The sequence below is a fragment of the Geotrypetes seraphini genome, chromosome 12 (genome assembly GCF_902459505.1).
Source record: "Geotrypetes seraphini chromosome 12, aGeoSer1.1, whole genome shotgun sequence".
NCBI lineage: Eukaryota > Metazoa > Chordata > Amphibia > Gymnophiona > Dermophiidae > Geotrypetes > Geotrypetes seraphini.
The window spans coordinates 86,396,058-86,684,415 of record NC_047095.1 but is presented as its reverse complement, the minus strand read 5'-3'; the positions used below and the strand labels follow the sequence as shown (position 1 = coordinate 86,684,415).

Below are 288,358 nucleotides of genomic sequence, written 5' to 3'. Positions count from 1 at the left end.
GGGGCAGAGAAAAGGGGTTGTGTAGAGTGAAGTGTGTGTGCAGGTAGGAAGGTGTTAGGCCCCAGACTTGTTTGAAACAGATACATGCAAATTTGAACAGTATTCGCGCTTCCACTGGAAGCCAGTGCAATTTTTTGTAATAGGGGCTAATGTGGTCTTTTTTTCTCAGTCCGAAGATCAAGCGAACTGTAGTGTTTTGCACTAATCTTAATTTTTGTACTGTTTTTTGGGGGATACCCAGGTAGGCGATGTTGCAGTAATCTAGGGTAGATAGGATCAGTGACTGCACAAGTAATCTAAAGGATGTTGTGTCAAAGTATTTTTTAATAGTCCTTAGCTTCCACAGCGTGTAAAAGCATTTCTTCACTAGTAGGTTTGTGTGGTCAGCCATTGTTAAGTGAGTATCTAGAGTATTTTATCTAGAATATTTTTATGGTTTTGGAGATTGGATATTCATGACCGTTTATTTGTAACGATGTTTTCGTTATTTTGTCATTGGGACTCAGAAAGGTTTACATGAATTGATTCAGGTACGCAAGCATTTCTCCCTGTCTGTCCTGGCAGGCTCACAATCTATCTATCTAATGTGCCTGAGGCAATGGGAGGATTAGGTGACTTGCCCAAGGTCACAAGAAGCAGCGTGGGTTTGAACCTATAATCTCAGGGTATACCTATAGCCTCATGCCAAACTTGGTCCCATTCCATTAAGTTTTCTGAATTATTTTGCCCCCAGAGAGGCAGATCTTTTGAACACCTGTTGTGCTGGAAAGAATAAAAGAGCATGGGGTGAGGTAGCGACAATTACAATCCTAACTGCTTAACTGGGAACACTGGATATGTCATACTGGTCTTTGCTATCATTTAATGTTACTATATTATTATTTTTTGGCACTAAACAGAGTAAGCACTGAAACCACAAGGAGGGGAAACTAAATGACCAAAAGCAATCCTATTAACTGTCTGGTAACAGCCTACTACTACTACTTATTAGGGCTGCACATGTGACATGGTAATACCGCGATTAACACATTAACCCCCCCCTTTACTAAACTGCAATAGTGGTTATTAGCACAGAGAGCCGCACTGAAAGCTCCGTGCTGCTCCCGACGCTCATAGGAACTCTTTGAGCGCTGGGAGCAGCACGGAGCATTCTATACAACTCTCTGCACTAATAACCGCTATCACAGTTTAGTAAAAATGGGGAGGGGGGTAAGAGAACAAATTGTAACATATATTAACGCCCCTTGTCTACTTGTCTCTGCCCCTCCTGCCACCACCGCTGCTGCTGCCCTCCACAATCCACTATAATCCCCTCCCTCTAACCTTTTTTTAATGTCTTTATTGATACTAAAAATCCAACTAATACAGTAAGTTCAATGTCAACAGCAAGAGGTATGAACACAGATAATATATGAACAATCTTACCAATTTCCATTTTGTCCCCACCAAACTCAGCCACCCCCCGACCTTCCCACCCTTAACCTGAGAGCATCAACAGCATTTCATTGTGGGCTATAAAAAGAAAGAAAAATCAAATATATCCAAGCAGATACAATCTTGCAGTCTTTTCAGTCCCTGGTACACTGGAACAGGAAGTTACATCAGCTGTTCTGGTGTAGCAGGATACAGCCACCTGCCGCTGCCAAAACCAGCCATAGTAAAAAATGGACATTTTCTCTACTTGATTTTTGGACATTTTCTAACCCCCAAGTTCCATTCTTCTTCTGTGCACAGATATACTCTGCCTCCTATACTATACCGTTCTCCAGGATTTTTGCATTTTTTAGCATTAAATCTTACTTGCCAATTACCAGATCATTCTTCAAGCTTCACTAGACCACACCCTCTGGAGCCTCTACCCTATTGCAGAGCTTGCCAGACAGTCTTTCTGCAATATCACCCACAAGGATGTTAAACGGAGCCAGCTCAAGGGCAGATCCCTGCGGCACTCCACTAACAATATCCTTATCCTTCGAGCAAACTCCATTTACCACTAACCATTGTCGCTGTCCATTTAACCAGCTTTTAAGCCAGTTGATCACTTTAGGGTCAATACCGCATGCATTCAGTTTATTTATCCATCACCTATGCGGCACTCTGTTAAAAGCTTTGTTAAACATAAGAACATAAGAATTGCCACTGCTGGGTCAGACCAGTGGTCCATCGTGCCCAGCAGTCCGCTCACGCGGCAGCCCTTTGGTCAAAGGCCAGTGTCCTAACTGAGACTAGCTTTATCTGCGTACGTTCTGGTTCAGCAGGAACTTTTCTAACTTTATCTTGAATCCCTGGAGGGTATTTTACATTTATAGTAGTTATTTGACTGTTTAATTTTATGTTATTTTATTCACACTATATGTATTCATTTTTTGTTGTGAACCACTTTGAACCATTTTGGTATAGCGGTATACAAAAATAAATTATTATTATCATTATTATAACAGCCTCCGGAAGAGCATTCCAGTTTTCCACCACTCTCTGGGTGAAGAAGAACTTCCTTACGTTTGTACGGAATCTATCCCCTTTTAACTTTAGAGAGGGCCCTCTCATTCTCTCTACCTTGGAGAGAGTGAACAACCTGTCTCTGTCTACTAAGTCTATTCCCTTCATTATCTTGAATGTTTCTATCATGTCCCCTCTCAGTCTTCAAGGGAGAAGAGGCTCAGTTTCTCTAATCTCTCACTGTACGGCAACTCCTCCAGCCCCTTAACCATTTTAGTCGCTCTTCTCTGGATCCTTTCGAGTACTACCATGTCCTTCTTCATGTACGGCAACCAGTGCTGGACGCAGTATTCCAGGTGAGGGCGTACCATGGCCCGGTACAGCGGCATAATAATCTTCTCCAATCTGTTCGTGATCCCCCTTCTTAATCATTCCCAGCATTCTGTTCACCCTTTTCGCCGCCGCCACTGCGTATTGCGAGAATGGGTTCATTGACTTGTCGACCAGTACTCCCAAGTCCAAGTACACCACATCTTGGACTTTAGCAAAGCTTTTGACACGGTGCCGCATAGGCGATGAATACTTGTGATGTCTTCTAGGCCAGAAAGTGGAATTCCTGGACACACGAGGAGAAAGGAAGACATTACAGGGGGTAATTCTATAAATCTGTGTCTTGCGTGTGCTAAGCAACAATTCTATAATTGCTTCTAGTCGCACCTGATGTATTATAGAATACTATCCTAAACCACATCAGTATGCCAATATTTTTACACGATCACTTACACCAGGCCAGTAGAAACAATGGAGGGCATAATTGAGCGCATCTATGTGCACTATGCTACATGAATTACTTGCAGTATTCCATACATTATGAGTGTAAATTAGTGTCATTCCTTTGGCCCACCCTTACTCACCCTAAGCATTGCTAGGGTGGTTTTGTCTTGCCATAAGACGTTCTTCAAACAGAATTTCCAGCAAATTGTGCTAGCTTCCACATTTGCCTAACCTTCATACCTTAGGACTCCCTGAGGAAGACGTATTTTCCAAGTCAATGTGGATTCTGCTGATTACATATATATTTGCATCTTTATGCTGACTTAATAAATCCTCAGAGGGTGAATTACCCACAGGTTCAAGTGAGCAACTCTCACTCAACCACGATCTTCACTGGATCATATACGTATCTTTGTTTTATTTTTTATTTTTTATCTTTTTTATAACTATATATAAGTTTTGTTCATACTTTAAATAACTTAATTAAATAACTTAGCTTGCTATTTTAGATAAGGGAGCGCCTCCACCAACATGCCATGTTTCACAATGCTTTCCTCAGGGTTGAGGCTCCCGATTATATCTGAAAAATATTTAAATATCGAACATTACTCCCAAAGTTCATTTTGTCATATTCCTAAAACAACATTTATGACTGAATATAATAAAACTATGTAGCAATGGCCAATCAAGACCTATAACCTTTTCAACTTACTCATGTGTAAAATGAAAATCGCTCCGTTCGAGTAGATTTCATATTGAACGAGCGCGTCTGTCGTCAGATCCGGTTTTAACCCCCAAGGGAAGGGATCTCAACCAGAGAAACCAGCGATTTTCATTTTACACATGAGTAAGTTGAAAAGGTTATAGGTCTTGATTGGCCATTGCTACATAGTTTTATTATATTCAGTCATAAATGTTGTTTTAGGAATATGACAAAATGAACTTTGGGAGTAATGTTCGATATTTAAATATTTTTCAGATATAATCGGGAGCCTCAACCCTGAGGAAAGCATTGTGAAACATGGCATGTTGGTGGAGGCGCTCCCTTATCTAAAATAGCAAGCTAAGTTATTTAATTAAGTTATTTAAAGTATGAACAAAACTTATATATAGTTATAAAAAAGATAAAAAATAAAAAATAAAACAAAGATACGTATATGATCCAGTGAAGATCGTGGTTGAGTGAGAGTTGCTCACTTGAACCTGTGGGTAATTCACCCTCTGAGGATCGTATATCTTATGTTCTCCTTATGAGATTTGGAGATTAATATATACTGGGACTATTTTCTCTTTTTATAATACATTGAAGGTTCCAGTTGGTGGTATAGCCATTGTGTTGTCATTCTATGACTTAATAAATCCTTGCATCACGAACTTCAGCTCTGCAGTTTCCTTTTTATTTTTTGGTTGCACCACATGACTGCAGACTAGTTGGGTTTCCTTTATGCTTATTCCCTTGGCCCAGCCATGTTCCACCTATGTGTGTGTCCCCTTACGGGCATGTTCCACTGTGCTATCTTACGGAATAGCATCTAGTGCACTTATGCATATTAGTGCCAGTAAAGGTGTCACTTATGTGCATAAGTAGTGAGTTTAGCTGCCATGTTATAGAATTGCCCTTCATGTATCTTGCAGGTCAGAGGATCAAGCTCCTGACTATAAGCCTGGAGAAGAGGAAGATTCTCAGGGTAGAAAATATCCTGGAATAGAAGCAGAAAAGAAGACTCCAGATCGGGAAAGAAGAAAATAAGAATCCCCCCCCCCCCCCCCAGGTATTGAGTCAGTGGCAGGCAGCAGTTTGACTGCCCACTACCAGCATTAACTCCGGATATTCAGTGCCAGGCTTTTTCAATGACCGGCACTGAATATCCAGTTTTTTCAGCGTTGGTTGGTTAAGGCAATATTCAGACTTAACCAGCCATGGCTTAGTAGGCTAAGATGGGCCTGCTTTTTATGTAGCCTTATTTGTCTTCTAAGTCTGGCCACTTAAGGCTTTAATATCAAGCTTTAAGCAGTAATGTGTAATGCCCCCAACATCGCTGGCTTATATTTCAGTATTAACTGGTTAAATGCAGCTGAAAATGCCCAGTTAGCCACCAAGGCACAAGTTAACTAGTTATCTCGTGCTGAATATCAACCTCAAAAATTCCAAGTCTCTGCTGTTGGACTTTTTCACATTTTTGTCTCTGAAGATAATAGCTTTTCATTCTGCTTTTAATCACACAGTAAATGCTTTTATCTTTGGACTGAGGCCCCAATGCTCTAAACTTATCATGCCATTAACATTTGTCGCTAAACCAGTTCTCACCAGTTTAGCATACAAGCATTTTAGCTTCGGATGCATAGAACGGTATAAAAAATTGAATGAATCAATCAATCAATAAATACAATAGCTCTGCATGAATTTTTCCTTGCCCCATAGCAGCGTCTGAGAATAGCATGAAAATGTAGTATAAGATGATCACTCTGGGTAATGCCCAGACATTGCCGGGTGATGCACAAAATGAAGCGCCAACCTTTTGATGCTCCAAAATTACTGGAAGGTATGGAGGTGCTGGGAGTGTTGAACTGTGTGTATTAAAAGTATATACCGGCAGTCTGGGGCTGCCAATTGCATGAGAGGAGGAAGTTCAAAAAATAAAAGTACAGGATACATGAATCATACTTTTAAGGGTTGGGAGGACACACAAAAAAAGCATATATATTTTGCTGTATGCTGTGTTAAAGGCGCATTCGTTAAAACCGTATACCGGCAGGACTAGGGCTGCCGATTGCATGAAGTAAAAAAAAAACCAAAAAACATTTGCATGGTAGTTCTCTGCTCCTTCCCCCTCTCTCCCCCAATGATTCTGATGTGCACCAATATTTATTATTTGTAGCATTTATATACCACATATAACCTAAGTGGTGTACATTCAGGTACTCAAGCATTTTTCCCTATCTGTCCTGGCAGGCTCACACTCTATCTAATGTACCTGGGGCAATGGCAGGATTAAGTGACTTGCCCAGGGTCACAAGGAGTAGTGTGGGTTTGAACCCTCAATCTCAGGGTACTAAGGCTGTAGCTTTAACCTCTGCGTCACACACTCTACACTTCTTTTGTGGTCTATGAGGTTGTGGGTTCAAATCCCACACTGCTTCTTGTGACCCTGGGCAAGTCACTTAGAAACATAGAAATAGACAGCAGATAAGGGCCACGGCCCATCTAGTCTGCCCACCGCAATGACCCTCCCCCACCTAACTCAGTGAATAGATCCCACGTGTCTATCCCATTTGGCCTTAAAATCAGGCACGCTGCTGGCCTCAGTGACCTGAAGTGGAAGACTATTCCAGCGGTCAACCACTCTTTCAGTGAAAAAGAATTTCCTGGTGTCACCGTGCAGTTTCCCTCCCCTGATTTTCCACGGGTGCCCCCTGGTTGCCGTGGGACCTTTGAGAAGGTACATTAAGTACATTAGTTGTTGTTGTTTTTTAATCTAGTTATAGTATGTATCCTCTGCTGCTGCCTTTGTGCCGATGTGGCCAGCATTTCGCAGGGATTTTCTCAGTCCTGCTGCCTCGGGGCAGGATTTTTTGTTAGAGTCCATGAAGAATTATGCCAGAGGGATCTACTGAAAATACATATCTGGATTTTCACAGATCATACTTATACAGTATATTTAGGATGCTAAAAATTCATATAACTTTTAAAGATTAGCATATCCATTAGAAATTTAAGTGGCACTCATAAATGCTGCTTTACCCTTAGTAATGTACATGTGCACTAGTTTGCATTAACAGTAACCTGCAGTTAATGAGAAGCAACACATTTGTATCATGGGAGTGTGTGGCGCAGGGGTTAGCTTCACTGCTCCTGGTGACCCTGGGCAAGTCACTTAACCCCCTCATTGCCCCAAGGACACTAGAGTTTGAGCCCACTAGGACAGATAGGGAAATATGAAAAAGTACCTGAATGTAAAGCCACTTAGGATATGTGGTATATGAATAAATGTTGCATCCAGCTGTTGCAGTTTAACAGGAACGATGCCACCAACCAATAACCTTTGGCCCCATAGAGTTCTCACGGATAAGAATTTTGGTTGATAGGCAAGACATTCCAATTCAGGCACACTTCCTTTTCTTTCAATGCTTCATAATATTCAGATCTCACTTAAAGATACAATTAAAATCCGTGGAGTTACTTCAGATACTCGCCTTACATTTACTCCTCCTATCTCGTCACTGATACAGAGATCATGTTATACACTCAGACAAATATATGCAGCTCGCTTTTTTTCTGACTTACCCTCTATTCAGCTGCTGATTCATTCTTTAATTATGTCTCGGCTTGACTATTTTATTTCCCTTCTATACGGTTTATCTCAGTATCAACTTTGTAGATTACAAGTGGCCCAAAACACGGCAATTAAATTGATTTATGGTACAAAAAATATGATAATGCCTCTGCTCTTCTGGAAAAGGAACACGGGCTTCCTATCTTTTATAAGATCCAATTTACAATCATTACTCTTACTCATCAAATTTTACTTCTTTTTCCTATTCCCTATACTTCAGGGCATGCCCTCTGTTCTGCATATTAGTATCCATTGGTATTTTCCTCTTTTCTGCACATACTTCCTGCTTTAGTGTCATTGCACCAACTTTATGGAACTCTCTACCTTTAGATCTTTTTTCTGATTATCATTAAGAACATAAGAATTGCTGCTGCTGGGTCAGACCAGTAGTCCATTGTGCCCAGCAGTCCGCTCACGCGGCGGCTCTCTGGTCAAAGATCAGTGCCCTTTTTTAGTTTAGCCTTACCTGCGTACGTTCAGGTTCAGCAGGAACTTGTCTAACCTTTTCTTGAATCCCTGGAGGGTGTTTTCCCCTATAACAGCCTATGGAAGAGGTTCCAGATTTCTACCACTCTCTGGGTGAAGAACTTCCTTACGTTTGTACGGAATCTATCCCCTTTTAACTTTAGAGAGTGCCCTCTTGTTCTCTTCACCTTGGAGAGGGTGCGCAATCTCTTGAATGTCTCGATCATGTCCCCTCTCAGTCTCTTTTCTAGGAAGAAGAGGCCCAGTTTCTCTAGCCTCTCATTGTACAGCAACTTCTCCAGTCCCTTAACCATTTTTGTCGCTCTTCTCTGGACCCTTTCAAGTAGTACTATGTCCTTTTTCATGTACAGCGACCAGTGTTGGACACAATATTCCAGGTGGGGGCGCACCATAGCCCGGTACAGCGGCATGATAACCTTCTCTGATCTGTTTGTGATCCCTTTCTTAATCATTCCTAACATTCTGTTCGCCCTTTTCGCTGCCGCTGCATATTGCACGGACAGCTTCATTGACTCCCAAGTCTCTTTCCTAGGGGCTCTCTCCGAGTAAAGGCTTTATTAAAGATATACTCTTTCACTGAGGCCTATCAATTACCATTATTAGATGTCCCCAATTAATTCTAAGAACATAAGAGTTGCCATATTGGGACAGACCAAAGCCCAGTATCCTGTTTCCAACAGAGGCCAAGCCAGATCACAAGTACTTGGTAAGACCCCACAAAGAGTACAACAGATTTTATGCTGCTTATCCTAGAAATAAGCAATGGATTTTCCCAAGTCCATCTTAATAATGGCGTATGAACTTTTCTTTTATGAAATTAGCCAAACCTTTTTTTAAAACCTGCTAAGCTAACTGGTTTCATCACATTCTCTGGCAATGAATTCCAGAGTTTAATTACACGTTGGACCCTCTTTACAAAAGCACCCTAGAGTTTTTAGCTCCGGCCGTGGTAGTAACAGCTCCAACACTCACAGGAATTCTATGAGTGTCGGCGCATGCGTGGACATCAACACGATGACATTACGCTCATGCATGTGATGTCATTACATCAATATCTGTGCATGCGCAGAGATCCTCCGGATGTGGCCCTGAGCTTGGTGCCTTCCAAAAACCCAGACAAACTGATGACAAATATCTTCCTACTTGGAGCCATGACACCAATAACGCTTCACGAAATTCATTCCTACCAGAAAATCTGGCCTTGCTCATACGTGCAGAACATAGATAAACCTTATGCAAATACAGGATCAGAAACTAAAAGTCCTAATATCAACAAACAAAACCCTAAGATGCCATACTCTGCATGTAGTACAACACCAGAAAAACAGAAAGGAATACATTTCTTCCTGAACAGTGCAAAATATAGACAGATGTAAATTCTGAAATCTGACATATTTCAATCACTAAATTGAAAAAAAAACAAAAAACACTTTTCCTACCTTTGTTGTTTGGTGATTTTATTTTTCTACTCATCTTTACCGAGTCTCCGATTGCACTTCCTTCTGTCTGTGCTCTTAACTCTGTTTCTAGGGTCTTCTTATCCATTTGCTGTTTTTCTCTCTCACTTTCTGCCCTACATATATTTGGCATTAATTTTTAACATTCAACTTTCTTCCATTTTTCTGCTTTCCTCCTCAGATCTTTCAACTTTTCCATGTCTTCCCTTCCCATCTATCCATGTATACTAACTCCTCCCTCTCTCTGCCCTTCCCTACCATCCATGTGTGCCATCTCCTCCCTCTTTCTCCTCCCCTATTCCCACCTATCCATAGGTGGGAACAGCATTTCTTCCATTTCTCTTCCCTTCCCTATCCTTCCCATCTCTGTGCACCCTTTCCTTCCTCTCCCTTTTCCCTCCATCCCTGTGTACCATCTCCTCCTTCTCTTTCCCTCTCCTATGGACTAACATACATCTTCCCCCTTTCCCCCTTCTATGGTCTGGAATCTTCATCCTCTCTTTCCCACAATCTGGCATCTCTCTCTCCTCCTTCCTTTCCCTTCTCCCTCCTTTCTGGTTTGGCATCTTTCCCTCCTCCTTCCTTTTCCTGGTCTGACATCTTTCTCTTCTTCACAACAAAGAAAAATGGGGAGATCCAATGATCCACAGTGAAAACAATCCACCGATTAAAACAAAAACTGTGGATACTGATGTTCTGGAGATAATTTATTAAACACTGACATATAAAACCATGAAAATTCAATTTAAAAAGTACAATGATAAAAAAATACTGTGATAAAAATCCAACCGGTCCAGTTGGATATTTATCATAATATTTTTTATCATTGTACTTTTTTAATTGAATTTTCATGGTTGTATATGTCAGTGTTTAATAAATTATCTCCAGAACATCTGTATCCACAGTTTTTGTTTTCATCTTTCTCTTCTTCACACACACCCTTCCCCATCCAGTGGTCTGATATCTCTCTCATTACCCCTCCCATGGTCTACCATCTTTATCTGTTCCTTCCCTTCCCTTCTTTCCCTGGAGGTCTGGCATATTTCCTTCCCTTTCCTCCCAAACCCCAGTATAGCATGTTTCTTTCCATCCTGATGCAATTCCCCCCTCCCCCGTTGGATCTGGTACTTGCTCACCCAGCGCTACTGAAACTCTTTGGCCATTGGCAGCATGAGTGAAGTAAACATGCAGCCTTTGGCGACCCAGAAGCTTTTTCTCTGCTACTTCTTCCCACCTGTGCAAGAACAGGAAGCAGTAGCAGAGAGAAAGCTTTCAGGTTGCTGAAGGCAAAGTGTTTATTTCACTCATGCCGCCGATGGCCTGGAGAGTTACAGTAGCGTCGGGTGAGCAAGCACCGGATCCCGGAAGGGAGGACTCTGGATAGGTGCACGAGCTGCTTTAGGGTTATTAGATGCCCAGTTTCCCCAGACAAAAGTTGTACAATTAAAAAGCTGCCCAGACTCCAGACACAGTCCTCAAAAAGAGGACATGTTTGGGGAAACCCACACATCTGATAACCCTAAATGTGGTCACTCTCCCACAGGACTCAGCTTGGCAGAATTAAAACAAACAGTCCCATTCCAGTGCACATTTTTATTGTAGCCCTTTGCACAGCTTCAACACAAAGAAAAGAGTTTATAAACTAGGAAATCACAGGTTCATTTTGAACACCATGTTCATGTAGCTTTTTTCTTAGTAGCCCTTTCAGCGTGGGATATCACCAGGTTACACTCCCCACAATATTAAAGAAACTCCAAGTTTCAAATTTCAAGTTTATTTTAAAATTTCTTATACCACCCAATCAAGCCTTCTAGGCGGTGTACAAAAACGCCAAAACAATGCGCCAAATAAAATACAATTTAAACAGAAACAGACCAGGGGAAATTACAATTTTTAAAGACATTGACGAATGGGAACAAAAGGGAAGAAGGGTTAGAACTACAATTGATAGAGAAAAAGAGAACACACAAGGGGAAGAATAACAAAGGGAGGGGGAACTGAAGGTAGAAATCTTTCTTGAATCTAAGTCATCCTTAAAAGGACAGTTTAAGTTACAAAAGCATCGAGGAAGATAAATATCTTTAAATTCACCTTAAAATTGCCAAGAGTTGTTTTTTCACGTAATTTGGGATACTATTCCAAAGAAAGGGGGAGAAAATTGTAGTCCTCATTGTGCTGATATGTTTCAATGAGAGGATGGTAAGAAGGTTGTGAGCTGTAGAACTTAAAGTCCTAGTTTGATTATATGGGATAAGTAAGTTATTAATAAATTCTGGCTGGTTATATACTCTGGTTTTAAAAGTTAGTAGAAGAATTTTATAGGTGATCCTATGTTCTATTGGTAACCAATGAGCTTTATGTAAAAGAGGAGTAATGTATTTTTTTGCATTAAATATAATTTTTACTGCAGTGTTTTGTACTATTTGAAGTCTTTTTATTTCCTTTTTTTGTTATGCCTTTGAGGAGGGCATTGCAGTAATCTATGCATGAAATAACAAGGGAGTGGATTAAAATGTTCAGGGACGTGGGCTCTAACAATTTTGCTAAAGCTTTAATCATTACATTACATTACCGTACATTACATTAGTGATTTCTATTCCACCATTAACCTGCGGTTCAAGGCAGATTACATAAGCATTGTCATGATATTGCTAATACATAAGGCGGATTACATAAGAATTGTCAAGGCGGATTACATAAGAGTTGTCATATTGCTAAATAAATAAGGCAGATAGCATATGAGTTGTCATGATATTTAGAGATACATAAGGAGTAGATTGAATATTTTTTTTCTCGAGATAATCTGGTTGTGTTATATAGGTTTTATGTATTTTTTGAAGAGTAGGGTTTTTGTTTCTTTTTTGAAGGTTTTGTAGAATAGAAGCAGCGTTGGACCACTGTACTAATATGTAAGTGATAAGTAAGTTTACAGTCGAATGTGACTCCCAATAATTTTAAAGAAGGTACCACTTTGTTAGGTAGATTTTTGAGTTTGGAAGGGGTTTGAAGAGAAAGGTCATCTTTGAATGGAAAAATCATTAATTTCGATAAAATTGTTTCCTTGGAAAGGGTGGCTTTCCAGAGCAGAGTGGAAGGCTCCACTCAGTCCTATTACTCAGGGATCCTACCACCCTTCAGTGGCATGCAAAAACAAAACTCAGACAATTCAGCAGTTATTCCTGGAAAACATTTCACAGCACAGCGTCCCTAAAATTTTAAATGGTTCAGCGATTGCCCTCAAAACAATTCAAAACATAATGTTTTAACTAAAAATGCTTGTCCAACAGTTCAGTCATGTGCTTGTTGCAGGTTTCCGGGTTTCACTGCATCTTTGTCAGGTAGAAACGACATTTCAGCCATCATGCTGTGGCTTTCTTCAGGGTATGCTCTGAAGTCTGTAGTGTGACTTTGGAAATAGTGAGTTCACTGACCTGATTGGGAACAGAGCAGTACATCAATTTGAATTTTGACGGGAAAGTCAGTTGGTCAGAAATCTGAATTTTGTTGTGAAAGTCCAAAATTCAGATTGGTGGACTGCCCTGTATAGAGTATCTACCCGAGCCTGAGTGTATGTCTGGGACAGGCTCCACGGCCTGAATTTCTATTAGATACTTTACTGTTGCCCAACTCTTGGCTGCTTTCTCTGGTCTTCTGGATGGGAAATCCACAAAGAAATCCTGAAGTAGATGACAAAACTGAAGCATGTAACCCTCTTGAATGATGTCTAGAACTCATTGGTCTGAGCAAATCTGATTCTAGACGCTGAGTCTTCCTCCTATTCAGGGGAGCTCGAGCAGCAGTCTGGCATCATTAGGACTTCTTGGTGAAGGCTGCTGAGTGGGACTCTGTCAGCTGCGCTTGTTTGGAGCCCCCAAACCTCTGCCAAGATCTGCAAAAGGGTCTCTGCATGGAGAAGCTTGACAATTGGCGAGACCTTCTATAGCCATTAAAGGAATTCCTACCAGTCTCCCCTGGTGCTCATGGCCTACTGCCAGGCAGTGACTTGGGATGATGGTCCTTAACACTGGCCTTAAAGTGGTCTAATTCTTTGCTGAAAAGCATCTTCCCTTTATAGCAGTGTCCAGCAAACTTTCTTGAGTCACGGTACACTAAAGGTAGTGGCCATGGCTCAAGGCACCTGGAAGTGCACAGAAATTGCCATGATGACATCATGCGCATGCATAACATCAAGTCGATGTCCGTGTGTGTGTGAAGGCCCTCCGGGCGGGCCCTGAGATGCCAATAGGGGATGCCAGAAGGAAAGAGGGCCAGAGAGAAGGATATCTGCTGGTGCCCACTGATTGCCTACAGGACGTGCCTCTCACCATGAGAGGCACGTCCTGTAGGCAGTCAGCTGGCACCTCTCCTCCTCCCCAGTGTACCACAGCACACCTGAAATCTCAGGAGGCACACTAATGTGTCTTGGCACACAGTTTGAGATACACTGCTTTAAAGAATAGTCTGTTTAAGGTAGCCTTAGATCAGGGGTCTCAAAGTCCCTCCTTGAGGGCCGCAATCCAGTCGGGTTTTCAGGATTTCCCCAATGAATATGCATGAGATCTATGTGCATGCACTGCTTTCAATGCATATTCATTGGGGAAATCCTGAAAACCCGATTGGATTGTGGCCCTCAAGGAGGGACTTTGAGATCCCTGCCTTAGATGCTGAATCACCCACCCACTGGAATCGGAGTAAGCAGAAACTTTGCTCTTTACTCTAAGCACATCGTAATAGAACATCGGCTACATTGTCCACCCCTGAAAGAAACACTTGAGGTATAGTGCTTTCCTCCACAGCCAGAGTCTGATGCAACTTCATGTGGTAAGTGTGCACCACAAATGAGGCCGCAGCTTCTGCCTTAAGACCCAAGGCTAAAGCCTCAAACTGCCTCTTGAGCAACAGATCCACCATCCGATCCTGTGCATCCTTCAAAACCACTCCATCTTCACTAGAAAGTGAAGTACACTTAGTAATTTGCACTACTAAGGAATCCAAAGAAGAAGAGCAAAGAAGGACAAGGTCAATCAGCCAAAAACAAGCAGGGTTTTCAGGCTGACAAGCTACCTATTAAAGTTTTGCCAGCCTGAATACCCAGTTCATCTCTGCTGATTCTACTAAGGAGTCCACCTTAGGCTGTGTAAAAAGCTTCTGAAAATCCAGAGCTATCAGATATAATTTGAACATAGCCCTGACCCCCCTTAAAGGGCACTGTGGCACATCCCAATGCATCATGGTGATCTCCGGATGCAAAGGAAAATATGTGGACTGGGTGTTAGAACTGCTTAAAAGAGAAGCTTGAGCTGTGGACTTCTGTGGGGGTCTAAACCTAAATCCCACAGGGAAACCATGAGGACTTCCATGAAATCTGATGGTTTAAAAAGTCTACACATTGTCGGGTCCTTTCCTTGGTCTAGGGCTGCCACAAACTCATGGCTATGAATGTCCACCTGCGAACTGGACTCCTCCCAGCTTGTGGAGTCCTTTTGAGAGAGCAGAGGCATTGAGCCCCACTCTCCATCTTTCCTGTCCTTCTCAGATTTTACCTCTAGATTCTGCAGATCTGTCTTCTGCAATGGAACCAAACTTTGCGTAAGGGACCTCTCCTGAGCCAGCACCTGGGAAACTCCAGATGCTGATGCTCCTTTAAACTTCTGATAAGCTTCAAACATTAAACTCAGATATTCAGAGTTAAAACCCTGCACTGGATCTCTTGAGGATCTCTGCAGGGTCACATCCCATCTCCTTATGGGTTCAGAGACATCTGTGTGCTTGCGTTTCGCCAGTGACACCAAGTCACTCTCAGAGAGCTCTGGAAGGGATTTCTGACTCAACAACTGAGCTGACTGTGACTCCAACCCTTTGGAGGGGACCAAATGGGGCTAAGCCCAGTGCTCCTGCTTCCCCCTCATGTCCTATGGCACATGGCACAAGGATGTTCCCCATATGACCATCTATTGCAATTTTGGCATGATATAGTGGAAAATCACTCTGAGGAGTCCATTTCTATTGATTTTTAGTCAAATCGAATTGTTTTTCAGGTAGACAGAGGTAGATTGAAATGGAATGAAAAATTCAAGATGGCCACTATAGTCACAATTTAGCAGCAAATACAGCTTGAGAGAGCAAAATTAAAAGACAAAAAATGGATTTTTGGAGGTGGGGGACCTAAATCTTGGCCCCAGAAACCCCCCAAAAGTTGATTTTCAGACCTCCCCCTTGTTTCCCACAGATAGTAATAGACTATACTTAAAATTCTGTCAGGTACCTGCCTGCCCAGGATCACACAGCAGCTGGACAAAGTAGAGAAACATTTTTGCCTCATACAAGCATGCAGATCTTCCAGAAGCTTGTCTCTTCAGGCTGCCTTTTAGTCAGGCTCCAAGTGTCTGAAAAACTCAACCCCCACTAGCTCCAGATGTGTATTTTATTTTTTTTTTGGGGGGGGGGTTCAGCTGGCACCTGAAAATCCCTCAGGCCTGATATGGGGGCCAGTCAGCCTGTGCTCAAATGCCTGACTATGCAGGGGCGAGCCACACTCCCAGGGGACCAAACTCCAAAATATTAGTGCAGGCCGATTAGGTAGGTACTCTGCAAGAAGAGTTGCCCCTCCCCCTTCCCGGCTGCAGATCTTTGATTACAGAATCTGTATCTTCTCCCAGGCATAAATGCCCTCCAGGAATACTGGGGGCCTCTCAGAATCATATTTTAAAAATCCCCAAATAAGACACCAGATGCAGAGCAGAAGAAAAGACTCCTTTGCAACACACTTACAGAAGGAAGAACTGAGGAAGAAGGGCACTGCCCAGTGACACAAGGAGGCGCAGCTGGAGAATTTGTTTGATGCCTCCTGCAAGTTTCCTGCAATTAGCAGGATAAAACCTATAGTCCAGATTATTGTACCCTGTGCACTAGAATGACAATCCCATCATCATGGTGGTGTGGATATTTTATTGTGAAAAGAAGACCAGAAAGCCTTTTGTACGTGTAGGTATGCAAAATTTTGCATTAATGAGCTACTTTGCATGAATTTGCATCACAGTCGCTGAGAAACTAACTACATGGGTCAATGATTGGCTGAGTGGAAGACTTCAGAGGGTGGTGGTTAATGGCACCCTCTCTAAGACATCGGAGGTGACTAGCGGAGTACCGCAGGGCTCGGTCCTGGGACCATCCCTTTTCAACATATTCATAAGTGACTTGACCCGGGGGCTTCAGGGTAAAGTAGCACTGTTCGCCAACGCCGCCAAACTGTGTAACATAGTAAGTGAAAGCAACCTCAAGGACAGTATGACGCAGGATCTGATCACGTTGGAAAACTGGTCCTCGACATGGCAGCTGGGCTTCAACGCAAAAAAATGTAGAATCATGCATCTCGGCAGCGGAAATCCATACAGAACATACTCCTTGAATGGAGAAACGCTAGCTAGGACTTCAGAGGAATGGGACTTAGGGGTAATCATCAGTGCAGACATGAAGGTTGCCAAACAAGTAGAGAAGGCCTCATCTAAGGCAAGGCAAATGATGGGATGTATCAATAGAAGCTTCGTCAGCCGCAAACCTGAAGTCATAATGCCACTCTACAGAACCTTGGTGAGATCTCATCTGGAATACTGTGTGCAATTCTGGAGGCTACATTACCGGAAAGATGTGCTTCGAGCTGAGTCGGTCCAGCGGAGGCCACTAGGATGGTTGCCGGACTCAAGGGTCTCTCATACGAAGAAAGACTGGGCAAACTGCAGCTTTATACACTAGAGGAGCGCAGGGAAAGGGGTGACATGATTGAGACGTTTAAGTACATCACAGGTCGTGTCGAGGTGGGAAAACGATATATTCTTTCCCAAGGGACCCTCGGTCACAAGGGGGCACCCGCTCAAACTCAGAGGAGGGAAATTTAGTGGTGACACCAGGAAGTATTTCTTCACAGAAAGGGTGGTAGATCACTGGAATAAACTTCCGGTGCAGGTGATCAAGGCCACCAGCGTGCTCGACTTTAAGAATAAATGGGACACCCACGTGGGATCCCTTCGAGGGTCGAGTTAAGGAACCAGGTCACTAGTACTCAGACTTAATGGGGTGGGTCAATAGAGTGGGCAGACTTGATGGGCTGTGGCCCTTTTCTGCCGTCATCTTTCTATGTTTCTATTAATATAGAAAAATATAAACCATCATGCACTATGAACTTCATGTGAAAGTTTACTACAAAGGTAACCTTATATTACAAATAAAGACATCACAGATTCAAACGCATATAAATGCGGGGCCAGTCATAAAATATCACAACTTAGTAAAAGTACATCATCCTCTAAAGAACTGACATTCAATCTGTGGCAGTAAGCAGCTTGCAAGCCACCAGCTGTGAGCTCAACTAATTTTGCATATTCAATGCTGGGTCATGCCCAACTCCTGGCACTGAATATCCGACTGTGTGTGCCAACTTTGAATTAACTGGGCACCAATCAATATTCAGAACAGTACCTGGTTAACCTGGTTACTTAGCCGGTTAGTGGACTCAAAATCGCTACTAACTAGCTGTTGTAGTTCCACCCCTAACCTGTCCAATCTGGGGATGACTGGTTAGTGAATATACTCAGCAGCTGTGGTATAGTTGGTGTAATATGGGGAGGGGGGAAAGAGATTGCTCTGGGTGGCGTCTTGGTGGGGGCGCTGGCACCTCTCTGCCCTTTCCCCCACGCCATACTTGCACCCTCCTAATTACTCTGGTCTGCGGCATACACTGGCCTGGTTCCCTCTGAAATCACTTCCAGGTTGTGTGGCCAGGAAGTGATGTCAGAGGGAAAGCCAATGCCGGCGCGAGCAGCATGCTGGAGAAGGCGCTCGCACTAGCAAAGGTACAGGGTGAGAAGGGAGGGCACGTGTGGTGTGGGGAGTGTGGAAGAAAGTTGGGGGGGGGCGGAGCGGAGGGCACCACCACTCTGGGTGCCTCCTACCCTCGCTACACTACTGTTCAGCAGCACTAACTCATTAAACCGTTTTGAATTTCAACCCCTTCGTAGGTAACTGAGGTAACTGAGGTAACTGAAGGTGAGATCACTAGAAGCATCAGTGGGAGAAGCAAGATTTGAGCCCTTGCTTTTAGCATGCAGTAAGGAGAGGGGACGGATCACCCCGGCCCCATCTTGGTGGGGGCACCGGCACCTCTTCTCATCTCCGCCTCCCGTTCCTTCCCACTCTGCCCCTGCCGCATGCACACCTTCACTTCCCACTCTCCCCACCCTTACGTACCTCTAGCTCTTCGCCAGCATGTGAAGCATCTCCAACTTGCTGCTCGTGCTGGCCTCGGCGCTCCCCTTTGACATTATTTCCGGTGCTCATGACTAGGAAGTGATGTTAGAGGGAGAGGCGACGTGGGCAACAAGTTGGAGATACTGCCCGCGCCGGGAAAGCTACATGTACAGGGGGAAGAGAAGGAGTGAGTGCGTGCACGGCGGGGGCAGAGGGCGGGCACCACCATACTTGCTACGCCAGTTTTAGCATGCAGCTCTAATCACCTGTCTGCCCATCCACTCTTGTGTATCATTTAAATACATGTAACCCTGAGCTCACAACCACGAGTTATGGAAGCTAAGGTAAGAGCTAGGTGTTTTGTTTTGTTTTTCTGAGCGAGGGCTCTCTCTCTCTTTAAGGGTTGTTATGCTTTTCAGCCTTTGTATTTCACTCATCGAATATTAATAGCCTGATTTTTCCCCATTACATTTGAAAATGACTGGAGGTGAAACCGTGCTGGCACTGCTAGCCCCTAGTGAGAGCAGGAACATCAAACTTGGAGCAGTCAGAGAAAGGCCGGTGGAAAGGAAGGAGCTGCAGAACAACGAGCCAGACCTGCTGAGAAATGATGAGCTGCCCCTATCCTGAAACATCAGCTGAATGCATATGGGGTTGTAAACCAGTTCAGAGCCAGGCAATATGACAGCTGGTGTATTTTATCAATAGGGGAAAACCTTACTGATTTAAAGTGTTCTGTCTCCCCACTTTCATTTACCAATAGATACTTATCTCAATGACAGCTTTCAACTAGAATACTTAAAAAAAAAAAGAATATAAGCACTGAAGAGGTCTTTTAAAGAAATTTTAACCAATCCTCTGTAAATAAAGACTTATTTGCAGTACTATGCAAAGGGGGCATACACAGGAGCAGAACATGGGTGGGACATAGGCGTGGCTCCCATTTATGTATGTAATTTACAGAATATTCTAAGTTACAAGGCCGGCTCGAAGAACTGTGGTGCCCTGAGCCAACTTTTGCATTGGCTTCTCCCTACCCCTTTCAATCTTGTATCTCTCTCCTCCCCTCCCACCTTCGATCTAGAATATAATGGATTCCTTCTGCAAGGCTCACGAGCATGGAGAGAATACCCTGCTGTCCAGAATGACACACCTATTGCGCTAGAAACAAAGGTTAGCCTCTAACAAAGTAGTGTCGGTATAACAGAGCAAACCTGCTGAAGCAGTATATTGAAGTGCCATCACCCGCTTGATAAAAGCTGGAAAGCAATAAATGCATGATTAAAATTTAAAAAAACATATCTGAAACCATAATTTTAAATAATGTCTCATAAACAAATTTAAAAATCAATTTAGTTAGATATTCACTTACCAGATTTCAAATGAATAGCAGCCTATTCTGTCTCTTTTTTTCTCGTCATTTTTTTCTCCTTTCACTGTGGCTTACACATACTCAGTGGCATGGTTTGTTATTGCATGGCATCATTCACCTGTGACTTGTATTCCCCTCAGCCATGGCACTCCTGCTACATCCTCTGCACATGGGTATTCTAATCTTTTGATATTGCTTCCGCTCACGTCGGAGAAGTTAAAAAGGTATGGGGAAGGGAGAGGTGTGCCACCACCCGGGCACTGCTCACCCATACTACACTAATGCCTAAAGGTTCACCACTTTTCAGGTCACTTATATATAAGGGTCATTCCATAAATAATGCACACTATTTTTTTTATTTACGTTTATTTTTTTTTTTTTCAAGTATTTCTTTACAATTCTTCAATATAGTCTCCCTGCTTTGCAATGACCGAGTCCCAACATCCAGGAAGCTTAATTATTCCATCCAAGACACCGTTTTTGTTCAGTTGCCAAATGGCTTAGGTAATGGCGGAAGAAAGCTCTTCCAAAGATGCAAAACAATGTCCATGCAATGTTCAACTTTGGAAAAAGGTCAAAGTCTGGTGGACTCATGTCTGGACTGTAGGGAGCATGATGTAACACCTCCCAGCTGTATTCGTGTAGTTTTTCAATGACGACATTCCCTATGTGCGGGCGAGCGTTGTCGTGAAGAATGAGTGGCTCAGCCAAGAGCAACTGAGGTCGGGTTTTGTGCATTTTTCTGCGCATTTTTTTGCAAAACATCACAATAATACACTGCTGTGACACTTTTTCCACATGGAACTTTGTCTATGATGATGATGCCTTCATGATCATAAGCAAAAATTATCATTTGTTTGACTTTTGATTGAGCTGGTCGATATTTTTTGGGTCATGGAGAAGATGGAGCTTTCCACTCATTGGACTGTGATTTCAGCTCCGGCTCAAAGTCTCTGACCCACATTTCATCAATAGCAACAATGCGATTCAAGAATGTCTGACCTTCAACGTCGAATCTTTGTTTCAGCACGGTTGCATTGTCCAGGCGTCTCTGCTACTGTTCTCTGATTGTCAACAGACACAGTACCCGAGACACCTGCAACTTCCATTTCCCACACTTGTCACAGCCACCCTATGTACACTACAGAGCTCCTAGGCACACGTCCTGCTGCTTCAAGCACTGAAGTGAAAGTGAAACAAGTTTTACAGCAACTGCATCGCATCATCCACTCCCCAATGTTGCCAACCTGTGCAATATTTATGAAATGACCCTCGTATTTAGGTACAGGAGGTATTTCTATGTTCCAGAAGGGCTCACATATTTGTACAGAAATGAGAGTTAAAGTGGGAATTGCACCTAGGTCCTGTTATTCACTGTCTGCTGCACTGACTATGCTATTTCATCCAGTTGCTTGCTGCTTTCTTAGGCATGGCCATAATATCTGGAACTGTCTTAGAGCCTGGTATCTACTGTCACTATCATATCTTTGGGGGATGAGAGGGGATCAGTGACCACTAGGGAAAAGAGGGGTCATGCCTTCATCCCTCCAATGGTTAGCTAGTCAGTTTTTCTGACAACAATCTTGGCTAAAAAAGGTCTAGATAAAAACATACTTCTTTTCTGCTCTGGACCTTCTTTTCTGTTCCATTATCACAGAAAAACATTGATATTTAAAGTCATAGAAACATAGAGTATAACGGCATAAACGGGCCGACGGCCCATCAAGTCTGCCCACTCAAGAACCCTCCCTCCTCGAGAATCCATCTTTTAAGCATTCCTCTGGAGCGACCCTACCTGACGGTCCCGTCGTCCCTTGAAGTCGAGCGTTGTACTGGCCTCAACTACCTGGCGTGGAAGACCATTCCATTTATCAATTACACTTTCAGTGAAGAAGTATTTCCTGGTGTCCCCATGAAATCATCCCCCCCCCCTGAGTTTTAGCGGGTGCCCTCTTGTCGCAGTGGGACCCGTAAGATAAAAGATTTCTTCTTCCACTTCAATGTGGCCTGTGATGTATTTGAATGTTTCTATCATGTCTCCCCTTTCTCTGCGCTCTTCGAGAGAATATAAGCATAGCCTGTTCAGACGTTCTTCATATGGGAGATCTTTGAGTCCTGAGACCATCCTAGTGGCCATTCGTTGAATTGACTCCATTCTCTTCACATCATTTTGATAATGTGGCCTCAAAAACTTAACACAATACTCCAGGTGAGGTCTCACCATGGATCTGTATAATGGCAGTATAACTTCAGGCTTTCGGCTGATAAAGCTTCTTCTAATGCATCCCAGCATTTGTCTAGCCTTTGCTGAAGCTTTCTCCACCTGATTGGCAACTTTCATATCTTCCTGGATGATTACTCCCAAGTCCCGTTCTGCTGCAGTTCTTGTTAGGTTTTCACCATTCAGGGTGTACGTTCTGCATGGATTTCCGCTACCAAGATACATTACCTTACATTTTTTGGCATTAAAATTCAGCTGCCAAGTACTGGACCACTGTTCTAGTAAAAGCAGGTCCTGTTCCATCGTGTCGGGCATGATTGCGCCTTCAGGTTCTGCTGCGCCGTACACAACGTTGCATAGTTTAGCGTCATCAGCGAATAATGTAATTTTGTCTTGAAGTCCCTGAGGCAGATCCCTTACAAAGATGTTGAATAGTATCGGGCCCAAGACCAAGCCCTGTAGTACACCACTGGTCACTTCCGACGTTTTTGAGGGAGTACCATTTACCATCATCATTTGAAGTCTGCCGCTAAGCCAGTCTTCTACCCATGTCGATAGTGTTTCTCCAAGGCCCATCGTGTTCATCTTGTTCAGTAACCTCCAGTGTGGGACACTATCAAAAGCCTTACTGAAGTCCAAATACACGATGTCCAGGGACTCTCCCTTATCCAGTTTTTTTGTTACCCAGTCAAAGAAGTTGATCAGATTGGATTGACAAGACTTTCTCTTTGTAAAGCCATGCTGGTGGGGATCCCTTAGTCTTTCGTCATTCAGAAATGTGTCCAGTCTGTTTTTGATCAACGTTTCCATAAGTTTACATACTATTGATGTGAGACTCACTGGTCTGTAATTTTCGGCCTCTGATCTGCATCCCTTTTTGTGGAGCGAAATAACATTGGCAGTTTTCCAGTCCAAGGGAACTTTTTGCTTGCTTAGGGAAAGGTTAAAAAGCTCAGCTAACGGTTCTGCCAGGACATCTCTCAATTCCCGAAGTACTCTGGGGTGTAGATTATCCGGGCCCATAGCTTTGTTCACTTTTAGCTGTGATAGCTCATGGTAGACATTGCCCACGGTAAATTCAAAGTCCCGGAATGGGTCCTCCGAGCACCCCTTTGTCTGCAGCTGAGGTCTAGATCCTGGCGCTTCACAGGTGAAGACTAAGCAGAAGTAGTTATTGAGTAGTTCTGCTTTGTCTGCGTCCGAGTCTACGAAGTTACCATCAGTTACCACTTGAGTTCTTCTTCCTGTCGCTAATGTATGTTGCTAATAACACATTAGTCAACTCCTAGAACCTCACCTTCCAAAATTATTCTGATTCCTAAATAAGCATCTACCTTCAGTATTCAACAAACTTCTTCCTTCTTTGTTTGGTAATCTTTCTTCTGTAACCCGTATATACTGATATTCTCCACTGTATCCTGTTATCACTTGATTCTCTGCTATGTAATTCTTTTGGAAAAATCCAGATATCTTATAATTTATAATCCTCTACCAGACCATGTAAAGTACATGAATCACTGTTATGTAATTCTCTCGGTAATCATTGTTACGTAATTCTCTCGGTAATGTCCAGATCTCTTCTAATTTGTAATCCGCCTAGAACCGCAAGGTACAGGCGGAATAGAAATCACTAATGTAATGTAATGTAATTTAAAAAAGGATTTATCCTCCTTTTTAACCTGTTTAGCTATATTTTCTTACATCTGGAGTTTGGCCTCCCTGACTGCCATCTTAATCTTTCTAGATTTTGTCAGTTAGGCTTCTTTAGTTTCCGGCTTTTGTGATTGTTTGTAGGTTATGAATGCTTTTTTCTTTTGCTTTACTAGATCTGAGATCTCAGCAGAGAACCATTGTGGTCTATTTTTTCTGCGCCGTTTGCTCATGGTTTTTATGTATATGTTGGTTGCTTCTTGCAGGGTGGATTTCAGAGCCGACCATAGTACCTCCACACCGTCCGTCGTGCCTTGGTTTTGCAGCGCTTTGTAGACATAGTCCCCCCATGCACTGATAGTTCCTTTAAAAAGTCCACTCTTTAAAAAGTCCCACCTAAACACACCTTCCGTTCTTCACATTCAACCGAACTCTCACTATTAGGTCTAGTCTCTACTATACATTACTATCACGATCATCAAAAATCCGTTCTCCTTGTCTCTCTTGACCTATCTGCAGCCTTCGACACCATTGACCATCCTCTCCTCCTCAACCGACTTAAAGATTGCGGCGTCACAAGCCAGGCACTTTCATGGTTCGTTTCATACTTTAATGAACGCTGTTTTAAAGTTCATGTAAAGAATGAAACTTCTACTTCCATTTCACAAATCTATGGTGTCCCGCAAGGCTCCATTCTATCTCTTCTATTATTCAACATCTTTCTATCCCCTCTTCTTACCCTAGCACAGTCTATCGGATTCAAGATCTTCGCCTATGCAGATGACATACAACTCCTTCACCCTATCAACACCTCAAACATCTCAGAAATAAACATTATTAACAATAAACTGGATACAATTAACGACTGGCTTTACACAAACAAACTCTCCCTCAATATTGACAAATCCTGTGGTCTCCTACTCCCAATCAACAACAATGAGACTCTATCAGGTAAAATTTCCATCAAATCCATTCCTATAAAAATAGAATCAAAAATAAAATTACTAGGAGTTACTATTGATAAAGATCTCACTTTCCACGATCACATCAGCTCGGTTGCTAAAATTTGGTTCTTCAAACTTCGCCTTATCCGCTCTCTAACTTCGATTCTAGAGACAGATGCAATCAAAATTCTAATTCATTCTCTAGTCATTTCTCACCTTGATTATTGTAACTCTCTTTATAATGGACTTCCTCAAAAAGAAATTTGACGCTTACAATTAATTCAAAACACAGCAATAAAACTCATCTATAAAACTGGTAAATTTGACCATGTTGCCCCTCTTTTGAAGGAAACACACTGGCTCCCCATTACACACCGCATCACTTATAAAACCATTTTGCTCACTTTTAAAATCAGACTTTCTCACCTGCCTTCATACTTAGACAATCTCCTCATCCCACAACGCTCAATACGTCTACTGAGGTCAGCCGATCAGAAACTCTTGTCAATTCCTTCTATAAAAGATTTCTACTACAATAGGAAAATAAACTTTGCAGTAGTAGCTCCAACTTTGTGGAATGCTCTGCCACAGCTACTCCGATCCGAACATCAACTTGACAAATTTAAGATAAGCCTGAAGACCTTCTTATTTAGCAATGCCTTTTCCTGTGTTTAGATTTTCCCTTTTATATATATATATATATATTTTTTTTTTTTTCACCCCTTTCTTTCATTCTTCGTCTTTTTCATCTTTAAATATTAAGCCAACCGCTTTTATAAAGCGATCCTATCCTATATGTTTTACCCTCTTCCCTCTCTCTCCTTTCTTCTTTTAACATGTAACTTTCCCCCCATCCTTCCTACTCTCCCTCACCTTCAAGTCTGTCTAGTTAATGTCTTTGGTGTGCACTTTCATTATTTTTTTTTTTTATATATATATTAATCTTTTTTTTTTTTTTAATTTTTATTGTAAACCGGCCAGATACTTGTTGATGGTCGGTATATTAAAAGTCAATAAACTTGAAACTTGAAACCTCCAATACGCTCTCTTGAAATTTAGACAAACTACAGATAAATTAGACAATTTAGACAAATGTCCCGATTCTGAGTTTCAAAAATCACAGCTTACACATTTTGCAAGAAAAAATGCCCATCTGCCCTTTTGAGATATTTCTTTCTTTTGAAAATTAGTGCCATAGTAACGTAGTAGATGATGGCAGAAAAAAAAATGGTTAATCTAATCTGTCCAAACAAGATAAACTCATAGCATAAGATATGATGCAATAATACTACATTTGTATGCACACTTGATCTTGATTTGTCCATGCCATTTTCAGGGCAGTTGGCAGCCCTAAAATTTGCCTAGTTACCCAAGCCATTATATTAATTTAGGTAGAGGTAGAAAATAAATTAAAGAAAGCTGAAAGGAAAATAAGAGAAATACAACAAACACAAAATCCTGGCAGAAACCAGAGATTGGGACTATACTTGGGGAAAAAAGCAAAGATAGAAAAAAGAATGTTATTTTCCATTTAAGATAACAGTAGTATGATTACTGTGTTAATAAATGTTAATAAATAAAAATAAAACATGGAAATGAGGTGTTATCTTTTTAATGAACTAATTTAATACTTTTTTGACAAACTTTCAGAAACCAAAACAAACTTTCTCGGATCAGAACAGGATACCTTAACAGCAGTAGACTGTGCTGATCTATGGAAAAGGGTTTTGGCCTTTGAAAGCTAATTGAAGAATATATGGCTGTGGTTCGGAGCAAGTGGACATGTCTGATGCAAAATCTTGACAAAAATGTTTCCCTTGCTGCAAAAGTGGGGTCACAGGTCCAAATATTATTGCATAATATTGGCACACCAAAATATAGTGTTAAGTAAATTAGCAGACTTCTGATTAGATAAAAATCATATGAATTGATAAAGCAATTAATATATCAAATAGTTTTTTTCTGATCTATTGTCAAAAATCAAGTAAAGAGCTTCAATTGTAGTTAAAATGTAATAAAAACACATTAAAATTTGTTCAACCAGAATAAAGTGCTAAATAATCCTTTTCTCCTCTGTCTAGGTTCCAGCCAGTGGCCTATACAATTAAAGGAACCTTAGATCAGTGTTACTCAAATTTTCCTCTCACTTTACCAATACCTATTTTTCTTGAGTTCTGTTGCTTTTTGTGATCTTGTTTTATTCTTTTACAGGTACCATAATAAAGCACCACACCAAAGAGGACCCCCCCCCCCCCCCCGGTTACAGGTAAGTACTCTCTCTCTCTCTCTCTTCATCTCTTTTCTCTTTTTCTTTAATTTCTTTTCCAATTCAATGTTCCTATCTTTCTCCCCCTTTTACAAAACCGCAGCACAGTTTTTAGCACTGGCCCCGGCAGTAACAGCTCCAACGCTTATAGGAATTTTAATGGCATCGGAGCTGTTACCACCGTGGCCAGCGCTAAAAATTGCAGTACAGTTTTGCAAAAGGGGGGTGGGGGGGGGTTCTGTTGTTCTGTTTTCTCTTGCAAGAATCAACCTCTTTTCCAACAATAATGTCTTTTTCAAAACAGTTAAGTATTTTGTCAGGTTAACAAAATCTTGGTTGTGCACACCAATAAAAATGTATCTTTAAATGTGGCCTTGGCTCTTCGGGCCCTCGTCGCTCTTTTGCATGGGATACCTTGTTGTTGTTTGCCAATTGCTGCCAGCTGCCACTCAGGTGTACTCAGGACTGGACTATTAGGATCAGGATTGTACCACTTACTGACCTATCTTAAATAATATAAAGGAAAGCAAGACCTTGTAGCTAGGTCAGTGTCTTCAGAGGCAATGAAGCCATGTATTGCTAGCTGGAATAAAATAAAATAGCTGAAGGTCCCTGTTCTAAATCCCACACCTTGTGAGTGTCACAGCAGCTAACCACATTCAAGCCCTTTTAATGGCAATAGTCACACCAGCCTCTGTCCTTCAAAATCACCAAATTAAACAAAATTCCTCTTGTCCCCCTTCTCTGATTAGATCTGTCACAGCATTACTGCAGCAAGCTTCTTGTGCTCCTTCCAGCCACAGTCATTTCTCTGCACAAAGCCGTGGGCAGCGGCTCCTACACACGTCCCGCAGCTGAGCCGGAAGACTTCCCTCTGATGTGGGAGGAGGAAGATTCTGGACTGGGGAGCTAGGGTTGACTAAGGGCTAGATTCACTAAGCAAAGCGATAGTGTACCAATCGGTTTGCGACCCCGTCTCGATTCACTAACCTTATGGCCGATCCTGTCCGCACCCGATACGATCCGCGCATGCAAATGAGGGAAATGGCATGAAAATCTAGGAAGGCAGCGATTCACCAACATTTTTCAGGCACACCAATTGGGCTGACGGATCCAAAACCAAGCGACTGATGAGGACCAGTTACTCACTCCTTTCCTGCTCTCTCCCACGCTGAAATACCAGCCCTGAAGTCCTAAAAAAAACTGTACTCTCTGTCGCCCTGCCTGCCTCCTGTGTTCAAGCAGCAAGCCTGCTTCTCCGCCCGCTAAACCATTTAGTCTGTGGGGAAAAATGCTGCCCTGACTCTCCTGCTCTCTGCCACCCTTCCCCACAGTGCAGCCCTGCTTTAAAACCACGGGCTCGCACTGTGGGGAAGGGCAGCAGAGAGCAGGAGAGTCGGGGTGGGTTTCGTGTTTAGTTCAGTAGTCTGGCAGTTTCCCCCCTCAGCTTTTTAAAGAGAGGCTGCAGCGAGTCCCATCGGGAGACGAGATCGGGCTCAGCTGCCTTTGCCTGCCATTACTTCCCCAACCCCTTCCCCTTTGTTTTGACCTCGCTGGTGCAGGAGGGCGGCGCATGTGTGGATCGCATGTACAGCCATCAATGATGGTCTGCACATGTGTCACGATCGGTCTTCAGCGATCCGTGGGATCACTTGTGGGCGTGTTTCCAAATAGGTCATTTGCATGGGGAGCCTTTAGTGAATGGGTTGTCCAGCAAGACTCGGAAACGGATCAGAACAGGATTGGACAGGTAAGGGGGCTTTAGTGAATCTAGCCCTAAGAGCCTAATTTTAAAATACCTGCATATATTTCTAGAATATTGTAAATACTATTCTGTTCGATATGTTCTAAAATTTTCCTGTGCATTATTTTATGCGTGCGTGATGTTCTCAATATGTTTTGCGCATGAATAATTAGAACACAAATGATTGTCTGGACTAAACTATCACTGGTATTAAGCTGATGTTTGGCTTTCTGTGCGCAATGCAGAACTCAGCATGCCTCACAAGTTGTACTTGTATTGATGTTCTTTCAATCAAAATAAAAGTTAGCAAAAAATCTACTACAGGCTTAAAATATGTTTACTTGCAATGCCTTAGGCCCACAAAATTGCATAAAGATCATCTTTCTGCTTTGAGCAGGGAGATTCAGGGAAGAAAATTAAGACTGCGGGGACGGTGAGGGGACAAGGCTAAAAAATGTGCTTCACTGTGGGGGTGGGGTGGGAACCGGAAAAAAATCTTTGATTGCTGCGAGGGAATGGGGATGAATCTATATCCCTGCAGCACTATCTACTTTGTATGCCTTTTCTGTTCTGTTCATCCTTTCTGTGCACTCGTTCCTCATGTTTATTAATTAGTCTACTTTATCTATTTATTCTCTTTCCTCTTGACAACCAGAGCATACAGAAGCCTCCCCAAGTGGACAGTATACTACAGACCAGGCATGTCAATAGTGCATAACTGCAAACATTCCCTGGGGTTTGCTCTGGTGGTGGCATGATGCCCTCTGTTGGCGCATGATTGCACGTTGCCTTCTTTTTGCATTGCATCTGCTGCTTACTGATTTCTCAGGTAACCATCCGGACTGATTGCCCTTTTATTTCTTTTTCAGCTTCACCCAGGCATGCTCATTTTCTACCTCCAGGAGCAGCTGGAGGTGGAGGGAGTCTCCAAATGCAAAATGAACACTCTCATTCCACATAGAGGCCCTAGAAGTATGGTACCTTCAGTTCTGCCTCCTCCCCACACACCCCCAGGAGAGTGGAATAAATTTCATTATCATTATTTATTAATTATGCAATTGATGTTGGCATTTAGATTATAGCAAAGCCTTTGACAGTGTTCCACACAGGCGTTTATTACGAGTAAACTGAGTGCCCTCGGAACGGACTGGGTCCAGTTGAGTGGAAGGCGATAGAAGATAGTCTATGAAGATCATTCTGAGGAAAGGGATATTACCAGAGGTATGCCTCAAGGTTCGGTTCTTGGACCTGTTCTTTTTAACATTTTTGTAAGCAATATTTCTGAAGGGCTGTCTGGTAAGATTGCCTCTTTGCGGATGATACCAAAATCTGCAATAGAGTACACACCACTGATGATGTGAATAACATACAGAAGGACCTAGCAAAGCTTGAAGAATGGTCTGAAATTTGACAGCTAAGATTTAATACTAAGAAATGGAAGGTCATGCATTTGGTCTGCAAAAACCCAAGGGAACAGGACAGTTTAGGGGGTGAAGAACTTTTGTGCACGAAAGAGGAAAAGGATTGGATGTGATAATCTTAAGGTGGCCAAACAGATTGAAAAGGTGACATTAAAAGCTAGAAGGATGCTAGGGTACATAAGGAGAGCTATGGCCAGTAGGAAAAATAAGGTATTGATGCTCCTATATAAGACTCTGGTGAGACCTCATTTAGAAAATTGTGTACAATTCTGGAGACCATACTTTCCAAAAAATATAAACAAATATCTCAATATGTATACTTTGGAGGAAAGGTGGGAGAGGGGAGATATGATAGAGCTACATGGCATAAATGCATATGAGGCAAGCCTACTTCCTTTCAAATGAAAAAGACTTGCCTCATGTGCCTCATGTGATAGGCTCGGGAGTAATTTAAGCAGTGGCGTGCAACCAGGGCCTTCAGGGGATTCAGTGAAGTCCCTGACCATAACTGCCAGCTGTGTGATGCTCCGGGCCTCTTCGGAAAGCCCAGATTTACAAAAAAAAAAAAAAAAGTTTGTGATGCTGGTGGACTTCTGGGTGAGGGTAGGGGATTGGAAAGGGCAGCATTTGTGCCAGATTATTGGGGGGGGGGAGGGGTTGTCAGTCGCTAGAGCAGTAGGCATGGGTCCCAGGCAGCTCTGTTTCCTTGTCGAGTTTTGGCAAGTGCCAGAGGTTTCCAGAGGCAAGCCAGGAGACACTGGGCTGTGGTTGTAGATTCAGACAGGCACTGTTGCAATCCTACAAATGCTATCAGAGGAGAAGTTCAGTCTCAAAACCTAATAATGTGTACATGACACACAGTGCTGCTCCCACAAACCAAAAAGTCTCCAAAACAAATAAGTACCGTACTAGTAGCTAATTATATGTTGACCTCGTTTTGAGCAATGTCAGTGTCATGTCCAAGTTCTGAGTTGACAACAAGCTCCTCTTGCCTGAGGCTGACAACCTGTAAAACATGTGAGTTAGCGCCATTCCAGTTGACCCCCACTGAGGACACAAAGCTGTTTGGAATGCCCTGACCAAATCAGGACAATTAGACCTGTATAAAATAATAGACAGCTCTCTCTAATTTATAGAATACCTTCTATTTCTCCATGTCTATAATACCTAGTGGCATGCATAGTGTTAGATCATAATATGCATTGCCGATGGTATTCAAACTTGGTCCCACTTTAATTTTTGCTTAAACCTCATGGTCCTGATTTACAATAGACTGCTCATGCAAAATGTAAGAAATATTCACGTACTTATAAATCTCTTAGAAAAAGTTTTATTTTTTTTTTTCCTTATTTCTTTTATCAAAATCAAAACTTGAATATACTCGGCAACAAAAACGAGTTCCTTTTTACAAAGCCACGCTAGGGCCTTAACGCGTGGAATAGCGCACGCTAGACACTACCGCCTCCTTTTGAGCAGGCGGTAGATTTTTGGCTAGTGCATGCTAATCCGGTGCGTGCATTAAAAACACTAGCGCACCTTTGTAAAAGGAGCTCTAACTCCCCAAGACACATTTCTGCGTTGCAGAGAGTCTACCTTTGGGTCAAGATTCATCTTTAAAAGTATTGGTCCAATGAATAAATATGATTTCCTTGGTTAGTACAAATGAAATAATGGGGAGGGGGGGGGAAATTTTTTGAATTTTCACTAGGTGCTTTGAATGAAAAGAAAGTCTTTATTATATGTGTTATGATATATTGAAGAGTTGGGAGGGAATGGGATAAAATATATTGAGTATGATTAATTATAGAATTTCAAGTGATATATTTAAATTAAAATGATGTTACTTTTTCTTACACTTGATGTAAGTTATAAAAATGAATAAAGAATTTTAAAAAAGTGTTGGTCCAATAAATATGTGTCTGAGCAAGAAAGGCTGGAGTGTCGACGACAAGTTTACTGAAGATACAGCCTGTTTTTGCAGGTCTAGGTGATACGTTTTTATTGAATATATGGATTTAAGGATATAATAAACTGGTATGCTGTCTACAAACTGAGCAGGGGTCGAGCAGATCCATGACAAGATGCAAAATGGGAAACCAGCAGCAGTTAAAGCAGTGGTTAAAACTACAGCCTCAGCATCCTGAGATTGTGGGTTCAAACCCAAGCTGTTCCTTTTGACCCTGGGCAAGTCACTTAATCTTCCCAATGCCCCAGGTACGTTAGATAGATTGTGAGCCCTTCGGGAAAGACAGGGAAAAATGCTTGAGTACCTGAATAAATTCATGTAAAACCATTCTGAGTTCCCCTGGGAGAACGGTATCGAAAACTGAATAAATAAATATTTCCAGCAATTCTGGCAGTGGTGACTGTAAATCTGGACGAAAAAGAGCCAAAAGATCATTAAACACCAGAATTAAGAAAATAAAGCTGATGGACCAAGATCCTGTCTCCAACAGTGGCCAGTCTAAGTCACTGAGAAGTACTCATCAGATCCCAAATAGAAAGGCCTATTCCATGGATCCCTAAGGTTATTTGGCTAAATGATGGCTCATGGCTGGTTTTTGAGTTGCAAAACTGAAAAGCATTACAGAATCTAGTTCTATCGAAAAACTAGATTTCCTCAAAGAGAGGTCCAAGTCTGAAAAGAAGCACAAATATTCTGGAAAGTGGAGCTTCAGCATTGCTGCTTTGACATTCTGTTGCTTCTAGCAGTGGCAAACTTGGCAGAAAGCCAATGTTGCAACTTTTAAGCACTCCACGTATGCATTGCAATGTTCTGCTTCTAGGTGCTCAGAAGGAATAATGATAAAGGTTGCATTATGTCCAAAAACACCATTTCTTAAGGTTTATAAGAAACTAGCTATATAGCCTGTTACATTAACGGGTGCTAGAATATATGTGTGTGTGTCTGTCTTTATTTTTTTCTCTCTCTGTCTCCTTAGCCGCTTTCTGTATTTCTGTCTTTCTTTGTTTTGGCTGTCCACCAACACCCCTTGCGTGCTCCCCCTGTCCATTCTCCCTTCCTTTTACCTCCCTCACTGCTCCTCTTATCCAGCAGCAGCCCTTCTCCCTTTGTTTTACCTCCCCCCTGTCCATCAGCACCTCTTCCTGCTCCCCTGTCCAGCAGTAGGCCTCCCTTCCTTTTTTTCCCCCTATCCATCAGCACCTCTTCCTGCTCCCCCTATCCAGTAGTAGGCCTCCCTTCCTTTTTTCCCCCCGTCCATCAGCACCTCTTCCTGCTCTCCCTGTCCAGCAGTAGGCCTCCCTTCCTTTCCCCACCCCCCACCAGAGCAGAATCTCCCCTCTGTCTATCCCCCCAACAGTCCAGCATCTCCCTTCTCCCATCAATCCATCATCTCACCTCTGTCTCCTCCTTTCAGCCACTGCTGTTCGCCATGTGGTTGATCCGCTGCCGACAGGCGGGGTCGAGCTCCAGTGCGTCGCTCGCACACAGCAGCGAGAGCAGCACCACCAGCATCAGCGACGCCATCGGAAACCCTTCTCGAGGGGGCAGGATAGGCTGCTGAGGAGCTTCGGGGGCTGCTGAGACATCAGAGATGGAGCGGCGGAGCTGAACTGGCGTCCCCCCCCCCTTCCCGGTGCCAACGCCGCTCTCCCTGTCAGCGGGCCGGGCCGGAAAAAGAGGAGATTGTTGTGTGGTGATGTATAAGCGCGCATGCGCACTCTTGTGGCCACATTGCAACGGATCAGGGAACACGGCTTTAGAGTGCGCATGTGCGCTTACCATTTTATTATTATAGATGTGGCTCTGTGATCATGTTTCTATTGTGCTGAAAAATGCATTTAGTACTGATATACATTGTGATCTACCCTAGCCAGTCTGGTCTGCTTTAGTCATTTATCCTTCTACTCCAGTTCTAATCATTAGTCAAGTTGCTTGGTCTCAATGGTTACTTCTAGAATCTCTGATCACTATAATCACCTCTGGTCTGCTTTGTCAGACTTACTAAGAATTAAGCTTGAAGAGAACATGCTTCTTATCAAGAGTAACCTGAACAAACCAAATCTCTAAGAAACATTTTTTAAAAATTATTCACAAAGTAAAAAGGCTACAATCAGCCAAAGGTCCTTTCTCAGAGGCCTCCTTACTATCTGGGTGAGAAAAGTACTACTAAACAAAATGTAGTCTTTTGGGCTTTCATATCAGTTTCCTAGGTCTACTTCAGAATTGGTTAGCTCTCAAAGTCCCAAAAGTTCACAGTACAGCACAAAAGAGAGCCTTTCAGTCAGCACTGCAGTTCTCTCCATAGGCAAATGTATGCAAATCAGCATCAATTTATCTCTGTTTGGCAAGTGGAAAACAGCCATCTCTCAATCTAAGGGAATCAAATCGGGTCAGTGTTGAGGGCTTGACCATTCCTGCCACCTCCCATGTAGCCTTCCCTGTCTAGCTACAGCCACCTGCTGGCAGGACCCTAGTTACGCACCCTAATATTACAGTAGGATTACACAGACCTAACTTTAGACTCAGTATATCTTTTCATATGTTTTCTCCCCAAGGAAATTTCTACTAAGATATCTTGCTTTCTGGCTGAACATATATTCTTTCATATATGTTAAAAATATATATAAGCTGTTTCCATCTTATTTGAAAACTAAGCTTTGTTAATACAGTATATTCTAGCAGGGGCAGTAGAGCATATTTCTGTTTGGAGAGTTAAAACAAACCACTTTCTAGCCTTGTCCCAAAGCTTTCTAGTTACTAATGCTATTTTGGGCAAATATTAGAGAAACCATGATTTCTGTGATCTACTCTGTTCTGCAACCTATATGTTCCAAGCTAGTCATCATGCTTTGCTTTGGACAAATTGTAAATTTTTCACATATATGTGCACATAAACATGTAAGAGAGATTCATCCCACCCAAAGTGGTTTACAATATATTGAATAGTAAACAGGCTACAAATATTTAATAAAAAAGGCACCCAAATGAAATAGTATGTAATTGAAAGGTGGATGCACATAAGGGGCCTAGGTAGAGCATGGGTAGGGTGCTCATTAAATTCCTACATTATAGAATTTTATAATTTACATGTCATCTTTCACAATTTAGGCATGAGCATTTACTAGAGCTGCCCGAGCTGCAGGCATAGTCGTCAGAATGGGGGGGACACATGGCTCCCCCCAAATTATGTCCTTCAGTTTCTCCTCATTCCCTTTCCCGCTGCCCCCTTCCACATTCCAACTTTGCCTTACACATTAGCACTGCCGGCTAGCCAGTTTGAGTCTCCTCCTTATGGCAGACTGTTTACACCAAAGCACTGGCGTGGGGTGGGAGAGGGCATAGGGGTGGGGTGGGTGAAGAGACTACAAAATAAACCCACCACACCCGATTGGGCAGGAAAAGTGAATTTTTTTTATTATTATTATTTTTTTTTTAATTTGCTATATATTTTTTTGTAAATCTTTATTCATTTTAAAGCCAAAAATAAGTGCAACATATTATACAATCATTTACACTTTAACAGCACTTAAATTCAATCAAAATTATATTATATGACAAATACATATATCACCCTCCCCCCCTTCTACTTATCCAAAAATTTGCACTCAAAATTTAAAAAAAATCTTCCCACCTATCCTGGACGTGTATTATCAAAAGGGGAAAATCAACAATCACTCCTTACAGAATTTTGTCAATGGCTCCCAAATATTCATAAACTTCCTATAATGTCCCTGTTGTATCGATCCCAGTTTTTTCAGTTCCTCAAAATAAGTTGTATGGCAACCCCTGTCATTATAAAGAGAAGTTTGTTATTCCGAGCAGATATTTGGCTTTTAGCCCTCATTAATGTACCAAATAGGATGGTATCGTACATCAATGCCACTGGATTTTCCAATATTTTGTTCACTTGATCCCAGATGGATCTCCAAAATATAAGTATCAAGGGATAATAGTACAATAGATGATCCAATGTCCCAACTTCAAGATGACATTGCCAGCATCTATTAGACTTGGAACTATCTAATTTCTGTAATCGAACAGGGGGCCAAAATGTTCTATGTAACAAGAAAAAACATGTTTGTATCATAAGGAAAAGTGAATTGAATTGAAAAATTGATTCAATAGGCCAAATCGAATCAAATTGAAAAAAATATTTCCTTGAATCAGGCAGCACTAGTGTTTACACCACTGCTATGGTTGTCATAAATGCTCAGGCTAAATTTTTGCACATTTATATAAACTGTTATTCTAGTATTCTATGAAGTAGCAACTTACTTTGCTTAATAGATTAGGTGGGAACCATTTGGACACCTAATTATGGGCGCATGTTCTAGAACACTTTTTCTCAACTCAGTCCTGGATTACCCCCTTGCCAGTCAGGCTTTCAGGATATCTGCAATAAATATCCATGAATGAAATTTGCATACAATGGAGGCAGTGTGTGCAAATCAAGTTTATGCATATTCATTGTGGATATTATGTAAACCTGGCTGGCAAGGGGGTACTCTGGGACCGAGTTGCTCTTCTTAGGGGCATGGAATGTTGCTACTCCTGGGGTTTTGGCCAGGTACTAGGGACCTGGATTGGCCACCGTGAGAACGGGCTACTGGGCTTGATGGACCATTGGTCTGACCCAGTAAGACTATTCTTATGTTTGGTCTCTTTGAAAAATAAAAATGCTCAGAACTAGTGGGAACTCCACTTCTGGTAGAGCAGTGCTGGGCACACCCTGTCAGTTGAGTTTTTGGGATATCCCCATTGAAGATGCATGAGAAAGATTTTCGTATAGCACCTCCATAAACCCATCTCATGCATCTTCAGTGTAATTATCCCGGTGCCTGCTTTTCACTGTAGTAGTGTCATCACATACAAAAATAAATGCATCTGCTCATGCTCATGATGCTGCATTTGCAGCTCAAGTTGGCACATCGCAGAAAAACAAGAGGGACTTGACAGTCCCAACCTATCACCTCCCATTGAGAGATGTGATGGAGCTGCAAAGCCTCCCTTGCTGTTGTTTTTTTATTATTATTCGGTGAGGGGGGGGGGAGCTGTGAGAGGTGACATTCTGGAGCTTCTGAACCCCTCTTTTTGCTTCTCTGGGGTATTATATGTTGAGATTTTGTTAACTAGTTCTGTTTCATGCGTTACAGAAATTTTTATGGCTGCCAAAGGCAGCAGTACCATCAGTTTGGTCCAGAGCCAGAGGGTTTGTAATTTTGTTAACTGGTCCTGTTTCCAGTCAGAGGCTGGTTGGGATATGCGAAGCTATGTTGAAATGTTTGTGCAGTGGATAGGGTCTGTCAATTCCATTTTTCAAAAGACAAGTTCCACTATATTGTGCTGCTGTTATTGCAGTCCTCTCTCTTTGGAGTCATGCTTGGCTGCTTTTGAAAGAGATTTTCTTTTACAATTTTTTCTTGAGGCTTTTATATATATATATATATATATATATATATATATACAATTTTATTCTAGATGTAAGTGGACCGAGTAAAAGGAAATATGATGGTCTGAAACGGTTACCATGTATATTTTCCTTCTATTGCAGAGAAAGAGGAGACTGGTCAAATTCCTGCTCTGAGACAGTAAATCTATTCAACATAGCAGATTCAGAGAGACAAATAAAAGTCACATGTGTATAATTTTCTTTCATTTCAAACAATTTCATAAAAGTAGTAGAAAGAAAAGACCTCAAACTCAGCGTGTCATAGTTTTAAAAGTCCTTCACTTAATTATCATTTATCATGGAGGGACATTTTTGATAGGACATCTAAGGCCGACTTTGAACATTTCCCACAAGAAGTTCAAAGATGGAGATGGAGAAATAGCCATTTTTGAAACCAGCAAAACCACTAGACGTCCAAAAACCATTTTTTATTTTTGAAAACCGCCTACTTAGATGTTTTGACCACTAGGATATCCAACCTTAGGACCTCCAACTTTGTTCGCCATTTTCAACCACAAAAACATCCAAGTTCAAAATGTCCAAATCCAGACCATTTGGACATGGGAGGAGTCAGCATTGTAATGGACTGGCCACACAGATAGAGCAAGGGGGCACCTTAGAGGGCACTGCTGTGACCTTCAGGCAAAGGGTGCCAAATGTACATCTCACTATATACCCCTTATAATTTATGCTGAGCCCTCCCAAACTCCCCCAAAACATACTATATCCACCTGTCTACCACCTCAATAGCCCTTGTGGCTGCAGGTGGCACTAATATAGCAGTATAGTAGAGTTTTGGTGGCCTCACACTTTCTACCAGAAATGTAATAATAATAATAATAACTTTATTTTTCTATACCATCATAATCTTGCGACTTCTAGGCGGTTCACAGAGAAGATTAGCTGTACAGTCAGCGAATTACATATACAGATAAAGAAGAGATTACAGCGAATTACAGTGTACAAATAAGGAAGAGATCACTGGGCGGTCAGTGATTACATAGTACAAATTTGCAAGAGGAAAGATATACATAGGCTATTATGTACTTTTTTTTTGACAACTTACATTGAAATGGTTGTAAAGAAGCCAGCGAATAGCTGGATACAAATTGTGAGGAGAACATTGAACAGACTGGTTAGAGTGGCTTATTAGTCTGGGTCCTCATCTCTATGGTTCACTAGCCCACTCACAAGGCTACTTAAGACACCTGTGTGATGCTCTGCTAGGCTTTCCCATACCAGGTGTTGCTGTTCTAGAGACAGGTATGTACTGTTTCATTCAGATCAGGGTGGGAGGGGGGTTAGTGACCACTAGTGTGTGTGTGTGTGTGTATCTTGGGAAAGGTTTGATTATTACCCCAAGATGTCCAAATCTAATGGACATTCAAGTACCGATTTATAACATTTTTTGGACATCTTAATGTTTTGAAAGTGTCCCTAATAGCCTCCATCTAATGTCATCATTAGAATGATTCCTGTCCATCCAGTGTTGCACCAAAGGTGCCTGAACATTTTGAGAGATACTTAAACTTCAGGGAACAGTGGTGGATTTTATGTCTCTCCCCCTATGTTCCCACCCATGAATTCCATTCATCGGGCAAGTCCCTCCAATTTATACCCTTCTCCTCCACCGCCTGCTTTTGTCTTGCTGCGCCATATGCAAGGAACTGCCTGAATCTTTATATCAGGCACCATCTCTAGCAGTATTTAAATCCAAGCTAAAAGTTCACTTTTTGATACTGCTTTCAGCTCCTAACTCCCACTCAATGGCGTACCTAGCATATGTGACACCCTGGGCCTATCATTTTTGACACCCCCCCCCCATCTGTATGAAAAACATGATTTTTAGTAACAATCCACACGTCACACAAGAGTGTACCTAAGAAAAGTCAGCATCTTACATACTGCAGTGAGCAGTACAACATCAATACACCCATTGTAAAACTAAACAAGCCAGACTAGTACAGATCAATTCTGCAGTCAGTCCTAACAGAAAACCATGTCTTTTGAACACACAGAAAACACCTTCGCCTAGTATGGAATATGTTATCACAAACTAACCCCTCCCCCTTTTACAAAACTGTAGTGTGGTTTTTAGCCACAGTGGTAACAGCTCAGATGCTCGTAGAATTCTGAGTATCAGAGCTATTACCACCACGGCCGGTGCTAAAAAATGCTCAACAGTTTTATAAAAGGGGGGATAAAATAGAAATACGAAGACAAAGGTTAAATTGAACCAGCAAGAAGCTGGACTCTGCATACAATGCAACACCACAGAAACAGTGACGCATGTCCCCTAAAGCAAAATATAAATAAATAGAATTTTTTTTTTTCTACCTTTGTCTTCTCTGGTTTCTGCTTTCCTCATCTCCTTGTCACTCTCTTCCTGTCATCCACTGTCTGTAAACCTCCCCCTCCCATCTCTCCCTTCACCGCAATGGTCTGGCATCCATTTTCTTCCCTTCCCTCCTCCAATGGTCTGGCATTTCTCTCCTCACCTTCCTTTCCCTCTCCCTCACCCCTGTGGTCTGGCATTTCACTCTCTGCTCTCCCTCCCCCCCCCCCCATTTCCATTAGCATCTGCTCCCTTTCTCTCCCTCCTCCACCCTTCCATACCACCCTGACCCCCTTTCTCTAACTCCACCACCCTTCCATACCACCCTGCCTCCTTTCTCTCCTTCCACTTCCCTTCCATACCACCCTGCCCCCTTTCTCTCCCTCTACCACCCTTCCATGCTCCTTTCTCTCTCCCTCCAAACCACCAAGGTCCCGCAATGACTGCAGCTGCGAGGGTGCCTCTCTCTCTGCTCTTCCTCTCTGTGGGCCCTCAGAGCCCTAAATCACCTGGACAATCCTTCAATTACTGCAGTGTTCATCGATGATCGAGTCTGGCTCCATATCGCTCCGCGCGCCCAACGCCAAGCATCGTCCCTGTCCGCCCTGCGCTCACTGACATTGAGGAGCCACAGCGGTGCTTCTCCTCCTCCTCCCTCTCAAAAGCGCCACTGTAAACCGCCCACCCTGCTAGCTAAACAAGTTCGAGGGGAGACTGAGGGAGTTCTGCCGGAAGAAGTAAGTGACGTCGAAGGGAGTGGACTGGCAGACGCAGGGAGTTGCGACAAGGTCCCGCAATGACTGCAGCTGCCGGTCCACCCTCTGCTGACATCACTTACTTTTTCCTGAGTAGAGATGGCAGAAGTAGTGACCGCGGGACCTGCCTGCATATCAGCGCAGCTGCCGACTCTGCTCCGGAATAAGTACGGAGAGTCAGCAGCCATGCTGAGGTGAGGTGCAGGTTGAAGGTGGGAAGTTCCCCACCCGGCCGGCTGTGCACCCTCCCTAGGGCATGCACCTGGGGCGATCTGCCCCCCCCTCCCCGCCCCTCCCTTGATACTCCACTGCTCCCGCTCACCATAAAATTACTTATGTCTATCCCATCATTCTCTGCAAAAAAAAACCTCCCCCATATGTCCTGTCTGTCTGTCCAAATTAGATTGTAAGCTCTTCTGAGCAGGCACCATCTGTTTTATGTTGAATGTACAGTGCTGCATATGCTTTTCTGCACTATAGAAATAATAAATAGTAGTAGTAGTAACGATTGACTGATAAGAGTGTTTGGGGCAGGACTAGGGTGGGCTTATAATTTTCTGGAACATCATAAAAATGTCCAGGTCAAAAAAACTGGATGTTAGATCTGTTTTAACAATGACTAAGCACCAAAATGTTGTCCACACTGACTAGATGACTACTACAGTGATAAAGGCATGACTTTACCCCTCAATTCCCCTAGTGGTGCCTGTCCCTCTCCCACCCCCCAAAAGATAAAAGTGAAAGCACATACCAGGCTGTTTGACAACTGAATATATAATGGGTTTTCCTCTTAGAGCAGCAAGCAGGTCCCTAGAGTAGCCTAATGACCAGTGGAAAAAAAAGCCTAATGCAGCTTCATAAAAAAGGGGGGAGGGGTATGAAAATGGAGCTTTATGTAATCAGTGGCTTTAAGGGACCCCTGGATGGACTTTAAAAATTTGTTTTAATTATTTTCTGATCAAGCACAATCAAATTCATGGGAAAAACTTCAATTCACACAGTTTTTCCAACTTTACAGTTTTCTGGACAACCCCACTGCGAGGAAGGTGTTCCATTCTGCTAGAATTCAATGCTACGACTGAGATCTTTACAGACTATCTTTGAATAGTTCACTTAGCAATAACAGAGAGCATGAAAAATAGATCAGAATAAATAAAATGCATACCTTTAGGGACAGATAATTATTTCCGTGAATATGCAAGCATCTGTTCTGTGAGCATATGGCATGTACGTGTTTGTGTCTGTGCCCACTGGGGCTGTTTGGGAGTGAAGTGTGAAGTTGGGGAGGGGGGTTGATTTTGTGGGTGGACAGTTTGTAGGGGGTGGAAGTTGTGAGGGTCGTTTTCTGGATGGGACATTTGTGGGAAGGTCAGAGACAGTTGCAAGACTCATTTTGAAGGATGAGGCAGTTTCAGGGAATAGTTTGGGAAGGGGGAAATTGACGGTGGCAGTGTAACATTGGTATAACTTTTGATAGGAAATTATTTGAAGATGGGGATTTATATTGATACTAGAACCCAGTATGTAAGGAAAACTTGGTTTGTAAAAAATCTTGCACTGTAACTATGGCAAATCCAACTTGTAAACTGTCTGTGTGTCAATTAGGATAAAACCTGCACTGGAAGGATAAATATGGTAAATTGTAACCAGTAAACTGTATATTATGTATATTAGTATTAGACCTAGTATATGTCAAGTTAGGATGAAAATTTGTAAACTTGCACTGAAATTATGGCAAATCCAGTGCAAATTGTAACCTATTAACTGTATACTATATATGTTTAACCTGTAACCCGTTCTGAGCTCTTTGAGGACAATGGGATAGAAAATGAATTAATTAAATAAATAATGATAAGGGGATGGGGCAGTTGCACGGGTAGTTTGGGGGGAATTGTACAGTTTGGGGTGTGGGGGAGAAGTTGTGGGGTAGTTTTGGTCGTAGGTGCCAATTTCAAAATGATTGGGGGGTGCTCAACTCGACACAAATTACCAAGTCCCTGGCATGGTGGGTTGTGAGCACAACTGGTTAGGCTGTCTTTTAAATGTGGAGAGTGGGGAGTGTGTGGCGCAGTGGTTAAGGGGGAGAGTGTGGCGCAGTGGTTAAAGCTACAGCCTCAGCACCCTGAGGTTGTGGGTTCAAACCCACGCTGCTCCTTTTGACCCTGGGCAAGTCACTTAGTCCCCCCATTGCCCCAGGTACATTAGATAGATTGTGAGCCCGCCGGGACAGACAGGGAAAATGCTTGAGTATCTGAATAAATTAATGTAAACTGTTCTGAGCTCCCCTGAGAAAACGGTATAGAAAATTTAATAAATAAATCGTGTGAAAAGCTTCAGCCTCTAATAACCAGAGCTGGTATTGTGACATCACAATGCCTCATTCCACCAATGCCTAAGAGCCAACCTCATCAGTGATGTCACAATGGCTTGATTGTCCTAGACTTGTCTCACTTTGATTACAATTTGATTTCTAGAGTGGTGCTGTGGTTAAAGCTACAGCCTCAGGTACATTAGATAGATTGTGAGCCCACCAAGACAGACAGGAAAATGTTTGAGTATCTGAATAAATTCATGTAAACCATTCTGAGCTCCCCTGGGAGAACGGTATAGAAAAGTGAATAAATACAAACTGGTTAGGCTGGCTTTTAAATGAAGAGCACAAGGGGAAAAGAATGGAAAATAGGACTGAAAGTGTGCCTTCTTGGAATTTTGCTAAGTACAGGCAGAAATGATTTCCTGTTCTCTTTATTCAGGGTGCCATACCTCACCGAATCTGGTTTCTTGGGTTTTGCAGTTCATTTTTTTTTTTGTCTGCATATTTGTTTCTAATTTGCAGGGTTTTTTAAAAATTTTATCTAGGTGGTGGTGTGTTTCCTGTTGTAACCAAGATAACAGATTCTGATAACATGCACATTCTCTGTAGGAATTTCTAGTAGTCCAGCTTGTTCTCTTTCCCCAGATGGAGGTCTGCTGGTATTCTAAAATATTTGCAGTACTGATTTTTCATAGATAGGGTTGGTGCAACATGAATTCTTGGACCTGGTATGCTTCTGAGAGTCCATTTGCAGGGTTTTCTGTTATTTTAAACAGTGTTTGGCAGTGAAGAGAGAAAGAGAATGTGTAAGGTGGGGCAGGGAAAGGAGGGAGGGAGAGTGATAGGAGGTCAATGAAAAGAAAGACAGGGAAAGAGTCCCCAGAAAAGGGAGACATGGGGAGGAGAGAAGGTGTGCCTGGAAATGGAAAAGGGTTAGGATTTGATATACTGCCTAGAGAATGACACAGGGACAAATTTTTTCCCATCCCCACGGGAACTCGTTTCCCCATCCCTGTGAGTTCTTTTCCTGTTCCTGTCCCATTCTTGCAAGCTCGGTCCTCATCTGCACAAGTCTCAAACATTTAAAAATCATAAGTGTTCGATGCTTGTGCGGTTAAGGCAGAGCTTACAGGAATGGGACAGGGACAGTGACATAACTCGCGGGGACGGGACAGTGAAATTGAGTTACTGCAGGGACAGGATCAAATTTGTCACCATGCCATTCTCTAATACTGCCTTTCTGTGGTTACAATCATATTATATACAAGTACTTATTTTGTTCCTGGGGCAATGGAGGGTTAAGTGACTTGTACAGAGTCACAAGGAGCAACATTGTGAATCTAACCCAGCCCCCTCCCTGGTTCTCAGGCCACTGTACTAACCATTAGGCTAAGAAGGATGGGGAATAAATTGATGAAGAGGAGGATGGTGAAGGAGAGTGTATGGGCTGGGGAGGGGGAAGTGAAAGATGGGAGAGGGAGGAGAGGAGAGAAGCAAGGGGGAAGGTAAAGGGGAAGAGTGAAGGTTGAGGGGTGAGGTAAAGGATGAGGGAATTATAGACAGGTGGGGAGGAAGAATGTGTGTGGGGAGTCACGTGGTGGTTGACAGCAGGAGGGAGAAAAGAGAATGAAATGGTATAAAAAGAAGAAAGAGAAACAAGGAGAATGAAGACAAAAGAAATGAAACCTATAACACAAGCAAGAGATAGCAGAAAGGAAAATCTAGAGGAAATACTGAGAGAATAAAAGATGTAACAGAAAAACAACTTAGAAATCAGAGGGGAGAAGAAATGTGGAAAAAGACAAAATAAAATCACGAGGAAAGGCTAAATTAAAGAATGAAAAATGAATCAAAGAAAGACAAAAGGTCTGAAAATATTTTATTGTGCCATCCTGTTGAAGCTACTGTGGGAGGGTGGGAGGGATCTTGATTGGGCAGACTTGTTGGGCCGCCAGCCCTTTTCTGCCGTCATATTCTATGTTTCTATCAGGTGTGAAGATTGAGGCTGGTGGTGGCTGCATGACGAGATGAAGCGTGTCATCAAATATAGTAAAAATAAAGTCAATGCATGTTGGGGGATGGAGGAAAGAGAAAGCTTCATCTGTGTCCATCTTTGTTTGGGGGAGGGGCTCCCCCAAACCAAACAGGCAAACTATGCCTACAATTTCTTCCCTGTCTTTCCATGTGGGGAAGCAGCTAGAAAAATGCTTCTAAGTTACACATGTTTTATACTGCTGCTGGCCAAAAGAAACCTCTGCATACAATTTACTGTACATATCACAAACCAGGAACAAGCTGGAGGGGGCACTGGCATGTATGTCTTTGGAAAGGATGTAATGAATGTGTCTGGTGATGAAAGATTTGTATGTGCGCATGTGTCTCTGGAGATGAGAGGTGTGGGAATGAATTGGTGTATGCATGCTTTCTAGGGGGCAGAGAGGTATGTACATAAACCCCATAGGTTGATCCGTTACATATACCCTGTAGCCCCCAGGTACACACCCATCACATCTCAGACGCACACACAGAACTTCATCCCCAAATATCCTCCTTTCTCAGACACACACATGCCAACACATACCACAGTCACACACATCACCCCCATGGAAACACACATCTCCCCCCCCCCCTCCACACACCATCTAGCACAGATGCACAAATATGTACATGACACACACACATATAGAACCCCAACACATAAACACTCCCATACACATGAATTCACCCTGCCTCCAAACAAACACACATGTCCCACTAACAAATATACCTCATATCTTCCACGATACCTCTAAAATGCAACCTCCAGATTCACATATAAAGGTACACACATCCTGCCTCACCCTACCCTACTTTAACGCTATATACCAGCAAGCAACGGAAGCATCTTAAGCTCACAATTTAAAACCGCACTGACAGCCCAGCCCTAGATAGAACTCTCTCTCTCTCGCCGTAAAACTCCTGTAACCAATCAGAGTTTGCGGGGAATGTAGCCCGGGATCTCATTGGCCGCCGTCTGACAGGCCTACCAAAACGAAAAGCGAGGCAGACAGAGCGAGAGCGAGAGAGACGCGCACAGAAGGTGCTGACGCTGATGGAGCGGGCGAGGAGTTACAGCGCAAGTAGCTCGCTCAGCCTGGCTTTTTAACCTTGGGTGGTTTTTTCGGCACGTGCACGGCGAAGCAATTTCCTCCCCTCGTTTTCCGTTTGCACTTTATGCCTGTATGGATCGCGTGCTTCCTAGGCATATAAATTCCCATTGCATGTAGAAGAGAGATCGAACTGCTACTGCCCGTGCTTGCAGGGTGCTACGATTCGCTCCGGGTTTGTTTTTTTTTCCTAGTAGGGACCTCGATCTGCCCTTTCTCCCCTGAATTATGCCCTTCACCTAAAGATCTTGTCCTAGCTAGCAAATTTAACCCAGGAGAGTGGGCACGGAAGTTAAAAAAAAGCAAGGTCTGGAGTCTGGACTGCAAATTGTTGGAAGCTGCAAGGGGAGGTGGTTCCGATTCTGAGAAGGTCTGGTGTGCACTAGGTCTCCTAGTGGGTGCAGCTGGTTCCGGGACAGCAGCTGCTGCTGCAAGAGAAACTTGTAGCTTTTTTTAAAAGCCTGCAAGGATGCCCTGAGAAAGTTCTCTTCTGATGGATGCCAAGCGTTGCTCTACTGTTGAAGATCGAGGGCTTCATCGGGAAATGTTCTCTACCCCTGCCTCCCCCCCGGAAAAGACGCGGGATTATGCACTGCTGTGAACTGGAGTGCCGGCTCCCTGTGCCACCTTTGCTGCCGCTCCAGGGGTAAGTGTTTAAAGTTCTGGTGGACGTTTGAGTGATGAATCGATTCTTTGGGGCTGAAGCATCTACTGGATAGTCCTTGCAATTGCAAACTTCCCATTAAGTGATATTTTTAGAAAAGGTAATCGTTTTGGCTATTGCATCCAGAATGTCTGCATTTTGCTAAAGTGCCATTATCACACGCACAAATGATATGGGCATAAGATGTACATCTGCTTATTGCATCTTTTATAATCCAGTCGTCAGAGGGAAGTGTCATAAAGAAGGTTTGATAGTAAGGATGACAGTAATGGGGTTCTGGATAGAGTTCAGATATATCTGACTGACTGATATCAGAAATAGTGTAAAAACAACAAACTGGAGAAATGGGGGGGGGGGGGGGGGAAGGGGCAGAGCAATCTAACTTCAAGCAGAGAGACACATGTATTAATCATTGCTGACACAGATGCAAAATGAGAGTAAATCCTTAAGTAAATAGAAGCCGGAATGTAGTAACACCAAGGGGAGCTTTAAAGGAAAGGGAGCAGCAGGCTCAAGTGAAAACCTGGAACAACTGAGTGCTTTCAGATTTAATAGACCTGGGAGATACATTAACCTGACGCCAACGTTATAAGGATTAGAATAAAAGTATTTACTAGCACTGACAATGCAGGGAGCATTTTAGAAAGAATAAATTATATCACCGATCATATAGGTATTCACAGTGTATGTTAATACCGTCAGCCCTATGAAGATTTATATAGTGACTCAGGAGTTGTTTTTCATGGGAACATCAGCAACTATCACACTTAACCCAGTTGTAATGTTATTACCACGAAAAACAAGTTTGAGGAGGAAAGATTTCCACTGGGTTTTTTTTTTTTTTTTTTTTTTTTTTAACCTATTTCCTTCCCCCTCCACACACCACTGATGGAAGAAGTCCCCTGGTATGTGAGGTTGGAAAGTGTTCTGTGAGACCTGACATTTACGGCCTCTTTTATAAAGCCGTGCTAACGGCCCCGAAGCCCATAGAGATTTACGGCCTCTTTTACAAAGCCCCGAAGCCCTTGAAATCTCTATGGGCTTCGGGGCTGTTAGCGCAGCGCAGCCGCTTGCGCGTCTTTGTAAAAGAGGCTGTTAGTTTCCCTTACTAGGGAATAGCCACATTGTGTGTGATTGCTAACTGCCCTCCCTCATTGTCACTGGGGCCCAAAAGCCTCCTCTTTTAAATCCACTGCCAGCCCTCCAGGAACGTGCCTGCCCCTAAATCAGACAGTATTGGCACCGAGCAGCATTGTCTGCCCTAAAGAGAGGGGCTAGTAGTCACAGTATGCAGTTCTGAAAGGTGAGACCAGGTTTTGTATCTCGGTTCTGTCGCTGACTTTGTGACTTTGAATAAGTCACAGTCTCCTTCTATGCTTATGACTAGAGAGAGACAAAATTATATTCTGATCTATACCGACTATGTAAAACTCCACCCATTATGCAGGATTTACAGGTTGGGGGTGGGATTTTCACTGTGAATACACGTTGGGAAAAAAAAAAAAAAAGAAATATCAGAAAATTGAAGAATTGTTTTTACAAACCCCTGGATCATATTGGGAACTTTGTAAAATTCCTTGTGATTTCCCCATATATTTTTTTTTGTCTGTGATCACTTTAAAAAAATCACACCTGCTTGGAAATACATATAAATAATAAGTGGTATGACTTCAGATTGCAGTATGTTTGCTCATCATATACTGTGTGTGCTTTCACAGGAAATAAAATAATAGAGTTTTTAAAAAAGTGTCACAAAATACAGGTATTTGAAACTATGCCAACTAATCAAGGAAGTGTAATCATCTGTATTACAGTCATTAACAGTGCCCTCTGCTGGCTGATAATTGAATGAGAGGACACACTATGCTGGGTGACTTGATTTCTAGTTTAGGCCTTCTGCACCTTGGGATAGCCAGAGCTAGGCGAAATGGGACAATTCATGATGGCCATTTCAGTGCAGGACGTTTCAGTGTGGCTGCGATGAAAAGGCCATCATGAATCGTCTCATTATGGGGAGGCTGGGCTTCCCTGGTACCTGCGACGAGCAGCTGAAAGCTCCAGCCAGGCCTTCCCACCAGTACCTCTTCCCCCAGAGTCTGGGCTCTATGCCAGCCACTGCCGCCCACTTCCCGGCCTCGCCCTATGGCCTGTTGCTCTGACTTATTTGGAGGTTTAATTCTGAGGGGAGGTGGTGGGGGGCATCACAGTATAATTTAGGGGTGTTGGGGACATCTCCCCCCCAAAAAAATACTGACCACAATGAATCATCCTAAACCTGAACTGGAGAGGAGTGCTCTCAGCCCCCTGGAGGGACTAAATAGTCATTACACAATGACACCATCTAGTGGCTGGATGTAGAACCTATAATTACAGGGTTCCAGAAAGAATCATGTTGGATGGGTCCCTCCAAGGACAGCTGTGATATCTGGACTACTGTAAGTTGGAGAAGGATATAACATTTGGGAAAATCCCTGGGTAGTTATGAATGAAGGTGAATGGAGTCAGATCCTGGTCCGTTATCTAATTTAGCAGGAAGTCCGAAGGAGCAGATAAAAACTTCCAGGATTAAAAACAAAAATCCTTATAAACAGAGAAAATAGAAAAAAAGGGACCCAGTTTTAACAGAAGCAATTCACTTCGTAGTAAAATGTAAAAATAGCCAAGAAAACCGAACCCTGTTCCTCCATAGCTTAGGCTGAGCATGTCTTCTCCAACAGAGTTCTATCCCTCAATGTGACTATTCCACCACTGGATCAATCCATATTTTGATTCCGGTGGTGCTGGCAGAGCAATGTCATGTGTGGCTCTTGGTGCATGAAATTTAGTAACATCTGCACATGACATTCAGCACACAGACTGTTATGACTTGCACACACATCCCTTGCTATACAGTTGTTATTTGACTGCAGTGTAGACATCTATTTTTAGATTAATTATTAGTGCATAAGACTACGTGTGCAAAACCATGCTCAGGTCAATCACAGATATTAAACAGCCCCAGAACCCACTGGAATCCATTAGTTCATTTTCTATTGGTCAACAATTCACACGGCTTAGAATTAAAAACCCAGGCCTTACTTTTCCGACTGAATCAAGACATTGGGGTCAGCATGGACCAGAGCTTTTCTCTTCTGCCCATGTGACATTCTGCATTGATCAGAGAGCCAATTTGCACATGAAGAGAGGTTGCTGGGGACACAGGTGAAGCCAACCCTTCCTTTTTTTTTGAGGGGGGAGCCCAAAGGTGCACTGAGGGGGCAATGTATTCTCTTCCTTCTCCCCCACCCCTTTGCCCCGGTGCATTAAAAATAATATCTTTGCTGGTAGAGAGGCTGAAGCCCTACCAGCCAAAGAAATTCTCTGGTGAGTTGTTCCCTTTCTCCTCACTCTGCTGAGGGGAGTAGTTCAGCAAAGAATTTTTTTGGCTGGTGAGGCTTCTGCACCCTCCCCGACACCAGGTATTTAACAGGCATAATGCAGGTTTGGGGGGGGGCCCTTTCACTTGAGGAAAAGCGGGTGAGGTAGGAGACTGGCAGCTTTCACTGTTGATGTAAATGATCCAGCTTTTTGCCAGTTGCTCCAACAGTCCCCGAGATCAAACTTACAACACCTGAGAGCATCGGAGCAGGTTGTTTACGGAACACTATAGAGAGGGTTAAAATAAAACATATTGTCCTAGTCTTTTCTGCGTCATACAGAGCTTTCCTGTCCTCACTCTCCAAGGGGTATTTCATTAATCGGTGGGTATGGAATACAAATTAACAAAGTCCCTCAAGACGCCTGATGGCTCTGTGCTCCGTCAGAAGCACACAAACAAGAACGAGTCTGCAGGGAAAGCAGGCAGCTGCCAGTGTGGCAGGTTCTGCTGAGTGGGATGTTTCTTTCCTGTCTTCTGCTTTTGGTGAGCCGAGAATATTAGACTTGTGTTTGATGGCTACTGATATTATGATGAGCCCAGTGTGAATCTGAGACAGTAGAAAAGATCTTAATGCGTTCCTATTTATTTTTAAATTTACAAATGATAAAAGGGGGGGAGGGGAAGGCTTGGCTGTTTTCTAACCTAGTTTGTGATTGAAATGTATCTTGCAGGTGAAACAACTTAGCACTCATGATAAGAGATAAATATCGCTTACTTTAAGTTATTTCCACCCCAGTGCTGACCTGCAGTACTTTGTCTCTTCCAGGCCTGATTCACAGCAGCCTTCTACAATGTAATTTGACCTACAGCCCCGACCCCTACTATTCTAGTCTCAAATCCCTTTGTAATTATTGTACTTCCGCTGTTCCATTCCAAGCTTTATTGCAGTGTTCTTGTTATGCCAGAGCCAGGACATCCTACAACCAATCTACATACACAGGTACAGTGAATCCCCGTCCCCAAGAGCTTAAAGTAGCAACTGTGGAAGGTAGTAGAACTTGTTCAGTGTTCCAGAGAGTGTCCTCTTTCCCAGTCCAATACTGAGGCCATTCTGATTTGGTCTCACTGATGCTGTCTGCCTCATCCCTGACACCAGCTTTGACCTTTGCATCAGACAGATTAGGGAAGATGTCTTGAAGGAAGCCGACTCCTTATCCAGAGCTCTGACAAATTGTTTCATTAGGCCCAATTTGGTGTGCAAGGGTGGCATCAGCACCTTTCAATCCCTCTGTAATTCCCCCACCTGAGCGCTGGGTATTGGTGCACCTTCTTGTCCAGTTTGTTTTGACTCGATTGTAAGCTCCTTTGAGCAGGGACTGTCTCTTCTGTGTTTTGATGTACAGCACTGCGTATGTCTAGTAGCACTATAGAAATGATTAATAGTAGTACACTTCTCCCTCCGTATTCGCGGTTTCAGCATTCGCGGTTTCAATTATTCACGGTTTTTAGCTTGCTGGCTCCTCCCCCAAATTACATCAGCTTGCATAGAGAAATTGCTGATTCCAAGGATTTACAGAAAAAAAATTGCTGATTCCCAGCACTTTCTTCAACGTGTTTTGCCTCTCCTTGAGGAACAGGCCTAGTCTCCCACCATGTTATTCGCGGTTTCACCATATTCATGATAGTTTTTAATAGAAAACAGCGAATAACATATGAAAAAGTTATTTGTGTTTTTTCTGTATTTGTGGTTCTGTTAATCCCTATCACTGCAAATACAGAGGGAGAAGTGTATTATTTATTTACTTAGATTTAACTCACACCTTCTCAGCAGTAGCTGAAGCTAAGTTGCATTCAAGTATGTAACCAAAAAGGTTGCAGTTTAATGGATCAATATTCAAAGGCAGGGTCTGCTAACTAGAAAAGTGCCAACCAGAGGAATAGTCAGTGGCTCTAAATGGCCGGTGTAACTGACTATCCCCTCTGACTAGGGTTACCGTATGGCTCCAGAAAAAGGAGGACGGCTTGAGACATCCGGGTTTTACTTCTACTGAAAGCAACGGAAGAAAGGAGTCTTTACTTCTCTTGAAACAAATGGAAGTGAAACCTAGATGTCTCAATCAATCCTCCTGTGTCAGCATTATCCAGATAGTGCTAGGGCAGTCTGTGAGCAGAGCTGGGGCAGTCAGAGGTTATTCGGCGACTGGTGTTATTTAGACCTCTGAACGCAAGACAGCAAAAAGAATGTCCTAACTTTATCCAGTTTGTTATCTGGTTAATAGTGTGAATATCACCACCATCCAGGTAGCAGCGCTAATATTTGGATACCAGTGCTGAATATCTGTTGGGGTTTTTTTCTACTCACAGTGGCTGGTGTTTTAAAAAGTACTGATTGTTGCCCCTGAGGCAATAGAGGGAGGGTTAAGCGACTTGCACAAGGTCATAAGGAGCAGTAGTGGGATTGCAGCTCAGCCTTCCCTCCTCAGTTCCTCCTACTCTACCATAGGTTACTCCCCAACTCCAACATGCCCCAGCTCTCACAGATATAATATTAATTTTTGGAAGGGGGGATCTATACCTTATTGCTGATATGCCCCTGTCTCTGCAGTACTAGTCTGTGGCCCCAAACACATTTGCATATGGCGCTGAAAACATTGGCATGGAAGAAACACACTTAGCACCATTCTATAAAGCAGACCTAAGAAGACGTGTAGTGGCTGGCCCCATGACTAAAATATAGGCGTGACCATTTACAGAAACTAAAACGACTACTATTTATCACGTCTAGCGCTTGAAAGGAGTACGCAGCGCTGTACATGTTAACATATAATAGACGGTCCCTTCTCAGAAGACCTTACAATCTAATTAGGACAGACAGGAACCTGGTGTAAATGTCTGCACCTAAATTCTGCGTAAATTGGGCGCATTCTCTAACATTGCATGTCTTTTTTAGGAATGTCCATGACTTACCCATGTCCCTCCAATGGCCACCACCTCCTTTTGAGATCCCTGCATGCATTAGAAATTACGTGCACCACTTTATAAACTACATTTAGAAATTTCTGCACTTAATTTCTGATTACTGGGCTGTCACAAGAAATACAGTGGCACTTCACAGTTTCATAGTTTATTCAAATTTGATTAAACATAAAATTCGAAGCGTTGTACATTAAAAATAATATGTGACAATTAAAGAAAGGGGGAATTAATATAAAAAAAACAAACATGACTTACCACAGACCAACTAGGGTAGGATAATAAAACAGGAGGAGAGGAGGGAGAACTATATTTTTTTTTAAGAAAAAGAGAACAAAAAAGTGTCACTGAATATTGTTGGATGGCCAGCTCAGAGGGGTTTAACCGGACAAGATGTACTTACTTCTACCTAGTTAAATCTTCATGAATATTGGACCCAACATTTCTAAATTCTAAAAAAAAAAAAAACCCCACCCCACTATCTGTAGAGCATTTTCTATATAGTCTGAAAGGATTTCAGCGATGCTGGCCTGTCAGCTAGGTTGAGCTCATCCGTGCTGACTGGGTGAGCCAGGTGGCAGCCCTGCATACTGTTTTTTCTCTGGTAAGTTCACAGAACACTAACCAGCTTCTTAATGGTCCTGCTCCGTTCGGACTGAGGGCAGTAAAATCAGAATTTAATTAGCAGTTGCAGAAATAAAAAAAAAAAACAACCCACATGAACTGAATGAGTTTCCTGAATTATAATCAGAAGATCCAGTAGTTTGGCTGCTTCATTTGTCACTACGTCCCCTGCCAGAGTAGATAATGAGAAATCTTGCTCCTTTCTGATTCTGGCATCTAATCTTTCTAGATGTACCTACTTTCCTAACATAACACTCAAGAGTTTGTAGGACTGGTGTTTTAAATTGCTGTACAGTACTCCTCCAATATTCGCGGGGGTTCCGTTCTAGAAATCCCCGTAAATTTTGAAAAACCACGAATACAGTTTTTCGCCTGTCAAAAGGCGGGAGAGGGCAGCTGGAGAGCCGGTGAGTGAAGAAAATCATTTGCGGTCTGCTCCGACCGCCTCTTCCTGTTACTAAAGTAAGGCTACTCCAATCAGGAGCTGCTTTGACACGCAGCTCCTGATTGGTATAGCCCAGGGGTCTCAATGTCTCTCCTTGAGGGCTGCAATCCAGTTGGGTTTTCAGGATTTCCCCAATGAGATCTATGCATGAGATCTATGTGCATGCACTGCTTTCAATGCATATTCATTGGGGAAATCCTGAAAACCCGACTGGATTGCGGCCCTCAAGGACGGACTTTGAGATCCCTGGTGTAGCCCGACTTTAGTACAGGAAGAGGCGGTTGGAGAATACCGCAAATTAGTGAGTCCGCAAACTGCAAATTCGCGGGGGAACACTGTATTTTTAAGCTGTACTAAAAAAAAAAAAGGGCACAACACACCCTTACAACAGGTTTGTTTGTTTGTTTTTTACAATTTGTTTTATTCCTGTCGATATGCTAATATTAACATTGGCATATAGCCATTTCAAAATATTACCACAGGAGGTGCTAAGCAGTGGCGTAGCGAGGGTGAAGTGCATCCGGGTCAGTAGCCCTCATCTCCGCTCCTTCCCTGATCTCTCTGGCTGCTCCCTTCCCTTCCCCCGTTCCTCTAGTTGTTCACATCCGCAGGCAACAAGAACATCAGCGTGCTCCTCGCAACCCCATCGTCTGTCCAGCTGATGTCACGTCCTATGAGCGGCTCCCGGAAGTAACATCAGCGGGAGAGATGGTGCGGATCACAAGGAGCACGTTAAAGTTGTTGCTCACAGCGGTGAACAACTAGAGGGAAGGGGGAGTGTGAAGAGGCGACGGTGGAGAGGAGGAGGGGCATCAGCACCCCCACCAACATGGTACCCGGGGCAAACCGCCCCCCTCGCCCTCCCTTACTCCGCCATTGGTGCTAAGGGCTCTCATATTCTGGACACGCTAACCAGTCAGCATGACGGTACTAGCAACACTTTAGCTGGTTAGTGTAGTCCCGCCCATTCTTCACCGCTGACACGGACGGCCCTCTCCCAAAAATGAGAAAATTATTATGCAGGATGTTCATCATTACCCGCTTGTGGGCTGCAGAAAATAGTGTATGTTGTACATGGACAAGATGTTAAATGTGGTTAATGGTAGTTAGATGTCATTTAAAATTTTATGAATGTTTGCTATTTGGAAACCGCTAAGAGCTTAGGCGGTGTACAAATTTTTTAAAAATAAATAAATAAATAGAGCATTTAGCACACACAGATGACAAAACTAACACGTTAGAGCACTGTTTCTCAAAGCGGTCCTGGAGTACCCCTCTTACCAGTAATGGTTTTCAGGATATCCACAATAAATACGCATGAAAGAAATGTGCATATAATGGAGGCAGTGTATGCAAATCAAGTTTATGCATATTCATTGTTTATATCCTGAAAACCTGACTGGCAAGGGGGGTACTCCAGGACCGCATCGAGAAACACTTCTTTAGAGCACCCTGGTTTTGGTCACTTGTGCTGTGTTAACTCAGCTTAGTAAATGGTTAGAGAACAATTCTACAACGTGACTCTTGAAAGTGGTTCCACTGGTTACCGGTAGTGCAGAGAGTCCAATCTAAAGTCATCTTGATTGTTCATCAAACGCTTTACCGTGCAACACCTTTATATTTTAAACAATTGCTGATGTTATTGCTGCCCCGGTAAAGCCCTGCGTTCAGTAAATGCCATGTTACTTGAAACACTGACTAAAGTGCGACATGCTGAGGCTAGAGCAGTTGCTTCTTGGGTGGCAGGTGTTAAAACGTGGAACGCATTGATGGGGCAATTACGTCTATGTGCTGACAGATTGAAATTTTAAAAAAACGATTGAGAACGCAGCTATTTGTTTCTGCTTTCACGTAAGGAAAGAGTTCTATGTGTACAGGTAATAGATGGAAGCGGACAAGAAATGTCACGAAGACTCAGCTTTTTGTTATGTTGATTTTATTTTATGCGTGTTTTATATGGAAAGTGTCTAGATACAGGCGATATATAAATTTTAACAATAAATGAATTATGAACTCTGAGCACTAGTCTAAAAATATACTCACGGATGCAGTTGTTACCTGCGTACCCGGTTGCAAAGTGATCCAGCACAAGATATCATATGTCTTCAGATCATGCAAAACTCAGCTGGGACCTTCCTCAGAGCAGTAAAGACCTTCCTCTTCTGCCAATCGGGCCCTTAAAAACTGCCTCCTCAATATACTTCTCCTAGTGCTCTTCGCTATGACCAGTCTGGTCTCTAGAATAAGCTCTGTTATTGTCTACTGTAGCCTATTTGTTGTCATGACTAGTCTGTTTTCAAACGATTGTGATTGTCTACTTGTAACTCGTTCTGAGCTTCTGGGTGAACGGGATAGAAATCGAAATAAATAAATTGATCACTGGATCAAAAAAATAGGACCATGGCCCTTTTTTACTAAGGTGCAGTAACCGGTTAGCACGTGCAAAACGCTAACGCGTGCATGTTAGTCTATGGACACGTTAGCCACCCTTCTTTTTCGTGAACAGCACTACCTACCTGTTTCTCATAGAACATCATATAAGCTTCTCTCAGCACACAAAATACATCATTCTGAATCCCTCCATACCTCTCTCGACTGCTGAGTCCCTACATCCCACCAAAAACCCTTTGCTCAACTCACTCATATCTGCTTGTTCTTCTCTCTTTCTGCAATATCTGCTTTGACTTTAACAGGTCACGAAATTTTAGCATAACAGGCCCCATCCTCTGGAACACACTTCTTTCGACTCTTTGCTTAGAAGAATCACATACTAGATTTAAATCTGCTCCTAAGACCTTCTTATTTAAGGATGCCTTTGACCCTTGTCCTGTCTCCTTGCTGCCTACTTGGCGAATGGACATAGGCGGCATCAATCTCTTCTCTTTCCTATCCCTGGATGTATTTCTTTTCATATTTTCTGAGTGATATTAGTTGTTCTATTGCAGTGGTCTCAAACTTGCAGCCCGCCAGGTACTATTTCAAGGCCCTCGGTATGTTTATCATAATCACAAAAATAAAATAAAAGAGTTTCTTGATCATTTGTCTCTCTAGCTTTAAATTACAATATTATTATTAAGACTTGGCCAAAAGGAAAGATTTATAAACTATAAAGAGTTTTACCTCATGCAAAATGGTCATTTCTTTAATAAGACATTAACTATTTTTTTCTGAGGCCCTCCAATTACCTACAAATCCAAAATGTGGCCCTGCAAAGGGTTTGAGTTTGAGACCACTGGGCTAGATCTACTTTTATCCTACATATTTATAGATTACCATATTTACTCTATTGTGAATTGCTCAGAAAGGCCTTCCTAGGATGGTATATCGAGAATAGGTCGGCAGAAGCACGCCTGCATCTAGGTACTACAAACACTTACACCTGATCTGTGGCAGGCATAAATATTAACATCTAAATGCAACATTTCTGTGCCTAATTAAATAGTGTTTAGACCTCATCTTGAGTGTTTCTGGTTACCATATCTCAAAAAAGATATAGTGGAATTAGGAAAGGTTCAAAGAGGAGCAACCAAGATGATGGAACTTCTCTCATTTGAGGAAAGACTAAGGAGGCTAGGGCCCTTCAACTTGGAAAAGTGACAGCTGAGGGGGAGATATGATTGAAGTCTACAAAATCCTGAGTGATATAGGATGGGTACCGGTGAATCGATATTTTACGCCATCATTATCGAAACTATTAGATGCCGCATCCTTGAACATTTCGATTCACTCTCTCGTGATCTCGTGCATTGACTATTGTAATGCCCTTTATAAAGGTATAACCAAAAAAGAAATGCGAAGCCTTCAGATAATACAAAACACCGCCTTAAAAATCATATTCGATGCAAAGAAATCCGACCATGTCACTCCCTTGTTGCAAGAAGTTCACTGGTTGCCAGTGGAACACAGAATCACTTACAAAATTATTGTGTTAACATTTAAGACTAGACAAAACAACCAACCTGAATTTACAAATAATCTTCTTACCCCTTATATTCCTTCTAGGTCCCCAAGATCAACAGCTAATAACCTTTTCTCTATACCGTCACTGAAGTTTATATATACAATGAGATCTACTATCTTCTCAGTCACTGCCCCCTCTCTTTGGAATAGTATTCCAAATGATTTACGTGAAGAATCAAATCTTAATAACTTTAAGACGAAGCTAAAGACATTTCTCTTCCTTGATGCCTTTGAGACCTAACTGCCCTTTTAAGGGCAATTGAGCGAAAATACTATTGAGTTTAACAGCAACCCTCCCTCTTGGTTTTTTCCTTAATTGATCTCTTTTACTTTGCCTAATGTAGTTCTTGCCTTTTACCTTTTGTTCTTGTTTGTCTTTGTTTTTAATAGTTTTTAAAAGTTTTTATAGTTACAGTTTGGGGACGTATTGTCACTTCAAACTTGTATTTTAGTTAAAGTTTGTTTTCTGTTTTTATAAATTTGTACACCGCCTAGAAGGCTGATTGGGTGGTATAAGAAATTTTAAATAAACTTGAAACTTGAAACAAAGACTAAGGGACACTCGCAGTTACAGTAAAATACTTTTAAAACCAATAGGAGGAAATACTTTTTTCACTCAGAGAATAGTTAAGCTCTGGAACACATTAGCCGAGAATGTGGTAACAGTTAAGTTTTAAAAAAAGGTTTGGACAAGTTCTTGATGGAAAAATCCATAGTCTGCTATTGAGACAGAAATAGAGGGAGCCACTGCTTGCCCTGGGATCGGTAGCATGGAATGTTGCTATTATTTGTGTTCTTGCCAGGTACTTGTGACCTGGATTGGCCACAGGACCCTGGGCTAGATTTGCCATTAGTCTGACCCAGTTTGGCTATTTGCATATTCTTATTCTGTAATTTGTGTGTGTAAGTGGGAAACATGCTCTTGTCCTGCCCAGGCTCCACCCATGCTAAAGAAGTTGTGCATAGAGTAGAGAATGACACGGTGGCAAAATTCATCACCGTTCCCATCCCCGCGGATAACCGCGGGAAACCATCTTCATGTCATTCTTTAAGGAGAGAGGGAAGAATCAGAGCATGAATGGCCACAACCACTGACCCTCAAGCTTTGCTTTGAAGAATGCTGGTGTAGAAGGACTGAGGTTGAAATAGACACTAAAATATGACATGGGATTATTTCCTGCGGTTATCCGACATGGGACGGGAACAGTGATGAATTTTGTCACCGTGTCATTCTCTAGCATAGAGAATAACACGGGGACACATTTTTCCCCGTCCCCGCAGGAACTCATTTTCCCATCCCGTTCCATCCCAGCAAGTTCTTTTCCTGTCCTTGCCCCATTCCTGCAAGCTCTGTCCTCATCTGCACAAGCCTCCCATCTGCACAAGCCTCAAACCCTTTAAAATCATAAGTAGCAACATTCTAGAGCTCAGATTGTGATGTCATAATGCCTCATTCCACCAATGCCTAAGCTCCGTCCTCATCTGCACAAGCCTCAAACCCTTTAAAATCATAAGTAGCAACATTCTAGAGCTCAGATTGTGATGTCATAATGCCTCATTCCACCAATGCCTAAGCTCCGTCCTCATCTGCACAAGCCTCAAACCCTTTAAAATCATAAGTAGCAACATTCTAGAGTTCAGATTGTGATGTCATAATGCCTCATTCCACCAATTCTTAAGCTCCGGCCTCATCTGCACAAGCCTCAAACACTTTAAAATCAGAAGTGTTTGAAGCTTGTGCGATTAAAGGCACAGTTTACAGGAATGTGACGGGGACAGCGACAGTGAGAAAACTCACGGGTACGGGGAAATTGAGTTCCTATGGGGACAGATTTGTCCCCGTGCCGTTCTTTAGTTGTGCACATATGTTATATAATACCGCTAAGCACAGGACCTGCAGTTACACATATGAGTGCGCATTTTGGGCTAGATTCAGTAAATGGTACCCAGCACTATTCTATAAAGGGCAGTCCTAAATTTCCAAAAAGTGTCCTATGACCTGTACTGTCTATTACAGATCCCAAATGCTCCTTTTCCTCAATTTCTAGCCCCACGTTCCCAACCATGAGTGCAGCAGATGAGATTCAGAAGTCATTAACCCTGGAGGGAACAGTGCTGTTCTGTAGCTTTCACTAAATACGACTCCATGTTATTTATTTTATTTTTGTGATTTTAGATCATACTTTTTTCAATAGTAACTCAAGTACTTTTTTGTCCTCAAAGAGCTATGAAACCCTCTTCTCCTCTCCCCTCCAACCCCCACCCCAATATTGAGCTTACGGTGGTCAGCATTTTTTTTTTTAAACACTGCTCACCAGAGGCAAAAAAAAAAAAAAAAAAAGGTGAATATTTAGCAGCGGAATAGTGGTTGCCACTGACTATCCTGAGAGTGATGAGGTTCTGGCACTATCAGGATACAGGTGATTTTCAGCTGCTCTCCAGACAGCATTTTTGCTATCTGCTATCCTAAATCATCCAGAAAGCATTGCTGAAAATCACTACTATCTAGATAAATTGCATCCTTGCCCTGATTCTGCTCATTGCTATCCACATAGCATTCATTCTATGCTGTTCGCCCAAGGGAGCTCAGAACAGTTTACATGAATTTATTCCGGTACTCAAGCATTTTTCCCTGTCTGTCCTAGTGGGCTCACAATCTATCTAATGTACCTGGGGCAATGAGTGACTTGCCCAGGGCCACAAGGAACAGCGTGGGCTTGAACCCCCAACCACAGGATGCTGAGGGTGTAGCTTTAACCACTGTGCCACATTCTCCCCAAGGTGGTCTGCATGGTGCTGCTGAATATCTGTCTCAGTGCATTGATCCAGCTAGCAGCTTCTTTTAAATATAGCACCTATGTTTGTACTTGAGGCAGTGGAGGGTCAAGTGACTTCTGCAAAGTCGGAAGAAGTCCCGGTGGAATTTCGAACTCTATCTTTGCTGGCTCTTCGCCTACTGCTCTATGAGGCTAGTCCTCCATTGCAGAGATCAACTGTGATTCTGGAACTGGAGAATAGGGTCAAATTCCTCCCATCCTCCCCATTTTTTTTTTTTTAGGATATTACTATCGCTAGAAGTCTACGTTGGTGTAGAAAAGATCCAAGACACAGAGGAGGAGGGAAGGGAAGAAAGTCTAAAGGAGAATGGGAATCTGCACCCGAAAAGGATTGAAAGGTAAATTGTGGGACTTGGCAGGAAGGGAGATTAATGGAGAAAGATCAGTCCAGGGAATACGTAAAAGTCAAACTAGGAGGAGAGAGATGAACACTGGTGGGGAAAAAGAGAAAAATAGTCAGAAGGTCTGTGTAAGGGAGGGGGGGGGGGAAGGTGCCAGTGAGCAGGCTACAAGAGGAGGACTGGTAAAAAAATTGCTATAAAATATCTTCCACCAGAAATAATAATAATAATAACAGCTTATATACCGCAATACCGTGAAGTTCTATGCGGTTTACAAAGATTAAGCAAAGGTACAAATTGATTGACTTTAAGAGGGGAGGAAGAAAGAGGGTTAATAGGACAGGAAATCCATTTTTGAGGAGAGAGTGATCATCATAATGCCTTTAACTTCTGTTTTGCTGAGGAAGATGCCCTGTAAATCTGAAGAAAAGCAACGTTCATTTGCCATCACATTGGGAACTAAATGCTTAACTCAAGACATACCCCTCCAGTTAATATGGAGCTTGTGTAGAGAGGGGATAGAAACTGAGAAAAATGAAGGCAGATAAAGACCATATGGCCTAACCATACCATTTACTATCCCCGTCCTCTGCCTTAGAGATCCAACATACTTGTTCCAAGCTTTCGATGGTCTACCAGCAACTCAGGCAGCAAAACTAGACCACCACCTCTCCTACTTACTGATAACAACGTCTGATTACAAAATCCTCCAAAGGGAAATAAAGACCCTGCTATTCAGGAAATTTTTCAAGACAAACTAAAGCTGTACCTAATTATCCCTGCTCTTGTAAATTTTTTGTAATTAGTACCTGATCCCGTAATTCTCCTGGAAATGTCCAGCTTACTCTTTTGTAATCCGCCTAGAACTGCAAGGTTGAGGCGGAATAAAAGTCACTAATGTAATGTAATCTTTCTTGAATTCAAGTACACTTTTTATCTCCACTACATCCACTGGGAGGCCGTTCCAAGCATTCACCACACTTTCCATAAAAAAGTATTTTCTGAGGTTACTTCTGAATCTATCTCCTTTCACCTTCATCCTATGCCCCCTTATTCCAGAGTTGCCTTTTAACTGATAGAGATTCACCTCATGTGCATTTATGCCATGTAGGTATTTAAAGGTCTCTATCATATTTCCTCTCTCCAACCTTTCCTTCAAAGTATACATAGTGAGATCTTATGTCCCCATAAGTATGTTTTAATTTTAAATCTTTATTAATTTTCAAAATTAATACAAAGTACCAAGAATTATATAGACATTAATAATCAATGTAAGCACTTAAATTCCATCAATAACAATGCATAAGAAAAATATCCCTCCCCTCCCATCCAGCAATTTAATCAAGAAATAAACCAGAAAGATATCTCCCCCACCCACCCCGTCCTGGATATGTATAAAAATAAACAAAAAATTTAAACAAAGACAACTATGTTGAAGTAACAAAGTGTGTCAACGGGCTCCAAACCAATTTAAAAATTTTGCTATGCCCCAACATATCCGCATTCATCTTTTCGTATTTGTAACCTAAACACAAACTGGCCCACCAAAATGGAAAGTTGAGGCGGTCGCAATTTTTCCAATTGCGGGTTATCATTTGCATACCTATCCCTGTCATAATCTAGAAAAGCCTGCATCTGTAACAATCCATGGGAGGCTTGATATGCAGCAATGTTCCACATATCGCTGTCTGGTAGACGTGTTCCTGTATCATCCCCCAGGTATGGTAGTCAACTGGGTTTGTTGTTGTTAGGTGCCATTGACTCGTGCTCGAGTTCTAGCGACTTGATGAATTCCGTATCTAAAAAGGAATTGGTTTTGTGCTAGTCTGGAAAGGGCCTCCAGTGTCATCCCCATGGTTGTTTTCAACCATCTGATTGCAGATCGCCCTCTTCACCTGGTTCCTTCGATCTTCCCAAACATGATGTCCTTCTCCAGTGATCTCTTTCTTCTGATGGTGTGACCAAAATAAGACAGTCGTAATGTCATAATTTGGGCATTGAGTGACATAGCTGGTTTGATCACTTCCGGAATCGATTTGTTAGTTCTTCTGGTGGTCCACGGCATGCCTAAAATCCTTCTCCAGCACCAAAGCTCAAATGAGTCAATCTTCTTTCTGTCTTGTTTCCGTAGTGTCCAGCTTTCACATCTGTAACTGACCACTGACAACTGGGCTTAGGTCTGAAGAAATTGCAGGCCAGAGGTCTGAACCAATGATGTATGGGGTCTCCTGATGTAGCAGTTCTATAGTGTCCTTTGCTCGATGTGCTGGGGCATTGTCCCTTTAGTCTCCTGACTGGCAACAGTTTCTGTGTCAGGAGGACATCCCGATAGTATGCATTGTTGATCCCAGGATTGATGAATAACAGATTTGTGAATTTCAGTTTCAAGACTGCGACCGAGACCATGACTGATTGTTTGATGGTTGGGCAGATCTGTAGTAGGTGTTTGGCATTAACATCACGTTTCAGGGTTGTTGAAGACATGTACAGACGATCATTCCGTGTGTTAATTGGTGGAGCTACTGTAAATATCTTTTCATCTGTAAACCAGATGACGCTGACGCTTTCTCCAGGTATTTGATCAAAAACTGCTTGCACCGTTTTAGGCGTCTGTCTTTGTTGTGCAAAGTTAACTCTTGGGCACAACACTTTTTTAAGACACTTTAATTTCAGATCATCATGAATTATCCTAACCACAGTTGTCTGGCTTATTCCTGTTTCTCTTGCTATTTACGAGTTGTTCAGTGTGTTTCTGGCACATCCTCCTGGTTCAGTACAAGATCGCGTACAATATCAGTGTGCTTATGCGTGCGAATCGAGTACTGTCATCCACTACCTGGTTTATGATCCACAGTGGCCATTGCTCGGATCTTGCGTAGCAGCACATCAAGGCTGGTTTTGTTCCAACCCTTCTGTGGGAACTCCCAACAATCGTCGACTGCAGTAACCTTTTAGCAGTACCAAGTTCTTTATCAGAATTCAGTCTTCTGCAGTGAAAACCATTTTGATACAGAGACTGTTTACAAACTGTCTGCTTCTGCACGTATCCCATAGCAACAATTCATTTTCACAAGGTAGTGTTGTGGTGCAGTGATAAATAGTTACAACATTCTACATCAACTTCATTCAGTACACGATGCAGTAAATTTCATAAGAATTGGCCGAGATCTGTGGAAAATCCAAAAACGCAAAGAGTGGAACACAAATTCCTGGATATGCAGGTAGCTTCTGGTGTGAATGTGGTTCATAGACAACGGCGCGAAAGACAAAAGCGCGCACCGACAATTGAGCGCAGCGCGGAGGTGCGCGCCGCACAAAATTACAGTTTTTAGGGGCTCCGACGGGGGTTTTTGTTGGGGAACCCCCCAAGTTTACTTAATAGACATCGCGCCAGCGTTATGGGGGGCTTGGGGGGGTTACAACCCCCCCACCCCCCACAACACGGCGCGATGTCTATTAAGTAAAGTGGGGGGGTTCTCCCCCACGCCCCCTGTCGGAGCCCTAAAAACAGTAATTTAGAGCAGCGCGCGCCTCCACGCTGCGCTCAATTGTCTAGGCGCGCCTTTGTTCCGGCACGCTTTTGACCTGACACCGTGAATGTTTATTATCAAAATGCCAATTAAAAACAATTAAGATACAAAGAGTCTGTGTCAGAGATCGTACAGTGATTTCACCATATGTGCTGTGATAAGAGTCTTAGACACGACAAAAAACATTTTGGTGTGTTTCCTTCAGTTCACAATGTATATTTGCCAGCATTTATGGCTGGAGCATTTATTGTTAGGCGTCGTACAGCACCTCCACTTAGGCGTTGCTAGGTGTCCTAAGAATTCAGCGCCAAACTCTTATTTAGTCATTTATTTATTTATTTTTTGATTGGCTGAAAACTGGCATGGTCAATTACCACGCCAATTCAACCAATTAAAAAAAAGGTTGAGCAAAACTTGACAGCAAGATTTCTCTTTTGAATTTGATGCACTGACATTCTACAGGAATTTTCAATAGGGATTGACTTTCTCCATCTACTTAACGTCCCTTTGTTTGCACTCAAAGCTCCTGATGCAGGCCTAGTGGCCAAAACATGAATTGTGTTGAGTCTACCTAATAAATTTATTGAATGCCATAGAATTTGCATTGCTTTTTCGTTTCTTCCAATGTTGTCCTGTGATCAATTACCATGCCAATTAAACTGATTAAAAAAAAAGTTGAGCATGAATTCTGAAGTTAAGCATCACTAGGGCCCAATGTAGGCCCTATACAGAATCTGGCCCTTTGTGCATACCTTTTTGGCCTGCACAAAACATGTCCCTTTGAAATCTCTGTCCCAGCTTTTTACTAGAGTCTTGCACGGAGACAGAAATCAAACCCATCCCATCCGTCCCTGCTGGAATAAAACTTGTCCCTGCGTGTCCCCACTAAAATCCATTCCATCCTCACCTGTCCCCACAAGTAATCTCTTCCATCCCCATTCGTACCCATAACCTTCAGAAGTAATTTCATTTAATTATTCTACTGAAGTAGGTTAGAGGCTCTGGCAAAGACCCGTTTATAAACTATGTATTCCTCCCAATTAACATTTCAAAATAAGCAAATACACTTTATTAATTTTCCAAATATTAGTTAGAAAGAATACTTTGTAAATGGGTCTTTTTGCAGTGCCTTTAATGTAAATATAAAATATAAATACTCTACCTGATGAAGATCCCCAAGACTGTGGCCAAAACTCCCTTTTACTAAGCTTGGCAGGCAGTAGCAAAGTCCCTAAGCCACAGATGCTGTCAGTGACTGCCACGTTTGGTGGAAGGGAGTTCCTGCCACCTCTGGAGGAGGTCCTTAGCTGGGAATGATTCCCACCAGCTACAACAAGGGTCAAGGCCAATGTCAGACATGATGGTGTCAGGGAAGAAAATAAAGAAGCCCCCCCCCCCTTTTGATGGACTGACCGCTGGTTTTTATTTTACGAAGGTGGAAAAACTGTTGGCAGAGAACTTCATTTCCAACGAAGAACCTGATGACTGCCAGGTAAGCCCTAGAGAGGCCAGACCTGGAGGGGTGTCTGAACCCTGGAACCTGTTGTGCAGTCATATGTAATGGCTCTCTGTGCTGCATTATATGTGTTACACAGGCTGAACTCCAAAGCTAAGTCCTGTCTACAGCCAATCCTTCCAGGTGTTCTCATAATTAAGCTTTGACTTGGTTTTACTTTAACCATGAAGCACACACTACAAAGCACATTTTAAAAAAGAACCACATCCCCAAAGTGCCATCATACTGTAGCCATCTGTATTGTCTCCCAAGCTCTCCCTTCCTAAATGAAGTAACGTACCCCCATGCAGCATTTCTTCTCACTCACTCCTGCACGAGCAGTAGTTCTTACACGCTGTAGCAGCTGACCTGGAAGCTTTGACATCAGAGAGAAGGCTTCCGGATCAGCCGTGGGCAGTGTGTAGGAACCACTGCCCGTGACCTTTTGGAGAGAGCAAGTGGGGATGCACTGAAATAATGAAGGGCTCCTGAGACAGGTACACTCCCACAGGAGCTTTGCAGGAACCATTCCATCCACTCAGGATCCCTGCAGACCGTTCCCCTGCAGCTCTCCACTTTCTACATGTCTAAATAGCAGCTTTCTGAAATCGCCATTTACATATACAGTAAAACCTTGGTTTGAGAGCATAATTTTTTCCAAAAACATGCTTGTAATCCAAAACACTCGTATATCAAGCGAATTTCCCCATAAGAAATAATGGAAACTCCACAACCCAAAAAACTTTAATACAAAAAACTGTATGTACTTGTATTGCAAGACCTTGCTTATATATCAAGTTAAAATTTAATAAAATGTTTTGCTTGTCTTGCAAAACACATGCATACCAAGTTACTTGCAATCCAAGGTTTTACTGTATATGGAATCTACTAAGGATGTGCATTTATTTGAAATAGACCAACAATATATCAAGGACTTGTATGAATAGTTATCTGCAATATTAATTCACTTTACAATAGAGCTCTCAGATACCTGCACGGTTAAATCATACTTGATTTTCTTGACAGCTAATGCAGGCAGAGGATATCTTTCTTTCTTTTTTTAAAATTCTTTATTCATTTTCAGACTTACAATAAGTTTGACAATATGTCCAAACAAATTAACAATAAATATATCACTTAATAATCATCAATGATACAAATAATATACCCTTATCACCCATCCTTCACACCCATTCCTATCCTGTAATCAAATATCATATACAATATGTAATTATAAAATTACCCCCCCCTTACCATTGAACTCGTAAATTTAAGGGAAACAATGACATCTACTTAGTACAATACTTTTTTAATGGCTCCCACACATCTTGAAATTTCCCGAAACATCCCCGCTGTATTGCAATAACTCTCTCCATTTTATAAACATGACATTATGGACCCCTGTTCGGTTACAAAAATTGGATAGCTCTAAGTCTAATAAATGTTGGCACTGTCATCTCGAAGCAGGGACTTTAGATCATTTATTATTCTATTGTCCATTTATTATGAATTTTTGGAAATCAATTTGAGACCAAATAAATTGTTTTTTTGGACAACCCAGTGGCTTTGTCATATGATATTGTGCTATTTGGTATGGTAATGAGAGCAAATAGTCAGATTTCTACAAATAATAACAAATTATTACTCATAATGACTGGTGTTGTCATTCAACAAATAACGCATAATTGGAAAAACTGGAGTAGGTTAAATTATAATTTCTGGTGGAATTCCTTATGTCAGAGGATATCTTTCATTGAGCTCTATGTTTTTTTTAATTTTTGAAAAAAGTGCTAATGTATAGTGCAACAAACTTAAATAAAGTGCTAATATAATAACTGAAACCAGCACTTATCTTAAAATGCCTTCCGTTGTAGTTAACTCATGGTGCCCAATAGGACCCGTTTCGCCCTGCTGTCGGCTTCTTCAGGGGTCTAATCATTGGCTGCAACATCTACAAAGACATAATGTTAAATTTTAAATTGTAAAATATATTCTATATCATAGATAACTCTTAAAACATTGATGCGGTTACTCACTGGGCAGCTCCGCTCTCGTTATGAAGCAAAATGGCGTTGTATATGGAATCTCCTAAGGATGTGCATTTATTTGAAATGACATAAGAAATGTCATATTTCATGTCATTTTCTGCCTAAAATGACTGGAAAAAAGGGGGTAATATTCAGCCTGTGGTGGTCAGCTTCCTGTGACCCTGGGTAAGTCACCTAACCCTCCATTGCCCCAGGTACAAAATTTAGATTGTGAGCTCTCTAGGGTCAGAGAAAGTATCTTCATATAATACAATAAATGAACCATAGAAAGACAGTATATCAAATTTACTACACTTTTCCTTACTCTTTTTAAGCTGTGGATAATTGAGGCCAGATATTCAATGCCAGGCCATGCCTGGGCCCCAACACAAAGGACGAAGGCCGTGGAACCGATGATCTTGATACAAAAGTTTATTTAAAAGTCTTCACATCAAGGGTGCAGATCAATAATATAATCCAATAATACATAGTAAAAATATGGTGTGGATCTGACACGGTCCGTGTTTCGGTCACAGAAAACCTTCCTCTGGGGTCCGATCTGATGTAACCACAAAATTTAGGGCTCCTTTTACGAAGGTGCGTTAGGGCCTTAACGCGCGGAATAGCATGCGCTAAAATGCCCCGCGCGCTAGCCATTACACCTCCTCTTGAGTTTTTCGGCTAGCGTGCGCACAAATTCGGTGCGTGCACTGAAAAATCTAGCGCACCTTCATAAAAGGAGCCCTTAATATGCTGTGACCGAAACACGAACCGTGTCGGATCCACACCACTATATTTTTACTGTGTATTATTGGATTATTTTATTGAACTGCACCCTTAATGTGAAGACTTTTAAATAAACTTTTGTATCAAGATCATCGGTTCCACAGCCTTCGTCCTTTGTGTTGGTTTCTCCTGTGGAATTTTCTTGGTGAATTTTGTTGGTTTGTCATGTCTGGGCTCCAGCATTGAATATCCTGTTACAGAAACCAGCAGAAAGGTAACCACCTACCAGCCAATATTCCAACCAGTGCACAGCCTTTTGGGTATCCTATCCACACCCACTTACTTAACCAGTTAGTGGTCTGAATATCACCTCTAACCAGTTAAATATTAGCTCTGCCCAAGCTCCACCCATGGACTGACCCTACCTTAACTGGACAGTATGGGGAATGGGGACTTGTATCCCACCTTTTTGTGGCTTTGGCATTTCAAAGTGGTGGGCACTTGGAGGAGTGAGTGATTTGGCTAGGGTCACAAGAAGCAGCACTAGGATTTGATCTCACAATCTCTGGGTGCAGAGGCAGCAGCTCAACCAGTGAGCCAAAACCCTTTCTTCCCACAGGGGACCTGATGCACTAAGAGGATTGGTAAGACTGTGTGGGTCTGCACCGATCCGATTTTTTGGCCTATTTAGAAACAGCTATTGATGCTCTAAAAAGTTTCAATGCAAATGATTTACGCGGATGTTCGCTGTAATCCCCGACTCTGCCGTCTGATTGACGGGAAACTTTTTTTTTTTTTTAATAGGCACAGATGCTCTGTGTGTTACACATGCACAATATCTGCCCCATTAAAAGAAAAAAAAGCCCCCCCCCGTCGATGACAGCCCTTCCCATCAATCTGACAAACGTGACACCAGGAAGAACCCCTTCTCCACGCTAGCGAAAAATGGCAGGAGGGATGGCCATTCCCTCCTGCTATTCCCTCCCCCGGCAGTGATATGGCAGAAGGGATGCCCACTCCCTCCTGCCAATGTGACTCCCCCCCTTCGGCAGCGATATGGCAGGCGCTAGGCACCCCCAAACATCTCCTCAGCTCCCCCTCCCCCCACCAAAAAAAAAAAGGCAGGAAGGATACCCACTCCATCCTGCCACCGGAGATTTGTGAAAAGTGTGCCCTCTTTCAAAACAAAAAGAGCACTCTGCATGTACATAACATTGTGTTTGCACATACTTGCACTACTGGAAGCAGTGGTGTAGTAAGGAGGCGGGGGCAGTCTGCCCCGGGCCCCGTCGTGGTGGGGGTGCCAGCATCCGTCCTCCTCTCTGTCCCCCGCTCCTTCCCGACCTCCCCTGCTGCCCCTTCCCTCATACCTCTTTAATTTTCCCAGCGTGAGCAGCATCACGAACTTGCTGCCCGCATTAGCATCGGCTCTCTCTGATGTCACTTCTGGGTCACCTGCCTAGGAGATGACATCATAGGGAGAGCAGACGCGACGCAGGGAGCAGGTTCGTGACGCTGATCGCACCAGAAAAATTAAAGAGGGACGGGGAGGGAAGCGTGCAAGTGGCAGGGGGTTCGGGAAGGAGTAAGGGGGCAGAGAAGAGGGCAGGGGAGGGGCATCACCACCCCAGGAGCATCTCACCCTCGCTATGCCACTGATTGGAAGAGATTGCCATCTTTTAAAAAGAGCACGCGTGCTCCTGAAAGAGGATAGACTCTTTGCAAATAGGGTACACTTTTTCGAAAAGGCACATACCATCAACGATATTGCTCCTATAACAAAAAAATTGATAAAGAAAAAAGAAAGTTCCCATAAATGACATATGAAATAATATGAAATAGAAATGTGTGGGCTGCACACCCCAAAAAGCCACATGTGTAAATTCCTCTATTTACACAGACAGATGCTTCTAACATAGACCTCCAAAATATTTGATATATTGCTGGTTACCCATGAGTCTATTTGCCAGTGTGACACATTCACTAAGGGAATGGTAACATTAATCTCCCTCAAGTGGGCTGGAGTGAGCCGAAAGCGGGGATGACTAGTCAGCGCGGTATTCAGGCAAGGCTAGCTGGCTAATAAAATGCATCTCTCTTCCGCAAGTGAGAATAGATTTCTCCTTGCCTACCAGCGAGCAAAGATTTTAATTTAAAACCATTCTGGGAAGCTCAGTAGTTTACCGTTTAAATGTGACAGATACAGACCCTGATCCTAAATAAATCTTGTCCTGTTTTGTTTTGCTGCTGCCATGCCGTGGCACTCTGGATCTTTAACTTGAGATTTTTTTGTTATCAAATCAACTGCAGTGTCTATTATTTATGGCTCCCGAGCTTGCCTGCCTTTCCTTCCCACCCCTCCCCCCACTTCAGCCATCATTACAGAGTCAGTGCTGCAGAATGCAGACCGATTGTTTTAACAAAGATTATCGCACAGATGTGCAATATCTTTAACTTGAGGTACAGAGAAATTTACGACTGCAATAATAACATTTACCTCTCTCAAAGATAAAATCCATAAGTATAGTGCACTGTTAACATTAAGAAGGCACAGGGAGGCTGTAATATACCACTGAAATGCAGCAGACAAAAATAGTCTTACGTAGTTTTAATTAATTCTGTTTTCAGCGGAGTAAGTATATTGCTCATTATACTTTTTTCAGCCCTTCATCTGTCACCAGCAGTCCCACAGTTATTGACACTAACATTTTAAGTATATCACGAACCATTAAAGAAGGAAAATAAACCATGCTGTGCCTCTTTGTCAGGTGTTTTAAAGTAGTCTCGCCAACACAACTTCAGCAACTGGAATGTGGTTCAGTTTCTGGAAGGAATATAGAAAGACAGGCTGAAAAGAATATAGAAAGACAGGCTGGAGTAGGGTTACCAGATTTCCGCATAACTTAATTGCTTTAATTGGCTTTAAGTGGCGTGTTATAATTGGTCGCACCATTAAAACCCAATGAAAAACTTGTTTAAAAAATGTCCCCACTACACAGTCTACCTGACTAGCGCCTGGGTCTGTGGCATCGGCTGGTGCCTAGCGATGCTGAAGGTCGGAAGTAGGCACGGTTAAGGGCAGTGCTGGCCTTTGGTGTCACTAGGTGATGCTGGCCGTGATTCACAAAAGATTCCAGGCGGTGGAAATATAGGCTTGTGAAACCTTGGCCTATATATCCAGCACCTTGTTAGGTGCTGGAATGCCTGATTCTATACGCAGCGCCTATCGGTGATTGGCACGCGGCCGGCACCCGTTTGCTAGGTGCCTGCAGTGGCAGGCCCCTTTTTGCCTTCAGGTTTACCCCATTGATTGTATTTTATGCTTCCATTTGGTCATCTTGGGGTAAAATTCTGTAAATAGCGTCTAAAAAGATAGGCGCCTATAATGTAGGCGACTATCGCTTATCAATCAAACTTGGGCGCCTATTACAGAGTTTTAATGACCTACATTATAGGCACCAAAGTCTTTTAAAGAATCATGCCTAAATACTTTGATGGTTGCATTTCCTTCAGTGCGTGGCTGCCTATACAAGAAATTTTTACGTCGAACGATTGCATTCCAGGCAGCCAGTCAGGATTCCGAGTTACGTATCTTGTTTTCTACCTCAGGCTCCTATCTGCACTTCCAAAAATTACTGGAAACATCTTTGTTTGTAAGATTTTGGGGAAATTAATGATTAAGGTCTCCTTTTACGAAGCCGCGTTAGCGGTTTTAGCACACGCGACTTTTCATCACGTGCTAACCTCCGCGCTAACCGAAAAACTACTGCCTGCTCAAGAGGAGGCGGTGGCGGCTTGCGCGGCCGGCAGTTTAGCGTGCGCTATTACGCACGCTAAACCGCTAACGCGCCTTCGTAAAAGGAGCCCTGAGTCACAAATTTTGTGATTCGCTGATTTGTACAGTCTCTTGCTTCTGTAAATCGCATTGATCTGGAAGGTTTTGCAGTCTTTAAATGTAATGGAATGTAAGTCCTTCTCTGCCCCTAAACACACCTAATTTGGAGTTAGATGCTGTTAGGGGGGGCCACAGGATAGGTGCTTATCTTTTGTAGAATTGCGCCTATAAAGATAAATGTCGGTCACCCCATTATTAAGTTTTTATTTTTTGAATTACAAGCTTGTTAAAGCTCATAATTGATGCCAATTTATTAATTAACACTCCCCCCCCCCCTTTTTTTTTTTTTTTTTTACTAATGCATAGTAGAGGTTTCTACCTCAGTCTGGAACGCTAAATGCTCCAACACTGCTCTGGCGCTCATAAATTCCTATGAGCATTGGAGCATTTAGCACTCCACGCTGAGGTAGAAACCTCTCCTGTGCCTTAGTAAAAGTTGGTGGTTGGGGCAAGTTAATAATGATAATAATAACAACAGTTTATATACCGCAGGACTGTGAAGTTCTATGCGGTTTACAAAGATTAAAAGAAGGTACAAATAGATTGAACTTAACAGGGTGGAAGCTAGTGATTAACAGCTCAAGGGATCAGTTATTGAGGAGAAAGAGTTGTACGGGTCAGCTGTCTAGATATTTCAGGAACAGATATGTTTTTAGGCATTTCCTGAATTCCCCATAAGTCGTAGGCGTAAGCAATTGTTCTAGATCTTTACCCCAAAATGCTGCCTGATGTGAGAAAAGGTGCTGACGGTGTCTTTTGAGTTTACATCCTCTAACTGGAGGGGAAACGAAGATCGAATGTGAACTTCTCTTATGTCTGTTGGCTGAGAAGGAGAAAAGGTCAGTTATGTATTTAGGGGCTAGTCCATATAGTACTTTAAAGCAGAAACAGGCGAACTTAAACTTTACGCGTGCCTCCATCGGTAGCCAATGCAGATGTCGGTAGTAAGGTGTCCATTTGTAGGCGCCTCTCATAGAATTTGCCTCTTCACTACTATTACGCTGTTAACACAGTTGTAAATTGTTTCTCGTGCTATCCTTGATTTATACCACCTTGAGTGAATGTTTTATAAAGGCAGTTAATAAATTCCCATAAATAAGTGACTCACACAAATAAAAAAGAGAGATATAAATATATAAGAGAGAGCATAGAAGGGGGTTACTTGTCCAGAGCTGCCTTTTGGGCAGACTGAATGGATCCTGCTTTTTTTTTTTTCTGCCATCATTAACTATCCCCCTCTTTTACTAATGCACAGCACGGGTTTAAGTGCCGTAGCTACGATGCTCATAGAATTCCTATGAGCGTCGGAGCAGTTACTACCACTGCTGGCACTAAAACCCGCGCTATGAATTAATAAAAGAGGGGGGGGGTATGTTACTTTGACTAATTTCATTTGAATATCAGGCCCTTGGGGGGGGGGGGAAGAAAAAACAACTTTTGTTTGGGAGATTGCCAGATAAGAAACTCTTGGGCTCAAGAAATCCATAAGGTATGTGGAACTGAAGTATCATTTCAGATCCTAGAGAATACATTTCAGGAAAAGAGAAATTATGAAAGGAGTCCCTATCCAGAGGATCCCGTGTGCTTGTTGCGAGGAAGGGAAGACTTCAGGAGACAAGAATCCAATCTCTATTTTTGTATTTTATATTTTTTCACCAGTAATGGCCCCCTTTTATCAAGCCGCGTTAGGGTTTTTTATCGCCAGCTGCTGTGGTAAAATCTTCAACGCTCATAGGAATTCTATGAGCGTCAGAGTTTTGACCACAGCGGCCGGTGATAAAAAAAATCTCTTACGTGGCTTGATAAAAGGAGGCCAGTATTATTGACCATAATTTCTGGAGTGGACAACAGCACCTGAGTGAAAAGGCTGAAAAGACATTGAGAGAGTGAGAATTTGGAAGCAGGAGTGAGAAGGGAACAGGGAGAGTGGGATTTCTTCTGGTCTCACCAGGGTCACAAGGTAATTTGTTTGAAGCAGGGTTGGAGAACTTCAGGGTCATCAGGTATTTTTGTTGATGAGGTGATGTGCTACATTAAACCGTATATTATACATTGTTCCCACGCTAGAATTTTTTTCTCCAGCATTGAACAGAAGTAAAAATTCTGAAATAAAATGAAAGTTTAAAAAAGTGTTGGGTTTTTGTTTTTTTTTTTAAATCAAAACCAATTGGCACATTTACCATTTTAGTATTCAATTTACCTGTCCACTGTGCTACGTTTTAACATTGTGATTTTACTGATATTAGGGAGCAAATATTATCTTAGAAAAATGAATAGTAAACCTCCATATTAAAGGATAGTACAGCCTCTCAGCCGTCTCTTTCCAAACTGAAAAGCCCTGACTTGTTTAGACTTTCTTCATAAAAGAGATGTTTTGTTCCCTTTATCATGTTTGTCTCCCTTCTCTGATACTTTTCTTGTTCCATTATGGCCTTTTTAAGATGGAGCAACTAGAATTTGCACAAAACATTTCTAATTTTGAAAAATGTCACTAGTTCATATTTACAGAGTATTTTACTTATCTTACTGCAGTTTTCTTTAGGGAAAATCACCTGGACTGATGGATTCACTCTGCAAGTAAGTTCTTCCTTCACCAATGTCACTGCAGGGAACAAGTGTCAGCAAAAGCCTAGTAACCTTACTGTAACAGGATCACAAAAAGTAGAGCAGAATAGAGGTCTGAACCATCATTGTCACAGCACCCCTGGGAGGTTGCTGAAGTGGTTGATTCCTGATTCAAAAGCAAGAGACTTCTACTGACTACACTCTGTAGCTGGGTTTGGTAGATCTACTACTACTACTACTACTACTATTAATTATTTCTATAGCGCTACCAGACACACACAGTGCTGCACAGAGTCACAAAGAAGAAGAAAATAGTCCCTGCTCGAAAGAGCTTGCAATCTAAACTGGAATCTCTTCCCTGTTTTCCCACTGGATTTTTAAGTTAATTTTGGTTAGAGCAGGACTCTTCCCTCCTATTAACTACTTTAGTTAGTGTAGCCCCCTGGTTTGGAGTCCCTTATAGACAGGGCTTATTAGACATGATGGGACCCAGTGCAAAAATTAAGAACCACCCCAATTCTTTTCCTCCCTCACCTTCACCCAATTTGCCTACCCACCAAATGCTCTTCCGTCCAACATTTCTTTCTTCTTCCCCCCCCTCCATCACACCTAGGTCCACCAAATTCCCTCCTGTCCAGCATCCCTTTCTTCATTTTAAAATAAGCTGCTCCAGGGGGCTCCTGTGGGCCAGGATATCCTTCCCTTCTCCTCACCCAGTTCTGAAGTCCCTTCACCAGTAAAAATGTAAGGAAGTTGGCAGCGATTCTATAATGTTGCCCGCAGTCTCTTTGGCACTGTCCCTCTGCCACAGTCTGCCCAAGCAAAAGCAGGAAGTTGCATCAGAGGGGGCACTCTGCGGCAAAGAAACAGCTCTGAAGAGGCCATAGGCAGTGTTAGAGAATCGCTGTTGCGCAGGTGACCTCCTTGGATTTTTACAGGTAAGGTGAGCTTTGGAGCTGGTTGGGGAGAAGAGAAGGACATCCTGGCCCATGGAGGCCCCCTGGTTTGTCCCACCACCCCATTAACACCGGCACTGCTTATAGAGCATGCTTCACTCTGTGGAAAGATCAGGAGCACATACTTAAGCTCAGTACTGCCACCATTGGGAAATACAGAGATATAGCATGGGTTGGGCCTGGGAGGCCATTGGCATATGGGACCACTTACTTTGCCAACTTTCACTTCCAACAACTTATGGTCCTGTGCAAGGTTTTGCTCTGAACCAATAAATTTTATTGAAAGTCGTTAGCAGTCAAATCAGTTCTCAAATCACTAAGGGAAAAGCTGGTATTTGGATTTAGCTCATGCCTTTCTCAGTATGTCAAGGTGAATTTGCTGGCATTTTTCTATTCCTGGAGGGCTTGTAATTCAAGCTTGTACCTAAAGCAATGGAGGATAAAGTGACTAGCTTAAAATCACAAGGAGTAGTAGTAGGATTTAAACCTTTGCTTCCCTGGGTTGTAGCCTGCTGTTCTAACCATTAGACTACGCCTTGTCTCACTTTACTGTTTCTTCCTCTGAGGCAGATCACAGGCACAAGCTACAAGCACACTTTCCCACTCTTGCTGGATTCATTGTACTTTCAGAAGTGGCAGCAAGCACTGCTTTGCTGTAGACCTCTGAATCTCTTTGTCTCTTCTACTATGGTTGCCCTATGAACAGTGGCTTAGTAAGGGGACAGACCACCTCAGGTGCCATCTTGGTGGGGGGTGCTGGCACCTCTCCCCCACAGAACGAAGGAAGTTATCCTGCCGCTGTATCGGGCGATGGTACGCCCGCATCTGGAGAACTGTGTCCAATATTGGTCACCGTACCTTAAGAAGGACATGGCGATACTTGAGAGGGTCCAGAGAAGAACCACACGAATGATAAAGGGTATGGAAAATCTTTCATACGCTGAGAGGTTAGAGAAACTTGGGCTCTTCTCCCTGGAGAAACGGAGACATGATAGAGACTTACAAGATTCTGAAAGGCATAGAGAGGGTGGAGAGGGACAGGTTCTTCAGCATACTGGGAACTACAAGAACAAGAGGACATCCGGAGAAATTGAAAGGGGACAGGTTTAGAACCAATGCTAGGAAATTCTTCTTCATACAGAGGGTGGTGAATACCTGGAATGCGCTTCCGGAGGTTGTAATAGGTCAAACTACATTATGGGGTTTCAAAGAGGGACTAGATAAATTCCTGAAGGATAAGGGGATTGAAGGTTACAGATAAAGGAGAAAGAAAGGGTATAGATAAAAAAGAAAAGGGGTTTGAAGGATATAAAGGATTAGGGAAGAACAGGTTGTAGACAAAAGATCACTTTACAGGTCATGGACCTGATGGGCCGCTACAGGAGAGGACCGCTGGGCGCGATGGACCTCTGGTCTGACCCAGCGGAGGCAAATTCTTATGTTCTTATGCCATGCTCGTGCCCTCCCTTCCTCCCACCCCACCCCATACCTATTTAAATCTTCATCTGAGTAAGTGACTTCTCAGGCCTGCTGCTTGCACTGGCCTGGTTCTCCTCTGAAATCACTTCCGGGTCATGAGACCAGGAAGTGACGTCAGAGTGAAAGCCAATGCTGGCGCAATCAGCAGGCTGAAGAAGCTGCTTGCGCCAGTTAAGATTTAATGAGGTACAGGAGGGCGTGGGGAAGGAGTCGGGTGGCAGCTGAGAGAAGGGCATGGGGGTACCACCATCCCAGGCGCCTCCTTCCTCTCTACGCCACTTCCTATGAATCATCCTCTTCACTTCCAGGAGCAAAACAAACTTTTTCATTCTGTTTCAAATTGTCCTTAAAAGCGTGGCTCTTCCATCAAGCCTATACAACTACGGGGACTGATCCCTGACTTTCTCAACCATACAGTGATATCACTTCCTCCTCCATCTCCCCCACCCCAGCCTACTACATCTTGACTCTATATCTACCTCCCTCTATTCCCCTGCCCATCTTTCTAGTCTGATGCTGAATACTGACCTGGTATGTATGAGCATGATCTATCCTATCCTTTATTGTAGTTGCTTTCTTACTATATTTTATTTTTTGGGGGATTGTAAATCACTCTGGTCTGCTAGTGGGCAGTATAGCAAGTTCTCTGTACTCAAGTTCCGGAAAGAATTTAATTACATGAAAAAGTTTAATGCAGTAATTAGTATGACCACTATACCAGGTTCACAGACAAGAAGTTTAAGAAGAAACTACCGGTAGTTAAGTTACAGAGTTACAACAGTGGCTAGAGGTGAATATTTCCTTTAAAACAATAGCTAGAAAAGAAATAGAATTTAGTAGAATTTGTAGAATTTAGTTCAGGAAAGGTGTTTGCTGTACTGTTTCTATCCCAAGAAAGGAGAAAGATTCATCTAGTACGGTAATCTCCCCATCTGAGAGAAATGCAGAGTGCAAAGTTAAAGGAGACAAGGAGATTTGAGTGCCCATCTGGATTCCCTGTGCGAGAAACGGAGTGAGAGAGCCACCAACTCTGATGTTCCTTAGGAATGTGCATTCCTTTGAAACCAACATGGAAAATACTGTTCTGCCCCCTGATATGACAGAAAAATACTGAGTACATTGTTTCGGTGGTGTAGCCAGACCTTCAATTTTGGGCGGGTCCAAGCCCAAAGTGGGTGGACCTGAACCCAAAGTGAATGGACATCTCTCTCTCTCTTGCCCTCCCTTCCCAGTCCTCCCCCCCACAGCCTTTCTCTTTCCCTCCACACCCCAACCAATCTCTCTCTTTTCCTCCCTTCCCATCTACCCCCCAGCCCATGCAACATTTCTGTTTCTCTTCAGGTCACAGGCAGCAGTTCCTACACACTGCTGGCAGCTGACCTTCTCTCTGATGCAAAACACAAACATGTCAGAGGGAAGGCTTTTGGGTCAGTCACCAGCAGCGTGTAGGAACCACTGCCGGCGGCCTATGGCTGCTGGGTGAGTGGGCCTGAGCCTAAACTTGGTGGGCCTGGCCTGTCAAGACCCGCCTTGTGGCTACACCCCTGCATCATGTCACCAGAATGCTCTAGAATGTTGCTCAAATAGTGTACCCTTCTGCCTTCTTTGAAACTGTATACCCACCCTTTTGGTCAAATATGGTGTCCTATGTTAGCAAAAGGGCACAGCATTTGAGTATTCTGTCAAAATAGTGTACTCTAATGACATTTTCCCTGAAATTAAAAATAAAAAGTGTAAAAAAATGAGCAAAAAAAAATAAAAAAATTCCTGCAAATTACATAGGAAAATAAATTTTTAAATTTTGCCCCCTATTATTCACCCAGAAGGGAATTTGAGAAAGTCGTCAAACTGATAGTACTGAGGAGAGGAGAGAACAGGAGATCAAACAAGGGGATCCCAAGCGTGGAAGGATAATTCCCTAAGGAGCACTGGCACCAGTTCGGTGGGTGCTGAGCACCACGAGTACTTTGCAATCTCCTTCACTGTAGCATGGAAGAGATCGTTTCTATTCTGTTTAACATTCGAATCACTTTGAAATGTTGGCACCTATGCTAAGGAGCAGAAATTGCCCAATTTGAGAGCCCTAAAAGACAAAGAGGAACACTTGCAGTCAGGGAAGGAAAATTTTAGGGATCACACACAAAAGTTTGATTTATGCTATCTTTGAAACTGTGGAAGTAATCATAAGAAAGTGCATTCCTCCAGATTCTGTATAGGTCGCCCAAATTTGGGTGTGGATCCCAGATACATATGTAAACTAATTAGTCAACTAATCATGTGTAAACTAAAACTTATTGGAGTTAATTGGTACTTAATTGGTTGTCTTATACCATACATGCATACCTAAATGTCATAACATGCATCTTAAAAGGGAGTCTGGCCATGGGCAGGTCAAAGATGTTCCTAGAAATTAGGCATGATATTATAGAGTACATGTCCAAATGACTTCAGTTCGGTCAAAAATGTACACCAGCTTTGACAGGTATAAGCCCTTGTACCCAGTTACCCAAATCCGTTCTCTTTCACAATTTCTCTGTCCTAAATCTCTCAACATTCTTATTCACTCTCTAGTGATTTCTAAAATTGATTACTGCAACGCCCTTTTTAAGGGAATTGCACAAAGTGAAATTAGATGATTACAAATTATACAAAATACTTCCATTAAGCTTATAACAAAAATCAGGAAATTTGATCATGTAACTCCCCTTCTTAGGAAGGCGCATTGGCTTCCCGTATCTCACCGGATAACATATAAATTATGCTTACCTACATACAAATCCCTACTTTATAAAACCCCAGCATTCATTTTTAAATTATTAAATCCTTATACTTCTAACCGAACATTATGATCAAATGAACAACACTTATTGATGATTCCGTCCCTTAAAATCATTAATACAAGACGACAATTTATTTTTTCTGTTACGGCTCCCCAAGTTTGGAACTCTCTTCCTATCTATTTGAGAGAAGAGCGCAACCTTGATAAGTTTAAGAGTAACTTAAAAACATTTCTTTTTAAAGATGCCTTTGATAACTAATTTTTTTCTTTTTGATTTATTTCTTCTGTTGTTTAAGATTTATACCCCCTACCTTATGTTTTTTCCTTGACTGTTCTGCTCTTTTAAACATTTTGTAGTTCATTCTCCTCTTCCCTTTTTGCTTGTCTGTTAAGTTTGTTAATAGCCCTTTTTGGACTTAAATTTTTTGTTAAGTATTGTATTATTCCCTAAATACTGTAATTTTATTGCTATGTTCATCGCTTTGAAATATGATTAAGCGATTAATCAAAAACATTATTAAACTTGAAACTTGTATGGGGATGTGAGTTATGCTGGTATACTGTAAAAAGGAACTCTGCACAGAGGACCCTTTACTAAATACTGGTGATGGGTCAAAAGCGCGCGAGGACAAAGGCGCGCCAACCAACAAGTGCGGACAACTGAGCGCAGGGCTTAATTGCGCCAAAGAAAACCCGCATTTTAAAGGGCTCTGATGGGGGGCTGCCTCACGCTGTCATGTTGGGGGGTGTAGGGGGTGTAACCCCCCACATTATACTGAAAACTTAACTTTTTCCCTAAAAAACAGGGAAAAAGTTAAGTTTCCAGTATAATGAGGGGGGTTACAACCCCCAAAACCCCCCCAACGCCAGCGCGATCTCTATTAAGTAAAGTAGGGGGGGTTCCCCGCCAACACCCCCCGTTGGAGCCCTTTAAAATATGGTTTTTCTTCGGCGCGATGAAGTCCTGCGCTCAGTTGTCCGCGCTCGGTTGTCGCCTCGCCTTTGTCCTTGCGCGCTTTAGACTATGAACCCTAAATACTAGTCTAGCGTAGATCTTTATAGCACCTAACTGTGGGTGCCATTTACTGAATCTGGCCCATTGTATGTCAGTTTGATTCTGTGTTAACTATTAAAGTCATGTTGATTTCAGAGTCAAGAGTATTCTTTTCATTGAGTAGAAAATAAAATACAGATATGTTCTATGCCAACGACCTAGGGCAAGATTCTCAAAAGTTTAACACCTCTAAAATGTTTTCCGGCGGTTTAGCCTGTACACAGTTCAGCGGCGGATTGTCAAAAGGGATTATCTCTGTCTTTAGCGAGGTTTCTAGCAGTCTCTGACACTGACATGCAAATGGGCTCTTCAACATTGAAATGAGCCCTCTGGTGGATTCTTAAAATATGCCGAGCCATTTTCAAAAAGTGGTGTCGGTTTTTGGCGACAAAAATAAGCAACCGATCCAGGGGTGCCGGTCATTGTCAGAGACTGCTAGAAAACCCTGTGTTGTGATGCAATGGGAGAGATGCCCATTCTTTCTGCTGTATCACAACACACCTTGCCTGCGGTGGCAGCGAACACAACACCCACTCCGGAATGGCAGCGACACCCCCCTCCCCTGCAGCAGGAGAGATGCCCTAAAATCCCCGCCAACCCGGCCGTTGCAGCAGGAAAGATGACCACTCTCTCCTGCAGCCCTAAAATCCCCGCCGCAACCACCCCTTCGTGACCTGACCTGACCGCATCCTGCAGTGGGAGAGATGCCCACTTTCAAGTGACCCCCTCCCTGCCGCCCCCCTCCTCCTTACCTCAAAAGAGATGACCTGGAGGGATGTGGAAACTCTCCTCTCAGCTGCCGTGTCGTCTAAACTAGGCCTTCCTCTCCCCGATGCATCGGGAAAGGGCCTAAGGCTCTGATTGGTCCAGATGCCCCATAGGAGGGGCCTTAGGCATCCGGGCACATGCAAATTTAGCGAATCTTCGCTGCTGTCTGCCAACACTGTCGAGCAGTAGCATCTTGCCAAGACCATAGTTGTTTAGATATAAACTCTATTTAATTTGTGGTTCACTTTTTCTACACCATTAAATCTATGATGTAATACTTTCACAACAAACTGTGGACTCCAGTCCTGATGCAGATGGATGTGCCAAAACATGGCCCATTTCAGGTCCCCATTCTGTGAACTGATTGCACTCGAAGGACATTAATAAAAAGTGATTGTAATTTTTTAATCCATTTTTTTGTTTTTATATTTGAATTTTACTGTATACAGTACTCCCCTGATATTCGCAGGAAAAACCGCGAATACGTTTTTTAGCGGGTGAGACAGGAAAGGGCAGCCGGAGAGGCAGGAGAGAGCAGCCGGAGTGCCGGCGAGTGAAGGAAATCACTCGCGGTATGCTCTGATTGCCTCTTCCTGCACTAAAGTCAGGCCTCACCAATCAGGAGCTGCTTTGAAACGTAGCTCCTGATTGGTGAGGCCCGACTTTAGTGCAGGAAGAGGCGGTCGGAGCATACCATGAGTGATTTCCTTCACTCGCCGGCGCTCCGGCTGCCCTTTCCTGCCCGGTCATTCTCAGTTGGAAAATACCGCGAATGACTGGGACTGCGAATCGCCGACCGTGAATGATCGGGGGAGCACTGTATCTGGTTTGCGGTTGTTTTTCTGTGCTCTTTTTTCTTTATTATTTCTTTTGGTTTGCATAATATTAAAATAGATTCATAAAAGAAATGGAATAGTTTTGCTAAGAGGATCAAAGAGTCCTATTTGGTGAATAAGGGATTAGCAAAATGGAAAGAAAAAGAGGGATCAAAGAGGGACACTGCATGCAGTCACACTGAATAACAGCTTGGAAGAAGGGTGAAAATTGGAAATGAGAAAATGTGGGCAGAAGAGGTTAAAGTGTTAGGTGCGATTGTAGAAAAAGATGGACTAGGCCGAAAAGCAAAAAACAAATATTACCCAAGTGACATTTTGGAAGTTGAAAATAATAAAACAGGTACAATCCTTTCTACTGTACAGTAGCTGTACAAGCCTTGCAGATGCTCTTTTGATAAGTTTGATTGACTATTGCAAAGGGCTCTATTTATCAGGGAAACTTTTCAAAAATCTGCAAACAATACATAATCCCCCCAATTCTACAAAAAAAAAAACCAAATGCTAACAATTGCATATTCATATTTGGGCAAACATTTTAAATTGAATAATGGACCAATTAGTTCCAATAATTGGGGATCTTTTATTTTATTATTATTATTTTTTTATTGAAAATTTTATCAAATTATTAATTGAAACAACAATCAGGAAAAAATCATGACCCCCCTAAACAAAGATAACTATAACCGCCTAAAAAAAGGCAATTCCCCAAATAACTTTCTGGGTAAACATAGGGGGGAAAAAAAGAGGTTGTCAAATTAACATAAAAAAGAGGGGGAGAAAAGCCTAAAGCAATCCTTGGAGAAAATTAAATAGGAAAAATTACAAACTGAGAACCTTCCTCTTTAAGGCCCCCTTTTACAAAGCCGCACAGCCGAGTGCCAAGCGGTAAACGCTCTGACGCCCATTCAACTCATAAGAAAACAAACCTAACCATGTCTCTGAATTATCTGTTTGGACATTTACAAAGACGTGCTAGCGGCTGCCGTGCGGCAACAGCTCTGAACCCCTTTAAATCTCTATGGGCTTCGGGGCCGTTAGCGCAGCGCAGCCGCTAGTGTGGCTTTGTAAAAGAGGCCGTTAGATTCTAGAAGAGCCTTCAACTGAAATGGGCCATAGAAAATATAACGCAATGACGGATATTTTAATGAACATTTACAAGAAAATCGTAATATAAACGATGCCCTGCGAAGGAGCTCACCCAGCCTGCTCAGTTGACACTTTTGTGGACTCCTGAGGAAAGAGTGTTTCTTTGAAACATGGACCCTGTTGGGTTCAGGTTCTCCAACCTTTTTGGATACAAACTATTTCATGTTCATTTTAATGCTTGTTTATTAAAGACTTGGCGTCTTATAAACCAATCCTGCAGTTTTTTCCTTTGTTCCTAAAGTCTCAAGGTGCAATTGAAGAAATAACCACCTCCTTTCCTGGGTAATCCATGAAAGATCAGGAAATATCCATATTCGATGACCCATAAATAAAGTAGAAGCTTTGAAAAAGTAGAGTCTTAAAACCATATTCAAGTCTTGTTCAAACACAGAATTAGCTATAAGATTAGATTTAACAGTGATTTCAGTGTTGGAGGCTTCTAACAAGCCTGATAATCTAGACTGTCCATAGATATGCTTTCTCACAGTTGTTCCTGTTTCTGATTTTGCTCCACTGGTGAAAAATTTCTTTTCTTACCCTTAGACAAGACAGAGATCTTATTCAAGGGAGGTATTGTTTCTGATTGTATTAGCAGAATCGCTTAAAGATAACGTTTAAATATTTCCTTAGCATTCATCATAGGTACAACAGTAAAAATTCAACAGTCTAAGATTAAGATATTTTCCTTGATTTTCCAATGCTTCCATTTTACGTTGTAATACAGTCTGGCCTTTAACAATAGTTTCCCCAAGAGTTTTTAACTCAGCCATCATTCCTTCGAGTGTCACTATATGCCCCTCCAGCTCAGAAATACGCTGATTTTGTGCTAGGGTCAAAGACTTCCTTTCAGAGGTTAATAAGGCAACATCTGAAATAGTTTGTGTAACTTCATGATCCAAACTTGATAACACTATCCAAAGAGAGTCCAAAGTAACCATGGAAGGTTTAGAACTCTTAAAAGCCCCCACCCTAGTCAAGACTACAGACATCCCGGTAGAGTCTGATGCACATACACTCACCATACTGGTGGTAGTTTTTCTTCCCTCTCCAAATGCTGCTTCTTCTCTCCGATCCTGAAAACCTCGACCGGGAGGTATCTCTCCACTCGGAGCTGGAAGCTCCAGCTCCAAGGCTCGAACATTCGATTCACAGATTCCATCGATTCTCTGGGCAGCAATAATGTTATCCGTCTGCACTCCAGAGCTCTGTTCGGCATTTGAAACTATCATGGAGATACCGGGGAATTGCCGTTCCAACGTGGAAAAAGTAGCATCATGCCCATTAGGTTGAGTATCTCCAAACTCCTTACCCTTAGCAGGCGCTTTGTCAGTTTTGCCAGATGGGGCCACTACCGCAAAGTGGTCCAAGGTCTGCTGTCCCAGAAATGGTGGTGGGGGCTCCGAGAGAAAAACTCTCACCTTTCCTTTCCATTTGACTATGACAAAAGTCAAAATTTACTAGGAAAAAAGAGAAAAATATAGGTTAAAAATTTCTAGGAAAGACTCCTGAATCACGTGTGTGTCTTCAGGATGGCATCTTGGCACTTTCCCCCAATAATTGGCATCTTAACAAGCAATTATTGATGCTAACAGGTTTTAATTAAAAAACAAAATCTGTGCCTAAATTTTACACATGATTCTAAAAAGGGGGCAAATAAATGGGAGCATCTTGGGTGGATTGGGGGCATTCTTCCAAGTTACACGCATAAGTATAAGAATAAGAGGGATCTGTGTTTAATTTAGGCATGAAAATTTGCACCATGTTTCTGTTGGTGCAAATGACCACGTATAAAGTTAGGTACGGTTCCAAGCACTAAGCGTTATTCTTTAAACAGCATGTAATGTTAAATGCTATTTATAGAATAGCACTCAGCATTTGATCATTTTTTTAGGCACCATATATAGAATCTAGACCAATATGGCATCTAGCTTTCTCTTGGGGAAAAGAAGATTGAAAAGTGCACAACCTATCTATAATAATAAAACGCTAAGCGTGCATGCGCACGCACGCCGCGTGCTCCCTGATCCCTGTTCTGTCAGGATGTGCCAAGGCGAGAGTGTGCATGCGCGCTCCGTGAGGGGAGGAGGGAGAGGGCTGGGGCTGTCCCGCTGGCAGCATGGCCCAATCCCCCTGCGCCCGCTCACCGCCCCACTGCCGAGCTCCGGAGTAAAGAAGCCGCGGTCCAGCCCAGCCCGCTGAGAGGGAGAGCGGCGCTGGCATCGGGGAGGGGGGGGTCACATGAGGGCTCTGCCGCCAGCTCAGCTCGGCTGCTCCATCTCTGCCGGGGATAACAGCAGCAGCCCCCGAAGCTCCTCACTTGCCTATCCCATCCCCTTGAGAAGGGCTGAAAAGCTGGCCTCGTGCGCTCTGCAATCAACTGCCGCTCGCCTACCCGTGTCAGGGTGATGCGCAGGCGCGGGTGCTCCCACAGTGTCCGGAAGCGGCGATGGCGGCGCTGCTGTTGGTGATGCTGCTCCCGCTGCTGTGCGTGAGCGACGCGCCGGAGCTGGACCCCGCCTGTCGGCAGTGGCTCGACAAGATGGTGAACGGCAGCGACTGACAGGAGGAGACAGAGGGGAGATGCTGGATTGATGGGCGATAGAGAGAAGGGAGATGCTGGACTGCTGGGGGATAGAGAAAGGGGAGATGCTGGACTGATGGGGGGATAGACAGAGGGGAGATTCTGGTCTGGTGGGGGGGGAAGGAAGGGAGGCCTACTGCTGGACAGGGGGAGCAGGAAGAGGTGCTGATGGACGGGGGGAAGGAAGGGAGGCCTACTGCTGGACAGGGGGAGCAGGAAGAGGTGCTGATGGACAGGGGGGAAAGGAAGGGAGGCCTACTGCTGGACAGGGGGAGCAAAAAGAGGTGCTGATGGACAGGGGGGAAAGGAAGGGAGGCCTACTGTTGGACAGGGGGAGCAGGAAGAGGTGCTGATGGACAGGGGGGAAAAAGGAAGGGAGGCCTACTACTGGACAGGGGGAGCAGGAAGAGGTACTGATGGACAGGGGAGGTAAAACAGAGGGAGAAGGGCTGCTGCTGGATAAGGGGAGCAGTGAAGGGGTGGTGGTGGACACAGGGGAGGTAAAAGGAAGGGAGAATGGACAGGGGGAGCACGCAAGGGGTGGTGGTGGACAGCCAAAAGAAAAAAAGACAGAAATACAGAAAGCGGCTAAGGAGACAGAGAGAGAAAGAAATAAAGACAGACACACACACTTATATTCTAGTACCCGTTAATGTAACGGGCTATAAAGCTAGCATTTAGAGAATTTCTTTGGTTACTAATTAGGGGACTTCGTTCATTTTATGGTTTTGATATTGAAATTATTTTACTGTATTTCCAAACACCTACCTATTAAATGTAATTTAACAGTATGAACCTTCTCGTAAGCTTAGATCATTGAATCAAGTGTTTATTAGAGATTCCAACATTAGATTCTTGTCCAAAAGTAGACAAAGAAAGCTTTTAGTGTGTGGAGCCCCAGCTACTGGAATAGACCATCTGTCTATAGAATTATGGGGAAAGCACAACTTTTTAGAAAGGTTTTGAAAAAATATTTCTTTCTTAATACAGTATGTGAGGTTGTTCTGTATTCAGGTTTCTGTTTGGGTTCAGAGGGTAGGAATTTAGGGCTGAATTCTCTCCTAGCCTCTATTGTTTATTGGTTTTTCTCTATGATGTGAACCACTTTCAATGGGCTGATCCACAAAAGTGGTATAACACCCAGTGATGATGATGAAGATGACAATATTTTTGCGGATGCTGAAATTCAGTACATAGGCCACTAAGGGGATGATTCTATAATATTATGTCTATTTTTAGCCGCCCAGGGTTGGATTCAGTAAATGGTGTCCAAGTTTGGGTGTCGGAAAAAAAAAATCATCACCCAGTGTTATTCTATAAAGGCTGCTCCGGGATGAGTCCTCTTTATACAATAGCATTGGGCATAAGGACTTATGAGGGGATCTTGGTGCGCAAGTTGAACGTGCATCCATGGTATTCTATAAAACTACGCACAATATTCCAGATCACCCCTGATCCACTCATGCCTCTCCCCTAGCTTATAACTGGGTGCTTGCGTGTATTTGCATGTTGATCTGCCATTTTAGTCTCATTGTAATGCCTTGCATCCATTAAAACGGGTTTCTGTACTGAAAGTTGGGTGCCTAATTAGCACATAACTTTAGGTGTTTTATAAAATTCACTAACTGCAGGGCACCTATGGGATGCCTAATATATAAAGAAAAATAAGTATTTACATTAATGTAATAGCTACTAGTATCACAGATGATAAAGGGGATGGAATTCTTCTCGTATGAGGAAAGCCTAAAAACATTTGGACTCTTCAGCTTGGAAAAGAGATGGCTTAGGGGAGATATGATTGAAGTCTACAAAATCCTGAGTGGTGTAGAATGAGTACAAGTGGATCGATTTTTTTACTTCATCAAAAAATTGCAAAGACAAGGAGACACCCAAAGAAGTTACAAGAAAATACTTTTAAAACCAATAGGAGGAAATAAATTTTCACATGTTGCCAGAGGTTGTGGTAGCAGCGGTTAATGTAGATGTGTATAAAAAATGTTTGGGCAAGTTCCTGGATGAAAAGTCCATAGTCTGCTATTGAGACAGACATAGGGGAAGCCACTGCTTGCTCTGGGGTCAGTAGCATGGAATGTTGCTACTATTTGGGTTTTTGCCAGGTACCTGTGACCTGGATTGGCCACTATGGAAACAGGATACTGGGCTAGATGGACCATTGGTCTGACCCAGTGTGGCTATTCTTATATAATTTAGGTGTGAGCATTTACATCAGCAATAGATCAATAGATCTATGCTCAGGCCTAAGTGCGGAGATGTGTGTATAACTTTCAGTATTATATAAATTTGCACATATATGTGGGAGTCCCATCTATGCTCTGTGCAGAGTCCTATATGTACTCCTACCTATAAAATAGATACTATATAAGACATGCACATATTAACAGATTATTTAGGCAGAGGTTTCGAGAGAGGAAGAGATAATAGTTACTGCGGATGGGCAGACTGGATAGACCATTTGGCCTTTACCTGCCATCATGTTTCAATTTACACTAGTATGTGCACACAGATATGCATATATAGGGTTCTCAGATATCCAGATTTACCCAGACATGTCCTCTTTTTAGAAGACTGTCCAGGCGTCCAGACGGGTTTTCAAAACCGGCAGTTTGTCATTGCTTCGCATCCGCACATGTGCAGATGCCCTCTAGACAAGGCCCCGAAGAGACGAGGTTTGTGTGGGGCCTGGGTTGGAGGCTGGAATGGGGTGGGGCTGTAGGTGGAGTGGGGCATGGCTCTGGGCAAAAAGGGGCTAAACTTACTGTAAGAATGTATGTCTGCTCTCACCCTGGCCCCCACCCAACTTCATCTGCTTTTCTCCCTCCAGCAGGCAAACCAGTTGTCAATGACAAAGGGAGGTCGCGTTTCAAATAAGGAAATTTCTAAGCTAGGATGTGCACTAATCTAATGGGTTGGTCCGTGGAGAGCACCTCAGGTCATGCTCATCTCTGATGTCCCACATACAAGAATTTCAGTTGTGTGGAAAAAGTTTGAACTGGGCCCAGAGAGCCAATTAGAGAATGTTTGGTTTGTTATTTTGTACTAAAAATAACCTCTTTAAATCAGACTGTTTTATAAAAAAAAAAACAACAAACTTTTTAAATCATTTTGTTTTGTTACATTTATAAAGAGCAAATCTTGCCTATCAATATTTGCAGTCAAGCAGAAAAGGATGCCAGGTGAGTTCTGGTGTGAATATGTTCTTTTCCCACAAGGGGGCAGAGCTGCTCAGTTCCAGAAACTGACAGAACAACAAAGACTGAGAAAAATGCAACTTTAGCCCAAAGCTCTGCAGAGATAAACATACAGATTTCATAAATCAGAATGAACAGCCTTGCCAGTCCCATCCTGACCTCTGACACGAACATGATCTCACCAGGGCAATCTGCATCTGCCCTAGGAGGCAAAAGAGGTAGCAGTATACTCATTTGCTTACCAGCAAATGCCAAGATAAAGACACATGACTTAATCTGTAATATGAGAGCATTATTTCGGTTCATATTGCGTCACTATATCTTAAATCTCTTATTTTAGCATTCAGCTGGAAAAGAAGCTTCAATTAAGTCTATTGCTGAAAAAGCACAACTTTTGCTACAAATAATGTATTCCACAGCCATATCTATTCTTGTATCAAAAATTAGCTCCAAGCAGTGCTTCAAATACTTTCTCAAGCACACAAAAATATATATCTCCAAAAGCGCTCAGAGAAATTGATGTCAATTGTGAAACCGCAAGACCAAATGTAAGCAAAAGTCCACTAGTCAGTGGCCCATATTCTCAATCATTGCACTTTCCTTGTTGATTTTCTTCTACCTTCAAATGAAATAATCTCAATAACTCTACACTTATCCGTCAATATTCTTCTTGGAATCAAATATTTCACAATCCTCTCAAAATTTTGGGTTCTGACGTGTTTCACAATTATTGCTCACGGTCTCACAATTGACATCAAATTCTCTGAGCGCTTATGGAGATTTATAGTGTTGTGTACTTGAGAAAGTATTTGGAGCTAATTTTTGATACTGGTTGGCATTTTGCTCTAGCAGCATTGTGCCAACTTTTGTCCCTTGATTGAGCTGGATATCTATTCTTGTAGCAGGTACTGTATTTTCCTTCAATTGACTTTATTAAGAATGTCAAAGTTCCAAAAGGACAATAATAATAATATTTTATTTTTTCTAGACTGCCACAATCTTACGACTTCTAGGCGGTTTACACTGAAGAGAGTTGTACATTGTGATGGTTCTCTAATGGGAATGAAGTTGGGGAGAAGGATCATTCACTTAAGGGCTGCTGGCCTAGGGCTTATTTTTTTATTTTTATTTATACTTTTACAAATTAACAAATCAATCAATACTTGAAAGGAAATATAACAATCCAATAAGGAAAACAAATATTAATTATAAAATAATAACACATAGTAACTATTATTAAAGTCCACAATCTGGGCTTATTCTGTACAAGAAAATGTTTCAAACAGAGCTAGGGTGTTCCAAAATGAAAGTCGATACTGGAACAAGTTGCTTCAAAGCAGGAGATCTGCTGCAGCATTACATCAGTGGCGTATCAAGGAGGGGGGGGAGGTGGTCCGCCCCGGGTGCAAGCCATGAGGGGGGTGTTCCCGGCCTTGGAGTCATGGTCCGGGAACTTCCCTTCTCACGGCCCGGTCCCAAGGCTCTGGTTAGTCCCTGTGGCCCAGCATATTCCCAGCCTTCTCTCCTGTCTGATCACTCTTTACCTTCCATGAAGCTGAAAAAACTGCCGACCTCGGCAGTGATTCAGCGACATCACCCACGGCTCCCCTTCCTGCTTTCCGCGTCTGCCAATGATGCAACTTCCTGTTTCCGCCCGGATGGATTACAGCAGAGGCAGACACGGAAAGCAGGAAGGGGAGCTTCAGGCGACGTAGCTGAATCATTGTCGAGGCCGGCAGTTTTTTCAGCATCACGGAAGGTAAAGAGCCATCGGACAGGAGAGAAGGCTGGGAACATGCTGGGCCACGGGGACTACAGAGAGCCTTGGCACCGGGCCGTGAGAAGGGAAGTTCCTGGACCATGACTCCCAGGCCGGGAACACCCCCCTCATGGCTTGCACCTGGGGGAACATTACTAAAAATATTTTTTTTACATTGGGGGGTGTCAAAAATGATGACAGTGGTGTCAAAAAACAATGGGCCCTGGGTGTCATACACCCTAGGTACGCCACTGCATTACATTACTGCAAACCAGGACAAAAGCTGAATGGTGATCTTAATTCTTTCTTCCACACACATTTGGGACACCCTGCTTCCCTTACTTTGGACTTAAGGCTCCCGTCAGAAAGTTCTGGACTCCTCTCACTTTGTATCCTAATTTATACTTTTTCAAAGAGTAAACAGTCAATTCCTGTTTAACAATTTCACTCCACTCTATCGCATCATCCTTCCTCATAAAGGAGTCATACCATCCTGTTAATCATTATGGTTGGCCTTCTCTGAACTAATATACATTAAGTCAATTGAACCACATTAAAACATTTCAGTATCTGTGTGTTTTTGTTAAATTAAAACTATTATGTGAAACAAAACAAAATTATGTTCAAAATTGGAAGAAACTATCCTAAAATAATATACTTAGCTATACAGCAAAAAGATCATTGCGCTCTGAGAATCTAGCTTTACTGAAGACGACCGTGAATCCAAGGCTTGTTGAGTCTGGTAAAATGACTTTTTGTTGTGCAGGAGTTAAGATATGGAACTCCTTGGTGGGTCAGATACGAAACTGTCGTTGAAAGGCATATTTAGAAACTACTTAAGACACAGTCATTTGTAGATGCCTTTCTCTAGCCAATAATTTTCCTTTCTGGCAGAGTCGATGAATTATTTATGATCTTTACTATGCAAGCTATAGTATTATTTTGTAGACATAATTTCTGAGGATTGTTTTTATGTTTATTTTATCATGTTTTTGTTTTAAAATTATGTATGTAAATTATGTAAAGCGCTGAAATCCCTCAGAGTTGGATCCGCTCCGGGTAGTGATGGATTCATTGTGGAGTTTTTCAAATCATTTCAAATTACTCTTTTACCTCATCTTCTAAATTTATATCAATCACAATTAACTAAAGATTGTATTTCAGGTACTATGACAGAATCGTTAATTATTGTTTTGCCAAAGCCAAATAAAGATCCCATGTTGGTTTCAAACTACACGCTTATTTCTTTTATTAATGTGGATGGAAAACTCCTGGCTAAGCTATTGGCTCTAAGATTAGCCAAGGCTCTCCCTTATATGATCGGTATGCACCAAACGGGTTTCATTGCTCAAAGACATTCTTCAAATAATACTAGATTGGCATTTCATATGCTAAGTTTATCAAAAACAATGAATGATCTGGCTTTCTCTGTCTCTTTGGATGCAGAGAAGGCCTTTGATCGTGTGGAAAGGACTTTCATGTATCAAGCAATGCTCCAGCTGTGCTTCCTCTTCAACACCCGTTTGGCAAGTATTCTGGGGTTTTGGTGTGCTGAGAGAACGTGTGTGTTTGGGGAGGCTGGTTGTGGGTGTGTGCCAGAGACTTTTTGAACGGCTGGGGGTGTTTGTTTCTGGTGGGGGAGTTCTAGGGTAGTTTACAGTTGTGGGACCTTGTCAGGAGTTTGTGTAAAAATGGCACCAGCCACCACGTCTGGTGGTTCCAGGAGAGGGAGGGGCTGTGGGGCTCGGAGGGGACGTGCTGCGGCTGGGTCTCGGGTGTTTGGTCCTGTGGCTGTGTCCCGGCCTGTGGGTGCTGCGTCGAAGGGTTTGCGACGTGGACCGGGTGCTGCGGGTTGTCGTGGGGCAGTCTCTCGTCAGCGTGTGGTCCTAGAGTCTGCGGCTGGTCGGGCACGTAGGCGTCCTTCTGCAGTTTCTGTTCCTGGCCCTGTTCCTCGTTTTATTTTCCAGGCACTCGTTTTGTATGGTCTTGCATCATTCCCCGGTTGGTCCGGCGGGATGCTCATAAGGTTGAAGGTATTGAGCGTCTAAGGAAACGTGTTAATTCTGAAGTTTCCAGGTTTCTGGGTATGATGGGTGGTTTAGTTCTGTGCTATGATTTGCTCACTGTTGACTGCCCTGGGTTGTATAGGGCTGATGGGGTTCATTTGTCAGATATTGGGCTTGATATTTTTTTTAAGTGCAGTGCAAGATTTGTTGGCGGCTTGTTATGCGGGCCCCCGGGGCCGCAGCTTTTCTGGGGGGGTGTGGGACTAGCTAAGCTGTCTCCGCACGTGGCGGAAAAAATTCTATGTTGGGGAAACAATTTTGGATCAGTGTAGCTATGCAAGAGATGGGGTGATTAAATTTTGTTAACTGCTCATGTGCGATACCGCCATGGGTGGCGGCTGGACTCTGCGCCATCGCGTGTCTTGCCGAAAGGGAAGTGGGGAATGGGGGAGAATTTTGGAAGAGGAGCTAGTTCGACACCGAGTAGCTCCAGAATTTTGAGAATAAGCTACACTGTATTGAAAAATGTTCTAAGTTGTTTTGTTAATGTCTGTTTTTATGACAATAAAGCTGCGGCCCATTTTTTTGCTACTTTATATGCGTTGTGTATTTTGTTGAACAATCTGAGCGAGATGCGAATTCCAGTGTTATAATTTCATGTATAATTTATTGCTTTTCTTTTTGTTCTCAAACTAGGGTGGGAGGGAGGATGGGGATAATTATCTTGTATTAATATCTGATTGATTGCAAGTGCTATCTCTGATGATAATTGTATATATATTTTGTAAGCACTGTTCTAGATTTGAAAATCAATAAAGTTTATTAAAATAATTATGTATGTAAATTATGTAAACCGTTTAGTTTTAAACGGTATAGAAATTTTTAACATAAATAAATAAAATGATTCATAAATGAACAGAAATGTTTTTCTGTGTACATCTCTGTTAGATGCTTACCTGCCCTGTAAATCTAAAGAAGATCCCTTCCAGGATCTTAAAGAGCACATTAGGACTCTAAGTAGAAAGACCTCAGAAAATAATGAGATAGGAGTAGGGTTACCAGACATCCGGGAAAACCCATAGATGTCCTCTTTGTAGAGGACATGTCCGGGTGCCCAGAACGACTTCCCAAGACCCGCAGTTTGTCCGGGTTTTACGTGCTTCTCACGGGTCTCCTGCTAACCCATCTCTCCCTCCTTCAGTCTGTTCACAATCCTGCTGCAAACAGTTTTAAAAAAAAGCTGCTTTGCTGTTATCATGGGCAAAAAAACCTCCACTTTTAATTTCCACAATAATCTCAAAAGGGAAACGAGGTTCCTTGTTGGGAGTTTTTGGAAGCCAGAGGAGGATGGTCATTTGAAGAATTTACAGCAATCTCCAGCAACACTAGATATCAAAGCATACACATTCAGGGGTAATGCAATACAACATTCACACCAAAAGCCCCATTAGAAAACAGTCAATTGAACTTGCTTTATAATTCCTGTTTAACAAAAAATATATGTGCTCAAAAATCCATAGTTCACAAGGTGCCATACAGTAAAAAAAAAAAGTTTTTTTTACCAGTGGTGTAATTCACTGTTTAATCATAGCACATAAGCTTTCTTATGCAGTACAAATGCTTTCATTGACTCAAACACCGTATTTCAGGAGAGTGTCAAAAGCAACAACGTTTCAGAACTATGGATTTATGAGCACTTATATGCTTTGTTAATCAAGATTTATAAAGCAAGTTGAATTGACTGTTTTCCGGTGGTGTTTTTGGAGTGCATGATAATAGCAAGGCAGCTTTTGTTTTACTGTTTATAAAGTGCAGTCGTAATATTTTTCAGGCTTTTCTTCTCCACTGAATTGCGATTCTCAGCCACTAATGACGTCCAGTCCATTGGACACTTACAATAACTTTTGGAATTGAGTGTTTTATAAATAATGTGTGGCACAGTGATTAGGACTACAGCCTTAGCACCCTAAGGTTGTGGGTTCAAATCCCATGCTGCTCCTTGTGACCCTGGAAAAGTCACTTAATCCCCCCCATTGCCCCAGGTACATTAAAATAGAGTGTGAGCCTGCCAGGATAGATAGGGGAAAATGCTTGAGTATCTGAATGTACATCACTTAGTTATAAGGGGTATATAAATACTAAAAATAAAAAAAATAATAAATAATGCATGCCTTATCACTCTAGTGTATTTTGCTAGAAATCTAGTAGCAGGAATGTAACACCATGTTAATGAGGATAATGTACAGTACAAGCATATGCAGTGGCGTAGTTAGGCGGGGCGGTCCAGCCCAGGGGCCGTCTTGCTAAGGGTGCGGCACACCTCTTCCTATCTGCCCCCCCCCCACTCATCGCTGCACATGTCCACCCCTTACCTTCCCCCGCCCATTTTTTACTTCTTGGTGCAAGGTTGCTGCCCGCGTCCACAATGGCGCTTTCTCTGATGTCGCATCCGGGACCTGCACCTAGGAAGTGACATCAAAGGGCAAGCCAACACTGACGTGGGCATGCTACTCCTGCCAGAGAAGTTAAAAAGGTACAGGGAAAGGGAATGGGGTACATGCATGACGGGGGGGGGGGGAGGGGGGCCGCTCACCCTTACTATGCCACTGAATCTATGCAGTGTGACTGATCCCGTAATTCTCCTGGAAATGTTCAGCTTACTGTTTTGTAATCTGCCTAGAACTGCAAGGTTAAGGCAGAATAAAAGTCACTAATATAATGTAATGTAATAACTAGATGCACAACCTCTTCTTTATTATCCACAAATTCACGTTTAGGTACCATTGGGACAGCATTCAAAGAGGGAACTAAAGTAAACTAAACCTTAGGCTTATATACTACATCTTCTCTATAAACAATAGAGCTCGGCACGGTTTACAAAAATTAGCAAAGAGAACAAATACAATATGATTTTGGGACAGTAAGGGGAGAAGCGGAATTTACAACTTTGAAAAATAGCTAAGTTTTCAGATGTTTTCAAAATAGTTGGAAAGAGCCCAGATCGCGCAGTGGAACAGGCAGATTATTCCACAACTCGGTAGTTTTGAAAAGTAGAGACCTCCCTAATTTGCCAATGTAGATAACGCCTTTCGGCGTAAGAAAAGACAATTTAAATTTCTGAGTGGATCTGGTAGTATCAGATCTCGCAGAATTCCAAGACAGGGGAATTAAAGGAGGGAAGATGCCATGCAAGATCTTAAAGGTTTAGCAGGCGCATTTAAAATAAACCCTGGAAATTATTGGAAGCCAGTGAAGTTTTTGCGAAAATAGAGAGACATGATCAAATTTACTTTTTGCAAAGATCAGCCAATTGAACTCTTTGTAAGCTTTTCTTGGTCAAGCTTAAATAGACCGAATTACAGTAATCCAGCCTCGAAAGAATAATTGATTGTACAAGAACAGCAAAATGTTGTTGATGGAAACAGGATCTCACTTTTCTCAACATATGGGAGATATTGATAACTTCTGCAATTATCTGCCTATAGGCATTTTGAGGCATCCATATGCTTTGAAAATGAGCACCAAAGCAGCATTCAGCATCTTCACACACTGCCTTGCTACCATCTGGTGTGTGTCACTAAACTGCGATGGCGGTTTTACCGTGCGCAGAATTGCCGCACACACTAGACGCTAACGCCACCGTTGAGCTGGCGTTAGTTCTAGCCGCATAGCGTGAGTTTAGCGTGCGCAGCAATTCTGCGCGCGCTAAAAACCCTATCACAGCTTAGTAAAAGGAGCCCTTAGTATCTTTACTCATTGCCCCAGTACTATTCAGATAGGGCTGGGGTGGTTCAGGCAGTGCGTAGGTGGACCCAGTAGTTACCCAGTTAGCTGAGATATTTGCACTGCTAACCAAATAACTACCTGGATAAAGTTGAGTACAATTATGTTCTGTTCTGTTAGTACAGTGAATGTTGTCCTAAATCTATGCTATGCCATGTAATATAATAATAATAATAACAGTTTATATACTGCAGTACCGTGAAGTTCTATGCGGTTTACAAAAGACTAAAAGAAGTACAAGTTGATTGAATTAAAAGAGGTGAAGGAAAGAAAGTGGTAAAAGGACAAAAGAACCGTTAAGGAGAAAGAGATGAGTGGATCAATTGTCTAGATACTTTAGGAACAAATACGTTTTTAGGCGCTTTCTGAATTCCTCATAAGTAGTGGGTGAGAGTAATTGTTCTAGATCTTTACCCCATAATGCTGCTTGATGTGAGAGAAGGTGTTCATGGTGTTTTTTCAGTTTACATCCTTTAACTGGGGGGGGGGGAGGGGGAACAAAATTTGAATGTGAGTTTCTCTTGTGTCTGTTGGCTGAGGAGAAAAGGTCAGTTATGTATTTAGGGGCTACTCCGTATAGTACTTTAAAGCAAAAGTAGGCAAACTTAAACTTTACTCGTGCTTCCATTGGTAGCCAGTGCAACTGCCGGTAGTAAGGTGTCACGTGATCAAATTTCTTTAGCCTGAAGATTAGTCTGACCACTGCATTTTGCATTAATTGTAAACGTCGCATATCTTCTTCTAATGCCGCAAATTCTTCTACGCTATGTCTGCCAAAAATGTCCTTCAATAATTTTGTCCTATTCTATGAATGTATCTTTGTAACCCGTTCTGGGCTCCTTTGGGAAGATGGGCTAAATAAATGAATAAAAGTTCAGAGGGAAATTACTATGCTGATAGCAGTTTGAATATCATTGTTATTGAGACATCTTAGCTACTCACTGCTCTGTCCAGATATTCACTGCTGCCCACAATCCAGATTCAGACTCTCAAAAGCCAGGTTTTATTTAGCTATTACAGCTGGCATTAAAATAAAAAAGTGCCACTTTAAGATTACTTAAAGCCATTGCCATTAGCATTTCTACATTCCATAGATCTATTAATGAAGAACTATTAGAGAGGAGGCGCGTTCCTCTATGGTTCAACAGTTCTATGATAGCCAAATTCCGGCCAAATTACGAAAAATATGTCAATCAAAAGATATTTGGACTCTCTCACATCTTACCTGCAATGGGGGACTAATTTCTATAGGTGAACTTGAACATATTCTAGATTATCACAGTATAGATACCAATTTATGGCAGAGGATCTTGGTTCCACTTAAGTCTTTATTATCTAAGTATAAGGACTCTGGTTTAACTAATTTCTCAAAGACTATAGGCCCTTTATTATCAGGAAACAAAAGAGCATCAAAACTATATAAAATCTTAAGAGAGTGTGAGGGAGAAAAAGATATTCCCTTCGATAATATGTGGGCAACAGATCTAAATGAAAATCCAAGAGTAATAGATTGGAAATCCTTCTGGGCATTCTCAGCTAGACCCACTATGTCAGCCCAGTCATTCATTCTCAGCTAGACCCACTATGCCTATATGCCAGTCTTTCATTATGCTAAAAGCACATTGGACCCCTGCTAAAATGGCTAAAGTGTTACATGCGACTTCAGAGCTCTGTTGGTCATGCCAACAGTAACCTGGGACTCTAATACACCTCTTATATGAATGCCCTAACTTACAAGTTTACTGGTCATACATTTGGTCCAAAATCTGCTCAATTTTAAACATGAATATTAATAAGTTGCCCATGTCATATAAATCAATCATATTGCGTTCCTCTAATCCAGATATATCAATACCACCGTTATATTAAAAAAATATTTGATTTCATGATTGCCTTAGCTATCCACCATATTGTTTCCAATTGTAAAGACAATTTTAGGCTTAATTTTTACGAATGGTGGAATCACCTTTGTGTCATCAGAAAGTATGAGGAAATAATAACATTCAAACAAAATAACATAGCCAGGATCCAAGATGGCTGCGGTCGCGGTTCACTGAGCTACCGCCTGTAGAAGATTTTCCTTTAAAATTTCATTTCAACATTGTCCCCTCAAAATACATACCCAGCTATGCCGAAGAGAAGAGGAAAGAGTGCCACTGGAATCTCGCGACGCTCTGGAGCAGCTGCCTTTGGTAATATTGAGGATTTGCTAAGGCAGATGCAAGGTGTCTCAGTTCCGTCGGTGATGCCCTTACCTGAGACGCTTCCGGGGAACAGAATGGAGGCGTCTCTGCGGGCCTTCAAGATCACTCTAAGTCCTGATGTGAGAGCAGCTCTCCCTAATCCTCAGGCCACCAGTTCCCCAGGGGTTGAGAGACAGCCGGACATCGACTTGTGGTCTCCCCCGGAGGTTGCCGGGGATGGTGTGGCAGATAACGACTCAGGCTCCCAGGGTTTCCACCGGAGCCTGAGTATGGACGAGGATGGAGCAACATCGGGGTCAGAGCCGACCCAGGAGAGAGGAATAGGAGGGGAGCTTTCGGTTGGTGAGCGAACCTTACAACATTAGACTTGCAATCTCTTAGTATTGTAAAACCCCAAGAAGTAACTTTGGATGCCAATTTAGTTAGAACCGTGAATACTAATCATTTGCAGATTGAAGGAAAGATAAAAGCACAAGAGAAGGAAATTGTTCAAATAAAACAGGACTTTGGTGAATCAAAAATAAATATCCAGAATATTAAAGACAAACTCAAATCTTCTAAACTAATTCAAGAGACATTAATGAAGGACAATGTTAATTTAAGAAAGAAGATAGAGACATTTGAGAATTTCTCCAGGAGTAATAATCTTAGATTGATTAATTTTCTTCGAATTATAACAGTTATCCCACGAGAAATGTTAAATTGTTACCTACTGGAGATATTAAAAGTGCCTGAAGATTCATTGCCTCCATTCACGTAGGTTTATTACTTGCCAAATAAAAATCAGAATCAACAACAGGAAAGAAGCCAAGGTCCAATCGATGTATCAGCTTTACTCGAGTTATCAGATAAGGAAAATGCTATATCTGCAACATTAATAGTGACTTTAGCTCTTACTTTGGACAAAAATTGGCTTTTGAGACTTTTCTTCAAAAATAAAGAAAAAAAGGTTTTGGACTTTAAGATACAAATGTTTCCTGACTTGGCAAGAGACACACAAAAGCGTAGAAAATAATTTCTCTTACTAAAACCTGGAGTTTTATCCCTTGGGGCGACTTTTTATCTTCGTCACCCATGCAAGTGCATAATACAGTATAATTCTCAGAATATATCAGCTGACGGCTTTTCTCTCTTTATCCCGCATGGAGAAGGAAAAGAAATGAGGGCTTTAAAAGGTTTTAGACACCTGTACATCAGTTAATCGTGTATCACGCTTCTTAGGTTAATTTTTCCTTATTACTCCGTTTATATTACATCTTGGATCTTATTGTGGACTTGAGTCGATTAAGCAATACTTACTTTTTATTTATCCGTAAAATTTTTCTTTGTTTTAAATCGCTTTCTGTACAAGTTTAATCTTAAATTGTAAATTTGGAAACTTATAAATAAATTAAAAAAAAAAAAAATAACATAGCCAGATTCACAAAAATATGGACCCCCTCTTGATGAATATGTAAGGACTCATGTAAATCCTAATTAACTTTACTTTGTATATTAACTATACTAAATTTTGCATATTATTATATATATTTTGGTATCTGCAGCTTATTGTTTTGTTTTATTCTTATACTTTTGTATTTATAAAATTTCAATTAAAAAAAAAGTGCCTGCTACAGTAACTGAAAATCAGGTTGCATAAATTCAAGAATACAACAATTAATATTTTTAGGGTCCCTTTACTAAAACCTAGCAAAACACTAATGGAATTAGCGCATGCTAAGTTGCAAAGATGCCCATTTTATACCACAGGCTGAGCTTTAGTAAAAGTGTCCAGTGCTCTTGAATTCCTACTGCATCAACCAAATTACTGATTTTGTTACTAAACTGAATCAATGGCTTGAGCTACAATTAGTTTTTGCTGCCACTTTCGCATGCAAAGATCAATCTCTGGTTTTACGTTTTTTTTTTCACATTCTTCAAGCGTGTAGGCAGATTCATTTCAGTATATTTATTTTCCAAGAGAGTTTGTCTTCCCTGCGATTCAAGTGTTCCACTTAATTGTTAATTAATGGTGAAAAGATCGCCTGCACCCACACGACTGCTGTGAAGGCATTCTAAAGAATATTTCTGTTTTCCCTAGAGTTCTTATTAGGGATGAGTTGTCATTTGTAATGACAGGAAATGTCAATGCTATAACTCATATCATTTCATGTCGTTAAAACTTGATAAAGCTTGGGAGAAATCTGAAAATTTGTCTCATGTCGTGTTCAGAAACTAGTGTGCACTACTTGATATGAGTGCAGTGGCGTAGCAAGGGTGGGTGGCATCCAGGGCAGTGGCACCCCCCTACCCCTTGCTCTCTACTCTAACCCCTCCCTTCTGCACAGGAGTCCCTTCCGTTCCCCTGTACCTGTTTAGCTTCTCCGGCACAAGCAGCATCTCCAACTTGCTGCCCACATCGGCGTCGGCTCTCCCTCTGATGTCATTTCCTAGTCACAAGACCCGAAACTAACGTCAGGGGGAAGCGTCAAGGCCAGCACAAGCAGCAGCTTGGAGCTGCTGCTTGCGCCGACAAAGAGCTAGATGTACAGTGGGGGTGAAGTGAAGGAGGGGAGGAGTGGGAAGGAGTGGGGGGCGGCGGAGAGGTGCTGGTGTAGGGTTGCCAGATTTTCCTTTCGGAAAATCCTGACCCCCTAGCCCTAGCCCCGCCCCCTACTTCCTGCTCTTGTCGGACAGGGAGGAAGCCCACCCATGCACGGCCATCACGTGAAGATGTCACGTGCACATATACGTGCGTGTGACATCATCATGTGACGGCCGCACATTCGCAGACTTCCTCCTTGCCCGGCACAGCTTTTCAAAACTTGGACAAAGTGCTGGGTTTTGAAAAGCCATCCGGACCCCCGGACATATTCTCAAAAGAAGGACATGTCTGGGGAAATCCGGAAGTCTGGTAACCCTACCCTGGAAAAGCGGAGACTTAGAGGGGACATGATAGAGACTTATAAAATCAAGAAAGGCATAGAGAAGGTGGAGAGGGACAGATTCTTCAGGCTAGCGGGGACATCAAAAACAAGAGGGCATTCAGAAAAACTGAAAGGAGACAGATTCAAGATGAATGCTAGGAAGTTCTTCTTCACTCAGAGGGTGATGGACACCTGGAATGCGCTTCCAAGAGAGGTGATAGGACAGAGTACAATGTTGGTTTTCAAAAAGAGCTTGGATGACTTATTGAAGAAGAAAGGGATTACAGGGTAACAGATAGAGGGTTACTATACAAGGTACTTCAGGATTAGGGCATAAACAATGTAGGTGGTGGGAACTTAAAGGTCAAGGACCTGGGGGGCCGCCGCGGGAGCGGACTGCTGGGAACGATGGACCCCTGGTCTGACCCGGCAGAGGCAATGCTTATGTTCTTATGTTCTATGCTGGCATCCCCCCAAGACAGCACCCGAGGCTGTCCTCCTCCCTCCCCCCCCCTTACTATGCTACTGTATGAGTATGTACTCTTTGAGGACTGCCCACTATTGGAAAACATTGCATGCATGTGCAATAGAAACTGGTGCACACCAGTGTTCCCTCTAAGCGGGCGGGTGTTGTGAGCAAACTTTTTTCACCGTGAGCCAAAAATATCGGGCGCCAGCAAGTTATGAGCCAACTCGCCCGATTCTCCTCTCGCCGCCCTGCCATCTGCCGTACGCCTCTTCCGATCGTGCGCTGTGACGAGAAACGTGTGCGCTGCGATGTAATATTTTGTGCGCCAGCGCACCCCAGCGCAGCTTAGCGGGAACACTGGTTCAAATGGTTTTATTTATTTCCCCAAATTTATTTTTGTTATACGCATTGAAAATATTTGATATTGCGTTTAAATCAAAATCTCAATAAACTTGAAACGAGTGCCCGTGAGATTGTGGGAGGGTTAAATACTCAAAACTTAGAAGTTTTTGCTACGCCAGCTTTCTGGTATCTTTACATACAGTGGCGTACCTAGCATATGTAACATCCGGGGCCCATCATTTTTTGGCACCCCCCCCCCATCTGTAAGAAAAACATGATTTTTAGTAACAAACCACACGTCACACATGAGTACCTAGGAAAAGGCAGCATCTTACATATTGCAGTGAGCAGTACATCAATACACCCATTGTAAAACTAAACAAGCCAGACCAGCACAGATCAATCCTACACCGTCAATCCTAACAGAAAACCATGTCTTTCGAACACACAGAACACAGAAAACACCTTCGCCTAGTAAGGAATATGTAATCACAAACTAACCCCTCCCTCTTTTACAAAACTGTAGTGTGGATTTTAGCTACGGAGGTAACAGCTCTGATGCTCATAAAATTCTGAGCATCAGAGCTGCTACCACCAAGGCTGGTGCTAAAAACGCTTCACAGTTTTGTAAAAGGGGGGATAAAATAAAAATACATAGACAAAGGTTAAATTGAACCAGCAAGAAGCTGGACTCTGCATACAATGCTTCACAGAAACAGTGACACATGTCTCCTAAAGCAATAAATAAATAGAAATTTTTTTCTACCTTTGTCTTCTGTGGTTTCTCCTTTCCTCATCTTCTTGTAACTCTCTTCCTTCCATTCACTGTCTGCCGTCTCTCTTCCCCTATATGGCATCTTCTCTCCTTCTATGCCCCTTCCAGAAACTGTATGCCTCCCCCTTCCATCTCTCCTTTCACCCCATTGGTCTGGCATCTCTCTCCTCGCCTTCCCTCTCCCACACCTCTCCTCATAGTCTGGTATCTCCCCTTCCCTGATTCTCTGGCATCTCTCTCCTTTCCTTTTCTTCCATCTTTCATTCCCCCTCCATGCTCTCACATCTCCCCCTTCCTTTTCCCTTAGACTGGCATACCTTCCTCCTATGCTCCAAGCCCTGGCATCTCCTTTAATTCCCTCCCTCATCTTCCTTCTCCCTCCAGCTGGGTACCGCAACACTCTTCCCTGCAGCTCTGCACTTCCCCACAATTGCCATGCTTCGGTTCCTCTTCTTCCTTCCTTCCCCCCCCCCCCCCCCCCGCGGGACCCTGCGGCACCATCAACTCTTACTCCCTCTAATGTCGGCCCTGCAGCTCCAGACTTCCTCGCACCTTCTCCCCTCTCCCTTTGGATCGCTATTATTTTAAATGTTATAGCCGCGGAGCTGTATCCATCAGTGGAGATGTCTAACCTCGGCCTGCCCCGGAACTCTTACTGCAGCAGCCGCCCGTCTAGGCAGGAACAGGAAGTCACTGTTGCAGTAAGAGTTCCGGGGCAGGCCGAGGTTAGACATCTCCACTGATGGATACAGCTCCGCGGCTATAACATTTAAAATAATAGCGATCCAAAGGGGGAGGGGAGAAGGTGCGAGGAAGTCTGGAGCTGCAGGGCCGACATTAGAGGGAGTAAGAGTTGATGGTGCCGCAGGGTCCCGCGGGGGGGGGGGGGGGGAGGAAGGAAGGAAGAAGAGGAACCGAAGCATGGCAATTGTGGGGAAGTGCAATCCCCCCAATGCGTCCCCTTACCTTACCTCCCCTTACCTTTGCGACGCGTGTGTGCGCTGTGAAGAGAAACTTTGCGCTGCGATGTAATATTTTGTGCGCGCGCGCAGGCCAGCGCACCTTAGCGGGAACACTGGTGCACACGTACTCATGCTATTGTTACAAACCCCTGGAGTCTAGATATGGTGACTAGGAATAATCTACAAGTTAATAAATACACATAGTTGAAAAAACAAACCAGAATAAATAAATAAAGTGCAACAAGTGCTGGTAAAGTGCAATAAATGCTGAATAAATATTAATAAAGTGCTCAATCACCAACCGATAAGTGCAAAAAGTACTAATAAAAGTACCAGCAGGGACCATCATAGCACTGTCAAAAGTCCATTAACCTGCCTTCATCAACAGTATATCGAAATATATCCAAAGTTTTGAAAGAGGAAGGCAGTAGAATGTAATGTCCTGTGCTTGTATCGGATTTTGCTTTCTCTCTTATAAGCCCCCGTGTTCATACAATTGAAAGGCCTCCCTTCGACTTGAGTTTCGCGCTAGCGTCGTCAGGAAGGGGGCACTGTGAAAAATACAATGATAAAACTAATAAACCTTTGAACACCTTGGTTAAAAATATTTTCAAATTACTTAAATATTTATACATTTCTATCACAATTTCATAATCTGAATTCACCTAAATGTTTGTTTTGAACTTACTTGACTAGAGGAACAAAGGTAACCCCATCCGTGCGGGGAAAAAATATAAGTCGGGCAGTCACTCAACTAATCTTATGAGCTCTGGGAAAGCTGACGCTGAATTAATGTTACCAATCAGAGGAGCTAACACCATGATTCCATAGATACTGAACCCACCTCTATTTCACCAGAATGGGCCAATCATAGTTGGAACCATTCGATTTCCTCATTTAAACCTCCGGGGCTCAATGTTTGCCACTAAAAAATAAATTTGAACTCTTCCATCAATAGTCTATGGGAACTGTCTCCCCCTCTTGAAAAAATTATCTGTTTTAAAACAGTATATTGGAAATCATTAATGGGATGTCCAGCTTCCACCCAATGGGACACAATAGGAGCCTGCAACTGTTGGTGTTTAATATTAGACAGGTGTTCACCCATTCGTACTTTTACTTTTTTGTTTAGTATGCCCAATATAGAGCGGCAGATTACACAGTAAATGACTCCAGTGGAGTCACAATTTGTGTTAGTTCTTAGAAATTTTTTTTTATTTGTACGAGGAATTATTAAATGATCTTTAGAGCAATAGACGCAGGCTTTATGTGGGGATATAGACATAGGCCCTCTTTTACTAAGGTGCGCTAACCGATTAGTGCGCGCTAATCGATTTAGCGTGTGCTAAATGCTAACACATGCATGTTAGTCTATGGACGCATTAGCGTTTAGCGCACGCTAATTCGATTAGCGTGCGCTAATTGGTTAGCACATTTTAGTAAAAGAGGGGGATAGTATCCATCTTTCTGTGGTTATAATTTAATTTAAGCATTTCCCCAATATTTCTCCCACATCTGAACGCAAATTTGGCGAGTTGTTGAAGGGGAGGATGTATACCCAAAATAGACCAATGTTTACATATGATATGGCAAATCTGATGGATCTGGGGTGAAAAAGGAAGAACACAAACTAAGGGGTTATTGGATTCCTTTTGAGATGATTTTAAAAACCATGTACGATGACAGTAATATGAACATTTCCATGCTTTTTAAAAAAACTTTACTTGGGTTACCTCTTTGTTTAAATTCTCTATCATCAGAACATAAACATCTGATTCTTAAGAACTGCTCCATAGGTATCCCTTCCTTCATTTGGTAGGATGAAGACTACCATATTCCAAAAGGATATTGCAGTCAGAAGGTTTGTTAAATAATGTTGTGTGGAGTTGACTAGTTGTTTAAGAACATAAGAATTGCCGCTGCTGGGTCAGACCAGTGGTCCATCATGCTCAGCAGTCCGCTCACGCAACGGCCCTCTGGTCAAAGACCAGCACCCTAACCGAGACTAGCTCTAACAGCGCACGTTCTTCTTTAGCAGGAACTTGTCTAACTTTGTCTTGAATCCCTGGAGGGTGTTTTCCCCTATAACAGCCTCCAGCTTTCTACTACTCTCTGGGTGAAGAAGAACTTCCTTTCTATCCCCTTTCAACTTTAGAGAGTGCCTTCTTGTTCTCCCTACCTTGGAGAGGGTGAACAACCTGTCCTTATCTACTAAGTTTATCCCCTTCAGTACATTGAATGTTTTGATAATGTCCCCTCTCAATCTCCTCTGTTTGAGGGAGAAGAGGCCCAGTTTCTCTAATCTTTCGCTGTACGGAAGCTCCTCCAACCCTTTAACCATCTTAGTCGCTCTTCTCTCGACCCTTTCGAGTAGTACCATGTCCTTCTTCATGTACAGCAAAACTGGACGCAGTACTCCACATGAGGGCACACCATGGCCTGGTACAGCGGCATGATAACCTTCGCTGATCTGTTCGTGATCCCTTTCTTTATCATTCCTAGCATTCTGTTTGCCCTTTGTGCTGCCGCCGCCACACATTGCATGGACGGCTTCATCGACTTGTCGATCAGAACTCCCAAGTCCCTTTACAGGGAGGTCTCTCTAAGTACCGCCCCAGACATCCTGTATTCGTGCATGAGATTTTTGTTACCGACATGCATCACTTTACACTTATCCATGTTGAACCTCATCTGCCATGTCGATGCCCTCCCTCAAATAGCAACAGCAATATCCAGAAAGGAAATGTTATCGGCCTTGATGTTAAAAGTAAACTTGATATTGACATCAGAGCTATTAAGTTCTCCTATAAATCTCTGAAGTTCATCTAATCTAATCTTCTATTTCTGTGTCGCTCATACCTAGGTAGGCTCAAGACGACTTAAAGAGGCAGGTGAGGAAGGAGAAGGGGGAGGAGGGGTGAGAAAAGAGAAGAGGAGGGTAAAAGGGGGTAGGGAGAGGGGTGGAGGGGGGAGGAGAGGATACAGATGATCCTCCGTCCTCTTCCATATAAAAAAGACGTCATCAGTAAATCTTTTCCATATGATTAACTTATTGAAAAACTGTGAGGGATACACATGGGTTTCTTCAAAGCATGACATATATAAGCATGCAATAGATGGCGCTATGGTGGCTCCCATTGCTACTCCTCTGATTTGATAATAGAATTGGTCTTCAAATTTAAAATAGTTAGATTGAATCACCAGGGCACCTAGATCGGTTGGTGACTGAGCACTTTATTAATATTTATTCAGTATTTATTGCACTTTACCAGCACTTGTTGCACTTTATTTATTTATTTATTTATTTATTTATTTTGTTTTGTTTTTTCAACTATGTGTATTTATTAACTTGTGGAGTATTCCTAGTGATTATAGTTCAACACAAGCATTATATTTAATAACTCCTTAGTATTGTGAGGTCTAGATATGGTGCCCAGATTCGCACGCACAAATTTGTGCACGTTCCTGAGATGTATGCACAAATTAATTGAATAATGAGCTTTAAAACATCAATACTTGGGTACTAACAACCAATCACTGATGTTAATTGGCACACATTAAAATCTGCATGCACATCTTGTTGAAAGCTATTGTATAATGTTGGATGCCTACTTTTCATAACGTGCATCTCAAAAGAGGTTGTGGCCAAGGGAGAGGCATGGATGTGTTATGAGCATTCCAAATAGATGTGCACATAATTATGGAATACTGGGTAAGAGTGCCTAACATGGGCATTTATACCAGGTTTCAGGAGAAGTAAGTCTGGTAAGGGCATAGGAATTGGCACTAAGCGCCCTTTGTAGAATAGTACTTAGGGCCAATATCTATTAATGGTGCCTGAATTGTAGGCGCCACTCGGCGCAGTTGTCAATCAACTGCTAGGCACATTTATAGAATCACGCCTAGTGGTGTCGAAGCAGACTTAGGCATCTTTAAAGGTAGGCATCGCTCCATTAGGCCAACTTTGCACCGGCCTAATTTACAAGTGTCTTTCTCGGACACCTAAGTCAACCATGCCTATTCTCTGCCTCTAACCACGCCTGCTGTTTGAGATAGGCATTCTTAGGCATGGGAAGGCGCCTCCACTTAGGTGTTGTTAGGCATCCTAAGAGTTTGGTGCCAAACTCTTCAATTGTTTAATTCATGTGTTTTTGATTGGCTGAAAACTGCCATAGTCAATTGCCATGCCGATTAAGCCAATTAAGAAAAAAATTAGGTTCCCGAACGTAGGCGTCACTAGGTGGCTGCAATTAGGGTGTCATTTATAGAATATGGCACTTAGTTCTGATTTTGTTTGGCACTTATTTTGAGCGCCATTTATAGAATTCTCCCCCCACACACAGTGTGCACCCTTATCAAATACTGCACATTGCTGAAACTGCGGGGGGGGTCACCATTTGCTTCTCTTCCACCTCCACTGTTTGCTTAATTGACAATTTGAGATTTGAGAACACCTACACAGTCATTCCTATGGCACCTTGCTCTCTTTGCATATAGACTATTTGGCTGCAGCTGTCTGTTTGTTTAAACTAATTAGGTCATTTTTCTATTACATTGCCTGGGGAGTGGGGGGAGGTAATAATGTGTGTGGTAATGAAGGGCAGCAAATTGGCCAGGCCACATAAATGTCGCTTTTGCTGATCCTGCAAATAAGCTTGAGGCATTTTGTTTTTTCTGAAGGGGATAGTTATAGTTTTAATGCTCCAAACTGTCTGAATCTGGAAATCAGGGTGTGAAGTACTAGGATTTTTATTTTATTGTATTTTAGGTTATTTTATTTTTGTAACCTGATTCCCAAGGAGCTCCTGTGCCAGCAAGCTGTTGGAGGAAGAGCAACAGAGGAATAGGTGGGCAGAGTCCAAATTAAGAGAGAAAATGTTCTTTTCAAAAGCTTGACAAACATAATTATTTTGACAAGCACGAGGCAGGAAGCCTACTGCGTCTCAGTGTGACTTCTCACTTCTCTCTTAGTCTGTCTATTTCTGATTCGGCAAGGTACAAGAGTTCCCATCACTTGTGCTAGTCCAGAACTACTAATCTGGGACAGAGAGAGGCAAAAGGCAGCAGGCGCTGACAGAGTACAGGCACTTAAGGGCCTAAAGGTCCTTAGAGGTCACCTAAAGTTGGGCGCTGGGATGTAATTCTTATTTTTCAGTGAAATAAAATTCAACCTACTCATGAACCTGAATCCCACAGCCAGTGTTCACACAGCTTCCATGTGGGAGTGAATTATTATACCAGTAATATTTCTTCAAATTGTTGACAATAAAATAGTATGGTTGGATAATTATGCACAGTATAAAGATTAACAATAACTTAAAAGTGATGCCTCTCTTCTAGACTAAATTAATACATTTCTTAACCAACTTCCAGGAGCTGCAAGATCTATAATCTCAGATTAGCAGGGAAGGTGAAGCATATATCGAATGTCTGGGTTTTATGAAACAGAGAGAATATTCGTAAATTGTGTCTGTCTTTCACCCCCACACTTTAGCCTAACTAAGGTGTTGATGCAGAATTCTGTGCATTAGAGCAGCGTATCGCAAACTGCCATGGCAGATTCCAGGTGTGCCGAAAGACGCCGGCAAGGAGGAGAAGCGCCAACTTACTGCTTACAGGATGTGCCTCTCGTGCGACTCTCCTCCTCTCTTTCTTCAGCACTCCCCCTCCACCGGAGGTAATAGAAGGGTCAGGGCCGTGGCTGAAGGACACCCATGCATGCACAGACATCACACATGCACGTGACACCATCGCATCTGCGCATTTCCAGATGCCCTCCAGCTGCGGCCCCGAGTTTAGTGTGCTGCAGCTTCAAAGGGTTTGCGGCATACTGCATTAGAGCTACTGACCATGAGGATCTCACTCATTTTTCCATGGGATGCAGTAATCAATAAGATGCAAAATCCTACCATGTTAAAATCAGAGAAGTAATCTGCAGCTCATTGTAACATGCCTTAGCGATTGTTGGCTATGCACTGACAGGAAGGGTGACAAAAAAAAGCCTGGGTCTGCATTGGCCTCATCTCTGGAGGCCTCCTCGTGCTTGACTTGGACCTGACCTGATTGCCAACACTCACCCCTAACTTGATCTGCCCCACCCTCGATAATTCCTGGTAGTCTAGTGGCCCCTGATCCTGACATATAAAAAGATATCCCTAGGAGTTACTATACCCTTTCCTGGACACAACCCAGACCTGCTCCACCACTTCAAAACTGCTCTGTCCCTGTGTGCTCACTCCTTGTAAATGTACGCTATTAGGGGCATAATGGATGTTAAAAAAAATGGCTTAATTCAGCACTTGAATGTTTTGTCCACCCAAAATGTCCAAATGCCAATTTTCAAAACCAACTTTCTGGATGTCTAGTGGGACTACTTAGCCGTTGTGTGTTCAGAGTTTTAGTGGGCGTGTTGGAAGGCGTGTTATGGGCTTTGGGCAGGCTTAACTTGGATGTTTTACAGGCCACAACCAAATCTTTCCTAAGACATCCTAGATGGAACTTAGATGTTTTTAGCTAGACTGATTTTAGAAGCATCTAAGTGTGAAAAAAGTACCCAAACTGATCAGATGACCACTGGAGAAATTAAGTACTGAACCCCTCCCACCCCGCAAAAGTCTGAATGGAAAAGTACAAGAGTGCTTGGCATGGGAAAGCCTACTAGTGTAGCACACAGGTGTTTTATGTAGCCTGGTGGATGGGCTAGTGAACCATAAAGAGGAGGACACAGGCCCATAAGCCACTCTAGCCACTATATTTATGGTGGAAAATATGAACCCACCAAAACCCTACTATACTGTCATATAGGTGCCATCTGCAGCCATAAGGGTTATTAGGATAGTACAGGGGTAGGCAATTCCGGTCCTCGAGAACCAGAGCCAGGTCAGGTTTTCAGGATATCCAAAATAAATATGCGTGAGATAGATTTGTATCTCAAGGAGGCAATACATGCAAATCCATCTCATACATATTCATTGTGGATATCCAGAAAACCTGACCTGGCTCCTGCTCTCGAGGACCGGAATTGCCTACCCCTGGGATAGTAGATAGGTGGGTATAGTAGGTTTTGGGGGACTCATCCTAAATTAAAAGGGGGTTATGGTGAGATGTATATCTGCACCCATTATATGAAATTTACAGCAGTGCCCTCTAAGTTGCCCCACTTCTCTGTTAGTATGTTTGTGTAGCCAGTCCATTACAAGGTTGGCCTTTCACACGTCCAAATGCAGACCACTTGGATGTTTCCAAACTGGTCTTTTTTTTGTCAAAAATGGGATATAATTTTGGACATTTTGGCGGCCTGGACGTCTTAGCGGCCTAGATGCCCAAGTAGACGATTTTCAAAAAACAAAATTTATTTTTAGACGTCTAGTAGTCCTACTTTCGAAAATGGTCATTTGTGTGCTTCCAACTTTGCTGGAAACATCCAAATTGGACTAGATGTATTTTTTAAAAATGGCCCTCCATTTAAGTTAAGTAGGTATTTACAGAACACTGCTTAGGCAAAATATTGGCATTTATATCCATATGTGCATGTGAGTGTGAAAATGCTAATATTCTAAATATTTACACATGTAACATGCATGTAAATGTGAGCATCTAGTATATTCAAGTGCCCTTTTAGCAGCTGCTACTAAATGCATAAATCTCTTGGGTATTTTTCTATTTTAAGCCCTTGTTAAACTGGGAATATACAGTTTTGATGTAATAATTTATTTGCTTTCCTAAATTAATCCCATTCCAAACCAGATACTGAATATCAGATGTAATGTGGCTCTTCAGTACACTGTAGTTAACGAATAACCATAATCATGAACATTCAACAACACAGTGAATTTACCCCTTCCCCCTCACCCTCCTCCGCCCCCCAGCTTGCTAAAGGTGAATGTTGGGGTCTATGATGTGGATCAAAACTTCCCAAATGTCAAGTCCTCTGATATCGTTGAAGGTCTGACCCTAAAATAAAAATAATGATTCACGTTCAATAATGTTGTATAATTTTTTAAAATTTTGTTGAGCCACCTTGTATCAATGGTTATCCATAAATGATGGTTATAAATGTGGTATAAAACACAGAGTACATAGCCTCACTTAAGGATCATAGTAACCCATTAAAAACAAGTTTCTTGTGAATATACTGTGGCTATTAACATCAGCTTGTTAAGCAGCTCATTGCTCAGAGGCAGAGGACATTCATATCAATCAGGATAATGGGTTCATTATTTAGAAAACCAGATAGAGCAGACAGTGCCTATTTGTATCTGTCTGCACTTCAGGTTTGGAATTTGAGTCCTCTTGATGTAAAGGGTGAACAGCCCATCTTGTGTTGCTAGTGAAGAAATAAAAAATGATTGGTCTCACCTAACCTCTTTTCTGTATGTAGATGTGTCTCCTGAAGAAGTTATGACAGTAATTAAAAAAACAAAATCAAAAATCAAATGCAGCCCTTCTTCCCTCCCCCCCCCCCAAATTGAAAACACACAAAAAATAAAGGAACCAAAAAAGAGAAAATATCTGTACTTCAATTCAAAAACTCATTGTATATAAAACAAACATTTTCCCAAACAATTTTTCACTTTTGTTATGTACCTGTATTTATATACTTCTATCACTGGCCAACACTAGTTTTGGTGCCTCAAACGTTAGACCTGTTTATGGGTATATTTGACCTGCTGATTCCCAAAAATTTCACCAGTTTTCTCCTATCAACTTTAGTTTTTTGACATACAGAATATGTGCCATATACCACTCTTCACTCTACTCTTCTATTAAAAAAATCAGGATATTTTAATGTAGTGTTTAAATTAACATTTTTTAAGCATGAGGAAAACATATAAAAAATTAAAAGAAAAGTATAGAACAGGAAAATCTACTTATTTCATACCAAAAGCACAAGCTTATGATACAAATTTTCCAGTCATTCGACTTCTGAGAGTAGGATCTGTCAGGACAATCTCGCATAAGATTCCAAGAATAGTCTGCCATCGTGTGTGCATCTCATCTTCCTAGGCATCTGACTTCCATTGTTTTTATGTCTTGGTGAAATCTTTCACCTTACTCTTCACTTAAGTCATCAAGGTTCTCTGGAAAGCGATCTAAGGGACTGTGCAGATAAGGGACTTTTACACTCATGTTACAGCCAAGCCTGTTGAAATGAAAGTGCATATCCTCTACTAATTGTGTGTAGTTGTCTGCCTTCTTGTTGCCAAGAAAGTTTTTCACAAGAAGAACAAATGAAGACAAGATTCAATTTCATTTATTGATGCTATGAAATGTGGGTCATTTCTAAGTTGTCCGATCTGTGTACCATCAAAAATTTCTGCCTTTAGTTTTTCCATGGTTAGTCAAGGTAACATATGTGCTATGTATTCAATGCATGAACCGTCTTTATTCAAAGCCTTTACAAATTGTTTCATCAGGCCTATCTTTATATGTAGTGGTGACTGTATGATTCTATCTCATTTTGTCCTCCAACCACCATATATTCCCTCATAGGCCAATCTTTTTTTTTGTCTAATGTTCATGTTTGGCTCTACTATCGCAAAGGCATAAAAAGCAAGGATACTTTGTGTAGCTACTTTGTTGACCAAGAAGAAAATTAACCATCTTCAAGTCTACACAAATCACCCATTGATGTTCTTGGTTAATTTATCTTTTCCAAGACTAAAGAGATGGCCTTGTACTCTTTCATCCTGGTGGAGTGGCCAATTGGAACAGAACCATATTTGTTGCTGTTATTAAAAAGTACACATTTCAAACTATGTTTTGAGCTGTCAATGAAAAGACGCCACTCACTTGGGTTATATTCTGAAAGACCCATTTTCTTCAGAAGATTTCTGATGCCATTGCAGAATACTAAGTTGTTGTCTTCTGAAAGAATGGCAGCAAGTCCTTTTCTCTCCTTTGATAAAATGTAATTTTCATTCCAGCCTGAAGTACATTCTTTTCCTTTAGTCTGGAGGCAAGCAATTCAGAAGACTCCTTGGAAAGATTTAAGTCCCAGGCTTAGTAAAAGAGGGCCTTGGGTAGGACTAGGACGGGCTTATGATTTGGATGTTTTTCTGCCATAATTGAAAATTTAACAATACGTCCAGGGCATAATTTAGATGTTTGGACCTAGACCTGTTTCAACAATGAATAAGTGCCAAAAAATGTCTAAACTGACCAGAGGACCACTGAAGGAATAAAGACATGATTCCCTCCACACTCCCCCAATGGTCACTGAGCCCTTCCCTAGAGAATGACCTGGGGGGCAAATTTTTCCTCATCCCCGCGGGAATTCATTTTCCCGTCCTGTCCCAGTGAGTTCTTTTCCTGTCCCTGCCCCATTCCTACAAGCTCTGTCCTCATCTGCACAAGCCTCAAACACTTCAAAATCATAAGTGTTCGAGACTTGTGTGATTAAGGCAGACTTTACAGAAATGGGACAGGGACAGCGGCAAAACTCATGGGGCGGGACCGGGAAATTGAGTTCCTGCGGGGATGGGGAAAAATTTGGTCCAGTGTCATTCTCTATTCCCAACCACCAAAGATGTGAATGAAACAGTACATACCTTCCTGTATGATAGCTTCATATGTTATTGCCAGTCCTAGTAGCGCAGCAATCAGGTGCCTGGAGTAGCCTGGTGGGCAATGTAGTGATTTAGGCCCTTACTCCATTCTAACCACTGCACTTATGGTGGAATTTATGAGCCTTCCAAACCCCATCCTAATTCAATTGTACCCATATATAAGTATCACTTGAAGGCATAAGGGCTAGTGGTATGACATACAGTTTGGGAGTAATGGGTTTTGGAGAGCTCATCATACAATATAAGGGGGTTATGGCGAGTGGTGTACCTGGGACATTTTATGTGAAGTTCACTGCAGTGCCCCCTAGGGTGCCTCACTGCTCTGCTGGGATGTCTGTGTGACCTGTCTGCTAAAAATGCTGACTCCTCCTACATCCCAGTGTCTGGTTCTGAGTCGTTTGTATTTTGGGTTTTTTTTTTTGAAAATGGTTCAAAAAGATAGACGCACTGAGCACAAACACATCCATTTTCAAAAACCAAAATAGACATTTTACAGTTTTGAAAATAGGCATGTTTGGAACTGGAATTTTGTGCGCGTTTTGCAAAATGTCTAAATTCGGATTTAGATGTCATATTGTAAATGCCCCTCTTTATAACATAGTCTGGAAACAGACATCTATTTGATCTTCTCACATATACAATTAACCTCCACATCTTTAGGATTTACTTGTAGCTCATGCCGCTTCTGTAGCTGTTACAATCAAATCTAATAAATAAAGCACTGACAATATGTTGGAGATTTGCAGGATATGTGATAAAGAGAAATCAGAAAGGGAAAAAATAATTACAGTGATCAGTAAGAGAATGAGCCAAACTGGGAGAAGAGTTCAGAAGAATTGAGGTAAACAATAAGGGCCTGATATTCAGCCCAGGGCAGTATATTGTATCAGAGCCACTCACAGCTGCGAGCTGGACTGACCCCCAGATATTCAATGGCAGGCATATCTGGTTTCCGGCATTTAATATCTAGGTTTCCGCAGTTGATATTCAGAACAGCCTTTATGCGGTTACTTAGCTAGTTAACAGGCTGAAAATAGCTGTTCCTAACCGGTTAGGAGATGGCTGCTTAGCAGCAATAATTAGTGACACTATCCGGTTAAGTGCCACTGAATATCAGGTGCCCAATTTTGTAAGGGGAGTAGCACCGGGCAGTTGGGTTTGAGCTCCCTCCTGCCTGATCTTGTCGAGCGGGGGGTCACCTGGGCAAGTGGGGTTGGGCTCCCTCTTGCCCTGATCATTACCAGATGTCCGGGAAAACCCGGACATGTCCTATTTTTAGAGGACTGTCTGGATGCCTAGAGAAATTTCCAAAACCCAGCAGTTTGTCCAGGTTTTAGAAGGCCCCCAAGCTCGGGACCTTGTCTAGATGTCCTCAGCGTATGTGCGAACGTCGACATGATGACGTCATGTGCATGCCTACATGCATATAACGTTACTGCATCGACTTCCGCTCATGCGCAGAAAACATCCTGACGCAGCCCGAAGCTTGGAGAAGGAGACACATGGGGGATCGGGGCGGGGCCATGTATTTTTTTTTTTTAAGAGGAAATCTGGTAACCCTAGTGCTGGGCCACTCAGTGGGATTTAACCAGCCAGAAGTATCTCCTGCCTGGTTAAATCCTTTTGAATATTGAGCTGTAAAAATTAAATAGACCAAACAGAAATCAACCAGGCATATGTTGCAAAGGTTGGGAGACTATTTATGAATTGGAGTAAAGCTAAGTTGACCACATCAAAATAATAATCTTTTTGTAAATTCTGAATGGCTTCCTTAGTTCATAGTATGAAAGCATGGACAATGTACTGTATGTGTACGTACACTCACCTATACATAAACACACACATATTTCATATACATGTTGGGGTAAGGAAAGAATCAAGGAGAGGATAAAGATAAATTTCAAAGCCATATCATAGAAACATGACGGCAGATAAAGTCCAAATGGCCCATCCAGTCTGCCCATCCGCAGTAACCATTATCTCTTTCTCTCGCCGAGAGATCCCACGTGCCCATCCCAGGTAACAGTGTTTTAGCCATGTAGGTATAATTTTGTAAAGGTTGCTTTTCATGTAAATTCTGTTTTACATGTGGAAAAGGTATTTAATAAAATTGTGTTGGGTTTTTTTGTGCAAATGAGTGCATGGAGCATTACAGCAACAATGCAAAGCAGGGGCGGAGTTGGGATGTAAGCATGCATTTTATAAAATATGTGAGTACTTACATATAAAATATGCAGATATTACCAGAAGGCCAACACACAATAAAATGTAATAAACTTTAAAAAATCTTTAAAGATATGTTTGTTTAAGCAAGCATATAGAGCTGAATAGACTGTCTTTGAATTTTTTTGGGGGGGGGTTTATTTAATTTTTTTATATTCATTTTATATTTTAGGTTTCTTTTATGCATGTTAGTTTTTATGCTGCCAAGAATAGTTGATTGTGTATCACATAAATTTATGAAATCAATATTTACACCAGTTTTGGAGTAATTGCAAATATGTGCATTGGCATTTATGATCTACAAGAGCTGATTTTGGGAGCTTAATGCCCGATATTCAAAATGATTTAGCCAGCTGCTGACTGGTTAAATCACTTGGTCAGGACTAGCCACTAATATTCAGTGGGACTTAAACGGCTAAATGCTGCTGAATATCGTGGTTAGCAGCGAACACAAAGCCTTGGGGGCGTTCTGGGGGCAAAGTCAACACTTGGATACTTACATGCTGATATTCAGTCCTTTAGCAGCCAGAGTTAGCACATAAATGAGACCACATAAAAGTCTGTACTATCTGTGGCCCTCTTTTACTAAGCCATGGTATAGGTTTTTACTATGGGCTGGAGCACTAAGGTCTCCTTTTACGAAGGCGCATTAGGGCCTTAAAGCGCGGAATAGCGCACGCTAAAATGCCCTGCACGCTAGCCGCTACCGCCTCCTCTTGAGCAGGCAGTAGTTTTTCGGCTAGCGCGTGCTAATCCGGTGCGTGCGCTAAAAACACTAGCGCACCTTCGTAAAAGGAGCCCTAAATGTTTCAACGCTGCTCCGACGCTCATAGGAAGTTTCTGAGCGTCGGAGCAGCGTCAGAGCATTTAGCGCTCAGGGCCGCAGTAGAAACCTATACCGCAGCTTAGTAAAAGGGGGATTTATGTGCTAATCCCTGGCTGCTAAACTGCTGAATATGGATTTTTTTTATTTTTTACATTACATTTCAAATACTGTGTTTATTGAAAAAATGTTTTTTTCAAACACAACAGAACAGGTAATACAAATACGATTTAAGCGGATATGTGTTAGCTGGCTCAAAAAATAACTGCGTGGTGTAATGGTTCGAGCTATAGCCTCAGTACCCTGAGATTGTGGGTTCAAACCCCGTGCTGCTCCTTGTTACCCTGGGCAAGTCACATAATCCTCCACTGCCCCAGGTACATTAAATAGTTGTGAGTCTGACGTGACAAATAGGGAAAATGCATGAGTACCTGATTTGTGACCCATTCTGAGCTCCTTTAGGAGGCCAGGCTAAAAACTCAAATAAATAAATAATTAAAGCTGTATCCTAGACAGGACCTGGCTTTGAATATCTGGGAATAATTCTGCCAGCAGTGAGCAAAATGCTCACCACCACCACCAGATAAATATTAACCCCTTCTTTTATAAAGGCATTATTTTATAAAGGCATATATACACCTGCGCTTGCTTTTATAAAATATAAGCTCCCCCTCCCCCAATATAGATTCGGCAGGACTTAGCTGGCTGGGAATGGCTTGTAGCTGGCTAAGTCCCATATGGCTGGCTATCCAGCCAACTAGCTCTATCTTTGGATGTTAGCCCTAGCCAGTCAATAAAAATCAGCTTCACCGGCTAAGTCCACGATGGTGAATTTTGTGCCAGCTACGAACCCAGTATTGAATATCTGGGATCGCCGCTAACTTTGGGAAGAAACCAGGTTTCAGTATTGGCCCCAAAATGTTCAAAAAAGTATCCTCAAAAACTAAAACATTACCCTAGAATTAAGGAAATTTTGTAATATATTAAATGGAGCCCTCATAATTATTGAGATAACCAAACCATGTCCTTATTATCAAGCAATTATGATAAATAAAGCATCAAGAACTATTATCTAAGCTCCTCTTCCATTATCAAATTCACATTCTATAAAATGTGCAATGTGTAATAACCCCCAAAATCAAAGTAAGTCTAATATGTGTATATGTGGCTTCTAAATAAAACATACTCGATTCAGCGCAGGTAGCAATGTAATTGTCCAGTTTAAAAAAAAAAAACAAAAAATAACTTTGTCTAATCACCAACCTTACAGTCATTGATCTTTGTTGGTTGATTTATCATAATTGTTTCTGATGCTGAAGCCATAAAGTTATGGGTTGGTCATCTCAATAATAATTGCTGAGGGATCCATTTCACATATTAGAAACCTTTCATTACTTCTAGGGCAGGGGTCTCAAAGTCCCTCCTTGAGGGCCACAATCCAGTTGGGTTTTCAGGATTTCCCCAATGAATATGCATGAGATCTATGTGCATGCACTGCTTTTAATGCATATTCATTGGGGAAATCCTGAAAACCCGATTGGATTGCGGCCCTCAAGGAGGGACTTTGAGATCCCTGTTCTAGGGTAATATTTTGGTTTTGAGCATACTTTTTGATCATTTTCCCCCCAATTCTATAATGTCTGCCTAAAGTTACATGCTTACATCAGCGCATCTAGCTGATATAGGTACCTAACTTAATTCAGTAATAGGCTAAAGCTGTGCCGATAATTGGCAAATAATATCTCATAATTAGCATTAATTGGATTAAAAGTTAGGTGTCTAGAGGGGGTATGGCTTGGCAGCGCAACAGAATGGCTGGATAATTGAGAGGCTCCTCACCCTCGGGCATATTTTCATGTATTTAAGCTAGTCTATTTCAACAATCAGAAGTGAAAAGTTATTAAATGGCTTCCTGTAAACAAACGAAGCTGGAAACAGCATCTATGAGACAAACTTGGTTTTTCCTGTTACACATATCTTTTTGGACCCCTGTTAGATTACATAAGTTAGATAGTTCTAGATCTAATAGATGCTGGCACAGTCATCTGGACACAGGGACACTGGATCATCTGTTGTTCTATTGTCCTTTGATACTCAACTTTTGGAAATCAATATGGGGCAGATTAATGCAATACTTGAGTCATCATTTCCGTTAACATATGAGATAGTCACATATGTTACATATTAAACCCCCCATAGATCGCTATAAATGTCATCTCTTCATAATTGTGACTGGAGTAGCAATGCAGATGATAACACAAAATTGGAAGACTTATGATCGTCTTAACTTCTCTTTTTGGTGGGCAAATTTATGCTCCACATATAGGAATGAGAAAATAAATGCAAATTTATTGGGGCATGGTAATGTATTTAAATTGGTTTGGGGCTCATTGACATCTTATATTACATCAGGATAGTTTTTAATGTGGTTAGTTATATGCACATTCAGGGTGGGTAGGAGGGTGGGTGAAAATGTTTATTTATGATGATTAAGTTGGGATAAAATGATTGTGCATAAATACAGTTGTATTTGCTTTCACGCTTTACTGTCTGTTTATTAACCTATACATTGCACTGTTAAATTTTTGAAATTTAATAAAATATTAAAAAAAAAAAAAGTTAGGTTTCTAGCTTGGTAGGCGCCTACTACAAAACAGTAGGTTTCTATTTCAAAGTGTACTGTACAGTTAAAAGTGGGCATGTGCTTGTAGCAGGTTTCCAGGTATCGCTGCATCTTGTCAAAAACCGATGTTTCAGCCACCAGGCTGTGGCTTTCTTCAGGGTATTCTGTGAGGTCTTCAGTTTGTCTTTGTAAATAGTGGGTTCACTGACCTGATTGGGAACAGGACAGTCAGTCCACCAATGTGAATTTTGGCAGGAAAGTCAGTTGGTCAGAAATTTGAATTTGTTGTGACAGTCAGTTGGTTTCTTTTGCCATAGAATGGAAAAGTCTCTGGTGGGTTTAAAGATGTTCTCCCCGTGGAATGGGCATGGTTGGGGGCGGATCGAGAGTGTGTTTTTGAGTTAGGCGCTATTGTGTGCACAACTTAGGTACATGCATGTAGGTCAAGAAAACCCTGGCATGAATATAATGCACCTAAAAGTTAGGATGCCTAGTGATGCCTAACACCACATAGACGTCACTAAGCATGATTCCACATAGTGTCCCTAACTTTTGGACAATCGGGCTTATTGCCACACTAGTGGACACTAAATTTTTAGGCAACATGTACAAAATCAGGCCCTTGGGGGCTGATTCTACAAACAAGCATCCCAATTGTATGTAGCAGTAGGCATCCTACCATCATCTCACAGCCAATTGGGACACACGTTTAAAAAAAATTAAGGTGGGGAAGGACGCCTACATTATAGGCATATGTCACGCATCTACGGAGATGCTTAGAGACGCTTATGAACACACAAGGTGTGGCGTGGGCGTGTTCTCCACCGGAAGTGGCCTTGGACATCGGTAAACATCTCTATGCATCTCTGTTAGTGAAACAGATGCCTTAAATGTAGGCATTTAAAATGCTGTCCTACATTCAAGGCATCTGTTAGTAAAAGTAGATGTGATTCTCTACAGGACACCGATTGACACTCGATCAGCAGCCGCTTCTAGGTGGCTGCTTAGATCGACGTCCTTTAGGGAATCAGGCCCTTTGTATTTAAAATTGTTATACAAAAAGCCAACTGGAGATTTGTCTTTATAAAATAGACACCTTTCCAGATTTCTTACTTGGGTATCCTCTTATGAAATCGTAACAAACTGGCATTGAACATTCAAAAATCAAAAACCATGTTTTTCACCTGGAAAGGAAACTTAACACCAATCTCACCATTTATTCTAGACAATACCCCTCTAGAATCTGTATCTAAACTGAAAATTCTTGGAGTAATAATTGACGTAGACTTATCATTTCACAGTCATATTAGTGAAATAGTTAAATCATGCTTCTATAGATTACGCCTTATTCGTTCAATCTCCTCCTTCCTTGACTCTAAATCAATCAACATTCTGGTCCATTCTCTTATCATATCTAAAATTGATTATTATAATTCTCTCTTTATTAACATAACTCAGAAAGAAAAAAGACGACTTCAGATAATCCAAAACACTGCAATAAAATTAATCCATAAAGCGAAAAAATATGACCACGTCACTCCATTATTGATTAAATCACACTTGCTACCCATTTCCCACCAAATTACTTTCAAAATTATACTACTGGTATATAAAACATTGATCTTCAACGAACCACAATTTATCTCAAAAATGATTATTCCATACAACTCCACACGTTCCCTACGATCTTCCTCCTCAAACTTACTATCTATTCCCTCCTTGAAAATTATCGGCACTAGAAGAAATGACATATTTTCCGTTATGGCCCCTACATTATGGAATTCCCTACCAAACTATATAAGAAATGAAAAAGACTTATTATCGTTTAAGAAAATTTTAAAAACTTTTTTATTTCAAGACGCATTTGATATGTGACATGACACTCTTATATTTCTTATGTTTTATTATGACCATCAAATTTACCAATTCCCTTTGTTCCTTATTGTGTTTTCCCTTTTATGTAAATTTCAACAGATATTGTAACTTTTCCCTCCTTTCCTGCCCATTCATGTTAGTCTCTATCTTAATTGTTTTAAGGTTAATGGATTTATATTGGCTGTGTTTTTTTGTTGTTGTTTTTTCCAATTGTTATACTATTTTATACTGTTTGTCTTATGTCTAATTCGTCTAAATTGTACGTGAAACCACCACCTGGTGGCTTTTAAACTGTACATCACTTAGATATTTTTTATAAGCGATTCATCAAATGCTAATAAACTTGAAACTTGACTTTGGGTGTGCAGGTAATGGTGTGTGGACTTAAGCCATTTTTAAGATGTGCTTTGGGAAATTCACTGCTTATTCTTAATATAAGCAGCATAAAGTCTGTTTCACTCCTTGGGATCAATTGGCCACTGTTAGAAATAGCATACTGGGCTTGATGGACCTTAGTCTATCCTAGTATGGGAACTCTTATGTTCTTATGTAAAGCCTTAATGTGTGTAACCTTTAATTGCAGGTTGAGGAGGAGATCTTAAGAGCGTGGCTAGTGCAGGGTTTGTACCTGCATTCAGAATTTTGAAAAGTCTAGCATATGCCATGTTTTAACCCAGGAAATTTGTGTGACTGACATTAGCAATTGTAAAGGTAATCAGCACATTAACGTACATATTTTTTCCTAGGATCATTTCAAAGTGAAAGTACAGAGCTATTTCTGCTTTCAAACACTGTCCAAGCCCACGCATGGGGCCAGATTCTGCAAACGGCGCCCTGATCAGCAGCCGCCTCCAAAAGTGGCACCGATCACCTGCCAATCACGCAACAGCGCCGTTTGCAGAATCACAGCTTGCATCTAACGTAGGTGCCGGTAATGTAGGCCAGGGTTTTAAAGGCCTGCATTACCGGTGCCTGTGTTACTCATGAATCATGTCTTCAGAGGTACGCCTATTGTGACTTTAAGGGCTCCTTTTACAAAGGTGCGTTAGGGCCTTAACGCGCGGAATAGCGCACGCTAAAATGCCACACGCGCTAGCCGCTACCGCCTCCTTTTAAGCAGGCGGTAATTTTTCGGCTAGCGCTAATCTTGTATGTGCGCTAAAAATGCTAGCGCACCATAGTAAAAGGAGCCCTAAGTGCCGCTAGGCACCTCTGTAAACGCGGTTCTGGAGCTCTATCGGTAGGCACCTGTAGGCACCTACATTTTTAAAAAATTAGAGGGGCATAATCAAAAAAAGCGTCTAAGTCCCTTTTTGACCTAAGTCCCTAAACGTTCAACCCAGAAGCAGGGAAAGTGTCCATAACCAAAACAAACGTCCATGTTTTGATTATGGCCTTCTTCTGCCTAAACGCCCAATCTCCACTACGTCTACAAGTACCCCCACAGCATGTCTACACTTTTTAGCCATAATGAAACAAAAACACGCCTAGGCCACAAACGTCCAACAGAAGGGCTTTTAGGCGAAGGAGGAGCCAGTCCTTCGCCTAAAAGCTAGATTCTGTAACCGGTGTCTGTCAAAAACAACACCGGTTACAGAATCCCCCCCCACAACGATCCAGGCAGGAGGGTGCCCAAGCCCTCTTGCCCCGCCGACTCCCCGACACGATCGGGGCAAGAGGGAGCTCAAGCCCTCTTGCCCCCCCGACTCCCCGACACAATCGGGGCAAGAGGGAGCTCAAGCCCTCTTGCCCCCCCGACTCCCCGACACAATCGGGGCAAGAGGGAGCCCAAGCCCTCTTGCCCCGCTGACTCCCCAACTCCCCGACAATATCGGGCCAGGAGGGAGCCCAAGCCCTCCTGGCCCTGGCGACCCCCCCCCCCCCCGCTAGTTGTTCGGGCCAGGAGAGAGCCCAAGTCCTCCTGGCCCTGGCAACCCCCCCCGCTAGTTTTTCGGGCCAGGAGGGAGCCCAAACCCGCCTGTCCGGCAGGCAGCCAACGACGGAATGAGGCCGGATTGGCCCATCCGTCCCAAAGCCCCGCCTACTGGTGGGGCCTAAGGCGCCTAGGCCAATCAGAATAGGCCCGGGAGCCTTAGGCCCCTCCTGGGGATGGGGCCTTGGGCACATGGTCGGGTTGGGCCCATGTGCCTCAGGCCCCGCCCCCAGGAGGGGCCTAAGGCTCCCGGGTCTATTCTGATTGGCCCAGGCGCCTTAGGCCCCACCATTAGGCCCTGCTGTTCGTGCCAGCCTTGGCTCTCTTCTGATGTCATTTCCTGGTGAGCATCTCAAGAGGTATGCAAGGGGTGGGGGTGGGGGCACGACATGGTGAGGAAGAACAGGGGGCATATGGCGCGGTGATGCCGGGCACTACTCTCCCTCCCTACACCACTGCTACTACTGAAAAGGTGAAAGCAAAATCAAAAACTAAACAATGCTTAAAGGTGCCCTTTTGCTATGCTTCATTAGGTGCTAATGCATGCCTAATGCAACTAAAAATGGAGTATTGGTGGACGTGCTAAGGCATTTTAAGGTAACTCTGAAATGTGCATGCACTTAGAACCAGATTCTATAAACAACGTCTAAGTATGCCTACGTTGTAGGTTCCATTTGGCATCGTTGTCAATCAACTGCTAGGCACCGCTTATTAAATCCTGCCTAGCGGTGCCTAGCTGTGCATAGGCATCCTAGATGTAGGCATATATTAGATCAGGTTTTACTTGGCCTAATTTACCGGGGCCTAACTCGGATGCCTAGCAAACCACATCTATTCTCCACCCCTAACCATGTCTACTTTTCAGGTAGGCATCACTAGGCGTCATAAGAATTTGGCACGGACACTTAATTGCTTATTTTAATTATTTTTTGACTGGCTGAAAACTGGAGCACTCAATTACTGTGCCAGTTAAGTAAATTTTTAAAAATGTTGAGCGAATTCCAAAGTTAAGCATTGCCATGTAAGGACTTGAAGCATGCACGGATGTGTGTGATGTCATCCGTGCATGCTCAGAGGCCCGCCAAATGCAGCTGGAGCTCGTCAGGGCTTTCCAAAAGAGGACATGTTCAGGTATTTTCCAGACATCTGATAACCCTAGCTTAGGCACCGTTTATAGAATCTAGCCCATACTGCTTGCAAAATGGGTGGCGGTAAGTGCTCATGCAGTAATTTATAAAAATAGCCCATGCACTAATTGCAGAATTAGTGCATGGACATTAATACAAACAAATAGAAAATAGGCCATTTTATGGCTGCAGTAAAAATGGCCTTAGGGTGTGGGAGAGACCCACATAAGGGCCACATTTTGCCACAGCTTAATAAAAGGATCCCTTAACAATCAATCCTAGCAAATGCTGCTTTATTGCTGTCTCTCTTTCCTAGCTGCCAAATCTAACTACCATAAGCAAAATGTGAAAAATTGGTTTTTAATCAAATCCTCATTTCTACACGAGTGGTGGGAAGTCTCAGTATTGCAAAGGCCAAATATCTGTATTCTGCATGCTTTGATACCTCTTCTGAGAGCAAGGAAAAATATTGTGACAGTAAGCTTTCGAGAACTCACATGTCTCTTCTTCAGGTATTTTGTTTTCGGTGGGGGAGGAGGGGGTTCCTCTGAAATGTGTTATTGCTTACAAAGACCACAGGCAGTCCCTATGCAATGACTAACACAGATCCTTGTACTGTCCCAGTATAGAGGGTCCTGCAGAGAAGCAGGAGAGAGAGAATGAAGAATCCAACCGCTCGCGAGAAGCATGAGGTGGCAGAGTGTCGTTCGTTGTGACTGCGCCCGACAGATGGTTCTATGGGCATCCCTGGCGTTAAGCTTCCATGGTTGGGCTTCTGCCACCGCCAGCGCAGCAGCAGCATCTGAGCAACATGAGGACTCCTCCCCTAGCCAGCCACCTCTGGACTGGTTACTCACAGACCGTGGACCGTTCTACCGTGCTCAGGAATATGCTGACTTCATGGAGAGGTATCGGCAAGGTTTCACCACCAGGTACAGAATCTACAGGTGAGTAGGAGCAGATGAAGATATTTGCTATAAACTCAATTTTTCCCAAACTGCCCTGCAATGACAAAAGGAAGCAAGTGCTTCAATAAGGATAAGCACTTGGGCTCTATAAATGACGTTTAAAGTTAGGCGCCTAGATCGGTGCACCTAGCCAAAACAGGTGCCTAACTTGATTTTCATAATTGTCTTAATCAGTGCTGATAAATTTTTTTTTAAAGTTAAAAAATAGTTAGCTAGTAAGGGCCTGATTCTATAAACAGCAAGTAGCAGCAACTGCATTGTAGGCGCCGCTCGGCGTGGTTATCAGTCAACCACAAGGCGCTGTTTATTGAATCTTGCCTAACGGTGCCTAGGCTTGCTTAGGCGTCATTCGGCATCCAAGAGGTAAGTTTTACCAGGCCTAATTTACCGGTTCCTAACTTGGATGCCTAGTGATGCCTAAGTCAACCATGCCTAATCTGCGCCCCTAACCATGCCTACTTTTCAGATAGGCACCATAAGGTGTCGGAAGGTGTCTCCACTTAGGCATTGCTAAGCATGTGCGGAATTCCGTACCTAACTTTTAATTTTATTATTTTGTAATCAGTTATTCAATTAACTTCAATGGCGTGGTCAATTATCACACCACTTAAGCTAATTGATTGAATATAGATTAGGCATGGGTTTTAGTTAGGCATCCCTAGGCGGCCTCAATTACAGCATCTAGTGGCGCCTAACTAGGGCACCCTTTATAAAATCAATCCTTAAGCGCCTAACGCATTAGGCGCCAACCACTTCGACATAGGCTTCTATCCCGAGGCACCTACCAGCAAATAAGTGTGGTTAGGGAATGGATTCAGGGCGGATTTTGGATACGGTTCGACTTAGGTACCAGTAGGTTCCTAAAGTAGGTGCACTTATTTAGGTCAAGAAAACCTGGACCTAAATGGCAGTGCACCTAAGGATTCAACGCCTACCGGCATCTAAGACTACTTAGGCACCACTAGGTGTGATTTTATGAATGATGCCTAGCGGATGATTGGCAATCGTACTCAATGGCACCTAGGAGTTAAGCACCATTTATAGAATCAGGACCAAACTTCCTTTTACCATTGCAGAGCACAAAACACCCAAATACTTGCTTTGGTGAATTTCAAAGTATTTCTGGTTACCCATAGCAATGTAAAAGGATGGCGGGGGGAGGGGGGCAAGGCAAATGAAGGAATGGAGAATGTTGAAGAAATTAAGATTGTGACCAAGCTTCACTTGCTCTTTTATATGTTTTCCCAGGAGAAGATGTCATGATTGATCTCATTTTGCATCATTTATGATTCTAGCTGTAAAATTAGTGATAGCACCTAAGTGGAGGGAGAAAGCCTCCCCCACACACACATAAAAGATTAGTGATTCATGTTGGGGAAGGTACTGGAAAGGGAAAGGTTTGCAGCAACACTGGATGATCACGAGGAAAATTGGTATCAGATCTAGGATCCCTTAGTTTATTTCTGGAGATCTCTGGCACTTGCACCCATTGAATTTTTGTCATTATAAGATAGATCAATGCTTTACATGGGTTCTTTTCCTTTTTTTGCCCATTTGTATTTCTGGTAATCAGATTCTCATGTGTGTCTCAAGCTCAGAGGTGTACCTCTGGAACTCCTCCCATGCTTTAGGTTTCTTCTCTCTTTTCTTTCTTCCCTTGGAATCCTGGATAGTTAAGGCTTGACCTACTTGTAACCCACCCCTTGGGTTTTTTTCTTTCCCAATAATTCATTGACTTATGTTTTTATTTTTCCTTTCACACTCCCTCATCTACATGATGCACCAAATGTTTGTTCTGTTTTAGCTTTATTTCACTTTGTTGCTGTGTTGAAGCTAGTGGTAATGGTTTTGTTGGTTTACATGATCTTTGGTTTCCTAATTCCTATGTCTTTTGTTCCCATCTTTTAGGGTCTTTGATACATAGTTGTTTGAGTTTTTTTGTTTGTTTTGCTCTTATTCATAGCTTTCTGCTGGTAAAACCAATACATTTATGATGCTTTTGTTATAATGTCATTCTTATATGCCATTGTATGATTTGCTTTTATATACCATGGTTATTTCTCTTGTCAATGTATGCTAAGACCCTATAATTTGTATGCAATATTCAATTCAAATTTTCCAAGTTCTAAAAAAATAATGTGGGCATGCTGAGAGGAAGAGACTTAGGGATGTTGATATTTAAAAAAAGATTTATCAGGTTAACTTTGGAGGTTGTTTACTAAAAGTGCAGAACTAACATTGCTATCACATTGTCACGCCACCAACCCATAGGCATAAGCCGAGTCTCTAGTACCAAGATCCACTGCTCACTTAAAAAGGTGTGCTGAGTTTCCAGAAACATAATCTATCAACCAAAGTTCCACTATGGTCCCCAGTACTCCTCAAGCAACAGCCCTTCAGTGGTCAACCTTCCTCATGCAGAAGTCCATCCACAAGGTCATAGTACTCCTCAAACAAAGGTCCATCTTTCTCGGTTAGGGTGAGCTCAGAGCTTTCATGGCCCAGTCTTTGTCACTTTCTTCCAGGTTTGGGATAGGGAGGTTAATGCATCCCACATCCCCCCTTCCCCTTGATGGCTAACAGAGACCTCTTGTCCCACCCCACCCCTTTATTCCAACCTAAGCTATTGACCAGGTCCATGCATTTGAGAGATTAATATTTCTATTCAAACAGTTCTGAGCAATCCTATCTCACTCTCAGTATTCAGAGGATAAAGTAAGGACAATCCCAAGGGTTTGGACCCCTTTCCCCTGCCACATAGCTCTCTCTGCTAAACTACAACCTCCTAAAGAGGGTTTTGATCCCCACCTCAACTGAACAGATGGGCCAGTGGACTAACTCCAAACCCCAGGGATACCTATACTGGGAATTGCCTCCCTCCAGGGCTCGCATGTCTTGTGATAGGACAGCAAACTAATATAACTCTTAGAAAAATAGCCAATAAAATTCTGAAAATGCCACCACTTCATAATTGGCTGAAACACCTGTTCCCTTGGATAAGAAGTCAGAAAAATATATATAAATAAATCACTGGACCAAAAAGAAGGCTTTGTAGTAATGGACATCAGTATGAGCCTTTTATCCCTCAACGAAAGCCTCTGGCTCAAGCAAAATCTCAAAGGTGACTAGCACCAGACCATAAGTCTAGGTGAGAATTGCCTCATACATCATATAGTCCATGAAAAAATTGATAAGCCAGTAAGTAGAAATGCTCTCCCAATGAAAAAATTAAGACTTGTACACCAAGGGAAAAGGATGAAAAAGGCACATAAATACAAAAACTCCCTGAAAAAACCTCATAAATAACACACAACAGCGTGGCAGATTTCAAAAATAAATGGGATATTCATGTGGGATCTCTAATGAGGTAAGGGCAGGAGGTTGGTGAGCAACTCATGGGGGAAGGGTCACTGGAGTGGGCAGACTTGATGGGCTTTGGCCCTTTTCTGCCGTCATTTTTCTATGTTTCTATGTGATAACACTATTAACATGCACTGTTAATAAATAATCCTCTTAAGTTTTAACAAGATCTATTCTTTCCTTTCAAAATTTGGGGCTCTCAAGGGATTAATATTCAAGCTTAACAGGGAAGAAGATAATCCTACCTGCTTAAACCCCACTCAGCAGGAGTTTAACCATACAGTGCTGCTGAATATCCCCTCTGACCTCCATGGCACTGGCAAAGAGGCACCAAGCATATTCATTGCCAGTGCCTACATAGCCAACTGGGCAGATAGTCCTGTCTTTATCTGTTTAGCTTTGTGGGTACCAGCACTAACATAGTAACATAGCAAATGACAGCAGATAAAGACCCGAATGGTCCATCCAGTCTGCCCAACCGTACCCTCTCTTTAAATTAGTGATTTAATTTAAATTGTCCTTTTTCCTAGCTATTTCTGGGCCAGAAATCCAAAGCTCTGCCACTGAGCTTAGTTCCATCTACTGAAGCCTCCGTCAAAGCTCACTCCAGCCCATCTAAACCATCCTAGCCATCGAAGTCCTCCTCAGTCCATCCTCAACCAAATGGCCAAATATGGACACAGACCATGCAAGTCTGCCCAGTACTGACCTTAGTTCTTCAATATATGCCATTATTTTCTGATTAAAGAGCCTTTGTGTTCATCCCATGCTTTTTTGAACTCCATTACTACTTCATTTTTTAACTTTTTCATCTCCACCACTTTCCTCAGGAGCACATTCCAGGCATTAACCACTCTCTCCGTAAAGAAGAATTTCCTAACGTTACTCTTGAGAGTACCACCGCTCAACTTCAAATGATGTCCTTTGGTTTTACCATTTTCTTTTCGCTGCAAAAGACTTTGTTCTACGTTAATACTTTTTCAAGTATTTGAACGTCTAAATCATATCTCCCTTGTCCCTTCTTTCCTCTAAGGTATACATATTCAGGGCTTCCAGGCTCTCCTCATACATCTTTTGGCACAAAACCTCCTACCATTTTCATCGCCTTCCTCTGCATCGTTTCAAGTCTTCTTATGTCCTTTGCCAGATATGGTCTCCAAAACTGAACACAATACTCCAAGTGGGGCCTCACCAATGACCTGTACAGGGGCATCAACATCTTCTTTCTTCTACTGGTCACAGCTCTCTCTTTACAGCCTAGCATCCTACTGGCTTCAGCCACCGCCTTGTCACAGTGTTTCTTTGCCTTTAGATCTTCAGACACTATCGCCCCAAGGTCCTTCTCCCCATCCATATACAGTATATCAGCCGCTCACTTCCCAGCACATAAAGCTCCTTCCAATTTCTAATCTCCAAATACTTTACTCTGTTTTTCTTTGCATTGAATTTTGGTTGCCAGACCATTCCTCTAACTTTTGCAGATCCTATTCATGTTTTTCATTCCCTCCTTGGTGTTTACTCTTACAATCTCGGTACCATCCGCAAAAAAGCAAATCTTTCCTTCTAACCCTTCAGAAGTGTCGCTCACAAACGTACTGAACAGGATCATCCCAAGTACCGAACCTTGAGGGACTCTACTACTCATCTTTCCTTCCTCCAAGCAAATTCCATTAACCACCACACTCTGGCATCTCTCTGTCAACCAGTTACTAATCCAGTTCACCACTTATTTATTTATTTATTTATTTATGTAGTCGAATTTCTAGCCCATCTTCTCAGAACAGCCCAGAATGGGTTACAACTTTACATACACTGTGGGTTTAAAAGTTTTCATACACTTTGGGTCCTAACTTCAGCCTGTCAAGTTTGTTCAAAAGCCTCCTTTGAGGAACCATATCAAAAGCTTTGCTGAAATCTAAGTAAATTACATCTAGCATATGTCCTTGATCTAATTCTCTGGTCACCAAATCAAAAGATTAAATCAGGTTCATTTGGCACAATTTACCTTTAGTAAAACCATGTTGCCTCGAATCCTATAACCCATTAGATGGTAGGAATTTCACTATCCTTTCTTTCAGCAACACTTCCATTATTATAACTGAAGTGAGGCTTACTGGATCTCATCCGGTCCCATTGCTTTGTCCACCTTCAATTTTTCAAGTTGTTCATAAACATTTTCCTCTGTGAACTGCATGGAATCTACTCCATTTTTTGTGTGTAACTTTGCTAGACAATCATGGCCCTTCTCCAGGATTTTCTTCTGTGAACACAGAACAGAAGTATTCATTTAGCATGTTTGCTTTTTCCTCATCACTCTCCACATATTGGTTCATAGCATCTTTTAGTTTCGCAATTCCATTTTTCATCTTCCTTCTTTTTTACATTTTTTTTACTGAATATCAGTTGGCACCTGCCCAACTTCCAGGTTGACTGCTGACCTGGATATTCAATGTTAGGGTCTGGACATGGCCCTGGTATTGAATATCTGAATTAGATTCAGCCCATGGCAGTCGGCAGCTTTAAAACTGCTGATTGCTACAGATTGAATATCCAGGGGCAAATGGATAGCTTTTGTCTGGACATCTTAGTGTCCGGCCCAATGTTATCTCAGTAAGTGGAGGATGGCTATGAGGAGTTATGGAGACATGCTGAAAAGCTAACCAGATAGAGCCAATATTCAGTACCATTTCTGTAATTTTTTCCAGTTAAGCTGGACCGCATTCATGGTTATCACCAGGTTGCTCAGATAATTTCAAGGCAGAATATTCAGCAATCCATCTTGACTAGTCTGAATATCCAGTTAAAGTTAACCAAATATCTTACCACTATTAACTTGAGGTTATTTATTTGTGTCATGTGTTGATAGCGCACAGCTAAGGTTTTATTAAGTCAGTTGCCATGATGCTTGGCCATCAGGGAAGCAGTATTATGTTTCCACAGATGCTTCTGCCTTGGGATATTTGCAGCCTCTCCAGAGAAGCTGTTGTGACGGAGAAAGGAGAGGAAGGAAGAGTCCCAGTGGAGGAGATAGGTGACATGTGTCTCTTTGGTCTATGAGAGCTCAGGCAGCGATAAGACTCTGAAAGGGACAGCAGTGCACAATCTAAACAGCCCACACACACTGCTGTTCTTGTTTTATATCCAGCTAGGACAAGAAATAATAATTCTTTGAAATGATTTGTTATTATGTTTCTGCATTTTTAAAGTATTGTTTAATACTAGGAAATGGTTCCCACCATTTACCCACAGACTGGGCCCAGGGCAGGTTGCAGCAGTAGTATCAGTTTTCCTTATCACATACCTTTAGAGCTTCTCCGTAAGGCCAGCTTCTAGATCTTTCTCTGTGTCTATCTTTCTGTGTATGTGTTATTACCACATGTCAGTGTTGTATACAGCAGAATTCATAGATTTGAAGGAATCTGACAAGAGACATGATGTAAATATTTCTGCTAAAGCCCTGGGAACTGGCTCATTTCACAAAAGCCACTTGATCTGGGATTTGAACCAGACCACTGACCTAGAAGAGAAAGGCTATACAAAGCTGCAGGGCCATTCCTTGAGCCTAGGTGAGGAGAAAGCTCATGTTTCTGTGCCTTGTCTCCTGAAATGGCGTGATAGGTTGCCAGAAGATGGAAAGAGATAATAAATTTGGATAAATTACCAAGAATAAGTGATGGTGTGCACGTGACAAGAAATGAATGGTACATTGCTATGTGAGGTGAAACAAAGTGATGAGATGTGGCAGGACAAATGGTGGTCATTAATCCACAGAAAAGGAAAAAGTAGTATGGTGATGAAAACTCCTGAGAAGTGGAAAATAGTGATACCAGTAAGAATGATGAAGCAAAAAGTGAACTGATGAACAGAAGGCATGTTAATTTTTATGTTTTAAAAATACCACTTTTATTTTTTTCAATATATTACTGATCAAAATAATGTATAAGGCCATGATATTATTTAGTTCACTCTTCTCTACACCTCATATAGCAATTTACCATTCATTTTTTTGTCACTTGTGGACCATCACTTATTCTTGGTAATTTATCCAAATCTTTCCATCTTCTAGGGCTCATTAGGACCCCTGAGGAAGGCATTTTTAGCTTTGCTGAAACATGGCTCATGTCAGGTCACTTGAAATTTTATACGTCATTTGGCTTGCATTTTATTCTGTGGATCATTTATGACTATATATATCCTTTGTGTAGTGCTTTTATGCTATTTGGACACTTATTAAATTAACTGGTACATCCAATCTCCTATTTCACAATTTTTGCTGTTTTTCTGCTTCACTTATCTTGTGGAATCCTTTGGTGCCATATACATTTTGTTGTTTTGTCTGCTAGGTTGCCAGCCAATCTTGGTTGTAATGCTGGTGCAATGCTGCTGTTTGTAATGTGTCTACAGGGAGAAGACACCAGCTCACGTCATACAAGTTTCCATCAACCACAGATTTAATGACTTCCTGTTATTTCGTACCTGGATTCTGGCTTGGAAATTAAATACACTAGACATGAAAGATGTAATACCCATGAGTCAATCCATCCAGCTCTTACTATTACCATTAGACACTTATGTGGCACCCCGTTCAGGATGTCTCTTGATTTGAAGCCCACCTGGCTGGGATCCCATTTGGGCAGGCTCTGTTGGTTCCTGAATGCTTAGCATCTGATGCCACTATCTGAGTTAGTGGGTATGATTTCTCTCCCTTCTACCCCCACCCCTCCTAAAAAAATAAGTATAATTGTGAACAAGGCTGGCTGGCAAAATTTAAAAGTTTATTCAACTTATATAGATTAAACTCCTTCAATTATTACCATCCAGAAGCAGCAAAAATCTCATATGTATTCCAACAGAACATTGGATAACTATTTAGATAACTTGAGGTACTAATCCCAACACAGTAGGGTTGTCCAGAAAAATCTAAAGTTGGATAAACCGTGCTCATTGAAGTTTTTCCCAGGAATTTGATTGTGCTTGATCAGAAAATAATTTTAAAAATTTTTTTAAAGCCCATCCTGGGGTCGCTCAAAGCCATTGATTATAGAAAGCTTTGTTTATCTTAAAATTTGCTATTATTTGCTTAATGGACCAAATTTTTGATATTACAGCTATAAATTTTATGTTTTCACACTCAGCAAAAAGAATCTAGCAGTATTTTATTAAATGTACCTTCAATGTCTGCACTTTGTTGTGGAAAATAGCATACTTCGCTAATAGCTAAACATATACACTTTGGTGTAGTCATCTACCAATGGTGTTCCAAACATTCAAAGTCTATGATGCTGTTCCACTCCTTGCAACAAGGCCTTATGCTGCACTGGATCTGTGGTGATGCCAGTTATCAGTTTAACACCTCGCTCAGCTGTGTCATTAACCACCTTCACTGTATTGACAAACTGTTCAACAATATAGAAGTTTGGATCTTCAGATCACCTGTCCACTAGCTTTACCAATCATTCATTGGTAATACCAACAGTGTGAAACAGGAAGTATGATTCAGATCCAACCAAGTGTCCCATTGACAAGCTGTGGTTTACCTGCTTGAAAACTGGCTTTCCCTAATGAAACTTTTCAGGTACTGCTGTGTTCAACAGCTTTGAAGCAATGTTATGTTTGACACTGTCAGTGATTAAATCATGTTTGCTGAAAAGTGCGAATGGTACAACTTCTTCTGTCAGGTACCATCAGTGGTTAGATAATGTCTTCAATATGATGTCAGCGACTTCACGATCAACTGATTTGTAATCATGCATATCATAGAAAAACTGCAGATCAAGAATGGGTGCGTCTTGTGCTCTGCACCCCCTCATTCACAGTTGTACATAAAGGAGCTCCAGAAAATGGTTGAATCACTCCAGTTTCACAATCATCTCCTTGTCATAAAGAAGTTGACTGGAAAACATGAACATTTTTGTTCCATATATGTTGCAGGTCATCCAGCATGCTTGATGATTCGCTTCCGTCTTCATGAAATGTACACCATGAGGATGTGCTGCTCCAAGAATCATAAATCTGTTTTCAATGCACTCATGATAGTCATCATGTGGTAGAAGTCTTGAGTCATTCATTGCTTGTCAGAACTGCAGTCAGTTCCTTGACAACCTTGTTTCTAGGGTCCACTAACCAAGGTTTGTCAACTTACAGTGTCAGAAGTTTCATATCCTGCTTGAAAGCAGTTCATTTTCTGGCCCTGTAGCATTACCAAACAGACCCTTCCATACTGCCTCAATAATTACTTCAAAGATATGATGCCTGCAGGCCAAATACTGTAGAAGAGCTTCTTCCCAATTTTGTCTTCCAATACTTTTGCAGCACCTTTCTTAATGCCAGTGTTGCTAGCAGTAGTATCGAAGACCAATGCCACTATATTGTCAACCAGCTGCCATAGTTCAAGTAACTTGTAAGATATGTCTGCTTCTGACATGCCTATAGCAACAGATAGGTTTGGAACACTCAGGAGTTTACCTTCTGTGTATTCTAGAGCATAGGCAGCAGAACACTGCTTCGTTTGGAGGGGCCCAGGAGCTCCCGAGTCTCCCACCTACCTCCTCCCGGCATCGTGCAGCTTCCACAAGCAGGCCTGCCCCCAGAAGTAGAATGAAGGGTTCCGGGACAGGCCTGCTGTCTGAAACTGTGCGGCGGCTGTGCGGTAGACTCCCAACGGGACTTAAACAAGCAAGTCACCTGGGAGAAGGGTGGTAGGGGCAGGCAAAAACAGAAGAAGAAAACAAAAAATGAGAATTTTTGGGTAGGCCATGGCCCCTGTGGCCTCCCCCGTTCCGACGCCTATGTTCTAGAGCACCAGATTAGAGAATGACACGGTGACAAAATTCATCACCGTTCCCGTCCCCGCGGATAACCGCGGGAAATAATCCCATGTCATTTTCTAGTGTCTATTTCAACCTCAGTCCTTCTACACCAGCGTTCTTCAAAGCAAAGCTTGTGGGTCATTAGTTGTGGCCATTCATACTCTGATTCTTCCCTCTCTCCTTAAAGAATGACATGAAGATGGTTTCCCGCGGTTATCCGTTGGGACAGGAACGGTGATTAATTTTGTCACCGTGTCATTCTCTACACCAGATACAAGCACAGAAAGTCATATGTGAGACTTTCCAAGATGATCATTAATCATTTTACCATATCAGTGAAAAGCAGTATAGCATAGAAGATTCTCTCATACAGTGGCAATAACACCTTCAGCAATGTTTTATCTGTTAGACATTCTACAGCGGTGCGTAGTTTGTTGGGAGATGTCAAAGTTCCTGAGGTCACCATTGCCAGACTTAATTACACCCAAACTTTCTTAGTCATATGAGGGGCTGCTGAGAAATTTCTCAGTCCAACCAAGAAGAGAATGAGGTGGAGCCATGAAACTTACAAGTTTTATTCCACACTTTTCTTGACATTTTTTGGTTCATTTCATATCATTGAAAGCAAAAAGTGTCAAGAACAGTATGGAATAACTTGGGAGTTTTTTTGGCTTCACATCATTCTCTTCTTGGTTGGGCTGAGAACTTTTCAGCAGCGCCTTGTAACTCAAGGCAAGTTACTTTCAGGTACAGTAGGCATTTTTCTGTCCCTGGAGGGCTTACAATTTAAAATTTGCATCTGAGGCAATGGAGGGCTAAGTTACTTGTTCTAGAGGTCAAGGAGCATCAGTGCGAATTGGACCCTGGCTTCCCTGATTCTCCGTCTGCTGCTCTGTTAGGTACAGCTAAAACAGATAATGCCTAATGTTTGGTAACTCGACAGAAAATTAAAAGGTAGCAGAGTTGAAGCCTGGTGGCCGTTTGGCAGCCTACCTCAATCATTGATAGGCACAGTGGCAGTGGGAGGCGCCCAGGGCGGTGGTAACTCCCTTCGTCCGCTTCTCTGCTCCCTCCAGCTTCACATGCTCCCCTTCTCTTCCTCCATGCCTGTTTAGCTCCCCAGGGTGAGCAGCATCTCTAATTTGCTGCCCACGCCAGCACTGACTTTCCCTTTGACGTCACTTCCTAGTTGCGGGACCTGGAAGTAATGTCAGAGGGAAGCGCCGAGGCTGGCACAAGCAGCAGGTTGGAGCCACTGCTCGCCAGTGAAGAGCTAGAGGTACGGTGATGGGGAATTGAAGGCACGTTCATGGTGGGGGGAGGAATGGGAAGGAGCTGGGGGGAGTGGAGAGGAGGAGAGATGCTGGCATCCCTACCAAGACGGCACTCGGTGTAGTTTGCCTCCTGCCCCCCACCCCTTACTTCACCACTAATCTAATCTAATACTTGGCTTTATATACCAAGACTTCAATCCAGGAAAGCTCGTCTCGGTTTACAGTAGTTAGTTTAGGCCAATAAGGACTGAAGAGAAAGAAAAAAAAAAAAAAACGAGAGGAAATTAATTACCAAAGTGCTTAGTGAACAGAATAGTTTTCAAAGACTTACGAAAAAAAGGAAGAGAGACAGAACTTCTTAAAAAGAGTGGAAGATTAAAGTTGAGGAAACTTGAAGGTCAAAGAATGGCCAAAGATCTTGGTTCCTTTGATACCTTTCCTAGAAGGACATGATAATTTGAGTTGTTGGTCACCCCTTGCGAAAGAGAATCTATAAAGATTCCAGGATAGCAGAACGAGAGGAGTGAAAATGCCATGAAGAATTTTGAAAAATAACACAAGCATATTTCAACTGGATTCTGAAATACACAGGAAGCCAATGAAGACTATGAAGCAGCGGTGTCACATGATCAAACTTGTGCTTCCCGAAAATTAGTCTGGCAGTTGTATTCTGGACCAGTTGCAGTCTAGAAAGACAGGTTTTTGTAATGCTAAGATAAATGACATTACAATAGTCAAGATGAGATAAAATAATTGACTGAACTAGAATAGAGAAGTGGTGTTGATGAAAGAGGTGGCTTACCTTCCTCAACATACGCAAATTGAAAAAGCATTTCCTGATGACAGAGTTAATCTGATCCTTGAAAGAAAGCAAGGAGCAACTAGATAGGTACATTAATTTATGGTTGCTAGTAGCCTCAGAATTTCTGTTACAATGCTAAGCATTACTGTTCATTGGCCAATAGGAAGATGCTGGACTGGGGAACTAGGGTTGACTGAGAGCCAAATGTTAAAGTATCTGCTTATAGTTCCAAAATACTGTAAATACTATTCTGTTCAATATGTTGTATCATTTTGCTATGCATTATTTTATGTGTGTGATAGTCTGAGGGCTGTTCTTGATATATGTTGCGCATGAATAATTAGGACAAAAATTATTGTCTGGACTAAACTATCGCTGGTATTAAGCTGATGTTTGGCTTTCTGTAGGCAATCCAGAACCCAGCATGCCTCACAAATTGTACTTTTATTGATGTTCTTTCAATCAAAATAAGTTAGAAAAAAATCCACTACAGGCTTAAAATGTTTACTTGTAGTGCCTTAGGCCCATAAAATGGCATAAAATCATCTTTTTGATTTGAGTGGGGGAGGTGTGGGGATGAAAATTAAGACTGAGGGGATGTGAATGAAAAATGTGCTTTACTGTGGGGATGGTGAAGAGACAGGGATGAAAAAGCAGGGAAGGGGATGAATCTTTGTCCCCGCGGTCACTCTCTAGTTAGGAGAGATACTGGATGGAAGAGCATCTGGTAGATGGGGAAATCAAGGGAGAGAACAAGAATTAGGGCCCCTCGTTAATTTCTGCCCTGGACCCCAGCATGTCTAACAACAGCCATGCTAGCAGGCTCAACTCCCTCTTTGAAATATTTAAGAATACATGAGAAGTTGGTACACTCTCAAGGAACAGAAAATGATGTTATATTAGGGGTTACAGGTAGGGTTACCAGATTTTCAATTCGGAAAATCCAGACCCCTTAGACCCGCCCCAGGTCCACCCAGTTCCACCCATCCCCGCCCCATCATGCCCTAGTCCCGCACCCAATCCTGCCCTAGCCACGCCCCAGCCACTCCTCCTGCTGCCCGACAGCGATTTTAATTTGAGGGAGGCTTTTCAAAACCCAAAGTGCAGGGTTTTGAAAAGCCGTCTGGACCCCTGGACATGTCCTCAAAAGTAGGATATGAGCAGGGTAATCTGGACGTCTGGTAACCCTAGTTACAGGACTATCAATGCAGCACATGGCCTCTCAAAATTTCCATCAGCCTCTCCTAAAGATGGCCCTATACTCAGAGCAACTTATAACATTAATTACAATCATAGGGACTTTCTGAAAGAAAAACACACTCCTAGGTATAGTCTTGCAGTGCTTAATTCTTATGTCTTCAGGAAAGTGCATCTTTAGTTCCTTCAACCTCTCTATAGATGGTTTCTAGTGCAGGCAATTCATCGTTTTGGCAGTCATCCTTTGAATAATGCGACTTTCAGAAGTGGACAGTATATGCAATCTGGGAGTCTCATAAGTAATAGAATTCACACTTTAACATTTATATTTTTTAAAAAATGTATATTTCTTAGATAAGTCACTTGTAAGACTGTGATCTCTTGAGATAGCTGGCCAGAGGTAGGACACACTGTTTCTCTGGTATCCAGAATAACCTAAAAGCACAGTATTTTTGCTGTTTGTATGTGCATGTGACACATGTTTATGATTAACCAGAAAGTCAAACCTATAGGTGGATCTCAAGGGCCGGAGCTTTGCTGACTTCTAACTGCAGTCATGCTGACTTCCAGCATCTGGAAACTCATTATGAGGGAAATTATCAGGGGAAATGAGATGCACGTTGTTGACTGATATGCTAATGGAGTGGTTCTGAAACCTATCCTGGAGGACCCCCAGCCGGTCAGGTTTTCAAGATATCCCTAATGAATATGCATGAGGCAGATTTGCATGCCTGTCACCTCTATTATATGCAAAGCTGCCTCATGCAAATTCATTAGGGATATCTTGAAAACCTGACCGGCTGGAGGTCCCTCAGGACAAATTTAAGATCCACTGTGCTAATGCATGGCAGTCCAAAGGGTCGATATTCAAAGCAATAGGAGAATCCTGGCTGTTTAAGTTGCTTGTGCAGGGCTATCTTAATATCCCTTCTAACCACCTATGCCAAAACCATATAGTTTGTGAACAGTCTGGGGGCAGGGTTAGAGTGGAGCAGAACCTTAGTCAGTTAGCCGCTATTTTCATCAATTATCCAGCTAAGTACTGTAACTGCAAAAGTTATAGCAGCTGTCCTAACTTTATGAGGTGGGTTAACCAAGCACTGATCTGAATATTAATCAGTTACCTTCCAGATCAGCAGACATACCTGGATATTGAATGCTGGAAGTCATGGTTCATAGACAACCCCGTGAAAGACAAAGGTGCGCGCCGACAACTGAGCGCAAGACGGAGGCGTGCGCCGAAGAAAATTACAGTTTTTAGGGGCTCCGACGAGGGGTTTTGTGGGGGAGCCCCCCAGTTTACTTAATAGAGATTGCGCCGGCGTTGTGGGGGGTTTGGGGGGTTGTAAACCTCCACATTTTACTGTAAACTTAATTTTTTCCCTAAAAACAGGGAAAAAGTGAAGTTTTCAGTAAAATGTGGGGGGTTACAACCCCCCACACCCCCCACAACGCGGCGCGATCTCTATTAAGTAAAGTAGGGAGGCTCCCTAACAAAAAACCCCGTCGGAGCCCCTAAAAACTGTAATTTTCTTCGGCGCACGCCTCCATCTTAAGAAGGCCTAATTATGTGATTAATTTGTCAAAAAAAGCAGACTTTACTAATTTTCGAAAAGAACAATAAGACACGGCTTGATGAAGACATTTACCGAGCCAACATTAAAGTTTGCCTGCCTGAAATGCTAAGGTCCTTTCAAAAAAGGTCTTATATCTAACACCATATGGCTTGGGATAGGTAAATAAGTTAGAGCTTCTCGTAATCCTTGATGGTCTATAAAATTCAAAGTGAGGGAACAAATAAATTGGAGACTCTCCTGAAATCAGCTTAAAACAAATACAAGAAAACGTAAATAGTATTCTTGCTTCCAACGCTAGCCAATGCAATAATCGATAATATGGACTAATGTGGTCGTTTTTCTTCAGACCAAATAACAATTGAACCGCAGCATTTGGACTATTCTCAATCTTCTTAAAATCTCTGCTGACCGAAGTGGGCAGACCTCAGTTATGGAGGGCGAGGTTTCGCTGAGCCCTTTGGGGCCTGGAGTTCCTCTGCATCCCAGGATGATGTCGGGGACGCCTACAGCAGCACAGGAAGCGCCGGAGTTGATGTCTTCGTCGGCGCTACAGGTTTCACCTCTGACCCCGGATGGAAGTTTCAACTTGCCGACTTCCTTACGGTCGGCACTAGTGGCTGGAGGACCCGGAATTCGGAGTGAAGTAGGGATTGAGGAGGTGAAGCCGTCGGTGGAGTCTCCTAGAATATCCCTCCCTGCTCTTCTGATTAAACCAGCAGTGATAGACATCTGGAACGCATTAGAAAATCTACATAAGGTATGCTTCCAGTTTGTTGCCTCAGTACAAATTACTAATATCCAATTTAAAACTTTTGAAGAGAAATTTCGACAACAGTCTGTTAGAATGGACAAATTGGTGGCAGAAGTGAAGGTTTCTACTAACTTACAATTGAAAGATAAGATTTTATTCTCTAGGAAAATAGAAAACTTGGAGAATGCAAATAGAAATTTGAATTTGAGATTTCTGAACTTTCCTGTCTCTAAATTTCAATCACCTAGGGATTTATTTCATTCATTCTTAAGTTTGGTTCTGAAATTTCCAGAAAATAATATGCCACCGTTACATAAACTATATTACTTGAATGTTCCAAAAGAGAATAAAGAAAAAGGTGATGCATTACCAGGAGAATTGGATCTCACTGGTATTCTGGAGACATCTCAAGAGGAAACTAAAGTTAGAGCCACTATATTGGTAACTTTTGGTTTTCTTCAAGATAAAGAAGCAATTCTTCGCTTATTCTATAGGACTGATAATGTTGGAGTTTATGGATTCAAAATTTCAATTTTTCCTGATGTATCTAAGTAGACGCAAGCCAGACGTAAGAAATTTCTGGCTTATCGTCAACCTGTTTTGAATTTAGGAGCAACCTTTCAGTTACGTTTTCCTTGTAAATGTTGCATTACATATCAAACTAAGAGATATATATTTTTATGAACCTAATCAGTTACAATTTTTTCTTGAAGATAAAGCAACTACAAGAATTCCAGAGACTTCCATGGAAATTGCCAATCAGGCTATTAATTGACTCCAACTGAGCTCTGTAATTTGGTTTAATCTAGAATTATTTCCTGAAATCCAACTTCCCTTGGAAGTGATTGATTTTCTCTCTATATAATGTGGACTTTAGTTATAGTCATTAGTTTGGAATTATCTTATAATTTTACTATTTGTTTCCTTTTTAAATTGTTATATTCCCTTTCAAGTATTGTTAACTTGTAAAAGAACATAAATAAAAAAAATTAAATTAAAAATAAAAATAAAAAATTTTAATTGAGTCAGATTGGGGTCTTTATCTACCGTCATCTACTATGTTACTATGTTTCTAAGTTACTAAATAATCACTTAGCAGTCACTTAACTGAGTCCTTTCCAGCTTGGATCATTTGGAGGGGTTGGGGGTGGGTGGGTTGAGTGAAGGAATAGCCTAAAAACTAGTGCAGTGTGCTGAGAACCTGGGGAACAGGGTTTGATTCCCACCACAGCTCCTTGAGACCCTGAACAAGTCACTTAACCCTCAATTGCCCAAGGGACAGAACCTAGATTATGAGCCCAACAGTAACAGAAAAAGTACCTGCATATAGTATATGTATACTAATTTGATTATACCCACAGAAAGGCAGTATATCAAATCAGTGACCCTTATACCTATGTTAATTGGGGTAAATAGGTGGCTCTTTGTTTATTAGGCATTTTCTTAATTTTTTCAACGTGTATGTTTTATTTTGTGATACCTGGTCTTTTGCTATTGTAATTTATTTGTGCGCATTTTTTTTGTGGAAAGCTGAAAGATAAATGGTTCAAACTAATCAATTAATACATGATAAAAATGCATGTTCTCCTGTGAAGCACTATACTAACCCAACATGAAGAGCACAAATTATCGGGAAATGGTTGTTAAGTAGTGCAATTCACGTAAGCATGTTGGCAGTGGAGAAAACTGCAGTCTTTGTTGGCCGTGAGATCTTTCAAAGGGGCAATGAGCAAAATGTGCTTTCTAAACCATATTGTTATTTTTTTTCTTCACGTGAAGATCCTTCTTTTGGTCTCCATATCAACTAAGGGCTCCTTTTACTAAGCTGTGGTAGCATTTTTAGTGCACACTAACCCCGCACTATGCGCCCAAAACTAACGCCAGCTCAATGGTGGCATTAGCGTCTAGCACGCACGGCAATTTAGCACGCGCTAATTTAGTAAAAGGAGCCCTAAACTCCGAGATGAAACAAAAATAAAATATTAATGGAGTGCATTTTGCTGGTCCTTTGAGGTTATATAGTAATATAGTAATTTAACTCTGAGCCATTATCTTTCAACCCCCCCCCCCTTTCTCCTTCAGAGCCAAGAGGTCCTGGGGGAAGAGCAGCAGTGAATCCCTGCAGTATTCTGCCTTCTTCTGCCCCCCTCCTTGAGAGACCTCTGTTCCATATTGTTGACAGCTAATTGGCTCCTGAGACTACCCATCCTCCCTCCCCCTCCTATTTTCTAGGTTGTACCACTATCAACTTTAATATCTTTCCTTTAATGCTCTTGCTGTGTTTTCTCCAGTCACTAATTACACTTCTTGTTTCCTTCCCAGAGAATTTGGCCGCTGGAAGGTGAACAATTTGGTCTTGGAGAGGAAAGACATATTTGGTGTGCCACTTGCCCTGGCCCCAGAGTTTGCCCGGAATATCCGTTTATTGGGTCGAAGGCCAACACTGTCACAAATGACAGAAAACCTAATTAAGAAATATGGCACACATTTCCTGCTCTCTGCTACTCTGGGTGGTAAGTACAGCAGTGCCACAATACTATCAGATATCAAAAGAAAACCAATCCAAAGGATTCAAAAATATTCCTGCTCAGAATAAATAGCCTCCAAACCACCTAAAAGAGGCATGGGTATCCCTTGACTGAACCTCTAAAGGTGGCTTTGTACTCTGCAAGAACAAAATGGATCTACCTCGATACATAGTTAAATGTTTTTTTAGAAATTTCAAGAAAAAACTTATCCCTAAAGCTGTTGCCAGGCACAAAGTTCAAGAAAACCCAGGCACAGAGCAGAAGGAATTCTCTCCTTACTTACTGGTTAGAAATATAACAGGAAGAACATTCACAAAATGGCTATGGAACAAATTTTCTTTAAACTTATAAAGCAAAGCAAAACCTTCCTCTATCTGAGGTTACCAGAAAAGATGCCGGCAATGTGGCACGAGTGGGGGTTTCTTCAGTAGATTTTCTAAAATTCTATCAAAATTGTCCTCTCCAGGATGAAATGAGCATCTTCCTAGTTCCCTGGCACTATCTATCACCTGATGGGGTCAATTCTGTAACAGCGCCTTCATTTAAGTGCCCCAGGGCCACACAGTAGGAGCATATTCTGTAATGGAACCCAGACATCTAACCCATAGTCAGTGCCCCTAACACATAGATGCCCCCACTTGCACCATTCAGAGAGCTGCCTAAATGTGGCAGAGACAATTGTACCTTATATACTTGAATATAAACCTAATCTGAACATAAACTGAGATAACCCTTTTCCCTCATAAAAGGGGGTGGGGTGGGGAGAATATTAATTCAAATATAAACTGAGAATTTATATTCAAGTAGTATTCTCTTTTCCCCCCTCCTCCAAGGTGTCTGGAATTCCTCCCCTTCCTTCCCTCTCTCCTCCTAAACCTCTGAAGTGAATGAGCCCCCTTCTGACTCACCCATAGGCCTGCCTGCCTGCCCAGTGCTACCATCCCCCTGGCCTATTGTTTTGCCTGGTAATCTAGTGGAAAGTTGGGTCAGGAGCTATTCTCACTGTCTTCCTGAGTGAAACTGGCTGCTGTGGCTTCCAGAGGCAGTCGTGAGATTGCCACTTGAGTTCACATTCATTTTGGAATTGGAGCCGCTACTGACAGGGACACCATTTGTACTCAGGAAAACAACAGAGGCAGGAACACATGAGAATAGCTCGGGCCCTGACTCTCAACTAGACTACCATGTGAAACGCTAGGCCTGGACAAGTGGAGGGGCTGGCCTATACGTGTGTCAGGAAAGAGGCTGTCTCTGTTTGGGAGCAAGGGGCAACATCAGTGGAGGAGGGATGGCATGGGGGAGAGAGGAAAATAATACCAGACACCACGGGGGGGAGGAAAGAAGTGGAGGAATACCAGCAGACTTGAATATAAACCAAGATTTAAATTTTGTCCTGCATCTGTTTATAAGGTATGCATGTTAAGTGGAATGTCCATGATGCACTCAAGCTCCGCCTACTGGTATAGCTCATTTGCTGTTATGTGCCATGTGATTAGCATACCAGTTTTATGGCATAGCACCTCAGACTTACATATGTAAATGCTAATTTGTGACTGTGCCTATTCTAGAAATTAGAGACCCTTTTATTAAACTGCATTAGGTGCTTACACGTGCCTAATGTAGCTTAAAATAGCATATCACAGGATTCACTCAGGTATCCTATGGTAACTGCCAAATATATGTGCAGTAATCGGGAGCTGAAAAATATTTTTATTATTTTTTCAAGGAGGTATGTATTAGGGATGAAGAATGGGCATTCCTGAGCTAAATATTTAGGGATCCTTTTATCAAGCTACGGTAGGGGTTTAATGCGCGGAACACCGTGCGTTAAACCGCCTGCCGCGCTAGCCACTAACGCTTGCATTGAACAGGCATTAGTTTTTTAGCCGGCCGCAGGGGTTAACGCGTGATGAAATGTCCGACGCGCTAACCCTGATAAAAGGACCCCTTAGAGTATCTGCATTAGCGTGTGCTAACTGCGGAGCACGGAAGTACTGCATCCAATCCAATCCTTTAGTTTTATATAAAGATTCATCCTTCATAGAGAGCGTGACTCGGTTTACAAATATTAAAAATCAAAACAAAGGATCGTAATTGACAGATGAAGGATCCTTAATTAGAAACAGATGAATTTATTAGGGACTTCTGAAATAAGTGGGTTTTTAACTTTTTCCGGAAAATTGATAATTAGGGAAGGAGTCTAACTTCAGACGGAAGCTCATTCCAAATCTTCACAAATAAAAAGATAAATGAACGACAAAAGTTGATTCTAGTTTTGATATTCTTTAAGGTGGGAAAACCGAGCTTATATTTGTGGGTTTTTCTAGATTTAAATGGCAAAGAGAAATTGAAAAAAAATAGGAACAATACGAGAAAAAAATCCCATACAGAATTTTAAAAATTACACTAATACACCATTGGAAGCCAGTGAAGTGCTTTTAAGAAAGGGGTAACATGATCATATTTACGTTTACCAAAGATCAATTTTGTCGCTGTATTCTGAATAAGTTGCAACCTTTTCAGGTTGCATTCACTTAAACATATATAAAGTGAGTTTGTATAATCTAGTTGAGATAGAATGACTGCTTTGAACCAAAACACCAAAATGCTGCTGAAAAATAAATGACGGACCCGTCTAAGCATCCTGAGACTAAAAAAACATTTTTTCATCACATTATTAAGTTGAGAAGAGAAAGATAGTGTAGAGTCCAAAGTGAAACCCAAAACTTTGGAAGTACACTTCTCCCTCCGTATTCGCTGTGATAGGGGATTAACAGAACCGCAAATACAGAAAAACCGCAAATAACTTTTTCATGTTATTCGCTGTTTTCTATTCAAAACCATCGTGAATATGATGAAACCGTGAATAACATGGTGGGAGACGAGGCCTGTTCCTGAAGGAGAGGCAAAACACGGTAAAGAAAGTGCTGGGAATTGGCAATTTTCTCTGTAATCAGCAATTTATCTATGCAAGCTGATGTAATTTAGGGGGAGGAGCCAGCAAGCTAAAAACCGTGAATAATCGAAACCGTGAATGCTGAAATCGTGAATACGGAGGGAGAAGTGTAAACTCAATCTCCAATACATCTCCTGAAATCAGTTGCACAGAAGGAGGTAGCAGTTCTATCTATGGCCCAAATCACAATAATTTTGTCTTTGTCTTTAATTTCATGCGAACCAAAGAAGCCCAATCCTGAATTCTTGAAATACACGAGTTAATGTTAGCTGTTAAATTATTTAGAAGAGGGTCAACTTCAAGCAGAATAAGTCATCTGCATAGGTGCATCCCTTACCACCCACAAAATTTATATAAAAATGGATGAAAGTTAATGTCAGTGTTAGCACATGACCATGAATACAAAAGAGAAAATCAGGCCTTAATGCAGAGGAAAGACCCACATAATGATGTCTTTGTATGAGTCTGGTGAGGGCTCCTTTTATCAAGCAGCAGTAGAAATTTTAACCACGGGCTGGCGAGGTAAATGCACCAATGCTCATTCAATTCCTATGAGCAACAGAGCATTTACCTCACCAGCCCAAGGTAAAAGGTTCTACTGCTGCTCAATAAAAGGAGCCCTTAGAATATTGTGTACAATTCTGGAGAACAAAAAAAGAATAGAAACCCCTCGTAAAATCAAACAACAGAAGAACAAGTGGGGAGTAGGATAAACCACATCAACCTTGGGATAGACAATCTTTATTTGTATCAATAAATTCACAATGATAATACACATAAATTTACTCCAATGTACACATAAAAATGTCCAAATATATTAAAGTCCTAGTATAAACTAATGTGACCCGACATGATCCATTTTTCGGCCTCCAATTGGAGGCCTGCCTCAGGGATGTAGTGTATGATGTCTGGAAAGATATATTAAAAATGTTGGAAAGGACAAGAATGAATGCGTAAAAAAAAGGATCAAAAGCAAAAGAGGAGCAAAAGAGGAGCAAAAGCAAAAGCTTCTGAATGACAGTGCAGATATATAAAAAAAATAAAACCATATCTATAACACGTTGTATAAGAATATACATATATACTATTACATATAAAGGAATATCAAAAAGGGCAAATATCATAAATAATGGAATATGTATATATATATATCATGAATGAGGGACTATATAAGTACTAAGGCTAAAATAAAATAATGATATTTGCCCCCCTTTGATTTTACTTATTATTTGGCTTGTTTTTAATGTACATACTCTATTTTTATGCAACAATATATATGTTCTTATGCAATGTGTTATGTTTTATGATCTGTTGGCTGGCTTAGTTTTTTTATTTCACAAGTTAATTGTGTTCCATTTTATATGTATTTTGTGGTCTTTTTAAGCTTCATGGGCTTTTAGTACAGTATATTTATTTATTTATTTTTAAAATTTCTATACCCTTTTTTTCCAAGACGGTTTACATACATAAAATATTAAAACAAATCAGAACCAAATAGGAACAAAAACAGACAGATTCAATCCTTGCATAAGGCCAATTGCTCAAAGAAATGCATCTACAAATAGATGTGTTTTTTAACATTTTCCTGAAGGAGTTCCTGTCTCTACATTTTCGAATTTGATCAACAAAGCTATTCCACAACTTTACTCCTGCACATATAAAAGTCATGGTATTTGTTTCCACATATTTAGGATTAACCTTTGTTTTCAGCAATGCTGAACTTTCGGAGCGCAATGATCTTTTTAAATTTATCTTTATTCATTTTAAAGTCAACAATAAGTGCCACATATATATACAGTCATTTTATACTATAACAGCACTTAAATTCAATCAAAATTATATTCTATAACATACACATATATCACCCCATCCACGTATCCAAAAATTGCACTCAAATTAAAAAAATATCTTACCCACCCACCCTGGACATGTATTATCAAAGGGAAAGATCAACAACCACTCCTTACAGAATTTTGTCAATGGCTCCCAAATATCCATAAATGTCTTGTAATGTCTCTGTAGCTGGAAACGTCTGGCCAGACAGCTGAAACATCACGGCGACTATAAGATGAAACGGCCAGAACCCATGCCCAATTCCAACAAGTGCCTTGTTTCGCCTCTCAAAGGCTTCCTCAGGGAATACGATTCTCCTGTGCATGGGAGAGCGGCAGAGTTTTCAATAGAATCATATTCCCTGGGGAAGCCTTTGAGAGGCGAAACAAGGCACTTGTTGGAATTGGGCATGGGTTCTGGCCGTTTCATCTTATAGTCACCGTGGTGTTTCATCTGTCTGGCCAGATGTTTCCAGCTACGGCGATTTCAGACTATGGTTCCCAGTTAAGTAAACTCTTTATTTTGGATTTTTCCCTGTGCACAGTGATGGATATAGTACCCTATTGATAATTACATTTTTGTGGTGGTGGAGTTTTTTTTGCTAATGATATGAAACTTAAGCAGATTTAAAACATTAAATTATTGATGTGTGACTGCTGAATATTTATGAAAATTTGAGGCTTTTTCTCTGCCTTTTTTGCACTAAATGTTTATCGGAGCACTGCAGCCCATCTCTGGCGAGTAATATTTTTCTATTTTTTGAATTTTTCAGTTTTGAGTGTTACTCTTGACATTTTTCTTGAGAGACATTTAATTACCTACGTAGCATTAATGCACAGGAGGCGAGTCTCTTTCAATAGAAAGGAAGCCCTGGAATGAGGAGGCTTAGGGCGACGATAAAAAGAGCAATGTTGTCCTAGTTGCGCTTCAAAAGTAATTAATTTCAGTTACTAGTTACTTCTCAGCTTAGAGTAATTAGTTCCAGCAATTAAATTGCTCAGTTAGGAAAGTGATTGATTACTAATTACAGTTACCTGCTTAGAGTAACTAATTGTTTTTCCTTTATTGGTACCACATCCAAGAATATTTATGGTAAAAGCATTATGGTATGTGGAGAGGTAAAATATCCATCTTATACACAACCGCTGTGTGAATATTGCATAACTTCATCTCGTAATGTTTACTTCAAGGAGGTTTGACCAACTCACGCCAACTATATTCTCTGCCATATCATGTCATGGAGTGCTAGTTAGTCTTCAAAAGTAATTAATTACAGTTACTGGGATAGTGAATAAGCAGTTAGGCCCGGATTCTATAAACAGCATCCCAATTGTAGGCGACCAACTGCTGCCTAACCAGCCAATCGGGATGCACGTTTTCTAAAAAACAACCTCCAGAGGCAGGCCTCCTACACTGGTGGCTTCTGAGACCATGTGTCCTATACTGAATCCAGGCCTTAACCACTTTATTGATTACTGTAAGAAAGTAATTAACTACTGTAACTAATTACTAGCAACTCAGTTCTGCACATCACTGGAAAGGGGATAAACTCGTAAGTATCCTGAGGAAATAACTTCTTTGTGTAGAGGGTGGTGAAGTCACGGAACAGCCTCCCAGTGAAAGTGGTGGAGAGGAAATCTATACGTATCTGAATTCCAGGAAACTTGGGACAAGATCTGTAAGGGAGTGAAAGGGAGAGTAGATGGCATGGATGAGCAGACTGGAAAGGCTATATGGTCTTTATTTGCCTTTATTTTTCTGGTTTTCTAGGCAGCTTAGAAAAAGGACCCCACAGTGTGCACAATTGGCTCCTTAATGTAGGCATACTTTATAGAACAGCTCTTTAAGAAACTGCAAATGATTACCATAAATATTTCATATGTATTTGATATACTGCAAATTGTAAGAATACAATCTAAGCCAGTTAAGAGAAAATCTGGCAACCCTAAGCTAGTAGCCCGGGAGCATCAAGCTGCAGCTTTGTGGTTCAATGCTACTGGGCCACAGGAATAACGCTGCTTGTGAGGTGACTTGAAAGCAGTGTTATTCCTCTAACATGAGATTTTGCAACCTACAGTACCAGGATCCTGAGGGGTCATGCTGCAGGGCATCAAGGGTGGTAAAGTGATGCTCTAGTGTTTTGCGGTATATCCAAGTTTAAATAAACTTGGATTTTACTGCACCTTAATGGCTTCAAAATGCCAAAGTGTGCTCCGGACTCCAGACACTATGGTTATCAGCAGGCCATGCTTTTCAATGATGCTTTATTTAAACATACACTCCTCCCTCAATATTTATGGGGGTTAGGAGCAGAGCTGGCCTGCAAATATTGAAATATCACGAATAACTTTTGGGCTGGCTCTGACCCACCCCCGCCTCCCTCCCTCCTTCCCCCCGGCATCCCGGACCTTACCTGGTGGTCTAGCAGTCTTTCGGGGCAGGAGCAATCTTCCTACGCTCCTGCCCCATGCAGATCACTCATCCAAAATGGCTGCCATGAGTTCCCATAGTCTCTCAAGACTATGACAAGAACTCACGGCAGCCATTTTGGATGAGTGATCTTCACGGGGCAGGAGTGTAGGAAGATCCCTTCTGTCCCGAAAGACCGCTAGACCACCAGGTAAGGTCCAGGGAGGTCTGGGAGGCGGAAAGGAGGTGAGGGTGATTCCGGTTTTAGGAAATCACAAATAATCAAAATTGCAAGTCCTAAAACCACAAATCGGGAGGGGGAAGTGTACTCCACATTTAACAAAGACAAGCTGGTGCTAGTGTAGGAATGGCCAGTACATGGCAATACTATAAGTGACATCATCCAAGTTTCATAACAATAACTTATACCAGGGGTTAACTATATAAAAAATAATTTTGCTGCATGATATAGTTTAATAATAGAATTCTGCCAGAATTCTTCAGGTTTTAAAATATCTATATCACTTTGAATTTGAGTTGGGTCCATGGTCTCAGCCTCCCTGAATCTGCTAAAGCCACAATGAAAACAAAGTAAATAATCTATCATCTCAAAGATCAATGGTTTATCTTGCACAATGGTATATATCTTTAGCATTCCTTATGTGTCAGATGTGCACTGAAATGTTTCGGCAGCGCATTAAGAAGTAATGATGTTCTAGAATTCAATTCTGAGCAAAGAGAAGAGAGACTTCAAGTCAGTTTTCTTGAACAGTTTTGAAAGAGCACATGTTCTACCTAAGGCAATAATTTTCTGTAACATCAGGGAAAGAAAAAAAAATTCCACAGAAAAAAATCTTACAGGCAAAACTTTTTCAGCAAACAGTGCAGAACTTCTGTGCAAGTCTTAAATCTAACTCGTTTAAACAAATATCTTGCTCTTTTATTACTGATCTTTTTCCTTGCAGGATTTTTCTGTGGAATTCTTTTCCTTGTAGAACTTTTAAGGATGTTGGGAGTCCACTGTTTGGCAATCCCTGGTCTGGAAAATATAACAGGTTAATACTGTGGACACTGGTCAAGTTTTGCTGAAGCAATTGCAGTGCTAAAATAAAAGGTACCAAAAGGTACCAACAGGGCTTTTTTTTCCTGCATTTTCTGAATTTTTCCCTTTGTCAATAGTTATCGGAAAGGGACCTCTCATTCCGACATGTTTCGCCCGAAGGCTATATCAAGAAAAAGTCCCCTGCAATAAAATGCATTCATTAAACTCAGTATAAGATATCAATTTAATTAAAAGACCTTTCTGCTATTGCAAACATCTTTAAAAACATCTTTAAAGAAAGGGGTTCTTCCCAACCCGCAAATCCTTTAGTAGTTGAACAGTTACCCCTTTTGCTTTAGCTCCACACCATCCCGATCATTGGAAATTTTGTGACAAAGATGGCCGCGGCATTTTTTGTTCCTCTTTTTAAGCTCCCTTTTCTCTGACATCAGGGGCAGCAGTAGCGAATCAGGAATCAGATAAGAGACAGCCTTCGGGCGAAACATGTCGGAATGATAGATCCCTTCCCGATAACTATTGACAAAGGGAAAACTCAGAAAATGCAGAAAAAAAGATAAGTTGAAAGATTATTTATTTATTTACTCAAGCACTGAAGTATAGAAGCACTAAAGCACTTTATATAAAACATAACGGTCTGATGAGGAGGCTAGTGCCACATAGTATTTGGCCACTCAAACCAATTGGCTAATGCTGGCACTTCTGAAGACCAATGAATAACTAAAAATTATAAATGAATATGTTATGAAGTACTGTTTGTAGAGAACATGAGTGATAGCATAACAGTACAAAGGACTGCTGTACACATTACTTATTCGGCCTACACTTAAGGCATCTGTTCAGCGATGTAGACGCGATTCTCTTTAGGACTCCCGCATTTTCATAACCTAAGCGGTTTACAATGTAACAATTAAAAACGGAAAGGAACTCCATAGAACATATTCAGTATTCAATACAGTATTTAGATCGCCCAAATTTGGGTGCACAGGGCAGATGTGTAAGCAAATTAATGTTAACAAGCAATTGTTGTCATTAACTGGCACTCGTTTAGACGTATGTGTGCCTCTGCCTACAGTATATGCTATTCTCTAATACTGCATGCCCAAAGTCTCTTGCCAAAAGGTGGCAAGGCCATAAGAGGGGCATGGGTGGGTAAGGGCATTCACAAAAGACGCATGCAGTGTTGCAGGATAGCGGGGATCTGTGCCCAATTCGCACACTGGTATTTATGCCAGGTTTCATCAGGCATAAGTCCTCGTGCCCAAAGTTGCATGTGAGAATTGGCGCTAAGCGTTATTCTTTAAGAGCACTTAGCACTAAGCACCCTACATGTGGGTGCCATTTACTGCATCTGGCCCTGAGGTTCATATTTTATAAACGTGCAAAGCCACTTAAAAATTGTTTAAACACAAAAGTATAGGTGCCTACAAAACCAGAGCCTAGATCACGTTTACAGGGGTGCCCTAGAATGCCTTAAGTATCCTTAGGCGCCTCTGTAGAAGTGATTCACGTCAAACACAAGCGCTAGAAATGTAGGCCTCTAAAACCCTGGCCTAAATTTCCGGCACCTATGTGTGAAGTAGTTATGCCAGTGAGTGTAGGACAGTTAAAAGACAGAGAGCCATTTTTTAGGCAATTGCTGATACCAGCGTAGGGTTACCAGATGTCCGGATTTTCCTGGATATGTCCCCCTTTTTTAGGATATGTCCGGGGGTCCTGACGGCTTTTCAAAACCAGGCACTTTGTCCGGGTTTTGAAAAGCTTCTGGCAATGAGCGACGTCGGGACACAGGACGACATTCGCGCAGGTGCAGATGCAATGCGGTGACATCACACGCATGTGTGTGACGTCATCGTGTCACACCAGCGCATGAGAAATATCGTCCGGCGTTGCACGTTGCTCGTGCAGGTCGAGGGGGCATGGCATAGGGGTGGGCCTAGGGGTGGAACGGGGCAAGGCCGGAACGGGGCAGGGCAGGTCTGGGGGCAGGGCCATGGGTCCGGTTTTACCATTTGGAAAATCCGGTAATCCTATACCGGTGCCATCTGTAGAATCTGGCTGAGTGCACTATTAATAAGTAGCCTGATCCTGAAGGACTTGTAAGCGAAGACTAGGAAGCAGTGGAGAAAATATGTAGGTAGGAACCCAGCGGATGAAGCTTATACAGTGCCTAATGACAATGTGAGGCATTAACATTTGCTCCTGTTTAATTATCATGAATTAATAACATATTCTTGGATTCTATCTTATCCTCTTTTGCACTTACTCCACATTAGGAAAGTACAGTATCTCTTTAAGACAAGGGGCTTGAGATTATGAAACATGAATGCTATCAAATGGTTTTGTGAATAGTGTAATTTTAACTTTCAAAAGTACCTTACAAATTACTTTATTTCTGGCTCAGACACATATAAGAGTCTTCCACATCACTGATTTCTGGCTCAGAAAAAGGATTGGGTCTGTTGCAGATTGCTTATTCTTGGCAGGATTTCTCTATCGCTGTGATTTTAAAGAGCATAAATATTGAGGAATTCAAGCCAAGCAAAGGTAACTGTTTCTGTGGCATACAGGAGAAGAGTCCCTGACCATTTTTGTAGACAAACGGAGGCTGAGCCAAAAATTGGAGGCGAGTACTGGGAATGCAAACAACTCCGTGGTGTCCTTAGAGACCTTGCACCAGCTGGCTGCGTCGTACTTCATCGACCGAGAGAGCACATTACGGAGACTTCACCACATCCAGATAGCAACCACAGCTATCAAGGTAATGCTTCTATGTCCATTGAGCGGGGAGAGCCGGGGGGGGGGGAGAGAGGGGGGGAAGCGGAATTCCTTAGTAAGCCAGTGCAAATGTGATTGTTTTTGACCTTCAGGTGCCATAAGTTTCCTCTGAGCTGGATAGAGAAATAGCCAAGATAAGCTGTCTATGGGCATACCTTTCCTATACCAAAGGCGAGATATCCCAGAGGGCAGCGGGTTATTTTCTGTGTTGCTACTGAAGGACAACTTGGACTTTTGTTTACTTACAAAACCTAAATAATGAAAGAGTGCATTTGAAACTGTTGTGCCCTCACCCAAAGAGACCGAGGAGAGGAAAAAAGTCTGATAATCCAGGCTTATTCAGGGTCAAGGGTCTGCATGTGTTACTTGTACAGTCTTACAGAATCAGAGACAGTCCTTACCAATGCACTGAGGGGGCCTCTGTGGACTTCTAAGAGCCTTTGATGAATTATTTTATTAAAACAAAATGTCTCCTACAATGGAACTGTTGAGCGAAGACATTTTTGATTAGAAATTGATATTACATCATTGCTTATCCTACCGTACCATATAAGATGTGAAGTGGAGAATAGATATTCACAAGAATTTATCAGCCATGTAAATCGCTTGGTTGGGACTTACTGTCAATATTCTGTGGCACTTAACCAGGCAGCCTTGTAAATATTGCTGCAGAATTGCGAACCCTTAACCAGCAAGGTTAGGGGCAGACTGAGAGTAGAGTTTGGGCAGAGTATGGCCCCAATTAGTTTGCAGTGATATTCAGACTGCGAACTGGCTAGGTACATGCATAAAGTTAGGACAGAAAAAAGATTGTCTCAATTTTATGCACTGAGGGCTCCTTTTACTAAGCTGCGTTAGCATTTTTAGTGCACGCAGCATTTTAGCGCAAGCTAAACCCGTGCTACGTGGCTAGAACTAACGCCAGCTCAATGCTGGTGTTAGCGTCTAGCGCGCGTGGCAATTTAGCACGCGCTATAACGCGGCTTAGTAAAAGGAGCCCTGAGTTTAACCAGGCTCCGGTCTAAATGTCGATCAGTGCCCGGTTACATTCACATGGAGCAGTGTATCACAAACTGTGCGCCATGGAGAGATTCTGGGCGTGCCGCCAGTGATTCAAGGATAGATGACGTGTGCGCAAGTCTGTCACTGCCAGCGCCGGTGCCTCCCCTCTTCTCCACTCCCCAGCGTACCTCTGTAAATGTTTGTCAGCATGAGAGCTCAGAGCCACGTGTGGAGGGCACGGCCATCAATGTGATGACATCATGCACGCATGAGTGCAACATCATTGCATCGCCGTCCACACATGCTCGGAGTCTAGACATGGGCCCGAGCTCAGGGAAGACGAGATGAGGTTTGTATTGGGGCGGGGCTGGGAGGTGGAATGGTGGGGGGGGTGGGTCTGGGGTGGAACAGGGTGGGGCTCCAGGCAGAACAGGGCGGGGCCATGTGTCCTCTATTTTGTGTGCCATGAAAAACATTTGCTGCTTTAGAGTGACAGGGCGAAAAAAAAAGTTTGCGAGACACTGACAGTCTGATGGATTCTCTCAAATTTACCTCCCCTTTTACAAAACCGTAGCGTGGATTTTAGCGCCGGCCACGGCGGTAACAGCTCCGACGCTCATAGAATTGCTATGAGCATCGGTGCTGTTACTCCTGCGGCCGGCACTAAAAAACGTGCTATGATTTTGTAAAAGGGGGAGGGGGGTTAGTTTTTTTTGGTTTTTACAATTTTATAATTTCAATTATAATATGCCATGGAAAACATTTGTTCCGTTTAGTGTGCTGGAGCTAAAAAAGTTTGCGGCACAGTGAGATTTGATATACTGCTATTCTGTGGTTACAATCAAAGCAGTTCACGTACTATATACAGATACTTGTTTCATACGTGGAGTAATGGAGGGTAAAGTGACTTGCCCAGAGTTGCAAGTAGCTGTAACGGGAATCAAAGCTGGTTCTCAAGCCACTGCACTAACATTAGGCTCCTCCTGAGATAACAACCCACAGAGAATTATGGAGCATGAAGAGGTCATTTTCAGCTGGGACATTTTCTGTTCCAGCCAGTAAAAATCTGGATGCAAGAAAACCAGACTCAGTAGCGAAAGAGAAAAATATGAGAATGGCATTGATGATAGAGGTGTCAATACCAAGTGATTATTGTGTGGATTATAAAGAGCGAAGATCCTCAAGGAAGGGAAAGGGATTAGGAACTTGTATAGTTTTACGACCACACTCAAAGGGGTTTACATACAGGTACTTCAAGCATTTTCCTATCTCTCCTAGTGGGCTTACAATCTATCTAATGTACCTGGGGGAGTGGAGAATTAAATGACTTGCCCAGGATCACAAGGAGCAGTGCAGGATTTGAACCCACAACCGCAGGGTGTTGAGGCTGTAGTTCTAACCACACTACACCACACTCTCCTCAAGTCAAGGCTCAAGAAAGCATGGCAGAAACATAAGAAGCACTTCCTATTGTTTTGTGTGATCATTTGAAAAGGCTGCCTATGTATGTTATATCATATGAACTCCAGAGAGAAGCTCTCTTCAATGCAAGTACTACAGCAAGCATTAGCAGTAAATTGAGATCATGCTCTACATACCCTGACTTAGGAGTGTCATGGAACGTTTGAAGAATTCAACCGACAGCTAAGTTTTACTTTTGCTTTTTTTTTATTTTTGTAGTGTGCACACTAGTGGGATGTTCTCTTGTGAGATATGGAAAGTATTTTATGAGTGGAGTATTTTTTATGCCTGTGATAGCATTAAATTGGCCCGTGGCTTGAAATAGCAGTCAATTAAAAGTGTCAAATAATATGATATTAGAGGGGTTTTATAATTAAACCTCCCCTTCACCACCTTCTATGTGCAAAGTAGTTCATACAATTCTTTCCGGCCCTCAGAAGTGCCACCAAATGTTCAACAACTTTCATAACATTTGGCTTTATGCACCCAATCGTCACCGGGTCGTTTTTTTATAAAGATTTGTGATTATTATATAAATAGTTTAGTGAAATAATTTAGTTATAAGAGCGGTACTTAGCTTGGGTAGTGAATCTGGAGGGATAGAAACGCCAACATGTTTCACCCATAGGGGGTTTCCTCAGGGCAATAATCCCTCATTTAACCTATTTCCACGACGCAGCCACCCAAAAGTAAGATCTAATGTGATAGCATTAAGGCAGCTTGTCACAATGTTAGTGAAATGTGCTGCATGGTGTTTTTGAGGCCTTTTCTCCACTGTTGTTGAAGATGCCACATACTCCTCAGTGTTCTCCCACTTCTGGCATAGTAACTTTCAGAATAATTTCGTAATAGATGCACAAAACCGACCCATTTGGAGGCATTGTCCCAAGAGATTTATAGGCTTAAGATATACTTTGTAGAATAAGGAAAAGAAGAGCTCGAAACCTGCAAATAAGAACATAAGAATAGCCTTACTGGGTCAGACTAATGGTCCATCAAGCCCAGTAGCCCGTTCTCACGGTGGCCAAAACTCAAAGACTAGCAACATTCCATGCTATCGATCTAGGGCAAGCAGTGGCTTCCCCCATGTCTTTCTCAATAACAGACTATGGACTTTTCCTCCAGGAAATTGTCCAAACCTTTCTTAAAACCAGCTACGCTATCCACTTTTACCACAACATCTGGCAAGGCGTTCCAGAGCTTAACTATAGAATGAAAAGCTCAAGGGCAAGGATTTATCATTTGAAGCCTAAGAAAGAGGAGCTTAAAAGGAATGTGAGAAAATACTTCACTCAAGGTAATGGATATCGGAAACAGGTTTTAACAGATGTAATTAGAGTCAAAATGGCATAATGTAAGTATGCATAGGAGAGACATACAGGGACATTATTAGCAAGAAGGGAAAGCAGAGGACCACAGATCAAGTAAGGTCTGTGACTAGAAAGAGGGCAGGTACAAATGAGCAAGCAGAGTAGGCCAAGTGGCTGTCACTTGCTTACATTAAAGAAAAATGAAGGCAGATAAAGACCATATGGCCAATCTAGCCTGCCTAGCATTGTCAATGTTTTGATCACTGATATACAGGGACAGCTGTTTAATTACTTCAGTGATAAGACATTTTTACGATGGACCAGAGAACAAACTGTCCATGGTCTGCTTAGAAACATAGAAAAATGACCGCAGAAAAGGGCCATAGCCCATCAAGTCTGCCCACTCTATCAACCCTCCCCCTTAACCCTCTGAGAGATCACACTCTCATGACCCATCCCCTTAACTCTACCCTCTTAGAGATCCGACATGGGCATCCCATTTATTCTTAAAATCTGGCACGCTGCTGGCCTCAATCACCTGCACTGGGAGCTCATTCCAATGATTAACCACTCTTTTGGTAAAGAAATACTTCCTGGTGTCGTCATGAAATTTTCTGCCTCTGATTTTCAGCGGATGCCCTCTTGTAGCCGAGGGCCCTTTAAGAGAGAAAATATCATCTTCCAGCTCGAGACGACCAGTGATGTACTTAAATGTCTCAATCATGTCTCCCCTCTCCCTGCGTTCTTTGAGAGAGTATAGCCACAATTTGTTCAGCCTTTCCTCGTACGAGAAATCCTTGAGCCCCAAGACCATCCTGGTGGCCATTCGCTGAACTGACTCAACTCTCAGCATATCTTTACGGTAATGTGGCCTCCAGAACTGTACACAGTACTCCAGATGAGGTCTCACCATGGTTCTGTACAATGGCATTAGGACCTCGGGCTTCCGACTAACAAAACTTCTACGGATACAACCCAGCATTTGTCTAGCCTTGGATGAAGCCTTCTCCACTTGATTGACAGTTTTCATGTCTTCACTAATGATCACCCCTAAATCTCGTTCTGCTGCAGTTCTAGCCCAGGTCTCACGGATTATTATTACCAAGGTGCATGACCTTGCATTTTTTAGCGTTGAAGCTCAGCTGTCAGGTCAAGGACCAATGTTCCAATAAAAGCAGGTCCTGCGTCATACTGTCTCGCAAATTGCTGTTACTTACAATGTTACATAGATTTTGAACCATTCTCTCCCCCTCCCACTGTCCAACATACTTTTCATAGTTTCCATATTCATTATTAGTAAAGAATGATGTTAAGAACCCAGCCCATGTGCCTATTCCGGTTGGCCCAGGAGCCCCAGGCCCCACCTGTCGGCAGGACTTGAGGCACCTGGGCCTATCAGGCCCGCCATTCTGAGTATGGTGGGCCTGCCAGATGGACGGGCTTGGAACCCGTCCAGCCGGCCAACTTTTTTAAGGTACCGGGCGAGTGTCGGGGGATGGTGGTCGCCGGGTGGGGGTTCCGCAGGGTTCAGGTGGGCGATCGTGGGGGAGGGTGCGATGATGGCAGGAGGGCCTGGGATCCCTCCTGCCCATATCTTAGAGGGGGTGGGGGATAGGGGGTTTCGCCGGGGCAGGTGGACTTGGGCTCCCTCCTGCCCCAATGTTGTTGGGGGAAGCCGCGGTTCGCCGGGGCAGGAGGGCTTGGGTTCCCTCCTGCCACGATTGTGTCGGGAGGGGTGGGGAGTTGCCGGGCAGGCAGGTCCTCCTGCCCGATCTAATCGGGGGGGGGGGGATCGTGGCAGGAAAGATTGGTTATCTCTCCTTCCACAATAGCGATCCCAAGTGCTGCGATTGGCGGCACTTCGGGATCGTTATCGCAGCAAGGGAGATGAGCCATCTCTCCTGCCACAATGGTTGCGGTGGAAGGTGGGCAGGTTGCTATGGATGCTGAGCTCATCGCAGCAGCCGTGATCAGCTCAGCGGCCCCTTTTTCGGCATTTATGACCTGTTTTGACTTGGTCTAAGTCAAAACGTAGAAGTGCCAACTAGGCAACCTGTCAAAAGTTTTGGTTATACCTGCTGTATGACTAAGTGTAGGTCGGCCCACCTCCCGCCTTTTCCCCTCCTCTAAAAATGCCTCTTTGCTCTATGTATTTAGAGGCAGGGAAAAGGCCTAAACTGGTTTTAGATACGTCTAAAACCAGCTTTGGTTATGGGTACTTGGACGATCAGGCTTTTTGATCTGGACACCAGTGAATCATCTCAGCCATCCGAAACGACAGAGGTGATCAGTGGAGTGCCACAGGGCTCCGTCCTGGGCCCGATCCTGTTCAACATCTACATAAGAGACTTGGCAGAAGGGCTCCGAGGTAAAATAACATTATTCGCTGATGACGCCAAACTAAGCAATGTAGTGGCCAAGAGTACAACAGACAAAAATTCAATGCCCGACAACATGATGCACTACTACTACTACTGGAGCGCTGGTCTAGGTCCTGGCAACTCAGCTTCAATGCCCAAAAATGCAAAGTCATGCACCTGGGCAGCCAAAATCCATGCAAGACTTATATCCTAAATGGCGAGATCCTAACAAGAACTGAAGCAGAACGTGACCTAGGAGTGATCGTCAGTGAGGACATGAAGGCTGCCAATCAAGTGGAGCAAGCTTCTTCCAAAGCAAGGCAAATCATAGGTTGCATACGCAGGAGTTTCGTCAGCCGTAAGCCTGAAGTCATTATGCCATTGTATAGATACATGGTGAGACCACACCTGGAGTACTGTGTGCAATTTTGGAGGCCGCATTACCGAAAAGATGTGCTGAGACTAGAGTCGGTCCAGAGAATGGCCACCCGGATGATCGCGGGTCTCAAGGATCTCCTGTACGAGGAAAGGCTGGATAAGTTACAGCTCTACTCACTCGAGGAACGCAGAGAGAGGGGAGACATGATCGAAACGTTCAATTATCTCACGGGTCGCATCGAAGTGGAAGAGGATATCTTCCTTCTCAAGGGTCCCACGGCAACCAGGGGGCACCCATGGAAAATCAGGGGAGGGAAACTGCACAGTGACACCAGGAAATTCTTTTTCACTGAAAGAGTGGTTGACCGCTGGAATAATCTTCCACTTCAGGTCACTGAGGCCAGCAGCGTGCCTGATTTTAAGGCCAAATGGGATAGACACGTGGGATCTATTCACTGAGTTAGGTAGGGAAGGGTCATTGCGGTGGGCAGACTAGATGGGCCGTGGCCCTTATCTGCCGTCTATTTCTATGTTTCTATTTTACTCTTGTTGGTAAAAAAAGAGAAATAAAACAATCAACAAAGAAGAAGAAGAGCACTGAGACCCTCAAAGACTGGGCACAATATGAAATAAAACGATTACAAATTATACAGAACACAGCAATAAAATTAATAAATAATTCCAAGAAATTTGATCATGTAACACCACTTCTCAAAGAGGCTCATTGGCTTCCTGTTAATTACAGAATCACTTATAAGTTATGTGTAATTATCTTTAAAACTTTGATTAATAAGACCCCTGCTTTTTTATATAGATTACTGATTCCATATTCTGCAAAGAGAATTTTACGTTCTAGCGATCAAAATCTGCTAACGATCCCATCCTTAAAAATTATTAATACAAGAAGACAACTTATTTTTTCTTGTACGGCACCTCAAACATGGAACGCCCTCCCTATTTCTTTACGAGAGGAGAAAGACCTTGGAAAATTTAAAACTGAGTTAAAAACTTTCCTTTTTAAAGATGCCTTTTCTACATAATTTTATATTTCATGAATTATTTATTTGGTTGAACATGTTTTAACTACTGTATATCCTTTTTATACTTGCCCTTAATGTTTCTTCTTTACTTTAAAATTATATTTCACCCTTCCTTTCCTAGTGTTTAACATTGTTTAAATTTAGAATATTTTAGCCATTATTTAAATTGTATGTATTATTATGTTGCATTGTTATTGTTCTTTGATTTTATATTGTAAATTTTAAATGTAAATCGCTTAGAATATCCGATTAAGCGATTTATCAAGTCCCATAATAAACTTGAAACTTGAAACTTTATTAAGATGACAAAACATAGATAAGAAAGTAAGATGACACCTTTTTATTGGACTAACTTAATACATTTTTGATTAGCTTTAGAAGGAAACACCTTTTGCTTCAGATCAGAAAAGAGCAAATGTCAAATATTAGAATATATTACCCCCTCCAAATCCACAGTTTCAGTACCTACGGATTCGGTTATTTGCTTTTTTTTTTAGAAACGCTGCATCTCAGACCTGGTGGTCTAGCGGTGACGTAGGGCAGGATCGATCGTCCTAAAGTCCTGCCCCGTGCAGAGCTATCATCAAAATGGCTGCCACGAGTGATCTTGTAATATTATAAGCTGTGAAACAGTGTTGGCCAGTGGACAGTCAAATAAACATCTAACATCCTTTGGAAATATTTTATGATTACAGTTTATGGTTCATTTATTGATGTTCTGTGTAAGGCCTCCTTTTATCAAGCCGCATTAGGATTTTTTTATCACCGACTGCTGCAGTAAAAGCTTCGACGCTCATAGAATTCCTATGAGCGTCGGAGCTTTTACCTGAGCGTCGGAGCTTTTACCATCATGGCCAGGGATAAAAAAACCCCTAAAGCAGCTTAATAAAAGGGGGACTAAACCAAGGGCTCCTTTTACAAAGTCGCTCTAGGGCCTTAACATGCGGAATAGCACGCACTGAGCAAGGGACATCGACGCCTTCTTGAAAGCTCAAGGTTTGAAAAATAATAAAACATGCAAAGTGACACCAGCGCAAGGTTTTAAAAATTATAATTAAGATTTATTGAGTTATTGTTTCTATTTTTCCATTATGAAATTCAAAAGAATAAAGCATAATTGCTTGCATTAACAGTTGCGCTAATGGGAGATTGTTATAGTTGCCAAATGCTGGCCTTCTGATAACAAGCTCACCTCAGGATCTCATGACCCTCTATTATATACTTTTGGCTTATTGTGACAACATCAGTCTCTCAACCAATAACAATTAACATGGGTGGTCTTAAAAGTTAGACAAAGTAAAAATTACATTTGTTTGCTTATATTCATAACATTTCCAATATTCCTTTATCATTCTTAAAACTTATTTCAGACAATTTGTCTATGTATCAAACAAGCTGTTGAAAAGTTCTAAATTCTTCAGTGCTGAAAAGTTCTCAGCCTTATGAACCATGCTGAAAATTAGTCAGCCTTAGAGGAAAAGAGGAAACTGACAGGTTCAAATTACATAGCCATTACACAGAAGCCTTAGTCTGGAGGAGGAGGGGCTGGTTCCCTCTCTCTATGCTAGAGACTGTTAATTATGTCCAGATGTTGTGCCCTTTAATTTCTTTAGGTTGCAAATATATATATATTATGTTCTTCTACCAATTCTTTTGTTCAACACACAGCCATACACACACTCCAGTCATATTTGCTTGATTCATACTTGCTTGGCCAAGCCTTCATTCATAATTTTCATTCATAACTATATTTAATTCCTGTTATATCTTAGTTTGGGACACGTTATCTTCCTAATCAGTCTAAAGCACATGTGGCATTAATTAACACCACAATGCTGAGAACAAAGATTTGGAAAACAAAATGAATTCCAAAGACTGAGAAGATATAGAAAAGACAGAGAACCAAAATGGATTCCTCTGGTTTCCTTCATGATCTGGCCCAACAGCAAAGTACACAAAAAGAACACCATTCTTTCCCTTATATTAATCTGTAGTGTGTTTTTCTGGCTTTAGCTACATTTATATTTAGATTTTTATTCACCTTTTTTCATACGCTTCTATTGGGTGTGGCCTTAACTAATACATATGCTTGTATCTAACTAGAAGTACCCAGAATCATACGAAAAACAGGCACTTTTGTAGAAAAACTCCACAAAAATACTGCACCATCATGTTCTGATATCTATTCCATTACCGTCCCATAAACATCACCCCCTACTGGCCACGAGCCACTACTCCTCAGCATTAAATTGCCGCGTGCGCTAGCCGCTACTGCCTCCTTTTGAGCAGGCGGTAGATTTTTGGCTAGCACGCGCTATAGCACACGATAATCCGATATGTGCACTAAAACCAGTAGCGTGGCTTCGTAAAAGGAGCCCCAAGTTTCTAAGTTTATTTATAATTTGACTAGTATTTTAGCCCGTTACATTAACGGGTGCTAGAATATATGTTTGTCTGTCTTTCTTTATTTCTATCTCTCTCTCCCTCCCGCTGTCTTTGTTTCTGTCTGTCTCTCTCCCTGGCCCCTTTTGTCTGTCTTTCTGTGTCTCTCCCTGCCCCTGTGTCTTTCTTCTTTTCTTTCTGTCTGCCTTCTTCCCGCTGTCTTTCTTTCTTTCCCCCCACTTCCCTGTGTAGCAGCCACAGCAGCATTCCCTCCCCCTCCATGTCCCTGTGCAGCAGCATTTCCCCCCACCCTACTTCCCTATAAGAATGGGCTTTAGACTTGGCTGTATAAATTTGGGGTTTTTGTATCCTGAGAAAGGTGGATGTGATGCCCACGTAGCAGTGCATACTCACTGTGTAGAGAGGTCTGTGTCGGTGTCTCTTAGGAAGCGCATGTCACTATCATAGAGTGGCGTGCGTCCGTTGCGTTTAGGAGCACGTCGGTCCCCGTGCACGTGGAGCTGCAGCGCTCCCGCTGGCGGCCGTGGGGTGGCACTGTGACCCGGGCTGCGGCCAGGCTCCGGGCAGGGCCGCGGCTCCGTCACTCAGCGAGCGAGACCTGGGTGGGCAGCGGCAGGCTGGGCCTCGCGGCGCACGGAATTGCAGAGTGGTGGCTGCTGCAGCCTCCAGCCCAGCCCCGAGATGTCCGGCAAAATTGAGAAAGCAAACAACAGTCATCCCCCACCCCCGCGAGTGTGGGGCAGTTGTAGGCACGCATGTGCACTCCTTCCTCCACAGAAATACAGATCAGGCAACACGCAGGTAGGAGTGCGCATGCGCGCTTAGCATTTTATTATATTAGATATCCCGACCATCTACATGTATCTGGTTGGTTTACAATACTAAAAATAGAAAAATTTTTAAAAAAATGGAAAGCGGGTTAAAAGCAAATTGAGACCAAGGGCTCCTTTTACAAAGATGCATTAACGCGGCTTTATAAAAGGAGCCCTAAGACATTGACAGAACTAGATACGAGAGGAGTTTGGGGTGGGGAAGGTTAATTACATTGTAATAATAAAAATAAGAGAAGGGAAGGGAAACAAAACCTATAACTAAAAATCTCACATCAAATGATGTCAATACCATAAACAATAGAATTGTTTATGTCTGACCCTCATCTCATTAACTAATGTACATCTAAACAGACATCTTAGCAATTTTTTTGTTCAGTAGTTTTTTAAAACCTGACCTTGGGGTCCTGTAGGCAGTGGTGTAGTGATGGTGAGTGGCACCTGGGCCGGTGGCGCCCCTCCCCTTCCCTCCCCTGGAACGGTGGCGCCCCTCCCCTGCCCTGTTCTCTGCCCCCTGCTCCTTCCTGACCACCCGCCCGCCACGTGTGCATACATTTTCCCTTCCCTGTACGTCTTTAATTTTCCCGGTGCAAGCAGCATCACAGACTTGCTGCCCTGCTTTGGTGTTGGCTCACCCTTTGATGTCACTTCCTAGGCGCGGGACCTGGAAATGACATCAGAGAGAGAGCCGTTGCTGGAGAGCAGATTGGAGTTGCTGCTCACGCCTGTGAAAAGCTAATTACGATGGGTGGGGGGGAGTGAAAGCACGCACGGCGGAGGGAGAAGGGAGAAAGAGCAGGGAGGTAGAGAGGAGGATAGGTGCCCCCACCAAGACGACGCCTGGGGTGGACCGCATCCCCACCCCCCCTTTACTATGCCACTGCCTATAGGGGTTATCCCTGCTCTACCTTTTGGAGGTTTCAGGCCTACAACTTAGGCAAAGAACCATCTTCCCCCTCCTGGAGCTGTTTACAAGGTCATTTACCAGCACGGGGCTTCTTTTGCTATGAGAACATGTGGAGGAGAGACAGTTTTGCAGGCATTGCTATGAACAGTGTCTTGTTCTCTTATCATCTTGGCAAGACATGCTGACTGCCCAGTGGACTGTACAAGAAGACTATTCACTATTTTTCAGTGTCACCGAAATTCCCCTGCTGGACAGGTCCTTATTGGTCCTTGTGTGTCACCTGTGCGCACTAAGAGATGGAGAACCTGCGCAACCTGGAGTTCACATCTGAATTTGTGGAGTTCTCTTGTGCATACAGGAGAAACAAACTTAGAAGAGAAGAATCTTCTGGGTGTCATGTCTACCCTCGGTAGAGGGGCAGAGACTGTCAGTGTTTGGACACTAATGAACATTATCTCTGAATTACGACCCTGAAGGATCTGCAGCTGAGTGCTGTTGCGGAGAGACCTTGTACCGTGGCTGAGCTGAGATTTTTCATCTGTCCGAACGTCGGGAACTCGCTGATAAAACTGTAGCTCTAAGGAGAAATTCTTCACACCGTCCATTGCTGACAACAGCTGAGCGCATGGTGAGAACCAGAGATTTTCCCTATAGTTCTCTAGGTTAGATAAGAGATCTTTTGCTTGCTAAGGAGAGGTTCTTTCGGGACCCTTGGTAATTTGCCAAGTCATTTATTTTAGATGCTACTTATTATTTCTTATAAGGAACCTTAGTTTGCAAGAATATATGTATTGTGTGATAATTAGTTATATTTACTAATCACTGAGTGCAATTACATATATACTAATCATGTGCCGATATATTTACAGAAATATTTATCCATAATCATTAGTCTGTTATTTTATATAGCTTGCTCAATAGTTTTCTATGACCTACATTTATCCTATATAATAAAAGCTTACCGGCGCATGCGCTTTGAAAACACCGTGATCCCTGCCGCTGTGGTGTGTGATCCGTGGCCATGTTCCATTTTAGAAACCAGCAGCAGGGAACATTCTGGCCACTCCCCTCCTCCCGCCCTCACTCACCAACCGCTGGAAGAAGCCGGCCATTTTTGGCAGCTTGAGGCGGCGGTGCGGAGCGGTGCTGGCTATTGGACCGGGGGAGCAAGGAAGAGGTGCTACTGGGCCGGGGGAGAAGGGGGCTGGGGGGGTAAAATTGGTTTGGAGCTGGGGCTGAAAATAGGGGACATGTGAGGGAAGAAGGCTTTACTAGCACCCGTTAATGTAACGGGCTTAAACACTAGTTTTTATAATAAATAAGTTTCAGACATTCTCTGGCCTCATACTTTCCAATGACTGCATTAGTACGAACTACTGTGACACTGTGTTTGATGGCATCTCCCTGACATAAGGGCAAGAATTGTTATCTGTAATTACCTGTGAAAGATTTTATGCACCTAGGCACTGGCGGAGGTGCCCGGGGGCCCGGGAGCGGTGGTACTCCACCCTCTTCTCTGCCTTCCCGCTGCGCCCACACCCCTTCCCTTTCCCCGTGCCTGCTTAGCTTCCCCGGTGTGAGCAGCATCTCCCAGCCAGTCGTGGGACACGGAAGTTATGTCATAGGGGAGCACCGAGGCCGGCGCAAGCTGCAGGTTGGAGCTGCGGCTTGCACTGAAGAGCTAGAGGTTTGGGGGGGAGGAAGTGAAGGCGTACATGTGGCAGGGAAGGAGTGCGGAAGAGTGGGAAGGAGCGGGGAGGAGGAGAGGTGCCCCTACCAACACAGTGCCTGGGGCGGTCCCCCCCCCATTACTGCACTACTGTACCTAGGCACTGCTACAGTCCTTTTACTAAAGTGTGCTAATGGATTGAGCATATGCTAATGAATTATTTATTTTATTTTTTAAAATTTCTATACCGTTTAAAACTAAACGGTTTACATAATTTACATACGTAATATTAAAACAAGAACATGATAAAATAAACATACAAACAATCCTCAGAAAACATGACTGCATAAAGGCACCATAGCTTGCATAAAAAAAAGATTGTGCAAAGTTCATCAACTCTGCCAGAGAGGAGAATTAGTGACTAGAAAAAGGCATCTACAAGTAATTGTGTCTTAAGTAATTTTCTAAACATGCCTTTTTCACATAACCCACCAGGGAGTTCCATAATTTAACTCCTGCACAACAGAAAGTCATTTTACCAGTCTCAACAAGTCTTGGATTCACAGTCATCTTCAGCAAGGCTAGATTCTCAGAACACAAGGATCTTTTTGGTATATAACCAAGTATATTATTTTTAAACAGTTCAGGAATGTTTCCATACAAAAACTGATGACAAATCATTACTGGCTTAGTGAGCGTTAAGTCCCTTGCAGTCCAATTTTCTAAGTTTACTAACATTTGATATACCACTTTAAAAAACTGTATAAGTGGTGTACAGTTACAATATAAAAAATGTAAAAAAATTTTGGAGGGCTAGAACAAAGATATAACATGACATTCTGGAAAAAATGGAGAGGAGGGCTGAACTACAATTGAAATAGGACAGAATGATAGAAATGGATGACATATTAGGAAGGGGAGGCTGTGCTCCTCCTTTGTTGGAATCAGGAGGTGTAGGGAAGTCAAAGGTCATATGCATCCTTGAATAAGAAAGTTTTTAAATTTGTCAAGATGTGTCTCCATAGGCTACACAACATTTAGCCTGCGCTAATTGTTAGCATGCACTAAATTCATTAGTGCACCTTAGTAAAAGGATCCCTATGTATGTTGTCAAGCTAATCTGCAAGGGAAGCTGATTCCATGCTACAGGACTTGAAATCAAGAAAACTCCTGTCCTAGTTTCCTCAAAACTGCAATGGACAAGAATCATCCCCCCCCCCCCCCGCTCACTCTTAATGCTTGATTTAGAGTACCATAGAAATATACTGATTTGATTCCTGTTTTAAGGCTTTATTTAGGGCTACCTGATGTCCGGATTAGGGCTACCAGATGTCCGGATTTTCCCATTTGAGGACATGTCCGGGAATCCGGGCAGCTTTTCAAAACCTGGCACTTTGTATGGGTTTTGAAAAACCTCCTCTCAATCGCGTCGGGCAGGAGGCAATCCGCGCAGCGCGGGACGGAGCTAGGGCGGGACTGGGGCAGAGCTTGGTGGGACTGGGGGCGGGTCTAGAGTGTCTGGATACTATGATTGGTTACGATCGTAAAATCTGGCAACCCCAGCTTTTTGTATCAGAAGTAAAATTTTAAAAGTAATTCTCTCTCCATTTGGTAACCAATGTAGTTGTTTAAGAACTAGAGTGACTTGAAGAAAACGAGAACAACCAGATACAAGTTGAGCTGCAGTATTTTGTCTAATCCACAGAGCTTTCACACTTGATGAGGGCACTGCATATTTTCTAGATGTCAAAAGGTGTACAGGCATTCAGAGTACAAGTATATTCCTTACTTTTGCATGTAGTTTCAGTATAAAATGAATCTATCTTAAAGACAATAAATGGGAAATATGTTTTCCATATGACTTTCTGTATATTAGTTCCACTAAATGTGTACTTATCTGATTCAATGAGATTTATGTAGTGTAAAGCAGGTGTTTCATAAACTGAGATGGGAGTGGAAAGGGAGGGAGTGTACATCTTTGAAAGTATAATATTCATCTAACCTACACCTTTCTTGCATCTTCACTGAGGCAAATTTAATCCAATTTTCAGCTCATTTAAACACAGTACTGCAGTCCCTGCCGCATCCCTGCCTGAATTTTTACAATTAAAAAATCTGTCTCTGCAGTTTCTGTTTGACAGCATCCCCTGGGGGGGGGGGGGGAGAGAAAGCAAGAGGGAGAGACGGAAAGGAAGTGGGTGGCAGAAGCAGGGGTACTGCACACTGCTTATTTACGGAACATTGGACTTAGTAATGAAGTTGACATTCATCGTGCCTTGAGGCATCCCTGCTCTGTCAACAGAACAATTAGCACATGTCTTCTTTGGAGCTGTTTTACCCTCAAAGCATCCTGGGACTTGTTTTGACATTCATAAGACTACTAGCTGGTACTGTACTACAGTCTCTCTCATTTATTCTTTGCCTGAGAGTGAATTCTCTTTTCTATTCTGTCCTATCCTTCCCCTTTTTTTGCCTTTTCAGACTTCTTCCTTCTTCTAATCACTTCCTACCTCCAGTGGAAACAGTTCAAGAAAATTATGTTAGGCTCTGAATCCCTGGGCATATCTTTACCACCACCCTTTCTTCTCTCTCATGCTCATCTGCTGTGTTTCTCCTTTCCAGTAGTCCATTTAAAAATTGTCCATTTGACAAAATACCTCATGAAAGACTTCTGAGGAAATTAGAGAGTCATGGGATAGGAGATAATGTCCTTTTATGGATTGAGAACTGGGTTTAAATGGTCAATATTCTCAATAGAGAAGGCTAAATAGTGGGGGTCCCCAGGGGGGTCTGTGCTGGGACTGCTGCTTTTTAACATATTTATCAATGATCTAGAGATAGGAATAACTAGTGAGATAATTAAATTTGCTGATGACACAAAGTTGTTTAAAGTTGTTAAATTGCAAGAGGATTGTGAAAAATTGCAAGAGGATCTTGTGAGATTGGAAGACTGGGCGTCAAAATGGCAGATGACGTTTAATGTGAGCAAGTGCAAAGTGATGCATGTGGAAAAGAGGAACCCGAACTATAGCTATATGATGATGGGTTCTGTGTTAGGAGTCACTGCCCAGGAAAAGGTTCTAGGTGTCATTGCTGAGGATACGTTGAAACCCTTAGCTCAATGTGCAGCAGCTGCTAAGAAAGCAAATAGAATGTTAGGAATTATCAGGAAAGGAATGGAAAACAAAGATGAAAATGTTATAATGCCCTTCCATCGCTCTATGGTATGGCTACACCTCAAATACTGTGTGCAGTTCTGGTCACCGTATCTCAAAAAAGATATAGCGGAATTAGAAAAGGTACAGAGGAGGGTGACAAAAATGATAAAAGTGATGGGATGACTTCCCTATGAGGACAGGCTAAAGTGCCAAGGACTCTTCAGTTGGAGAAGAGACAGCACAGGGGTGATTTGATAGAGGTATACAAAATACTGAGTGGAGTGGAGAGGGTAAATGTGAATCGCTTGTTTACTCTTTCCAAAAATACTAGGACTAGGGAACATGCGATGAAGCTACTAAGTAGTAGATTTAAAACGAACCAGAGGAAATATTTCTTCACACGTGTAATTAAACTCTTTAATTCATTGCTGGAGAAATCAGTTAGCTTAGTGGGGGGTTTAAAAAAAGGTTTGGCTAATTTCCTAAAAGAGAAGCCCTTACGCCATTATTGAGATGACTTGGGGAAATCCACTGCTTGTTTCTAGGATAAGCAGCACAGAATTTGTTTTGTTACTTGGGATCTGGGTTGACCACTGTTGGAAACAGGATTCTGGGCTTGATGGACTTTCGGTCTGTCTCAGTATGGGAATTCTTATGTTCTTATGACTTTCTTTTAATCCTAAACCTTTCCTATTCTCTTTATTATTCAATCTTTCTGTTCTCCCCTTGGCTGCTAGCATATCTTGCTCAGTTCTTTCATCTTCTCTTTGAAATTATTTTCAGACTCTCTTTACCTCACTAACATCTCTTAATAGCATAATTTAGCACATGTAAAAATCGACTCAAAGCTCCTTGAGTTCAATTTTCTTTTGATTTCTTCCTGGAGCAATCAGTGGTTTCTGTGAATAATATAATTGGTTAGGCTGAAAGAAGACCACGGGTCAAAGGAGTGCAATTCTCTTCTGAACTATTTTTCTTTATCTCAATGTGGCAATTTTAAGAGGAGAAATACTGTACATTTCTAGACAATTCAGATGCATAAGGGGAAGGAAGCACTTGAATTTATAAACTTGTCATCTTGAAAACCAACATGAACAGTTGGCCCACTAATTATTGTTAGGAAGTCTGATCCCATAGGGTTTATATTGCACATGGTCAGTCATGTGTTCTATGTCCATCATTACCAATTGCTACACTGAACCTCATCTGTCATCACTCTTCCCTTTTATCCAAAGTATCAAATCCCATCTGTGGAACTAACAAATTACAGTGTGAGTCTGTCTTCGTACACAAAATATTGCCAAGATCATTGATAAAAATTCTAAGACGCAGTTTGTAAATTGTTAATGCTGGAAAAACTGCAACTCTGTCTTCAAGATTCATTTCCTCAGATATCACTGGGCAGAGAGGCTCCTTAGAATAATTACTGTGTTCTCTGTAATTAGGAATATCTACTAACAAATTTTTTTTTGGAAAGAAGAACAAGAGTAAAATAGGGGGAGAAAGGATTCTCTCTGTGATCCATATTATAAAGACAAATGCTAACTTTACATATATAGCTCCATTTTAGATTGAATGTAAGAACTGAAATTCAAAAATATCACAAAGCCTAAAGTTCTATATAAATATGAAAGGGTCAATTTCAAATATAGAACACTCATACAGACCTGCTTCAGTACCTTGTATTCCAACTATGCACCAGCATTCACTCTATTCAAAAAGAATTGAGAAGAATTAAAATTGTAGAATGGTTAACACAGGGAGACTAATCAGTCCTGGGAACTTCCTGTAGGGCGCTTTTTGTGCTCATGCGCTGAGGATACACCCAGGTGAACTCCTTTGGAGCCTTTTCTCTTTTTGTTGGCATTAAAAACTAAATAAAGTTTAAAAAAAACAAAATTTAATTTGTCTCAATTCTTTTTGAATAGAGTGAGTGCTGGTGCATAGTTGGAATACAAGGTACTGAAGTGGAACTGAAATTCAAACATCAAGGCTAAGGCATGAATACATAAGAACATAAGAACATAAGAAGTTGCCTCCGCTGAGGCAGACCATAGGTCCATCCTGCTCAGCGGTCCGCTCCCGCGGCGGCCCATCAGGCCCATTGACTGAGCAATGGTCTATACCTATCTATACCCCCCAATCCCTTTTTCTTCTAGGAATCTATCCAAACCTTCTTTGAAACCATTTAGTGTTTTCTTGTCTACAACAGCCTCTGGGAGCGCGTTCCATGTATCTACCACCCTCTGAGTGAAAAAGTACTTCCTAGCGTTTGTTCTAAACCTGTCCCCTTTCAATTTCCCCCAATGCCCCCTTGTGCTTGTGGTGCCCCTTAATTTGAAAAATCTGTCCCTGTCTACTTTTTCTATGCCCTTCAGGATCTTGAAGGTTTCTATCATGTCTCCTCTAAGTCTTCGCTTCTCCAGGGAGAAAAGTCCCAACTGCTTCAATCTGTCGGTATATGGGAGATTTTCCATTCCCTTTATCAGTTTGGTTGCTCTTCTTTGTACTCCCTCAAGTACCGCCATGTCCTTCTTGAGGTATGGCGACCAGTACTGGACACAGTACTCCAGATGCGGCCGTACCATTGCACGATACAGCGGCATGATAACTTCCTTCGTCCTGGTTGTAATACCCTTCTTAATGATACCCAGCATTCTGTTTGCTTTCCTAGAGGCTGTGGCGCATTGCGCCGATGCCTTCAGTGTTGCGTCTACCATCACTCCCAGGTCTCTCTCCAGGTTACTAACCCCTAGTGGTGTTCCCCCCATTTTGTATGTGAACATCGGGTTCTTTTTCCCCACGTGCATGACCTTGCATTTCCCCACGTTGAAGCTCATCTGCCATTTTTCGGCCCACTTTTCCAGCTGCGTTAGATCCAATCGTATTTTAGAAAAAGGATGTGCCAACATAAAACCTTTTCTAAAATACATATAGTACTGTATTTGTATTTGTGAGAACAAAGTTGGCTCCCAGCATTTACATGGGTATGTTGGGCCTTTTACAAATCTATACAAAGACATGTTGATTAACAACAGAAGCCCAAATTTTTAGTTATGTGCATTTTGGAGGGGGGAATTAGCAGTGGTGGATTAATGATAAGAACTCCCTTAGTTCCTCCTGTAAAAGGCTGGGTGAAATGAGCAGTTCTCAAAGCAGAGATGTGCAAAGGAGCAGTTGGAAATCCCAATGTTAGGACATATATATGTAGATTTTGGTCATGCCCAAACCATGCCCCTTTCAATCTACAGATAGTACAGGACAGGCGGAAGACACTGACTCAGAAATGATGGAGGAAATCAAACAAGTATGCAAGACAGGCAATGTAGTTATATTGGGAGACTTCAATCTCCCAGGAATAGACTGGAAACTAGGAGCCTCCAACTGCGGCAAGGAGGCAAAGTTCCTGGAGGTGCTAGGGGATTGCTTCCTGGAGCAAATGGTAAAAGAGCCGACAAGAGGCGACGCCACCTTGGACTTGGTCCTAAATGGTCTCACGGGACCGATAACAGAAGTAGAAGTCATGGCTCCACTGGGAACGAGTGATCACAATGTAATCAACTTTAAACTGGACATCGGGAAAGGGAAACATGCCAAAACCTTAACCACCACCTTAAACTTTAAAAAGGGTAAATATGATTGCATGAGAGCCATGGTAACAAAACGACTCGAGAAGATGGTGGACAAACTTGAAACAGTAGATCAGGCATGGTGCCTATTGAAAAATACTATTGCAGAAGCGCAAGATCTCTACATTCCGAGGATTTCTAAAGATCGGAGAACTAAAGGCAAAGGAAAACCGGCATGGCTTACCATACAGGTGAAGGAAGCCATAAAAGAAAAGAAGGACTCTTTCAAAAAATGGAAATGCATAAAGACAACCGAAGCCTGGAACAAACATAAAGATGATCAGAAGAAATGTCACAAGGCGGTGAGGGATGCCAAACAGGATTATGAGGAAAAAATAGCCCAGGAGGCCAAAAACTTCAAGCCCTTCTTTAGATACGTGAAAGGGAAAAAACCTGCAAGAGAGGCAGTGGGACCCCTGGATGACCAGGGAAGAAAAGGGTACATCAAGGAAGATAAACAAATCGCAGACAAACTAAATTCCTTCTTTGCGTCCGTCTTTACGAAGGAGGACACCTCAACAATACCTGAAGCGGAGAAACTGTTTACAGGAGAAATAGAGGACAGCCTCACCACAGTTGAAGTGAACTTAGATCAGATATACTACCAGATCGACAAACTTAAAAGTGACAAATCCCCTGGACCGGATGAAATTCACCCGAGAGTCTTGAAGGAATTGAAGGTTGAAATCGGAGAGTTATTGCAAAAACTTGCAAACCTGTCAATCAGAACTGGTCAGATACCAGACGACTGGAAGAAAGCGAACGTCACGCCAATTTTCAAAAAAGGATCGAGAGGAGAACCGGGCAATTATAGACCTGTGAGTCTTACGTCTGTCCCAGGCAAGATGATTGAATCACTGATCAAGGATAGCATAGTTCAGCACTTGGACACACACGACTTGATGAAACCCAGTCAACATGGATTCAGGAAAGGGAAATCGTGTTTGACGAATTTACTCCAATTCTTTGAGACCGTGAACGAGCAAATTGATAGTGGAAAGCCGGTGGACATAATATACTTGGACTTCCAGAAAGCGTTCGACAAAGTTCCACACGAAAGACTTCTCAGGAAACTACAAAGCCATGGCATAGAGGGAGATATACAAAGATGGATAGGCAAATGGCTGGATAACAGGAAGCAGAGAGTGGGCATAAATGGGAAGTTCTCCGACTGGGAGATAGTGACTAGTGGTGTACCCCAGGGCTCGGTACTTGGACCGATCCTTTTTAATATTTATATCAATGACTTGGAAAACGGAACATCCAGTGAGATCATCAAGTTTGCAGATGACACAAAACTCTGCCGGGCAATCAGATCGCAGGAGGATAGTGAGGAACTCCAGAGCGATTTGTGTCGGTTAGAAAAATGGGCGGAGAAATGGCAGATGAAGTTCAACGTGGAGAAATGCAAGGTAATGCATTTAGGCAGTAAGAATAAGGAATACGAGTACAGAATGTCAGGTGCAAGTCTGGGAAAAAGTGTACAAGAAAGGGATCTGGGTGTACTGATAGATAGGACCCTGAAGCCGTCAGCACAATGCGCGGCAGCGGCAAAGAAGGCAAATAGAATGTTGGGCATGATAAAGAAAGGAATCTCGAGTAGATCGGAGAAAGTTATAATGCCGCTTTATAGGGCAATGGTCAGACCACACTTGGAATACTGTGTCCAACATTGGTCTCCCTACCTAAAGAAGGATATAAAACTGCTGGAGAGGGTGCACAGACGAGCAACCAAACTAGTGAAGGGTATGGAGAAACTGGTATATGAGGATCGACTTAAAACACTGGGATTGTTCTCCCTTGAGAAAAGGAGACTGCGTGGGGATATGATCGAAACCTTCAAAATACTGAAAGGAATCGACAAAATAGAGCAGAGAAGATTATTTACATTGTCCAATTTGACACGGACAAGAGGACATGAAATGAAGCTAAGGGGGGACAAGTTCAGGAATAATGTCAGAAAGTTCTGCTTCACACAGAGAGTGGTTGGCATCTGGAATACTCTCCCAGGGGAGATTATTGCAGAATCGACAGTCCTAGGCTTCAAAAGCAAACTAGATGCATATCTCCTTGAGAGAGGCATATAAAGTATGGTTGGCTATAAAATAAACCAGGTGTATACCTGGCAGGGCCTCCGCGTGTGCGGATCGCCAGACTTGATGGACCGAAGGTCTGATCCGGAGATGGCGCTTCTTATGTTCTTATGTTCTTATGTTATATATGTAACGAATAGCATTCTAAAATCAGGCTTTACACATGTGTGCAATATCAATGTGTAAATGCCAGTATTTTCCTGGATAAAGGAGATAAAGGATGAATAGGGCTTCTAAAATAAGGACCCTAATCTCTTTATTATCTTATCTCAACATATGACAAGTTAGCAGATTAGCTACATTGATACAACAACAATTTATTATTTCTATAGCACTACCAGGCGCAAGCAGCACTGTACTTTGTACATAGACGGTCCATGCCCAGCAGAGCTTACAATCTAATTATGACAGACACACAGAAGGGGCTAAAAGGTGGTAGGGGACAATAAGGAAACAGACCAAGCTATCTGAACAACTGCCTAATCAGGTAAAACACATCCAGACCAAGGATAACTCAAGCACACTTTACCCACCCCCCCAATCAAAGGCATAAAAAGCAAAAAAAAAATATGACGGACCATTAGCCACCAGAACAGTGAGACTAGACCACCACCTCTCCAATCTACAAAACACCCAGGAAAGAACTAAAAACAATACTATTTAAGAAATTTGTCAAATGATCTAACTAAACCTTAACGACCCTCCCCGGAGCCCGACGCATACTATATCTGTAATCTCCCTGGGAATGCCCAGGCTAATTTTTGTTGTAAACTGCCTAGAACTGAAAGGTATTGGCGGGATAGAAGCCACCAATGTAATATGATAAGGGAATGAAAGACAGATATGCTGGTTAGGTCAGTGTTTAAAAGCAGCTTCAAATAAGTAGGTTTTTAGTCTGGCTTGGAATCCTGCTAGAGACGGAACCTGACGTAGCGAGCCAGGCAGGTTGTTCCAAGCATGCGGCGCAGCAAAGTAGAAGGGATAGCGACGGGAGTTGGCAGTAGAGGAGAAGTGTACAGAAAGGAGGGACTTGTCTGATGAGCGGAGTTCCCAGAGGCGAGTATGGGGGGGGGGGGTAACAAGAGAGGAGAGATACCAAGGAACTGAAGAGCGAGTACACTTGAACGTCAGCAAGAGGAGTTTGAATTGTATGCAGAGACGGACTGGGAGCCAGTAAAGCAACCTGAGCAGAAGAGTAATATGGGTATATTGACCCTAGTGGAATATGAGGCATGCAGCAGCATTCTAAACAGATCGAAGTAAAGAGATATGACATAGCAGTAGACTGGTGAGCACACTGCAGTAATCCAGATGACAGTTGAGGAGGGTGTGGATAAGGGTTTTGGCAGCATGCTCAGAAAGGAAAAGACGGATTTTAGCAATATTATAGGGAAAGAAATGACAAGTTTTTGCAGTCTGTTGAATATCAGAGGAAAAGGAGAGCGATGAATCGAAGATGACTCTGAGATTGCGAGCCGATGAAACGATAGAGAACGGGAGAATGGAAGAGGTGGATTTAGGAGCAAAGATAAGGAGTTCAGTCTTAGCCATGTTTAATTTTAGATGGCAGTAAAACATCCAGGTAGCAATGTCAGAGAGGCAGGCTGAAAAACCATGGGAAGAAGTTAGAGTACCGAGAGAAGAAGTGTAGATGGAGAAAAGAAGAGGTCCCAGGACAGATCCCTGAGGTACGCCGACCAATAGCAGAAAGGCAGCGGAGGAGGTTCCTCCAGAGCTTACACTAAAGGTGTTATGGGAAAGATAGGAAGAAAACCATGAAATAACAGAGCCCTGAAACCCAAGCGAGGACAGCATTTCAATGAGTAGGCGGTGATCTACAGTATCAAGTGCTTTAGATAGATCAAGGAGGATGAGGATGGAGTAGAGTCCTTTGGATTTGTCCAGGACCAGGTCATTGGAGACTTTAGCAAGGGCAGTTTCCGTGGCGTGAAGGGGGTGGAAGCCAGATTGAAGGGGGTCGAGGATAGCTTGGGCCAAAAGGAAGTCAAGACAATGGCAGCGGACAGCTCATTCTAGTAGTTTGGATAAGAAGGGGAGAAGGGATATAGGACGATAATTGGAGGGGTAGGTAGTGTCCAGCAATGGCTTTTTCAGGAGCAGTGTAACAACAGCATCTTTGAAGTCATCAAGTTTCAAGTTTAATAAAATTTTTGATTAATCGCTTAATCATATTTCTAAGCGATGAACATTTTTAAAATTACAGTATTTGGGGGACAATACAACACTTTACAATATTTTACATCCGAGCGGATTAAAAGACAGACATTACAAACCATGAACACGTGGGAAAAGGAGAATGAAATACAAAATCATTAAAGAAAAGTAAGACAATCAGGGAATAAAACAAAAGGTAGGGAAAACAATAGTCATAAAATTAAACAATGGAAATAAAAATTTGACCAGCAGACTGCTAACTAATTATCAAAAGCATCTTTAAAAAGAAAAGTTTTTAAATTACTCTTAAATTTCTCCAGATTGCGTTCTTCCCTTAAATAAATAGGGAGAGAATTCCAAATTTGAGGTGCAGTAACAGAAAAAATAAATTGCCGTCTTGTATTAATAATCCTAAGAGAAGGGATCGTCAAAAGATTTTGTTCGTTGGATCTCAGTATTCTATTTGGAATATAAGGGATTAATAATTTATAGATGAATGCTGGAGTTTTATAAAACAGGGATTTAAAAGTAAGTACCGGTATACATAATTTATATGTTATCCGGTGAGATAAAGGAAGCCAATGCGCTTTCCTAAGAAGAGGTGTTACATGATCAAATTTCCTAGTTTTAGTTATAAGTTTAATGGAAGCATTTTGAATAATTTGTTAGCGTTTTATTTCATTCTGAGAAATGCCCTTAAAAAGGGCATTACAATAATCAATTTTAGAGATCACCAGAGAATGAATGAGAATATTAAGAGATTTTGAACATAAAAATTGTGAAAGTGAGCAAATTTGGCGCAATGGAGAGCAAGAGGTTATGGCAGATGGGGGGATGACAGTAGGAGAGATGGTAATCAGAAGACGGGTAGGAATGGAATCAGATGAACAGGTAGTGAGTTTGGAGGAGGAAATAAGATACGTAGTTTCCTCTTCATTGATTTCTGGGAAGGATGAAAAATGGCAGGGGATGGCGGAGGGTTAGCAGGGCAGGCCGGAGGAAGGAGATACTGAGGTGGATCGGTTGAGAACTCAAGGGTAATTTTGTGGATGTCATGGAAGTACTCAGCCATGGTCTGGGGAGAAAGCGAAGTAGGAGTCAGATCTAATATTGACTGGAAATTGGTATAATCATCATTCTGTTTTTCAGCCTATAATTGTTCAACTGTCTTAACAGGCACAAGTTCATGCTACAGAAAAGTCTAGATAAGTATTCCATTCACTGCACTAAGATCATAGCAGGACAAATACGTTGTAGTTGTTCATATAGACATAGATGGCCTTTTTTTTCTCTTTTCATTGGTTCTTTTTGATGGCTCAGAATGGTAGAAGCATGTTTGGTAACTCAGTGCTTTATCATAATAGCAAATTCCTCGCCCTACCTGGTTCGGTTTTGATCCATACCTTTGCAAAATCCTAGAATTTTCCTCAGATTTAGCAAAAAAGTTGGTGTCAAGTCTGTACCAATTTTGAAGAGAACGAATTTGGCTTGACAATTCACAGATCCTAGCCCTCACTTCACAGAAAGGGAAACCCCAGATTCTACAGACACTTTGATATTCTGGAGTATCCCTGGCTGCACCTTCTACCAGTTATGTAAACACTCATGCATTATCATCCCCCTTTCCCATTTTACGAAACCATATTCTGTTCTCACTGCAGCTTCTTGATTTTCGTACTTGAAGAAGGACACGGTACAACTCAAAAGGGTCCAGAGAAGAGCGACTAAAATGGTTAAGGGGCTAGAGGAGTTGCCGTACAGTGAGAAATTAGATAAACTGGGCCTCTTCTCCCTTGAAAAGAGGAGACTGAGAGGGGACATGATCGAAACATTCAAGCTACTGAAGGGAATAGACTTAGTAGATAAAGACTGGTTGTTCACCTTCTCCAAGGTAGGGAGAACGAGAGGGCACTCTCTAAAGTTAAAAGGGGATAGATTCCGTACAAACATAAGGAAGTTCTTCTTCACCCAGAGAATGATGGAAAACTGGAACACTCTTCCGGAGTCTGCTATACGGGAAAACACCCTCCAGGGATTCAAGACAAAGTTGGACAAGTTCCTGCTAAGCTGGAACGTACGCAGGTGAAGCTGGACTCATTTAGATCTTTGACCTAAGGGCTGCCGCGTGAGCGGACTGCTGGGCACGATGGACCACTGGTCTGACCCAGCAGCGGCAATTTTTATGTTCTTATGTAGAGGCTCTTTGTCAGCTGAGTTATGTGTTTAGGTATTCCCATTTGTGCTATTGTTCTCTGTAGTTTATTGTGATTCACACAATCAAAAGTTTTGCTGTAGTCGATGAAGTAAAAGTATAGGGGATTTTGATATTCTTTGCTTTTCTTCAATATCCATCTTTATGTTTGCTATGAATATATTTATGATCTGAATCTTGTACATTTGCGTTTGTACAGATTTGACATCCTTTACTAACTTACACATGACTTATTTGTGTAAGAGGCAGTGATTGAGTATTAGCTTTAATGCCTAACTTCCTTGGATCACTACTAGCCTGATTCTGTTTCAGATTGATAGAGCCATTTTTATTTTTTTTTTAATGTTTAAAAGTTTTAGGAGATGTACTGTAGCATGACAGCAGAAGAAAGCATGTATGGATGGGGTCTTTGTTTTGTATATTTTATTGTTTTGATTTTGTGTGTTTTTTCTAATCTGCCTAGGTTGTAGGACTATAAAATTTAAAATAAATCAATAAAATACAGAATAATATGCTCAGATGGAATTGTAAGAACCTCTATAAAGCAGCAGGAATTCAGTATCAATATTAAAAAAAAGAAGTGTTTATATAAACCTATGAGCTCTTCACTATCTTCTCTTTTGTATGAATCAGCAAGTTTGGTTCTGGCTTACTCAAATAGAAAATATGAGACAATATTTTATTAAAGAACTGTTTGGCTTTTTGTGCTGTACATGTTGGTGTCTTTTTGTTGCCTAGGTAACAGAAACCCGAACTGGTCCTTTGGGGTGTAGTAACTACGACAATTTGGATTCTGTCAGTTCTGTCCTTGTGGGAAGCCCTGAGAACAAGGTACAGCTACTAGGTAAGAAAATGTCCCTATGTGTGATAAAACAAGAGCTCCAGAGTGGTGGGAGGAGGGAGAATGATAGAAAGACTGGGGAAAGAAGAAGCTACAAGAACAGGAGAATAGAGGAGCTAATAGGAAATGCAAGAAAGGACAAGAGGGGAATTTTTTTAAAAAAGAGAGCGAGAACAAAAATGAAAATGGCACAAAAAAACTAAAAAGACACATCACAGGAAAAAAAAAGAGAAGTTGAAAGACGAGTTAAAGAGAGAAGGAAGAGGAAGTGAGGTGCAGATTCTCAAAACTTTAATGCCGTTGCTAAACTGTTTAGTCTGCATGCATTTTGGGGTGGTTTATCTAAACAGATTAGCTTTGTCTTTAGCAACATTTCTAGCAGTCTCCGACACTGGCATGCAAATGGGCTCTTCAACACTGAAATGAGCCCTCCGGTGGATTCTTAAAAATTGGCGAGCCATTTTCTAAAACCAGCGTCAGCTTTCAGCTACAAAAATTATCGACTGGTCCAGGGTGACTGCACTATTTTATACCCTGGCATGGCAGTGTCAAAGACTTCTAATAAGCCATGTTGTGATGCAGCGGAAGAGATGCTCATTCTCTCTCCTTGCTGATTTTCTCCTGCCGCAAACAACACCCCCTCCCCCCCAGCGGGAGAGATGCCCACTCTCTCCCACTGCCAAGCGAAACCGCTGCTGCCCAGTTGCACCCCCACCCTGCAGCAAGAGACATGCCCACTCTCTCCCTCTGCCAAGCAAAACCACCGCCCAGCCTGCAGCGGGACAGATGCCCACTCTCTCGCTACCATACAACTTCCTTGTACAACCAGCATTTTAACAGTCCTTTAAATTTACTTAGTGATTTTTCTTCCTTAATAAATGTTGGTAAGGAGTTCCATATTCTGGACACTGTAACCGCAAAGATCGTATCTTGCTGAAAATTAATAAGAGGTACTGGTCCAGTGCACATCAGGGGCAACACCCTGTTCATGTTCCACAGCAACAGCCTGTCAGGTGTCTGAAATGACTGTAGGTCAGAGGGGCAAAGAAAAATGGGGAGACCAAATAATCCACAGTGAAAACAATCCACTGATGAAAACAAAAACAAAAATTTATTAAACACTGACATATAAAAACAATGAAAATTCAATTTAAAAAGTACAATGATAAAAAATACAGTGATAAAAATCCAACCAGACCCTACACGGTCTGTGTTTCGGCAAACACGCCTTCCTCAGGGTTCCGGTGGTTTGCAAACTCACATATAAAGAATTAGACTGAAAACAGTCTATTGTCTTTAAACATGTGTAGGGTCCAGTTGGATTTTTATAATAATAATAATAATAACAGTTTATATACCGCAATACCGTTAAGTTCTATGCGGTTTACAGAAGATTAGTGGAGTACAAGTTGAGTTGACGTACAAGTTGAGTTAACTTAAGGGATGTGGGAACAATGGGGAGAAAGGGCAAGAGAGGGGAAGGAGGGAAGTGGGTCAGCTGTCTAGGTATTTCAGGAATAGGTGGGTTTTGAGGCGTTTCCTGAATACCTCATAAGTGGTGGGCAATAGGAGTTGTTCTAGGTCTTTACCCCATAGAGCAGCCTGATGTGAGAGAAGATGCTCATGGTGTTTTTTTAGTTTGCATCCTCTAACCGGGGGAGAAACGAAGTGCGAGTGGGAGCTTCTCTTGTGTTTGTTGGCTGAGAAGGAGAATAGGTCAGTGATGTATTTAGGGGTTAGACCGTATAAAACTTTAAAACTGAGGCAGGCGAACTTAAACTTTACACGAGCTTCCATCGGCAGCCAGTGTAGCTGTTTGAAGTATGGCGTCACGTGATCGAACTTCTTTAGACCGAAGATTAGTCTGACCGCAGTGTTTTGCATTAGTTGTAATCGTCGCATATGCTTTTGGGGGATTGCTAAGTAGGCGATGTTACAGTAGTCGAGTTGACTTAATACGAGGGATTGTACCAAGATTCTGAAGGCAGAGTTATCAAAGTATGCTTTAATGGATTTAAGTTTCCAGAGGGTGAAAAAACTCTTTTTGATTAGGGAGTCCACCTGATCTTTCATGGTGAGGCATTGGTCCAGAGTTACACCCAGTATTTTAATGGTGGGCTGTATGGGGTAGTTATGTTTGTTGATGTCTAGTGGGGTTTTGGTGTCAAGAGGGCGCGGTGAAGCGACAAAGAATTTTATCACTGTATTTTTTTATCATTGTACTTTTTTAATTGAATTTTCATGTTTTTATATGTCAGTGTTTAATAAATTATCTCCAGAACATCTGTATCCACAGTTTTTTGTTTTTGGCTGGGCTGGGAACTTTTCAGCACCCCCTGGTAGTGTGAAGAGTTTCAGTCTCTGGTAACCAGAGCTGAGACTGTGATGTCATAATGCCTCATTCCACCAATAAAAGCCAACCCCCATCAGTGATGTCACAGTGGCTTGATTGCCCTGTACTTGGCTCACCTTTATTACATACGGGGAGGTGCTGAAAAGGTCTCATCCCAACTCACCAACTTCCTAAATTCTGAGCATTATTTTGCCACTATAGCTGAAAAGAGTGGGATCTTATTTCATTAAGTGCCAATTTGCAGAAACGGAATTCTGCTTTTTGACATTGTTTCAGATCATTGATTGAACCATATCCATCTTATTCTCTTCTTGGCTGGGCTGTGTAAAGAATTTCAGTCTCTGGTAACCAGAGCTGAGATTGTGATGTCATAATGCCTCATTCCACCAATAAGAGCCAACCTCATCAGTGATGTCACAGTGGCTTGATTTCCCTGTACTTGGCTCACTTTTATTACATACGAGGAGGGGCTGAAAAGGTCTCAGCCCAACCCACCAACTTCCTAAATTCTGAGCATTATTTTGCCACTGTAGCTGAAAAGAGTGGTATCTTATGTCATTTAAGTGCCAAATTTCAGAAATGAAATTTTTTGTTTTGCCATTGTTTCAGATCATTGTCATTCTCTTCTTGGTTGGGCTGAGAACTTTTCAGCACCATCCTTGAAAACCAGCTGAAACCAATTGTAAATCACGGTACCAAGTTGGATGCGGATTCCCCAAATTCTGTCACATATAAAGCTAGGCCTGCACACATTTTAAGGGAATGACCCAGCCCCTTCCATGGCCACACCCTCTTTGCAGATCGGCATGGAAACACTTATGCACTATTCTATAAATGGGTGCATAAGTGTGTTTTAACATGGATTGGCCATTTCTGCCCCATTTAGGCATCTTGAACTGAAACTTTGGTGTGGAAGTAGCATATTACATTTAGCATCATATATAGAATTTCCCTCATAGTGTGCACGTTTATCGGCAAACACAAAAATACCCACAAAATGTATATTTCTTGCTTGTTTTTGTTAGCGGCATGCAACCACAATGGGATATGTCGTTTAACATTTCCTATTCCGTTGCAAATAGCAGCCCGACTCTAGTCTAGACCCATACTGCTTTCTTTCTGTTCTTCATATATTCTTTTACGGTGCTACAGTCTGGCATACCCTTTCAAAATCATCTGTGCACTCATTTGAACGTTCTTCCAGGGTGTCTTTGGTGACAAAGTCACTGGATAAAACAGAACCATTTGCCCGGTGTGTTTGTGAACTTCTAGCATAGCTCAGTTCAGTTTACTAATTGAAAAAAAATCACTTCTCATATCAGAGATTCAGGATGGTTTTCTCCTTAGCAGAACTGAGAACCAGTATTCTAATGTCGTCACATCCTGAGATAGACACCCTTACAGGTACTTTTAGCACTGCAGGATAAGGAGGGAATCTTTCAGAGAGGGACATTTAGGAAAATGGAAGCCAGTGGAAGAATAGGCTGGTCTGCAGTTATTTCCACTCTAAAACTTAGCCAAGAAGACGTGAAGAGGTATGTTGCTTTATTGCATTATTGAATTTTAATATTTTATATTCTCATTTAAACGTTGGCATGAGTTCACAATTCATATTTCGAAAGCAGTACACTCTTGTCCTTTCCTTCATGCTAATAGGACAGCACAGGACCTTCTCCCACAGGATTTACATCAACAATTAAGCATTTCTTCCCTGTACTATTCCGCTGGTACTACAATATTATTTACTCCTTATATATTAAAATCAACACATTTAACTACCTTTTCAGCATTAAAAGATCAACTATTTATCCAGGGCTGATACAACAGTATTAACCACCCCCTCCCCAAGGCAAACCTTCAGCATTGTCTCCGCCCCCTCAATTAATGTCAATCTCCTCCTGATATTTCAGTCATTAACCTCAACAATTGTGGTTACCCTAATATCATCCTTTCCAGAAAATTCCTGCACAAAACAGACATCATGCTTTGTTTTCTAATCAGTCAATATTTAGCTGATGATGGGCAGCATTTTTGTAAATGCTGACTGCTGTGGGCAAAATTAGGCCCCGGTATTCAATGCTGGGCTATGTCTGGGCACTGGCCAAGAACTTGCCAACAGGATTTATGCAAGTCCTAGCTGATATACAGTCAAGACAAGCATAAGACTCTTATACGACTCCTGGCTGAACATAGGTCAGGACCCGCATAAGGGTATCAGTCTGAGGCATCCTTCCACTCGCTCCTGTCTCTCTTGGCTCTAGCTTCAAAATGGCTGCTGTAGCCTCTAATAGAAGTCTAACAGTGCTAGCAGTAGTACCGCAAGGCTGCCCCTAGAGGTTGCAGCAGCCAGTGTGGAGCTGGAGCCACAATGGGCAGGAGTGAGTGGGCATCACCCCTGATATTTAGATCCTAGTCTACCACAGATTATATAGATAGGCCTAGGGAATGGTGAGGGGGATGGTCAGGAGGGAGAAGGGAACAGAACAGGGGAGGGCTTTCACTGTTCATAAGGGGTTTGGGGGGGGGAGCTTTCAGTACTTATCAGGGAGTCTTAAGAGGGAGAAGGATCAGAATATAGGGAGGGCTGTCAGTGCTCAAGGGGTCAGAAGGAAGGGGAGATCAGAATCAGGAGAGAGCTATCAGTGCTCACTGGGGGGCTTGGGAGGGAGGGCAGTCAGAATGGAGGGAAGGCTCTCAATTCCAATTGGGGAGCTAGGGAGGGAGAGAGGTCAGAATTAGGGAAAGGGTTTGGAGATCAGAGTGGAGGGATCAGGGGACTGGAAAAGGCAGGGGAACATTCAATTGGCAATCCCACTGTTATGTGGGTGTCAGCCAATATTCAGTGCCAGTACCTGCGTAGCTAACCAGGTAAAGTTAATCCTCCTATTTATGCAGGCCCAGTTAGCTACGTGGGCACCAGCCCTGAATATTGCTGACATCCATATAACTCCAGTTCTTCCCCCAAGTCCACTTTTTTAAATTCTGTCGGAAGACTACAGAACAAAAAACGTGGAAAATCACTGAACTAAGTGTATAGCCTTCGATGGAGACTGTCACACCTTTGTTGAACGGGCTGAGAACTTTTCAGTGGCTCCTCGTATGTAGCAAGATGTAAAGGGGAATAAAAACTATGGCCAATTTTTGTCGATCATTTTCTTTTTTATTCGTAAAAGTTTGGAATGCTCTCTCATCTACCCACTTTTCGTAAAGTACTGAAGACATATTTATTTCAGAAATTTACTAATGATCTTTCTTTTTCAAATAATCAATCATAAAACATAAAATTGTGGCCTAAAAGATATAGGTCTCCTTTTACAAAACTGCGATAGCAGTTTCTAGCGCGGGGAACCATGCTGAATGGCCCGCGCTGCTCCTGACGCTCATTGACGCTGCTCCTGACATTCCTATGAGCGTCAGGAGCAGCGCGGGCCATTCAGCGCGGCTCCTCGCTCTAGAAACTGCTATCACAATTTTGTAAAAGAGGGGGATAGTTTCTGTTCTAATCTTCCGTATAATTTTATGTTAGCCGAGTTGAGCCCTCCTGTTGAGATGAATCGGTATTAAAAAAATCAAAGATTAGATTAGGTTAAATGTACAGCGCTGCATATGCCTTTCAGTGCTATAGAAATGATAAATAGTAGTAGTAGTAGTAGATCTAATGAAAGCAAGTTTTCAGCGACCAACTAATAATTATTAAATATCAGTTTAAAAGGGAAATACTGTACTCCCCCGATATTCACGGGGGTTCCATTCCAGGAACCCCCCACGAATCTTGAAAAACTGCGAATACGGTTTTTACCGGGGGAGTGAAGGAAATCACATGCGGTATGCTCCAACCGCCTCTTCCTGCACTAAAGTCGGGCCTCACCAATCAGGAGCTGCTTTGACATGCAACTCCTGATTGGTGAGGCCTGACTTTACTGCAGGAAGAGGTGGTCGGAGCATACCGCGAGTGATTTCCTTCACTCACCGGCGCTCCGGCTGCTCTCTCCTGCCTCTCTGGCTGTCCACTCCTGCCTGGTCATTCGCGGTCAGAAAATACCATGAATGACTGGGACCGCGAATCGCTGACCGCGAATGACCAGGGAAGCACTGTATACTAAATATAGAATAAATATAGAAAAAATAATTGCAAGCATCTCAAACTGTGAGCCTGATGGAACATTTAAAAGACCGATCTTGAAAGATTTCCAATAAATTACCCAAACCACCTTTTTTAATCTTTCCTCATTTGCATTTTCCAGGCATAACCAGGGAAACAACATTCATTAAATAATATTGGAATCTAATCTTCAAATGCTGGTAATGCATAGGATGTCCAAATGATAATCAACAATCAAATTATGTATCAAGAGAGTTTTATGCTTCATTGATCGAGCAGTTACTTATGAGACTAAAACATGGGCCTGTTTTCCCACCGGAGAAACACACTTTATCTCATTAAGAACTGATGGAAATTCCTTCATATACTGCTTAAGATGACAGAAGTCACCATAACAACCTTGTCCTACCTATTACCTCCTGTATAGCAGAGTTTTGCATTATAAAAACAATGCTATCTTATAGAACTAAACACTTTTTAAATCAGGTTGTTAGCAGCTCATCGATTAAAAATGTTAATTGCATGATGAATTGTGATTACAAATTTTAATATCAAGATTAATCACATAAACCAGTTTTATTTTCTGATACACTGAGACTACATGAGAGGTTAAAATTGTTTAATCTATGTGCAGCCTTAACACACACAAAATAGAGAGTGTGTCATGTTTATTTATCTCTTTCAAATAGTGTCAGCCTTTCACTGCCATTCCTGTTTGCTTAAAATAATTACAGTATTCTTAGGCTTTTGCATACTACCCGTTTGCAACAAAGTACTGACAAATGCCTCTATTTTTCTCCCCCTCCCCAAGCTATCGAGGACCTTTGCTCTCTCCCCTGTCCCCTTAATCAATCTTTTTTTATCTTTTTCCCTTTCCCCTCACCATCTAGCATCGTCCTTGTCTCTCTTTCTCTTCCCCTCTTACATTTTCCCAGTTTTCTTGCCTTCCTCTCCCCCTCCCTCTTGCTAGGCAAAATCCCAGATCCCTGGCCCCGCCCCATTGTGCCCTGGCCTTTCCCCATTCCTCTTTTGGTCTGCTGCAAGCCCCGCCCCATTTCACCTTCAGTCCCACCCCATTCTTCCCCCAAGCCCCGCCCCCTAAAGCTTCATTTCATTATTCCTGACCTCCGTGCCATGTCTAGAGGCTTCCAAGCATGCGCAGACAGGTGCGACGTAATCTGTGCATGCTCAAAGACCCTTCACACAGGCCCATAGCTTTCCAAAACCCGGACAACTGCTGGGTTTTGAAAAGTCCATCCAGACACCCGGATAGCCCTCTGAAAGGAGGCCATGTCCAGGTTTTCCCAGACGTCTGGTAACCCTACCTCTTGCTCACTGACTTAACTTGATCACTTTCAGTCTGAAAGGTGGCTACAACAGTAACAGCAGCAAACAGAAGACAGGTGCGAGGACACTACCTTGCATCCTCCCCCCACTTTATTCCTCTTTCTTGGAATTCCTCTAACCCCAATTCCACCAGATCCACCTAAAAACTGAAACTCTCCTTTCCCTCTCTAAAAGGCATCTCCCTTGTAGGAAAACTAGGTTCCTCCCTCCCTTTTAGAATCACTGAGCTCTGGAACAACCTTACCTCCCCTATTAGGAATCTGAGCTCCCTCCAACTCTTCCGTAAACATCTGAAAACCTGGCTATTCTCAAAAATGTAACTCTTCCTCCCTCTCTGATTATTCTAGTCCTCTAAATTTCTTCTTCATCCTTCCTTCCTCTGGAGTTCCTTTCTACCCTAACTCCTGTTAACCGTGTCGAGCTTTGCGAATGTAGAGATGATGCGGTATACAAACCTAAGGTTTAGTGTAGTTTATTTTATTTTAGTATTTGCTGCCGCTGGCTTTTGCCAGTCCCAGAAAGTTCCTGTTTCCAAGACTGGCAGAGTCAGTGGTGGCACACATAAAAGCATTGTCGCTGTGTTTGTCGTCTGTTTGCTGATGCAGCCACTCTGCAGACCCTAAGAAGCAACCAGTGACCAAGAAGTCAGTGAATGAGAGGGAGGGAGGAGATAAGGCAAGTAAGATAGGGAAGTGCAGCATGGTGGTGAAGGTAGGGAAGAGAAAGTCAGGACAATGCTGGATGGATGAGCAGTGAGGAAGAGAGATAAAGGGGAGATGTTAAAATCATAGCATGTTAATCACATTAGTAATGCATTAACCCCCAGATTACACTTATGGTGCCCAGATTTGGGCACCTGAATTTGCAGGCCATCTCAAGATGCACATGTAACTTAATTAATGAGCCATTAACAAGCAATAAATTTGCCACTACCAACTAATTATTAAAGTTACTTAGCAACAATTAGGATTTGCACATGTGTCAAGGTGCATCCTATTTTATAACTCAAGGCTTTCAAAAATCACATCGTACACAACTCAAAAGGGGACATGGCCATGTCAGGGGCATTCAGAAAAGTTGCACACATTGTTACAGAATTCCAGGTCTCCGTGCTCAACTTGAGCACCAAGAACAATACTGGCACCTGTGTCTAATGCATTAATGTCAATAATACTTCTTCAAGTGCTCATTCTTCAAACATACTCTTTTGTATATACACCGAAGTCCCTCAGATCCCCACATCTTGTGTGGTGGTTCTCCTCACCAGAATTATTTAAATCGGTGTAATTAATTATTGTTGTCAAATTTTCTTAAAGTGCCTATGCTTATATTTAATAAATTTTCTTTCAATAAATAAATAAATATGTAAATGTGAACTTAGCTCTTTGATTCATTTGATTGATTTTTGAACAGTTACTGCCTCATTCTCATTTCGTTCTTCATCAGGGTCGGGGATAGTGTGACGACTATGAAAAAAATATATAGAAAGCTAGCATTAGTTCTTCACTACGCTAAACCATCTAAACAACATAAAAGCTAAGATTAATCTTACCAGAATAGTTCAGGCAAACAGCTTGTAGCTTACAAATAACATGCTGGTGTTTCTAACATGGCCGCGGCGTACTGAGCAAACTTAAAGAAAAGAACCCCCTTATCACGTGAGGGCTCAAGCGCCAATCAAAGACTGGACTGAGTTAAAGTTATATATTATGCCCGCCCACCAGAAAAATTAGACAGCTGATATTATCCAGTCATTGGTTTCATTCAACCCGTCGGGGAACATCATATTTAATTCGTGCATCCACCGTAATTCTTTAAGATTTAAAGTGCGTTCAGTGTTACCACCCTCCCACTCTACCTGCACAATATCAATGATTCTCCATCTAAGATCTAATAAAGTATGTTTACAAAGGGTCCAATGACAGACCAGTGGAGCTGATTCACTGCCTGTGTGTACCCTCGATTTAGGCTCATTAACTCTAATATTCACAGGACGAGTCGTCCGTCCCACACAAATACAAGGGCATGGACATTGTATCATGTAAATAACAGTTCTTGCTCTGGCTTGATATATATTTCCAGTGGACGGATTATGGGCGATAGTTGGACGCATCCATCAGAGCTATTACCACCGTGGCTAAAATCCACACTACAGTTTTGTAAAAGAGGGAGGGGTTAGTTTGTGATGACATATTCCATACTAGGCGAAGGTGTTTTCTGTGTTCTGTGTGTTCGAAAGACATGGTTTTCTGTTAGGATTAACGTTGTAGGATTGATCTGTACTAGTCTGGCTTGTTTAGTTTTACAATCGGTGTATTGATGTTGTATTGCTCACTGCAGTATGTAAGATGCTACCTTTTCCTAGGTATTCATGTGACATGTGGCTTGTTACTAAAAATCATGTTTTTCGTACAGATGGGGGGGAGGTGCCAAAAAATGATGGGCCCTGGGTGTCACATATGCTAGGTACCGATCAGTGAAGATAAGTGGAAATATTTCCTCTATCGTTTAAACTTTCATTTGGCATAATACAGTACAGCACAAGGCTTTAACATATAATAAAGGTTTTTTGCCAGTGAGGTAACTGCTCGACCACCTCTTTGAGCCGTTTTGGTGAGGTGGGAGGGCCCGTTCTGAGTTTTTTTTCCTTCAATTTTTGATTGAGCTGACCTATGCTGCACTAGTTTTATATCACTGGACAGTACCATACTTATTATTGAAAGTGTTTATCTTATGATATCTTAACATATGCTAGGTACGCCACTGGAAAAAAGGAATTGGCTCTGCTCGTTGCCAGTTTGCTAAGTATTGATTGATGTAATGTTTTTTTACCCTAGGCTTGCAGGTTCTGCTGCCTGATTACCTGCGTGAGCGTTTTGTGCAGGCTGCGCTGAGTTACATCACCTGCAGCTTAGAAGGCGAGCTGGTCTGCCGAGAGCAGGATTGCTGGTGCCAGTGCAGCCCCAGTTTCCCAGAATGCAATTGTCCAGATGCCGACATTCACTCTATGGAAGAGAGTCTGCTGAAAATCAGGGATGCCTGGGCCACTCAATACAAGGAATTTGAGGAATCTGGTAAGGTTGCATCCAGAACGAAAGCCATCTCTGTTCAGATTCTAACTGCTGCTTTCTCCCTCCTACATGTAACATTAATAGTTAAGATGCTCAGAGTTATCATGCTATCCAAGTTAATAACAGAGATATAAACTTAGGTCTCTCTAGTTTCATTTTCACTCTTTCCAGCCCAGTAGAATGTTGGAAAGAAATTATATATACGAGCTCAAGAATGTCTAGGGTTACCAGACATCCGGATTTACCCAGACATGTCCTCTTTTTAGAGGACATGTCTGGGCGCCTGGACGGCTTTTCAAAGCCCAACCTTTTGTTCGGGTTTTGAAAAGCTTCCACCTCAGGACAGTATCGGGAAGGCATCTGCGCACGGGTCTCTCTTCATTTCCATCCAGCGTCTCCCCTCTGTCTCTACCCACTCTTCCTTACAACATCTTTCTATTCCTTTTCCATTCAACAAGTCCCCTTTTTTCTCTCTTTATCCTTCCATTTAGCATGTTCCCTCCCCCATCCTTCCATCAATGCCTCCCCTCTCTACCCATCCTTCCCTCCAGCATCTTCTCTCTACCCCTTTACTATTCAGTATGTCACCATTTTCTCTCCCCATTTTTCTTTTTTCGCATCTCCTTTCCCTCCCCTCATCTTTTTATCCAGCATATCTTCTCTCTCCCTATCCTTTCATCCAATGTCCCCACTCTATCGTTTTTCCATTCAGGGTCCCCTTTTTCTATTCCATCCTTCCATTTAGCATGACTCCCCCATCCTTCTGTAATAAGTTAAAAAAAAAAAAAAACAACAACCTGGGGTCTGGCTGAAGGCTTTCCTATGGTCCTTCCATGGCTCATGAGTGGGGCTGCTACTTCAGGATGGAAAGACCACGGTAGCAAAGGGCAGGCAGATCAGATGATCTCTCTCCTGGCTGCTACAGCACATGTTAATTCTGCATGCTAGCCACCAGGGAAAGGGAGGATAGGTGTGTTCATTCTAGCAAAGATTAGGAGGGGGCCGGGAAGAACAGAGAGAACTCCCGGACCACCGCCAACAATGGTAAAAATGTGAATGGTCTCCAGCTGGATAATAATAATAACAGTTTATATACCACTGGACCGTGAAGTTCTATGCGGTTTACAATGATTAAAAATGCTAAAAATTGAGTAGAACTAACAAAGTTAAAAGCTAGTAACTAGCAGCTCTAGAGATCAGTTATTGTGGAATAAGATTGTACAAATCAGCTACCTAAGTACTTCAGGAACAGATATGTTTTTAGGTATTTCCTAAATTCCCCATAAGTAGTAAGCATAAGCAATTGTTCCAGATCTTTATCCCATAATGCTGCTTGATATGAGAAAAGATGTTGATGATGTCTTTTAAATTTACATCCTCTAACCAGTGGAGAAACAAAATTCAAGTGTGAGCTTCTCTTATGTCTATTGGTTGAGAAATAGAAAAGGTCAGTTATATATTTAGGGGCTAAACCGAATAGTACCTTAAAGCAAAAACATCCAAATTTAAACTTCACACGCACCTCCATCGGCAACCAATGCAGAAGTCGGTAGGAAGGTGTTACATGATCGAACTTATTCAACCCAAAAATTAGCCTGACCGCCACATTTTGCACCAATTGTAATCGCTGCATATTCTTCTGGAAAATTGCCAAATAGGGAATATTACAGTAATCAAGTTGACTCAGTATAAGGGATTGTACCAAAATTCAAAATGATGAAACATCAATATATGCTCTAATGGACCGAAGCTTCCAAAGAGTCCACCTGGTCCTTCATGGTTAGGCCCTGGTCCAGTATTACACCCAAAACCTTCATAGTAGATTGAATAGGATAACTAAGTTTATTGATGCACAGTTTTTAGTATCAAGCGGGTTTGATGAAACTACAAAAAAATTTTGTTTTTTCTGAATGAAACTTCAGTCTAAATTCAGTTATCCACTGCTCCATCAAATTTAGTACTTCTGTTGCCTTATCAATAACTTCAGAGAGAGAGGTAGCGAATGGGATAATGATCGTAAAGTCATCTGCGTAACTAAATAATTTTATCCCCAGCTGGGTCAATTTTGCACCTAATGATGACATGTAAATATTGAAAAGCAATGGGGATAATGGTGACCCCTGCGGAATGCCAGGTGGATTACTCCAGGTATCAGAGAGATCATAATTGATAAGTGCGGGACATAAGGAAACCTCAAAACCAGTCTAACACCTCTCCTCTGATACCAATTGCGTCTAAGCATTGTAACAATTTCCCATGGTCCACTAAGTCAAAGGCAGAACTCATATCAAATTGCATAATCAAAGCATTAAAGCCCCTACTAAACAAAAAATGTAAATTATCCAAAATGGCCGCAAATACTGTCTCAGTGCTAAACAAAGGTCTAAAACCAGATTGAGTTTCATGTAAAAGAGAGAACTGATCAAGATATTCCATCATTTGGGTATGTACCAATCCTTCCATGATTTTTACAAAAAATGGAATGGATGCTACTGGTCTATAGTTAGTTACTAATGCTGATGATTCTTTATAGTTTTTTGGAATTGGGGTTATTATAATGTGACCATTATTAGTAAGGAATTTTCCATTTTTTAAATTATCGGTCAAATAATTCAGCAAAGTTAGTTTAAAATCTAATGGAGCTGCTTTCATAATTTCTGGGGACAGGAGTCCAAAACGCAGTATGATTTAGTGTACTTGTTATATAATTTGATATAATTATTCCATTCTAAATCTTAAAAGGAACTCCAAATCATATCCGCTGGTATTTCATTTCCTTGTATGTTAACTATTTGATGTTCATATATGTCATTTGTCGTACTGTTATTCTTAAGTTTTAAATTTTTGAATCAAAATGCTGTGCTAAATCATTTGCTGAAGATAGCTTAATATTATGCATGAATGGATGGAAACTGGAGTCCAGAAGACTGTTGGTCTGGGGCTGGGGCCTGGCCAGAGCGGGTCCCGATAGGTACACTGATGCAGGTGGGGGCTCTGATTGGCCACCAGGTGTGACAGAGGTCCTGCAGGACCCTGGCGAAGGGCAAGCCAGGGTTCAAGAGTAGGTTACTAGATATCCAGATTTCCCTGGATAAAAGTAGTAAAATAAAAAAGCTACCCAGATGCCCGACAGAGCCTTCAGAAAGAGGATGTGTCTGGTTTTCAGGATTACCAGTCAGGTTTTCAGGACTACCAGAATAAATATGTATGAAATAAATTTGCTTATAGCAGAGATCCTCTGTTTACAAGTCTGCCTCATGCGTATTTATTGTGGTGATCCTAAAAACCTGACTGGGAAGATTGTTCCAAGAGAGGATTGAGAAGCACTAGTAGAGACAAGTGGGCAGTCATTTGTAGATGACTTTCTACCCACCACTCTTATGTAAAAAGAATCTGGGTTACCATACATTTGGGAAAACCTGGACATGTTCTCTTTTCAAAAGATTGTCCACGTGTCCGGATGTTTTTTTTTTTTAATGGGGTCTGGGTTTAGCCGTCTCTCCCAACTATCCCCTCTACCTCCTCCCTGGCTGCTGTAATTCAGTCTATGGGCAGCTGACAGCAACAACGAGATGAGCCTACTGCTGCTGCCGGCTTGCTCTGTAAGCCACCTTTCTGCAGGTCTCGCCTACACAGGAATAGGAAGTCACTGCAGAGAGGTAGCTTCCGGGGCAGGCTGACAGCAGCAGGCTCACCTCATGGCTCATGCAAGCTGTCCGAAGATTGAATTACAGTGACTAGGGAGGAGGTAGGTGGGGGAGTTGAGAGCTGGAGAAAGAGGTTGTGAGGGGAAGCAGCATCGGGGGTCAAAGGAGGGAGAGGAGGGAAGGAGAGGTGAGGGAGCTGGAGAAACAGATGGAGGGAGGGAGGAAGGGAGGGCTGAAGAAACAGCATGCAGAGGGACTGGAGAAACAGCACGGAGAGAGGGAGAGAGAAAGTGGGGCACCTATGGGGGGAAAGAGAAAGAAACAAGCACCCACAGGAGAGAGAGTGAGAAGCACTCGTGGGGAAGGAATGTTGGAGGGAGAGAGAGAGGCACCAAAAGGGTACAGAGGATGGGAAGTGGGGACCAAGGAAATGGGTGAAAGGTGGGGGACTATAGGTAGAGTATGGGAGGGGTCATGTGGCCTCTTTTTTGTCTTCACAAATATCGTAACCCTAGAAAGAATAAGACATGAAATGGAAAAATAACTGATTGTTGACTTGCTTTCCCGCTTCCTTTCTTTAGTTTTCTTCCACATGAGAAAGGGAATCCCATGTCACAGTTTGAACCTCTCTGCCTATTGTGTTTCTGCAGAGGAACTGCACTCATTTCTGAAGAGGCTGCCCAGAGACCGCTTCCTGAACACCACGGCCATCTCTCAGCTCTGGGCGATGGATGCCCGGCTCCTGCACCGCTATGAGCAGTTGGGCACCAGCCTAGGGATGCTCCTCAAAAAGACACAGAGGATTGTTCGAAGACTCTTTAACCTTAGCAAACACTGCCATCGGCAGCCTCGCTTCAAATTGCCCAGGGAAAGGTATGGAACCCATAAAATTCTACTGCTAAAGCTCCATGTATGAAGGGGAATTATATAACAAATCACTTACAGCTACACACCAATTATGTACCTAAATATACAGAATACTTATATTTAGGCTCTTTTGTGTACATTTACATGCATAATGATAGTAGAACGCCGCTTTAGAGATCTTATTTCACATTGAATGTACAATTCCATGTAGCTTGTATAATTCTAGGTAGAATGTATGATTCTATGTATTACCCTACACAGCAATATGCAGATTTTAACCTGCCTAGAACTCTGCCTAGTGAGGATTCGGTGGGATATAAGATTGGTTATGTTATGTTTAGTGAGCATAACATAACAATGTCATTAATTGCTCAAATAGCATAACATGAATTTATAAGGCAGGTAGAGCATGGACAGCCATAGGTGGGGCACACATTTAGGTGGGCAACCCCATTTATACATATGGACATCCCCATTTATACCAGATCTGTGGCAGATGTAAATGGGGTTGCCCAAATGTCTACTAATATTTGGGCATCCAAATGTAGAGTGGTATCGAGGATGCCAGACACCAAATCTACCGCTGAAATTTGGTGCTCGGTTTCAGAGGAAACTAAAGCTGAATCAGAAACTGGCCAGGACATCCCTGAATCAGTGGCACAGCTCCCCACCCTCAGTCTTGAACAGTGGTATCTCTCACTCCCTTCCCCCTCACCAGACCCACCCATAGGCTCACCTGAGCCTACTTACAATTGGTAGTGGTCTAATGGCAATCCCCAGTTACTCATGTTTGTGCCGTCTCTGCTGTCAAAAATGGCAGCCACAACCTTCAGCAGCATTCTCTCAAGACTGCTGTTAAGCGTGGTAGTAGCCATTTTGAGATTGGAGCTGGCATGGGCAGGAGCGATCCCCATATGCTCTTGTCATGTGGCTGTACAATCACTAGATCCTATTTCATAGGCAGCCAAAATTAAATTAGATGCCTGGGTTACTCTTTGCAGAGAGAGTACATATAGGGAGGACAATATTCAGAGCCATTTATCATGATAAATTGGCTCGTCTGAAAATTGCCTTGTTCAGTCCAGCTAAAAGTGCATGCAGGCTTCTCCAACCAGTGTATTTTAGCCATTTCCAATGAGTTTTCTATTTTTTTTTTTTCTTGACCTGAATTACAGTTGCACCCAGATACAAAGCACTTGCAACCTTTGCAGGTACTTGTGTTTTCTCAACATAGCCTCTGTCTTTAAAATTAATGACTGCAAAGGGAAAGGTCATTGGCCTGAAAGAGAGACGGAAAGTAAAGGTGACTTTATTGGACAGTGCTACCTTTGTTCAAGAGCTATCCTAAACAGTGGCGTAGTAAGGGTGATAGGCATCCGGGGGCAGTGGCGTCCCTCCCCCTGCCCCCACCACACACGTGCCCTCCTTCCCGTTCCCCGTGCCTTTTTAACTTCTCCAGCACAAGCAATGTGCCCACCTCAGTGCTGGCTCATCCTTTGATGTTGCAGGTCCCGGAAGTGGCGTCAGAGAGAGCGCAGATTGCAATGTGGGCAGTAACCTTGCGCCGGGGAAGTAAAAAAAGGTACGGGGCGAAGGAAAGGGGCGCGCGCATGGGGCAATGAGAGGAGCAGAGGGAGTGAAAAGGAGGAGAGTTGCCGCGCCCTCAGCAAGACTGCAGTCAGGACAAACGCTCCCCCCCCCCCTTTCTACGCCACTAATCCTCAATGTCATAGATCTGTACTCAAATTTGGCTCTGCTTTTCTTTTCTACCCAACTAATCAATCTCGAAATAAGACAAATTCTACGAGGGCAATTCTACATCTGAGCAGCCCCCTTTGTAGGTGCTCCAGTGCTGCATGGGAAGTGCCTGTTCTATAATAGGTACCCAGGTTCACTTATAAAGTATTAGCATAAACCTGGTCAGCCTAAATGTGAGCATTAGGGCTGCCCAATTCAGAAAAAGAATTTTGATTCGATTCAGCCTATTGAATTGATTTTTTGATTCGATTTTCCTTCCCAATTGGGTGTTTTTTTCAAACATCCTGGTGGGTTTATTTTATAGCCTCTTCACCCCCCTTTGCTCTCTTCTACCCACACTGGTCCTGTGGTATAAACAAAATAAACAAACAAAAAATACTTTTCCTCTCTCTGTTAAATCCTAGCTCACGTTTGCGGTCTAACACCAGCTCTGGCAGGATACACGTTTCAAATCTGACATATTGTAATCACAAAACAGAAAATAAAATATTTTTCATACCTTTTGTTGTCCGGTCATTTTTCAAATCATGTTGGTACCAGGCTCTGGTTGTCTTCTGATCAGCTCTCCTTCTTTCTTCTTTCTCCATGCTAACCATCCATCTTCCATCTCTGTCTTCCCCCTTCTGTTTCCCTTTCCTCCCCCAGAGGTCTGGCATCTTTCCTTTTTTCATCTCCATCCCCCCGCAGCTGCAGCGATGGACCCAACCATCCACAGATCCACCATCGCTCCTTTTCTCAACTACCCTTTCATCCAGCATCTCTCTTCTATGTCCCTGTCCCTATTCCCCTCTCTAGTAGTGTCCCCCTTGTGTCCCTGTTCCTATGCTCCTTCCATGCCCAGCATCTTATCTCTGTTTCATGTCTTCTTTCTCTCTTCCTTACCTCCTGTATCCCCTTCCCCAGGTACAGGCTTTATCCTACTATCTCTCCTGCCATCCTGCACCAAGCAGTATCTGTCCCTCTTGTACATTTCCCCTTGTGGTCTTGCATTTCTCTCTCCCTCTCTCCATTAGTCCAGTACCTCTCCTCTGCTTTCCTCCCCCTTTTTTGGTTTGGTCTCTCTCTTTCCTTCACTTCACCCTAGGTCTGGCATCTCCCCTGCCCTCCCCTCTCTTACCCCTTCCTCCTCCTTCCTCTGCACAGGTCTGGCAGGCATCTCTCAATCTTCAACATACGAGTATAGCAAATGTGTTATACTGCCCCCCTCCTCGTGATAGCCTGTCTCCCCATCACAAAGGCCTGCTCCTCCCGCGAAGGTCTGCATGTCCCCCCCCCCCCCCGCAAGCCTGCATGTGCCTCCAGCTTTTTCGCTTTTACCTTAAGCTAATAAGGCAGCCAGTGCTATAGCGATCCCTGCAGCTGCCGTCATCCTCAGCGGCATATTTCCTCTGCTGCGATTCTGACCCTGACGTCAGAGGAGGGGCGGGACCATAGCAGAGAGAACGTGCCACTGAGGACAACAGCAGCTGCAAGGATCACTACAGCACAAGCAAACCAGCAGGCTGCCGTATTAGCTTAAGTTAAGAGCGGGGAAGCGGGGGGAACATTCAGGCCTTTCCAGCTGACCCTCCCCCCTCAAGCAGGAGCGGCAGCGGATGGCCAGCAAGAGGCAGCGCTACCGCTCCTGCTTTAGGAAGGCACGGGGGGGAAGGGTCGGTCATCGAATCAGGAGGCAATTTTTTTTTAAAGTGAATTGATTCGAATCGATTCACCTGATTCGAATCAGTGAATCGATTCGCACAGACATCCCAGCAGAGCAGTGGAACACTTTAGGGGGCACTGCAGTGAACTTTACATAAAAGGTCCCAGGTATACATCTCACTATAATCCCCTCCAAAACTCACTCAAATCCTACTATACCCATCTATATGCCACCCCAATAGCCCATATGCTTCCCCAGGCACCGGCACCTGTCCTCCTCTCTGCCCCGCCCCTTCCTTTCCCTCATACTCTTTAATGTTCGCAGTGTGAGCAGCGACCCCAACCTGCTACTCGCAGCTCTTCCTCTGATGTCACTTCCTGGTCCATGCACCTAGGAAGTGATGTCAGAGGAAGAGCCGACGCTGGTGTGAGCAGCAGGTTGGGGTTGCTGCTTGCGCCGGGAATGTTAAAGAGGTACGGGGAAGGGAAGAGGCATGCATGTGTGGCAGGAGGGGATGGGGAAAGAGCAGATGGGGTGGAAGGCAAAGGACGGGGAAGGGGCACTACTGGCCCAGATGCCTCTCACTCTCGCTATGCCAATGGATGTCACCTTTATGTCACTACATTAGGTTTTGGGGGAGTTTGGGAGGGTTGATACTTTCTACCACCCGTGTACTAGTTAGAGTGAAATATGGGCCTGAATCCCCTTCTCTATAATCCACTGCACTGACCATTAGACTACTCCAGAGATCTGCTTGCTGCTCTAAGAGGACTGGCCATAATATCTGAAGCTGTCATACAATCTGGTATGTACTATTTCATTCACATCCTTGAGGGGTGGAAGAGGGTCAGTGACCATTGGGAGAGTAAGGGGGGGCCATGTCTTCATGCCTCCAGCAGCGTTCTGGTGAGTTTGGACAACTTTATGGTACTTATTCGTTATTGATACAGGTCTAGCCTCAAACATCTAACCCCCTCTTCTATGAAACCGCGCTGAGCGTCGGGAGCAGCATGGGCCATTCAGCGCGGCTCTCTGCGCTAAAAAACGCTAGCACGGTTTAGTAGAAGAGGGGGGGGTAAGTTTCGCCCTGGGTGTTTTCATCACTTTCCATTATTGCAGAACATCATCCAAATCTTAAGTCCGACCTAATTCTGCCCAATACACTCCCCCTTGAGATTTATATGCACTGCTGACAAACAGCACAGAACACCATCTAAAAATGTGTTTTGAAAATAGTAATTTGGACGTTTTAGTAAAACAATGCCTCCAAATGCCATTTTTGGGACGTTTTTCTCTTTTGAAAATGAAGCCCACAGTGTGGCGTGGAATATTTATTTCATAGATAGTATAACGAAAAGAGGATGTGATGGAGCTAAAAAAAAATAGGCAAGATGATACGTTGTGTATAAACCTTGTGTTCATGGATTTTAAGAGGTCTGGAACAGACATTTCTGCAAAAACACTTGAACTCTTTGTTTTCTTCTATCTAGATCCTTATCGTATTGGTGGAGCCGAATTCAGTCGCTTCTGTACTGCAGTGAAAGCAGCTTCTCAGGAACATTTCTGGAACACAGTCACAGATGCATGTGTCCTTATGAGCATGTTTTGTGCCAGGGGACTATTCCTTGTGTTTTGGGGGAAGGGTCAGCTTGTGCCACCTGTGCTATGGACAATAGCAGCCGATGCGGAAGTTGCAACCTGAGCTACTTGGTCACCTCCCAAGGACAGTGTCGCCCTGAGGTGACTGATTCCCTGGAGCAGTACATGGGACTGGAAATGGATTTGCAGGATCTGGAACTTAAGTACTTGCTCCAGAAGCAGGACAACCGCATTGAAGTTCGTGCCATCTTCATTAGCAATGACATGCAGCTGGGCAGCTGGTTTGATCCTTCCTGGCGCAAGCGCATGTTGCTGACACTCAAAAGCAACAAATACAAGCCAGGTCTCTTGCACATCATGCTGGGTCTCTCCCTTCAGGTCTGTCTCACTAAGAACAGTACCCTTGAGCCTCTAATGGCTATCTATGTCAATCCTTTTGGAGGCAGCCACTCAGAGAGTTGGTTCATGCCAGTTGGCGAAAGTGGCTACCCCGACTGGGAAAGGACCAAAGCAGATACGTCACCACAATGTCAAAACTGGACACTAACCCTTGGAAACAAATGGAAGTCTTTTTTTGAGACTGTTCATGTTTACCTAAGGAGCCGCGTCATGGTGACAGATGAGAGCACCAATGAGACCATGTATTATGAACCACTAGAGCTGGTGGATCCATCTCGAAACCTGGGCTATATGAAGATCAATAACCTTCAGGTCTTTGGCTACAGCATTCCTTTTGACTCTGATGCAATCCGGGACCTCATCCTTCAACTTGACTTCCCATACATCCAGGGCTCCCAGGATTCTATTCTGTTGCAACTCTTGGAGATCAGGGATCGGGTAAATAGCTTGTCACCTGGCAAAATCCGGTTGGACCTTTTCACTTGTTTGCTACGGCACAGGCTCAAGCTGGCCAGTAATGAAGTGGGAAGAATCCAGGCCTCTCTGCGAGCCTTTAGCTCTAGACTGCCAAATTATATGGAGTATGAGACAAGCAAGCTCTGTAGCTAGCCTTTCCTAACCCAGGGTTTCTACCTGGTCTGTTTCTCACCTCCAGCAAATTCCTTTTGTTTTTTGTTAAATAAAAACTATGTTTCTTCTGTATCTCAAATTAAGCAAAAGCCAAAAATAGGCTTTCTTTGTAATTATCAATTTCTAATAAAAATATTCTGTACAATGACAACTCAGAGAATTTCTCTTTCATAAATATGATATGAAATATGACTGACTGCACATGGATGGATGCAGAGACACATCGTTCAACTAAATCCCACTGTTTTATCATTGGAATTCTGTCAGCCTGATCCTGTCCCTATCAGCATCTATCTCAAATCATGGTGGAATTAATAATCCATCTTTATATGGACAGGATATTAAGCCACAGAATGCTTTTGAATAGGACATTATTCTTCACTGTGAGGTCTGCAAGCCAATGGCAGTTCTTGTGGAACATAAAAACATAAGAATTGCTGCTGCTGAGTCATCATGCCCAGCAGTCCGCTCACACGGTGGCCCTTAGGTCAAAGATCAGTGCCCTAACTGAGTCTAGCCTTACCTGCGTACGTTCTGGTTCAGCAGGAACTTATCTAACTTTGTCTTGAATCCCTGGAGGATGTTTTCCTCTATAACAGCCTCCAGAAGAGCGTTCCAGTTTTCTACTACACTCTGGATGAAGAAGAACTTCCTTATGTTTGTACAGAATATATCCCCTTTTAACTTTAGAGAGTGCCCTCTCGTTCTCTCTACCTTGGAGAGGGTGAACAACCTGTCTTGATCTACTAAGTCTATTCCCTTCATTATCTTGAATGTTTCGATCATGTCCCCTCTCATGTCCCTTCTAAGTGTCCTCTGGACATCCTTCCAACCCTCTCCCAATCTCCCTGGACATCTTCCCAATACCTCCCCAAGAATTTCCCTGGGCATTCCATTGACCCCCTCCCACCATCTTTCAACATGGCAGCTCCTGATCCTTAGCAGTGCATTCCAACATACCACTAGGAGTCAGTCGGCCAAAGAATAGAAGTAGGGGGGAATTCTATAAATGGTACTAAAAGTTAGATGCCAAAAAAAGCTGGGCACTAAACTAGTATTCTTTAATAGACTTGAATGCTGAATCTGCTATAGAATACTAGTATAAGTCTAAAGATATGAACTAAACCTTGGGCATAGCTCTTAAAAACAGCAGTTGGGTGCATAAATGCAACTATTCTATAAAGTGCATACAGGAATAGTCAGAACGCCCCTAACGTGCCTATGCTCCTCCCACATTAGCACCTCCTTTGAAGTTATATGCTATAGAACTTAGGCTGTCAATATACAGAATAGGGATGTAAATCAGTTATATACACAGCTGCTAATTAGTGCCAATTAGTTCATTTTGTTGCACATGTAACTGACCCTAGTCTACAACTGTACACACAAATGGGTGCTCAGCTTATGTCACCATTTATAGAATTTGGGGGCTAATAGTTAACTGGCTCAAAGCAATGCCTTATATGGCAGACTGCCCCCCCTCCCCCCTGGAGAGAGAGAATGGTGGCATAAGCCCAAGTAAGGGCGATAAGAGAGATGCAGATTGGTGGGGATGGATGTCATTGGCACACATTGGTTGGTGTCATATCCCCGTGTGATGAAAGCACCAGTGGAACACAGTAAGCCAAGTTAGCTTGGCAGGATGACATAGATATTGGGAGGTGCCAGACCCACACTCCAGTGCTGCATGTCAGAGGGGGCAGGATATGACCTCATAGAAGTGCGGGTCTGTAGAGGAAGGCCTCAGGTCAGTGCAACAATGGGCTTGTTAGGTAAGACAGCAGCAGCAGAAGGGAAGAACAACCCTAGTTTAGTCCCTGGATGGGAAAATATTTGTCAGCTGGCTTCAGCTCTTTTGAAACCAAAGTGGCCCCAACTTAAAAATTAGCGAAGACTACTTGAATTGGAGATAGAAAAGGTTTCCACTAGCCGAAGGCTTCCTAAACCTGTTCTGGAAAGTCCTGCACTGATTTGATTTATTGACTCTGATTTAAAAGTCTTTTTAATTAGGATGTGGATGGCTGTGAATATACCACATTTCCAGTTTCTGGGGTAGACTAGGGTTGCCCATTTTTGCTTTTTCTGCGTTGCTTTTCTTTATGTTTTGATCAAAATGCTTTACGACATACTTGCTGTAGTTCTGTTTCTTGGGGAAAAGCAAGTAACAAAAGTCGACAGGGTAAGAGGTAAAAGTAATAGCCCTGGCCTGGATCAATGACTTACTGCTGTCCTGGAGCTGTACTTTGAAAGCTGTTGACAAAGAAAGAGCTTTGATAAGGGGATAGAGCCATCATAATCTCTGATGGGAACACACTGGTGCATGGAATGTTCAAGAGGAAGAAAATAAAAATTCCAGCATTAGGGCCTGCGAATCACCACCGTAATGATTAGGTCTTGGTAAAGTTATCTGATTTTTCTATTTATGTCCTCTGGCTCTGGATAAACAGAGAGGCTTTTTGGCCAGGCAGGTAGGTGTAGTCCCTGATTATACCTATTGAACTCAGTGCTAAGGATCCCACTACTCCTGGGAGAATTCTGCACTACTGTGCAATGCAGAATGTGCACAGGATTCCCCTCCTCCACAGACTGCACAGAATTCTGCCTTTCCCGCACAGAAAGGGTTACCAGACGTCCGGATTTAACCAGACATGTCCTCTTTTTAGAGGACTATCCAGGTGTCCGGAAGGCTTTTCAAAACCCGGCACTTTGTCTGGGTTTTGAAAAGCTTCTGGCTTAGGATGGTAATGTTACGTGCATGCGTGTGATGTCATCGTGTCACATCTGTACATGTACTGATGCCCTCCCAATGAGGCTTCGAACACGAGAAGAGTTCAAGTTCAAGTTTCAAGTTTAATCAAGTTTGATGAATCGCTTATTACATACTAAGCGATTAACAATAAAATATAAATTATGCAGTTTGTATGGGTAGGGTTGGGGCAGAACAGGGTGTGACTTGGGCAGAACAGGGGGGCTGGGTAGAAGAGGAGGGGGCCTGGGGGCCAGGCCATGGGTCCAGATTTTACAATCATAAAATCTGGTAACCCTAAACACAGAATTCTTTGCTGTCTACTTCTGCACTGCAGAGCAGCATAGAGGTTCACTTTACTGCAGTCTGCCTGCTTGCTTCCCTCCCAGCATATTTACTGTTCCAGTGCAGCAAGAGGAGCTGCCCAGTCACACATCTACTGTAGCTACTTCCTCCTTCTCTGCCAATTTGGTCCACAGTGGTACCTTGATGCTGTGCAGCTGTGCAGAGGCCCTCATGGCTCAAACGAAGAATCAGGCCCAGTAGTGGCATACGTGGCTTGCTGGCTATCTGGGATGGAGCAACCATCTTCTCCAGGCAGTAGTGGGGTGCATGCAGTGGTCATGGGGTCACAGTCCACATGCATGCAGCCTCCGGCTCTGCTAGTCCCTCACCCCGGAACAGGAAATTGACATCAGAAGGAGCGGGAACCAGCAGAGTAAATGACTGCACACATGTGGACACAGACCCATGATCACTCCACATGCTCCAACTCATTGTACCTGGAGCAGACCACCCCTACCACCATGCCCTTGGTATAGTAGAAAGAATCTTGATGTGCAGCTCCTCCTCTTGCTGAACTAGAGTGATATGGTGGGAGGGAGGGAGAACCTGGAAAGCCTGGAAAAAATGTAGCTGGAGCATGAGGGTGAGGCATGGTAGACTAGAAAAAGGATGGATAGTGTGTGTAGGGAGGGGGGAGCGTAGAAAAAAGTGGATGGAGGGAACTGTAGTAAAGATGGATGGTATGTGCAGGTACTGGGAAAAGGTGGATGAGGTGTGAGTATGCCATGGGAATGGCATGGAGATTTTCAGGAAGGTGCGTGGGATTCTGTACACCATGGAGGTGGGAGCTGATGCATGTTGGATGAGGTAGTCTGTGCCATTTGGGGTGAAGAAAAGTATATGGGCTGGAGAGAGGTAGATAGTGTGTGTATATCATGGAGGTTGGAGAAAGGTGGGTAATATGTGTCTCATGGGATGGAGCGAGGGCCAGAAAAAGATGGATGGGGGATGTGTACACAATAGGAGGGGGAGGGCTGGCAAAAGATGAATGGAGTGCCTGTACTATGGGGACTGGGGCAGGGAAAAGTAAGGTGGGGTTTTCTTGAGAGAGTGGTAAGATACCTTGAAGGTGGACAAAACAGGGGGTTTTGCTGGGAGTTAGGGGGAAAGCATAGGGAAGGCTGAGGGATGGGAAGAAAGAACTCTAGAAGGTAGAGAGCAGGTGAACAAAAAGGGGGTGCAGGAGACGGAGAAAAATTAGAAATATTCTGCCATAGGAGAATACCCTGGAGAAGGGACTTAATATGGGAAGGGATATAATCAGCGGTGTAACAAGGGAGGGTGGTTCACCCCTAGTGCATACTCTAAGGGGGAAGGCAGCCGGCACACCGTGTCCGGCCTCCCACCCTATTCTGCCTCTGCTGCTTTCCCAAACCAGCAGCAGCAGCAGTAAACTGTATGTTCAGCCATCGCGGGACCTTCCTGCACCTTCCCGAGGCTGCTGGTCCACCCCTTCCAACGTCACTTCCTTGTTCCAGAGCAGAGGCGGTAGCTGCAAGGTGGTCCAGGAAGGTCCCGTGATGGCTGCATTTAAGTTTACATCTGCTGATGCTGGTTCAAGAAGCATACAGCAGTGGTGAGTAGGTGAGGGGGCAGAATACTGATGACACTGGTGTGGAGGAAGAAAAAAGAGAGGAGGATACTGGTATGAAAGGGTGGTGGAGGGAGATGGAAGTGGGGGAGAGGGGGAGAGAGGGGAGGCAGATGCTGATGGAATTGGGGTACAGGGAGAGGGAGAGAAACACAGAAGGGAAAAGATACTGAATGGAATTGGGCTGGAGGAAGAGGGAGGGGGCAGATGCTGATGGAAGTGGGGTGGATGGAGAGAGAGAAGGGGCAGACAGATGTTATTAGAGAGGGGAGAGGGAAGAGCAGATGCTGGATGGAAGTGGGGAAGGGAGAAAAGTGAGGGGAGAAGATGCTGGATGGAAGTGGGAAGGAGAAAAAGAGGGGAGCAGGCTCAATGGAAGTGGAGAGAGGGGAGCATATGCTGGATGAAAGTGGAGAGGATGGAGAGAGGAAAAGATGCTAGATGGAAGGGTTTGAGAAAGGACACATGATGGAAGGAGGAGATAAATAAAAAAGTGCACATGGATGGGAGAAAGAGAATATAGTTAGTGAGATACTGGAGGGGGTGAGGAAAAGAGGTGGCAAGCTGTATGTAAACACAGTGAAAAGAGGGAAATTGAGGACTGGATAGTAAGAAAGAATTTAATCTAGACAGATGCAGAAAATAAATTGAGAAGGAAGCCGAGGGAAGAAAAGGGAAGGAAGATGTGAAATGCTAGATCATTGGGGAGGGGGGAGAGGGAAAGAGAGGAGAGTAGAGGAGAGCGATGCCAGACCATTGCAGAAGGGAAGGGAAGAAGATTGATGCCAGATCAATGGGGGTGGAGGGAGAGATGGAAGGGGGAGGCAGGCAGTTTCTGGAAGTGGCATAGAAGGAGATGCCATATGGAAGGGACAGAAAAAAGGCAGACAATGGATGGAAGAAAGAGAGTGATGAGAAAATGAGGAAAGCAGAAACCAGAGATGACAAAGGCAGAATTTTTTTTCTATTTCTTATGTTTTTTGCTTTAAAATAAAATAGTATTGTAGCTGTGTTGATAAATGTACATAAATAGAAACTAGAATTAAGGTGACCCTTTTAGTGGACTAATTTTAAAACCATAACAGCAATATACTTTACTGACTTGAGGAAAGAGGTTTTAGTCTCGGAAAGCTAACTGAAAAATGTATTAATCCAATAAATAGTGTCTTATTTTCCATTTTTGTTATATTTTTGTTAATTTGTAAAGTGATGAATAATTGCTGTTTCTCAGGGTGGTTTTTTTTTCAAATTTACATCTGCTACTTTTATATATTGCACAATATTAGGGGACATGCATCACTGTTTTTGTTTCTATGGTGTTGCATTTTATATAGAGTCCGGCTTCTTGGTGGTTCAGTTTATCTTTTGTCTACATATTTCTATTTTTAGTTTGTGATTGCATATTCCTTATTGGGAGAGGGTGTTTCTGTGTTCTGTGTGTAGGATCGATCCGCACTAGTCTGGCTTGTTTTGTTTTACAATGGATATAATGATGTTCTACTTCTCATTGCAGTATGTAAGATGCCTCCTTTTCCTAGGTACACTCTTGTTGTGTGATGTGTGGATTATTGCTAAAAATCATATTTTTCATATAGAGGAGGGGGTGTTAAAAATTGGGGTAGGGTGTCACGTATGCTAGGTACACCACATATACTTAGAGAGAAATGGAGACGGTGGAACCTGAGGAGGGAAACTGCTGTGGTGGGTATTTCACGCCTGGGTGGAAACTGCTCATATACACTGAATGGCACTATCTCTTTCTGGTTACACCTGCTTTCCTTATTGTTTCTTTGCTGATTTATTTTTTTTACAATGTTAAGTTGATGCAGTGATTTTTGTTGCTTAAAAGTTTGAAGGTGCTTTTATAAGGGGCAGGCACTATTTATCCTTGTAAATTGTCACACACATTTAAGAAGCAATTTGAGGAAAACCCCTAGGTATACATATATGCCGGTAGCACACATAAATTTAAAAGGCATGTTGTGAAAGTAGTTTGGGCTGGCTGTCAGAGTGAACATATATTCTGTATTTTAGAATGGCAATACAGATGTATTTCAGCTGTGGCATTTATACCTGCATCAAATCAGGCATAACTGCTAGCTAACTTCTCATTTGGATGTTATCTTTAAGGGAGAGCTGGAGGAGGGTTGGGGGAGAGGGTTGTATATACCTCTCTGGGGTTTACAAACACCTTGAAATTGCAAAAACCTGAATTTCAGAGCCTTATTCCTTAATGAGCTCCCCTAGGACATACATACCACCGCATAATTGCCATGTCCATTTGTCAGCAGTGCTATTTACATGTGCAAAACCCCAAGTGACACTGCTCAGTTATTTTTAATGCGATTTGTAAAATGGCCTTTTCTCTAGTATGTGCCACAAAACACACATTTTTTTTGCAATGCTTTATGTTTTAATGCAAAGCTCCACATTTGAGCATTATGTAAAAATTCCTGTAGCAATTTTGAATGCACAGATCAAACTATCCATCTTCAAGCAAAGACGCCCTATACAAAATTAAGCAGCACAGACTCTTGATGGTGAAGTTACAGCCATAATAGTGCTCTGATATTAAGAGAATAATTTTATATAGTCTCTCATTTGTGACGAGCAAGAAAGAAGCTTATTTCATAAAGACACATAGATGCCATAGCACAAATCCTGCTAAAACAAAACACCTAGACAGGCATGTGATTCTGCCTAAGTGTTAATATGTAAAGTACTTCTGTATGTTCATATTTTATAAAGTATATGTATAAATCACAACTCCACTCATGATTTGCCCAAACTCCTCCCCTGAACATGTCTACTATAAAGTGGTTAAAGTATACATGTATTTTTAAGCATGTGGAAATTTTAAAGAGGCCTCTGTGAGTGTAAACCAGCATCTCACATGTGAAAAATGGTTTATAAAATTATCTTCTAGGATCATATATAATGGACATGCACAATCCTGATACTCAAGGCCCTTATTTGTCAGTCTGACTCCTAGAGGTAGTACTGCAAGACTACCACTAGAGGTAGACTGTCACCATGTTGAGCTCAGGGAAGTATTCAGGGAAGGGTTGTGGGTAGGGGGCCATCTTACCCAAATTGGGCTCCCTCCTCCTATGGGTGCCTGGGTTCTGCATTGTGTGACCAAGGCCAGGTGTTCTGGAAGGAATGAATGTTAAGAAGCATTATTGGCATCATGGCCTCAAGTAGGAAGGTATTTGTTGGCTCTCCTGCCCTTTTGGACCCAAAATGGCCCTCACTAAAAAATTAGCGAAGACCACTGACCTAGTGCATAATCCACTGTCCTAGGTTACATGCACATATCAATCTAATCCTTAGCTTCAGTTCACCTCTCCTCAACTATTCATGTGATCGGATTTGATGGATTATGGTTTCTGGAGAAGAATTTTGCATTTCCCACTGTATTTGTACATCTGTCACTTGTTTTTCCTTGTTTGATAAACTAATTATTTGGGGGGAAAAAATTATCTTGTTTTGCCGCTTCCTTTCTTAAGTGTACTGGAGGATTCTCACTCAGTCCTATTCATTGAAATGTTTATATTTATTTGTCCAGAAATGATGATAAGCCAGATTCTGATAATGTATTTGCATATTCTAATACTTGTGTATTTGTATCACCTGAGGCTGTTAAGTAAGCATGAAAGCCTATGATAATAGCTTACTTGTTTTATTTATTTCAAAGGCTTGATATACCTCATATCATAAGATAGTGCTGCTAGGAAGTTTACAAATTTCTACATGTAATAGAAGAAAATAGGGAGAGAGAGAGAGAGAAAAGTCAGGGAAGAAGGATAGGCCAGCGAAGCAGGATAAGAGGAGAGAGAAAGGGAAGAAGGATGAAAAAGTGGTCACAGAATCACAGGATAAATAGAACAGGTGGTGGAAAACTAAAGCCAGCCACAGATGTCTTGAAATAACTGTTTCAATTTTTGTTTTGAATCATACAATAGAGCATTCAATTCTGATATCAAGCACTACCATATTCCACAGGGATGGCTCTGTGGAACAAAAAGCAGTGTGACAGAAGACTGAGATATAGCTGGTTACGAGAGGGATGGTACAATAGGACATGCTGTGAGGGCCAAAGTGAGGAGTGTATGATATCAAAAATTTGGCAGTATCCCCTTGTAGGCATTGTTGTTCACAGTACTCGGTCAAAGTGCTTAAATAAAAGTAAAAATACAGTGACAAACACATTAAAAAATTTGCTTAAGTAAAAGTAAAGAAGGTCTTTCCTAATAATACTTTTTTTTTCCCAATGTTTTTATCAATTTTATAAAATAAATGTACAAATATTAAAGAAAACAAGAAACAAACCATATGTACAAAACAATACAAATACAGATAACAAATAAAACAAAAAATAGATAAAGGGCTCCTTTTACAAAGGTGCGTTAGGGCCTTAACGCGCGGAATAGCATGCGCTAAATTGCCATGAGCGCTAGCCGCTACCGCCTCCTTTTAAGCAGGTAGTAATTTTTCGGCTAGCGTGCTAAAAACGCTAGCGCACCTTTGTAAAAGGAGCCCCAAATGTACAAATCATTATGTATTTATGTATCTATATAATTACATAAAATGTATATATCAGATGAATAAGGGGGTCCAGCATATATATTGTCAGCATAAGATACACAACAATCATATTAAAATATGGAACTTTCAAGGGGCATCAAAATTAAGATTAGCAATATATTATGAAAATTTGTTTGTCAATGGTCTAAAGCGCAATAAGTTTGACCAGGGCGCCATATTTTGAGGAATGTGCTAGTGGAATGATGTTTTCCTGCAATAACACTTTCATATTTGTTAGTAATACATACAGGGCTCCTTTTATTAAGGTGCGCTAGCGGTTTTAGCGCACGCAGGAAATGACCGCTTCTAGAACTAATGCCAGCTCAATGCTGGCATTAAGGTTTGGCGCGCGGCAATGTAGCTTGCTCTATTCCGTGCGTTAAAGCCCTAACGCACCTTTGTAAAAGGAGCCCACAGTGTTCCACTATGCCATGAACTCTACCTTGGATAGATTCTTCCAACAGTGCAAAATGTTTTTAATGGCCAAGAACAATAGTATGTTAAATATAATACTTTTTGAGTAAAAGTATCATAACTACAATAAATAACTACAATAAATGCAAATATTAAGAACATAAGCAGTGCCTCTACTGGAACAGACCAGAGGTCCATCATGCCCAGCAGTCCGCTCACGCAGCGGCCCATCAGATACAGGACCTGTAAAGTAATCCTCGATCTATACCCTTCTATCCCAATTTCCTTCAGGAAATTAGCTAATCCTTTCTTGAACCCCAATACCGTACTCTGTCCTATCACACCCTCCGGGTGAAGAAGAACTTCCTAGCATTGGTTCTGAATCTGTCCCCTCTTAATTTTTCCGAATGTCCTCTCGTTCTTGTAGTTTTCGAAAGTTTGACGAATATGACCCTCTCCACTTTCTCTATGCCCTTCATGATCTTGTAAGTCTCTATCATATCCCTTCTAAGTTTCCGCTTTTCCAGTGAAAAGAGCCCCAGTTTCTCTAGTCTTTCAGCATATGAAACGTTTTCTATACCTTTTATCAATCGCATCATTCTTTTCTGGACCCTCTCGAGTAACGCCATATCCTTCTTTAGGAACGGCGACCAATATTGGACGCAGTACTCCAGATGCGGGCACATCATCGCCCTATACAACGGCAGGATAATCTCTTTCGTTCTGGCTGTAATACCTGTTTTGATAATATCATGCATTCTATTTTCCTTCTTTGAGGCTGCTGCGCACTGTGCCGATGGCTTCGTTGTCTTGTCCACCATGACCCCTAAGTCCTTTTCTAGAGTACTTTCACCCAATTCCAGCCCTCCCATCGTATAGCTGTACTTTGGGTTTCTGTTTCCCACATGCAAGACTTTACATTTCTCTACATTAAATTTCATCTGCAATCTCGCCACCCACTCTTCTAGCTCTGTAAAGCTTCACAGTCCTCTTTTGTCCCAACTCCACTAAATAGTTTGGTGTCGTCTGCGAACTTTATTACCTCACATTTCGTCCCTGTTTCTAGATCGTTTATAAAAACATTGAACAGCAGCGGTCCAAGCACCGACCCCTGCGGAACACCACTCGTGAACCTCCTCCGGTTAATGTTTTTATCCCAACAATTTTATCGTTCTACAAATCAATCCACTTTGCTTTTAGTAAAACTAAATTTGAAAATGACTGTCACTCATGCAAGTGTGCTTGTGAGTAATTATTAAACCAGCATAGCTAAAAAGGTGCTCAATAACTGCACTGGGAGAAATTGGATTGCTCAGTCTGAGTAAAACGCTCCTTCAAATCAGACCAGGCTGTAATATTGCTGATGTCTTTTGACTGGGTCTGCAGAATCTCATCTGTATAGCAAAGAATATTTCATCATCATCATTGTCATTAGCATCTCCATTAGAAGCAGTGTGGTCTAATTCATCTTCATTTTTATCATCGTGCTGGCCAATTACAGAGAAGGCTTTCACAAAGTTGGAATCATTGTCTGTTGTTTATCTAAGAATGATTCATTTGATGGCAAACTCATATCTTTGAAAACTGATGCATAAACATCAAATGAGTGGGAACTCTTCAGTCTTGGGGCCAGACAAGCAGGCTTCCTTTATCAATCCAGTGGACAGTCACCCCAATGGCCATTTTCGAAAAGAAAAACATCCAAGTTCACAACATCCAAAACCATAGGTGGGGACATCATTTATATTACACTGGCTACACTGACATACCAGCAGAGCAGGGGGCACCTTAGAAGGCACTGCTGTGAACTTCACATAAAGGGTACCAGGTGTACATCTCACCATAATTCCCTTATAATGTCTAGTGAGCCCTCCAAAACTCCCCCCAAACATACTATTCCTACCTGTTTGCTATCTTATCAGCCCTTATAGATGGCAGTACAGTAGGATTTTAGTGGGCTCACTCATTCCACCATAAATGTGGATAGGGTGGGATATGGTCCTGGGACCCCCCTCTTTATGGTTCACACCACCACCCACCAAGTTACTCCAGATACCCGCTTGCTACTGTACTAGGATTTCCCATACCAGGTGCTGCTTTTATAGTGAAAGGTATATACTGTTTCTTTCATATCTTTGGGGGTGGGGGGGGGGGGAGGAAGTCAGTGACCACTGGGGGAATGTGTGGGGTCTTGATGTAATCCTTTCAGTGGTCATCTGGATTGGCCACCCTGAGAGCGGGCTACTGGGCTTGATGGACAATTGGTCTGACCCAGTAAGGCTATTCTTATGTTCTTATGTTCTTTTTGGCTCTTAGATGCTTTTGAAACAGGTCTAGCTTCAGACGTCTAAATAAATGTCCAATTACTGCCACAAGATATCCAAGCGCTTCCTACCCATCACATGCCTCCAACATGCCCCTTGAACTTTGGATGCACTGCAGTCATTTTGGCGATTTAAAATGTCCAAGTGCCAGATTATGCCATCTTTTGGACATCTTTCTTTTTTTGAAAATGAGCCCCATAGTATGTAGGCTCCTATTTCTGGGCCCTATACTGATTCACTAAAGTTCTTTATCCTCTCTAAACTGTACCGTTCCCTCAGGTTTTTGCAACCTAAATGCATGACTCTGCATTTCTTAACATCCAATCTTAGCTGCCAAATTCCAGACCATTGTTCAAGCTTCGACAGGTTCTATCCTCATGTCGTCAGGGATGTCAACCCTATTGCAGATTTTGGTATCATCTGCAAAGAGACAAACCTTACCAGACAGCCCATGAGCAATATCACTTACAAATAAATTAAAAAGAACAGGCCCGAGAACCAAACCTTGTTGCACAACACTGGTAACATTCATTTCCTTGGAGTGATCCCCATTTACTACTACCCTCTGTCACCTTCCACTAACCAGTTCCTAACCCAGTCCGTCACTTTGGGACCCAAACCGAGGGCACTCTGTTTATTAGACGCTTTTTGGAACAGTGTCATAAGCTTGGCTAAAATCCAAATATACCACATCTAGCATTCTCCCTGAAGCCAACTCTTTGACTACCCAAAGTAATTGATCAGATTTGTCTGACAAGACCTGCCTCTAGTGAAACCATGTTTTCTTGGATGCTGTAATCCACTGGATTCCAAAATCTTCATTATTCTCTGTTTTAAAAGCATTTCCATTAATTTACATACCAGAAAAGTCAGACTTACATTCATTTACTTACAACAGAAGTCAGACTCTATCCTGACTCTAGAGAAGAATTGAAAAAGTCAACCAGTAGAGCTTGCACAACTTCCCTAAGTTCCTTCAGTAATCTTGGATCTACACCATCCTGGCCCCATTGCTTTGTCCACCTTTAGTTTAACTACCTCCTCACAAACACAGTCCTCTGAAAATCATTTGTCTTCTGTGGTCCTGTTCCCAGCCATTCAGCTGTAAATACAGAACAGAAATATTTCTTAAGCAATTCTGCCACATTTTTATCAATTCTACATATTCCTCCTCTTCACCTTTGAGTCTCACAGTGCAACATTTGCAGTTCCTCCTTTCACTAATTTATCTAAAAAGTCTTATCCCGTGTTTTACCGTGTTGGCTATTTTTTTTTTTTCAATTAGCATCTTTGCTTTCTTGACTACTTTACCATCTTCTTCTAACTTTTCCAGATATTTTTGCCTGTCTTCCTCTTTCTGCGATCTTTTGTAGTTTATGAAAGCTAAACTGTTTTCTTTACCTAAGGCCTCCGATGGGGGGAGGTATTTAGGCATCTGAGCAAATCAAGGCCTTAGGCCCCTACCCAGTGCATCCCAGAATGCACCAGCAAGGGGAAGGCCCGCCATTTTGGATTGGTGAGCCTGCCGGCTGAAGGGTGTAAACATCCCTCCTGAAAGACTTTCTACCACAGAGGTACAGGAGGTGATAGGGCGTCAGGGGGACATAGGGTTTCCGGGGGACTCATCGGTTATGGGAGTGTCTGGAGGGGAGGTGTTGCTGGTTGGGGGGGTTGGGAACCTCTGGGGGGTGGTGACAGGAGGGATATGGCATCCCTCCTGCCGGGGGACTTCACTGGAGGGTTCCCTGCCACAGCGGCTCAGCTGGTCACGACAGGGGGATTCCCTTGCTACAATCAGCTCTGGCTGTGGCTGTTTGAAATGTAGGCCAGCAAGTAGGTGCAAAATATGAATGGGCGAAAATGATCATGCAGACTTTTGAAAATCCTATATAGGTAGGGCTACTATATGGCTCCAGAAAAAGGAGGACGGCTTGAGACATCGGGGTTTTACTACCATTGCTTTCAGTCATATTTGAAAGTGGCAATTTTCAGACAGCTATGGTACTTGATTAACCCCCTATTCTTTACAATGCCGTGCTAGCATTTTTTAGCGCCGGCTGCTGTGGTAACAGCTCTGACGCTCATAAAATTCCTATGAGCGTCCGAACGCTATGAGTGGCCGGTGCTAAAAATGCTAGTGCAGCTTTGTAACGGAAGGGGTAAATGCCTTTGAAAATTTTCCTCTGAAGAGTGATCTATTTTGTTTTTTGAGGCACTTTCTAAATCGCCTTTTACTGATGAACTGCAGATCAAAGTGGTTTACAATCTAATGATATAAAACTTATGAGGCAAGGAGCTCCATTTAACAAATAAGACAGAGTCCAATCTATACAGGAAGATAATAAGAAAACATTAACAGGTAATGCCGCTCAACTCTAATCAACCCCACATAGTCAGCCTGAGAATACCTGGCCAAAGAGCCGCTGAGTGCGTGACTATTTCACTTGGGAATAATAGTGTTTAGCTATGCGGATGATTTCACAATTGCACTAGCAGTTTGTAGCACGGTGAGCTGCGCTGAATGGCCCGCGCTGCTCCCAATGCTCATAGAGTTCCTATGAGCGTAGGAAGCAGCACGGGCCATTCAGCATGGCTCTTTGCACTAAAAACTGCTGGAGCAGTTTGATAGAAGTGGCTGGCAGGCAGGTAGGGACAGGGCACAGGCCTCCCCCCTCCAAGGCAGCCCCCCAGGCAGGCATTCCCTTCCCAGGCAGCCCCCCCAGACAGGCAGGCAGGCCTCCCCCCTCCAAGGCAGCCCTCCCCCAGGCAGGCAGGCATCCCCTCCCAGGCAGCCCCCTCTTTTGGGGGTGGAAAAAGTGCATCTTATGGAGCAAAAAATACAGTATGCTTTTCAGCTATGTAACATTCATATTTAACATGTAAACATACAGAGTTCCACCAATAATTAAACTCAAGTTTTGAAAAGTTTTTCCAATATTGGAGAATTATTTTGATGGCAATAAATAGCAGGGATGTCAATAGTCTATCATGAAATATCGACATGGGGTTGATAGTGCTAAGGAGCCAGTAATTAAAATATCAAAGGTAAAATCTTTCACATTTCTGATGCTTTTACCTTTGGTTGTAAACTTTAAAAATACCATACCAGGCGGCTTTATGGGGTAAGGATTTGGAACATCTGATAATGTCCTCTAATTCCTATGAAGAATTTAGGAGACATTTAAAAGCATATTTGTTCTCCAAATGGGTAATTAATTTGCACACACATGGATATTAAAATCTCAGTAACTTGTTTTGTTTAGTTGTAATTATCTGGTCATTTAATCTTGATTCTATTCAATTGTATATTTTTGGGGTCAATTTTTGTTAACCGCATAGAACTTCACGGTCCTGCAGTATATAAGCTGATTGTTATGTTATGTTATAATATGTCTTAAAAAAAAATCCTGCTATTAAAAAACAGGAAGCAATTAATCTTTTGATGTCTTTAACTGATGCTTAGAACGGAACATATGGTGAAAAGTCAGCAGAAACCGATGTTTTATTCTCCCTGTTTTACTGCTATTGATTCTTCCCTCTCTGCTTGAAAAACAGCATTGGTAGATGCATTGCAGCACTTTTTTCAGTGGCATGCTACATTATTACTGATGTGCTGCAGTGAACCTCACATATAAGGTCCCAGGTATACACCTCACCATAACTACTACTACTATTTTTCATTTCTATATTGCTGAAAAGCCTACACAGTGCTGTATATTCAATATGCAACAGATGGCCCTGCTCAGAAGAACTTACTAAACTAAACTAAACCTTAGGTTTATATACTACATCATCTTCACGGATGTGGAGCTCAGCATGGTTTACAAGAACTTAAAATATAGGAAGAGAAATAAAAAAAAGGTTTACATGAACTTATATATAGAAGAGAAGAGTAAGGGGGGATAGAATTACATTTTAGTGAAAAGGCAGGTTTTCAGTTGCTTGCAGAATAATTGGAAGGAGCCCAGGTTCCGCAGCGGGGTAGTAAGGTCGTTCCAAAGACCTGTGATTCTGAAGAGAAGGGATTTTCCCAGTTTGCCTGCATAGCGAATACCATGTAGAGAGGGGGAGGATAGTTTATACCTTTGGGCGGATCTGGTAGAGTCAGGACTCGAGGAGTTATAAGATAGTGGGATTAAGGGAGGAAGGATGCCGTGAATGATCTTAAAAGCCAGACAGGAGCATTTGAAATGGATTCTGGAAATAACTGGGAGCCAGTGAAGTTTGGCTAGGAGTGGGGAGACATGGTCAGACTTGTGTTTTGCAAAGATCAACTTGGCTGCAGTATTCTGGATTAGCTGGAGTCTTTGAAGACTTTTTTTTGATAGGCTTACAATCTAATTTAGACAGACAGGCCGTATGGGGGGGGGGGAGTTTCTTGTAGAGAATGATAGGATGGACATAGGTAATTATATGTTGAATGGGAGATAAGAACATAAGAATTACCGCTGCTGGGTCAGACCGATGGTCCATCGTGCCCAGCAGTCCGCTCTTGTGGTGGCCCTTAGGTCAAAGACCAGTGCCCTAATTGAGTCTAGCCTTACCTGCGTACGTTCTGGTTCAGCAGGAACTTGTCTAATTTTGTCTTGAATCCCTGGAGGGTGTTTTCCCCTATAACAGCCTCTGGAAGAGCGTTCCAGATTTCTACCACTCTCTGGGTGAAGAAGAGCTTCCTTACGTTTGTAAGGAATCTACCCCCTTTTTAACTTTAGAGAGTGCCCTCTCGTTCTCTCTACCTTGGAGAGGGTAAACAACCTGTCTTTATCTACTAAGTCTATTCCCTTCATTATCTTGAATGTTTTGATCATGTCCCCTCTTAGTCTCCTCTTTTCAAGGGAGGGTTCTTGAGTGGGCAGACTTGTTGGGCCGCCAGCCCTTTTCTGCCATCATACTCTATGCTTCGATGTTAAGAGGCCCAGTTTCTCTAATCTCTCACTGTACGGCAACTCTTCCAGCCTCTTAACCATTTTAATTGCTCTTCTCTGGATCCTTTTGAGTAGTGCTATCAAAAAAGTGGGCTTTAGCTTGGATTTGAATACTGCTAGAGACAGCTCCTGGCGTAAAGACTCAATTTGTTCCATGCATACGGCACTGCAAGATAAAAGGGACAAAGTCTGGAGTAGGCAGTGGAGGAGAAGGGTATGATAGGAGGGACTTTCCTGATGAATGGAGTTCTCAGGTAGAAGCATAGGGGAAGAGAAGAGGGGCTGCAATGATTGCACTTGTAACATAGAAACACAGAAACATGAAGACAGTAAAGGTCAAATGGCCCTTCCTGTCTGCCCATCCGCAGTAATCATCTCTTCCTCTCTCTAAGAGATCCCACATGCCTTTCCCACACTCTCTTTAATTCAGACACAGACTCCGTCTCCACCATCTCTTCCGAGAGACTGTTCCACGCATCTACCATCTAGAAACATTCATACATCTACAAACAAAGAAACATGATGGCAGATAATAGAAGGTCAGTAAGAGGAGTCTGAACTGCATTTGGAAATGGTTGGGGAGCCAGTGAAGTGACTAGAGGGGAGGAGTGTGGTGGCTCTCATGGAGAGGAGAGGAGTGTGGTGGCTGACAGCAGCCATTCAGGGAGTGGCGTGGGGCCAGGTAGTAGCGTGAAAAGCTTGCTCCTGCTTTGTGTGCCACTGTCCGCAAGATATGATGAGGCAGCCATCCAGCGAGGGAAGTGTAGAAGCGCAGAAAGCTCGCTCCTGTCAATACACCGCTAGACCACCAGAATTTAAAAAGGTAGTTGGGGGGGGCTCAGACTGCCTACCACTAAACCTGCCATGTGCCCTGTCCCCTGTCCCAGCCTACCACTAGACCACCAGAGAGGGGGGACAGGGTGCAGAGCCTAGCAGGGAGAGGAGCTAGATGCATAGTCTGGTAGGGTATGGAGGAATGGGGGCTGGGTGCAGAGCCTGGTAGGGAAGGAGCGAACAGGGTGCAGAGTCTGGTAGGAAGGGGAAACAGGTGCAGAGCCTGACAAGAAGTGTGGGGTTGGGTGCAGAGCCTGGCAGGGAGTGAGGGAGGCTGGGTACAGAGCCTGGTATATTTTATTAAATATATTAGTACACAATTTGGTTCAGAATGGGGTTTTTTTTTTCTTATTTTTCTCCTGTAAACCTAGGTACATTTTATAGTGCAAAAAATCCAGTAGTTTGTATTCTCAGCATAGGTGTTCTCAACCCCCCCTCCCCATAGCATGTATGTCATATAAAAAAAGAAAAAATATATGATCTCAATTTTCTATAATATGTGTGTACTGTTCCTGTAGTTCATTATTGATCCTGTAGCATGTAGAGTCGCTATAGCAAGTGTGCTCTTAACTATCTCAAATTTCTGTAGCTCGTTATTTATCCTGTAGCATTTATGTTATTGATCCCCATACCATGTATGTTATCGAAAACCATCTCAATTTTCTGTAGCACGTTATTGATCCTGTAGCTTGTATGTTATTGATCCTGAAAACTACTGTGTATGTATCTTTGTAACCTGTTCTGGGCTCCTGGGGAGGACAGGCTGTAAAATTAACTAACTAAATATTATTGGAGACTCAGCTCACATCTTAAAGAGAATGGTGGATCAGATTATTGGAGACTCGGGCTATGCCTATGGGTAGGTGACTCGATAGTTACATACCTACAGCTAATTTCTGAACTGAGTGACATATATTGAATCAGACACAGAAGCAAGATCATTGCAAGTTCTGAATACAATCTTTTAATAAGCATGAAAGAGCTTTCAAATTGCTGAGCCCCAATATCTAAACCACAATAAATCTTCAGGTGCAGTTTTCAAAACAGGACGATGTCATGAGAATTAATTCTAAAGAAGTCCTAGGGACCAATGTATTCAAGTATGTTAACACTTTCTCAGGCATTAATGTACATTAAAATCAAATTTGCAGAGCTCATTTACATGCAATAACAGTGCTTTTAATATGCATAAATTAGTTTACAAATGTTTTAATGGAAATAGTAGACCTGCAAACTGTTTCTTAGACTCATTAATGAAAAACTTAATTGTGCCTCTGGGAATTTGGGGTATGTTGTGACATCTGTAGATAAAGTCTATGCATACTTTATTGCTTGACTCATTTGCATGCCATTAATATCAGCTGTTGGGCACATGCATTAATGGCAACGTTTATACCCCATGGAACACCAAACCCACCCTCTAAGAGCCGCTGTGGACAGAAGCCAGCAAAACTGAAGATATACAATGCTGTTAGCTCGTCGAAGGATTTGACATTTGGACCTTTCCAAAATTTCAGAGACGAAGACAAAAAGCAGAACCAGGCTCCACTGGTCCTACCACAATGAAGCAAAGAGTGGAGATGGCCAACAGGATGGAGATCAGAATGATGGAATCAGGAGATCATAAAATATCAAAGAAGCTTTTATGAAGTCATTCAAATTCAGGTATCCAATGAACCAACATGGCCATGTTTCAGCGAGTATAGCTTCATTAGAGGTCCAAAATATTTACATATATATATATATATATATATATATATATATATACAGACATACATGACATAAATATATATGGCTACATCAATAAATACTTAAAATTAATGCTTCACATCATTAACATTAAAATCCTTCAAGACAGGAAATATGGTTCTTAAAAGGGCAATTCTATAACCTAAGTGCTTTGAGCATTACCGTTAACAATAATAGCACTTTTACATATATGTGCACACATAGCCATGTAAGTGCTGGTAGGACATCTCCTAGGTAGTGCTTGACCCTAGAGAATGTAAGTTGAAGAAACTGATTTTTAAGCCAACATGCAATGGTAGTTTTTGAAGTGGCCTCCTCCCACCCCAAAAAACAACAATTGATCAGACCTCCAAATAACAACTGTATGAACATCCAGTAGGTAGAAGATGTTCCCCACAATCCTCCTGTCTGAAGGAAGTTAACACTAATGAATGATTAATATGAAAAGTAGAAACCACCTTTGGCAGAAAGGGGCAGAGTGAATGAAAAGAACAGCCTCCATAACACACAAGAATGGTTCCTAGGAGTAAGATAGTGCTTCAGCTCCAAAAATTGCTTCACTGAACATATAGGGGGTAATTCAGTAAGGCAGGTATTAACATGTATGTGCCAGTTACATATGTAAATGTTCAGAATACTATAAACACCAATATATAGGGAATTATAATCCTTATATATGTAAGCCTAATTCCAAATGTTTCTAAGGTCATACGATCCTCAGCGAGGCCACCTCCCCACTCAATGTGTGTTCATAGTAAGCGGCTTTACACCTCCTCTCGTCATTGGATCCTTATATTTTAATTTCTTTTATGTTTTTTCATGCTTTTTATAAACTTTTATTCTTTTTTGCTTAAATACTTTATAAATAGGTTTAATTAGCTTTAATCAGCTCAATTTCTGGTCTCAGGTCACAGATCGGGGGATAACCGACATGTTTCACCCATGTGTTCTACAACGGTTTTTTCAAGGCTATCACTCCCTGCAATCATAAAGCGGAATAGGTTAGTCTTAATTCTTGCTCTATGGTCAGTCAAACATTTCTATCTGGTTACCAACACCATTATTTTTTGTCTTACCCATAACTGTCACTCCATTCCGAACAGACCAGTTTCCTCTCCAGAAATGGAGGAAGCAGTTTAACTTCCTGTTTATAAAGAGCCCTCCCATCATTGATGTCCATGACTACAAACGTCTGATGTCATGAGGGTTGCCACTGCTTCAAAATACATGTCATTCATACTTTTAAAGACTATTCTCACAATTTCATAGATGACATATTACGGACGCGTCCCCAAGGTTACCTAACTAGACAAGAGTGGCCCATTCTAACTCATCATTTAAGCCATCAGGTACCACTGTATTCAAACGAGAGGAGGTGTAAAGCCGCCTATTATGAACACACATTGAGTGGGGAGGTGGCCTCACTGAGGATCGTATGACCTTAGAAACTTTTGGAATAGGCTTACATATATAAGGATTATAATTCCCTATATATTGGTGTTTATGATATACTATTGCCTTTTTCTCTAATACCTAAATAAGTGGGGTGCTTTTCATTTCAATGTTCAAAATACTAGCATATTGTATATGGGCGAGCTTAGACTTTGACATCTTGTAGCAATAATTGAACGTTTCCCAAGACGTCCTGGATAGACCTTAGATGTTCTGAGCTAGATCTGTTTAAAAAGCATCTAATTGCCAAAAAAGTACCCAATTACCACTGACCATTGGAAGGATTATGTAATGACCCTTCCACTTTCCCCCCAGTGGTCACTAACCCCCTTCCACCCATAAACAATCTGAACGAAATAGTACATAGTTGTCTCTAGAACAGCAGCATCTGGTATGGGAATCCTTGTCGAACAAAGGCAAAGTGAAAAAAACCAACAAGAAACCTGCAGAAGTGGTACACAACAATAAAACAAAACAAAACTGCAGGAAAATGTATAGGGACAGGAAAATTTATAAAAAAACAAAAAATGAAAAACAAACCCTACTTGATCATCCCCAATAAGTCAGGGCAAGAACAAATTCATCTGAGCTGCCAAGATAGAAGCCAACAACTTAACATCTTGATTCAATAACGAGATCGGGCGATAGGAACCGACTTGTGTGGGGTCCTTCACAGGTTTCGGGAGCAAGATGATATGAGCTAAATTACTCCTGAGGCCTGAAGCGGTAGTGGAGAGAAAATTGAAATAGTTCCCTAAGGGCTGGTTTGCGTTGCCTGGTGTGTGTGTTGCTCCTCGTGTAGGGGATTCTTTGGGATGGGCATAACATAGTAAAAATTTTGGGGCCGATTAGGGAAGTGGGCTGTTCTTGCTCCTGGACAGTCATGCATCTTACTGGTATACTATGTATTCTTGGTGATTGCTATTGTGTTTTTTTCATTGATGCCTTTGTTTGCATATTTCATCCTTTATACCATGCTTGTTTCTCTTGTTGACTCTTTAATAAAAATGATGTAAAGAAAAAAAATGAAAACCAAAATATAAAACACATAAAATACAACAAAAAAACTGGTCCTACTGTGCAGGTGGACTGGATCCGACATAGTCCATGTTTCGAAGAAACACTTCTTCCTCAGGGGTCCCAATCGATGATGTTATAAAATATCAGGAAACAAGATGGAATGAAAATTGTAATCAGAAAATAAGCGTGAAAAGTCTGCATGATGCTGGCGGAGTTGGTTAAGCAGCAGCAAGTGTTCTGGCACCAGAACTAAATTATTTTTTTCTGGTTTTTCTATTTTCCATCAGTATTTGCCTCTACAGTTTTGAAAAGCAGGCTTTTTGAAAGTTTAATAAAAAGTTTAAAAAACATAAAAATAAAAAAATATATTAAAAATATTATTTTTTACTGTGCACAGTAGTGGAGTTTGTATTAGAGAATGACATGGGGAAAAGATTTATCACCATTCCCACCCTGTCCCTGTGAGCTCAGTCCCCATCTCTGCCCCGTCCCTGTGAGCTCAGTCCCTGTCCCCACCCTGCAAACTGTCAGATCCCATCTGCACAAGCCTTGAATAGTTATGATTTTATACTCAACTTATTTTATTAAAGTATAAAAAGAGACAATATTCTGTACAATTGTCATTTTATAAACTCAAATAATACAGAGCAAGGATCAACAAAACCCCCGTCTCCCCTCCCTGTCACAAATATCCCTTCAACTATTGTGAAAACTGAACAAACCAAATTACTACAGAATGCTGCTACATAGAAAAATCAAGCTAACAGAATACTTCAGTCACACATGGCAGGAATAGTTAGGAGAGAGCAACTAGGGCAACTGCCCCCTAGTTAGAGAGAGAGCTCTAAGTCAGCTGGAAGCTAAAGAAGCACAGCCTGGGCTTTGCGGTCACCAGTTATGTCTAATACTAGCTCTAGCAGGATACATATTTCAAATCTGAAATATTGAAATCACAAAATATAAAATTTATTTTTACTACCTTTTGTTGTCTGGGGAGGAGATGCTGAGTCTGACATGGGTGCAATTTTTTTTTTACCACAGGAGCAAGACTTTTCACTGCTCCCATGGGGCGGTAAAAGTTCTTGTCCCCATTCCCATGGGGCAGTGAATGGGGTGAATGGTCTTGTCCCCATTCCTGCGGTAAACCAGTTGCAAATGTCTCCATTCCTGTGGATTTACTGTGGTGAGCATGGTTTACCGTGGTAAATGGTCCCCGTGTCATTCTCTAGTTTGTATCTCTCTAGATCCCTACATTCCTTTCAGTGTGAGGTTTTTTTGCCAGACAAAAGCAAAGCTAGCTTAAAATCATCAATGATTGCTATGTGATAAGTTATTTCTTGAAGCTTTTTCTCCACCTTTATGTATTGAATGGGGGATCTGAGAAATAGAGTCCACTGCTGGTGAGTGACATTTTCAATTATTTTGATTTAAATATCTTTATCACAGGGATCTCAAAGTCCCTCCTTGAGGGCCGCAATCCAGTCGGGTTTTCAGGATTTCCCCAATGAATATGCATTGAAAGCAGTGCAGGCACATAGATCTCATGCATATTCATTGGGGAAATCCTGAAAACCCGACTGGATTGCGGCCCTCAAGGAGGGACTTTGAGACCTCTGCTTTATCATATCTCCCCTCTCCCGCCTTTTCTCTAAAGTATACATATTGAGATCTTTAAGTCTGTCGCCGTATACCTTATGACACAGACCATCAACCATTTTAGTTGCCTTCCTCTGGACCGAGATTGTTTTGTTTATATCTTTTTCAAAGTATGGTCTCCAGAATCTCAGACAATATTTCAAATGAGGTCTCACCAGAGTCTTAAACAGGGGTATTAATACCTCCTTTTTCCTATTGGCCATTCCTCTCACTATGTACTCAATCATTCTTCTAGCTTTTGCCGTCACCTTTTCAACCTGTTTGGGCACCTTAAGATCATATTTTGTAGAACTGAGCTGCAATGCCTGTTAAGTGACTGCCCTTGAGTGTGTTCTTATGTGCTAACAATTGGTTTTCTTATCAACGAAGCCATGAATGTTATTCTGTGTCTAGTAAAATCAGTAGGGGTTGAGTCAATGCCAGAAACAGGGAACACCACCTGTCATATACTCAGTCTCACCCTGCTGTACAGTTGAAGCCTAGCCTGAATGACCTTCGTACCCTCAACATAAAATCAAAAATCCAAGCAGGTGCTGTTGTGATTGATACATTAGAGGGTGATACCCGTGTGCAGCTCTGGCACCTTTATAAAACATGGCTGAGAAAAAGGCAGTTATATGGACTATCGATACTTACTTACGAAATATGACAATTTGTACAAGCAATTCTTGGCATGTTGTGATAATCCCTTCATAATCTGATAGAAATTTCAATAACTTGTCTTCTAATGATGCAGAAAACCAGTCTGAAATAGCAGAAGGAAAGGAAGCTATTGATATGTTGGTGCAGCAAGCACATGCCTCCCACTCCCAGATTGAGATAACTGTGAATAACTCTTCCATTTTACATCAGAGAAGCAAAGAAGTGGCAAATAGATCATTGTAGATGGTGCGCTTCTGCACTTGGATAGTGATACAGAAAAATATGAACAAACAGACCTTTTTTCAAAGATGGGAAAACAGTAGAAAAATAAACAATAGGACCGGAGGGCATGAAATGAAGTTGCAAGGAATCAAACTTAAAAGAAACATCAGGAAATACTTTTTCATAGAAAAGGTGCTAAGTGCTTGGAATGCCTTCCCAGAGGATATGGTAGGGACAATAAAAGTGGTGGAATTTTTTTAAAAAAGCATGACATAAACTGAAAGGATCTGTATAGAGCAGTGTCTCAAACTCACATGCCAGGTACTATTTTGAGGCCCTCGGTATGTTTATCATAATCATAAAAGTAAAATAAAACAGTTTCTTGATCATATGTCTCTCTAGCTATAAATTACAATATCATTATTAAGACTTAGCCAAAAGGAAAGATTTATAAACTATAAAGAGTTTTACCTCATGCAAAATTGGCATTTCTTTAATAAGACATTAACTATTTTTTTCTGAGGCCCTCCAAGTACCGACAAATCCAAAATGTGGCCCTGCAAAGGGTTTGAGTTTGAGACCACTGGTATATAGTAAGATGATGGAATCACAGCAAAACTGAAGCAAACTTCTTACTTCAAAAAAGGCATAGAACAGAGTGCTGCGGTGAGATTCCGGGTATGTCGTGAGATGCCAGTGAGGAGGAGAGGTGCTGGCCCCAGCTGATAGCTTACAGGTCATTCCTCTCGCGACATAGTAATAGCAGGCTCAGGGCCCCATCTGGAGGGCCTTCATGCATACAGGGACTTAGATGTGATGACATCACACCTGCGCATGGTGTCACCGTGTTGACATCGGCGCATTTCCGGATGTCCTCCAGCTTTGCCCCGAGTTTAGTGTGCCAAAGCTTCAAAAGGTTTGCGAGACACTGGCACAGAGGAAGGTGCCTGCACAGAGTGGCTGATACAACCCTCACCATCTTACTGGGTAGGAAGGATGAATGTTCATTTGCAACAATATAGGAAATGTCAACATCATATCCTATGGTCTTTCATTGTGGTATCAAATGAGAACAAGCAGAAAAACGTGAACATTCATAATTCATCATTTGCCGATAATAGTGCACACTCTTTTGAGTGAAAGTGCACTCTTTGCAAAGAGGGCGCTCATTGTACATACATGAACCATCATGCATGCATGAACCACTGCATGCATGTGTAATGCACTCATTCAGATATACTGCACCCTCTTTGCACATAATCCCCCCAATATTCAGCTCTATTTAATGGGTCAGCAACGGTCACTGGTTGTTTAAATAGTGCTTAACTAGCTAACTGTGAATATTCAATGGGAGATAGCTGGTTAGCACCGAAATTCAGCATTGGGTTTAGCTTTTAAAATAGGCCGCATAAATAACAGGCTTATCTTTAACTGTTAGGAACTTACCCCCCCCCCCCCTTTACCCCCTCTCTTACTAAGCTGCAGTAGAGGTTTCTACCGCAGCCCGGAGCACTAAATGCTCTGACACTTAGAATTCTATAAACATCAGAGCAGCCTCAGAGCATTTAGCGCTCCAGGCCATGGTAGAAACCTTTACCCTGGCTTAGTAAAAAGAGGTGGATGGGGATTAATTGGTTATCACCGAATATCATCTTAACCAGTTAAGTTCTGGTGGTCAAAAATGAAACCAGAAATTCAAACCTGATTGCCAGATACAGCGCAGCACTGGATTTCCAGGTTCAGTGCCGGCAGCAGGCTTTAACCGCAGCTATCGATCCCAGTGTGCCCTCTTTCCAAAGTGTGTGCACTCAATGACTTTGCTCCCTTTATAAAAAAAAATGGCTAAAGGAAAACAAATAAAATAAAAATTCCCAAAACAACACAAAACAAAAATATTCTGTCTGGCCCATCTCTACTGGGTATATTGGAAGGACAATGCTGGTTACTACCTGCCTTCATTTGCTATTTTACTATGAGTGGCATTTTCCAAAAACACCCAAAGTGGAACTCAGATAAAGTTATAAAGTTCCACCAGTATCTTAAAACACTGGATCTGCTGACATGGAGCCTGTTCTAAAATATATAGTGAAATGGATCTTCATGTGTTGGTGACACACAGCATGAACATCCACTTTAGAAAAATAGACTTCAAAAATATCAGTGGGGCAACCAAGGACCCTAAACATCTCTGTGGTAACAGAGAAACTTCCATATTATTAAATGGCCACATAAACGTTTATGTGTTGGAACATATACAGCCATTTTAGAAACATATATATCTGTTTTTCCTCATAGCTGTCACAAAGCTCAGTACCATTGTCAGTTTCACTTTCACAGAGGACAGTAACCACCAGGAGATGAAGGAAGGGACCTTCCCTAATCCTTCTAGTGCAGTGGTCTCAAATCCATAGCCCGGGGGCCACATGCAGCCCGCCAGATACTATTTTGTGGCCCGCAGTCTGTACTAGTACTGCCTGCTCTTTGCAGCATCCTCCGGCCTCCCCCTGGCCTCCCGCTCTTGCCTTCAGATGATTACCCCAGCCTGCAGAGAGGATTGCCGGTACTGTAGCGATCCTTGCAGGCTGCTGTCATCCTCAGCAGCAGGTTCCCTCTGTCGCGATCCTGCTCCTGACATCAGAGGAGAAGCACAGTGATGTACTTAGGGTATGTGGCACCCGGGGCCCCCATGTAAAAAAATATTTTTTGTAATAACCATGAAACGGAATAAATGATCATAATAGAAACAGGCAGTGAAAATTTTCTTTTATTGAACCTCTTATATGTAACCATTATTCCAAACAACATAAATTATGTCTGAATTGTCATGACATCAGAAGTACATATGGAGTAATTGCAGGTGATGCTTGGGACAGTTCTGATTGTGTTAGTTCGGTTTTATGTGTTTTTTGAATAGAAGGGTTTTTATTTCTTTTTTGAAGGTTTTGAAGTCTGTGGTCGAGGTCAATAGGTTGTAGAGTTGGGGGTCGAGTGTTAGGAGGCTGTCGAATAGTTTTTTTTCTTTTGACGATTTTGGTTGGAGGGTGCGTGAGTTCTTCTATGTCTGGTTGAGGTGGATTTAATTATTTAGCTGAAGAAATTAGTAAACCCCCCCCCCCATTCCACACACATTAATTCTCTTCCATTTTTGTTCCCATTCTAAAAAACACTGATAAGTTCCCAGAAAAAAAAAATACATTAAAATAAGAAGTGAAAACAAAGGCCCCTACAGATGAGAACATAACATAAGAATAGCCTAACTAGGTCAGACCAATGGTCCATCATGCCCAGTAGCCCATTCTCATGGTAACCAATCCAGGTCACTAGTACCTGGTCAAAACCCAAAGAGTAGCAACATTCCATGCTACTGATCCAGGGCAAGCAGACACTTCCCCCATGTTTTAATAACAGACTATGGACTTTTCCTCCAGTAATTTGTCCAAACCTTTCTTAAAATCAGCAACACTATCTGCTTTTACCATAACTTCTAGCCACTTCATTTTTAAGCTTAGATCTTTCCTTCCAAACAGAGACCTTGCTAGATGTCAAATACAGAAAGAACAAGGTAACTTCACAAGGACTTAGCTGTGCAGGAAATGTGAATCTCCTCATACACCCACCATATAGTGCAAAAATGTGCAAAGGTCTGTTTTTTTTTTTTTTTTCGATCACTACATAGCCTAATGCCACACAAGCAGCGCTGTTACAAACATATTCTGAAGGTCAATGCTAAGGTTAACAAAGTTTCCTTCCTTGGACCACAAGGAGATACTGACAAACCACTGGAAGAGATCCCAAAACAACTACCCAGGCACAACACCCAAAGACCCACTCAGTGTGTGAACCAGTTGAGTGGAGTGGACTAACTGGGGGGTGGAAATGGGCCCGGAGGTTGCTCAGCAGAATTTCCCAGACCACCTCTTCCTCTTAACACATTGACACGCTGCCACCACCATCACCATTAGGAACACCTCATCGGGTAGGCCAGCAATGCTATAAACTTTATAAAACACATTATTATATTTTCTTATAATACACATATTTTAACTGAACTCTCTGACATCCTCAGCCTTGCCATTCACAAAAATAGAAGGAGGAAAAGTTCCCTTTTCCTGCTGTCTCATTTCCCCGGCCTATACAATATTTTTCTTCTGCAGACCCTTCAAAAGTCTGACCAAATCCTCGTTTCACTTGCATTATAAAGTACTGAGGATGCCATCTCTCCCCAATCCCAGGTCCTAAAGTCTAAGACAGTAGCGCAAACTAGTGCTGCCCGATTCAAGAAAAAAAAAAAAATTTCGATTCGATTCAGCCTATTTAATTGGTTTTTTCGATTCAACTTTCCTGCCCAATTGGTTTTTTTTTTTTTGTTTTTTTTTTTCAAACATCCTGGTGGGTTTATTTTATAGCTTTTTCACCCCCCTTTGGTTTCTCCTAACCACACTGGCGATGTGGTGTAAATAAAATAAAGAAACAAAAAGGACTTTTCTTCTCTCTGTTAAATCCTAGCTCACGTTTGCAGTCTAACACCAGCTCTGGCAGGATACACATTTCAAATCTGACATATTGTAATCACAAAACAGAAAATAAAATTAGTTTTTCTACCTTTTGTTGTCTGGTTATTTTTCAAATCTTGTTGGTCCAAGGCTCTGGTTGTCTTCTGATAACTTGCTTGCCAGGGTCTCCTTCTTCTTTCTTTCTGCATGCTAACCATCCATCTGCCACCTCTGTTCTCCCCGTTTCCCTTCCCTCCCCAGGAGGTCTAGCATCTTTCCTTTTTTTGTCTCCCTCCACAGATCCATCTTTTCTTAACTACCCTTTCATCCAGCATCTCTCCCTCCTTCCCCACCACCCCAGGGTTCACCATCTCTCCCTTTCTTTTCCCAACTACCCTCCTATCCAGTATCTCTATCTCCCCCTCCACACCATCCCTTGTGTCCAACTTCTCTCCCTTTCTCTTCCTTCCCTCCCTAAAAACCATGGTCCATCATCTCTCACCCTCTTCTCTATTTTCAGACCCATTATTTCTTCCCACCCAAAGTCCGGCATATGCGCGTCTCTTTGAACCCCCCATTACCTCCGTGTACTTCTACACCAGGGCCCCCCCTCCCTGAAGGCCTGTCCCCCCCTTAAAGGCCTGCATCCCACCCCTGAAGGCCTGTCCCCTCCGAAGGCCTGCACAACCCCCCCGAAGGCCTGCTTGCCTGGCCCCCTTGAAGGCCTGCCTGCCTGCCTGCCTGCCTGTCCCCCCCTTGAAGGCCTGCACCCCCCGAAGGCCTGCACCCCCCTTGAAGGCCTGTCCCCCCCTTGAAGGCCTGCCTGCATGTCCCCCCCTTGAATATTTATCCCCCCTTGAAGGCCTGCACCCCCCCCGAAGGCCTGTCCCCCCCCTTGAAAGCCTGTCCCCCCTTGAAGGCCTGCCTGCCTGCCTGTCCCCCCTTGAAGGCCTATCCCCCCTTGAAGGCCTGCCCCCCCCCCTTGCAGGCCTGCACCCCCCCCCCGAAGGCCTGTCCCCTCCTTGAAGGCCTGCTTGCCCCCCCTTGAAGGCCTGTCCCTCCCTAGAAAGCCTGCCTGCCTGTCCCCCCCTTGAAGGCCTGTCCCCCCCCTTGAAGGCCTGCCTGCCTGCCCCTCCACTTGAAGGCCTGTCCCCCCTTGAAGGCCTGCCTGCCTGCCTGTTCCTCCCCCCCCCCCCTTGAAGGCCTGCCTGCATGCCTGTCTGCCCGCCCCACACTGAAGGCCTGATGCCCCAACCCACCCCGAAGGACCGCTCACCCCCCTGGCCTCCCCGCACCCCCTACGGTAGAGAAGCAGCCCGTAGCAGGATCGCGATGCCAGTGATCCCTGTGCTGCTTAGGAGCTGCTTCCTCTGCCGCGGTCCCGCCCCCTCCTCTGATCCCACTGCAGGCTGCTTCTCCATCGCAAACGATGCGGGGGGAAAATCCAGACGTCGGGTGGTGGGGAAGAACTGGACTCTAAGGCCGGGAGCACCCCCTCAGGGCTTGCACCTGGGGCAGACCGTCCCCCCCTCCCGCCCTCTCTTGGTACGCCACTGGAGAGGCGGGACCGTGGCAGAGGTAACGGGCTGCGGAGGCCGATGGCAGCCTGCAAGGAACGCTACAGCACCGGCAATCCTCTCTGCAGGCTGCGTCAATTAGCTGAAACTAAGACCAAGAGGCCGGAGGGCTGCAAAGAATGGGGGGAACATGCAGGCCTTCGGGGGGGGGGGAAGATTTATAACTATAAAGAGTTTTACCTCATGCAAAATTGTCATTTCCTTAATGACATTAACTATTTTTTCTGCGGCCCTCCAAGTACCTACAAATCCAAAATGTGGCCCTGCAAAGGGTTTGAGTTTAAGACCACTGCTCTAGTGGATGGAGGTACTTTTTTGAAACTTGGTCTAACTCCCAACGTCCGTCTTTTTGGACACACACATTTATTCACATTCTGAAATGGGAAGTAAACATCTATTTTTAGGGCTGCTCTAATCCCATGCCAAACAAACCCACCCCCTTGCTATTTGGACATGCTTCAGTTTAACATATTCATATTCCGGCTTTCTCAAATCAGAACTTAGACATTTAAGTGCCAGTTTATGGATATCCAAAACATAAATAGTGCTTCTAAACTGATGATGAAGTCAGTGATTACTCTGGTTCCTTTGTTTGATGGAAAAGAAGCAGCACTCTGCATTTTAGAAAAAAAATGTAGTTCTAAGGGTGCCGGGGTGGGGGTTCAGCTCTTCGGGGGTGTTGGGGTGGAGGATTGTGCTCTAGGGAGTGGTCTGTTGACATGAGGGAGTGGCGGGGGGGAGGTTGGGGGTTCCAGCAGAAGGGAGTAGGTTCAGGGTGGCGGCAGGAGGAATTGGGCACTCCTCCTGCTGTAGACAGTGTTGGGGACATGGGGGTCCCTAGCGCTGCTGCTGAGCTGATCACAGCAGGGAAATTCCATTGCCACGATCAGCTAAGCAGCAACATGATTCTTTAACCGGTGTCTGTGACATGGATGCCGGTTAGTGAATCGGGGTTGTTAGGCGGGGTTAGACATCTGTGTGTCAAGACAGATGCGATTCTGTATAGGATGCCCATGTGCAATTCACAAAAGCCGCTTAGGCGACTGCTGAAACCAGGCGTCATATACAGAATCAGGCGCTAACCCCCTAATTCTATAAAAAGTGCTAAAAAACGCACATGCAATTTTGTGCACATACCAAAATTGCATAAGCAATTTAATTGAATAATAAGCTAATTGTAGCACCAATAATTAGCATTTTAACACGCAATCATGTGTGCTAATTAGAATCAATTGCAAGTTTTATGTGTAAATTTGGGCATGGGATATGTGCCTAAATTTTATGTGTGACTCAAAAAAGAGGGTGTAAAAATGGGCAGGTCATGGGCAGACCTTCAAACTACATGCATAGATAAAGAATAAGAGGCTTATAATCGAAAGAGAAAAATGTCCAAAAACCGGCCTAAGTCGGCACTTGGATGAACATTTCTCAAAAACGTCCAAGTGCCGATAATAAAACCGGGTTTTGGACGTATTGCTAAACGACCTAGGCCTTCATAATGCCATTCAAGTCCAAAGCTAAACGGGGTGTTTCGGGAGGCGTGTCGAGGGCGGGTGTTGGGCGAGACGTGGGCCGGCTTAGACTTAGTCGTATAGCATGTATCACCGAAAGTTTAACAACAAAGCCTAGACGGAACTTGGATGTTGTGACTTAGACCATGTAAAACATGGTCTAAGTCACAAAAACCCACCTAAACTCACAGTGATCACCAACCCCCCCGCACCCCATAAAAATAATATTCACAACTTTAAATTTCAGCCTCCAGACCATCATCACCTGGCCGCCTGGCATAGGAAAGCCTAGTTGTCCAGTCCAGAGGCAGCTCAAGTCATCTTGGGGGTGGTGGTTAGGGACCCATAGAGAAGAGGACCCATGCCCTTAAGCCCCTGTAATCACTGCATTGATACTTAAACATGTGCACTCCCCTATACACCCCCAAAACCCTTTTTTACTGGCATATAAATGGCTCCTGCAGCCATAAGGGCTATTGGGGTGGTAGATAAGTGGGTCTAGGGGATTCTGGAGGTGGTTTGGGGGGCTCACAGTCACCTATAGTGAGGAGAAGTCATGGCACCCTTTTTGTGAAGTTCACAGCAGTGCCCTGTAAGGTACCCCACTATTTAGGTGCCACATCTGGGTGTTCAGTCCATCACTTTGCAGACCCCTCCCACGTCCAACAGGGCTTGTTCTAGGCGTTTTGGACTTGAATGGAAAGCTGGACAGAAAGTTGGACGACGGAAATGTGGTATAAAGATGGACGATTTAGCGGCTTGGACAATCAGATCGGTAGGACGTATAATTAGACGATTTTCGAAAGTAAAAAAAAGTTGGACGTCTCTTTCGAAAATGTGTCTTAGGCTCTTTTTTAACTTTGGATGACTTGCGAGATGGACGTAAATGGACTTAGACGTCCCCTTCGATTATGCCCCTCTAAGTGCATTTGCACCAGGTTTTTGTTGGTACAAAATGCTGCTCCTAAAGTTAGGTGTGGTTCTTGAGCAAAAGCACTATTCTATAAACGGTGCCTAACTATAAACATGACTTATAGGATAGCGGTTTTCAGCGCTGATTTTATAGGCACCATTTGCCCCTACGATATGAAATCAAAAAGTACATGTCTATCCCAAATCACATAGGGGTCCTTTTATTAAGGCGCGCTAACCGATTTAGTGCGTGCTAAATGCTAAGGCATCCATTATATTCTACAGGCGCCTTAGCATTTAGCACGTGCTAATCTTTGGTGTGTGCTAAATCGGTTAGTATGCTTTAATAAAAGGACTCCATAAAGAGCAAGGTGGAAAAATCACTCCAAAGCAAATCCATTATCCATATATCATTAGCGATGATATGAAGGCTGCAAATCAGGTGGAGAAGGCTTCGTCCAAAGCAAGACAAATGATGGGCTGCATCCGTAGGGGTTTTGTCAGCAGAAAACCTGAAGTCATAATGCCACTGTACAGATCCATGGTGAGACCTCATCTCGAGTATTGTGTTCAATTCTGGAGACCACACTACCGGAAAGATGTGTTGAGAATTGAATCGGTTCAGCGAATGGCTACCAGGATGGTCCTGGGGCTCAGGGATCTCACATATGAAGAAAGACTAAAAAAACTGCGGATGTACTCGCTGGAGGAGCGAAGAGAGAGGGGGGACATGATTGAGACCTTTAAGTATATCACGGGGCGTATAGAGATGAAAGATGATATCTTCAGTCTTACAGGGCCCTCGATTACCAGAGGACACTCGCTGAAAATCAGGGGAGGGAAATTTCAGGGTGATGCTAGAAAGTACTTCTTCACCGAAAGGGTGGTCGATCATTGGAATGAGCTGCCTCAGCAGGTGATTGAGGCCAACAGCGTGTCAGATTTTAAGAGAAAATGGGATATTCACATGGGATCAATAGGGGAGTAAAAGTCAGGGAGTGGGTCATTGGTATGGGCAGACTCGATGGGCTATAGCCCTTTTCTGCCGTCAATTTCTATGTTTCTATGTTTCTATCTCAATGAGAAATTATAATTAATTTAAGAAGTGTTTATACGCCGAAGTTTTTGTAAACTTTTTGTTTCTTCTTTTCAGGCAGCAGGCAACCAGCTCCATGAAGCAGGGACTTTTGTCAGGTTTAAATGATTAATTAAGTTATTTTGATAAAACATTGGGCACATGGCATTTTTCTGGCATTTTTATAGTTCTGGACTATCTTAGAACTTACTTTTCACATTATTACTGTGAAAAGGTCAGTGTTCTTATATTGTTACTTGAATATATAGATACTTTTGTGGAGTTTTTTGACCAGTGAGACTTATTTTGTGGTAAATCGGGGAGGGGGTACTTTAAGCCCTCGTTTACTAAGCCGCAGTAGAGGTTTCTACCGCAGCCCAGAGCGCTAAATGCTGCAACACTGCTCTGATACTCATAAAATCCCTATGAGCGTCTGAGCAACATCGGAGCATTTAGCGCTCCAAGCTGCGGTAGAAATTTCTACCGTGGCTTAAGGAAAGGGAGGTGTTAATTAGGTATTTGGATTCCATTTTTTGACAATATATGCATGCTATTGCAATATATGCAAACTATTCCTGCTATAATTTCTTATTGGGGTGAATCATAATTTGACTTGGATTGATTTCAATTACTCCAATATTAAATGCCTACATGACATATCAGGAAACGCTAAGGAGGTAAAGTTCCTAGATGAAATAACTACCTCACAAAACAGCTGGCTTGGGAGCCAACATAATGGGCGACTATTTCAGACCTAGTCCTTAGTGGAATGTAGGATTTTGTGCTAAAGGTAATGGTGCTGGGTCCATTGGACAATAGTGATGGTCTTCAGAGGTAATGACTCACACTGCAATTAGTTTGACAGAAGAGCCCTTTCAATTTTCTCTCCTTGATTGGTCACTACTAATTAAACACTATCACAGGTTTTTTTTTTTCTTCTCCACAAGAAGACCCTTTACAAAAATGTTTTTAAAGGTTAATTTCTCTAACAAAAACAATGTATCTATGTATGCACAATAATTAGACCCTATCTTGCTTTCTATTTGTATTAATAGACAGAGACTTAACTGCTAGGCTGCTCTCGAACTGCATTAGCTTTTATAATCAAACTCGAAACAGAAACTCTAAATGCTAAACTATATTATTAACTGCCTTTGTTAAATAAGTAGAGTAATATAAAAAGACATTGAAATTACATATTTAACTACAATGCCACCTCTTCCTAATTTTTAAAAAGAGTTCCAGTTGTGTCTGGAAAATTACAGACTAGAGCACCTTAGGTTGGTACAAGGCAAATTAGTAGAGACCATTATAAAGGACAAAATTACTGAACATATACATAGGCATGGATTAATGGGGCATAACTCACATTAATTTATCAAAGCGTAATGTTGCCTCGCCAATCTGCTACAGCCTTTTGAAGGTGTGAATAAACATGTGGATAGAGGTGAGCCAGTTGATGTTGTATATCTGGATTTTCAGAATGCGGATATGCTGGGGCATACTAAGAGATTCAAGTTAATTTGGGGCCCTTTGACATCTTTTATGGATTCATTATAGTTGTCTTTTCCTTTATTTCTGTTGGTATAATACACACACACCCAGGGGGAGGGAGGGCAGGAGGGGGGTATTTTTTTTGTATGGTTCTATGTTAAAGGGAAGCAGCCGGCTAGGGAGGAGGTGGGACCACTGGACGACGGAGATAGGAAGGGAGTGGTGAAGGAGGAGAAAGAAGTGGCAGAAAGAATTAACATGTTCTTTTCATCTGTATTTACAAATGAAGACACAACTAACATACTGGAACCTGAGCAAATCTTCAATGGAGATCAAGCAGAAAAGTTAACATCCATGGAAGTGAGCCTTGAAGACGTATGCAGGCAGATAGAAAAATTAAAAACTGACAAATCCCCGGGTCTAGATGGAATCCATCCAAGGGTTCTGAAGGAACTAAAGGAGGAAATAGTGGAACTACTACAGCAAATTTACAATCTATCCCTGAAAACAGGCATGATCCCGGAGGATTGGAAGATAGCCCATCTTTAAATAGAGATCAAGAGGTGACCTGGGAAACTACAGACTGGTGAGTCTGACCTCTGTTCCAGGGAAAATGGCGGAAGCACTGATAAAAGAAAACATCGATGAACATCTTGAAAGAAACGAACTTCTGATAACCAGCCAACATGGTTTTTGCAAGGGGAGATCGTACCTATACAAACTTATTGCAGTTTTTCAAAGGAATTAACAAACGGATGGACAGAGGAGACCCCATAGACATCATATATCTAGATTTCCAAAAAGCCTTTGACAAGGTACCACATGAACGCCTACTTCGGAAACTGAAGAACCATGGGGTGGAAGGAGACGTACATAGATGGATCAGGAAACAGAGGGTAGGAGTAAAGGGCCACTACTCAGACTGGAGGGTCACGAGTGGTATCCTTCAGGGCTCGGTGCTCGTGCCACTGCTATTTAATATATTCATAAATGATCTAGAAACAGGGACGAAGTGTGAGATAATAAAATTTCCGGACGACACCAAACTATTTAGTGGAGCTCTGACTAAAGAGGACTGCGAAGAATTGCAAAGAGACTTGAACAAACTAGGGCAATGGGCGATGAGATGGCAGATGAAGTTCAACGTTGAGAAATGTAAAGTATTACATGTGGGAAGCAGAAACCCGAGGCACGATGGGACTTGGGTTATTGAATGAGAGTTATTGAATGATGTTATTGAATGAGAGTACCCAAGAAAGGGACTTGGAGGTAATGGTGGATATGACAATGAAGCCGACGGCACAGTGCACAGCGGCCGCTAAGAGAGCGAATAGAATGCTAGGTATAATCAAGAAGGGTATAACTACCAGAACGAAAGAAGTTATCCTGCCGTTGTATCGGGCGATGGTGCATCCACATCTGGAGTACTGCGTCCAATATTGGTCGCCATACCTTAAGAAGGATATGGTGTTACTCGAGAGGGTTCAGAGGAGAGCGACACATCTGATAAAAGGTATGGAAAACCTTTCACACGCTGAGAGATTGGAGAAACTGGGACTCTTTTCCCTGGAGAAGAGGAGACTTAGAGGGGATATGATAGAGACTTACAAGATCATAAAGGGCATAGAGACAGATTCTTCAAACTTTTGAAAAATAAAAGAACAAGAGGGCATTCGGAAAAGTTGAAAGGGGACAGATTCAAAACGAATGCTAGGAAGTTCTTCTTTACCCAATGTGTGGTGGACACCTGGAATGCGCTTCCAGAGGGCGTAATAGGGCAGAGTACGGTACTGGGGTTCAAGAAAGGATTGGACAATTTCCTGCTGGAAAAGGGGATAGAGGGATATAGATAGAGAATTACTGCACAGGTCCTGGACCTGTTGGTCCGCCGCGTGAGTGGACTGCTGGGCACGATGGACCTCAGATCTGACCCAGCGGAGGCATTGCTTATGTTCTTATGAAAATTGTGGTTGGGTGGGGTTTTTTTAATGTATGGATTCTAATTGACAATAAGTGCAAATATGATTACTATTATTTGTATAGATATTGTATTGCATTTTTGTTAGCTTTGGAAAATCAATAAAGATTTAAAAAAAAAAAAAAAAGCGATTGACACGAAAGACTAGAGGAAATTAAAAAGTCATAGAATAGGAGGCAATATCCTATTGTGGATTAAGAACTGGTCAAAAGATATGAAGCAGAGAGTAGGGTTAAATGATCAATATTCTCAGTGGTGAAGGGTAAATAATGACATTTCCCTGGGATCCATGCTGGGACTGCTGCTTTTTATCATATTCATAAATAACCTGGAAATGGGAATAATGAGCCATTTGATCATATTTGCTGTTGGCACACAGTTATTCACAGTTGCTAAATCACAAGAGGGTTGTGAGAAATTGCAAGACCTTACACGAATGGGAGACTGTGTATCCGTTTGGTAGATGAAATTTAATGTGAGCAAATGTAATGTGATGAGTGTAGGGAAGAACAATTCACAGCTCAACTGCGAGATGCCAAGTTTTGCATGAGGAATCACCACCCAGGAAAAGGATCTACGTGTTATTGTTGAAAATACATTCAAATCATCTGGCCAGTGTTCAGATTCCAAGAAAGCAAATAGAATGTTAGAAATATTTTAGAAAAGGAATGGAGAAAAAGAAGCAGAGAATATTATTATGCTCCATAGTGCAGCTACACTTTGAATATTGTGAGCAATTCTGGTCACAACAGCTCAAAAGAGATGTAACAGAATTAGAAAAGGTACAGAGAAAAGAGACCAAAATGATAAAAGGGGTGGAACAATTCCCTATAAGGAAAGGTTAGAGAGACTAAAGGTCATAGATGGCATGGGGCCAAGATGGCATCTTGAACAGACAACCGAGCTAGAGCTCTGTGTTGTATTACATGTGACTTGCATTATTGGCGTCTCTGCTGTCCTCAGATGGGAAAGAGAAGAGAGAAGATTTGGCAGCTTCCTCCAGCACCAAGCATGGCCCCCATTTTTGAAGCAGTTCGTGTTGGATTCTTTTCAAGAACCTGATTGCTCAGGTGTGTTATCACTATGTAACAAAATGTTTTTGTTTTTTCTTTTGTTCCTGGGTAATAAGTGTTCTTTCTTGAAAATGGCAATCATTCCCCTCAAACCTTGCTTTTGGTGAACAGGACATTGATATTTTGAAAAAATAAAAATAAAAAAAATTTTGTAGAACATTTCAGATTAATTCCAAGCTGAGTAAACTTAGGGGCCCTTTTACTAAGGCACAGTAGGGTACTGCCGGTGTGCCACACTTGCCACTGCGGGTAAAAAAAGATTTACCATGTGGTATTTCAGGCGTTAAGGCTTACTGCAGCTATAGGACTAGATGGGTGAAGGAAGGGGTGTGTTGTGGGCATGGGTACCCACAGTGTACTGGTATGCTGCGGTTAAGGCATGCAGCGCTTCTTACTACTGGGTTAGCAAAGGAGCCTTTACCACCTGCAAAAAGGCAGGTGCATGCTGTGCTAATTTTGGCCATAGGCCTTTGTAAAAGGACCCTTTGGAGTAACTTCAAGAACTTTTATAGAACTTTCCATCAATATAAATAGTAGCACAGTATAACTATAGAGATCTTAAGCCCACCATAAGAACATAAGAATAGCCTTACTGGGTCAGACCAATGGTCCATCAAGCCCAGTAGCCCATTCTCATGGTGGCCAATCCAGGTCACTAGTACCTGGTCAAAATCCCTAAGCTGCTGTCGTGTCAGCATCGGCTCTTCCTCTGCATCACTTCCTAGGTGCAGGTCCAGGAAGTGACATCAGAGGAAGAGCCAACACTGGTGTGATAGCAGCTTGGGAGGTTGCTGCTTGTGTCAGGAATGTTACAGAGGTACGGGGAAAGGGAAGCAGTGCGCATGCTTGCCAGTGGTGGGGCAGGGATGGAACGGGAGGGGCGGAGAGAACAGGTGTCTGCACCCTCACCAAGACAGCACCTGAGGTGGACTGCCCTGCCCCCCCTTACTATGCCACTGGAACCAGGGCTATCCAGATACTGCCAATATTCAGCTCAAGGTTAACAAAGCAATGGGGCCGGACAACCTGCACCCCAGGGTGCTTAGGGAACTGAGTGATGTCTTGGCGGAGCCACTGTCCATGCTCTTCAACCTCTCCCTTAGTACAGGCAGCGTCCCGTTGGACTGGAGGACGGCTAACGTCATTCCACTCCACAAGAAAGGCTCAAAGATGGAGACAGAAAACTACAGACCAGTGAGTCTAACATCGATAGTGAGCAAACTAATGGAAACTCTAATCAAACACCAATTGGATAAAATCCTGGATGAAAAGAATCTACGGGATCCCCGACAACATGGATTTACTAAGGGGAGATCATGCCAATCCAACCTGATCAGCTTCTTTGATTGGGTGACGGAGAAGCTGGATATTGGGGAGTCCCTGGACATCGTGTACCTGGACTTTAGCAAAGCATTCAATAGCGTACCACACCGCAGGTTGCTGGGCAAGATGAGTTCTATAGGATTAGGTGACACATTGACGCAATGGGTTGGGAACTGGCTTGGAGGTAGGCTTCAAAGGGTGGTGGTGAATGGCACCCCCTCCGAAATGACGGAGGTGATCAGTGGAGTGCCACAGGGCTCAGTCTTGGGCCCAATCCTATTCAACATCTTTATAAGGGACTTGGCAAAAGGGCTTCGAGGTAAAATAACATTATTCGCCGATGACGCCAAACTAAGTAATGTAGTGGGCAAATGCACAACAGACAAAGATTCAATGCCCGACAACATGATGCACGACCTACTCCTGCTGGAGCGCTGGTCTAGGACATGGCAACTCAACTTCAATGCCAAAAAATGCAAAATTATGCACCTGGGCAGCCAAAATCCATGCAAGTCTTATACCCTTAATGGCGAGATCCTAGCAAAAACGGTAGCAGAACGAGACTTGGGGGTGATCGTCAGTGAGGACATGAAGTCTGCCAATCAAGTGGAGCAGGCTTCATCCAAGGCAAGACAAATAATGGGTTGCATACGAAGGGGTTTCGTCAGCCGTAAGGAGGAAATCATTATGCCATTGTATAGATCCATGGTGAGGCCCCACCTGGAATACTGTGTGCAATTTTGGAGGCCACATTATCGCAAGGATGTGCTGAGACTGGAGTCGGTGCAGAGAATGGCCACCCGGATGGTCTCGGGTCTCAAGGATCTTCCATATGAAGAACGGCTTGACAAATTACAGCTATACTCGCTCGAGGAGCGCAGAGAGAGGGGAGACATGATCGAGACGTTCAAGTATCTTACGGGCCGCATCGAGGCGGAGGAAGATATCTTCTTTTTCAAGGGTCCCACGACAACAAGAGGGCATCCGTGGAAAATCAGGGGCGGGAAACTACGAGGTGACACCAGGAAATTCTTTTTCACTGAAAGAGTGGTTGATCGCTGGAACAGTCTTCCACTACAGGTGATTGAGGCCAGCAGCGTGCCTGATTTTAAGGCTAAATGGGATAGACACGTGGGATCTATTCACAGAGAAAGGTAGGGGAGGGTCATTAGGGTGGGCAGACTAGATGGGCTGTGGCCCTTATCTGCCGTCTATTTCTATGTTTTCTATGTTTCTATGTTTCACTACCCAGTGACCTAACCAGTAGAGAATGACATGGTGACAAAATTCATCACTATCCCCGAGGGACTGTGGGAAACCATCCCGTGTCATTCTTTAGTGTCTATCTCAACCTCAGTCTTTCTACACCAGCATTCTTCAATGCAAGGCTTGAGGGTCAGTGTCTGTGCCCATTCATACTCTGAATCCTCCCTCTCTCCTTAAAGATTGATATGAAGATGGTTTCCTGCGGTTATCTGCAGGGGACAGGAACAGTGATGAATTTTGTCACCATGTCATTCTCTACTACCCTGTTAACTTCAAAAGAGTCCACACTATTATCAGCAATGGACCCATGCTCTTCAACATCTTTATAAATGATCTGGAGATTAGTACGACGAGTGAGATGATTAAATTTGCGGACAATACGAAGTTATACAGAGTAGTGAAGACACAGGGGGATTGCGAAGATCTGCAACGTGACATAATCAAGCTCGAGAAATGGGCAGCGACATGGCAAATGAGGTTCAATGTGGATAAGTGCAAAGTGATGCATGTCGGAAACAAAACTCTCATGCACGAATACAGGATGTCCGGGGCGGTACTTGGAGAGACCTCCCAGGAAAGGGACTTGGGAGTTCTGATCAACAAGTTCATGAAGCCATCTGCACAATGTGCTAAGGCAGCGAAAAGGGTGAACAGAATGCTAGGAATGATCAAGAAGGGGATCACGAACAGACCCGAGAAGGTTATCATGCCGCTATACCGGGCCATGGTGCGCCCTCACCTGGAGTACTGCGTCCAGCACTGGTCACCATACATGAAGAAGGACACGGTACTACTCGAAAGGATCCAGAGAAGAGCAACTAAAATGGTTAAGGGGCTGGAGGAGTTGCTGTACAGTGAGAGATTGAAGAAACTGGGCCTCTTCTCTCTTGAGAAGAGGAGACTAAGAGGGGACATGATTGAAACATTCAAAATACTGAAGGGAATAAAATTAGTACAGAAAGACAGACTGTTCACCCTCTCCAAGGTAATGAGAATGAGAGGGCACTCTCTAAAGTTGAAAGGGGATAGATTCCGCACAAACGTAAGGAAGTTCTTCTTCACCCAGAGAGTGATAGAGAACTAGAATGCTCTTCCGGAGTCTGTTATAGGGGAAGACACCCTCTAGGGTTTCAAGACAAAGTTGGACAAGTTCATGCTAAACTGGTGAGACTGGACTCATTTGGAGCACTGGTCTTGTCCTTGCAGCCGCAGTGTGAGCAGACTGCTGGGCAGGATGGACCACTGGTCTGACCCAGCAGCGGCAATTCTTATGTTCTTAAGGCTAAGACTTATGTATGGATTGCTCCTCCAGAAAATTGCCCAAATTCCCTTTAAACCCAGCTATGCTACATGTTACGTTTACATCTTCTGACAACTAAATCTACAGTTTCCGCTGAATTCTATAAAGAGTGCTCAAATTTGGGCGCAAACCTGAGATACACGTAACTATATCGGGTAATGAGCCAGTTAATGTCAATAATTCTGCATTAATAGTCAATTATTCATGTGAGTCAGCAACTATTTGGATTTGCATACGTATCTTGTTACATGTAAAAGGGGGCGTGGCCATGAGAAGGGTACAGGAGGGTCTGGGTGTTCCAGAAATTTGCCCAAATTTGGGTGCAGGAATTGACGCTTTGCACTATTCTATGAAGGCCGCATGACTTGGAGTACCCTTATAGAATAGCACCTGACATCATATACTGTATATGGTTCTTTGTGCATTGGGTAAAAATAAATATTTTCTCCAGTTTATTTTAAATCTGTTACCTGTAATATTCATAGTGCTCTCCTAATCCTAATATTATTTGAAAGAGTAAATTATCATTTTCTATTTACTGTACATCTTCTGTTCCCATTCATGATTTTATAAACTTTTATTGCATCCCCTCTCAGTCGTCACATCTCCAGGCAGAAAAGCCATAACCTATTTAGTCTTTTCTCTAAGGGAAGCTGTTCCATCACTTTTATCATTTTGGTTGCCCTTCTCTAATTTATATATATATATATATATTTATTTATTTATTTTTTAAGATGGAGTGACTAGGGCAGGATTAATTCATCGAGGGCCCCTAGGCACACAAGTACACTGGGCCCCCTGCCCCGCCCCACACCACCATGCGCTCAGGCGGAAACAGGAAGCTGTGTCAGAGGGAAGCTTTGGGCAAGAAGCACCGCTTGCACAATTACAGTTCCCGTTGCCTTTCTTACCCGCGTTGCTTGCTTGTCTTACTTTCCGTTGATGGGGGGGAGTGCATTGCCGATCGGGGTGGGGCCCGCCTTGCCGATCGATGCTGGAGGGGCCCATCGCTGTTTGGAAAAAACAATGTTGATATCCTCCTTCATCAGGCCCCCCTGACCATTTCGGGCCCTAGGCACGTACCTACTTGGCCTATTGGTTAATCCTGCCCTGTGAGTGACCAGAACCGCACACAATAAACAGGGAGCAGCCACATCATGCACTGATGTCTAATTATAGAACTATCTTGATTTAATTTCCATTCCTTTCAGAATAGCATTCTGTTTGCTTTTTCGGCTGCTGTTGCTGCATAGTGAGTCAAGAATTTCAATATAGTTTGTCCATAATGGCTCCAAGATTCTTTTCTTGAATGATAACGTCTAATATGGAACCCAGAATTGCATACATAAGGGGGATACTTTTATAACAGGGCCCATGTGAAAAGTCAAAATAGGCACATTTTATAACACACAAGCACTAAAACTTTCTATAAACAATGGAAGATAGCAGAACAGTCACACAATCAGTTCTCATTGTCAACATTCTCCCTAATCTAAGTATCTACTGGACCATCAGAAGTGCAACATAGCAGAAAAACTTTATCATCAGTCCAAATTTAATATTTTATTCTCAAAAACATATCATTCTTCCAATTTGTTATAATTTTTAACAAGATTTAAGTACATGTACTCATCTTTAATAGTAACAGTCTTCTCATTAAGACCATCATCTTACATGAATGATAAGTCTTTGAAGGGATAAACAGCCAGATGGACAAAGGGGAACCCATAGACATCGTTTATCTCGACTTCCAAAAAGCCTTTGACAAGGTACCCCATGAGCGGCTACTCAGGAAGCTGTGGAACTACGAGGTGGAAGGGGACGTACACCGATGGGCTAAACACTGGTTGGCAGGCAGGAAGCAAAGGGTTGGAGTGAAGGGACACGATTTGGACTGGAGGAGGGTCACGAGCGGTGTTCCGCAGGGGTCAGTACTCGGACCACTGCTGTTCAATATATTTATAAATTACCTAGAAACAGGGACGAACTGTGAAGTTATCAAATTTGCGGATGACACTAAACTCTGTAGCAGGGTTAGAACCGTGGAGGAATGTGAAGACCTACAAAGGGATCTGAACAAACTGGAGGAGTGGGCGAATAAATGGCAGATGAACTTCAATGTAGAGAAATGCAAGGTCATGCATATAGGGGAAAAGAACCCGATGTTCAGCTACAAAATGGGGGGATTAATACTAGGGGAAAGTAACCTTGAAAAAGACTTGGGTGTGCTGGTGGATACAACAATGAAGTCAATGGCACAATGCGCAGCAGCCTCAAATAAAGCAAACAGAATGTTGGGTATTATTAAGAAGGGTATCACAACCAGAATGAAGGAAGTCATCATGCCGCTGTATCGTGCGATGGTGCGCCCGCACCTGGAGTACTGTGTCCAATATTGGTCACCGTACCTAAAGAAGGACATGGCAATACTTGAGAGGGTTCAGAGAAGAGCGACAAGAATGATAAAAGGTATGGAAAACCTTTCATACGCAGACAGGTTAGAAAGGCTGGGGCTCTTCTCCCTGGAGAAGAGGAGACTCAGAGGAGACATGATAGAGACATACAAGATCATGAAAGACATAGAGAAGGTGGAGAAGGACAGATTCTTCAGCCTCTTGGGAACCACAAGAACAAGGGGCACTCTGAGAAATTGAAAGGGGACAGGTTTAGAACCAATGCTAGGAAATTCTTTTTCACTCAGAGGGTGGTGGACACCTGGAATACGCTTCCGGAGGTTGTGATAGGACAGAGTACATTATGGGGTTTCAAAGAGGGATTGGATAAATTCCTGAAGGATTCGGGGATTGAGGGATACAGATAGGGATAGAGATAGGACTATGAAAAGTTAATAGATAGAAGGAAAAAGGGGAATGAAGGGTTTCAGACAAAGGATCACTTTACAGATCATGGACCTGATAGGCTGCCACGGGAGCGGGCTTCTGGGCGTGATGGCCCTATGGTCTGACCCAGCGGAGGCAACTTCTTATCTTCTTATGTTCTTAAGTCCCCTAAAATCCCTGCTCATTAGGAAGAGTACTGACGGGAAGGATTGACTTTGAGGCTATTATAAAGACTACATCAGTACCTACTGTATGTATCTTTATGCAGTGACACTAGTTTTGGACACCTGCTCCAAAGAAGGAATTTCATTGGCTTCCCTTGCTGACATCAGGAAAGTGGGCAGGGCAGGAATGCAACGGAGCACCTGGGGGCATGTTACTTCAATGGCTCCCTATCCGTTTCTGAATACTGTTCAAACTCCTCTTACTGACCTACAAGTGTATTCACTCCGCAGCTCCTCAGTATCTCTCCTCTTTCATCTCTCCCCTACACTTCCAACACCCCAACCCCCCACAGGGCATTCTGCTTTTTGGATAAGTCTCTCTTATCTGTACCCTTCTCCTCTACAGCCAACTCCAGACTCCATCCCTTCTACCTTGCTGCACCATATGCCTGGAACAAACTGCCTGACTCGATATGCCAAGCTCTGTCTTTGGCAGTATTCAATCCAAACTAAAAGCATAGAAACATAGAAACATAGAAAGATGACGGCAGATAAGGGCCATAGCCCATCAAGTCTGCCCACACTATTTACCCACCCTCTTAAATCTACTGACCCCCTAAAGAATAATTGTAATTATACTGTCACTCTACTGACCCGCTCATTCGGTCCTAGTGACCCTATCCCTTGTAATTATACTGTCACTCTACTGACCCGCTCATTCAGTCCGAGTGACCCTATCCCTTGGCATGACCTCGTAGGGATCCCACATAGGTATCCCATTTGTTCTTGAAGTCTGAGATGCTGCGTGCCTCGACCACCTGCACTGGAAGCTCGTTCCAATGCTCAATCACTCTCTCCGTGAAGAAGTATTTCCTGGTGTCTCCACGAAACTTCCCTCCCCTGAGCTTGAGCGGATGTCCTCTTGTGGTCGAGGGTCCCCTGAGAAGAAAGATATCATCTTCCACCTCTACCCGTCCCGTGATGTACTTAAATGTCTCAATCATGTCTCCCCTCTCCCTACGCTCCTCGAGAGTGTAGAGCTGCAATTTGCTCAGTCTTTCTTCGTACGGGAGACCCTTTAGCCCCGAGACCATCCTGGTGGCCATCCGCTGAACCGATTCAACTCTGAGCACATCCTTACGGTAATGTGGCCTCCAGAATTGAACACAGTATTCCAGATGCGGTCTCACCATGGCTCTGTACAGTGGCATCATGACTTCAGGTTTCCTGTTGACGAAGCTTCTCTTGATACAGCCTATCATTTGCCTATCAAGCCCGCTTCTTTGAACCTGCTTTCAGTTCCAAACTCCAACCTACCTTCTAAGCACCAATATCTGTCTTATCATTCCCTCTGTAATTCCGTCACCTGAGCACATTGTATTGATATACCTTCTTGTTAAGTTTGTCTGTCTTGACTAACCTGTAAACTCTTTTGTGCAGGGACTGTCTCTTCTGTGTTTTGATGTACAGCACTATGTCTAGTAGCGCTATAGAAATTATTATTAGTAGTAAAGAGAATAGGACTTAACCCTGGATTCTTATGCATCACGGAATCTTGGATTAAAAAAGACGACCTATTTACACAAAATGATCTCTGTTCCCATGGTTACCAAGGTCTTTTCTCTCCCAGAACCAACCGAAAAGGAGGTGGCCTGGCATTCCTCTACAAATCATTCTTCGAAGTCTAGCTCCTCGGAAAAAGTAGCCACACCTCACTAGAATATATGCTAGTCTCAGTCAACGATGAACTCCACTCTAACCCACTGGGCGTTCTGCTACTATATCGTCCACCAACCTCCTGGAACAAATCCTCCGAGCTAGTTCTCGAGACCATATCAAACGCCTTCCTCAAATTTCAAAGATTACTGATCATTGGGGATATCAGTCTCCACCTAGATGACATCACCAACAAGGATATGACTGAATTTAATAATTTCCTCATCTCTCTAAGTTCCCCCCCCCCCCCCGCCTCCTTTCCAACCCATGAAAAGGGGCACATACTAGATATCATCAGCTTCCTTGATCTCACGGATCACAAAACTTCAGTCAATGACACCCGCTGGGAACACATCCCTTGGTCCAACCACTTCTTAGAGGCTTTCTGTCTTCCCATTTTCATGTCGCACCTTGAGTCCCCACCCCACATCTCAAATTCCATTACTTTCCGCAAAAAAATTGCGAGTGAACTGTTCTGGACCAAATTTCTCAATCTATTCTCCTCCACTCCTATGCCTGTAATCACAGAAACCATCTGGCACAACTGGGTCACCCTCTCCGAGGCCATCTACCACTTCCTCGCCCCTCTTTCCACTAAAACTGTCTCCTACTCCCGTAAGGCCCCTTGGTACCTTCCATATCACAGAGAACTGAAGCAGAAATGTCGAGCACTGGAGCGCAAATGGAAAAAATCTAACTCCCCTACAGACAAACAGTCCTGGAGGGTCAATATCAAATTCTACAATACAGTACTAAAAAAAGCAAGGAAAATCTTCTTCGGTGATAAAATCTCCAGATCCAACAACCAAAGTAGTGCATTGTTTAACATCTGGCACTCCTTAACCTCTAAAAACGACTCCATCATGCCCCCCTCCTCTCCATCAGCTGACGATCTAGCAAAGTTCTTCAATGAAAAGGTCACTACCTTAAGATGCTCCTTCTCACCAGAAGTTTCTTACAACTCCCTGATACCCTCCAACTCCAACCCTACCCTAACTGTCTCCAACCCTATCCAAGCTGACAGATCATGGACTGCCTTTGAGCACGTATCCGAATCCCAGGTCTCTAAACTCTGCTTCAAACTGAAAACCTGCAACTGCGCCTTGGACCCATTCCCTCTTACCAAACTTATAAACTCTGCCCTACTGTCAGGCCTATTTTCTTCAGAAATGGGTCATATTGCCCTGTCCCCACTACTGAAAAAAGCTGACCTAGACCCCTCCTCACCTTCCAACTACCGCCCAATAGCAAATATTCCCCTCCTGACTAAGATGCTAGAGTCTATTATATCTACCCAACTCTCATCCTATTTTGAGAGATTCTCCATTCTCCTTCCTTACCAATATGGCTTTAGACCCAACTTCAATACCGAAACCCTATTGGCCTCACTAATCTCAAAGGTTCAACAACTTCATTCTCGTAATAAGTTTGCTGTTCTTCTACAATTCAACCTTTCTGCAGCATTTGATGTGGTCCATCACGATATTCTTTTTTTTCCAACTTTCTGAGATTGGCATTAACTAGAGTTAAGAGTGGGAGCATAAGAACTGTATAGACTGGTTCTCGAAATTCTTATGCTCCCGCTCTTACACTATTAATATGAATGGCACCTCATCCTCTCCTTGGAAACCGATTTGCCTAGTCCCGCAGGGCTCACCTTTATCCCCTATTCTCTTCAACATCTATATGTCCTCCCTGAAACTCCTCCACCTTTCCCCCCTGGAAACACTTTACACTTATGCTGATGACATCCTTGTCCTCCTCGAGACCGACTCGAACCTCACCAACCTCTCTGAGAACATTTCCTCATGTATAACAAGCCTCCAATCCTGGGCCCTCACCGTACAAATGAAACTAAACTAGTTCAAAACAAACTACTTTGGCTCGGCCCAAAATTAGATCAGCTACCCACCCTCATCCCTCTGCCCTCGGGCACCACACTGCAGCTTGAGTTCTCTAGCAAAGTTCTGGGCATCATCATTGACTCTACACTATCTTTCAATGACCACCTCAACTCCTTGGTAAAAAAATGCTTTTTCAGCCCTCACATGCTGAGGAAGGCAAGATCCTGTTTCCATCATCAACACTTTACTGTCCTCGTACAATCCATCATCCTCTCCAGATTGGACTATTGTAACTTCATCTACTTAAGCCTGACAAAGAAAAGCCTTCAAAGACTTCAGTGGATCCAGAACACTGCGGCTAAACTAATCTTCGCAAAGAGTAAATTTGACCAAGTCTCCCCACTCCTGTCCAAACTTCACTGGCTTCCAGTAGTCTCTAGGGTCCACTTTAAATGCGCCTGCCTAACCTTCAAGATCCTACATGGCATCCTTCCTCCCCTTTTCCCACTATTTTGGAATTCCTCGAATCCCAACATCACCAGAGCCACCCAACAATTCAAACTATCCTTACCCTCATTAAAAGACATATCCCTTCCAGGAAAACTAAGTGCATCCCTCTCCTTCAGATGCACTGAGCTCTGGAATAACCTTTCTGCCCCTCTTCGGAATCTGGGCATCCTCCAACTTTTCCGAAAACATCTGAAAACCTGGCTATTCTCAAAAATGTAATATGTCCTCCTCCTTGCTATACTAAGTCCCTCTAAACTTTCTCTTCACTGTCCTGTTACCCTCTTTGGAGTTCCTTTTCTACACCATTTCCTGTAAACAGTGCCGAGCTCTACGATTGTGGAGATGATGCGGTATACAAACTTAAGGTTTAGTTTAGTTTAGGACTTGATATACCACCTATCTGTGGTTACAAACAAAGGAGTTTACATTTTATCTACTTTCATAATAACATTCTGTTAGCTTTTTTGACTGCTGTTGCTGCGCACTGAGTTGAGAATTTCAATGTGGGCAATGGAGGGTTAAATTACTTGCCCAGAGCCACCAGGAGCTGACCCCTAGAAGTCGTGCAAAGGGACTACTGTTAGGGATCAACCTGTAGCATTATGAACCTGGAAACGGGGGATCTTTCGTGCACCACCCATTTGGTACAAGGGAAACTCCGCTAGGGCCCATGGTGGGTAGTGTCTTCAGAGGAACAGAGGAACAGTCCTCAAGGCTGAAAAACTAGCGCAACTCAGTGGGAGAGAAAAAAATAGTATCTGGGTAGACACGAGAAAATCTATTAGCACAGTATCCAGTTGTAATGTAGAAACCAATCCTCCAATGCAAGATAATTCATTATAGCTGGTAAAACATACAAAGAGGACTTGATACGGTCCATGTTTCGGCAATTTGCCTTTCTCAGGAATATCAATGTGTCCACTATTGGTGAGAAAGCATTGGAGAAAAAACAAGCTTATACTAATAAGAAACCCGCTAAATCATGCACATTTTGGTCAGCTTTGCTCAATGCAAACTAGAACTGTAAGTGAAACATTGTCTATGAAAACTACAAACCACTGTAGTGCCTATTCTGGAAATGTAGATGTTTTTAGGAGGGGCTGGAAGTCTCATCTGGGAATGAAAATTTCTTATATGGGTTCAGAATGTTTTCTATGGGGTGACAGGGTATGAGGGGGGGAGCAAAGGGAAGGGTCAGTATTTCAGTAAGATGATCCCAGGGGCCTCAGCCACATGTTAGCAACCCAGAGCTCTTGGGGAGTTAAAATAACACCAGGCAAGTTTGCCATTATTTTACCATGTGTAGCATAGCTTGTGAAGTTCCAAGCAAGCTGCATTATTTGATTTGCATAATCTTAAGGTGCTTTGCATATATTTGCATGCTTTATATCTCATTATTATGGATAGGGTAAAATAGCACATGATTTTGTCATTTAACATGTGCTAAGAGGCAAATATTATGCATTCTTTGCTTAAAATGTTATTTATTAGCCATCTAAATTTTATTTGCAGTTTAGATTTTCAACTGCAAGGCCCTTTTGCTCTTCCTCACAATCTGTATCTTAATTACTATGAATAATTTTGTGTCTTCTACAAACTGCTATTGCAGCAACTACCCCTTAGTCCATAGAGATTTAAAGGATTTTGGGGGAGTAAACAGGTAGATAGACAAGGGCGAGCCGGTCGATATTGTATATCTGGATTTTCAGAAGGTGTTTGACAAGGTCCCACATGAATGACTGCTTCGAAAAATTGCGAGCCATGGAATCGAGGGTGAAATACTCATGTGGATTAAAAACTGGTTGGCAGATAGGAAACAGAGAGTGGGGGTAAATGGACAATATTCGGACTGGAAAAGCATCATGAGTGGAGTGCCGCAGAATTCGGTGCTTGGACCAGTGCTCTTCAACATATTTTTAAACGACCTGGAAATTGGTACGACGAGCGAAGTGATTAAATTTGTGGATGATACAAAGTAGTAGTGAAGATGCAGTAGTAGTGAAGATGCAGAAGGATTGTGAAGACCTGCAACGTGACATAAACACGCTCGAGAAATGGGCTGCGACATGGCAAATGAGATTCAACGTGGATAAGTGTAAGGTGATGCATGTCAATAACAAAAATCTTATACACAAATACAAGATGTCTGGTGCGGTACTTGGAGTGGCCCCCCAGGAAAGAGACTTGGGAGTACTGGTCGACAAGTCGATGAAGACGTCTGCGCAATGTGCGGCAGCTGTAAAAAGGGAGAAAAGAATGCTTGGAATGATTATGAAAGGGATCACGAGCAGATCAAAGAAGGTTATCATGCCGCTGTACCAGACATGGTACGCTCCCACCTGGAATACTGCGTCCAGCACTGGTCGCCGTACATGAAGGACATGGTACTGCTCAAAATGGTCCAGAAAAGAGCGACTAAAATGTTTAAGAGGCTGGAGGAGTTGCCATACAGTGAGAGATTAGAGAAACCGGGCCTCTTCTCCCTTGAAAAGAGGAGACTAAGAGGGGACATGATCGAAACATTCAAATTAATGAAGGGAATAGACTTAGTAGATAGAGACAGGTTGTTCACCCTCTCCAAAGTAGAGAGAACGAGAGGGCACTTTCTAAAGCTAAAAGGGGATAGATTACGTTCAAATGTAAGGAAGTTCTTCTTCACCCAGAGAGTGTTGGAAAACTGGAACGCTATTCCGGAGGCTGTTATAGCGGAAAACACCCTCAAGGGATTAAAGATAAAGTTAGACAAGTTCTTGCTTAAACAGAACGTACGCAGGTAAGGCTAGTCTCAGGGCACTGGTCTTTGACCTAAGGGCTGCCGTGTGAGCAGACTACTGGGCATGATGGACCACTGGACTGACCCAGCAGCGGCAATTCTTATGTTCTTATGTCAGCTGCTAACATGGCTTTGTAAAAAAAATGGGGGGGGGGGGGGGGGGAGAAGGTTGATCATTTCACTCCACATCATTAATAAATATGTTGAACTCTGATCCTGGTACAGATCCCTGAGGCACTTCAGTTTTATCCCTTTCCTTTGGGAAAACTGACCATTTAGTCCTTTCTCTGCTTCCTATCTTTTATCCAGTTACCAATCCACAGTAAAACTTTGCTTCCATATATATATTCCTCAACACAGGCTGGATCTGATTTGTACAGAGAGATCAAAGTATCAAGGAGACAAATCCAACAGTAGAAATATCCACCTTAGTATACACAGAAGAACCACTGACAGAGCACAAGAAGTATCTGACATCCTAAGTGAATCTACAACTATGCATCCTGCCATTTCACCCCATCCCAGGGGTCCTACCCCTGATACCCTCCAATACCAATTCAACACAAGATTATTTGTAAGAAGGGGGAGACAGGATACAGCAGCACAGAAGCACAAGCATCTTAGCTGATCCATTCAATCCAATGGTCCAGAAAGAGAACATAAGAAAAGCCTTATTGGGTCAGACCAATGGTCCATCAAGCCCAGTAGCCTGTTCTCACGGTGACCAATCCAGGTCATTACAACCTGGCCAAAACCCAAGAAGTAACAACATTCCATGCTACCGATCCAGGGCAAGCAGTGGCTTCCCTCATGTCTTTCTCAATATCAAACTATGGACTTTTCCTCCAGGAACTTGTACAAACCTTTCTTAAAACCAGCTATGCTATCTACTCTTACCACAACCACTGGCAACGCGTTCTAGAGCTTAACTATTCTCTGAGTGAAAAAAAAATTCCTTCTATTGGTTTTAAAAGTATTTCCCTGTAACTTCGTTGAGTGTCCCCTAGTCTTTGTAATTTTTTGACGGAATGAAAAATCGATCCACTTGTACCCGTTCTACTCCACTCCGGATTTTGTAGACTTCAATCATATCTCCCTTCAGCCATCTCATTTCCAAGCTAAAGAGCCCTAATTGTAATAGAGGCACCACAAAGGAGAATGGAAAAGGGGAGAGATATAATGCTGTATTCCTGCCAAGCTACCCTCCCCCCAAATATGTCTAACACCCTAGTCAGATGCTTATTCTGTCTGGTGGCATGGCCAACCTTAGCAGAACACTAACTACACGATTGGACCTCTCCACAGGCTGCTGACAGTAACAACTGCCGAGGTCTTATTGCTAAGATCCCAGCGACAGGAAGTAGTGTATATCTTTCAGCATTACAGCTTGATTATAAGATGTGAAAAATGATATCAAGACCTTTAAAAGAGAGCAACAAAAAGAAATGTAAATTACAGTAAGTGTTCAGGCTTAAGGTTAAAAATTAAATGGCATTTATATTCAGAATAACAAAGGGAGAATCTAGGGATACAAGATAAATTACTGGTGTTAAGAATCGAGACAAGGAAATTGGAACATGATAGACCTGGCTTTTTTGAGAAAGGAAAATGAAATGGTTACTTGGGGGATTTCCAACCAAGGTTCTCTTCATTCACTGTCAAGAAGAAAGTTTTTAAAAAATGTATAAGTGGGTGTTTAGAAAAGAATGGTTAAGCTATTCACCAGAAGAAAAATGAGCAGACCTTGTCAGAATTCTCTTTGAGACATTATTATTTGTTGATAGTTAAACAAAAGTAGAAGCTGTTTAATGCTAAAAGTTATCCAAAATGTAAATTTAGAATCAGCAGAAAAGTTAGCTGGCATCAAAGTCTATCAGTCGTGTAAAAACTATTGACAAAATTGTCATGTTGTGGTGTAGAAAACCTCAAAGCATGGAGAAATATCTCCTGAGCTTTAGAGAAATGTTATGCCCATACAGTTAAATAATTAAATCCTAAATGAAAGACGGGGGGAAAAAAGCCAGAAAGAATCATACTGGTGACATCTAGATGATATCAATAATTTGAGATCTTTTAAATTTTGATACACCTGACTATAAAATATTTGATTATAGAGGATTAATCATTCATAACAACATAAGAATTGCCATTGCTGGGTCAGACCAGTAGTCCATCATGCCCAGCAGTCCACTCAAGCAGCGGCCCAAAGGTCAAAGACCAGTGCCCTAACTGAGACTAGCCCTACCTGCTTACGTTCTGGTTCAGCAGGAACTTGTCTAACTTTGTCTTGAATCCCTGGAGGGTATTTTCCCCTATGACAGACTCCGGAAAAGCGTTCCTGATTTCTACCACTCTCTGGATGAAGAAGAACTTCCTTATGTTTGTACGGAATCTATCCCTTTTCAATTTTAGAGAGTGCTCTCTCGTTCTCCCTACCTTGGAGAGGGTGAACAACCTGTCTTTATCTACTAAGTCTATTCCCTTCATTATCAGCGGTAAAAAGTAGCCTTAGTTCACCCTTATTTGAATCTTTTCTGTTCAAAAGGCAACAACAAACAAAGAATCCAACGAAACTGCAGTAAAATAACAAGTCGAAGAACAAAAGCAAACACTGCAGTGATGGTGTACAGGACACCAAGTCTTTATTGAACAAACATAAAAATAAAATCATGAAACAGTTTGTATCCAAAAGGACAGATAAGGCCGTACCCGACACGGTCTGTGTTTCGAAGAAACACTCCTTCCTCAGGGGTCCTAATCTATAATGTGTCAATGCAAGAAAACCTGATGGATAACAACTGGATAAAAACTGGAAACAGTCTTTTCTGTTCACCAAGGCCGTTTTTATCGCTGGGGTAAAATGGCCGAATGCTCTATTTTTTTGTATCTATAGCGCTAGACTTCGACCACAAACTACAAAACCTTCAAAAAAGAAACAAAAACCCTACTCTTCAAAAAATACATAAAAACCAATATAACACAACCAACCATACTCCAAACTCCTCCTGCAATACCAACTACTCCTTAGCAAACCAGAAAGTGTTCAAACTATTCCCTAAGTACTTCTTAATATCTTAACAATTCTTATGTAATCCGCCTTGAACCGCAAGGTAAAGGCGGAACAGAAATCACTAATGTAATGTAATCTAATCTAATCCTTAGGTTTGTATACCGCATCATCATTAAAACAGATTTGCACATGAGCCCTTGCCACCAACTATTATGAAGGCAGTAAGGACCTTATTCTATGTATAAATCACGCCTTGTTAGGTGCCCTGCCAGCGCCTAACTTATGTGGTAAAAGCCACTTCTAAAAATGATTAAAATATTGTTAAAATGTAGGTGCCTACCAGTGCCTACAAAATGGAACCTTCATTGCGTCTACGGAGGCGCCTTAGAATGCCTTGGGCAATGGCAATGGCTTTTTGTATTGCTGCTGTTAAGTTGTAGGGCAATTTAACAGCAGCAATACAAAAAGCCATTGCCCAAGGCATTCTAAGGCGCCTCCATAGACGCAATGAAGGTACCATTTTCTAGGCACTGGTAGGCACCTATATTTTGGGCAATGTAGGGCAATTACGATTAAGCTCAAACTGATTACAATTTAAGAAACAGCTGAAAACTCAGTTGTATGTTAAAAGCTTTCCTGTGATGTACTTGGCTGATTTTGGCATATAAGAATTGAATCATGGGTGAAGATTTTCATTTGTATTTTGTCATGTTGATTTATGTATGTTTTAATCTTGAAAACCGCCTAGTGCTTAGGCGGTATATAAAATTTTTAATAAATAAACAGGCATGGTTAACGCCGGAAACGACCTTAGGTGCTCTAAGGTGCCTTCGTAGATGCAATTCTCATCAAATATAGGTGCCGGAAGTGTAGGCCTTTACAACCCTGGCCTATATTTCTGGTGCCTACCTTTGACGAAAGCCACAATTCTGTAAACAGTGCCATTGTGTGATTGACATGCGTTCAGCAGCTGGTTATTAGGTGGCCGCCGATAACAGTGCCATTTACAGAATCCATTCACAAAATCGCACTAGTGGTTTTTAGCGCAGAGAGCCACACTGAATGGCCCGCGCTGCTCCCAATACTCATTGAGTTCCTATGAGCGTTGGGAGCAGCGCGGGTCATTCAGCACGGCTCTCTGCACTAAAAACTGCTAGCACGGTTTCATAGAATAGGGGGTACGTATGTGCACATGGCAATGTAGTTGTGCTAACCAATTAGTGCAGGACACACTCCACTCTCTGTCCCCTAGTCACACCCCCATGCAAAGAAATACATTTTATTCTTTATCACACGGATAGTGCATGCACATCCTGAAATTACCACAGGACGCCTGAGCGCACCCAGCGGTATACCATTTTTTGCTGCAGTAAGCAAGCCTTATTGCTTAATGCAGCAATGTAAAAAGGTCGCTCAGGATCAAGGCAGAGACCAAAATATAGGAAAACATACATTCAGACACTACCAGAGGCAAAACCTCCCAATCCTTCCTCCTCCCCCCCCCAAACCTCAGTCAGATCAAGTCAAATAGATTAATTAATGAAGCAAGCTATCCAGTCCTGCACCTTGTGGCAAACTGAAAGTTGGGAGGTACAAACCAATGACTTGGTGAATAGTGATCAGTCTTCTTTCTCTGTAGTCCAGGAAGCTCCAGCTGCTACTCTGCCTCTCTGCCAGTGACTTGCCTGAGCTCAGTTCTCTCAGTCCAGGTTCAAGCTCTTTCGACATTGCAATACAAGCACTGCTGCTGAGCCACTCTGAGCTTATATCACCGGGTTGTAGGCAGTGATTGAGACAGGGCTGTTGGATTGTAATTGTTTTCTAATCCTTGATGCTTTAACAGAGGCTGAATATCACACACATACAGTGTTCCCCCGGTCATTCGCGGTCGGCGGTTCGCGTTCCCAGTCATTTGCAGTGTTTTCTGACCGCGAACCGCCGACCAGGAGACGACAGCTGGGGAGGCAGGAGAGAGCAGCCGGAGCACCAGCGAGTGAAGGAAATCACTCGCTGTATGCTCCGACCGCCTCTTCCTGCACTAAAGTCGGGCCTTATCAATCAGAAGCTGCTTTGACACGCAGCACCTGATTGGTAAGGCCCAACTTTAGTGCAGGAAGAGGCGGTCGAAGCATATAGCGAGTGATTTCCTTCACTCGCTGGTGCTCCGGCTGCGCTCTCCTGCCTCTCCCGCTGCCCTCTCCAGTCTCCCACACGAAAAAACGTATTCGTGGTTTTTCAAGATTCGCGGGGGTTCCTGGAATGGAACCCACGCAAATATCGGGGGAGTACTCTATTGCTCTTTCATCTCATGTGGCACCATGCAATGGTATTATTTTTTATTAATTTATTTAATTCATTTTCTATCCCATTTTCCCCAAAAAGCATACATTATATACATTTAACAGGTTACAATTTGCACTAGATTTGCTATACCGTATATACTCGAATATAAACTGAGATTTATGGGCCCAAAAATGGGGGTCTTGATTTAAATTTGGGTCAGCACTGAAGCGCCCCCTCTCCCAAACCTGTTTGCAGGCCTCTGTTGGGCCTGCCAATAGACATGGTGGTTCAGTAGTGGCCAGGACAGGAGGGATTCCTCCCAATACCTAATGTCACTAAATCTCACACTCTACTCAAGTGCTACACCAGTATAGTCATAGAACGTCCATTCACTCTTCCCTATTTCTTTCTTCATAACTCTGCCTTCCTCAAATTGCTATAATGTAGCATATACAGTACATTCTGTAATTCCTTATATTGTCTTGAATCTGTTTAGGCATAGCATGGCTCAGAAATACTATTTGTTTATTTAAAAAAAGTATAGTCCACACATCCAACAATTCTATATGGGTAACAAAAAACATACATAATAAAATTGACAAATAAACATTTACAACATTAACTTCCCCCTTTCACAAAACCGCAATAGCAGTTTTTAGCGCTGCTCCTGACACTCATAGGAACTCTATGAGCATCGGAAGCAGCGCAGAGTATTCAGTGCGCCAGCCTGCGCTAAAAACCGCTATTGTGGTTTTGTAAAAGTGGGGAGGGAATCATTAACAAAGTATATTTTCTATACTTTTTAGGCATGAACAATTAGGAAATTATTCTTACTGCCAGAAGCAATAATTGTGGTTCATTATCACTGCAAAAAGTCCAGATCCTAAGCCCACCCTAATCCTGAGACACAGCCTAGAAAAATCAACCCATGGTCAGTATGCAACAAAAGGAAAGTGGGAAAGGGATTGTACACATCAACCTTGGGATATGATCAAGTTTATTGGATTCAGTCAATTATTACTATATAAAACAACCAAACACTTTTATGGCTCCTTCCAGACCAGACACGGCCCATGTTTCAGCTCCAAAGAGAAAGCCTGCCTCAGGCAGTTTCTGTTTTTGAAGCCACGCAGCACTCGAGCAATACACTGTTTACAGATACAGTTTTTATTCAGAATTTTCCTGGGAGTTTCTCACAGACCGTGTTGGGTCTGGAAGGAATCATAGGAGAGTTTGGTTATTTTATCTATATAATAAAACCGTAGGCGGCGCATGCGCAGTCTTATCAGCGTGCTTCCATGATCCGTATGTCCGTGGCCGCCAAGACTGCAGCATGCCCCGCGCTTACTACGGCCCCACGCGCAGCTAAGTTCGGCACGGCGGTTTCCCCAGATAGGGGAAGCCGAAAAACTCAATCCCGCCTCATGGTCCTGCCGCCGCTCACGAATTCCCCCCCCCAATCCTCCTGCAACAGCCGCTACCGCTCCTGTTCAAAGCGGCCTGCTGAGGTTCGCGGCCGCTGTAACGAACCTCGCAGGCCGCTCTCCACATGGTAGCACGTTCCCTCTGACGCAATCGCGTCAGAGGGAACATGCTACCGAGTTGGAGAGCGGCCTGCGAGGTTCGTTACAGCGGCCGCGAACCTCAGCAGGCCGCTTTGAACAGGAGCGGTTGCGGGAGGGGGGGGGAGTTTTAACAGGAGGAGTCGCCGAAAAAAACCTTCAGCCGCAGCAGGCCAGCACACGGGAAGGGAAGGGGGAGGGGCCGAACGGAGCAGGGCAGCTCAAGGTAAGAAGGGAATGGGGGGTGGGGGAAAATGTTTCTACTACTCAGCAGGGACCTGGAGGGGAAGGGAATACCGCTGCTGCTTCTGCAAAGGAAAGTGGTGGTAGGGGAGAGAAGGGAATGGGGGGTGGGTGGGGGAAAATGCTGCTACTACTTCTCAGAGATCTGGAGGGGAAGGGAAATATCACAGCTGCTTCTGCAAAATAAAGTGGGGGGGGAGAGAAGGGAATGGGGGGTGGGGGAAAATGCTGCTACTGCTTCAGCAAGGACCTGGAGGGAAAGAGAAATACCGCTGCTGCTTCTGCAAAGGAAAGTGGGGGGGGGGGAGAGAAGGGAATGGGGGGGTGGGTGGGGGGAAATGCTGCTACTACTTCACAGGGATCTGGAGGGGAAGGGAAATAGCACTGCTGCTTCTGCAAAGGAAAGTGGGGGGGGGGGAGAAGGGAATGGGGGGTGGGGGGGGGGAAATGCTGCTGCTACTACTTCACAGGGATCTGGAGGGGAAGGGAAATAGCACTGCTGCTTCTGCAAAGGAAAGTGGGGGGGGGAGAGAAGGGAATGGGGGGTGGGTGGGGGGAAATGCTGCTGCTACTACTTCACAGGGATCTGGAGGGGAAGGGAAATAGCACTGCTGCTTCTGCAAAGGAAAGTGGGGGGGGGGGGGGAGACACAGAAAGAAATACAGACAGACAAAGGAGGCTAGGGAGAGAGACAGACAGAAATAAAGACAGACGGGACCAGAGAGACACAGAAATAAAGACAGACAGGCAAAGGGTGCCAGGGAGAGAGATAAAAAAATTGCAGGAGGGAGAAAGACAGAAAGAAAGGAAGAAAGAAACAGGAGCAGGGAGAGAGACATAAAGAAAGAAAGACAGACAGCCATATATTCTAGCACCCGTTAATGTAACGGGCTTAAACACTAGTATTGGAATAATTGACTGTAACTAATAAACTTTATCATATCCCAAGGTTGATGTATACAGTCCATTTCTCACTTTCCTTTTGTTATATGGCCTAGAAAACCATCTAGAAAGGTTTTGAAAATGGTGCCACTTTATGATGTCTTTTGGAGTTTTTCATTTTTGCAAATGAGCCCCAAAGTATACCAATATTTAATCATGAAGAAGTGGAACTTGTGCAGAGTCCCAGATTCAGTTCTGGACACCTTGATGGGCAGATTGTATGAACCATGCAGGTCTTTATCTACTATATCTAAAATGGTGGAAGTGGGTAAATAAATAATAATAATAAATATAAATGCTCCACTTTCTGGATTGAGAGCACTATCTCAACGGAAGAAAAGCCTCAGGTTTTATCTTGGTAGAGCAGTGGCGAACCAAGGGGGAGGTGGGGGGGGCGGGGGGTGGTCCACCCCGGGTGCAGCTATAGGGGGGTGCACAGCCGGCCAGGTCCAGAAAATTCTACCGGGCCGATCAGCCTGCCTCTCCCCGATGTCAATTCTGCCGTCAGAGAGAAAGTTCGGGCCAGCCAATCACTGCCTAGCTGGGCGGAATTTCCTCTCCGATAGCAGAATTGACGTCGGGGAGAGGAATGCTGGTCAGCCCGACGCAGGGAAGACGCAGGGAAGGAGAGCTTGGGGTGGCAGCGGCTTTGGGGCATGTTACCCGATGGCAGTGACTTGTTCCCCAATGGCAGCGGCAATGGTTTGGGAAGGGCAGGGAGAAAGAAAGAAAGGGGGCAGACAGGGAGATAGAAGGAAAGAAGGGAAACAGAGAAAAAGAAAGGGGGCATGAAGAGAGAAAAAAAGAAAGGGAGGCAGGGAGAAAGAAAGGGCAGGGAGAGAGGAAGAAAAAGTTGGGGAAGGGAATGAGGTCTGGAGGAGAGGAAGCATACAGGCTGAAAGAAGGGAAGAAAGATTGGATGCACAGTCAGAAGAAGAAAGTGCAACCAGAGACTCATGAAATCACCAGACAACAAGGTAGAAAAAATGATTTTATTTTAAATTTAGTGATCAAAATGTGTCTGAATTTATATCTGCTGTTTATATTTTGCACTATGGCCCCCCCCTTTTACTAAACCACAATAGCGGTTTTTAGCGCAGGGAGCCTCTGAGCGTCGAGAGCAGCCCTGGGCATTCAGCGCAGCTCCCTGAGCTAAAAACTGCTATTGTGCTTTAGTAAAAAGGGAGGGGGGTATTTGTCTATTTTTGTATGGTTGTTACTGAGGTGACAGTGCATAGAGTCATCTGCCTTGACCTCTTTGAAAAAACCCCAGAATAGGAATAATAATTAACATTTTCTCAGCGTACAGTGTGCTTTGTGCTTTTTTAAAAATTTTATTGTTGATAGATCATTTTGGCTTGGTCATTTTAAAAGTAGCTCGCAAGCCCAAAAAGTGTGGGCACCCCTGAGCTAGAGCGTTGAAGCTGCGTGTTTCTGCCATAAGTTGCATCAGAGACGGAACCGGAAGTTGCATCAGAGACGACCTTTACGGCAGCCATATGCAACTATAATGCTCCGGCTGCTGTAAGAAGGCAGTTTAGGCATCGCCGGGCTCAGGGCAGGGTGGTTTGTCTTACCGGGCCTGTTGTCCGGGCCGGGGGGGGGGGGGGAGTGGAGAAAGGGCCACAAAGGCAAGGGGCAGGGAGGGAGAAAGGAAGAAAAAGTGGGGTGGAGAGGAAAACAGGATAAAACAGAGGGGGAGAAGGACGCTGAAAGCACATGGGGATGACAGAGGGGGGAGAAGGACGCTGAAAGCACATGGGGAAGACAGAATGGGAAAAAGATGCTGAATGGAAATGGGGAACAGAGAGTGGGGAGAAGATGCTGAAGGGAAATGATGAACAGAGAGTGGGGAGAAGATGCTGTAGGAAAATGTGGAAGAGAGAGTGGGGAGAAGACGCTGAAGGGAAATGGGGAAGAGAGAGTTGGGAGAAGACACTGGCAGGGAAGAAGACAGAGATGCCAGACTATGGGAGGAGCGGAGGGAAGAAGATGGGTGCCAGACCAATTTGGAAGGAGGGAGAAAGGGAGAGGCACAGTAACAGAGCCAATGGAAGATGCAGAGAGAAGAGAGACAGTGGATGGAAGGAAGAGAGTAACAAGAAGATGAGGAAAGCAGAAACCAGAGAAGACAAAGGTAGAACAAAAATTTTCTATTTATTTATTGCTTTAGGAGACATGTGTCACTGTTTCTGTGGTGTTGCATTGTATGCAGAGTCCAGCTTCTTGCTGGTTCAATTTAGCCTTTGTCTATGTATTTCTATTTTATCCCCCCTTTTACAAAACTGTGGAGCATTTTTTAGCACCAGCCATGGTGGTAGCAGCTCTGATGCTCAGAATTCTATGAGCGTCAGAGCTGTTACCACTGTGGCTAAAATCCACACTACAGTTTTGTAAAAGGGGGAGGAGTTAGTTTGTGATGACATATTCCATACTAGGCGAAGGTGTTTTCTGTGTTCTGTGTGTTCGAAAGACATGGTTTTCTGTTAGGATTGACTTGTTTACTAAAAATCATGTTTTTCATACAGATGGGGGGGTGCCAAAAAATGATGGGCCCTGGGTGTCACATATGCTAGGTACGCCACTGTGGTAGAGCATAAATGCCCAGACCTCCTCCACCCACATCATTGGCAAAAACTTCCGAGGAGAATGTGCTGTTACCACTATTCAGTTTTAGTGCAAGTGATATTTAAACAATAGCCAACGTTTTACGGTATAAGACTGTTTCTTCATGGCATATCGACTTTCACTTTCCCACACAATTCTGTGAAAACAAGTACTGATAGATAGGACCCTGAAACCGTCGGCATAATGCGCGGCAGTGGCAAAGAAAGCAAATAGAATGTTAGGCATAATAAAGAAAGGAATCACGAGTAGATTGGAGAAAGTTATAATGCTGCTTTATAGGGCAATGGTCAGACCACACTTGGAATACTGTGTCCAACATTAATCTCCCAACCTAAAGAAGGATATAAAACTGCTGGAGAGGGTGCAGAGACGAGCAATGAAGCTAGTAAAAGGTATGGAGAACTTGGAATACGAGGAACGACTTAAGAGACTGGGATTGTTCTCCCTTGAGAAAAGGAGACTGCGAGGGGATATGATCGAGACTTTCAAAATACTGAAAGGAATCGACACAATAAAGCAGGAAACATTTTTTTTTACAATGTCCAATGTGACACGGACAAGAGGACATGGACTGAAGCTAAGGGGGGACAAGTCCAGGACAAATATCAGGAAGTTCTGCTTCACACTACGAGTGGTGGACACCTGGAATGCTCTCCCAGAGGAGGTTATTGCAGAATCCACCGTTCTAGCATTTTAAAGCAAACTAGATACACATCTCCTTACGAGAGGCATAGAGGGATATGGGTGAATAAAATTACGCCAGCTGTACACCTGGCTGGGCCTCTGTGTGTGCGGATCGCTGGACTTGATGGACCGAAGTTCTGATTCGGAGATGGCAGTTCTTATGTTCTTATCTAATTCACACATGATGATATTTCATGAATATATCAGACCATGGTACTCACTGAGTTGCTCGCTCTCACCAGCGTCCTGTCGCTGCAGTGGTTTCTCATTTTTAATTTAAAGAGAGCTTCACCTATCAATCTGCTCCACATCATTTTTCGTGGGAGACATTGGCCACTCTTCATCGGTTGGCTGGCTCAGCTACAGCTATCGTGGATAGGTCCTCTCAAAAACGCAGCTCATTTCATTTTCTAAAGTAGTGTGCTTAACATATCAGAACTTTAGTGCCATTTACTACATTACTATGTTACCATGAAAGTCCCAACGCAACTAAAATGTGCCATTTTTATTCCTCTACTAAAGAAAACAGGTCTAGATGTAACAGAGTGCCCAAATTATGGACCAGTGATGAATTTAACATTTTTAACTAAGGTTCTAGAATTTGTGCTGTGCCTGGAACTACAGGATTTTGTAGATAAAACAGGGGCCATCAAAAGATATACAGTGAGATTTTAGATGAAAATATAGTGTCCTTACTGGATAAGATCTAGCGCTGTCTGGATCAAAGGAGATGACGGGTAATAATTTTAATAGATCTAGCTTCCATTTTTGAGTTGATGGACACCTTCTTTTTATTGTTGTGTTGTAAGGAAATTAGTGAAACTGATTTAGGCTTCCAGTGGATTGATTCTTTTTTATATGACAGACTAGTGAAAATAGTAATGAATGATTCCTGTAAAGCCTTCATCTCACTGTCATCGGAGGTTCCCCAGGGCTCATGCCTGTTCCCACTGTTATTTAATAGCTTTTTACACTCATTAGACTTCCTGATTAAAAATTGGGTGTGGTGGGCATATCTGTTCAGTTGATGTACAATTATATTTCTCTTGGGAAGAAGGAGTTGAAATGATTACTGAGCAGCTGAATCTAATTTTACAGGCCATTGAACACTCATTAGCTATGAATGATCTGGTCTTAAATAAACAAAAGACTGAAATTTTAGTATCCAGAGTCATCCTTCACCCTTCCCCCTCTTAGGTCCTTCATCCCTTTCTCCTTACTGAGGTTTCTGTATGGTGGCCTTGCGGTGAGAGATTTGGTATGGAGGTAGTGTCATGCCTGTCTGTACATTATAAATTAAAAACCCTTCACCTGTTAAAACTTTATCTAATTATATGTAACCCTCCATTCTCCCTGTTGCTGGCAGAGGGCACATAAAGTTTTGTAAATGTGTATTGCGAGGATCCCAAGCAGGAGCCAACTCTTACAGCTGAGCTCCCGAGCAAGCAAGCATCAAACTTCTTCCTCTCTCTCACTCCAATAACTGTAGACCATACCAGAGGGTTTGCTGAATATGTCAAATGGTATGTAAGTATGTCAATTGTAATCCGTCATGATTGCACATTATGTATGTTCACCTGTAACCCGTTCTGAGCTCATTGGGGAGAACGGGATAGAAAACGAATTAAATAAAATAAATAACTAGAATATTTACTTCTTCTTAGGTAAATTCAGAAGAGGCAATATCCTTGAACAGCAACAGTTTCATAAACAACTCCAACAGAACGAGATAGATATGCAGAATCAGGTGTACTTGACTCTAAAGTTTAGGGGAATCCTCCAGGTTGGAAGGATTCTATATTAAAGTCCCAATACAGGCCTATTGGTCTAGGATAGGCCTGGCTTTAACAAAGTGATCATTTGGTTCTGGGTTTTCCAAAAGACAAAACTCCCGCCCAGAACCAGGGCTTAAGACTCCTCTGGAGTGAGGTCACAAATCACCACTCTCTAAGCAGTCTCAAGGCTGGCCTGGGTTCTGGAAACTGCTAGAAATCTGCGGCAGTTCCAGAGGTGCCTCAAAGTCTGTGGCCTGCCCTGGTTCCCATGGAAACCCAGGTGCAAGGATCTTTGAATCAAAACACAGTTCAAAAGTAGAGAATGACACTGGGATAAATTTGTCCTCATCCACACAGGAACTAAATTTCCCTGTCTCGTCCCCGTGAGTTTTGTCACTGTCCCTGGCCCTGCAAGCTCTGCCTTAACTACACAAGCCTCAAACACTAATGATTTTAAAGTGGACAGGGACTGGGACTTGTATACTGCCGTTTTGTAGTTATATAACCACACTCAAAGCGGTTTAAATACAGGTATTTCAAGCATATTCTCTATCTGTCCCGGTGGGCTCACAATCTATCTAATGTACCTGGGGCATTGAAGGATTAAATGATTTGCCCAGGGTCACAGGGAGCAGCACAGGGTTTCAACCCACAACCCTACGGGGAAAAATTTGTCCCCGTGTCATTCTCTATTCAGAAGTTCACTCCTGCATTTGCTTCCCATTGTCTTAAACCAACTGTCTTCTCTGCAGTCCCAAAGGTAAGGGCTACTCCTTCTCACTGGCTGTGGCACACAGCACAAATGATGTTATCTGCCATAGGTAGGATATATTACAACAAAAAACCACTCTAGATAATGCTTATAAATTATGCAATGGAGATGGTATAATTAGGTCTACAAAAAATTTATGCTCAGAATCATGGAGGGGTAACTGGGGAGAACCCCAGAAAGTACCACCTCACCGCCCAATCATCGCATGTGAAAAGGTAGACAGCAGATTATATCATGTCTTTTAAAGATGTAAACTGTAAGAAGCCCATAAGGGCTAAAAAATTCTGTAAAAAGGTGTACGTCTGGTTATTTGAAAGAACTCATCAAACTTATCTTTTAGCTTGCAGGTTCCGACGTGCACATTTCGTTCTTGCCTCAGGGAACCAACGATAGTGTGTAGAAAACACTCATGCGGTGGGCATCAAAGATATGAGAAATGTTCTCCGTTTTTCATGTGAGACAGGTGTTATTTTTGAATCTTTGATGCCCACCGCATGAGTGTTTTCTACATACTACAACTCTTTTCAATTTGTATCTGATCCCTTTAGCAAAGTTATTAGAGTCCTGAAACATCAAATTCTACATCTTTGAAGATGATATACAGCTGTTAATATTTGTGAGTAACAACCAAGAAGAAATAATTTCTGACCTCAGTAGAAAGTTGAAGGGTCTTAACATCTGACTAGCAGACAACAACCGAAGCCTGGAACAAACATAAAGATGAGCAGAAGAAATGTCACAAAGCGGTGAGGGATGCAAAACAGGACTATGAGGAAAAAATAGCCCGGGAGGCCAAAAACTTCAAGCCCTTTTTTAGATACGTGAAGGGGAAAAAACCTGCAAAAGAGGCAGTGGGACCCCTGGACGACAGGGGAATAAAAGGGTACATCAAGGAAGATAAACAAATCGCAGACAAACTAAATTCCTTCTTTGCCTCCGTCTTTACGAAGGAGGACACCTCAACAATACCTGAAGCGGAGAAACTGTTTACAGGAGAAATAGAGGACAGCCTCACCACAGTTGAAGTGAACTTGGATCAGATATACTACCAGATCGACAAACTTAAAAGTGACAAATCCCCTGGACCGGATGAAATTCACCCGAGAGTCTTGAAGGAATTGAAGGTTGAAATCGGAGAGTTATTGCAAAAACTTGCAAACCTGTCAATCAGAACTGGACAGATACCAGACGACTGGAAGAAAGCAAACGTCACACCAATTTTCAAAAAAGGATCGAGAGGAGAACCGGGCAACTATAGACCTGTGAGTCTTACGTCTGTCCCCGGCAAGATGATTGAATCACTGATCAAGGATAGCATAGTTCAGCACTTGGACACACACGACTTGATGAAACCCAGTCAACATGGATTCAGGAAAGGGAAATCGTGTTTGACGAATTTACTCCAATTCTTTGAGATCGTGAACGAGCAAATTGATAGTGGAAAGCCGGTGGACATAATATACTTGGACTTCCAGAAAGCATTTGACAAAGTTCCACACGAAAGACTTCTCAGGAAACTACAAAGCCATGGCATAGAGGGAGATATACAAAGATGGATAGGCAAATGGCTGGAAAACCGAAAGCAGAGAGTGGGCATAAATGGGAAGTTCTCTGACTGGGAGAAAGTGACTAGTGGTGTACCCCAGGGCTCGGTACTTGGGCCGATCCTTTTTAATATTTATATCAATGACTTGGAAAACGGAACATCCAGTGAGATCATCAAGTTTGCAGACGACACAAAACTCTGCCGGGCAATCAGATCGCAGGAGGATAGTGAGGAACTCCAGAGCGATTTGTGTCGGTTAGAAAAATGGGCGGAGAAATGGCAAATGAGGTTCAACGTGGAGAAATGCAAGGTAATGCATTTAGGCAGTAAGAATAAGGAATACGAGTACAAAATGACAGGTGCAACTCTGGGAAAAAGTGAACAAGAAAGAGACCTGGGTGTACTGATAGATAGGACCCTGAAGCCGTCGGCACAATGCGCGGCAGCGGCAAAGAAGGCAAATAGAATGTTGGGCATGATAAAGAAAGGAATCTCGAGTAGATCGGAGAAAGTAATAATGCCGCTTTATAGGGCAATGGTCAGACCTCACTTGGAATACTGCGTCCAACATTGGTCTCCCTACCTAAAGAAGGATATAAAACTGCTGGAGAGGGTGCAGAGACGAGCAACTAAACTAGTGAAGGGTATGGAGAAACTGGTATATGAGGATCGACTTAAAACACTGGGATTGTTCTCCCTTGAGAAAAGGAGACTGCGGGGGGATATGATCGAGACCTTCAAAATACTGAAAGGAATCGACAAAATAGAGCAGAGAAGATTATTTACATTGTCCAATTTGACACGGACAAGAGGACATGAAATGAAGCTAAGGGGGGACAAGTTCAGGACTAATGTCAGGAAGTTCTGCTTCACACAGAGAGTGGTGGACATCTGGAATACTCTCCCAGGGGAGATTATTGCGGAATCGACAGTCCCAGGATTCAAAAGCAAACTAGATGCATATCTCCTTGAGAAAGGCATATAAAGATATGGTGGCTATAAATAAACCAGGTGTATACCTGGCGGGGCCTCCGCGTGTGCGGATCGCCGGACTTGATGGACCGAAGGTCTGATCCGGAGATGGCGCTTCTTATGTTCTTATGTTCTATGTTCTTAATTGTAAACGCAGACAAATCCACAGCTATGTGGCTATCACACAGCCAATTCGCCCTAAGTATACTTCCAGAACTTGCTGGCAAACCCATCCAATTTGTCTGAAATCCTGACACTGGGAGTACGCAGCAACTCTGAGCTAAGCTTCAAACCTCAAATAAACCATATAGTAAAAATGTTCTTCTACCACCTAAAACTACTGCGGCAATTAAAACCTGTGCTGACTGCAGATAACCTAGCAAAACTAATTCATGCTTTTATTTCTTGTTGGCTAGATTACTGTAACACATTATTTTTAGGATCAAGCGTAGCCAACTTCTCCCGCCTACAGCTAATCCAAAACACTGCAGCCAGGCTTCTAACAGGCACGTGCAGTACTGACCATATTACGCCAGTACTATTCAAACTACACTGGCTGCCGATAACCAAACAAATTTGAATTTAAGATGCTTTGTCCAGTCTTCAAAGCCTGGCATCTTCTTCTTCCAGAGTATCTGTAGAAGAAACTGGTCAGATATCAACTTAGAGCTCTAAGATCATCTCAACATGACCGATTTGAAATCCCAGGCCTGAGAAAGATAAAACTGCAATCAACTAGAAAGAGAGCCTTTTCATACGTGGGTCCTAATCTATGGAACTCCATACTTCAAGGATTCATTCAAGAAATAGATTCTTCAGACTAATGGGGACCACAAGTACAAGGGAGCACTCGGAGAAGCTGAAAGGGGACAGGTTTAGAACCAATGCTAGGAAGTTCTTTTTCACTCAGAGGGTGGTGGACACATGGAACGCACTGCCGGAGGCTGTGATAGGACAGAGTACACTACAGGGTTTTAAAGAAGGATTAGATAAATTCCTGAAAGATAGGGGGATTGAGGGATACAGATAGAGGTAGAGATGGGATATAGAGAGAGTATAGATAGAGACCAAGGGGTTTTAAGGGTTCAGACAATGATCACCGTACAGGTCATGGGCCTGGTGGGCCGCCGCGGGTGTGGACTGCTGGTCACGATGGACCTCTGGTCTGACTCAGCGGAGGCAACTTCTTATGTTCTTATGTTCTTAAATCCCCTACCGTTCCTTCCGGAAACAATTGAAATCAATTCTATTCCACCAAGACTATGGAACCCTATGCAATTACTCGCCATTGTCTGCATATGTCTGCAAAGTCTTATGTTGTCTTTTTGCATACTAATACTATTCACAGTACATCTCTTTCTTCTCTTCATATTTCTCTTGCATGTATTTAAATACTTCTTACATAAATACTATAATTAGATTGTGAGCCCACTGGGACAGAGAGGGAAATTTTTCTAATGAATGAATACTAATGTTTTAGTATTGTAAACCACTTAATACTCATGTACAAGAGATGTATCAAATATAATAAATCCAATCCAATCCACTTTGGACTCGGGCCCTCCTCTAGACTACAGCACCCCTTTTACCTTTGCTGGCTGCACATATGCATGTGAGTGGTGGGAGGTAGAATACATTGTCCCCCAGTTTACTCCTGGACCCCTACACCCCCATATTGCAGGGCTGGCTATGTTACTGGTCCAAATCATTCTCAACAGTGGTACCCACACTGTGGAACAAAATGCTTCCTGAGTTATACTTAGGGTTACCATACATCCAGGAAAACCTAGATATGTCCTCTTTTAGGACAGTGCGAATACCCAGACATTTTTTTAAAAAAATGGAGTCTGTCCAAGTTTAGCCAGCTCTCCTGACTCCACCTAGAGAGCTGCACAGGAACAGGGGCAATGGAAATTCCACAGGGATCCCCTCTGCACTTGCTCTCTTCAAACTGTCAGCTTCCTTCATACATGCTTCTGGCGGCTGACCCGGAAACCTTCCCTCTGACATGTTTTGTGTCAGAGGGAAGGCCTCTGGGTCAGCCATCTGCAGTGTGTAGGAATGAACGCTGCCAGTGGCTTGAAGAGAAAGGCCGTAAGGTTTGGTAAGATGCTGCACAGATTGGGGATGGGTGGAACAGGAGAGAAAGAAATGCTACATGGGCGGACAAGGGAGGGAAAGATTTTGCACAGACTGGGAAGGGGGGAAGGAAAGAGATGCTGTATGGGCTGGGATGGGGTGTGGGAAGATGCCACATGAGCTGGGAGGAGGGGGAAGAAGAGAGAGAAAGAGATGCTGCCAGTGGGGAAAGGAAAAGAAAGGGAGAATGTTTGGACATGGGGTACGTGGAAGAGGAAGGAATAAAAGAGGGAGGAAGACATATTGGCTGTTGTGCTAGACATATGGAAAGGGATGCAAGAGGGAAGAATGTTGAACATGGTGGTGAAGGAAATGGAGGGAAAAATACAGCATGGCACTGGAGAGGGATGATAGGAAAAATGTTGGACATGGGTCTGGTGGGGAGGGGCAAAAGATACTGCACAGGAGCCAGGGGATGAGAGAGGGATAAATGTTGGATTTGTCTGTAGAGGGAGTGAGAGAGATGTGCCCTGGATCCCTCTCTCTCTCTCTCTCTTCCCACTCTCTTTGCAGCAAGGGAGGGAATGAAAGGGAAAGAGATGGTGGACATTGAGAAAGAGGGCGACATGTTGCACATGGGGGTAGAGGAGAGGAGAGAGGAAGAAATGTTGTGCAGGGGAGTGGTAAGGGATCCTGCATTACTTCCATGTTAGTTAACGAGCGGTAAGTACAGCATGTTAACTGTCAAATTCCCTCTATGCCCACTCTCCACCCATGCTGCACGCTGACACAAAAAAGCACTTTACACACAGTTTACCATGTGATAACTACAAATTTATTGCAATACCTATATTATAACTCTTTGCTAGATGCTATCACTAGGTACACATATAGAAAAGGAGAAGAAATACCTCACAGGTGTAAAATGGATGCTCAAGCAAATGAGGTGCAAAGAAAATGTCAAAGGAAACATGTCTTCCCAAATCAGTGAATTTATTTAAACATGGTGGAACAAGAGGATGACTTGACATGGGCCACATTTCAGCAATACTGCCCACACCAGGAGTCTACCCGAATATACACCGACTCGAATATAAACTGAGGTAACCTTTTTTTCCCTCCATAAAGGAGGAAAAAATGGTTGACTCAAATATAAACTGCGAAGGTTTAATCACTCTTTCCCTCCCCTGCCAGTCTCTGCGCCTAGCCCCCCTCCCTCCCTTCCAGATTCTGTACCCTTTTCCCCTCCTTCCTGATGCCTTGCAGACCTCTGCAGGGCCTGCCGTGAGATCCATTGGTCCAGCAGTGGCCGGGACAGGAGGGATCCCTCTCGCCTCCTGTCCCCGCCAAGTCTAATTATTGTTATCTCCCTCCCACCTCACCGTGTACCTTTAGCTTCCCTGGTGGTCAAGTAGTGAATAGCAGCAGGAGCAACCTTCCTTTGCTCCTACCCTTGCAGAGCCTCTAGCGGCTCTGCCTGTGCCCTTTAGTATCCCAGAAGGTCCAGTGGTAAATCATGGCAGGAGCGATCTTCCTTCATTCCTGCCTGTGCAGAGCCACTAGTTAATTGGCGGCCACGAGTTCTCGCATATGATGATACAGTGAGAAAAACATAAACAAAAGTTTGCATTTAGAACAATTGATGCCAGAAACAGCAAAAGGACATAAAGAACAAAGAACATAAGAATAGCCCTTTTGGGTCAGACCAATGGTTCATCAAGCCCAGTAACCCATTCTCATGGTGGCCAATCCAGGTCCCCAGTACCTGGCCAAAACCCAAGGAGTAGTAACATTCCATACTACCGATCCAGAGCAAGCAGTGGCTTCCCCCATGTCTTTCTCAATAACAGACTATAGACTTTTCCTCTGGAACTTGTCCAAACCTATCTTAACACCAGCTACGCTATCTGCTCTTACCACAACCTCTGGCAGTGCGTTCTAGAGCTTAACTATTCTCTGAGTGAAAAAAATATTTCCTCCTATTGGGTTGAAAAGTATTTCACACACAAACACACACCTCTTGTTTTTCCTCACACAAGCTAATGGAAAGTTGGCAGTAGGGCATTAAAGCATAAGATCAGCTATGGTCCGGTGAAATATTTTCACCTTTTGCATAAATTCTGATGAAGATGATAAAATAATTTGCGAATAGACAAGCAATGCTAATCCATAAAGCGAAAACTGTATTCTTTGTCTCCCCCTATTAAAATGTTTGTGCAGAACTCCATATCAGAACTTAAGGTCCGAAGCCTCTGGTTTTCTAGTGAGTCAGGCAGATTGTATGGAAACCGCAAAATTTAAGAATTATATTAGTTGTGTTTCTTCACTTCTTTGCAGAGCTACTATGATACCTCCACTGTACAGGCCAGTCATAATTATATCCCCATTATCATAATTATCTCTATTACTATAGGTTATGATTTAATTTAACCATAAGAGAAATAGCATGCCATGTAGCAGCTGCCATGTAGCAAAGGGAGCCAATGTCAAGACTTTGCCCTGGAGACTTACTGATCCTGGACACTTGCAAAATAAGTACATTGATTCATTAAAATAAAATGATGGTACAGTCTTTAAAAAGCATTAAAGGTAAATTGTTCCAGCAGCTGCACCTCATTGCTTTTATTTTGCATAGAACTAGCCTTCTGCATTAAAACTTGAATAAGAAAACTTTGGATGATGTAGCTGCTTCAATATTTTAAGAAGCTTTAAATACACCACACGTCCATTAAAACACTCCAGCTGTCAATATAATGATTGCCTGCTAGGTACCTTAAAATGAAAAATAGAACTGTTTAAATGTGAAACCTAATCCCATCAATGCTGCTGGCAAAAGGCAACTGCCGAGAGGAAAGGGGAGTGAACCTGGGGCACGGTCTTCTGGGGAAGCGGTGGAGGCAAACTCAGTCGCGAAGAATCAAGAAAGGCTGAGGGCAGCACAGAATATCCTTAGTGATGAAGAAATCTGCTCGCAATCAAGCCGAGTCAGCTGTGATACGACATCAGGCGAAAACAGGTCGACACATTGCATGCGGCCAAACAGAAAACAGCACATAAAACACAATTTGTGAAATTTTGTGCACACCTATTTTCTGCTTTAACATGAAAAACTTTGTGATGGTCTCATTAAGAGTTTATCAGGATCAACAGAACATAAACATTTCTATGGTATAGTTCTCTGTTCCTGGTAGCCCATAATAATAAATAAAAATCACTTTATTTTTGTATTCTGCAGTACCTTGCAGTTCAGAGTGGTTAACATCAAGAGAAACTTCTAAAAAAAACAAAAAAAAAAACGCAGCGAAAATTACATCTACATTAGCTTGAGAACATAGTTAGAATAGTTAAATAAATTTGTCAAATAAATAGGTCTTCAATGATCTCCTAAACGTTTGAGAAGAAAATGAGTTCAGAAACAAAACACTTAAAGTTTTGTTCCAAACCCCAGCCTGAAAAGATAAAGGGCTCCTTTTACTAAGCCGCGTTAGGGCTTTAACGCGCGGAATAGCGCGCGCTAGACCTTAATGCCAGCACCGAGCTGGCGTTAGTTCTAGAAGCGTAGCGCGTGGTAATTTCCTGCGTGCGCTAAAAAACACTAGCGCACCTTAGTAAAAGGAGCCCAAAGTTTTATCAAGAAATCATTTCAACTGACATCCCTTCAAAGTCGGAAATGAAAAAAAAGAGTAGCTCCACGTGTACAACAAGTTTTTGCTGGTAAAACAAAATGATTCAATAAATAAATGAGAGCAATACCAAACAAAAACCCTCCTTCACTAATATGTAGTGCAGGTTTTAGCGCTGGCAGTGGCGGTAGAATTCCTATGAGCATCAGAGCAGTTACCGCTGCTGCCGGCGCTAAAACCCGCACTACATATTAGTAAAGGAGGTGGGAAAGTTTTGTAACAAACATCCAAATTTGAAGATTATTCTAGCTTCTGCCAGAAACCTATGCAGTTTTTTTATAATGCGTTATAATACGTATGTTCAGATGTTTTCAAGCCAAAGATTAGACGTATAGCTGTATTTTGAATCATTCTCAATCTCTTGATGGTTTTCTTGTAAGATCCCATGTAGATGGTATTGCAATAATCCAGAGTGTTTAAAATAAGCGACTGCGCTAATAATCTGAAAGATGTAAAATCAAAATATGATTTTTAATGAAGAATGCAACTTCCATAATGTGTAGAAATATTTTTTTGACCAAAGCATCAGTATGTGCATCAAAAGTTAAGAATTGATCTAGGGTAACACCAAGGGTTTTTATGGGAGGGCTAATAGGGTAATTTCTGCCATTCAGGTTTACAGAAGTTTCCTTGATTTTGTTAAATGGAGTTGCCAGAAAAACTTTTGTTTTTTTGTGAGTTTAATTTTAGTTTAAAGTTATTAGTCCATTGTTCTACAAAGTCAAGGATAGATGATATAAAATGTTTAGTCTCGAGAGACAATGTAGAAATGGAAATACTAATAGTAATGTCATCAGCATAGAGAATATGAGGAGAGACTGGCGGGGGAAGCTAGAAACTTTAAACCATTCTTCAGGTATGTGAAGGGGAAACAACCAGCCAAGGAGGAAGTGGGACCATTGGATGATGGAGACAGGAAGAGAGTGGTAAAGGAGGAAAAAGAGACAGGTTAAACAAGTTCTTCTCGTCAGTCTTCACGAGAGAGGACACATCCAATATTCCAGAACCTGAGGAGATCATAAACGGAGACCATGATGAAAAGCTGGTCCAACTAGAGGTAAGCCGAGAGGATGTCCTCCGACAGGTAGACAGACTGAAGAGCGACAAATCACCTGGTCCAGATGGCATCCACCCAAGGGTACTAAAAGAACTGAGAAACGAAATAGCGGAAACACTTCGCCAAATATGTAACCTATCTTTAAAACTGGGGAGATCCCAGAGGACTGGAAAATAGCAAACGTCACGCCCATCTTTAAGAAGGGATCAAGGGGTGACCCGGGAAACTACAGGCCGATGAGCTTGACCTCGGTCCCGGGAAAGATGATGGAAGCACTGGTTAAGGACACAATCTGCAAACACATAGAAAACAATGGTCAACTGAAGGCGAGCCAGCACGGCTTCTGCAAGGGAAGGTCATGCCTCACAAACCTACTGTACTTCTTTAAGGGAATAAACAGCCAGATGGATAAAGGGGAATCCATAGACATCATTTACCTTGACTTCCAAAAAGCCTTTGACGAACGACTACTCAAGAAGCTGTGGAACAACGGGGTGCAAGGGGATGTCCACCGATGGATCAAACACTGGCTGGCAGGCAGGAAACAAAGGGTTGGAGTAAAGGACCATTACTCAGACTGGCAATGGGTCACGAGCGGAGTTCAACAGGGATCGGTGCTGGGACCGCTCCTGTTCAATATATTTATTAACGATCTGGAGGCAGGGACAAAATGTGAGGTTATCAAATTTGCTGATGACACCAAACTCTGCGGCAGGGTTAGAACCACGGAAGACTGCGAAGGCCTACAAAGGGACCTAACGAGACTGGAAGAGTGGACAAAAAAGTGGCAAATGAGTTTTAACATAGAGAAATGCAAGGTCATGCATGTAGGGAAAAAGAACCCAATGTTCAGCTACAAAATGGAGGGATCATTGCTAGGGGTGAGCAACCTTGAAAGAGACCTGGGGGTGATGGCGGACACAACATTGAAAGCATCGGCACAGTGTGCGAAAGCCTCAAAGAAAGCGAACAGAATGTTGGGTATCATTAAAAAGGGTATCACAACCAGGACGAAGGAAGTCATCATGCCGCTGTATCATACAATGGTGTTCCCGCACCTGGAGTACTGTGTCCAGTACTGGTCGCCATACCTCAAGAAGGACATGGCAGTACTTGAGGGGGTCCAGAGAAGAGTGACTAAACTGATAAAAGGCATGGAAAACTTTTCATACGCTGACAGGTTGAAAATGCTGGGGCTGTTCTCCCTAGAGAAGAGGAGACTTAGAGGAGACATGATAGAAACCTTCAAAATCCTGAAGGACATAGAGAAAGTAGACAGGGACAGATTCTTCAGACTGTGAGGAACCACAAGTACTAGGGGTCACTCGGAGAAATTGAAAGGGGGCAGGTTTAGAACAAATGCTAGGAAGTTCTTTTTTACCCAGAGGGTGGTGGACACATGGAACGCACTTCCAGAGGTTGTGATAGGCCAGAGCACAGTACAGGGGTTCAAGAAAGGTTTAGATAGGTTCCTAAAGGATAAGGGGGATTGAGGGGTACAGATAGAAGCAGAGATAGGTTATAGAAATGGTCAGGAACCACTTCACAGGTCATAGACCTGATGGGCCGCCGCGGGAGCAGACCGCTGGGCGCGATGGACCTCTGGTCTGACCCAGTGGAGGCAACTTCTTATGTTCTTATGTTCGTATATGTTTGAGAAATCGTTATATACTTTAATCCAGGCCCACGCATGTGTCCCAACAAGGAGTTTTGTGCAGCACAGCTTCTCCCATGAAGCAGTCCTGTATAGCCTCCAGGAATCCGGTTTCCCTATCGCATTGTGAGTTTTCAAGACTGCAGTCTATTCCAGGATAGTTGAAGTCTCCCATAACAATCGTGTTACCGCTTTTGCATTCTCGCTTCATCTCGGCTTTCATGTCTTCATCGTTTCCTTCGGTTTGCCCAGGTGGACGATAGTACAGGCCCATCTTTATCTCTGGCCCTTTCTTTCCCGGAATTTTAACCCATAGTGATTCCAATTTGTTGGTCGTCGCTGCTGTGTCCTCTCTGGTCGAGTGTATGTTTTCCTTTATGTATAGGGCTATTCCTCCTCCTTTCTGACCTGACCTGTCTTCGTGATATAGTTTGTACCCCGGCAGTGCTATGTCCCATTTGTTTTCTTCATTCCACCATGTTTCAGAGACCCCAATGATGTCTAAGTTCTCTTTTTTAGCCATGACTTCTAATTCTCCCACTTTATTTCTTTATTATTATTTCTTTATCATTTTATAATTATTTATCAAGTATAAACTTGTACAGAAAGTAAATTTAAGTTAAAGATACATATCCATATTCCTCATATTTAAATCAAGAATATAAAGTCAGTAATACATAACCACATTTATCCAAGTTGACTCAAAAAGAAAAATGAGTTACTTAAATTTTAAACTCAAGTCCTCCGTATTTCCAGGATCAAGATGGAACAAGAGCGATTTTGATAACAAGAAGATATATATCTAAAGCAGAGATCTCAAAGTCATTCCTTGAGGGCCGCAATCCAGTCAGGTTTTCAGGATTTCCCCAATGAATATGCATTGAAAGCAGTGCATGCACATAGATCTCATGAATATTCATTGGGGAAAACCTGACTGGATTGCGGCCCTCAAGGAGGGACTTTGAGACCCCTGATCTAAAGGAATGCTACAACTGATCTTAACTGAACTCAAAATTCCCCAAAATACATCTTATCTAGGGCTGGATCTTATCTTTTTTCTTTTTCCAGGCTTAACAATGATAAAAAGGCCATCAGCTGGATAGGTTCAAAGAAAACATATTTCTGTGAAGCATAATACACACACATTTGCATGGATGGCTAAAAATAAAAGGTTGCCCCTTAGGCTAACACCCCTGGTTTTAATAATAGGAATTCTCTACGACGTCTCTGGGTATCTCTGGCAAGATCCGGATACATTTGTATCTGCATTCCTAAGAATTGTTTCTGTTTGTTTTTAAAGAAGAGCCTCAGTAACCAGTTTTTATCAGGGGTCAAAGCCACTGTTAATAATAAAGTTGCAGGCTCTGCCTTTTCACTATTCGAGGATTCCAATAAGATAGATACATCCAAGTTTTCCTGGGCAACCTCTTGCTGTTGTTTCAGTTGATTATTAGGAAGGTAGTAGACGTGTAAAAGGTGGTATCATTTCCTCAGACAATCCCAAAATTTCCAACATATACCTTTTTAGCATCTCCTGAGGAGTAATCATTAAGACCTTAGGAAAATTCACCAATCTTAGGTTATTGCTATGGGAAAAGTTTTCCAGAGACTCAAGCTTCCTCCTGATATTAGTATTATCTTTAATTAGTGTTTCATGAATCTGTTTGGTCTTAGATGACTCTTGGTTAATGCTGGTAATTTCTTTTTTAAACTCTATTATTTCCAATTTCAAATCCTGAATATCCTTATCGTGACCTTTTATTTTCTCCTCTATTTGAATAAATTGAGGTTTTATTAATTTTGGAATATTTGCAACCAGGTCCCAGATAGCTTCTAGTGTTACCTCACGGGATCTTTGAAGATCAAAGGAGTGAACTGCAAACTCTTCTCCTGCTGATGACTCTCCCTGTTGAACACTTTCCTGGATCTGTCCGTCCCCCTCAGATGTTGACTCCTCGGTTCCTACATTCAGGCTCTCTTGCAACTGTAGAGAGTCTGATTCCATGCTCCCTTCATGAATGTCACCGGCCTCCAGAGCAAGAAGAACTCTCTCTTTGGAGTGTTCCCCCACCCGCGGGGAGCTGGTAACCTGAGGGCGTGGGGGCGGAGCCCTTGTATCGGTGCTTAGTGTTGTCTCAAGTCCCAGAGAGATCACCTCCGTTCCGCCCATTCAGGGCGTCTCTAGTGGGACAACCTTCGGCTGTAGGGAACTTTGCATGCGGCGGATTAGCTGCTCTATGTTGCCCATTCCGGGTACACTGGAGCTCCGCGAGGCCCCAACTGTGCTCCGACCTCTCCGTTTGGGCATCTTAAGGCAAATTGAGCGACGGTTCAAAAGTAAGTAGCGAGCTAACCAATGCGTGACGCTCAGCTTAGTCAGTCGGCAGCCATCTTGACCCCCATTTTATTTCTTAGGCTCCTTGCGTTAGTATACATGCAGTTTAAGTCCTGGCATTTTTATGTCTTCATTATCTTTTCCTGTGCTATGATCTTTATTTTCTTTTCCTGCGCTAAAATCTTCTTATTATCCTCTTTTTCTTCTGTCAACTCTTGTTTTTCGCCCATTGTGTCTTCCCATCATTTTTTCCACTCAGTTTCCTCTCATTATCTTGCTCAGCCAGAATCGATCAGAGAATCGGCAAACAGCGATCCAGTTGATATTTCTGACTGACTTTAGTGATCTAGCTCCTTAGTCCAACGAGTTTCCAGTTTTTTCGTAAGCTACTTTGCATACAATATGGAAAAACTGGAAACTCACTGGACTAATGGCCTCTTTTACAAAGCCACGCTAGCGGCTGCCCTGCGCTCACGGTCATTTCCGCGCGGCAGCTGCTAGCGCAGCTTTGTAAAAGAGGCAGTAAATGTATAGCCCTCGACGCAAACTAAATTTTTTAACTTGGGGTTTTTTACCAAACTTTTCAAACCACCCTTGTATAAGCTGATAGACCAGAGTTAGTACATTTACATTTGAAAGACATTTCCATTTATATTTTTTTGTAGAAGTTTGACATTCCAACGCCATAAGAGGAAGACAGAAATGAAAGTGTTTCAGAGCATGGTTTTACCTTTCTCGGGTGATATTATTTCTACATTGGCCATTGTCACACAGAAAATTAACTGTTGTCAGAAAGTCAGCTATTGTTAGTTCTCAGGAAAGGTGCAAGAAGAATACCTGAAGTGTTATTTCATCAGAAAAGGATTTATAAAACGTTTTCCCTTAGAAAAAAAATGTGAACAAACCTTTAAGACCTGATGGATAATACCTATTGATATTAAAATTATTAACACAGAGGTGGACTTTCAAAAGGTTTCTATTACAGATTTACATTTGTTCGTTCTTCTTAAAAAATTGTAGTGCATGAAACTTGAATTAGCATGTGTTAAGCTAAGAAGTAATATTGAATTGAGCACATTAAAGCATTCTAATCTTATGCTAAATCTTTGTGTTTAAACAAATGTGTGAAATGAACCAAAAATCTGGGGAAAGTATGAAAAATATGACAAGGAACTGATTAGGCATGAGTTTAGATTTAGCTTTAATTACTTTAAAATCTAAGGCAAGGCATTATACAAATTCAAGTTTCAAGTTTCAAGTTTATTAGGATTTTATATACCGCCTATCAAGGTTATCTAAGCGGTTTTTACAATCAGGTACTCAAGCATTTTCCCTATCTGTCCCGGTGGGCTCACAATCTATCTAAAAAAATACAAAACATTACAATAAAATACAAAACATTAACAATAAAATTCAAATACAAACAATTCATAAGCTCATTGGACTTGTTAAGTTTCCAAGTTTATTTAATCTTTGATATACCATTTATCAAAAACATATCTAAACAGTTTACAATTAACAGAAAATTGTTAAAATAAAATATAAGCTTAAAAGTAAAAAAAAAGGGGGTGGGGAACGATAATACAAATAGACTTACTGGAATAAAAGGAGAAACAGGAAAAGGTAAGAGCTTAAATACAATGAAAAAATAAAGGGCTCCTTTTACTAAGGTGCACTAGCGTTTTTATCGCACGCACAAGATTAGCGCGCACTAGCCGAAAAATTACCATCTGCTTAAAAGGAGGCGGTAGCGGCTAGTGCACACACTAAAACCGCAAGCGCGCCTTTGTAAAAGGAGCCCAGAATCTTTAAAGGGAGGGAATAAATGGAGGGGCTTTAGCACACTAGAATAGGGGTCGCTTACATTTAAATTTTTCAAGAGATGTTTCTTGTCTGAGATCTGGCGGAAGGGAGTTCCGTAACATGGGGGCAGCGACTGAGAAAATAGTTTTCCGAGTAGAATCAAGAAATAGTTCACGAATAGAGGGGACAGAAAATAGGTTTGGAGTGGTGGAATGCAGATTCTGGGAAGGGGCATATGGAATGAGAACTTTGTCGATGAATGCAGGTGAATTGGACTGCTTGGTTTTAAATGTTACAATACACTTCAAAAAGAACAGGGGTAAAAATAACTTACTCCATCACAATTAGCAGTAAACATACGACAAGGGGGGTGCTGACAAGTTCAAGTTTATTTTAATTTGATGAGTCGCTTAATTTAATTTTTACTAAGCGAGTTACAACATTGAAAAAAAAATAACATTTATTTTAACATAACGTTTAAAAATTTTAAAACAATAGTTAAGACCAACAGACTTACAGACCAACCGAGACACTAGGTAAAAAAAGGGCAGAACTACAATTCAATATTTTTAGAGTGCAGGAGAGAACCTTAAATGGAAAAACATTAGGGAGGGAGAGGTGGAAACCTGGAAGAAGGTAATGTAAAATTTTTGAACGAAATTTAAAGATTAAAAACATCTTTAAAAGGAAAACTTTTTAAGTTACTTTTAAAATGACTCATATTATTTTCCTCTCTCAATTGCTGAGGTAAAGTGTTCCAAAGTTGTGGAGCCATCACCGAGAACATATCTTATCATCTCTTTTTTTTTTTTTAGTTTAGTTTAGTTTCTCTTTCTTTTAAACATAT

At 42.6% G+C, this 288,358-nt stretch overlaps 1 protein-coding gene across 5 annotated transcripts; it reads left to right on the top strand.

The window, feature by feature from the left end:
• The first annotated feature begins 46,217 nt into the window (after positions 1 to 46,217).
• BRINP2 (BMP/retinoic acid inducible neural specific 2) lies at positions 46,218 to 206,271 on the top strand. Of its 5 annotated transcripts, none has more exons than XM_033915288.1 (9): positions 46,218 to 46,962; positions 66,484 to 66,540; positions 127,572 to 127,889; positions 146,003 to 146,193; positions 157,037 to 157,227; positions 184,610 to 184,715; positions 195,352 to 195,588; positions 199,883 to 200,105; positions 204,990 to 206,271. In XM_033915288.1, exons 3-9 carry the CDS (start codon positions 127,630 to 127,632, stop codon positions 206,104 to 206,106), a joined length of 2,325 nt encoding a protein of 774 aa, XP_033771179.1. In that variant the 5' UTR covers positions 46,218 to 46,962; positions 66,484 to 66,540; positions 127,572 to 127,629; the 3' UTR covers positions 206,107 to 206,271. The 5 variants fall into 5 exon arrangements, with proteins under 5 accessions (XP_033771179.1, XP_033771178.1, XP_033771177.1 ...); XM_033915287.1 differs by having other exon boundaries at positions 127,567 to 127,889; XM_033915286.1 differs by lacking the exon at positions 66,484 to 66,540.
• Positions 206,272 to 288,358: the final 82,087 nt, after the last annotated feature.

Excerpts from the sequence above, each read along its gene's own strand:
- BRINP2 (XM_033915286.1), top strand. The coding sequence starts at position 127,630 with ATGAGGTGGCAGAGTGTCGTTCGTTGTGACTGCGCCCGACAGATGGTT. Across the intron at positions 184,716-195,351 it reads GAACAAGGTACAGCTACTAG|GCTTGCAGGTTCTGCTGCCT; the intron begins GTAAGAAAATGT and ends TTTTTACCCTAG. Across the intron at positions 200,106-204,989 it reads TTCAAATTGCCCAGGGAAAG|ATCCTTATCGTATTGGTGGA; the intron begins GTATGGAACCCA and ends TCTTCTATCTAG.